The sequence below is a fragment of the Mesoplodon bidens genome (genome assembly GCF_964165515.1).
Source record: "Mesoplodon bidens genome assembly, chromosome: 19".
In the NCBI taxonomy this organism is placed as follows: domain Eukaryota; kingdom Metazoa; phylum Chordata; class Mammalia; order Artiodactyla; family Ziphiidae; genus Mesoplodon; species Mesoplodon bidens.
The window spans coordinates 50851586-51081130 of NC_138179.1; the positions used below are offsets into that span (position 1 = coordinate 50851586).

Below are 229545 nucleotides of genomic sequence, written 5' to 3' on the forward strand. Positions count from 1 at the left end.
CTGGTCCCAGCTTCTGGGTCAGAAAGCTCATCACAGCCGTCAGCTCTTCTCGGCTCAGGTCTGCAAACAGCTGGCTCTGGCCAGGGTGTGGCCAGGGTTGGGCACTTGGTGATACGGAGGGGCAGAGGGGAGGCAGGCTGTGTTCACCACCATCTCCTCCCCTGCCAGCTAGTAAGACACACACCAGGGCGAAGATGGTGATGACAGCCAGAGCAAGGAGCACCAGGGTGGTCTTCTGGTTCATTGTCCCATGAACGTAGAGACAGAGGATTGAACCAAAGTGGAGACTTGTATTCTCAGGTCTCTTTTGCTCCCTGTACTGGGGGCTCCTAGACTCTGGCTGAGGTTCTCAGTATTCCGACGCAATGGAGACTGAGGATGGGAAGAGCATGGGAAGGCTGGGGAGGGGGGCGGAGCGGGCTGGGGTTGGGAGGCGGGGCTAAGGCAGGGCGGCAGTGATTTCCACAGACCTTACATGGCTTTGTGTTCCAGGCTCCAACTCACATTCTGCTCTCTGGGTCAGGGTGGGAACAGGGGAGCGCTGGGGTAGGAGGAAGGGGTGGTGGGGATTTCAAACTATTGCAGCTGAGCAGCCTGAGCACAGACATGCACTGACATGCACAGAAATGCCGGGGAGGAGGCAGCCCCTCTTTCCCCTCCGCCCCACTTCTTTCCCCAGCGCCCATTTCTCAGGGCCAGATGTTCCCTTTCCTGCAACTTGGAACTGTTGTCCTCCTTCCAAGGAAACCCCACCCCCAGCTCTTCAGCTTCCCAAGCAGCATTTCTTGGCCAGGTCTGTCCCCCTTGCCCCTTCTCCTCCATGGCTAATTTCCTTGGCCAGAGTCCTTAATATTCTCTGGGGGATTCTAGATACTTCAAAAGTCAAAGAGAAGAAATTCAAGTAAAAGTCTTGTAACACTTTTTATTATAAATTACACACACCATCAGTTTTTACAAAATTCTATCTATTCTTCCACTTCAATGCACATGCATTAAAGAAATGTCTGGTATAACATTCACCAAATGTGAATGCTAGCTGTTTCTGAGTGGTAGGATTTGTGGTGTTTTTGCTTGAGTATTTTTAATATCAACGTCATTTGTATAAATTCATCATTTTAAAAAAATGAACTGGAAATAAGAATTAACCAAAGGATATATGGGGGTTTACGTGGTAGGAGGCGGTTTCCCAAGGGTCGAGTGTCAGGGGAGCAGGACGTGGGAACAGAGAGGAAGGTACATGTCTCGGCACCCCCTCTCCGCCCCGCCCATGTCCCACCACACACTCAGGGCTACAAGTCTTGGTAAGAGAAAGGCGGCAGGTCCGGGACACAGGCCGCCAGGTGGGGGATGCAGGCCACATGATTGACACTGCAGAGCCCAGCATCCTGGCCCTTCTCAAAGTAGACGCTGCCAGGGGAGAAGATGGAGGGGTCCTCATCAAAGAAGTTATAGGGTCGGAGCAAGAAGCCAACTCTGTTCCCCAGAGTCACTGTGTTGGGGACATCCTTAGCGTGGGGGATGTGCAGGAAGCTGGCTGTAACCCAAGCCACCAGGTCCTGCAGGAAGAGGAAGAGCTGGAGACTTTGGAGGCGAGACCCAGAGAACCCCCCACCCCAGCCACAATCCCCAATCTCCAGTCTCAGCCCTGCTTCCACCTCTGCCCAGCCGCAGGCCCAAGTAACAGGTGTGGTAATCCATGTGAGAAGCTGTAGGGTGGTCCCAGGGCTAATCTCACCCCCAGGAGAGATGACCCATGTTGGTCATCAGGGAACTCCCTGGCCCCTAATCTAAGAACTGGAAACCTACCATTCCCTCCATCCTACAGCCAGGGGCCGGGCAGCCAAGACACCAGGCTTAGGGGAGCTCCTTTCCTCTGCCCCTAGGGCTACCAACCTCTCCTAAGAGGGTCTCATTGTTGATGAAGTCAGCAAAGGCCGTAGTGGGTGTCCAGATGTCATTCTGGTAATAGATGCTGCTGCTCTGTGACTCCTCCTCCTTCCTCCGGGTCACCACAAGCTGGTATCTGACCAGGAACGTTGTAGGAAGGTGGTGTCAGAAAATGTCAAGGGCCTTTACCAGACCAGAAATCCTTTGGATCAGATTCTGTGTGAGACCATTCCCGTCCCATATCTACTTGGATCTGAGAAGAGGTCCAGGGGTGAATGACCGAGGTTAGTGAGCTGGGGTCTTCAAGAGCTGGGATGGGAAGGGGACCAGTCCTTCCCTACCACCCAGTGCCCAGGGCCCTCCTCACCTCCCCCAGCTGAGGGCCCTCTCCATGTCGCTGTCCAGGGGCATGTGTATGCCAAGAGGGCTGTGGATCTGGATTCGGTACCCGCGCTGGTGACCCCAGGAATTAGTCTGGTTGCTAGCCAAGTAAAGGTAGCGGGGAAGGGGGTTCCCCAAGAAAAAAGCTGTCAGGTCCTCCCTTCCCAGGACCTGCCGAGTCAGCTGTGGGCGCTGCAGTTGGTGCTCCGGACTCCAAGGGGCTGCCACAGGTTTAAACACCACGTCTTCAGCTACCACCCAGTTTTTCAGCCCTGCCAGGGTGAGGGGAGGGAGAGGAGTTCCACAGCAGGTGAGACAGGTCCCTTGTTTTCTCCGTGATGCCCCCTGCACTGGCCTGACAAAGGACAGCAGAGCTCATCAGAGAGCCCTCTGTGCTGGGAGCCAGGTCTGGACTTGAGGGCTGGCCCGCCTTCTTTGAACCTGCCCTGCCCAACACAGTTACCACCGGTCACAAGTGGCTCTTTCAATTTAAAAATTCCGTTCCTCAGTCACACTATCTACATTCCACGTGCCCAATAGCTACACGTGGCTAGTGGCTAACATATTGGACAAATCAGACAGGTAACATTCCATCACTGCAGAAAGTTCTATTGGCACTGGTCTACCCAACAGACTTTGGACCAATTATTTGCTTCTCTGATTCTCACTTGGTGAATCGCTACAATGGGCATAAGAAAAGCTGTTCTGTGGCTGAGCTCTATAAATGGAAAAGCACACACAGGTGGCTAATAACGTTCTTCTAACTATGAAAGGGATATTTGTCTTGGAGAAGCCGGCTGGAAAAACCCAATCCCCCTCCGTGGTGCCCTGCATACTCCTCCTGGCTCAGACTTTGATTTTTTTCTCAATATGGCAGGTATCACTTTGTCTTTTTTACAAGGAAGTAGATTTATATCTTTAAATTGTCTGGGGGATCCCTGGAACACTTATACTCTTTCTGCAGGTTTGGACTGCTAGTTCCTTTTGGCATGACTCATATGAATGTGCTGGCACACAGGGAACCCCCCTGAAGCCAGCGTCCCTGCCAGCTGTCCTGTGTGCAGGGACCTGACACAGACTCTCTAGCCCACAGCACCAGCCTGTGCTGCACGCTGGTCCAGTAAATGTTATTTATGTCCTAAGACAAGGCTCTTCAATGCCAAAATGCTGGAAAGAAAACTTCAAGTCAGAAAATAGTCATATTCCAAATATGTCAAAGAATAACCTAGTTAAAATGCATGATTTAAAATAGCATTTCAATCATGCTGTTTTCTTAGCTCTCTCCCCTCCACCCGCACAGCACACACACGCCATCTTTATACTCAAGAGAATATGGAAATGTTTCACAAGAAATATGCTGAGTTACAGTGCATTATACTTGGGCAGCCACTTCCTGACCCATCTCCCCCCACCCTCCTTAGTTTCCGTAACTGTAAAATGGAGAGGGTCTGATGGATTCCTAATTTTCTTTCTGGGCCTAATAGTCTAACTTGATAAGTTAATTATTTTGTTCTGGACAAAAATCTGTCAGGAGCTTTAAGTCCCCTTTGTGCTTACAGCCCTACTTGAGAAATCCCTTTCTACACTTGCAGCAAGCCTATTGCATGCCTACCATGTCACCAGAGAGCCCACTGTAATGACATGTGCTGGCAGGAATGGGATGGTCCTCCCCAGGAGGCGGATGGGGCCCCCGTCTTGTATCCTCAGTTGTCTTAAAACCTGTGGAGCAGCCCCCAGCTAGCACCTCCTTTCCTCAGGCCCCCGGACCACCTCCACTCTGAGAAGCTCTTTAGACAGACTACTCCCTATCTCTGTTCAGGCCCCTGCTTTCCCCACCTCCACTGACTCTCAGAATTAGGAAGAACTCGGAGCCCCAACTCCAGCCGTGTCCAGCCTCAGACAGGCAGGGCAAGTTCACCACCCACAGACAGGCTAAGGCAGCCAGCTAGTACAGTGCAGCCATCACATTTGGTTTCACAATCGCAGCGGGTCAGAGGGGCTGGGCGGGGGAACCCTCTCTACCTTTTGCCAACTACCCAGTAAGCCCAGTATTTAGGCTGACTGCAGTTGAATACACTCAGATCAGTCCCTGCTGTTGCCACAATAAATTGTGGTGCTGGAATGCCACCCTCTTGCCTCTTCCGGCTTGCTGTGCGGGTCTCCCTTCCCTCTGGCCCACCCCAACTCGCAATCCTCATCCCCTGGGCACTCACCTGCCACATCCAGGTCCAGCTTGAAGTGGAAGGCATGCGTGTGCACCGCCCCCAGCACTCTCTCCCCAACGCGGTTCCCAAAGAGGAGGCTCTCCTCACCCCCGCTCAGGAAAGCTGTGTTGATGTAGCCCGTGGCATGGACCCGCCCTTCGAGCGCCCCATTTGGGTGCAATACAAAGTCCCAAATGTAGTCATAGTTGCCTACAGAGGACACAGACCTGACGACAAGGGCCGAGCCGGCCAAACCACCATAGAAATGGCTCTGAAGGTGATTGTGGTGCCTGCGGAGGGGTAGTCCCTGGGCCTCCTCAAACACACACACAGCCCCCGGGAGCAGCTGGACTGCCCCTTTGCCCACTAATACGTGGATGTCCACCATGGTAGACTGATAGGGGCAGTCCACTCCCCGCACCAAGCCCCGGCTGTGATGGCCAAGTCCATAGCTGCTATCCAGGTATCGGGTCATCATTGTCTTGGGTGAATCGGCACCATAGACAGACAGACACTCCTGGACACTGACTTCATAGGCCACTCGCTCACCCTTGAACCGAACATCAAAAATCCTCATGCCACTGAACACCCCATGGCCAAAGGTAAACATCCAAAGGGAGGACGCCACTAGGTGCCCTTGCACACTGTATCGGGAGCCCTGAGGTGAGAACTGAAGAGGGGGAAGAGGACCTGGGGAGACCCGCGATCGCAGCGATGAGGCCCCAACTGGCAGGGGTGGAGGAACTCTAACCACTTCCAGCCGGCCAGCCTTAAACTCCCATTCCAACTGACCCAAGTCTGCATAGTAGTGCCCAAGGTAGAAGACCTGCTGGACAGCCCAGCGGGCAGGGTCCAGGGCCCTGTGGTCCAGCAGTAGCTCGAGCCCCACAGGGTGAAGGAAAATCCCAACACCTGAGATGTTATGGTAGAGGGCTATCCAGGTAGCACGGTCCCCTGAGCGCAAGCCACGAGGGGTGGCGTGCAGAGCTGCCAAAGTGGAGCCACTGTAGTTGAAGACGGAAGCCAGGAAGACTGGTGCCTTGGGGAGCTCCACCTCTTCCAAATGCTTCCACATCTGGGCAGACTCAGTTCCCAGCACGGGGCGTCGGTGATAGGGCAGGGGGCCCCCGTGACGCTCCACAGTCACATCCCGCAGGTAGGAGGGGTGCGGCAGCGGCCCCACCAGCAGCTCAGTCACATTGGGCTGGGCTTGTCCACCAAAGAAAACGATGGCCAGTGCCTCCCGGGCAGGCGGGGGGCTCCCCCTGTCCAGGTGGGCCAGGGCTGCAGCCTTGGGGGGCAGCTGCAGCTCCACTGAGAAGACGCAGTTGTCTGAGGGGTGGGCCTGAGCTGCATCCACCAGGCCTGGCCCCAGCTTCTGGGTCAGAAAGCTCATCACAGCCGTCAGCTCTTCTCGGCTCAGGTCTGCAAACAGCTGGCTCTGGCCAGGGTGTGTCCAGGGCTGGGCACTGTAGGATACAGAGGGGCAGCGGGGAGGCTGGCTGGAGCTACCTTGGCTGGTCAGCAAGACATAGGCCAGGGCAAAGACGGTAATGAGGGACAGTGCCAGGAACACGAGGACTACCCTGAGGTCCATGGTGAATGCCGAGAGCTGAAGTGAGTCCCGCCAGCTGCTCCTTCTACTTACTGACATCAAATCAGGGCTTATATTCAGTAGGATGGACAGGAATAGTGAAAACTCCACCCTGTGGGTTGGACGGGAAATTTCTGACCTTGATTTATATAATTCTGCTCCAATTTTCTGTTCTGTGGTTTGGCTCAAGGTACTACTTCCACGTGCATAGCCTCTCCCCATCCCTGAACTCCTCCCAGCAGCACGGTCAGTACCCACTACCCATCTCCATCATTTAGACCAGATTAGAGGGCATTTGTATATACACTAAACTCTACCTTCCACCCAGAATGGGTCTGAGGAAGTATGCAAATCTCAGACGCCCAATCAAGTCCCATGTACTACATGCAACCACTCTAACTGTCCACTCTCCTACCTCCTGGCAGGCACTCCCCCCCAGTATTTCCAGGATCAACTGCCCAGTTCAGCAGTAAGCACTGTGTTCTGCCAGATGCCTAAGACCAAGCCCTTGATCTGTAGTCTCAGGCCTCTGCCATCTAGTCGGTGAGAAAGGAGTGGTGAAGGCCTGGACGCAGCAGTCCGATTTGTACACCAATCGCAGGTCCCTAAGCTGTGTGACCTGAGGGGAGTTACTTATCCTAAGTCTCAGTGTCCTCACCTATAAAAAAGGGATAACACTACCCTAGAGATTCATGGAGAGTAAATGAGATCAGGCACGTAACGTGCTTAACAGCCTGACGCGGGGTAGGCATCCAAAAATTGTCAGCTACTGGTACTGATCTCTGAAACAGAATAGAGCAGATGTTCCTCCACTGTTCAAGACCTTAAATCTTTTTTTGCAGAGACAACAGATACCAAATCATTGGATACCAGAATGCTACTCTGCAAGGTGGAAGTTAAGGAAACTTTATTTCAGAGGGAGCTAAGGTCCTAGGTAGCCCTCCAATTCATTTGAAAACCAAAAACCAGGAGTCCCTGGCATCTCCGCAAGAAACTTAAGACATTATTCAGAAGGAACTTTTAGTATAGAGCAAAGAAAAGGACGGGATCGGGTGTGCCTGGAACCAGGTGATTCCCCACAGACGGAACTCGAGCAGCCTCTACTGGCAGTTCATGGGTATCACTGGGGAGGGAAGGAGGGAGGGAGGGAGGGAGGGAGGGAGGGAGGGAAGGAAGGAAGGAAGGAAGGAAGGAGCTGGGATCTTGTGAGGGTAGAAGGCAGCTTAGGTTTGGGAAGAGCTAACTTCCATTTAATTCAGACTGAAGACAAATGAAGGACCCACCCTTGCCTCTTGGTAGGCAGAAGCCTCAGCCTTTCCATTATTCCAGAGAAAAGAAGCAGCTCAGTTGGTATAAAGACACCCAATAGGGTGGCTGGAGGTATATGCGGAGGTGGGTGTCCCAATGTGCACACAAGTAAGTGTGGGTATGTCCCAGGCCACCAGAGCATCGCATCAGGGTCTGCAGCTTTAGAAAGAGGTCAAAGTACCTGTATTTTTAATAATTTCTTGACATGGTAAAAGAATTTTACATTACGATCCAAGGGTGGTGAGGAGGAGGGACATGGGAACAATCCAACAAACAAAAAGGGAAACTGAGAAACACATGGTGGGCAGACGGAACGGTTTTAGCTGGAAGGGGTCTAAGGGTGGGTAGGGGCATTGCCCAACTAAAATGCAGTTGGTTTGTTACTGAGTACTATTCATGGGAAGACAGCATCCTAACTCCTTCTCTATAGCATACTGGGAGGAAAAATGATGCATCCAGATGGAAATATGATTGAGGGTTGGAAGACAGAGACGGGGGTAGAATAAAAGTCAGAAACAGACACAGAGAATCACCAGCAGACTCTCCAGTAGTGGGAGAATAAAAGTGGGGGTTGATGAGGGTTAACACAAAAGCTGTAACAAGTGACATCTCTGGAAGATTTGAGAGATAAGAGGCAACTCTTCTATGGTTTTGACTTGCCCAGCAGATTTCCACATACACACAATGTGTACATGCATGTGTGTGCATGCACACACATATACACACAAGTGACCGCTTTCCCTGGAAGCACAATACTATAAATAAGAAAACATTTTTTCCCAAAGGGAAAACCCAGTAGGAGCAGCAGCATCTGGCCTCACAGCTGCAGAGACCCCCACCCCAATTTACAACTGGCCTGGGAAGAGGAAACCGGGATTCAGAGGACCAGCCTTTGCAAAAATGCCCCAAAGGACCCGAGTCACAGAGGAAGGGGAACCCACTACCCCTGCTTCTCATCTTTCAGTTGTCCTCCAACTCACCAGCCTCGGGCACCAAGAGGCTACAATATCAGGAGACAATGGGCCCTGGTGGATGAGGACTAAGTCACATGGGTGGGGGGGGGGGGTGTGTGTGTGTGTGTGTGTGTGTGTGTGTGTGTGTGTGTGTGTGTGTGTGTGTGTGTGTGTGTGTGTGTGTGTGTGTGTGTGTGTGTGTGTGTGTGTGTGTGTGTGTGTGTGTGTGTGTGTGTGTGTGTGTGTGTGTGTGTGTGTGTGTGTGTGTGTGTGTGTGTGTGTGTGTGTGTGTGTGTGTGTGTGTGTGTGTGTGTGTGTGTGTGTGTGTGTGTGTCAGAGACAGGGTTTGGGGGGTGGGCAGGGCTGGGGGGAGGGGAGGGCATCAAGTAACAGAGTAGGAAGGCATGTACGTGCTGCATGTGTGTACGTGTGTGTATATCACGCACATATGTGTATGTGAAAATCCTAGTTATAAAAACATCTGAAGCAGCTAGAGACTTGGCAGAAGGTCTAAGGTGTTTCTTGTCATGATCAGGTTCAAGGTGCAATGTATATAGATGGGAAACCCGAAGTCATCACCAGGGAGGATGCAACGTCCCACAGTGTCAAGGGACACTAACCTCCCAACAGGAAGAAATGAGCTGGTCCCCCCCCCCCACTCCACCCCAGTTCCTACAAAACACCTAGCACTCTCCTTCCAGTTCCCTCAGCTTCTAACCAACTAATCATCAAGAGGGGAAATACAAAGCCCAAGACACAGGAGGGAGCCAGGGAGAAAAAACACAAGTATTCTTGTGCCAACATCCTGTGTACACAAATCTGGATGTCTCCAGAAATTAGGACGGGGGGCGTGGGGTATTAGGGAAGGAAATAGAAGAGTTCCTGAGGCCTGAAAAAAGAGGTAAACACGTCACAGAACTACATGAGAGTTTCATTAGACTCTAACTAAAAACAGAGAGAGGTGTGATTACTACTTCCAGCCAGTTTCCCCATCACGATAGTCATGTAACAAACCAAGGCAATGTCGGTCTTGAGCCAGACTCACAGAGTCCCCTGGCCCTGGCCCTGGCCTCAGTACAGTGTCTCTGCATTGCTGCTCCGGGGCCGTTTGATCTTCTCGATATTTTTCAGGATCATGTCATGTAGAGTGACCTGGGAGAGGAGAGATCAGGGACTCACATGTCTGTTGTACCCCTACCTCACTAGGAAAATAAATAAAACCGCCACAAACTCCCAAGCACTCACTCACATAACCCGGATCTCACTCACCTGAATCTGCATCACTCACCCTACTACCTCTCTTATACCCCAGGCACACCTGGGTATATCCAGGGCCCAAGAGTCTAATAGATAACATTTACTGAGCATTTAACATACCAAGAATTGCACTGGGTCCTTTAATGTGTTAGAGTTGAAGAAACTGAAGTTTGAGGTTAAACTTGCCCAAGGCCACACATTACAAGTAGGACTGGTTCTAAACCTAAGCCTGACTCTAACGCCCACATCTTCACCCCTATTCTATGTTGTGCCCTTTCCCATCCAGGTAGAAAGAAGGGAGATGCCCAGCTAGATACCTTCAATGACCTCATAGCTCTCATCACTCGGCTAATGGGCAGAATTTGTTCCACTCATTTTACCTCCACCCCCCGCCCCCCATCTCAACCCCCAGAGAGTGGCAAGAAAATGGTCACCAGAACTAAGAGAAGCCAGAGCAACTGTGGGCAGGGACCAAGGTTACTTACATATTGATTCCTTAGCTCTGATATGATGAGCCGAAGGCTGATATATTCTTTCTCATCAATCTCTGTCACGGTGCGGCGATAGTCCTCCTGAGAGTGGGGCGGAGAAAAGGCTAGTTCCCAAAGCCTGACTGTCCCCACATGGCTCTTCCCAGGAACAGCCGCTCCTCCCGGTCCTACCACTTCCGCCCTCGGCCTACAAAACCCTTACTTACCACATGGGGATATTTAGCTATTTTAGAAACCAATTTGGCTCTTGTAATATAATATCTGGAAGGAGAGAGAAGAGGAGGAAGCTGCAGGAGACCCCGGACAGTGCTTACCCCCTCGTCAGCCCCCAGTTCCTGGGCCAAGCCCAAGCAGCCCTACCTAGATATCTGGTCCAGATAAGATGCAGCTTCACTCTCAACAGTTCTTAGCTCTGCAACTGTCTCCTCCTGAAAAAACAACTGAGTCAAAAGTCACTTCCATATCACCCCAAGGCAGACCAAAGAGAAAGGGAAAACAGAAAAGCAGGGGACATGAGATTATCTCCCAAACCTTCCTCTCCAGTTCCTAATGCAAGCACATTACCTGAATGGACACCCCAAAGTTGTTCCCATCCTCTATCCTAGGAATCAGGAGTTGTACCCACATTTTGACCTGGAGAGTGAGGAGACCAAAATGTACATATGAGGACCTTGGCCTTTTCTACTGAAGCCATGAAGTATACAATTCATGCTGCTGGGGCCAGATGTCAGGAGCACAGGAGCCAAGACAGACTTCCAATTCCCATATCATCTCCACGCCTCCAGCCCCATATCCATCATCTTGCATAGTTCAAGCCAGGCTATTCGGGGTCAGCCCCTGCCTCACCGTGTTGCATTTCTCGATCAGCAGCCGGATCTCAGGCTTCACTTTTTCAATAATGTCCACCAGCTGCTGGTTGCTTTTTAGCATCCCGTTGGGCATCACGAACACCTTGGTTCCTGACAGGGACATGAGGAAGGTTAAATGATTTGGATGCAAGGTAGGACATAGCACTCCACCCCTTTCTCTCTTTCCCAGACCCATGAGATGCTATGACCTCTGCCTTTTATCTGTCACAACTCTATCTATAAACCTTGACACCCCCAACGAAATCAAAAAAAGAGAACACATGGATTAGCAAATGGGTGTCTAAAGTATCCCAAAACTCTGAAAAATAAAGAAATTAAAACATGCTCTATAGGGGGCTTCCCTGGTGGCGCAGTGGTTGGGAGTCCGCCTGCCGATGCAAGGGACACGGGTTCGTGCCCCGGTCCGGGAAGATCCCACATGCCGCGGAGCGGCTGGGCCCGTGAGCCATGGCCGCTGAGCCTGCGCGTCCGGAGCCTGTGCTCCGCAACGGGATAGGCCACAACGGTGAGAGGCCCGCGTACAGCAAAAAAAAAAACATGCTCTATAGACTTAATGTACCAACTATTACTGAAGAGGAAAAAATGATATGGAACTGTGACTTCTGTGAAAAATCTGTGATGTGTAGCCACCTCCAACCTCTCTCCCTTGGCAGTCCACACTAAGACAAACCCTCCCTATTAACTGGAAATTTAGGTTTACAGTGCTAAATGACAATGCTTGGAGGACTTGGGAATGCTAACGTCTGGGAAATAAATTCAGATCCTGCTTCCTGGCCAGGAGAACACAAGATTCATCCTGCAACTCAGGGCTGCAGGCCAGGAAAGGCTGGGGTGGGGTGTAGTGAAGGGAGCTCTTACCCTGGAAGGCCTCTTCACATTCATCCAATCTTCGCTTCTTGTAAGTGGGCTAAAGACACAAAAAGATGGGAATTAGCCTGCTTGACACCTACATCCCCACCATAAGCTACCCTTCGAGCAAGTTTAATCCCTTCCTCAACCCCATTATTAATTTACACACAATTTACTAAGCACATACAAGGCTTTAAGAGAAGATTCTTGGGGCCTCCCTGATGGCGCAGTGGTTAAGAATCCGCCTGCTAATACAGGGGACACGGGTACCAGCCGTGGTCCGGGAAGATCCCACATGCCACGGAGCAACTAAGCCTGTGCGCCACAACTCCTGCACTCTAGAGCCCACGAGTCACAACTACTGAGCCCACGTGCCACAACTACTGAAGCCCACACGCCTAGAGCCCATGCTCTGCAACAAAAGAAGCCACCACAATGAGAAGCCTGTGCACCGCAAAGAAGAGTAGCCCCTGCTTGGCACAACTAAAGAAAGCCCGCATGCAGCAACGAAGGCCCAACGCAGCCATTAATTAATTAATTAATTAATTAATTAATTAAAAAGATTCTTGCCACAAAGCAACTTAAACTCTAGTTGGGAAGACCAACCTTTCAAGAAATATAACAAATTAAGCAATTAGGGAGAATTCCCTGGTGGTCCAGTAGTTAGGGCTTGGCACTTTCACTGCCAGAGGCCGGGGTTCCATCCCTGGTTGGGGAACTAAGATCCCACAAGCCGTGCGACACGGCCAAATAAATAAATTTTTAAAATTTAAAAATCGAGCCATTAGGCAGGGGGGATACTATAAAAAACAGGAAAAATGAAGCACTGAATGCAGAGTTAGGATAATTAAGGGAATAAGTACAAATCTGCTGGTTCCACAAAGAAATGCAATGTTCAATCAACAAACGTGTATTTAGCACCTGCTATGTACTAGGAACAATGCTAGGTGCTGGGGATACAAAGATAATTAAGATAGTTTCTGCTTTCCAGAATTGCAAGTTCTATCAATGAGACAGTAATGCAGACAAAGAACAATACAGTACAGTGTCATCAGTGTTATAATAAAATGTGGATATATAGCTGATAAAGACTAGGCACTAAAGATACACAAAGACTAGGACTGCAGTTACATAGCAAGAAGAACTGTTCATTCCATAACAACACTCAAGACACTGAAACGAATAAGAAAAGTCTTGCCTAGAGTCCTGGGGACAGACCAGATCACCTGAGGGAACCTGTAGCTATTTGTCCTATTTTTAAACTCACTCTAACAGAGTAACATTAACATATTCACTTCATGCTACAAATGAAAATCAGGATCTAAAGGGGGTGTACTTTAGTCATAACATCTGTAAGAATCCTCATTCCCAGATCCAAATCCCACTGTCCCTTCTGTATATGTTCAAACTGAGCAGGGAATAAAGAACAGAGAACCTATTGCTTCCAAACACAAAGATAAATATAGGACACTTACACCGTCCAGTCCATCATGGCTATTGGTGAGAAGAATGGGGTCAGGGACTGGGAGATTCATGTCTGAGTGGATCTGAGTTAGGTCATGGATGTTTAGGATTGGTTCCTGAAAGAGAGAAGCCCACCCCCAAAACGTTAGTTTTTTCAAGATGAACAAAGAAGTATTTCATTTAAAGGGCAAGAAATGAGAGCGCTTTACAGTACAAAACAAAACAGAATTAACACATGATTTGTCCCATTTGACAGAAAGACCGGGGGCAAAAAAATGGGGGAATCTGAGGAAAAGAAAAGCGTCTCTCACCTTCAAAAAACTATCAAGTTCTAACAATTTCTTTGGGAAAAAATTTGCCACCAAGTCTTCTGCCTAAAGATGAGGGAAAATACAACCGAATTAGTAACTGTGGGAAGGTCTGTCTCTACAGGTATCTCTCCTCTGGGGAACTCCCGACTATTAACCAATACTCATTTTTCTATTTATTTCACTCACCTCACTTGTGATCCGTTCCCTGAAAGAATCAACCTAAAATTAATAAAGAAAGCAATTCACTACGAGTAAGTCACTACCTGGCAACAGAAGTATGGGCAGGATGGGGAAACCCAAATCCAACTGTCTTCCCCTCACCTTGTAATCGTATGAGAAGCTGAGAGGCCCCCAGACTGCAAATACTTTCTTTTTCTGAGGATCCATTTCTCCATCTCAGGAGAGGGAAGCCGGGCTTGAGGGCAGCACCCGCTTGTCTTCCCTCCCTCCCTCCCTTCCTGTGTCTGAAGCTATCTGACTTTGAGAGCAGACAAAAGACAGGTAGGTGGGGGAGGTGTGAGCTCACAAACGTTGTCAACCACCATCCAAACCTGGTCCAGGATACGAGGCAGGCCTGATGCCAAGGGCAGGGGCAGCAGCAGCGTCCGGAGGCGGGGACGCTGCTGGGCTGGGGGACTTCCAGCTGTCACTGGCCTAAAGAACTTAAGTCCACCACGTGTCCGCGGAGGTCTCCCCGGGCTCTCCACTACTAGACGGGGTACAAAAGGCCATCCCATATTATCCTCTCCCCCGATGCTGTCCCGGGAGTGGGGGGCTGGGCTGAGCCGAGCGGAAGCTCAGGGCTGGTGTCCCCAGGGAGACAAAGACGCCATGGGGAGTGGGGAGCCGGTCAGACTGCTCGGGGATCGAAGCGAGGGGTAAGGAGGCCCGGGCCGGTGCCGTTACCTTGAGCTTCACTTCCTGATCCACCTTCAGCAACGAGGCCATGGCCGGGCCGGGCCGTGTCCGCTCCGCTGGAGACCGGAGGCGCTGTGGGCTCCGGGGAGGGGGTCAGAGGTAGGCGGGAATATCGGCTGCTTTCGGGACGCGACCGCCCTCGCTGGCTCACTCACTGCTCTCTCGCTCCCTCCCCTCGTGCCGTCCGTCCGCCCGCCCGCTGCCTGTACCTGCTGCCTGCTCCCTCTCTCGCTCGTCCTCCCGGCTTTCGCCGCTCACGCCGGAAGTTACGTCATAGACAATCGCCGGGATTTCGGCGAGGATGCGCATATGCCCTGCGCAGCCGCGCTGAGGTTCAGCTCTGGACATTGTTATTTCCCGGCTCCTCTACGCTCTACGGCTGAAATAAAAGGGAGTGTGGCCAAGGGTGGTTTAGTGAGATCTGAGGCTCAAAGAGACTCGGGGATTACTTGCTTCTCTGTTATCCCGGCACTCTCCTTCTCCGAAGGGACCTTCGGAGCCGCTTCCGCCTCGAGCGGGGACCTGACCGACGACGCCGTCCCGCCCCAGTGACGTCGACCGAGGAAGCCGACGGTCCCCGCGCTGGGTTTGGGGCGTCTAGTCTGTGATTTCTGCCGCCTCCTCCTCTTAGCCGAAGCTCTAGTGTTAGGCTGGAGCCTAACAGAAGACAAGTCCTGTTGCACGAGGCTTCCCCACCTTTCTCTGCCATTTAGCCACTTAATCTCATACACTTTCAGACCTCAGTGATCAACTGCCTGATGGATGGGCAAATTGATGCCTGGAGGCCAGTAGTGCTTGTCCAAGTCTACACAATGTTTCCAGAAAATCCAAGACCAGAACTCAGATCTCCTAACTTCTAGGGCAATGCTGTATCCATTTTCCTCATGGAAGGCAGAGTAACCCTTAATTCACCCACTCATATGGTCTCTTAACATTGGTTATTTCGCTCTAAAATGGACTAGGCTCAGACAGCAGCATCTCAGAGGCTAGAAATAATGTGTCACTTACGTAAGTTAAAATCTTCTAGCAGCCACATTAAAAAGTGAAACAGGTGAAATTAGTTTTAATCATATATTTAACCCAGTTTAACCAAATATTATTTCATCATGTAATCAATATAAAAAATATTAATGAGATCTTGTACATTCTTTTCTCATACCAAGTCTTTGAAATCCAGTATGAATTTTACACTTGCACATCTCAGTTCAGAGGAACCACATTTGCAGTACTCAGTAACCATATGTGGTTAATGGCTCCTGTATTGAACAGCACAGTTCTGGGAAATCAAAGGTAAACGAGACTCAAGTTCTCTGGTCTCCTGGGACTTAATACTTGGGAAAGACACCAGAAAGTAAACTGACAACATAATTGCAAAATCTGATAAATGTTAGGGAAAAAATGACTGACGTAGAGAATGCCAGGGGTCTATTTTAGTTAAAATGGCCAAGAAAGGCCTCTCAGATGAAGTGACAAGCTAAAAGGGTGTAAAAGGGTTAGCTTGGGAAGAGTGAGGGGAAGAGCCTTCAAAGGTATGGGTGCAGCACAGGCAAATGCCCTGGGGAAGGAAAGTGGTTGTCCAGTTGAAGAAATTTTTTTAAAGAGTGTATTTATTTATTTATTTATTTATTGGCTGCACTGCCACCAGGGATCAAACCCGTGACTCCTGCAGTGGAAGCGTGGAGTATTAACTTCTGGACCACCAGGGAAGTCTCAGTTGAAGAAATTGAAAGACTAATTAGTTAGTTGGGGGTGGGAGTGGGCTGGGGAGGGTTGTTAGGAAACAATTTGGATTAAGTGCAAAGGCAGGTCATCTGATTTACATTTTATCCTGAGCACACCTCTGTGTGAAGAGCAAGGGAGGGACTTCCCTGTGGTGCAGTGGTTGGGAATCCGCCTGCCAATGCAGGGGACACGGGTTCGAGCCCTGGTCCAGGAAGATCCCACATGCCATGGAGCAACAAAGCCTGTGCGCCACAACTACTGAGGCTGCGCTCTAGAGCCCACGAGCCACAACTACAGAGCCCGCGTGCCTAGAGCCCATGCTCCCCAACAAGAGAAGCCACCGCAATTAGAGGCCTGCGCACCGCAAAGAGGAGTGGCCCCTGCTCTCCTCAACTGGAGGAAGCCTGTGTGCAGCAACGGAGACCCAACGCAGCCAAAAATAAATAAATAAATAAATTTATTTATTTTCTTTTAAAAGAGAGCAAGGGAGATGGTGGGAATGCACAGTTAAATGAAGTGTGACTGACTATGGCCTCTGGAATCAGAGAAACCTGCCTTCAAATCCCACCTCAGCTCCTTACTAACTGTGATATTTTGGGAAAATTATTGAAATGCTGAGTCTCAGTTCCCTCATCTGTAAAATGGAATTTTAATTATTATTAACAAATAGTATGCAATTTTGTAGGGTTGTCATGAATACTGGAAATCACATATATGTAAAAGAACTAGCACAGTGCCTGGATACAAGGCAGGCACTAGATAAACAGTAGCCATTATCAGACAAGCTACCTGTTCATGCTTAGCATGAACTTACCTCATGCTTACCTTAAACTATATAATTATTATCAGCCTCATTTTCAGACTCAAAGTTCTTTTCCACTTATTCAAGACCACATACAACATAGCCCATACTACCCATCTTGTGTAGTAACATCTAACAGTTTTCCCCCCTTTACCCCTGCTTTCTGTTCCACTTGTCCCTAGTAACTTTTCAACTCTGATCTGGAACTTAACTTCAGGAATGCTTTCCCAAATTAACTACATCCTATGTTAAGTGTGCCATTACCCTGCATTTCTTTCAGAATTGATAACTTCAGCTTGAAAACTTAATGTGTTTCTGCTTGTTGAAATATGGCTTTGTTCTCAAATAATTGTATTTTGTCTTCTTCAAGTAGGGTTGTAAGAAGACAGATACACATTCCTTTTTTATTTCCCTTTCTCCTCCCTTATCCAAGTGTTTTATGTAATGTGCACTCATTTGTTTATTTATTCAGTGAACAATTGCTGAGGGCACCACTACATTTAACAAACTATTCATTCCTGGGTGCTTATGAATCAAACATGATCACTGATGACTGGTCTTATTTTAAATTCATGTCCACAACATTCAAATGGGTGCTCCTGGGAGTCTCAGGTGTTCCTTGGCTTGGAGACAACCATCTTCTCCCTGTGTCTCTTCACATGTCTTCCCTCTGTTCATGTCCACCTTTGTGTCCAAATTGCCCCTTTTTATAAGGACAGCCAGTAATACTGGATTAATGACTTAATGACCTCATTAACTTGATCATCTGCAAAGACCCTATTTCCAAACAAGGTCCCACTCACAGGTACTGGGGGTTAGGACTTCAACATCTCCGGGGAGAATGCAGTTCAACTCATAACACCTACCATTATCTGAAATCACCTTATTCATTTGTTTACCTGTTTATTGTCAAATTCTCTCCTCAAGAATATAAACTATTAGAGCAGTTCACCAGTGTATCCTCCCAGACCTAAATGAGTGGCTGGCACATAGCAGGTCTTCAATAAATATTTGTTGAATTGATGACAATGTGTTGATTATTCACAATCCCTCAGGCACTACACATACTGACTGTCATATATTCTCCGAGCAGCGGAGCACACAGAGAGTTTACTACGTGCCGGACATCCCTCTTTGTGCTTCATATTATTAGATCATTTAATCATCACACTTCCCTATGTGATGTACATTATTATTCTTGTTTTAATCTTTGCTCTTGTTTTTTCTTTTTTGGCCATGCCGCGCAGCATGTGGGATCTTGGTTCCCCAACCAAGGATCGAACCCATGTCCCCTGAGGTGGAAGCACGGAGTCCTAACCACTGGACCACCAGGCAATTCCCTATTAATCTCATTTTACAATATGAAAACAAGGTACAGAGTGGTTGAATAACTTGCTCAAGGTCAGGATTGGTAAATGACAAAGACAGACTGCCAAACGCACAGTTGTCATCTCTATAGGCCCTACCTCTCCAGAAGCCCTTTACGTCTCTACGCCTTTCTGAGATGGTTTTAGTGGCAGCCACACAGGAAGAAATGTAGGACTATGAATCCGCCACACGAGGCCTAGGTAAAAATGCTTTGAGGATGATTCCACCCATCTCCTCTAGAGGGGGTCTCATGCTGAAAGATCCAAGAGGAATAAGGGTTGTAAAGACCATCTCTAATTAGCAATACCAGGAGAAAATCAATCTAGTCCCACATATTACATGTGATGCTAATTATAGGAGGATCGTACACATTTAAAATATTAATAGGAAAGTCACTTCTGGAAGTGGGAACAACTTTCTAAGCAATATAAGTCATCAAGAAAAAAAGCAGATTTGAATTCATAAAAACATAAAACGTCTGCACATCTGAAAAGCACCTTAGTTAAACAGGCCATTCATACAAATTAATGAAACATACTGAGAAAAATACTAAGAACCTAATAGACAAATGAGCAAAGGACACAAACGAATTTCACAAAAGAGGAAAACCTTCACAAAAGAGTCAATATTTACAAGTAACCAATGATACCTCAACTAAAATAACAAGGAAGTGCCATTTTTTTGCCCTTGTTCCTCAACTATATGATACCTAATACTGGCCAAGGCATCGTGAAATAGGCTCTCTCATACATTACTGGAGGTAGAATATAATTATGTGCAACCACTTTGGAAAACAATTGCTAACGTTAATCAAGAGACCTGAAATAGCCAAACTCAGTAATCCCAGTTGTGACGTTCTATCTTTAGGAAACAGTAAGCTCTTCACTGCAGCATTATTGTAATCACCAAAACTGGAAGCAATGGAAATTTCCAGCAACTAAGAAACACATTAAGGTAGCGCACTTGATGCAGTGTAATGCAGTCATGAGAATGACAATTACAAAAACTGTATAGCAACATGGGAAAATATTTATTATGTAATGTTAAAGTTTAAAAGCAGGATACAAAAACTGCATATAGATTACAAACATAAATACAACCTTGTTAAAATACATAGGGAAAAAAACATCGTAATGGAAAACATAAAAATTATAGTGTGGTGAGATTATGGGTAATTTCCTGACACTATTGCCCTAACTTCCTGTATTGTTATATTTTCTTTCTGTAAAAAGTTCAATTTTGCTGTAAATGAATTGTAGGCTTATTGTTAAAAAAAATCTAACAATACAAACTTGTGTGAAGTAGAAGTCTCTGTCCCGTTGTTCAGTGAAGGACAGTGCCTGCTGTACATCATTTCATATAACATAACATTTAACATGTCATGTTATATACCACATATGTTAACGTTGTTTTTTGTACAAATGGAATCGTATCATGTTTACTGCCTATAACTTTTCTTAATTCAATTGATAATCATCTCTTGCCTCAATTCATGCAAAACCTCCCAACTGGTCTCCCTCTTTCTACCCTTGCCCTCCTTCAGACCATTCTCAAAGTAGTCAAATGAACCAAGAAAAAGCAAGCTACTTCATTCTTTCTAATGGTTGCATAGTATTCTGCTGAATGAACAATACCATAATTTATTTAAACAATCCCTATTACTGAAGGAAATTTAGCCGTGAACTTTCTTTGATCACTTGCATATCTATGAGGAAAATTCCTAGAAAGAAATTTTATGAATCAAAGACTATGAACATTTAAATTTTTGAAAGACATTCCCAAACTGACCTCCAAAAAGATTATGCTAGTTTACGCATGGAGTTCCCCAACTGCTCATCAACACTCGATGTTATCAACTGGTTCAGCCTTTACAATCTCATAAATGAGAAATGCTGCCTGACTTGTTTGATTTTCACTGACTTAAGTACAAGTAAAATGAAATATCTTTTAATTTTTTCAATCAACCATTTGTTTTTCTGAGAGCTTTTTCATATTCTTTGCCCATTTCATTACTGGCCTATCGGTATTTTTATTGATTGAATAGACTTCTGTATATTAAGAAAATTTACCTTCTTTCTTATGAGCTGCAACTATTTTCCATATTTTTCTTTTGTAACTTTTTTTTACAGTGTCTTTGATCAGAAAGTTTTAATTTTTGAGTAAAATTCAGTATTTTCCTTTTCAGCTTCTGATTTTCATGTCATGCTTAGACCTTCTCTACTTCAAGATTATAAAAAATAGTCACTCATGCTTTCATCTAGTACCTTTAATCATTGTATTTTTGACACTGAAATTTGTGACTAACTTGGTATAAAAAGTGAAGGAGAAGATTCAGCTCACCACCATTTACGTGGCTTTTTGGTCCCACCCATCATTTATTAAGTAGTTCATTTCCCCACTGATTTGAAATACTAGCTTTATCACATACTAAATCCTCCTGTATACTTGGTCTATTTTTTTTTTTTTTTTCTTTTTGCGGTACGCGGGCCTCTCACTGTTGTGGCCTCTCCCCTTGCAGAGCACAGGCTCCGGACGCGCAGGCTCAGCAGCCATGGCTCACGGGCCCAGCCGCTCCGCGGCACGTGGGATCCTCCCGGACCGGGGCACGAACCCGCGTCCCCTGCAATGGCAGGCGGACCCTCAACCACTGCGCCACCAGGGAAGCCCTGGTCTATTTTTGAACTCTATTCTGTTCCACTGATATTCCTGCACCAAGACAAAAATGGTTGAGTTTTATAATTTCATAATACGTTTCAATATCTGAAGTGTTCGGCTTTCCCTAATTATAATTGAAATTTTAAAATATAAAATGAACAATTACCTCCTCACTTTCCCCTCCAAGTGTGTCTACCACTCTCTCGGGCGCCCAGCTCTCCCAACGAGAAACTTTAAAAACTGACACAGCAGTGAATAATGAAAGTGGCTCCGCTCAGAAGTGACAAATCTGAAGAAAAGTCACTGCATTAAAAAACGGGAGAGTGTCCTGACTCCCCCCCAACTCGGCCCTTCCACTTCCCCTCGCAACATCAGCCCGCCGGCCGACGCCTGCCGCGATTCCCAGCTCAGCCTCTAGAGGGGGCAGCCAGTCGGAAGCGAGTGGATCAGGATTGACTCCCAGAGCAGCTGCAGCCGTCGTGACGTCACGTCCGGTCACGGCGGAAGTCCTCCGCTGGCCGATCGGGAAGTAGCTGAAGGCTGGGCGATGGCAGTCCTGGAGGCTCCGCGCCCGGACAGACCCGAGGCCACAGTGCCCCCGCGGTAGGCCGGACCAGGGTGGCGGGCTCCGGGTCCCGAGATGAAGAGCGTCGGGGGCTGAACCGCTACCTTAGAAGGGAACCTGGGAACCCTCACGGCCCCTATTGCAGACCCTCCCTGGCTTTGAGCTGTAAACTGCCTTTGCCGGGGCTGACCCGGAAGCAGGTCCGCCTGGTATCCTACCGCTCCTACAGGGAACGGTGCGGGCGGAGATTTTACCCTTTCACCATAATAGTAAGGCTGGTGGTAGCCCCGGGCCGGGGGTTCAAGGCCACCGATTCTCCCTAACATCGTCTCCTTTCCACCGCCGCAGGGATGGAGGGGTCTAAGACATCCAGCAGCACCATGCAGGTGAGCTTCGTGTGTCAGCGCTGCAGCCAGCCCCTGAAACTGGACACGAGCTTCAAGATCCTGGACCGTGTCACCATCCAGGAGCTCACAGGTCAGCGAGACCCTTAGAAAGAGGGTGGTCAAGATCGTTGAAAGTGGGCAGCTTTGGAGATGAAGGTCTTAAAGACTGCACATAGCCTGCCACAGACACGCCTTGTGAGCCTCAGAAGTCGCGTCGTCTCTCTGGCTTCTTGTTTTCTTATCGAGAACATAAAAGAATTTTGACACTGTGTGCTTCTGAGAGCTTTCTATAGCAAGGAAAGGTCCTTAGTTTTCTGCTTCTGTTGTTTCAGAGTAAAGGAATATGTACATTTAAAAATAAATGGCAATTGTTGAGGACTTGCCATATACCAAGTGCGTTACATGCATTACTTTTAACCCCTGTGGAGTAGTACAGTTATACTCGCCTATGGAGTAGTAGTAAAATTATCATTTTATCCATGAGGAATTGAGGCTTAGAGAGGTTAAGTGACTCACCCAGTGGCCAACAGCTGATAAGTAGAGGAACAGAGTCTCAAAGTCCCAAGAAGTGAGATGAAGCTAGAAAAAAAGAAAAGACTGAATAGACAGTTAAAATAAGCTCATGGGTCTAGAGTCAACCTGCTTAGATTTAAATCCTGTCATTTACTAGCTGAATGACTTTTTTAGACGCGCAGGCTCAGCGGCCATGGCTCATGGGCCCAGCCGCTCCGCAGCATGTGGGATCCTCCCAGACCAGGGCACGAACCTGCGTCCCCTGCATCGGCAGGCAGGCTCTCAACCACTGCGCCGCCAGGGAAGCCCTGAATGACTTTTTGCAAGTTACTTCACCTCTCTTGACCCTGGTCTCTTGGTTTTCTTTATCTGTAAAATGTAAAACAATCTCAAGGTAGTTGTAAGGATCAAATATGACAAAGACCATAAATACTTAAGAATATGCTGGGGAAAAGTACTCAATAAATATTAACTATTATTATTAAGACCTGATTTTTCTTTTCTGAGGGGGATTATCTCTTTAATATATTTTAAACTTTATTAGAAAAATTTCAAACATACAGTCAAGAGAATAGCGTAGTTGTATCCATCATCCAGCTTCAACAATTAGCTACATCCTGCCATTCTTGTTTTCTCTATACCTCCATTCACCTCCCATCTCCACTCAATTACTTTGCTCTTTACTTCCTTTTTTTTTTAAGGTAAATTGTCATGAATTGACAATTTTTAATTGTCAAGTTTTTTGGTTTTTGGCCACGCCATGCAGCATGTGGGATGATAGTACCCCAACCAGGGCTGGAACCCGTGCCCACTGCAGTGGAAGTGTGGAGTCTTAACCACTGGACCGCCAGGGAAGTCCCTAATTGTCAAGATTTATACATTACACATCTTAGCTTCTTTTTTTGGCTATACCACGCAGCCTGTGGGATGTGGGATCTTAGTTCCCCAACCAAGGATTGAATCTGGGCCCTTGGCAGTGAGAGCACGGAGTGCTAACCACTGGACCACCAGGGAATTCCCCTTAGCTGTATGTCTTTGACAAATGTATGCACTCATGTAACTTAGATCTCCATTGTGATGTAGAAAGCTTTCATCTTCACAGAAAGTTCTCTCATGTTCCTTCCCACTTATTCTGAGGGAAAGGGGATATTAACTTTTGTTATGGAAAACTTCAAAGTTTATGATGAACCCCCATGTTACTCATCACTGAGCTTCAACAGTTATCCATACAGGGACTTCCCTGGTGGCGCAGTGGTTAAGAATCCACCGCCAATGTAGGGAACACGGGTTGTAGCCCTGGTCTGGGAAGTCCCACATGCCACGGAGCGACTAAGCCTGTGTGCCACAACTACTGAGCCTGCGCTCTAGAGCCTGCGAACCACAACTGCTGAGCCCACGTGCAACAGCTACTGAAGCCCGCGTGCCTAGAGCCCATGCTCCACAGCAAGAGAAGCCACTGCAATGAGAAGCCTGCGCGCCACAGCAAAGAATAGCCCCCACTCGCCGCAACTAGAGAAAGCCCACACACAGCAACGAAGACCCAACACAGCCAAAAATTAATTAATTAATTAATTTAAAAAAATTATCCATCCAGGGCTTCCCTGGTGGCGCAGTGGTTGAGAGTCCGCCTGCCGATGCAGGGGACATGGGTTCGTGCCCCGGTCCGGGAAGATCCCACATGCCGCGGAGCAGCTGGGCCCGTGAGCCATGGCCGCTGAGCCTGCGCGTCCGGAGCCTGTGCTCCGCAACGGGAGAGGCCACAACAGTGAGAGGCCCGCATACCGCAAAAACAAAAAAAACAAAAACAAAAACAAAAATTATCCATCCATATTTAATCATGTTTTCATCTACAGCCCCATCCATTCCCCTCCCACCCCAAATTATTTAGAAGCAAATCCCAAACATATAAATACCATAAATATTTTAGTAAGTATTTTTGAAAGGTAAGGTGTCTTTTAAAGATATAATCATACCATTATACTGGAAAAAGTTTAACAATCCCTTAATCCGATTTAATGGGTGTAAGGGAAAAAAGACAACAGATTCTTCTTTGTATAAATTGTACTTTAAGAAAAAGGTGGAGGGGCTTCCCTGGTGGCGCAGTGGTTGGGAGTCCGCCTGCCGATCCAGGGGACATGGGTTCGTGCCCCGGTCCGGGAGGATCCCACATGCCGTGGAGAGGCTGGGCCCGTGAGCCATGGCCGCTGAGCCTGTGCGTCCGGAGCCTGTGCTCCGCAGGGGGAGAGGCCACAACAGTGAGAGGCCCGCGTAACAAAAAAAGAAAAAGAAAAAGGTGGAGGATATTTCTGATTCTTATACTGTCGTACATGTTTCTGCTCTGAGAAGACCCTGAAAGCTTCGATGTTTTCCTTGCTCTTAGCTCCATTACTTGCCACAGCCCAGGTGAAACCAGGAGAGACCCAGGAGGAAGAGGCTAACTCAGGAGAGGTATGAAAACACTGGAATGCGAGGTGGATTTCTGCAGGGTACTTGGTGCTCTTAGAGCCCCCAGATGTTTTGGATCTCTGGTTAACATGAGACATTCTGCATGATCAGGCCACTGTGGATCATTGGAGACACAGAAGTTGCACCTGAGGTCACAGGGTTGCTGAATGAGGCATCCATTCAAAAATGTGAACAGAGGCTCTTCTTTATTTGAAGTGGAATTATAAGCCATTATAGGTGGGAGATGGGATGACCTGGATACACAGGTCATCCCAGGGCATTCCTGGTTTACCTGGTGTTGTCCTAGCTAATTATTAATATCCACTCCTCTCTAGTCCCAAAAGTATCTTGGACATTGAATTGTGTGATTACACTAGCTAGAAAGGGTTATCAGTGTTAGAGAATGTGTAATTTTTTTAAACGTAATAACAGTGATAATTTTCATTGTCAGAGATCAATGTCATAAGATTTTGATCACATATAAATTATATCAAAGTATGGAAAACATAAAGTATCTACTTTGTTCTATGCCATGGTAAACTTCATTGCAGTCTGCTCTGACTTTTTCCTTGCGCCATGATTTAGGGCATTCTCTCCCCTACCTTGACTGGTAAATGCAAATATAATAGAGTATAACATAGTTAGGAAATGCTGTTCCCCACAAAAAATCAAATGGGACTTGGGGTTTGTCTGTACCAAGGGTCCTTTCATAGTGCAAGTATCCAAGGATTGGCTATATAACACCCATTTCTTAAGTCTCTGTGGTTTCTCAAGTCTTGTGGTTATCAATCAAGGGTAAAGCCAAATAGTTCTGAGGCCATTGGGGAAATAGACTCCACCTCTAAGCTGCCAGGATTCTAATGCTCTCTTATTTCCTCCCCAGGAGCCATTTATTGAAACTCGCCAGGATGGTGTCTCTCGCAGATTCATCCCCCCAGCCAGGTGCCTACTACTCCTCAGCCCCCTGTTCCTTGCTAAAGGCCAGTAGAATTTTAATTAAACCCAGAATTGAGACCTGGAGCCAGGTGATGAAGATGAATCATCACGTAGCCTTTTGGCTCTTCCAGAAAAGACATATTCCCTGATACCTGGCCCATCACTTTCCAGTATTGATTGAGTTTTTCCTGTAGCCATTCACACAGTGGGAAAGGACAATATCTCTCATGGTGAAGAATTGAGAAAAGTTGAGAGCGTGATTGACTAATAAAAGAGATGGGCCCTTGAAAAGTTTTAAGATAGCAGATGTTGTTAGATGTTCAGGTTCTTAGTTATTGATGCATGTGAAGGTGGCTGGCAAGGGGTGTAATATTAAGAAATGGTCTTTCCTGATTCTCCTTCCTTTTCTACTATAGACACACACATATCAGTTTTTGATGCCCCGTCTCCCCCCTTAGTCCATCCAGGCCAACCTTCGTGCTGAGTGTCCCTATGGAAGACCAGCATGGCCTTCCCTTGGGAGAGAGGTACCCTTGGGAGGTCAGTCGGGCTAGGAGTGGGTATGTGCCTTGAGGCCCCTCAGCCGGTGCTTGAGAGTCCCTGCCACTGGCACTGCAGTAGGTGGAGGAGGCCTCTCTGCTCCCTCATGTGGCCCGTGGGCGGGGGGCTGTCTGCAGGATGATGTCTACAGAAAGTGCCAACAGCTTCACTCTGATCGGGGAGGCATCCGACGGCGGCACCATGGAGAACCTCAGCCGAAGACTGAAGGCAAGTCTGCCTCATTCTGGTGTCAGGCAGTGGGCCTGGCTGGTAGAGGGGGTATCTGGGCAGGTAGCATAGGGCAGGCCCTACCCTGACTCTCCCACACTTCCAGGTCACTGGGGACCTTTTCGACATCATGTCAGGCCAGACAGATGTGGATCACCCACTGTGTGAGGAATGCACAGATACTCTTTTAGACCAGCTGGACACTCAGCTGAACGTCACTGAAAATGAGTGTCAGAACTACAAGTGAGTACCTCCAGAGCCTGGGCCCGGGAATGGAGCTCTGAATCTTAGAGCTCTCACTGCTCTGGGGCTGCGTGGCCCTTACCCAAGGTCTGTGCTCCACTCAGATAAAAGGAATAACAGGTTCCCTCTGGTAAGCATTCCCTGCCTGTGTCCTTGGCAGACGCTGCTTGGAAATCTTAGAGCAAATGAATGAAGATGACAGCGAGCAGCTCCAGATGGAGCTAAAGGAGCTGGCATTAGAGGAGGAGAGGCTGATCCAAGAGCTGGAAGATGTGGAAAAGAACCGTCAGGTAGTGGCAGAAAATCTCGAGAAGGTCCAGGCTGAGGCTGAGAGGTTGGATCAGGAGGAAGCTCAGTGAGTGATCACCCTGTTCTTCTGTCTTCCTGCCCTCAAGGCTCCAGGAGCGGAAATGGCTCCTAGCTGAATGTGTCTGATTAGTTTGTAAACAGCAGTGAGCTGTCATTCAGCAGCATGTCTGCTCTGGATCCTGCGTATTGTTTCCAGGCCCTGTTTCTAGAGGTTGGTGGGGAGGATTACGTATGAAGGGGTCAGCATGATTAAGTGGCAAAAGCGTTGGTTAAATAGAGAGCCGAGAACCAGGCCTCTAGTCACAGCTCTGTCCTGTAGGGACCTGGGCTCATTTGGGTGAGTCAGCCACTGAACCCGGCATCCACCTCTGGAAAGATGAGCCTGTTGGCCTATGTTCGTTCTTTTCCAGCTCAAAAATTTCACTGGTGCTCTTGACCTGAGAGAACCCTCTGTCTAGTGGAGGAGACAGTGTCCACAGTAACTAAGGGTGGGGAAGTGAAAGACACTGAACCAAGTAAATTTTTTCATGGGATAGTGTAACAAGTTCCATTAGAAATGATGTGTACTAACCATTGAAAAGTCAATAAGGGGGCTTCCCTGGTGGCGCAGTGGTTGAGAGTCCGCCTGCCGATGCAGGGGACGCGGGTTCGTGCCCCGGTCCGGGAAGATCCCACGTGCCGCGGAGCGGCTGGGCCCGTGAGCCATGGCCGCTGAGCCTGCGCGTCCGGAGCCTGTGCTCCGCAACGGGAGAGGCCGCAACAGAAGCCTGCGAACCGCACACACATAAAAAAAAGTCAATAAGGATATAGAGGTGAAGTGGTAGACACTGAATTACGGCCAATTCAGGGAAGAAACCGCCATTGACTGACTCACCTTGTTTCTGGAAAAGACCAGAAATCCAAGAGGCGTCTGGTCCTAGTTTGGGAGAGTCCTGTTTTCCTCCCCGTGTTCCATATGTATGGGCAGCTGGAATTTGAGACATTTCTGTCCCTCCCAGGCAAAACATCTAGGGCAAGTATGTTCCTTTGAGTGGGATCTTTGCCAAATGTAAAAGATGCTGTAACTAGAAGTGACCATAATCACTAGAAGAAATCATTAACGGGGGTGGTGGGAGAGAAATTGTAGCCCCCAAACAGCCTTTAATGGTCACCTTGGCTGTTCACAGGTATCAAAGGGAATATAGTGAATTTAAACGACAACAGCTAGAACTGGATGATGAGCTGAAGAGTGTAGAAAACCAGATGCGTTATGCCCAGATGCAGCTGGACAAGCTGAAGAAAACCAACGTCTTTAACGCAACCTTCCACATTTGGTAATGAGGGTTGGAGGGTGAGGAGCGTCTGGGAAGCACCACAACCTGGACGTTAGCTGCTGGCCGCTACACCAGGGTGCCCACCTCCCATGGAATGGGGGTCTGTGTCATTTTCACCCCATCTAGGTTTCTCTCATTCCTTGTGATGGGATAGGCACAATCAGGGGATTGGAATTCTAGAGCTTGGTGACTTCCATTCTTCCAAGGAAAGGGAAAGATTGGAGCTCTCCAGCTACGTGAAAATCTGGTCATCTGCCTGGTGCTGATTTCTTGCCCCCCCGGGGTCATTTGTTTATTCATTTATTTGACACTTTATCCATTTCAAATGGTATCTTTTGAGCATCTACTGTGTGGTGGCACTGTGCTAAGCACTAGGAAGGCAACAGCAAGCAATATACGTTTTGCTTGGGCGAGATGGCTCGGTAACGGGCACTTGTAATACAGTGTGGTCATGGTGAGCCCTGGGTGCTGTGAGAACACATAAGGGCACTTTACCCAATTTGAGGAGGCTGCATGGAACGATTCCCCCAGAGGAAGTTGATGTTTAAGCTGAGATATGGAGTATAAGTCTGCAGAGGAGGGGGGTTGTTCCTGGCAGAGAGAACATCACGTGCAAAGAACCAGAGGAAAGTGGGAGTGCTAATCTCCCACTGAACTGAACGGAGCTTATTGTGACGAGATTGAGGGTGAAGCAGAGAATGACAGGATATGAAACTGGAGCGTTACCAATTCCTAAAGGATCTTGTAGGCCTCATTAAGGATATGGACTTTGTCCAAAAGGCAGTGGGAGCCACTGAAGCATTTTAGTCAGGAAAGTGACATAAGTACAGTTGCATTTCTGAATGATGGCTTTACCTGTCATGTGAGAAATGACTTGGGGTAAGAGGGCAAGATCGTTGGTAAGGAAACTTGCCAGTAGGAATCTAAACAGGAGAGGGTAGAGTCGTAGCATTGAGTCTGAAGAGAAGCGGACAGATTTAAGAGGTTTAGGAGGTAGAATCAACAGAGCTTGGTGGTGTTGGGGGGAAGGGAGCTGAGAGAGAGAGCGTTCAAGGATGACGCCCAGGTTTCTACTTTGGCGTCTGAGCAGCAGGGAGAAAGATGATGACTCACGTTTTAGACATGTATTTAAAGTACCAAGTAGGGCTTGGATATATGAATCTGGAGATAAGGAGAGAGATTTATGCCAGGTTCTAGGTGAGAGCAGGAAATTTCAGAATTTGCTAAGTTTTAAATTCTATCTGTGTTTTTCCCTGCCCTTCTCCTGTAGGCACAGTGGACAGTTTGGCACAATCAATAACTTCAGACTGGGTCGCCTGCCCAGTGTTCCCGTGGAATGGAATGAGATTAACGCGGCTTGGGGCCAGACAGTGTTGCTGCTCCATGCCTTGGCCAATAAGATGGGTCTGAAATTTCAGAGGTAAGAAATGTAGTCCTTTCTTGAGTGTGGTATGTCTGTGATATAATCTGTATCTCCCACCTGGTACTCTTGTCCACTGTGGAAAGAGCCCTTGCTCCCAACAAACTGGGAGTATTCTGTCCATGGAGACTGTCTGCTTCTGGTTTTCCCCTCACCACAGGCCCTTTCCAGTGATTGAGCAATCCTTGAACTGCACGACCACAGCAGTGGTCCCCAACTTCCTGTCTCCATAACCTTAGTGCTCCTAAAGCTGTTTTTCAGTTTTTGTTTCTAAATCTAAACCGGGACATGCATGCATCCATAAAAGGCCCCCAGATAATTATCTCATAAATGTAGTTTGTTCGGGAAACAAAACCTTTTAAACATGGAGCCCGTGGGGAGGTGAGAGAGGAGTGGAAATAATAATAGAGGTCCTTGGGTAGCTGAAGACTGAAAATCACTGGGTTATAACATCCCAGTAATCACTTTAGGAGGAGTCCTATTTCCATCTCTGTCTGCATCTCCATTTTAGGTATCGACTTGTTCCCTATGGAAACCATTCGTATCTGGAGTCTCTGACAGACAAATCTAAGGTACCCAGGAAGGTCCATTTTCACTGGAATACAGAATCCTTGTACCTCCTAACGAAATGGTTTAGTTTTGATAATGGCATTATTTAGCTTCTTTCTGAGACTGAGATATCTCATGTTGAGCCAATGTCTGGTTCAATGTCCTGTCTAGTTCAGGATTAGCTCTTTGGGGCCTGTAGAGAAAATTAAATTTTACAGTTTGTTGAGAAGAGATATGGGCAGATCAGAGGAGAATATGTGCACCAGGATGGGGAAAGCATCACTGTGCGGTAGATGTTTAATACATTTCCACTGATGGTGAAACAGTTTTAGGTGCATTGTTATTTGCCCAAGGTTACTGTTGCCAGTGGAATACAGACATAACATGACTTGAGAGATTGATAGGATTGGGACCAATCTCCGGTAACCTGTGTTAGGGCCACAGCTATAGCCAGCTCTCTTTTCTCGGGCAGGAGCTGCCATTGTACTGTTCTGGGGGGCTGCGGTTTTTCTGGGACAACAAGTTTGACCATGCAATGGTGGCTTTCCTGGACTGTGTGCAGCAGTTCAAAGAAGAGGTTGAGAAAGGCGAGACACGTTTTTGTCTTCCTTACAGGTCAGTATCCCCCGGTGCTGAATGAACCTAGAGTAGGACCAGAGTGAGCAGAATGGAAGGGACAGTAAGAATGGAGGCAAAACTAGCACTTGTCGTGGGAAAGCAGAAAATGGAGTAAGATCCTATTGACACTGATGGGCAGAGACTGATGCAACACTGCAAACAGGACAGAATGTAACCACCTGGTCCCTGGAGAAAAAGAAGGTTGACTTAGATGGTGTGGGGGATTTTCTTGCTGCCGAGCTCAAGCCTGTTCTCCCATTTCAGGGAGGTTTTTCCCTTACACCCTTGGAAATATACAGGAATGCTTCCTTTGATCAAATGTTGTAGGAGCCCAGAGATGGACGGACACCTCAGTTAAGAGAGTAAGGCCGAGCTGCTTCCATCACCCCAGAACAAAGCATTTCTTTTCTTCTGCCTCCCTTCTCTCCCCATAAGTGAGGAATGCCTAGGAAAACAGTGAGGAGTACTGTAACCGTCACTTACCCTCTGCTCCAGGCTTCTCATCTGTTTGGGTGTGTGTCTTGTCCCTGTACTCCGCAATGACAATGAGGCTCTTGTGACAGCCTTCCTGATATTGGGCTTTCAAGCAAATCCAAAATACACTACCATTCCTTGCCAAGAGTTCTTTAGTAGATAAAATGACGTGAATGGTCCCATGATCAAGTCCCTGCCCATTTGCCTGAACTGACTTAACTCGGATCTCAGTTACTAATGAGTTCTGCTGTGTTCATTTGCAGGATGGATGTGGAGAAAGGCAAGATTGAAGACACAGGAGGCAGCGGTGGCTCCTATTCCATCAAAACCCAGTTTAACTCTGAGGAACAGTGGACAAAAGCTCTCAAGTTCATGCTGACGAATCTTAAGTGGGGTCTTGCTTGGGTATCCTCACAGTTTTATAACAAATGACTTTCTTTTTTTTCCTTAGGGGTTTGTTTGCCTTAAAGGCTTTAAATTTTGTTTTGTTTGCAAAAAAAATAAAAAAGTGTTAAATTAAATTCGGGTACTATTAAACAGCACATGTTTACAATACCAAAAAAGAAAAAAAAGCCACAAAAGCCACTTTATTTTAAAATATAACAGATACTTTCCAGAGCTACAACATGCCATGTATAGCAACTGGCCTTTGTCACAGTTTTGACTCTTAACCCCATGCCTTCCTTTCCCTTTGTCCCCGCAAAACGACTAATTTAAGTTTGCTTTTTTTTTTTTAAACTGAGTTGAATTGAGATTGATGTGTTTTCACTGGATTTTCTCTCTCTCAACTTCCTGCACTTAGAATATGAAATAGAAACTTTTGTCTCCACTGAGACTACAAGATGTGTGAGATGCACAGTTGGATAACGTGACAAAATGACATGTAAGCTTTGGTCACCATGTGATGTGATCAGAAGCTTGAAATTTAACACTTCTCACTTGGTTCTAGTACTGAATGCCTGCTCTGCTCTGTGTTAGAGATATGACATTGTGTTTGATACTGTTTGGGACCTTATGGAGAGATTTAATTATTTGTAATAAAAGATTTACTGCAGTCTGATAACTGCCCAGAGGTGCACTGTTGGGTTTTTCTTTAACTAGAATAGAGTACTTTGTATTCTGGGAGAATCGAGTTCAAATGCAGGTATGTGGAAAGTCTGTTGAAACATGTTTAGAGATGGGTGTTAGTTTTTTAAAAAGACTCTAATGAAAAGTAGACAGCTGTAGAGAAAGCCCTATTTGTGTAGCTCTCAGTAACACAACAGAGATGTTTAACTTTAAGGGGAAAATAAAGGCTACCTCCTTGATGCTCACTCAAGGTCACCCAGATGGTCTCAGTTTTTGAGCCCCTGGTTAATACTAATCTCCATGTGTGATGTTCTCCCTTAATAAAATGAACAGTTAAGAGGAAAACCATAAATATCTTGTTAAACAAAAATAAACTAATTTCACTGATATTCTAATATCTTGTCTCAGCTCTTGGACATTTTCAGTCTGGTACGACGAAAAGGACATGCTTATTCACCTTAACTCTTTCTCTGATGCAGAAAAATAAGCATCAAGTTGGAATATAAAACACAGCTCAGAAGATACTTGGAACTTCTGTACACTGAGTATGAAAGTAAGGAAAGGGAGAGATGAGTGCAGTGACAGAAGGCTGTTTATTTTGGGCGGATTCCGCCTGCCTCATGTGTTGGAGAAGTCTGCAGCCCTCAGTGGTCTGGCCACCAGGTGGGGAGGAACAGGCCTCTGTCGACCTGGAGTGCTGGCTCCCACACTGTGAGTCAGGATTGCATAAGAGAGTTCGGCAATGCTCTCCAAGGCGATGCCAGTGATGCTTTGCAAATGCCCCACAACCTTCAGAAAGAGAGACAGATTTCTTATTACTAAATAAACATGTGTTAATGCACAGACACACTGCTGTTTTCTCAAGCCAAACGTAAATTTTTTCATTTCTCTGAGCTTACAGAGAAGATTAAATCCAGATCCCAGCGTTTGCCAACGGCCAAATTACACTAGGATACCTTTGCCCTGATAGTGTTAGCATGGAAAGTTTCTGGTAGACATTTCCCTCTGCTGGAGATAAGTTTTGTGAAATATGAGAGGGATATTTGGGTCTTGACATTTTTTCTATTTGGGAGGATACACTTAACTGGACTTTAACATAGTAGCAGATTATCATCATAATGGGAAATGAACAAGCTGAACTTGGGCCTCCATTTCCAATTTCATAAGAGGAAAACTGGAGAACATTTTTCAGTCCCACCGTAGTTTTCTCCCTCCCAAATCCTGCTCATTCATCCTAATCCTGGGTCTTGGCACTTACCTTTTATAGTTTGTCTTCTGTTTTCCTTTAACTGAGGGGAGAATGCTTTCTATTAAATGAATTCTGACCATGTGGTCCTGCTCAGTGGTGCATACCTGGCTCCAACACTCATGGTTTTGGATGAAAGCACTTGCTGCAATGATTCCTACTGCCAACAGCATGAAGTCTTCCTTCACGGAAATAAACTTTTCCCTAAGTGATTAAAACCATATTAATTTTGGAGCTAGAATGACACTTGATCTTCCAAATCCTAGGGTTATGGGACTTCAACTATGAGTTGTTTATGTTGATCATGGAATTTTTATAGATGGAAAGAAATGGTCAAATAATGGCTAATTGATTCCCTCTTCCAACCTCCCCCAGCTCAACGGATTAAAACATGAGCCTCCTGTCTGAATGGTTTACGGACCTTTTGTTGTTCCATCTGTCTCCCTAACAAATGTAACTTTGAGGCTTTTTACCAGTCTGACTTTACAGTAATCAAACACTTTTGTCCAAGTTGCAACCCTGGGACTGGCTTTTTTTTCCTAAGTGGCTATAAAAGCAGTTCAGTAATCTCAAATTATAAGCAGCTATAAAAGAAGAACTAGGAATGAAAGTATGTTAATTACTAGAAGTCATTTAAATTTTAAAAGTAAAAGCCTTTAGGGTTTTGCTGATTGGGCTCAGTCACCCATCCAAACAACATATTGGATGTTAATTAGGACAAGATAACCCATGCAGGTTATCTGTGGACTGGGTGCCTTGCTAGGTAAATTCCATTTCCCAAGTTCTTGTGGTATGTTACTGACTCCCTGTTTCTGGAAGGAGCTGCCTTACCCTTGCAGCTGACTGGGTGTGGAGTTCTCGATTGAAGCCCTCAGCAGGCTCTCGTATACAGGTTCATGGAGAAGATAGACTAGGTCAAGTAGGGTCAGGCAGGTTGCATACAGCTGCGTGGCCGGCACCAAACAGCCATTGTATCCTAGATGGAGTACGCGCATGGTAAAGAGCATTATGTACCTCTTCTCTGATCATAATCACAGTTGTCATGTGACACAAAGCTGTTGAGCTGCTAATGTGCTTCCTGGTTGCTATGTTCTACTGTAAGAAACCTCTGTAGCTGGAGGTCGATTTTAAAGGACAGAGGGAGAGGTAGAAAAACCTCCAGCTACAGTATATATACAACTGGAGCGTATTTGTTTGTTCCCCTCTTATCTCATGCCTCTCTACAAAGTCAACTCTTTGATGCTGCAATAAGAGAGTGCTTAGTGAGGCCAAATAGAAGCCAGGTGCCGAGACTGGTGTTTGTTTCCCTGACAAGTACTAGAGGAAACTACTTTCCTCAGTCAATGCGCGCTTCCTGCTGCTCCTCATTGGCAGGTTCTGCCCACTGCCCTCAAACCCCTAGGCACATTCTTACTGCCTTCTATGGAAGCCTCCAACCCACATGCCCGACACACTTAATAAAGTACCTAAAACCTCCAAGAGCATCTCCACATATGCCAGGGGAGTAGGCAGATTGATTTGGAAGTTCAGGGACTTCAAAACATCAAGCTCTGACTCCAGCAGTTCTTCTTTAGTGTGTAGATACCCTAGAGCCTGGAGGAAATTCAGGACTGTAACGTTGCTGATTATCTGAGCAGAGAAAACCAAAATAGAGTGAAACGGAGAGCAGGGTGTCAGAATAGAGGTCATGCATCTTGGCATAGTAAACAAAGCCCTTCACAATCCAGTCCATGCCTTTATCTCATCTTCTCTCTTGGTAATTCCCCCTTACACTCTACACTTGTCATATAGAATTACTTGCACTCCCCAAACCCACATGCTCTCCAAGCCTCTGCACATGCTCTTTCCTGTATCTGGATCTCCCTCCTCACCCCCAACACTCCCACTGCTCTCCTTACCTCTTCTCCCTCTTTCCTTAGGATCCACCCATCTCCCCCACCCTCCCCTTCAAGGAGTCATTTTCTCTATTGGTTAAAGTGCACGTACCAGGGACTTCCCTGGTGGCGCAGTGGTTGAGAATCTGCTTTCCAATGCAGGGGACGCGGGTTGGATCCCTGGTCAGGGAGCTAGGTCCCACATGCGTGTGGCAACTAAGAGTTTGTATGCCACAACTAAGGAGCTGGTGAGCCGCAACTAAGGAGCCCGCCTGCCACAACTAACTAAGACCTGGCACAACCAAAAAAAATAAATAAATAAAAATAAAATAAAGTGCATTACCAAAAATCCTACAGCTAACATCACTTGCAATGGTGAAATATTGAATGCTTTCTCCCTGAGATTGTGAAAAAGCAAAGATGTCTGCCCTCACCATTTGTATTCAACTTATACTAGAGGGTACAGGCAGTGAAACATTCTCAGATAACAATTAAAAGAATAATGCATTACTGTAAGTTAATAGAAGAAAAGAGTTATTAAAAATGTTTGATTAATCTCAAAGAAAGGCAGAACTGAGAGAAGCTTATCTCTAGAGGGGAGTGGAGACAGAGGTTAACAACAGGTGGAAGATAATGAATAAATGTTCTGTTGTTTGTTCCCCCAAAAATGTCATTTCCTCTAAATACACTTCCTTGACTCTCCAAGGCTGATGAGGTATATTCAGAGCCCTCTGTATTTACACTAATCAGAACACTTGCTCACATTATTTGCCTGTGTGTCTTCTCCCATTAGGTAATAAATTCCTTGAGAGCACAGACACTATTTTTACTCTTGTAGCCATGGCACCTAGTGCAGCATCTGGCCATAAAAGACAATAAATATTTGTTGAATAAATGATATGATACAGACATCGCATAGTGATGTGGAAACATTTTATCCTTTATAAATGTAATAGTTTGCCTTTCATGCTAATAGGTATGTTGGCAATTCAGGCAGCTTAACTGTCCTTGAGTCCAAGGGGAGGAAAGGTGACCTGTATCAATGATGGCATCCGTCCAGCAATTACACTTTGGGAACAGAACCTCAGACTATTTATAACTGCTTCTGTGTGACTCGTGTGTGTGTGTGTGTGTGTGTGTGTGTGTGTGTGTTTAGGAGGTATGCTTAGGAAGCATACTTACGCTCTGGAGTTTCTGCATGAGTAGTATCCCCTAGCCTAGGAGTGGGTTTCTCAAAGCCACCTTTGGATGAACTGGTTTCTCTCTAACACTCAGGTGCCCATGCGCAACCCCAGCTCCTTACTTTGTAGTGGAAGGAGAGTTTGCTTGCCAGCTGAACACATGACACAAGACGCAGGATAAACTTGTTGCAAAGCTGCTCTTTCAGAGTCCTCCAGTTCTGAGGCCCTGTCTTCTCTCTCAGCTGGAGTGTGGCTTGCCTGCAGATGTTCTCTGCCTGCTTAACCATAAACCTATAAAGAAGGGAAAGGGGAAAGGAAACAATCCACACTCCAACTAAATGGAGTTTGTGCTTCAACCCATGTTACATCTTATCCTCTCCAATATCAATCGCTGGCTAAAAAATTTTACATTTGCAAGAAAAAGAGGGTGCAAACCAGGTCTCATGGTAAGGGGCAACTAGCATTTTTTTTTTTAAAGGTCTGGGTACATTAGGCATTCTGAGAGGTACCCCTCACAAAGGCCTTATGCTCAGGGCTTTACCTTTCTAGGATTTCTACAGCCTGGTAGCTCGCGGATTTCTCCAGACACCATTGTTCAGACAGGAGAAAAACAAACTCTGCCAAAACAGGAAAGAAGAGCTTAATTCACAAGGTGCAACCAAAACGACTCTGTGAACTCTTGGCGTTGTGTAAAAGCCATGATGGGGCCCAGGGAAGAGGGTCAGGAGGTGAGAAAGATGAGACGGAAACAACCCAAGCTGAACCTGTTTCCCTTTGTTGCCAATAGGCAAATGAGAGGCATGAAAAGGAGGCTGACTGCGTGCAAAAACAAAGGCTTACTGAGCCCCCTGAGGGCCCCTTGAGCCTTCCTATGGGTCTCAGCTGATAAAAGGCTTGGCCAGCTACACACAAACAAACCAGCTGGTCTAGTTGGCCTTTACACCATGCTGGGAACCTCCAGCTTCAAGAGAGATTTTGGAAGGATAAAAACCCTAACCCCTATATTCTGTTTTCAGTGGAATGTTGATAGGAACAGAAAGGTCCCTCCTGGAGCTTTGATATTCTTTATAACACTGTTTGTTTAGTAACCACCCACTGGAGAACTCCCATTGCTTTACAAACACAATTCACCTTACAGCTGGACACCACTTCTCCACCACCAGTTTGTTGGGTAAGTCTGTGGTGGCTGAGCCTCTCCCCAGGAGCAAGTTTGTTACTCTGAAGTGGCTTGTTTGGAAGCAACATCCCCTAAATCAGGGAACACAGCCCAACTTGGGTGGGGGAAGTCATTGGGAAGGTGGGAAGGGTAAGATACCTTGGCAACATTTTAGGCTGCCTGTGTTTCTCTTTGAAAGAACAGCCCCAGATAGAGTTCTATTTAGTTAGCAATGTCATTAGAGGGTAGAAACAAGGATAAACGTTGGTTCTCGAAGCTCCTGCAGAACTAGGAACTCTTAGCATTGATCAGCAAAGCGCTACATACAGTCAAATTTCCATTACCGTGTGTCGTCAGAGAAAATCTGACTTAGAGGGGAAAAAATCTATAAAAGTTAAGCTAGCACACGACAGTTTAACAATCTACTTGACACAGGTCACACATAGATACATGTACAAAACCTTATCATTACAGAGGCCAAAGCTCTGCTAACAGTGTCCAATGAAGAAGATAATTAGTTTAAGCAATTAAGCAAAGTATCCTAGAACACATAATGTGTGTTATTAGCCACTCCTTTTTTTTGCTGGAACTTAGGTTTTATTTCTTTGTTTTCGTGTGTGTGTGTGTGTGTATAGTTGTTTGGTTTTATTTTGTTTTTGATCTGAATCATCTGGGCGATTGTTTCTATTTTCCATTTTAATTTGCCAAGAAAACAGTTTGGGTTAGGTGGAATGGAGGAGGGTTACACCTCTCTCTTGCTACTGGCTCCACCTCTGTACAAACATACTCAGATCTATTAACTAAAAGACCCTCCCCTTCTATTCTCTTAAGCTAGGGCTCTATCTCTCTAGCTTCCATGACTGTGACATTTCTTGAAAGCCTAGCTTACACCTGCTGCTTCCACTTCATCATTCACTCCCTAATGTTCTGCAATTTGGCTTCTACTTTTTACAACCTGCTGAAATGATTGTCTCAAAGGTCAGAAAATACAACCAAATTGTTAAATATCATGGCCCTCTTGCAATCGTCATTCCTGGTGTTTATATCTGTGAAGTATCTGAAATTGCTGACCATGAAACTCTCCTCTTGCTTCTAAAGGTCTCTAGGTTCTGTTCCTAACTCCCCAAGCATTCCATCTATTTCCTTCATGACTCTTCCTCCTACTCCACTTTCCTGAACACAAAATGTCTCCCAAGGAACTGTACTAGACCTGCTTCTCTTCTCTCCCTGTAGGAGCTCATCCTGTGCCACAGTTTCAACAGTATCATTATGGAGAGGACTCCCAAACCCTTATCTCTAGTCTGACCTCTCTTCTGACTTACTCTTTAAACAGCCTGCTAGAAACCTTCCTCTAGATGTCCCACAAGCACTTGAAACTCAGGAGATCTCAAACCAAAGCTATTTTCTTTCCCAAACAAGTCACATTTCCTCCCGTTTTATTTATTTTAATGTATGTGTGTGTTTCTCTTATTGGCACCACTATATTTCTAGGCTCAACCCTTTGGCATAGTCGTCTTTGCCTGCTTTACTTCTTAAAATTCATCCATTGCAGAACCCTAGATTTTACCTCTGAAATGGTTTTAATCCATCCTCCCTTGTCATTCCCTCTGCCCTATCACCTAAAAAACTACTCACACAGACTCCACTGGTCTTCCTACCTCCCATCTCTCTCTACTCCAGTCCATCCTTTACATCACAGCCAAAATAATTTTTTCTAAGGCAAAGGTTACAGTTATATCACTCCCATATGAAAAAAAAAAAAAAAAAAGAAAGAAAGACAGGGTTTCCCTGGTGGCGCAGTGGTTGAGAGTCCGCCTGCCAGTGCAAGGGACACGGGTTCGTGCCCCGGTCCGGGAAGATCCCACATGCTGCGGAGCGGCTGGGCCCGTGAGCCATGGCCGCTGAGCCTGCGCGTCTGGAGCCTGTGCTCTGCAACGGGAGAGGCCACAACGGTGAGAGGCCCGCGTACTGCAAAAAAGAAAAAAAAAAAAAAGACAAAAACAAAAACCCTCAGTGCTTTCTTATTTTCCTATTAAGTCAGGTATAAACTCCTCACTTTGGCATTCAAAGTTCCACGTGGAACGTCTCCAAACCACTTTCTGGTCTGGATTTCAACTACTCTTCCACAGCCTCTGGCCAACCTGGATGACATGGTACCCACATTCACCCAAAATGTCCCCATTTCCATAGCTTGACTCATGTTATCCCCTTTTAGTAGAACCACGGTCCCGGGAGTTCCCTGGTGGTCTAGTGGTTAGGATTCGGTGCTTTCACTGCGGAGGCCTGGGTTCAATCCCTGGATGGGGAACTCCCACAAGCCGCCCGGCAAGGCCAAAAAAAAAAGGGAGAAAGAGACACGGTAAAAAGGAGGGAAAGAAGGAAGGATGGGAGGAAGACGGTCCATATCCACCACCCTCACCAGTCAAAATGTTATCCTTCCTTCAGGGTCTACCTCAAATGCCACGGTGCCTGGAGGACTCCTTAATTCATCCTACCCCCAACTCACTCCATCTCTCCTTTCAATCCCCATAAAAGCTTGTTCAACCTGGTATGTCACTTATCTAACCATACTTGTACCTAGTCATTTGCAGATTTGTCCTAATATCCTCCAAAGATTATATACATGGTTTGAAAGCGGGGACTAGATCTCTCGTTCACCTTTCTAACCCAGGAAGCAGGGAGAATAAGTACTCTACACGTGTTGAAATCAAGGGTAGGGTGCTGGTGAGTCTTGCTCATCACTGTACCCCCAGCGCCTGGCAAAGAGTAGGTACTAACGAAACTTATTTGAATGAATAAGGGACACTGAATCTCAAGGTCGGTGCCTCAAAGAGAGGTGCCCCAGTCTCCCATAAGCCCAGCTCCCCGGCCTGCATCCCCACCCACGATCCGGGTCTCTCTGAAGCTGCCCATCCGGCCCGCAGCCTCCTGCACGGCTTGCTCATTCTGCTGGGCCAAGTGGAGCAGACCGTCTTCGATTGTGTCTGTGGCAACAGCTCCAAACTGAAAGTCACTGAGAGAGGCCAATCTTGGCCTCACAGGTCGGTCCATTTTCAGAACCTTGTTTGTTGCCCCGGACGTCTCACTGGATCCGTCCCCCTTAGCTTCCCTTCAGAGTCTTCTGCCACACCCTGGATTCTTCGTCCCCTTCCGTGTGCTTGTCCTCGTGGCCTCAAGTCGGAGGAAAACTCATTTCCCAGCACAGCCTCGAGCCTTTCACAGCCTTTTCCCCAACGGACGCGGACCCTTCAGCCAATCGGAAAGCACGGCCTCTTCCCGCCCGCCCCGCCCTTTCCCTTGGGCCCGGAGCCGCACCCTTTGTGGAAGGAAATGCGGACTACATCTCCCAGCGTTCCCTGCGGCGGCCATGGACTGCTATTCCCAGCAAGTCCCGCGCCCCGGGAACTGCGGAGGGCGGAGCGGCAACATGGCGGCGCCGGGGGCTGGAGACCCTCTGGACGCTAAGGGCGGAAAGGCCCCCCTGGCTCAGCGTATCGACCCGACGCGGGAGAAGCTGACTCCTGCGCAACTACAATTCATGCGGCAGGTGCAGCTCGCCCAGTGGCAGAAGATGCTGCCACAGCGGCGGACCCGGAACATCGTGACCGGCCTGGGCATCGGGGCCCTGGTGTTAGCAATTTGTATCCGTCTGGACTGTAGACTCAGGGAGACCGCATTTGGGGGCAGGAGAAAGGCAGCGGAGGCTCGTAGCAGGGCAGTGTGGGGGTGGCAGAAAGAGCCCGAGCTGTGCAAGTCTTGGCTACTTGTAACGCTGAGCCAAGCGTTTAAGTGTACCTTACCTTGTCATTTTAAAGGTGCTCTTTTAATATAATTTATTAATGATAACGGAATCAGGGTCAGAGCTCAGCAGAGCAGAGGGCAGAAGATCGAATCACTGATTTGGGAGGATGAGAGATCAACAAGGGTGGTTGAGCGAGTCTGGGAAAAGGGAATGTGCATTTTCCACGTGGTTTCCTGAACCCACCTCCCCAGATGGTTACACCTTCTACTCGGTGTCCCAGGAGCGTTTCCTGGATGAGCTGGAAGATGAGGCCAAAGCTGCTCGAGCCCGAGCTCAGGAAAGGGCATCAGGACACTGATCCAGATGGGCATCCTGCATCTCCAACCTGCTGGAGTCCCTTCACATGATGGATGATGCCCCACGACCCTGTAGAAATGGAAGCCTGCTCACAGCATTGCTTTCCTTCTTACTAACTTTGGACGATGATAGAGCCCAAGTAACCACGGGTTTGTGCATTTGGCCATTGTCAAGGGAACATGCCCACCTCGCACTCACTGTGTGTGGCCACTGACTCCTTTTCCTAGTTTGTTTCCTTGTTCGAGGTATCTGACCTTGGCTTTTCCCAAGCTTTCTGACTTTGTGGTTTATCCCCTTCAGGGTCTGGCTGGGAGGGTGGAGGACAAGAAGTGGGATCTTAATGGGGGTGAGGGTGGCAGCTCTGTGCAGTGTTGGAGCCTAAAGTGGGAAAAATGGGGTCAGGTTGAGAACAATAAACTGAGTCATCTCTCTCGGAGTCCAGTGAGTGTGTTGGGGCTGACACTTCATGCTGGAATGCTCCACAGGCAGTAACTGCAGCTGTGGCATGGCCCCAGGGAGCCGTAAATGTTTAACTAGAATTGCTTTTTCCATGAGATCTTTCCACCTGATTTAAGGGAGAGATCGTGGTGGGTCACTGGGCTGTTTGAGACTGAACCAGGTCTTGGGGGGAAGGAAGGTCACTCACTCTTTTGTCCTCTACCCTGAGGAACACACTACTCCAACTTTCCTGCCTTTTCCCATCGAGAGAGAGAGAGAGAGAGAGAGAGAGAGAGGTAGATGAAGGATGAGGGAGAAGCAGCTTTCATCCTTTTAACTTCCACTGGGGCCTGCTTGTGTAAGCCTAAGGTGGGGTCTGGGTGGACTCTTAGCTTGGTCAGGTGGATTACTGACCTGGCAGTTTCCTCATGAGCTGCTGGCAGGGAGCCAGAAGGCTGGGCTCCACCCCTGCCTCCCGCTGTGAAACGGGAATTCCCTGTAAATCCTCCCCTGCCTTACCCCGTAAAGCTTTGCCCCCAGTTCCTAAGGCCCGACATACAAATTCACCAGGTTCTAGGTTCCAGCATTTTTATTGGCTGCTACTAATTCTGGTGTGAGAACACCCCCTCCTCCTGCCCAGCTGGGAGTGTGGCTTCTAGAAGCATCCGGGCTCGGGTGGGACTGCTTAGTGGTTCACTCTTGGCCGGAGAGGTGGCCGGGATGAGGATGGTAGGCTGCAGAATTGATGCCTTCTACACACAGCACACAGTTCCCACATGTTTGGCTCTTCCCTATAACGGAACGGCACTCTCCATGCCCCTGGGGCCACCTACTCCCTCAGTGTTGAGGTCCTCCTTGCAGAGCTGTGCTGGTCAGCAGATTCTGAGAGCACAAGCTCCACGGCGGGCCCTGGCGTGCATGAGACACATGGCTTCTGTCCGGAATTCACTGGAGGGAAAAGAAAAAGAACTGAAGAAACCTCCAGGGTGGGAGGAGGGTGACGCTGCAGCCAGTTATCACTCCCTGGGCTCTCCCTCCCTTGGGCCCGCCCTCACCATCCTGCCAACATCCCTGGCGAATGTCACCCCCTTGCTCGCCCGCTGCTCCTGGGAGCCGGTGCTGCTGCAACTCAGGGAGTTCCTTCGCATGATGCCTGGGTGCAGGATGGGGGGGAGAGCACTGAGTGAGGGAAGGGGCCATGGGGAGAGGGGGCTAGTCCCCCCAAACTAAGGGGCAGACCCCCAGGGCCTGAAAGAAAGAGCACTAGGGACAGGTCTCCAGAAAGATGGGAGTAGGGCAACCGCCGTCTCACCAGGGCCCAGGGGCTCAGAGCGCTGCAGGCTATTGCGCCGGGAGGTGGGGAAGCTGCCCTTGGAGAGGCGGCGCTGGCGGCTAGACAGCATAGCAGCAGGGGCCACGATACCCGGCGGGGGCTGCTTCCCGAGCCTGCTGTACAAGTCCTCAATTTCCTGTTTCTGTAGTGTCTGTAGTGCCTCCACCTCTGACAAGTGCCTGAGGACACATCAGGAGCGTGAGCGGGCTATATAGCCCAACACTTGGCCCTCCCAAGTCCACCTCTTGACCCCCATCCTCCCAGACTCACTTCTGCCGAAGGCTCCGCAGCTCAGCCCAGAATTCCTCATCCTCCCCACTGCTCTCTGATTCCTCACTGCTCAGACACAGGCTGCTGTAGGAGTAGCTCATCCACACTGGGCTGGGATGGCTCAGGGGTGGAGGGCTGCCCCCCACTCGGGGTTCCTTCCCATCGTCCCCTTCCTCTTCGGCTCCAGCCCCCAGGCCCTCGACTGCACGGTCACTTTCAGCCAGAGCCTCCCTGGCCTCTGGCCCGCCTCCAGCACTATCCTCCGTGTCTGAGCTCTCCGAGGTCAGCTGAGGGGTTGGAGGCTTCAGGGAGCCAGAGAGAGTGGGGGATGTCGGTTGCAGGGGAAGAGGCTCAGCTGGTTCCTTGGATGAAGTCACTTGGAAGCGCCCAACAAGCTGGGGCTTTCCCTCTGTAGTGAGACAAGGAAGGAATCATGGAAGAAGGAAGAGAAATCAGTGGCGGGACATAAAGTGACTGAGGGACTTCCCTGGTGGCGCAGTGGTTAAGAATCCGCTGCCTGCCAATGCAGGGGACACGGGTTCAAGCCCTGGTCCGGGAAGATCCCACATGCCACGGAGCAACTGAGCCCGTGCGCCACAACTACTGAGCCTGTGTTCTAGAGCCCATGAGCCACAGCTGCCGAGCCTGTGTTCTAGAGCCCACGAGCCACAGCTGCCGAGCCTGCATGCCTAGAGCCCATGCTCCGCAACAAGGGAAGCCACCGCAATGAGAAGCCCGTGCGCCATAATGAAGAGTAGCCCCCACTCGACGCAATTAGAGAAAAGCCTGTGCGCAGCAGCAAAGACCCAACGCAGCCATAAATAAATAAACAAATAAACAAACAAATACATTTATTTATTTTTTTAAAAAGTGACTGAGGATAACGGGCAGGGGAAGGTCAGTGGTCAGAGGCCTCACCTTCAGAGATGGGAGCCAGTCTGGCTTCACCCAGGAGTGGCCAACCAAGATTTGGAGAGGCCTAAAAAGTGTGGATCCATGAGTAGAGAAATGATCCAGAATGGACCCCCCACACACACACCCCACAATCATCCCTCTTGGTTCCTACTCACCTCACTCTCCATCTCAGCTGTCAGAGGTGAAGGCCTCTCCTGGCCACAGGGAGCAAGGGGAGTTGGAGGCGGCAGGCTGGGTAGGGGACCAGGAGGAGCTGGTGGGGGCTGGGAAAGGAGCCCAGGGCAGGGGGACAGCAGGGACTGAGCCGCAGTCATCACAGCCAGTGAGAACGCACTAGCCAGAGAGAGCAGGGGGGCCGCTGTGGTGGAGGGGACGGGAGCAGCAGGGGGGCAGGGCGGAAAGGAGGGAGGAGCAAGAGAAACCGGGGAACAGCTGGGGAGGAGAGGATTCGGTGGAAACTGAGCCGATGGGACTGGAAACTGGGAGGCACTGGGGGAGAATGGAAGTGGGGAGCTGGGGGGCTGTGGAGAGAGATTTGAGGAGACCTGGGGAGGAATTGGAGAGAATGAGGAGGAGCTGGGATGACATGGGGGAGAAGGGATGGGGAAGATGGGACTCGGGAAAGCAGGGGATCCAGGAGAAAAGGGGGTTCCAGGAGAGGATGGGGAGGCGGAGAAGGCTGCCCAGCTCCTTTGCTCTAGGGTGCTGCTCTGGAACCCTGCTGGGCAGGGAGCGGATGTTGAGATTCCAGTCCCCCATTCCCTATGCCCTTCCCAGGAGCAACCCCAGGGGTTGGGATGAGTAGGGACAGAATGTAGTACATACCACTGGATGGGTCCGGGGGGTACCCTGGGAGGGCAGGCAATGGCGCTGGCTCCTCCTGAGAGAGAGAAGTGTCACAGTGGGAAGAGCTGAGTCTTAGGACTCATGAACCTCCAGGAGTCCACAGATGAGTTTCAAGGGATTCAAAAGTGTATTTGAGGGACTTCCCTGGTGGTCCAGTGGTTAAGATTCCGTGCTCCCAACGAAGGGGGCCCGGGTTTGATCCCTGGTCAGGGAACTAGATCCCGCATGCCGCAACTAGGATCCCGCATGCCGCAACTAAAGGTCCTGCATGCTACAACGAAGATCCCGTGTGCCACAACTAAGACTGGTGCAGCCAAATAAGTAAATAAATAAATACTTTTAAAAAACTGTATTTGAGAAATATGTAGTGGTAAAGGGGCATGATGTCTTCAGCTTACTTAAATGGTTCCCCCCAAAAATGCATGCACACACACAGTTAGGGGAGAGAGGAAGAGAGAATGGTAAAGCTCATGCGGCAAAACACAGCTGACAAATCTAGGCAGAGTATCTAGGAATTCTTTGTTCAATTTTTGCAACTTCTCTGTAAGTCTGAAATTTTATTTATTTATTTTTGGCCGTACCGCAAGGCATGTGGGAATCTTAGTTCCCCAACCAGGGATCAAACCCGCGCCCCCTGCATTGGAAGTGTGGAGTCTTAACCACTGGACCACTAGGGAAGTCCCCTCTGTAAGTCTGAAATTGTTTCAAAATAATGAGTTAAAAGTATGCATTGAACACATTTTTCTAGAACAAGAGTCTGTGGCTTTCATCAGATTTCAAATGGGGGAAGAGCTATTGTTTTGGGGTCCCAGAGATGAAGACAAGTTAGATCCACGGGGACTGGTAAGGGCAGAGAGTAATGAAACCTGGAGCAGAGTCCCTTCCCCCTGGAGGTGCCCAGAGGGGTCTGACCTGGGGGCCCAGGGGGTCTTCAGCAGCCTCCACAGGGCCAGTATCTCTCTTCAGCAGGGTCTCCACTCGCTGGATAATCTCCCGAATCCGGTTCAGGAATCCAGCTCGCTCCGAGGGCAGAATGAACTCGTTATACACCTGGCGAGAGTCAGTAGGAAGGGGGAGGAGGGCTCAGTTATTCCGCTCATCCCTCTCTCCCGGCCCGTCTTTAAAAACCAACCCGCCACCCCACTGCTTGTGCTCACCACCAACCTAAAACAAGTATTTAGTAAGCATCCATTGTGTGCCAGGCACTGTGTGGCGTAAGGAGAAATACAGCTTAGAGAAAGGGAGGTAACATTCACAGCGTGCGTGTATATACCAGATCTTTACGTATCTTATCACATTTAACACCAACAACAGCTTTCTGGGGTCTGTATTAACACCGCCACTTTAGAGTTATGCTAACCAACGCTCAACGAGGTGAAGTTCAGTCTGCCTCAGATCAGGGGATTTGCACCCAGACCCGTCTAAAGCCAAAGTCTGAGTTCTTTACACTGTTGCCTCACAGGCTTTTGGACACAATTCCTCCTCCCATAGGGCTTATAAAGTATGCCCCACAGATCCACACACACACACACAGCCCCCCAGAGTTAAGGAAAAATAAGGCAATAAATGGTAAATGTAACATTCAAGTCCGCAAATGCTTGCTGAGCACATACTATGTGCCAGGCATTTGCCAGGTTCTTTGAGTGAACAGGGAAGTGTGAAACAAGGTCCTGGTCCTGAGGAAGCCCAGAATCTAGTGGAAGAGACACACACATACATAACTCAATAGACTGCAAGTCAGCCCATGGCAGGTAAGGCGTTTTTGATTGGCGTAGAGATAAAAATGCTATTCCCGGAAGGGGAAAGGGGAAGCTGCTGTTTAATGGGTGGAGATTCAGATCTGCAAGATAAAAAGGTTCCAGAGATCTGTGGCCCAACAGTGTGAATATACTTAACACTACTGAACTGTATACTTGAAAACGGTTAAGATGGTACATTTTATGTTATGCGTTTCTTAACACAATTTTTAAAAATCCATTCCAAGAAGAAAGCAGTTCATACCACCTCAGGGGATAGGGGGAAGCCGGGATGGCTCCACAGCTGAGGCTTGAAGGATGAGTAAGAAAAGCAACCCTTGATTGAGGACCTACCATGTGTGGACACTTCCCATACGTTTACCATCATTTCACTTCTTGTACATGCTGTATCACTTCTCATAAATTATATATTACATCAGAACATCTTTGCAAAATAAGTATTATCCCCTGCGTTTTACTGATGAAGTTCAGAGAGGTTAAGAAGCTTGCCCAAGTTTGCCAAATTAGTAGATAACAGAGCTGAAGTTTGAACTCAGGTCTTATGTGAAAGTCCACCCTTTCCTCTGTTCCATGCTGTTCTGAGGCAGGAAAGGGCACAGCACCTTCACAGCACATTCAAAAAGGGCACAGCACATTCACAAAATAGCAAAGACTGGAGTATAGCTGAGAGTGCTGTGAATTTTAAAGGCCGTGCTCTAGAGTTTGGACGTTACTCTGTAACCACAGGTAGCCTCTACAGATTTGGAGGCAAAAAAGCAACAAGAGGAGATCTAAGTCTCAGGAGAACTCTGCTGCAGAGGAGTGGAGGGTGGGCTGGGAAGGAGAGAAAAGAGGGCAATGGACCCCGGGTTCAGGGACAGGGTCCCTTTGGCTGTGTGGGATCTGAGTGGGGCTTGAAAGCCCAGTAGAGAAAGCTCCCAGGGCGAGACCCCCGAGGAGTTGGAGCCAGAAGCTGAAAGGCACCCAAGCCTCTTCAGAGGACCATTCAGAAACCAGTGTGGCTGGAGGAAAGATTCTTGAAGGGTTGAGTGGCTTGACAGAAGTTGATAAGCCTGCACGCCAGGTGATAGTTTGTCTTTGTCCCCGACACAAGCTGAATGACATGATGGAGGAGAAGCTTTAGAGAGAGTTCCTGAAGTCTGACGTTTCTTCCATTCCCTTCCCTCTTTCATCCCAGAGGCTGGCACCCACTGCCCCCACTCCACTGAAACTGGTCTCCCACAAAGACCTCCTCCTGACAAAAGCCAGTGTGGTCTTGCCTCAGGCTTCACCCTACGCCTCCTTGAAACAATCTCCTTACTCAGTTTTTAGTAACATCTTCCGGAGCTCCTCCTATCTCTCAGCCTCCATCTCTGTCCTTCCATGACCTATCCCCACCACCCCCCCCATTCCACAACTGGGGGTATCCACTAAGACAAACCTCTATGCCTCAGACTTTGCAGGCCCACCTTCTCTCATACTCAACTCTGCTGAGACTCCCAGATTCACCGCTCTCTCCAGCCCTGACCGGTATTCTCTCCTATAGAGGATCTTATCTTGCCTGTCTCTGTCATTCAAGCTCCTCATGATCCCTAAAAAAAAAAAACAAGCCTACTTTCATTTTCTAACTTCCTCTCTCCTTTGATGGCCTATCGCCATTAGTTCCTCTAAGCTACAACTTGCCCTTGATATCCCCTCTCCCTAACTCCCTCTCATATCAACTCAGCAAATATTTATTGACCATCTACTATGTATACTGTACCATGTCAATAGATTACTGGATTACAGAGTAATTTATTTTCCCAAAATGACCCTCCGATCCACCCCTTTTCTTCCTCCTCCCCCATAATCCATTCTCTCCTTGGACCACATCCGGCTTCTTGTATCCACCCGCCAACTGGATTCCCTACCCCCAACCCTCTCCCACATCCCACAGCAGAACAGTCTTCTTAAACCCTATTCTCACCCTGTTACACTCTAACTCTTGAGACTGTCTATGATCTGGGCTCAACCTCACTCCACAACTCTCCTACAGGAACCCGTTTCTTTTTGGATTTTTTAGAACTTGAAGTAGAGTTGATTTACAATGTTGTGTTCATTTTTGCTGTACAGCAAAGTGATTCAGTTATACATATATACACATTCTTTTTTTTATATTCTTTTCCATTATGGTTTATTACAGGACATTGAATATAGTTCTCTGTGCTATACAGGAGGACCCTGTTACTTCCTATAGGAGCTCTTCCAATGATAAAGCCTCCTCATGAAGCCCTCCTAGCCCCATAGTTCAAGTCACTCCATATATCCATGCCTTTCCTTTGCCGTACCTCCACTGGACATGCCCTTTCCACTCTTCACTGCCATTCCTACCCATCTGTCAAGACCTCACATAAGTCCTACCTCTTCCCCTGCTGCCCCCAACCCATCCTTTACTTACAGCCACAGTATCACGTGTCTAGCGTGCACTTCACTGCACTTATGTATACCCTATGTTAGTCTCAAATTGCTCCAGCTGAGGATCCAAACCTCACTGGATAAACAGAAACCTCCCCCAAAACAAGGGCAGAGATATCTTCAGTGTCACTGTGCTGAGGGCCAACCAGCTTTAAAACCCTTGCTGTTGGATGGGGTGGGGGGTGGGGGGTTCAGCAACAGGGGACATCAGGAAGGAGACTCGTCCCAGATCCAAAGACTCTGTCTTCATCTCTCTCCCCCTCACCATGGCAGCTGCAATCTCTTCCGGGCTGTCCCCATCCAGATCAAATCGGAAGGTCACCATCTTGCTGTTGTGTGTCTGTAGCTGGCACTCAACCACTCTGTCATTCTGGTCTGAGACCTTCAGAGTCAAAAGTCAGCAGAGGGAGGAGGTCAAGCTCTCTGTCTTCATCACGTGTCCCCACCCCACTCCAACCAAATGACAGTGGCCAGATTGGAACTGAAGAGAGGCAGATTCTGCCCCCGTAGTCTTGTATTAAAAACATGACTGGCTGGGCTTCCCTGGTGGCGCAGTGGTTGAGAGTCCGCCTGCCGATGCAGGGGACATGGGTTCGTGCCCCGGTCCGGGAGGATCCCACATGCCGCGGAGAGGCTAGGCCCGTGAGCCATGGCCGCTGAGCCTGCGCATCCGGAGCCTCTGCTCCGCAACGGGAGAGGCCACAACAGTGAGAGGCCCGCGTACCGCAAAAGAAAAAAACAACAACAACAACAACAAAAACATGACTGGCTGACTCTTGGGTACCAGTAGCACACTGCTTCTCCCCTTTTCTGGCTAACTTCCCCTATCCCTCGGACAGTTCCCTCCAGGCCCTGTAGCTTATTAATACCCCAACACCTGTGCCCCTTCCTTACACTTGTGACCCGAAGCCGGGATCGGGGTCTGCGCCGGAGGTTTTTCCCTGGGGGTCTCCTCATCTGTTCCATCCCTTCTCCCATGTCACTAAGGCCTGATGCTGCATCTGAGGCATAGCTGGAAAAAAAAGGGAAAAGAAGACAGGAGTGTCAGAGTGGACACTGGGAGCCCAGAGCTCCATATATTTCACCCTAGCACCCCAACTCAGACCAGAACTTACCTGTCTCCAGGGGAAAAGTCATTGCCAGGGCCAGAACGTGGAATGGATAGGGCAAAAGCCTGAAATAGGATATGGGTTCATGAGGTCAGGGGAGGATAACTGTTGGACTCCAGGGAGATGGTGTCAAGGGTGCTGGGGTACTCGGCAGAGGGAATTAAGAAGAGGACAAGAGGGGTGGATTTCCAAGGACATGGGGCCGTGTCAGGGGTTGGGGTTTTACAGGATGGGAGACAGGTCATAGGATTGGAATGGCTGGGAGCCCCCCACGTGACCCCCTCTCACCGAGGGCAGGCAGAGATGGGACTCAGCGGGGCTGGATGGCACGCCCCTAGGGGGCTGAAGGGCAGGGTCTGAGGCATCCAGGAAGCCGGAGGAGCTGAGGTAGCCATCAGTCTCGCAATCCGCTGGTGGGGAGGGAGGGGATCAAAAAGTGGAAATAAAGGGGAGTGGTGGCCAAGGAGGGAGGCTGCCTGAGCGAGGAGGGGCCTGGCGCTGCGGCAGAGCTCTTTCCCAGAAGGAGCTATGGCTAGAAATGGAAGGCCGGGTAAGTGACAATGCTGTTGGCTTGAACTTCTGGGTAGGGGGCAGAGGCCAAGGGTGCTGGGACCTGGGTGCCAAGGTCAGAGGTGACTTACAGGTGGTAGACGAGTAGCTGGCGTGGCGGAAGAGGAAGGGCTGGTGCTGGTCTGCCTCTGGCTCCTCGGGTTCAGGGGGGAAGACACTGGAGGGGGCTGGAGTCATGGGGACAGCTGCTGGTAGAGGCCCTGGCGCTGGGGGGAAGGCCTCCAACTCCTTAGCTTTGCGCAGCTTCTCACGCTTTCGCTGGATGGCAGCAACCCGTTCACGCACTGCACGGGCCACTGGCTGGTAATCAGCTTCGCACACTAAACCCAGGGCCACCTGGAGTTGGGAGGGTGAGGAGCACAGTTTGAGATGAGATTCCCCCTCCCCCAACAAGGACCCATCATGACACCTTCCTGAGGCCTCCAGGACATGGGAGAAAGGGAACCAACATTTATTGATTACCCACTGTGTCCATTAACTGGCAGCTCTTCACATTATCAACCTTAAATCCTTCCAGCAACCTTCTGAGGTAGGTCTTATCAGCCCCATTTTAGAAATAAGTAAACTAAGTGACCAGTTCATGGTTATACAGTAAGTCAATTGCTCTTGGGGGCTGGGGGACACTTGGCAATATATGGAGACATTTTTAGTTGTCACACTTAGGAGTAGGTACCACTGGCATCTACTGAGTAGATGGTAGGGATTCTTCTCAATATCCTACAATGCACACAATACAGTCTCCCAAACAAAGATGTCAGTAGTGTCAAGATCAAGAACCTCTGTATGTAATGGACCAGGATCCGATCCCAGGTCAGGTTTGAGCTATGCTTCGGAGACCCGCTCCTATGCCATATTTCAAACACGTTCTCAGGTTCCTGACCCAGACCCACCAAGAGATGATTCCCACCCTTTCAACTGCATTTTTCGATCAAGAATTTCATACTCTCTCCCTTCCCCCCTCAGGCCTTCCAAGACCAGCCCCACATCTTCTGTCTCCCACATATGCCTCTCCTGGTCCACCAGCTTCTGTTCATCATGTCCTTATTCATTTCAATAACAAGCTTTGCTGGGCATGTAAAGGCGGTGGGGCAGGGTGTTCCGACCTAAAATCTGAACAACTTGAGTCAGTTCTGCCACTTACTTGCTTGGGACCTTGTACAAGACATTCAACCTCTCTGAGCTTTTATTTCCTCATCAATAAATCGGGATAAAGTCACTCCATGCAGGAATGGTAACAATCATCACATGCATGGGAAAGGGCTCTAAGCTGTGTACAGATGTGGGTGATTAACAAGCTCCCATCACGTGCTAAGCACCGTCAGGGATAGGAAAACCAACACACACAGTCCCTGCCCCCGAGACTTTATAGTCTAGTGTAAGAGAAAGACAGGAATGTATCCTGGTATAAAACAACACCAATGGGGGCCCCTCCAGTAATGGAGGACCTGCTGAAGTGGGAAGAAAGCATTTAATTTTGACTCTAGAGGGGACAGGCTTTCTGACATGGATGTTCTGAGCATGAAGGAAGATGGAGAAAAAGACATGGGGCGGGGATGGGGGATGAAAAAGGGAAAAATAGATAAGCTGGAGAGAAAGGCATTAAAGGAAAACAGGATCAGCAGGAAGTAAAACAGGGAGGTGGAAGGACCCAAGGCTGGAAAAGGAAATCTCCAGCTTGTGGAGAACACTAGGTGTGCATGCAGGTGGGGTGCGTTAAGGCCGGAGCTGCAGGGTGACCCTTGCGGGAGATGCCGAGAGGGCTGGGTTGAGCCCCTCTCCCACCACCCAGGCACCCCTCCAGCGAGGCACTGGCCCCTCCAGTCGACGTCCAAACGCCCCTCACATGCCCAGCCCCAAGGCAGGCAGTCTGTCCTCCGCTCACCATCTCCTGCGCCACCTCCTCGGCTGCGTCCCGGCCCAGCTGGAACAGGAACTCAATGGCCTGGTTGTCCCGGCAGCGCCCCCCTCTCCGCGCGTCCTCCATGCGCAGCCAGAGCTTGAGGTCTGGCTTCTCTCCGTCGTCCTCCTCCGCCAGCTCCACGTGGACGCCGCGCTCCTCGCGGAAGAAGGCGTGAGCCAGAAGGTCCTGGATGGTGAACCTGAGGGCGGCGCCAACGTGAGCCGAGCCCCACCGCCGCCCGCCCCCACCCCCAACCTGCCCCCTCCACCCACCTCTCGTTCTTATCCGTGCGGATGCAGCCTTCAATAATCTCCTTCACCTCGGGCATCTTCACCTTGTAGAAGCTGTTGGGCTTTGTGCCCTGAGGAGTGGGGTTGCATGAGGCCTCCCGCCCTCTGCGCCCCAGCTCTCTGCTTGACACACACGCCCCTGCCCGAGGGAGCAGGGCGTGCAGACGCAAAAGCACCGCGACTGCTACTAGAAGATGTGATTTCAAATCCCAGCCCCCCCACGTATCGACAGTGTGACCTTGAACAAGTCTCTCGCTGAGCCAGTGTCCTCATTCGTAAAACGCAGGGCAGAACATGTGCCCTGCTCACCCCGCCGGGCAGCAGGAGGGATTTCACATCGATTGGTTGTGAAATCGTTTGTAAGCTCTAGGGAGCGCTACACACGACATTATTCTAAATCGCTTGTATTGGAGAGGCCTTGTGTGCATCCAATATCCTTCAGTGTACACCAGGGCGTCTTTATGTCCAGCCTGTTTTCACTAAGGGAAAGGGCACTGACCGCGGGGTGGCTGGAGCAGGCAAAGTGTAAAGGGGACCTGTAATTCCCTCTCCTCCCTGCGCCCTCTCACCGAAGTGACCTTGCGGTAGATTTGCGCGGCATTCTGGCACTCAGAGTAAGGGTACTCCGAGGTAGCCATCTCCAGCATGCACATGCCAAACGCGTACACGTCCACGGCCTCATCGTATTTTTCCTCGTACATCTCCGGGGCCATGAACTCCGGGGTCCCTGTAGGATCCACAGCAGGTGTCAGGCTGCAGTGCCTCCTTTATGGCTTCGTCCCTCCCCTTGAGCGTACAAGAGGCTAGGCAGTTCTGGAGTGCAAGTGACCGACCCCTCCCAGTCCTGTGTGTGTGAGGGTGGGGATTGGGGGAGGGGTGTGGGGAAGAGGGAATGCCATAGGTCTCCCCATCTCCCCTGTGGTCTTCTACCTTTCGTGGATCCCGAAAGACACTGCTCGGGGGAGGGGGTCCCCAGGCTCTCTCCTGACATGGGGAGGGCAAGAATGGCAAGGACCCCCCGGGAGGGACGCACCGATGACGCTCTTGGCGAAGGAGGCGCGTTTGAGCGTGGCCAGGCCCAGGTCCCCAATCTTAACGGAGCCTGTAGGGCCCGTGATAAAGACGTTGTCACACTTGAGATCCCGGTGCAGGATGGGGGGTACCCGGGAGTGTAGGAAATGGAGCCCCCGAAGGATTTGGCGGCTCCAGCGCTGAAGGACTCGCGGCTTCATCTCGCGGAACCGCCTCAGGTATCTGGGGGAGGGCGCATAGCCACGGTCTTGGTGGGGGACATATAGGCTGGGGAGGGAGACCACCACTGGGAAGTTCCCCGTAGCCCCACCCACTCCCCCGCCTACGCATCTTTTGCCAGCCTCTCCTAGCCTAGATCCGCGCCAGTCCTCAAGCAGAAACGCAGCAGGTGGTGTGGTAGGTAGACAGAAGGTTACAAAACGGGGGTCGGGCGGTAAATGCACAGACGGGGCCGCCCCCAAGGTGCTGTGGAAGCGCCTGAAGGGATAACTAACTGCCCCGGGCGTGGGGGAGGGCTTCAGAGAGGAAATAACTTTTATGTTGAGTCTTGGCAAGGATGAATAGGCGTTCAAGGGTGAAAATGGGAAGGGATGAAGACTTTCCAGGCAGAAGGGACACCCGTGCTCAAAGGCACGGACACAGCAAGTGATGGGGCAGGGTGCGAGGAGCTGCTGGGAATTTGATTTGTCTGGAACGCAGGCTGGATCCTATAAGGACTTTGCGAGCAGTCCTTACAGAGTGCGGACTTTATCCTGAGGGCAGTGGGAAAACTCGAAAGGGTTTTAAGGAGAGAAATGACAGTGCCCGATCTCTGCAGGCTGCGGGAAGATAGGGTAGCTTGCAGAGGAGAGAGGCAGCGTGGGGGGACTCCTTAGGGGGCAGCTGAGGCCTCCAGACGCTCAAGAGCGGAGGACGAGGGATAGTGAGCCTGGTTTTGGACCTGCGTGTAGCGTTTGAGGAGGCTGGGCTCCTCCAGAAGCAGTGGAGACCTCCCACCACCAGTCCTCCCACCAACTCCCACCACCAGGCGCAGAGCTCACGTCTTGAGCGTGCCCGAGGTCATGAGTTCGGTGACCAGCACGATGCAAACCTGGCCCCTCAGCACCGACTTCCACGAGTCGTAGAAGCGGACGATGTTGGGGTGCTGCAGCCCCTTGAGCATCTCCACCTCCTCCGAGAATCGCTGCCGCTCCGCTCGAGACAGTTTCCGAGTCTGTGGGGTAGGGGGTGGGGGTCACAGTCACATCAGGCCCAGGACCCCCACGGAGAGGGGGGATGGGAGCACATGGGGCAGGGCTGAGGGAGAAGTGAGGGTAGGAGCCAACGGATGGGGCTGTGTGGGTGGGATCATCTGTCCACCGACTGTAGATCCCTAATTCCCGGTGTGCCCCCCTGGGCTGCTCCTAGGACACACCCACCATGGGCCTGGGGCCGCCCCCTGGACCCCCTCCTGGACACAAGCGCTTTTATGCAGCCCTGTCCAGGAGCCCTGAAGTCAATAGCGCCTTTGTAGCCGCCCAGGCCGGCCGTGGGGTGGGAGGGGACGCCCAGGGGCTGGCAGCGGGCAGGCAGCAGGCGGGCAGCAGGCAGACGGCAGGCAGAGAATTGGGGCCGGCAAGGGGATTGGCCTCAGAAACTGGGAACTGCTAGATCCAGGCAGGAGGCAGGAGGGCTGCAGAGGGAGGTACAGAGAAAGAGACAAAGGATCCAGGACCAGGTGCCAGGAGACTGCCCCCTGCCCCATGGCTGTCTCGCCTCCCCCATCTCCCTCCTCCATCTCCCTCCTCCACCCCCCCACCCCAGTTTGGCCGCCTTGCCTTGCCTGGCTTAGAGCCTGGGGCGCGGCACTGGCAGGCGCAAGGGGCAAGCCCAGTGCCAGGGCTGGAGGGGAGGACCCTTCCCCCAGGCCCTGTCCCCCCAGTCTGAATCCAAAGCTGCTCGCTCAGACTTAACTGGGTTCTTCCCCTATGGGAAGAAGGTCCTTCAAACCAGCATACATACCCCTAAAGCCTATGGGGTTCAGCACCTTTGGATCTGAGAAAGGAGAGCTCAGGTAGGCAGCGGGATGAGGGGCAGGACTGGACTCAGGCCAGGGCTGGAGCTCCCTGTCTCCCCTCCCCCAGCTGTGGAGAAGTCCAGAAGTCTGACTGCTTCAGAAGGGGCGTGGGAGGGCCCCGTCCTGCCACAATCGCCCTAAATCATCTGGAAGTGGAGAGGACCCTGCCTCGGCTGCTGGCCTCCATTATTACAGCCTCCTAATCTGCAAAGAGCCAGGGTGAGGGAGCAGGGGGATCAGGGTCACACTGAGGGTCTCAGGACTTAGGGGGAAGGGAGAGGAAGGGAAGAGATAGTAGGTAACCACTACAGGAGAGTGGTGAGGCCAACCACCCCTCAGGTCTGAACTGGCTCCCTACCCAATTTCCCATCCTATTTTCCACCACTCAGGGTTGAGTATAGAGCCCGTAAAGTGAGAATGTCTAAATCCATAGGGGAGCCACCACACACCACCTGCCTCAGTTTCTCCTTCTGCAGCCCGGAATCGGCCAAGTCCATGGATCATCAGAACAAGGGGGACAAGAGTGTCTGGATATTTGACTGGAAAAATACATCCCTCTTGCTGCTGTCCCCTGGGTCTCCCATCCCAAGACCTCCAAAGGGTCCCATCCCGTGGCGTCACCGAGGGGGCTCCCAGCCGCACCTGCAGCTCACACCAGGCCACCTCCACCGTGGTGTCGGTGTCCAGCCCTCGATACACCGTCTTGAACGAGCCACGTCCAATCTCGATGTCAAACTTGAGGTATCGGCCGTCCGGGGACGTTGCCACAGCCTGAGTCTCCGTGTCCTCTTTTTCCTCCTGCTCCCGCCGCCGCTCCCGGGCCGCCGCCTCGGTGATCCTCGGCGGTTCCCGGGACCCCGACCCTCCTGCGGAGCCCGCGAGCTCCGGACGCTCGGAGTCTGCGGCCTTCACCGGGGCGCCCGTGGTCCACGTGCCCTCAGTGGGCTCCTCAGAGCTAGGCGGTGGACTCATTGCGGGGCCGGAACCAGCGAAGTCCGGAGGAGCAGGGGGCTCCGGAACGGGTGAGGCTGGCTGGGACCAAGAGCTCAGTAGCCCCAAGTCGACTGAGCTGCGGCGGCTGAGACGGGAGGAGCGCGGCCGGGGCTCAGCCTTCCCGGAGAAGCGGCGCGCCCGGCGAGGGGGCCCGAGGCGGGGCGGCCCCGCCGCGGCGAGAGGCGGCGGGGGCCGCAGGGCCAGGTCGGCCTCCGCCTGGGACATAGGGACCTCGGTCTCTGGGGCCGGGAGTGCCAGCATGAGGAAGGGCCGGGCGCCGCAGGGCGGTAAGCCGGGCTGCTGGAGAGGAGGCGGCCTGACAGAGGCACTGGCTGGGTGCGCAGCGCTCCGGCTGAGCTACTGGGGCCCCAGCCCAGGGTCGCCTGCCCCGCAGCCACGCCCCCGCCACGCCCCCGCCACGCCCCACACCCCCCCCCCGAGCCGCCCCCTCGGAGCCGCGAGAGCAGTGGAGCCCGTAGCGCAGCCCCTCACCTCGGCCACCGCCCCGCCCCCGGCCACTGGCCCTCCCCCCTGGCCTCCCGGAGCACCCGCCCTCAGTCTCATTCCGAAGCCGCAGCCGGGTGCGAGGCGGCGGTGTGTCCTCCCGCACTACGAGTGTGCAAACCTGTCCGGGGGAGCACGGTACTGCAACAGGGAGATGAAAAGTGACCGCGGCTCCCCGGCCCTAGAAAGGGGGGTGGTGAAGAGGAGGCTACCACCAGCCTGCACGACCCAGATAAGGTAGCGCCACCCCCTCCTAATCGTCCGCAATGGCCCCAGGCCGACAATACAGAGGTCAATGGAAAGATCTGGTTTTCTCCGACGTCGCAGTGCCCAGTCCCTCCGGGCTGCACAGGGATGGGTGTGCGCACCCCAAAGCCAGCCCCTCCCCCAAAACAAGGACCAGGTCACCCATCCTCTCCACCTCCCCACCTTGACCGCATCCTGGCCAGAGTGGCTGTTTTTGCTCTGTGGGCTCTCCTTCCTACCCCTCTGTTTGCCAAAGTTCCTAATAAACCGAAGTCCATATCCGGTTTACTCCCCCTCAGCTCCCCTTGGCCTCAACTACCCCACCCAGAGCAGATGGATGGAGGGAGGGGCTTCAGAGTAGTTCAGGACTTCCACGGGGAGATGGTGAGGGAGGGGGGAAGTCATTAGGCTACTCCATTTTAGAGACAGAAAGCAGTCTGTCCCCAAGCTGTGTGCCATCGGCACTCCCCCGCACAGCCCACCCGGCAGACGTAAAACCACAGGCTCACTGGAGCCCGCCAGCACGAGAGGACCTTTTCAAAGGCCATAGGCCGTCTCTCCTCTCCTAGGCTGGGATTCACTCAGGGGGTTAACACTTCACAGCCCTCCCTTTGCCCACTCCAGTAATAACCTCAGCAGCAGGCAGTAGGGTTAAGCTTTTTAATATCATAAATCAGTGTCCGGCCCCACCTCTCATTGCCAGGCCCCTTCCTGGGCCTCCTATCTTCACATTGCCTGAAAGGCTGCCTGCAGCCAGGGCTTCGCCCGTCCCCTAGGAAAGATCCAGCACCAGCAGCAGCTAAAGGGGTGGGAGGGGGAAGAAACAGAAGCTTGTGCCGGGGGCATGTGTGTATGTACTTACATGTGTGACACAAATGAAGTTTGTGTTTAGGTTTACAGGCCCCAGCTCACGAGAGGAGGTGAGGCAGGGAGCAGCACATCTTTTCTCCCTGGCACCTCAGCCTCACCCTATCCCAGGGACAGACACATGGGATAAGTGGGACACCCACCCCTGGACTGCAGCCCTTTGGAGTCTGGTGGAGTCACGGATCCAGTCTGTGGGGACACTTGGTCTGTCTCCCTTTGAAAGCCCTGGAAGGGTGGGAGGTAAGAAGTAAAGGGAGACGGGTTTCTGCTAGAAGAACTTGACGCCTCGGCCATCGCTGACAGTGATGATCTCGGCCTTGTGCTCCTGCTGTAGGGCCTGCAGAGCCCGCAGTAGGGTTGCCTCATCCAGCCCGTGGAACTCTGGACGGGGAGAGATGGGTAGTCAGGGACACTCAGCTCCTTGGGGCTCAAGGCCTCTGAGAAGAGCAGGCCAGCTGGAAACAGAACTTTCCAGGCCAGGTGTACTGCTACAGCTGCCCCCACCCACCCTTCCTGGGTATTCCTTAGGAGTAAGGAGTGGAAGAAAGCCTGAGTCAACATGAAATGAGAGTTCATGCTTATTCCCCCTTCCTGTTTCTTCTGTCAGACTCAACCCACACGCACCCTCGCACTAGCCCCCCCGCCCACTAGTGTCTGATATACAAGAGTAACACCGTTTGCTTGTGGGCCACAAAGAAGGGGCCCTGACAATCCAGTGTAGGGAGGTCAAGTCCCTTGTCACTGTACGCTGACCCTAACTGCATCTGTACCCATTGGGAGGACCTGTTCTAACACAAAGAGGTATAGCCATGCCTCTGGCCAGGAGACTGTTAAGGTCCAGCACAGATTATCTGCCCTTTCCTAGTGAAAAGGAACAAGGCTGGGAGCCAAGGGCCAGCTGAGTATCTGGAGATATGGCAAGATACTGCAGGGAGATGTGAGAGGCAGGAGGCAAGCCCTAACAGGCTTGCACACCTCACCCCCTGCGGGGGCCCAGCTCTTGAGTCAGGGAGCTTGCTTTCTGAGGAAGCCTCCAGCTTTGCCTGGCCTGAGCGGTGGGCTGGGCAAGGCTGAAACACTGAAGTCATGGCATGATGGTGGGAGTAGCAAGCAGAGGCCTGCAGGAAAGGGTGGTGGTGGGGGAAGCCAAGAGCTGTAAACTCTGTTGGGGCAGCCAGGCCTGGCAGAAAGGGGAGGTGCCCCTTTTTCCCCAGCTCAGATTGGTACTTTTGGTGATCCTGGGGATCAGAATATGAAGTCAGAGATAAGAGAGCTGAGAGAGTATTTACACTATGTAAAAATCAAACAGTATACAAATCCTTGTCTGGCCAGAAACCATAGTATTCTAAAGGGCAAGGGGTGGGGATGGGAGTGTTGGCCCAGTCCCTTCAGCTGACACCCACAGATCTGAGCCCTCTATGAGAATAAAGGGTGAAAGAAAGCCTGAGTCAGCAAGGAATGAAATCTCAGGCTTAATCTCCGCCCTAGCTCCTCATTCGGCATCTTTACCAATAATTCTTAACTTTTCATGGGTCACAGATGCCCTTCAAGATCTTATAATATGGACTCGATGCCGAGAAAAATGCACACACACCCCCACAAACAAACTCTGTGGGTTCTCTGCATGTGAATTCAGGTGGTTTATGGAAATCTTGGACATGGGTTAAGAACCTTTGTATTATTTAGTATTTGGAATTTAGAGGCAGGAAAATGGGAAATCTGAATGTCAAGTAAACAAAAATTAGACGGAGGAGGATTCAGATAACAGAACTGGGGAGAAAGGGAAAAGCATTACCCTCATCCTCTGTGTCTTCCCCATTGGTCAGTTCGTACAAGGTGAACACGGAGTTGTTCTGGCCACTCCTGGAAACCTATGGACACAGAAAACAGGGACTGAATAAGAACCAGGAATTTCCTGGGAGAAGGTAAACTCACCAGCCCCACCTCTCTGACCCAGGAATGAGACTGGTTCCCAAACGAGAGCTGTCACCCCAGCAGAGGAGTGGCCTAAAACCCACAAACCCTACAGGTGCTGTATTTATACATGTACACACACGCTCGGAACCACTAAACCACAGGCCTTCACGTGTCTGAGGAGTGACCTCTCATTCTGGTTGTTTTCCTGTTCAAGAATGGGTGGTGTGTGTTTGTTATATTTGGGTTGTTGACGCTTCTTCCCCTCATCTCTCCCTTGGGAATGTTTAGGGCTGGTGCTGACAGGGAATGCAGGGGAGAGAGTCTGTCCCCACACCCACACTGTTCAGAAAGTCTCATTTATATTGTGGACAGCCCCATAAGGATGTAGTGGGGGAGGGGCTCCAGGTTTTTGTGTTTTTTTCCCTTCCTTTCCCCATTTATCTCCTGTGGCCAGAGGCTCCAGCCAACAATAGTACTCGTGGTTTCCAGTACTGCATTCTCCAAACATGGCCTCACATAGCCTCTGGCCTCCTACTGGCAAAAGAAGGAAAGTTCTTTCCAGCCAGGGAAATTGAGTCATTGAAAGAGGCTTGCCTGGAAGACCTACACCTCCTCTTTCTGCCCCCTCCCACTCTGCTCAGTCTGGATCTGAAAACACCAGGCATCTGCTGAGCACAGATTCATTCTCCTTTGCCATGGGTCACTGCGTCAGAATAGTCTCACCCACTGATAGATGAGCTTCCCCCATTCTTCTGGCCTCCGCCACATGATCAGGAAGCTAGACTTGTTCCTATCCAACCACTCGAGGTTCCCTGCAAAACAGATACTTATGAAAGCACCATGCTCTAAGAAGAAACAATGAGGCAAAAACCAAGGTGGAAGAGAGTGTAAGAGACTCAGCTTTCAGAAAGAGAAATTCAAGAATTGTTTTACTATTACTATCTGTAAGGCATCCATTCTCCTCTTCAGGTCTTGGGGCACAGATGGAGAGATTTCAATTTTGTATACGAATGGGGGAAAAGAACTCAGGGAATTGAGCTATTGTACAGAACACTCTGGGCTCCAAGCCAGGAGAGGGAAAAAAAAAAATTCTTAAAAGAAAAGACTCGTGGGGGCTTCCCTGGTGACGCAGTGGTTGAGAATCCACCTGCCAATGCAGGGGACAGGGGTTCAAGCCCTGGTCCGGGAAGATCCCACAGGCTGCAGAGCAGCTAAGCCCACGCACCTAGAGCCCGTGCTCTGCAACAAGCCACCGCAATGAAGAGTAGCCCCCACTCACCACAACTAGAGAAAGCCCCCGCGCAGCAACAAAGACTCAACGCAGCCAAAAATAAAAATTAATTAATTAATTTTAAAAAAGCCACTGAAGGGTTAAAAAAAAAAAAAAAGACTTGTGCTAATCTGCCCTCAGGAAAACCCAACTAGGATGAAAAATAAGGAATCTGGGGAACTGAACCCACCTTTCTTCCTCAGCTCCTCTAATACAACCTGGATTGATTCCACGGGCAGCTTCCCTGGTTTAAGGTTAAGGGAATGGTATTAATGGAATGAACTGGGTGGGATAAAATTTCTCAGAGCCAGGCTCATGCTACAAACTACCCTTCTTCTCCCACCTACACACACAGATGTGCAACGCCCCAACAGGATATAAACTGGCATTTTCTGCATATTGGGGGCAGGAAGGTAAAGAGAAACTAGTGTAATTAAAAGGAAGAGCTTTAGGGAAGGAAAGGTACTATCATTTCTCACCCTCTGTCCTCTCTCCTTCCTGCAGCCATTCTCTAGATATTTTAGGGATGAATCAGGCAGCAAAAGAAAACAACCCTTACTTCCTGGGACAAGGAGAGTAGGCAGAGAAAATTACTAAAGGTAATGCCAGAGTTTGAGCCTCATACAGAGGACAAAAGTTTCAACGAGTCAAAAAGGCTCAGCTTGAAAAACTTGGTACTTGGCTTCAGGGCAGAAATTCTAAGATCTGAATGACACCTGGGTACTCATCACTGCCACGGACAAGAGGGCTTGGTGCTACATTTGGGTTGGAGTTGGAGGTAAAACGGATGTCAGCTACACAGTCTGGCTCTTTCCCAAGGCCAGTTGGGGTGGGAACCCTTCTGTGGGTGAAGAGGAGTGTGAAGTCTGGGCATGTGGGAAAGTGTGGAAGTGCATGTGTGGGGGGTGTGGAAGAGCCTGAGGGAGGATACGCTGTAGCTTCACGTTGTTGAAGAGCGGGCTCTCCTGAGCTTCCATCACCGTCATGCTGGACTGTTTGTGCAGGCGACAGAAGGACAGGACTAGCGAGCACCAGGCGGCCAGCTGCTTCTGCCGAGTGTCCACGTTCGGCTGCAACCTGCCGGGTGAAGCGGGTGGGGCGCAGAATTAGAGGAAGTGAGAGGGCGAGTGGCAGCACTTGCCAGAGGCGCGCTCGGGGGAGAAAGTGAGAGACTGAGGGTGGCGGCGACCGGATCCGTTCTCCCCCTCCCCATGTGAAGCATCAGTGCTGAGCCCGGGGCCCGAGGGAGGGGAGGGAGGCCCAGCGGGGCTTCTCGGGGTCTGAGCCTCACGTAAAGAAGGGCGGGAAGCGATACTGCCACGGCCACTCGAAACTCATCGCCATCGTAGTAGCCCAGGAAACCCGGAACCCGGCGGCAAAGGACTTCCGGTCTCCTCTCCGGCACGTCCGGGCAGAAAGCACAGCAGAAAGGTTCCGGGCTCCTCTGGGGAGAGGGGCGGCCCAACGGGAGGGATCGTTCTTGTCAACCCGTGCCTTGCTATTATCCCCAAATCCTTACCGTCTAGAGCAGAAAGGGCCCTGAGAAGTCTTCTGATTCCACCCCAGAGAAGGGCAGTCACTCCCCCAAAGTGGGCACAGTTAGTAGAACTGCAAGTAGAACCCAGGTCTCCAGAACCCAGCCTAGGCTTGTTTCCACTATACTAGGCTTCTTTTAATATTAACATTTGTGTCATTTAACTTCAGTCCCTCGCAGTTGCCCTCAATTCCTGTGTTCTTCGACTCCATCATTCCCCAAGAGCTCATTTGTAGCTTTTATCGCTGGAAATGGCTCTGCTTCCATTATTCAGAGCTGCTGTGTTTGAGCACAGCCACCTCTCTCTCACCTCTCCCACGTCCTCACCTTTCTAGCCTCAAGTCCCTGGACCCCTTTTGGTCTTATCTGACTCCTTCCCCAGACTAGACTACTTAAGTCTGTCCCCTTGCCTGCCTACCTGCTGCTCAGTTTCCAAACCAGAGTCGTTGATCCCTGCCCACCTCCCCACCCCACCCCCATCTTCTTTTTTTCACGCCTGGGCCCAGGAGTATTACTGAAAAAAAAAAAAAAATCCACCGGAACCTGCTGACTGAACCCCAGATTCCCTGACTGACCTCAGTGCCAGGCAATCAGTGCAGCCCAGTGATGCTTTGTCTTTTATTGGCTCCCTGTCACATCCCTCAAGGTAACTCTTCAAACTTTTCCACACTCATCATGCCATTCCACCTGTTCCCATCGCCTCCATCTCTGCAGAATGCCCTTCCTTTCTATTTTTATGAGATTGAGGCCATGCATGTGAACCTCTTAATCTTTCCTCTCTGTCATCACACTGGATTCGTCTCTCAAAACTCTCTCTCACTTTTACTCCTTCCTTTTGGACTCAAAGGAAGAAGTATCACTCTTCCTTTACAAGGTCAACCCTTTGGCAGCTGATTGCCTCTCCTTTCCAGTTTCCTCCAGGACTTCTCTGTGTATCATATTCCCTCTTTCCCTTTCCCCTGGCTCCTCTCGTCTACAAACATGCTGACGTCATCCCTACTGGAAAATATGTAGTTTCCTTGACTCTACCACCCTCTCAATTTCCTGTCTGATCTCTAACGTCTCCCCCACCAAAGTCCATCCTTCACTGTGTACAGTTCCTGGTCCACAGAAGTGCCCAACAAATATTTGTTGAATGAATGAATGAATGAACCATTCAATAGATAATGTTCTCTTGGGACTTCCCTGGCAGTCCAGTGGTTGGGACTTCGCCTTCCAGGGCAGGGGGTGCGGGTTCGATCCCTGGTTGGGGAGCTAAGATCCCACATGCCTCGTGGCCAAAAAACCAAAACATAAATCAGAAGCAGTATTGTGACAAATTCAATAAACTTTAAAAATGGTCCACATCAAAAAAAAAAAAAAAAGTTCTCTCAAAGGGTACCATCTCCTTCGCTTCCATGGCACTGCTTTATCCTTGTTCTGCTATCTGCTATCTTTCCCTTTGTCTTCTTTTGTCCTCATTGTTTACATGTGGGTGTTTCCTAAAGGACCTTAGCCTTCTTCGGTACACCTTCTCTCCGGGAACTCTCATCCCTTTCATGGCTTCACATGGCATTTCTGTGCAGGGGACTCCTAACCCTGTATTTCTAGCTCCAACCCTTTTCTACCACTAGCAGCACCACCACCACTCCCACTTCTCTCTACAGTACATAACAGCTTGTTCCATTGTTATTCATATTATACACCATTTTCTTCAGGCCAGCTTCTCCTTCTAATGGCACCCAGGTTCAAAGCCAAAGTCAGCTCTAACCTCTCCTCTACTTCACCTTCATATCCAAATCCCTCCCCTATTTTTAATAAACTTTCCTTATTTTTATTTTTTAATTGTTTTTCTGCTCACTTCTTTTTTAATTAATTAATATTTTATTTTTGGCTGAGTTAGGTCTTTGTTGCCACGCATGGGCTTTCTCTAGTTGCGGCGACCGGGGGCTACTCTTTGTTGCGGTGCACGGGCTTCTCATTGAGGCAGCTTCTCTTGTTGCGGAGCACGGGCTCTAGGCTTCAGTAGTTGTGGATCACGGGCTCTAGAGTGCAGGTTCAGTAGTCGTGGCGCACGGGCTTAGTTGCTCCACAGCATGTGGGATCTTCCCAGACCAGGGCTCGAACCCGTGTCCTCTGCATTGGCAGGCATATTCTTAACCACTGCACCACCAGGGAAGTTCCCTACTTTTTAATTATTTTCCATTTCCCCATTCACCACTCCTTTGGTCCATGCCCTTGTCCTCTCAAACCTAGATTATTGCAATAATTTTCTAATTCACCTCCCTTTCGACTCTCTCCCGTAGGGGAATGTACTCCATCTAAGGCCTAGTCAGGTGCCAACTCCACAATCACCCTCCTGTGGTCTCACCTCCTGTGATTGCACCTTAGCTAAATGGGCCCCTCCTTCCTTTGCACTCAGAAAACATTTGGCTTGCATCCCTTGCATGACTCTCATCACACACTACACTGTTTTATTTGTGTACATGTCGGCTCCCCTACTAGATGAAAGCCATTGGAAGCAGAAACCAAGCCTTATCTAACTTATCTTCCCAACACAATATGCAATATACAGTGTCTTACACCAACATGCCTTTGATGTATATTAGTAAAATGCATGAAGGCAAATATGGGTCAAAAAGAGCATGGATATATCCTGGGAGAAGACAGATGCATTCATGGAAATAGAGCAAAGATTTCTCTCTGGTGAAAACTCTAAATGTCCTAGGGAATAGGTATGTCTCTAGAGAGACAGATGTGTCCTGAGAGGAGAAGTGTGTCTCAGAGAATAAACAGATATGTTCTAGAAGCATATAGGTATATATCTGTGGAATAGACAGGCATGTCCCAGGAAGTGGATATGCATGTACTCAGGGAGGCTTACATTTCAACAAGGAGGGAAGGAGAGTTCCTAAAGAGGTGCCAGGTGCCACAAGGAATAAACAGGTGTCTTTTTGAAGAACTAAGTAACTCTCTAGACGTTTCTGATGACCTGGCAGGTTTGTCCCAGGGAGAACTGGTTCCATGGGGAGAACTGGACCTCACCATCCAGGGAACATATAGGAGTGTCCATGTACAGAAATGGTGGGTCGCTAGGTATGTCCCTAAGAAGTGGGAAAGGGAGCATAAGTATGGCTCAAGAAGCTAACAGAAGCATCCAGTGAAGAACTAGTGGTTGCTATGGGCATGACAGGTCTCTGACCACAGGGTTCAGTTTTGAGCTTCTTCCAGGCCACGTCCATCTTCTGGTTGTTAGCCTTAGTCGACACCAGGGGGCAGTGTGTGGCCAGGCTGTAGGCCACACCCACCCAGGGTCCAGGACAATGTAGGATGAGGGCCAAGGACCTGGAGGGGAAGTCCTGTGGCGAGTCTAGTAGAGGAAGCCCCCACTGCCTTCGTCCTCAATCCTGAGGTCCTTAGGGATGGACTTCTGTTGGTCAGATCAGAGCTCCTATTCCCAGGCCCTGGGAGGAAACTGAGGCATGAGGAAAGGAAAAATTCAGGGCACCTGGGTGGCACCCTCTTCCTTCTTGCAGGAGCCACAGCAAAGAGTCCTCCCTCATCCCACCCCCCTCACCTCCCCGGCTGCTCTCCAGACCGGAAGGGAGTCTCTTCCTGGACGTTTCCTGGAGCTGGGTTTGGATAGACGCAGGAAAGGCCTGGCCTTGGGAGGAGGAAGTATAGGGGTGTGGTCTTCGGGTGGGGGAAGGGGTGGTGGGGGGCAAGTAAGTGAACAAAACAATGGGCCTATCCAGATTCTTCCAGCTCTGCTGCTCAGAACGGAGGGCCTGTGGGAATGGCAGAGACTCTGGGAAGGACACAGGCCCCACTGGGATGGGGAGGGGAACAGTGTACAAAAAAAACCAGTTTTATTTTGAAGATTACAGAACTTGAGCCTTGACCCCACCCAGCTTCCATTTCCACCGATCTAAGGATCTGCAGTTGGGGTAGGAGTGAGGGAAGGAAGTAGGGAGGGGAGGGGAGAGACCTGGTGGCTGCAGACGAAAGGAGTAAGATGGCGGCTGAAGAGCTCACGCCACCCTAGGTCTGGGCTTCACTGTCTTTACTCCTCCACACCACAAGGGTGACGAGGAAGGGGATGAGGCAGATGGGGGCTATGATCATGGCCAGGAGCACATCCTCTGGGGGGTCTGAGAAGGGGGGCTGCCCCAGGGAGCAGTTGGCAAAGTGGATCTGGTGAGTCTCAAAGATCATCTGTTCTGCCCAGGGATTGGGGAAGCCCAGGCCAAACTCTTCTGCATTCCTTTCCAAGCAGTCTCGAAGGATGCTGTAAGGCCTGGGGACAGGAGAGGACTAGAGTGAGGGAAGGGTTGGGCCCCAAAAGAGGACTGTCCCACACTCACTCAAGGCCCACAAGGAGCAAGCCCCAGCCCTGGCCCAAGCCGCCCTCCAGCACTGCCCCTACCTGCTAATGAGGGCCCAGTCACACCAATCCTTTTCGATAGAGTCCATTTGAACCTTATAATCATCCCAGCAACGTAGGACAATTGTCTCATACTTCTCCTCCACTGTTTTCCCTGTGGGCAGAGATGCTGCACATTGACCACACCCCTACGCCACCCTCCAAGCCCTCTGGTCCAGGTACTTCCATTGAGGAACCACTGTTCCTGTCTTCAAATATGGGAACTACCCGGAGAGCCTCGGAAACCTTCCCAAGCAAGACAGTCCTGGCTGAGGAGACAGTCTCAGCTCAGGAAAAATTTAATGTCTTCCATGTGCCCAGCACTACCCAGCTTGGCAAGAACTTCCACATGCACTTTTTCTGGGATCTTCTAATCCACCTGTGGGGTGGGCCAGCTCAGAGCTGGCTAGAGGCTTTGTGGGATGAGAGGTAGACCACAAGGAACCCCAAGAGAGAACAGAGCAGAACTTAGGGGCACCAATTGGGTTTGGGGCCTGGCTTGTGAGAAAGGGACACTCCCCACTGACCTCTCTTCTCCTTGCCCTGGGCCACCCTCCCACAGCTGCTGGGTACTCACCTTCTGACTTTAAGCCGTCTGGGGTGGGAAGAAGTTGAGCCAGGGACTCCTGGGGCTTCAGGACAGCTGTGGGCAGAAGAGGGGATGATGGGGCTCTGGAGCCTGGAGGAAGGGGTGTGTGGGTTGGGGGCTGAGACCCTTGGAAGTCAGGGCTACTCTCGGAAGAAAAAGAGAAGCAATCCAGGCCCCCACGGGATGCCTCAGTGCCCGGAAGAGAGGGGCTGCACCAATTCATTCCCACTCACATCCAAACCCCTCCCTCCTCGCCAGCTCCAGACGTCCCAAGACCTCTCCGTGGGACCCGGGCACGCCAGCTTTTCCCCAGTGGGAGGCAGCTCGCGCTGCGCCCTCACCGTGGTGGGGCCAGGGACCGTCCAAAGAGCAGCGCTGTCCGCACCCGCACCCCGGGGCCCGTTCCGGTCTTGGCCGTCCAGCCCCTCTCCCCTCCAGGGCCTCCCGCGCCTCCCGCCCGGGCCTCGAGGCGCTGCGCTTACCGCCCAGCAGCAGGAGGAGGCGGAGCGCTGCCGGTCGCCCGGCGCCGGTCGCGGGGAGCCGCGGGCCGCCGGCAGCGCGCTCCGCCCGGAGCGAGGCCATCGCGCGGCGAACAGGCGAGGAGGAGCGGCGGCGCTGAGCCGGGCCCGGGCGGGGGCGCCTATATCCCCGTCCCAAGCCGCAGGAAACCGCGCCGCTTCCTCGCAGGGGCTGGGACGGCTGCGGCCACGTGGGGGGCGGGGGCGACGCCCGGGGCCGGCGGGCTGGAGGGGGAGTCGCTGCCCCACCCGGCCCTGGCGCCCGCCGCTCCCTCCGCCTGGCCGACGTTGGCTCACCCTTTCTGCTAGCTCACCCTGCGGGGCTGGACAGCTCCCCTCGTAACCCCAGAACCGGCATCCATTTCCTGGGCTCGGCTGCGTGGCGCCCAGGACTCGTCGGGGTCTCTGAGCCTCCGCTCCCCGGACTCTAGCAGCCCCTTCTCTTCCTCCGCGAGGCGGCGGGGGCGTGGGGGGGGGCGGGTAGCGAAAAGAGGGAGGGGTTTGGGAGCTCAGAGGGCCTCTGAACGCTGCGGTTTCTAAGGCTGGGGGTTGGGGCTGTCCGGGGCCGTGGGGGAAGGGGCCCGTGGAGCTGGGCTCAGAGTTCCCTTTCCTTGGGAACACCCACTGATGTCAGCCCGCCTGCCAAAATCGAGGAGGAGGAGGAGGAGAAGAGGGAGCCAGACCTTCGGAGTCTGGAGAAGGCCTGGGGATAGAGGTAGAGGGGAAAGCAAAGTCCGAATACCCTGCCTTCGAGGCACCCCCTGGGGCCTAGACCCACAAACCAGATTGAGTGCAGGGGCAAAAGTAAGACTGCTCCATTCCCAAGAAGGTGGCCGCAACTCCTCAGGGCCAAGGTTGTGAAAAGGGAAGGTTTAGAACCTACAATGTGTGACTTCATTCATGAGGTGGGTACATTATTTACAGAGGAAGAAGCTAAAGCTCAGGGGAAAGAGCCCAGGACTTGAGCTCAGAAGCTCTGAGTCCTAATTCTGTCTTCCCATTTTCCAGCTATATAGCCTGGAATGACCTCAGTTACCTTCATGAATTCTCAGATTCCTCCCATGTGAAAGAGGGACGTCACCCTCCTCATTAATCTGTCGTGAGAGTGAAACTTGTGAAAGGGCACCGCACTCACTAGGCAGATGCTTGTTTCCTTTTCTCCTTTCCTAAGGACTTGCCTAAAGCCACACCACTGAGAAACAGCAAGGCTGAGCCTGGGGCCCCAGCGGCCCTGACTTCTGCCACACCACAGCTGTCTCTGTGTGTCCTGAGCCAGAGCTTCGTAGGCCTGAAGCAGCCGAGGATCCCAGGAGCTGATTTGGCCATGACGTTCAACTCCAGACACAGCTGTCAGCACTGAACTTTCCTAAATTGCTCCCAGACACTGACCCTTGGACTCAGCTGCTGCTGTTGTCCCACTTCACTGATTCCTTCCCACCACAAATTATCTTGCACCATCTCTCTTCAAATCTTCATCTCGGGGTCTTAGGCTCTTAAATCATGGCCACTGATCACCTGTTGTTCCTCCATAGCTAGGATCAAGAGGTTGCTTTAGCAAGGCATCCAGAGGGAGAAGGGAATTGGCCCACTTGGCATGAACCCCAAAGCCTTCCTGGTGAGGATCATCTTCTGCAATGGGCAGAAAAGAGCCAGGCTGCCTTGGAGTCACTTCAGGCCAGGGACAAATTCCGTTCCTTCCCTCCCTCCCACCTGTGATTGCCCTTTTCAAGAAGGAAACATGGTCAAGAGGGAGATTTCTAGGTGATAAGATGGGAGGAGGAAGCAAGGAGGAGCAGAAAGCAAAATCAGCCATTTCCACTGGCCAGAGGCACCTGAGCCCACTGTGGGTAAAGACTAGGGTTGGGATCAAGATTAAAGTTGACAAAAACAAATGTTGGGTTTTAAATAAGGCAGTATGGTATAATGGATAAAAACAAACAAACATTGGTTAGGATTCTGAAGGCAGGTTTTGCCTCTGTCTTGCTGTGTAACCTTAGGTAGGCCATTTCCCATCTTTGGAGCGCAACATTTTCATATATAAAATGACCTTAGTAGCAAAAGGGAAAATACAAGTGACTTGGTAGGAAGCGGTATTTTAGCCTAGAGTTGGAGTTGAGCTTGCACCATGATGTGGAGACCTGACCTCCAAAGGAGAGCTTGTTGTAGTCCTCCCTGAACTTGGGAGTTCAAACCTGTTGGAGAATCTGGAAATTTCCTCTCCCTGATTTTCCTCTTCTCACTTTTCCTAGCCAGTTGGATGTTTGGCTCTTTTCATTTGACCCCTGGGAGCATCCTGGTAACTGGGGGTCTGCTGCTATCGGGGTCCTTTGGGACTGAACGGGGACTAGAGACCTCACCTTTTCCAAGTTGTCATAGGAAATAGTCCCATGATCTGCAGCAAGGGGCCAGAGAAGGGCTTCATTAGGGACAGAGGCTGGCTCTTTCATGGGAAGTCATATTTTCCACCCTGGGGCCGTTACCTTTCCTTTCTAAGCCCATTTCTGCTTTAAAATATATACTTTTTGCTATAAAGACATACTTTTTAATTGCAAGTAATACATAAGTATAGACTCATTGCAGAATACTTAAACACAGAAAACGTTATAACCCCATTCCTTTCTCACCTCCCCCAAGTATTTTGGACCTAAAAAAAGCATAAATGGGAATTAATATCCTTGTTGTTCAGCAACTTTTTAAAAATTAGTAATGTCGGGCTTCCCTGGTGGCGTAGTGGTTGAGAGTCTGCCTGCCGATGCAGGGGACATGAGTTCGTGCCCCAGTCCGGGAAGATCCCACGTGCCGCGGAGCGGCTGGGCCCGTGAGCCATGGCCGCTGAGCCTGCACATCCGGAGCCTGTGCTCCGCAACGGGAGAGGCCACAACAGTGAGAGGCCCGTGTACCGCAAAAAAAAAAAAAAAAAAAAAAAAAAAATTAGTAATGTCTTGGGTCATCTTTCCATGATACCATATACAGATGTGCCTCTTTCCTTTTAACTGCAGTGTAGTATATTGGCTTCAGTCTTTGTTCCTTATATCTAGTAGAGTCTAGGCTTTGAGTTTCCTACACAATCCCTTATTCCTCTGTCCTTAGCCCACTCCCACCCCCAGTGCTTGGGAAGAGAGGGATCTGGTTCTGATCCAGCTGGACATTGACCTGAGATTTCTGGCCTCAACCTATATTGACTTCTCCTGGGCAGGGATCTTACTGCCATGTAAATTTCCCTTCTTATTAGGGGCCAAAGGTCATCCTGCCTGGAGCAGGGGGAGAGGTAACTTGATCCTAAGAAGGAGTGCCATTTCTAATCCTCAGCCTTCCCCCTAGGCACACAGACAAGTCCAGAACAACATAGGGGGAGTCAAAAGCACTGGGGGCCTCCTACACAATGAAATTACATGCAGAGCATCCAGGAATTAGCTTTTCTACTGCATAGAGACAATCATACACGCTGGCCTCTTCCCCAGCTGTCTGCAAAATAAAGAGCGGAGCACAGGAGAAGGTGTGGGGGAGAGCCAGGGTCAGGGAAGCCCGAAGTTCTGGCTGTGGGGGAGCTAATCTTTCCAATCTGGAGAGAGGAGACAGGCTTCTTCAGAGGGCAGGGAGGCAGCTGGGGGAACCAGAAGAGCTACAGCCAGGGAGCCAGCTGGCTAAGGGAGGGAAGACAAAGGGGTAGGGACACAACTACTCCGCCTCTCCCCAGCCTCCTCATCTCCAGGGTGCTGGCGTGAGGAGCATGACCACCTCTCACAGGGAAGAACGGTTATTGGAGAAAACGCTGGCTCTCTTATAGTATCTATAAGTTATACGTAAAAAGCAGAGAAAATTGTCAAGCCATATTCCTCATCAACTGCTGGGGACTTAATAGTAGCTACATTTATTGAACAATTACTATGTGCTGCAGAGTGTGTTCCCTGACACATATGCTGAGTGATTTCCAAGCATTTCTTAAAACTTCACTACCATAACATCAGAATTATCTTGTCCATGGGTGAAATGGGGAAAACAGGAGTGATTTGCTCAAGGTCCCAGAGGAAGTAATTGGCAAAGCCAGGCTATGAACCCAGGACCGTTTGATGCTAAGCTTCATGTCTTAACCATTAGACTTATCACCTCCCTCTCACTCCAGATCAGAATATTGATTCTTTACTGAGTCTTGAGGGGAGGGGAGAAGGGTAGAGAGTTTCTTCCAGGACCAGATGGGCCCCCCCAGAAATAAGAAGATCCTGTTTCACCCAACTCTGTACACACAACCTCCTCCCTGCTTCCTTCCCTGACCAAGGCTGGACCATGACATCACATGGTGGAGGCTGTTTTTCTGAAAAGAACCCAGGCCGGATTTACAAGAACGACATTCAGACAGTGTGACTGAAGAGGACCATGGCCAAGAGACCACAGCACACACCCAGCAGTGCTGAGAACACTGCTGGTCCCTCGGCACCTGGGGCTGACTCATGGTTGCTGTCAGGACCCAATGCCAGATGCCAGGATTGCTCTCACCCTTCTTCCATTCCTTAGGACCGTCCTCTGAAACCATCCCCAGGAATCCTTCCACCCACTCCCAGCACCCCAGAACTCTGGGTGTTGTGTAACATGGGGATGCCCTGAGGGAGCCAAGCAGTGTGCTCAGTGCTTCATACAAATTGTTTCACTTAAAAATCTCAACTCAGGGAATTCCCCGGTGGTCCAGTGGTTAAGGCTACGCGTTTCCACTGCAGGGGCCATGGGTTCGATCCCTGGTTGGGGAGCTTAAGATCCCACATGCCTCGTGGCGTGGCCAAAACAAACAACAACAAAAACCACCACCACCACCATCATCAAAAAAACCCCTCACAACTCCATTACAGTAGGTACCATAGCAACCCACTTTACAAAGGAGGAAACTGAGGCTAAGAAAGGTTAACACCTGATGGAAGTCAACCCGCTATCCAACCTGTAGACAGAAGGTCACTTAGGTGACCTTGTGCAAGTTACTTAACTCCTTTGAGCTTGCTTGTTTTCTTACCTGCAGAAATGGGGTTACTAGCATGTATCTCACTGAGCAGTAGCGATGAAGCGTGTTAAAGCATTTGGCCCAATGCCCGGCACTAGTAAGCAATAAATGGTAGTTACTATCATACTGTGTACCACATATAGTTATGAAACTCTATTTCCAAGATATTCTGGGATCCTTCCCATTTCATAATTTTGGTTGTTTTCATTACACAACACTCTTTATTGAAAAGAATACAGGCTTTGGAGTCAGATAGTCCTAGCCTGGGTTTGAATTCCGGCCCTCCTACTTACCAGTTATGTGGCCATGGCCAGTGTGGTCAGTCTCCCTGAGCCTCAATGTTCTTCTCTGAAAAACAGGGATAAAAGTACCTACCCCCAGGCATCGTGCAAGGATTGTACGAGATGATGTAGGTTCACATACAATCCAATAGCTAATGAATATGTGAATACTAACAGCAATTTGTTAAATGTATAAAGAAATGTGATTTATTTTTGGTTCTTTCCATACAGTGTCGTGCATGGAATCTGTAGATTATGTATTATACTTTTCTTTCTCCAAAAGAGTTTCCATAGCCTTGTATCTCATCCTAGCTGCAGTGGGGTGCAAAGGGCCGTAGTATCAGCAGTATGGGACCCTGCGGATAAGCCAGGGAAGAAAGAAGGCGGAGTCACAGAACCAAGGGGAACTCCCCTTTCCTGTCTCGCTAGGATTTGTTTGTCTTTCACACAGGCTGTGCCCTGCTGATATGGGGGTCTGTCCAGTGTCCAGCTTTGATTGGCATCTCTAGTACAGAGGAAGTAAGGAGCCCCTTGTCTATTAGGAACTGTTTTCCTCTGAACTTGCAGAGGAGAGTCCCAAACACATTTCTCTTCCTGGCGCCACCAGTGAAAGGAAAAAACCATGGAGAAAATCCAGACTTGTGATTCAGAGCTAGAAGACCTCAGAGAAAAGAGGCGGTAGAGTGGAATGGTTTAGAGGGTAGGTTTGGAGTCAGAATGGTGGGGCCCAAATCCTGGCCCCGCCATTTGCCATCTGGCTGACCTTGGCCAAGTTCCAGAATCTCTTTAAGCCCTGGTTTCCTCAGTTGTAAAATGAGTGTAAGAATATTGCTGACTTCATATGGAACGAGATGACCTACTGTAAAGCACGTAGCACAATGCCAGGCACATACTGAGTGGTCAGTATTTGAAGGCTATTATTGTCTTTCTACTTCTGCAGTTTTACAGTTGACGGCCCTGATGGCCAGGAAGGAAGCACAGCTCATTAGCTGTCCACCCGATCAGAGCTACTTCCCAGGCAGCACCGTGCCAAGAGCGTGTCCCGTGGGATCAAGGCCCTGCAATAACTGTGCCAAGAGAGTGAGAATGGGCAGCACCACCCTAGCTGTGGGGTTGGAGCTTTCCGAGCATGTGCAAAGCAAGACCTGAATCCGACCGAAGAATCCCCCAAAGTAATTCTCCTTCCTGCTGGAATTATTTATTTTGTAATTAACAAAAGCTAAGGAGGCCCTTTCTAATATTTTGGCTTGGAGGTTCACAGTTTAAACTTCTAAGAGCCATGGACAAGGGTTTATTGTGGGCCTGTTCTTACTTGCTGAATTGAATGCATTATTATGATCCCTAAGCAACTAGGGGTCAGGAGATAAGTACCTGAGGCGGAAAGCTGGGTTTTTGAGATTAGAGGACTAAATGTCCAGGAGTGGAAAGAGGCTTCAAAAATCGAGCCATGTTTCCAGGCTCAGTAATGTCCAGACCTCAACTCGCTTTGGAGCTGCCTTTGCTCTAAGTGTTCAGGGAGGGGTCTGGCACTTCAGCTGGCCCCATCAAGGCCTGGGCAGCAGCTTGTTTCTGGTGACCTTCATGCAGGCTTTTAGGCTGTGCTTTGTTTTGTTTGCTTGTTTGTCTCCCCGCAGCAGGGTGGCCTTTCTCTGCTTCTGGGTGGGAAGTGGGGGAGGAGGGAGGATGGGTTGCTCCCATCTCCACAGCTGTGTTTACAGTTCCCTTTCAGGGACTGTCTGGGGCCCAAGGTTCCTCAATCCTCTGTGTCCCCTCAGAGAAATGCTATTCGATATCCCTGTGGGCTTTACAAGGGAGGAGCAGAATGAGCCGAGGGGTTACCGTGGAAGGGAGGAGAGTTGGAAGGGAGGAAGGAACAGTGCAGAAAGCCCTGTTTGAATTCTGGGAAGCATCAGTTCCCTCCCTTTCTACTAGTGGCCTGAAGACCAGCACGGGACAAAAGTACACTTAGAACTTGCCTGCCCCAGAAGAAACAGAACATGTGACATGTCATTTCTAATCACTGGGTGGAACAAAATCTTGCTTGTGATGGGGCTGTGAGTGCACAGAGCAGAACAGTCTTCCCTGAGGCTTCTTTGGGGCCAGTGGTCAGAGATACAGCATGTTAAAGCCAATAAGATCATGCTAAAATACATGCAAATTAAAAAGGATTTAAGAAAATGGTCAAGTAAATAATGCTCTTCTCCAGGGAGCAAGTTGAGCTGGTATTAATCAGTATATTAGTGTTGCTGGACTCTCGGCCAAGCCCAGGAGAATAGCTGCCAAGGCAAATCAGGCATCAGGTTTCAGAAATTAAACACATTATTTTATTTTTCCACAATAGGGAACTTTCAGGAAAAAAAAAAAAAAAAAGCCCTATTAGGCTACTCAGCACACTTTGTCCAGTTTCTTTCAGCCCCAGAGGCCTCCAATTTAAGAGCAAGATGAGCAACTGGAAGCCAGGAGTGACACAGTTATTCCTTTCTCCTATTAACCGCCTGGGGGTGGGGCTGGGAGGAGTGGGGCAGGGGTGATGGTACTGTTTTTCAAAGGTCCAGTAGCTGACCACTTGCCAACAGTTTTTCTACGAATTTATAGGGCAAAGACGTAAAGGGTTGGAAAAGAAAAAGTTAGAGGAAGAGCTGGCCAAAGATTGGCCGACAGCGTCTCATGGACCATGGTTGGCTAAGAAGGAGCCTGGTCTCAGGAAAAACTCTCTCCCATCAGAGAGGGAGAGAGGAACTAACTGGCAGACAAATTTTCCCCAAGAACCCCACACTTACTGGTGTTGTGGAAAGTTGTTTTATAATCCTCTAGTGAACAAGGATTACTAAACCCTGGGTTTAGTCCTATGTCAAACGTTGTGATGGACATGAGAGAGGTAGACAGCCTGGTAGCGAGTGTAAAGTGGTAATGGAGTTGAAGCTGGGGGAGATCCTGGGGGGCTGGCAGGCTTAATGAGGAGGTGGAGCTTGAGCTGCGTTGTACACTCTGATATGTACAGATATATCCCCTCTCCTTCCTTCCTTTCCACCTCAACATATTTTTGTAACCATATGTTCTTTGTTATCACAGAATGTCCTTGTATCTCTCCTCTTGTCACTCTGCATACTTCCTGAAAACCAAGTGGTCCACTTCCATGGTGTTAATTAACAACAATAATCTGATGGTTCTCAAACTGCTTTCCAGTCTCAGTCCTGACATCCAGATCTTCTGAACATCTCTCCTTAGATAACCCAGATTCTTTTTTTTAACCTGCTGCCTGTCCCCTTCCCCCCCTTTAAGCCCATATTCTTTATTTCAACAATTATTTATGTAGTGTAATGGCTCTCAAACTCGGTTACACAGTGGAATCACCTGGGATGCTCTGAGAATTCTTGAAGCCCAAGCCAAACCCCAGACCAATGTATGTATCAGGCTCTCTGAAGGTGGGAGGAAGAAATCAGTAGTTATTAAAACTCCCCAGACGATTTCAGTGTGAACCGAATTTGAGAACCACTGGTCTAGAAAGCGTTTGGAATGGAAAGGAACATCACTGCAAATTGCCAAGTCTTAAGGAATATTTGCCTTGACTTGCTTGTGAATTGGATATAAGCAAGAGGAAAACAGCGCAGTCAAAGCTTCTGATATAAGGAAAAGAACACTAAATCTGCAATCCAGAGGCCCGGGTTTAAGATCTAACAGAACAGGGTTTCATCTGTGTGAGGCAAGACTTGTAACTCCTTTACACCAGAATAGCCTCGTGTGTAAAACTGAAATCCTCCCTACCTACTTCATAGAGTTGTTATGAAAATTATTGGAAACAAAAAATGATTATAGGCTTTTAAATTATGTCTGCGGAGACAAATTTAAGGTAATGTTATTTTGTATTTTAAGTTTTCATTTTTAACTTTATATCTTGAAATAATTTCAGATTTACAAAAAAGTTACAAGTGGTAGAGAGTTCCTCTATGCCCTGGAGCCAATTTCCTCAAATGTTGAAGAAGCGCGGTTGCCGAAACCAGGAATTAAGATGGAAAAAATACTATTAGCTAATCTACAGACCTTATTCTAATGTCATCAGTTATCCCACTGGTGTGCTTTTTCTGGATGAGGATCCAAGCCAGGATCACACATTACGTTTAGTTGTCGTGTCTGCTCAGTCTCCTCTAACCTGGACAGTTCCTCACCCTTTGTCTTTTTTAACCTTGACATTTTTGAAGATACTGGCTAGTTATTGTGTAAACTGCTCCTTATTTTGGATTTGTCTGATGCTTCCTCATGATTAACTCAGCTTATGCATTTTTTCAAGGCAACTATGTAAGTGATTTTGTACCCTTCTCATTGCATCATATTGAGAGGTACCTAGTGAGAATATCTCTCAGCACTAGTGACGTTAACTTTGATCACTTGGTTAAGGTGATGTCTGCCAGATTCCTCTCCTGTAAAGTTACTCTTTTTCCTTTGGTAACTTATAGGTATCTTGTGAGAAGATACTTTGACTCAAGGCAACTGATTTGAATCTAAGTGACTGAGAAAACTATTGACAGAAATAGGGCAGTGCGGTGTAAATAAAGCAAGAATGATACCTTAGAGCCCATAGACGGGCGTTTGGGGGTATTTGTAGATGTGAAGGATCTGTAATGAAGGGGCTCCAGGTTGGTTTCAAATTATGAAGTGAGGCATGTCACTAGCGTGTGCGGATGACGCAACTACTGGATAAAGTCTTAAAGATATTAATGGCTCCGGGAGGTTTCCCAAGAGCCTTTCCTGTCCCCTGACAGCGCCGCCTTGGAGACTGTCGGGCTCGGGTTGCACCACCTCGGACTCCCGAGTTTGGGGTATTGGCGCCAAACCGCAGAAGTGCGAAGAACGATGCCCAGCCGGCCTGACCAGCGGGCGCGGGCGGCGCAGTGCGCACGCGCCGGGAGGAGGCGCGGGGCGGGGCCGCGGCGTGGGGGCGGGGCCGCGGCGCGCAGGCGCCCTAGTGGCAGGTCCCTGCGGCTCAGGATGGAGGATGAGTGAGTAAACAATCCTGGGCCCGGCGGTGGGGCCGGGCCTCCGCACCTTGCCACCCGGGGCCTGAGGGAGGGAGAGTCGAAGGGGTCAGAGAACTGGAAGGAAGCGGAGGAGCACACTATCTGCCTGGCGGGGGGTAGCGGGGCGCCCACTCCCCGTTCCGAAGACTGGGGAAAGGGGGCAGCGGGGCTAGAGAGCCCCCGGCGAGGACCGCGTCTGCGGCGGGGAGGGCGGTGTGTCGGGGAGGAGGAGCGGCGGGGGCGGGCCCGGGGACGGGGAATCCCGTTGGAAGGCGGGGTGGGGTGGGCGGGAGCCCCAGCGCCGGGAGGGCGTGGGTGGGCGGTGGCACCTGCGGGGGCCCTTAGCGAGGTGGACTCCCGGGGACCTGGGGCAGTGCACGGGAAGGACCAGACAAGGGGGCTCAGCTTGCGATGACTTTGGGGGTGTTGAGGAAGCGGTGGCAATAAAAACAGGGTGAGGCGAGTGAGGCTCCTAAGGAGCAAAATGGAAAGGGGCGCTCACTGTTGGGGTCGAGCCGGTGCCGCGTGCCTCCTTCGGGTTTGCGCACTAGGCGCCCAGCTAGCCTCCCTCTAGTCCCAACCCTGAGTAAGAGGCTTCTCTCCAAATTTGGTCTCGCGCCAATCCCTGCCCACCCCAGAATTCTCTTGGGGATCAAATAATGTAAGGGAAAGAGCCTTGAAGCAAAGGCAAGGTGGTGTATTCGGGACATGCCTGTTAGGAAATGTGGGACAAACTTATTTAGGTAAAAAGCGACTACTGAGAAATTGTTTCGGGGGCGGGGAGGGGAAGGGAGGTGGAAGGATGTTCGTGCCGCCGATGGAAATATTGAGAGTGGGCTTTTCATAGGTGAAATATGGGATTGTTAATAGGGTCGCCTAGGTATCGAGTCTGGGGATACAGGGGTGAGGATGGGGGCCAAGAGACGAGGTAGCCGGACCACTGGGTGCGTGCAAAGATGGCCTTGAAAGTGTGGGTCTTTTCTTCCGCGTTTGCTGCCATGACGCCTTTGAAGAGAAAAATCCCCCACCCGGTGCTTTTAAGTTTAGGAAACTTGAAAGAAAGACGTTTCCAGCCGGAGAAGGTGCTAACTCCATCAGAGGTTTCTGTGAGAGCTTGTCTATTTTAAGCCTTGGAAACCCCAGGGCTGGGATGTGTGGCATTGATAAAGGAGATTACTTAATTGCGTAGAAGAAATTATTAGGAGATAAAGTACTTAAAACACACACACATTTATAATAGGGGAAAGGATCATCTGTAAAGATGTAATAATACTGTTATTGTCAGGGTGTATGCTGAGTGTGTACAGACAGCGTGAATTAATTCTCCCAGGGCAGAGATGTTGGTCTGTTTTATTCACTGATGCACTTTAAGCACTAAAACACTACGAGGCACACAGTAGGTGCTCAATACATGTTTGTGGAATAAATAAGTAATGGGACGATCTCTGGGACTGGGAGTTGGGAGATCTGGATCCTAGTTCTTCCACTAACTGGCAGAGTACTTATAGGCCAATCACAGAACTCGATGCCAAGGCACAGCTTTAAAACTTACTGAGGTGGAAATGACTTTTTCATTATGGTGTTACTTTATTTATTATTACTTTTAAAATAAATTTATTTATGTATTATTTATTTTGGCTTCGTTGCTGCATGCCGGCTTTCTCTAGTTGCGGCGAGCGGGGGCTACTCTTCGTTGCGGTGCTCGGGCTTCTCACTGAGGTGGCTTCTCTTGTTGCGGAACACCAGCTCTAGGCACGCGGGCTTCAGTAGTTGTGGCACGTGGGCTCAGTAGTTGTGGCTCGCGGGCTCTAGAGCGCAGGCTCAGTAGTTGTGACACCTGGGCTTAGTTGCTCCGTGGCATGTGGGATCTTCCTGGACCAGGGCTTGAACCTGTGTCCCGTGCTTTAGCAGGCGGATTCTTTTTTTTTTTTTTTTAATTTTTTAAAAATTAATTTATTTTATTTATTTTATTTTTGGCTGCCTTGGGTCTTCGTTGCTGCGCGCAGGCTTTCTCTAGTTGTTGTGAGAGGGGGCTACTCTTCATTGTGGTGCGCAGGCTTCTCATTGCGGTGGCTTCTCTTGTTGTGGATCACAGGCTCTAGGTGCACAGGCTTCAGTAGTTGTGGCTCACGGGTTCTAGAGAGTAGGCTCAGAAGTTGTGGTGCACGGACTTAGTTGCTCCGCGGCATGTGAGATTTTCCCCGACCAGGGCTCAAACCCATGTCCCCTGCATTGGCAGGTGGATTCTTAACCACTGCACCACCAGAGAAGTCCGGTGTTACTTTAATTCTCTTTGAAACAGCACTAGAATAAGGAGCCTAGGATTAAGAATGAAGTTTTATTCCCAAGAAGACTTTTGTGAGAAGGGAAAAGGGGAGAAAATGTAGTTGGACTTGTTTCTCTTATACTTGCCTTTTAAAACTATTTAAGATATTATTTATGTCTCTTTAATTCTTGAGATCTGAAACCTGGCTTCCTTAGTTCTCCAGGTAACAATTCCTGCCCTTGATTTGTGTCTTATGTGAAAATTGTAACAATTTATTTCGCTAAGTATATCTTTTTCCTGTCTTGTACTAAGTTTAAAAAGTCTCTACTTTGTTGACTAGCTACTTCCCAAAGAAGGTTTGAGGAAGCAATACTAAAAACACATTACATTTCTACAAAGGATAGTTAACTACAGAGAAAAGAGAAAAAAACAGGACAGAGGAGCTGAATAGGCATTTTTCCAATGGAGACAAACTGATGGCCAACAAGCACGTGAAAAGATGCTCGTCATCACGTCAAAACCACAGTGAGATATCACCTCATACCTGTTAGAATGACTATTACCAAAAAAGACAACAGATAACAAATGCTGGTGAGAATGTGGAGAAAAGGGAACCTTGGTGCACTGTTGGTGGGAATGTACATTGGTACAGTCACTATGGAAAACAGTATGGAGGTTCCTCAAAAAATTAAAAATAAAACTGCCATACAATCCATCAATTCTGCTTCTGGGTATTTATCTGAAGAAAATGAAAACACTAATTCAAGAAGATATTTGCCTCCAATGTTCAAAGCAGCATTATTTACAATAGCCAAGATATAGGAACAACCTAAGTGTCCATCAACAGATGAATGGATAACATATGAGATACACACACACTCACACACACATACACAGAAGAATATTACTCAGCCATAAAATTTTTGCCACTTGGCGACTTCCCTGGTGGTCCAGTGGTTAAGAATCCACCTTCCAGGGGCTTCCCTGGTGGTGCAGTGCTTAAGAATCTGCTTGCCAATGCAGGGGACACGGGTTCGAGCCCTAGCTCGGGAAGATCCCACATGCTGTGGAGCAACTAAACCTGTGCGCCACAACTACTGAGCCTGCGCTCTAGAGCCTGCGTGCCACAACTACTGAAGCCCGCATGCCTAGAGCCCCTGCTCTGCAACAAGACAAGAAACCAGAAAGAAGCCCGTGCACCACAACGAAGAGTAGCTCCCGCTTGCCGCAACTAGAGAAAGCCCGCTCACAGCAATGAAGACCCAACACAGGCAAAAATAAAAACAAACAAACAAATAAATAAATAAAAGAATCCTCCTTCCAATGCAGGGGATGTAGGTTCGATCCCTGGTCAGGGAACTAAGATCCCACATGCTGAGGAGCAGCTAAGTACACACGCCGCAGCTACTGAGCCCTCGTGCCACAACTAGAGAGAAGCCTGTGCACTGCAATAAAAGATCCCGCATCCTGCAACTAAGACCCAACACAGCTATAAATAAATAAATAAGTATTTAAAAAAAAATTTTTTTTTGCCATTTGCAACAACATGGATAGACCTGGAGGACATTATGCTTCTTGAAGTCAGACAGAAAAAGTCAAATACTATATGTTTTCTTTTATATGTGAAATCTAAAAGATAAAACAAAAGAACAAAAATTTTTTAAATAAAAATATGTTGAGAAAGGTGAAGAGAATTATATCAAATTAAGATTGAGGGAGAGGGTTTTAAAAGGAAAAACTGCTTTTAGAGAACACCTCCATTCCAGAAAGTCCCTAGTTTTGTTTGTTTGTTTTTAATTTGTCCAAACTGTGTATTGGGCTCTTTCCTGGCCTCTTTAGTCCAACAGACTATCAGTGGGGACTTCAGTGCTCCAAAACTTAAAGTCAAGCGTTCCTTAATGGGTAGAGTTTAGTGCCTCTGATTGTGTTGTGTTCTCTGACACACTTGCCCTAATATTTTGATTCAAAATGGAATAACTAAAAGGTCTTGTTTTACTGAATGATAATGAGCAGTCTATATATATATATATATATATATATATATATATATATATACACACATATATATGTATATATATATATTTTGTTGTTGTTGTTGTTGTTTTGGCCAAGCCATGCGGCTTATGGGATTTTAGTTCCCCAACCAGGGATCGAACCCGGGCCCTTGGCAGTGAGAGCATGGAGTCCTAACCACTGGAATTCCCAGCAGTCAATAAATATTAAGCTTCATGCTAGTGTAATGCAGAACCAGCCAAGGTAGGACTCTAGCTTATTAGGAAGTTCCTTTAACTCTTCTGAATCAGTGTTGTACATCCTAAGAGCCAGCGTTTGGGTCTGCTAAAAACTAATCCTGCTTCGATATTTATCACCATTGTCTCAAGTGCACGTGACCTGATTCTTTTTGTAAAGCAACACTAGAAAATATTAATGCTATAATTTTATTTTAAATAAGAATTCAGTGTCACAACTTCTTTAGTAAGGTTCTTTCTATGTGTATAGTGCCCAGAAACTCAGTGAGTTTTCATAAAAGTACATAGTCACATAACCTTCACCACAACCAAGGTATAAAACATTTTCATCATCTCAAAAATCTCCTTTGTGCTTCTTTCCATTTAATCCCTTTCTAGAAACATTCTAGTAGAATGTCATATAAGTGGAATCGTAAAGTGTGAAGTTTTTTGTGTCTGAATTCTTTCACTCAGCATAATGCTTTTGCGATATGTTTTGCATATACAGGAACTGTTTGTTCCTTTTTATTGCTGAGTAGTATTCCATTGTATGTATACACTGCACTTTGTGTACATTCACCAATCCATAGATATTTGTGTTATTTCCACTTTTTGGCTATTACGAATAAAGATGCTCTGAGCATTTGTGTACAGGTCTTTATGTACATATGTTTTCATTTCCCTTGGATAAATAATTAGAAATTGTGTGCCAGGTTTTACGGTAAGTATATATTTAACTTTATTAAAAAAAAAAAAACTGGCGGGACTTCCCTTGTGGTCCAGTGGTTAAGAATCCGCCTTCCAATGCAGGGGATGCGGGTTCGATCCCTGGTCAGGGAACTAAGATCCCACATGCCACGGGGCAACTAAGCCCACATGCTGCAACTACTGAGCCCATGCGCCAATACTAGAGAGGCCATGCTCTCTGGAGCCTGCGCACCACAACTAGAGAGAAACTGGAGAGAAGCCCGCATGCTGCAACAAAAGATCCCACGTGCTGCAACTAAGACCCGACGCAGCCAAAAACATTAAAAAGAATAATAATAATAAAAAAAACTGGTCGGGCTTCCCTGGTGGCGCAGTGGTTGAGAGTCCACCTGCCGATGCAGGGGACGCGGGTTTGTGCCCCGGTCCGGGAAAATCCCACATGCCGCGGAGCGGCTGGGCCCGTGAGCCATGGCCCCTGAGCCTGCGCGCCCAGAGCCTGTGCTGAGCAACGGGAGAGGCCACAACAGTGAGAGGCCCAATTAGCTAAAACAACAACAACAACAAAAAAAAAAAAACTGGCAGACTTTTCCAAAGAGGCTGTACCAGGGAATTCCCCAGTACAGCCAAGTCCAGTTGTTAAGACTCCGCGCTTTCATTGCTGAGGATGCAGGTTTGATCCCTGGTCTGAGAACTAAGATCCCACAAGCCACGCAGTACGGCCAAAAAAATCATAATAATAAAAATAAAGTAAAAAGAATAATGTTGCAAAGTGGCTGTACCACTTTGCATTCCCACCAGCAATGTATGAAGATTCCAGTTGTTCCACATCCTTACCAGCAATTAGTATTATAACTCTTTTTAGTATTAGCCATTCTTGTGGTTGTATAATAGTTATGTCAGTGTGGTTTTAATTTGCATTTCCTTAATGACTAATAATGTTGAGCATCTTTTTGTGTGCTCATCTGCCATTTCTGTATCTTTTTTGGTGAAGTATCTGTTTAAATTTTTATTTTTTATTATTTTTAAAATTTATGGCTGTGTCGGGTCTTCGTTGCTGTGTGCAGGCTTTCTCTAGTTGCCACGAGTGGGGGCTACTCTTTGTTGCGGCGCACGGGCTTCTCATTGCGGTGGCTTCTCTTGTTGCGGAGCACTGGCTCTAGGCGCGTGGGCTTCGGCAGTTGTGGCTCATGGGCTTTAGAGCGCAGGCTCAGTAGTTGTGGCGCACGGGCTTAGTTGCTCCGTGGCATGTGGGATCTTCCCAGACCAGGGCTCAAACCTGTGTCCCCTGCATTGGCAGGCGGATTCTTAACCACTGCGCCACCAGGGAAGCCCTCTGTTCAAATTTTTTACCCACTTTTTATTGGGTTCTTTATTTTATTGAGTTGCAGGAATTATTTAGATAAAGACTTATTTTTAAACTTCTTGACCACAATAGCATATTTTGGGAGTATATTCTCAATGTATAGGTGAATGTAATGAAAAGCTCTTAGCTTAGTACTTAACTGGAATATAAATAGTGTTTTGTGTATATAAGTAACTAAATAACAGATCTAGTAAGATTTAAAGTATTTTTTGTGCGCCACTTCCTTTGCCTAAGATGAAGGGACCCGTTTCTCCAAATCTGTTCTAGTGAATGCTGAGTTTTTTGTTTGTTTGCTTTTTTTTTATATGTGATCTTTGAAGTGATAGTTAATGTCCAGATGCTATGAAAACCCATCTTATGGCTGTGTTTCAGGTGTTTATTTTATTTTATTTTTATTTATTTATTTATTTATTTATTTATTTTATTTATTTATTTTTTTTGGTGGTACGCGGGCCTCTCACTGTTGTGACCTCTCCCGTTGCGGAGCACAGGCTCTAGACGCGCAGGCTCAGCAGCCATGGCTCACGGGCCCAGCCGCTCTGCAGTATGTGGGATCTTCCCGGACCGGGGCATGAACTCGTGTCCCCTGCATCGGCAGGCAGACTCTCAACCACTGCGCCACCAGGGAAGCCCCAGGTGTTTATTTTAATCAAACCTGTCCGTTCCAAACAGTATGTTTCATCTTCCTCATTCACTTTGTGGGGATTGGCCAACTGCCAAATAAACTTTCTGAGACACTGAAAACCCATTAAAAAGCCAAGCAAAATAAATACTGGCTCATGGTCACATGAGATTCAAATATCACTTAAATTGTAAAAGGAGGAAGGAAGCATGGCTTATTATACATTATGATTGGTTAAAACTCAGTGACATTTTCATGTACATGTGTGTACTGCTCTGGCTAAATAAAGCACTTGAGTAAAATTAGAAATAGTGGGGCTTCCCTGGTGGCACAGTGGTTAAGAATCCACCTGCTAATGCAGGGACACGGGTTCAAGTCCTGGTCCGGGAAGATCCCACATGCCATGGAGCGACTAAGCCCGTGTGCCACAACTACTGAGCCTGTGCTCTGGAGCCCGCAAGGCACAACTACTGAAGCCCGCGCACCTAGAGCCCGTGCTCCACACCAAGAAGCCACCGCAATGAGAAGCCCGCACACCGCAACGAAGAGTAGCCCCCGCGCGATGCAACTAAAGAAAGCTCGTGTGCAGCAACGACGACCCAATGCAGCCAAATAAATAAATAAAGATCCCACATGCCTTGGAGCAACTAAGCCCGTATGCCACAACTACTGAGCCTGTGCTCTAGAGCCGGAGAGCCACAGCTACGGAAGCCCACGCGCCTAGAGCCCTTGCTCCGCAGCAAGAGAAGCCACCGCAATGAGAAGCCCGCGCACCACAACAAAGAGTAGTCCCCGCTCACCGCAGCTAAAGAAAGCTTGTGTGCAGCAATGAAGACCCAACGCAGCCAAAAATAAATAAAGAAATTTATGAAAAAAATTAAAAAATAAAAAAAAATGGAAAAAAAGGGGAAAATGAGTTCCAAAAGGAATGGGAGAGGGATTGCAGTTCAAAACCAATTTTTTGGGTCATGTGGGTCTCGATAAGGGTAACCTAAGGTTTCTTAGGGAGGCATTTTGTCCTAGATTTGAATCATTTTTTCATTTCCTAAAGCAGATTATTATTAAGCTTGTTCAGGGCAGAAAGTCTATGAGCAACTACTTAATATTACCCGTGAGCAGGGTGTATGTTCTTAAATGGTTTTTTCATTCTAAAAAAAGAGTCCCTCTTTTGGTCCCCATTCCACTTCTTTTAAGTGAGAAGTACTTAAAAGATGTAGGAAGAAGAGAGATGCTGTAATTTATAGGAAAGAAATTCAGGTCTGTTTAATTGTTGTTCCAACCCAGCACCGTAGTACCTTAGCTTCTGGGATTCAAATTCTTAGGTTATGGTATTGTCGTTGTTAAATTCCCTTCCCCCAGAGAGATAATATTTAACTCACAGAGAATTCTGTTTTTAAGAGCTTGAATCCCTTGATTGCTTTAACAGTAAACACCGTGAGTCCGTCTGCTTCTTTGCTATTCAGTCCTTACTTCATTTATCCTTTAAGTTTAACATAGCATTACAGCAGTCCGTTTGGTTCTTCAAATGCAACATTCGGATACAGTCCTCTTGAGGTCCAGTAGCATGAGATCTTGTCCTTGCGATCTGATCGTGGCATATGTGTGGCAGTGGGTTAAGTTTTCCTGTTGCCTTGTCTGTACTGTCATTTCTTATGGGTGAAAGCAGGTAATTTAAAAGTGCTTCTAGGGGACTTCCCTGGCGGTCCAGTGGTTAAACCTCTGCATTTCCGCTGCGAGGGACACAAGTTCGATCCCTGGCCGGGGAACTAAGATCCCACATGCCGCATGATGCGGCTAAATAAATAAATAAATGAATAAATAAAATGCTTCTAGACTTTAGTTTCTCTTTCAAATTTTGGCTCTTCCTAGCTCCTTATAATGTTATTAGAAATGTAGAATATTAGGCGAAATAAATAGACTCAGTTCTCCAGGAAACCTAAGTAGTTGATGTAGAATAAAAACATAACCTTGCAGATTTGATTGAATTTTTACATGCACTTAATATTTGTTCTTTCTCTAAAATATTAATTGATGGGCCTGCTGGCTGAGGCTAGAAATTGGTGCAGAAAAGCGCACTTGGTAATTGTGAGAATATATTTGTATGTATGACTGGAAGGACAGAATTCAATAAAATAAAGCACACTTCTCAAATGGCATCAGGTATTATTAGGACCTGACTTACATGCAGATATAGTGGTAGCAGAGACCTCAAAGTCTTCATAGTTCTTAGGGAGCATCTTACTGCGGGAATCAGGGTCTAAATATGCTCCACTGACTTGAAACCACTGTCTATTCTCTTTTGAAAAGCTGAACATTGGTTTGGCCTTTGTGTCTTGCCGTTCCTCTGAAGAACAGAAGACACCTGTAAAACTCTACCCTTTGCCTTGCATTCTACGAGGTAGGTAGAGTGTGGTGCGATAAGTACTTCTTTAAAACTGTGAACCTTAATTCAAACACTGCCCCCTCCCCCCAAAAAAGTGATTTGCAATGTTATATATTTCCATGTGTCTTGATTGAGAGATAAGATTACGCTCTTGTCGTATCCGACCTTTATTGCTAGGCATGTGGTAGATTTAGGCAGTCCGGCAGGTGTGGTTTTATCCCGTGGGTGGATCTTTCCACGAAGCTCTTTGATATTCACTTAGTTCTTGCTAAACATTTCTCTTAATAAGGTAGAGTGGATAGGCTTCCAAATTTCCAAGTAATCCAAGTTCCTAAATATCTGTGAAAGGACTTCTTGAGAGCTAAATTCAAAACAAGGTACCACAGGACAGAGGCTAAGCTTGTGGGTAATCAGACCAGAAGTTGCTGGTATGAAATCTTTTCTTAATTGGAACTTCTGTTGAACTCATAGATTTGGGTTCTTTAAGCTTATGTTTTTATGACTAAATGTAATGGGAATGAAAGCATAATTGACCATGTTTATTTGAATTTGAGGAATGCTTCATTTCCAGGCAGTTGAATGCTATTTATCATCTCTGCCTCTCCTTGGTTACAGCAAAATGGATTTACCAAACCCCCCAACTTCCAAATGTATCACTTACTGGAAGAGGAAAGTTAAATCTGAATACATGCGACTTCGGCAACTTAAACGGCTTCAGGCGAATATGGGTGCAAAGGTAAAAATACTTCTCAACTGAAAGGTTATGTATTTTAACATATTGATCCAATATGGAGGGGTTGGATTTCTTTTTTCTTACTCTTCTCTTGAAATCCTAACAGTTTTTTCTTCGGCTCTGCTAGGCTCTGTATGTAGCAAATTTTGCAAAAGTTCAAGAAAAAACCCAGATCCTCAATGAAGAATGGAAGAAGCTTCGTGTCCAACCTGTCCAGTTGATGAAGCCTGTGAGTGGGCATCCTTTTCTCAAAAAGGTACTTCCAGTGTCTAAGCTCAGCCTTCCTCTCTTCCTTGAACTTGAGGGTTTTTTTCTGTATCTGTGATATTAGAAAATAAGGGTAATGGATACAGCTACTGTAGTCATCTTTGAATAACTGGGATGGTAATTGTTCTTCTCAGTTAATGAGTATAATCATGAGTTTTTCATAGAAAAATAAGACATTTACTGTCTACCTTCCTGGGCTCTGTATACAAGCTTCAAAGCAACGTTTTTTGTGCCTTGCTTGGCACCTCCACTACTTTGAAATTGGGAAAGGAATGCCATGGATAATGGATAGGAGTATATTGATGAAAGGGACATCCCTTTCTGTAAACTAAAAAATCATCCTAGTTTATTATAGAGTTTTTTTTTTTTTTTTTTTTGCGGTACGCGGGTTTCTCACTGTTGTGGCCTCTCCCGTTGCGGAGCACAGGCTCCGGACGCACAGGCTCAGTGGCCATGGCTCACGGGCCCAGCCGCTCCGCGACATGTGGGATCTTCCCAGACCGGGGCACGAACCCGTGTCCCCTGCATCGACAGGCGGACTCTCAACCACTGCGCCCCCAGGGAAGCCCTAGAGATAATATTTTTAAAATATAAAAAGCAGATCGTTTATTGAGAGCAACTTTCTTTCCCAAAGCAGAATGTGACTGTAATCTCTATACTACTTTGCTTCTCCCTGTACTGTCCCCATCAGCTATGCAGCTAAGTTGATGTCTACTGTCTTAAAGTTTAGGTCTTCAGGAAAACTTCCTTGTCTTCCTCCTTATCTCCTAGGACTCTCAGAGGCCCTTTGCTGTTGGGTTCAGCCCAAGGAGACCAACAGTTTTAGATTGAGATAAACATCAGTTGAGTGTGGGAGGCACTGTGCTGGACTCTGTAGAGGATGCACAGGTGAATAAGAGACAGTTCCTGCTTTCCACAGGTTTACACTTGAGTGGTTCCTTTTAGGAGCTGATTGTTACAAAACCCTCAGCTTATTAATTTGTAAGAATTAGAAGGCTACTGGGATCAGTTTGGAAGGAAACTCCAATTCTGTCTTGGGTTGTGTGCTTGCCCTTCCCTTTCCACGTCATTTCTTACATTTCAGTGTACCATAGAGAGCATTTTCCCGGGATTTGCAAGCCAACATATGTTAATGAGGTCTCTGAACACGGTTGCGTTGGTTCCCATCATGTATTCCTGGTCCCCTCTCCAGCAGAACTTTATGGTACGTATTGAAAGCACCGTGGTGATTGTTTAAACGTAATGATTTTTTTTTTAATGTTGATATGCTGGCGCTCCTCTTAGGGTAAAGATTGTCAGAATATACTTAACAAAGCTTGGACCTGCAGAGCAGAATGTTTTTGTAATTTATTGACTCTGAAAAACACGTATTGCAAGTTGTTCTAACTTGTTAGATTTTGTGCTCTCTGAAGTGTACCTCAGAATTGATGCTGGTTCTTTTTTGAATGAAAGAGACTGGGCAAGAGTCCAATTTTCCTTTACTACCTTGGCCCAATTTTATAACATTATGTGCAGTTAAATGCAGTCTAAATCAGACACTTCTTTCAGCAGGTTGACAACTCCCTGCTGATGGAGCAATCCTTTCTTAATACCCTAAAGGCAAGATGCTATGAAAGCCGCTAAGATAACAGAGGTGCACATGGATCTACAATCCTTTCATCTGGGCCTTTATGCTGACTCCTACTAGGATTATTTGTGGTTCTGATCATCAGTTCTCTCTAAATATGATGGCAATCGCTTATCATGCCTGGTGACAGATAGCAGTTCTGCTGACTGGAATAGGGTATAGGTTTACAGAAGGAAATCATCTCTTAGAAGAAAACTTCAGAGTAATTTTACTTGATAGTTGGAGAACTAAGAATGACCGTTCTCTGCTGAACCAAAAAATAACATAAGATAAAATAAAATAAAATAAAATAAAATAGAATAAAATTAAAATGATCCGTTAGTATTGTTTATTGCCAGAAAATATACATAGCTTGTACTGCAATTGACTTTAGATTCCCACTGAGTGTGAGTAATTTGAATTGTAATCATAATTTTTTATTATGTTTATCCGAGGTTAGTCTTAGTCTATATAATAGAATGTACAGATACTTTATGGTTGCCAGTTTCTGTTATAGACATTCCAGTTATACTGCAGATTATACTCTTGGAAGCCTTCCTTTCATCTGTCTCTCTACTTATGAGAAGAATTAGAATTGAAGACCTTTTAAACTGTTGTTCATGTGATATTTATACCTATTTCACAATGATGTTTAGTGGATAAAATGACGTAATAGTTGGAATCACTGTGAAAAAGAAACGCACTGTCACATTCTAGGTGTTGGTGGAAATATCATTGTTAATATCCAGCTGAACATTTGGTAGTTAATATTCTCAAATAGTACAACTGACTTCTTTTTTTCTTCCAAGAGTAGCATTACCCCTTTCCATTTGAGGTTTTGTTGGCAAAACAAAATGACCAGTCTTTAAAATGCAGTTAATTTTTGTACCCAAAGGCATTTTCAGGGGCTTTAAAGCAGCAAAAAAGGGCTTGGCAAAGGTTCCTTTAAACAGGAAGGAGGAGCTTCACAGTGGACTCATGGAATGAATCACATCTGGTTTGATTTCAGGTAGAAGATGAGACAGTTTTGTGCAATATTCCCTACATGGGAGATGAGGTGAAAGAAGAAGATGAGACTTTCATTGAGGAGCTGATCAATAACTACGAGGGCAAAGTCCACGGTGAAGAAGGTAGTGGCACTGGGCTCCTGGACTTTGTTAGGATGGTGCCTTTTATTTGGTGCATCGTTGTCTTGCTTTTATCTGTTGTCTCATGGTGTATACACTGAAGAATATTTCAGTGTCGCCACATGGCTGGGAGTAAACATTTTATATTACCAACACCCCTGTTAAATTTTAAAAGGAGTTGGGGGAATTCCCTGATGGTCCAGTGGTTAGGACTCCGAGCTCTCACTGCCAGGGGCCCGGGTTCAATCCCTGGTTGGGGAACTAAGATCCCGCAAGCCACGTGGCACGACCAAAAAAGGAGTGGGGACATAAAAGTAATCAGTGGCTAGAGAGAAAGTTTAGCGAACAAATAAGTTTGATCTTTGGAGTTTTCCATAAATCCATCCAAGGCCGTTTTGTTCTTTGTTTCCCTTTCTGTGAGATTGGCAATGAGTATAACCTCTCTTCTTAGATCCAGAGACCCCCTGGATCTCCCAGAAGTTGGTTATGATATCCTGACTTTCCTAAAAGTGTTACCAAACCAAACTTGGGTCTGCTCGCCCGTGTGTAGTAAAGCCAATCTTCTGACACCAGGTTGGGGTGAAGGAAAGTACAGCCTTTATGGCAGGGTGCCAAGCAAGGAGAAAAGACAGGTCATGCTCAAAGGACCGGAACTCCCTGATGGCTTTCACAGAAGGGGTTTTAAAGGCAGTGTGAGGAAGGGGGCCGCAGGGTGCGTGATCAGCTTGTGCCCAATTCTTGGATTGGTTGGCATCAGGGTGAAATTTCAAGCATCATCAACTTTCTGGTTTCAGCCAGTCTAGGGTCTGCATACTTGCGGTCAGCAGTTTTCCTCTGGTGGGGGTCTGCTTCTTGTAAGACAACTTAGGAACATGTGTCAGGCCTGTATCTATATCTTTCGGGGAACTGGGACTACGGTGGTTCTCCTACGTTGTAGGTTTATGGTCTAAACTGTTACCAGTTTCCTGGCCCAACAGCTATTCTCTGTTTCTGCATCTTCACATTTCCTAATCGTTACCTCTTGAGCCAGCCTTTTGGTGACTCGGAAGACCTGGGAGACTAAAGCAAAAGCCTTTTACTTCAAAGGACAGGGACACAGTGGCTTGTCTACGATTTCAAAAGCAGGTCATTTGTATTTAGTTGTAGTTCTAGAAAAGGCTGTTAGTGTGTAAGAAGGGGAGATAGGGAGAGACTCTCCATGGATTTGCAAACCAATAGCCTCACCTGATCTTTTGACAATCGTGGGTGCTGCTGTGCTGCTGTTGAAATGCATTATTTATATACAGTGCCCCCTAGTGTTCAGAGGCTTTATCCTAAGTTGTAGTATAACCCCATATATGGATAGTATGATTTTTTTTAAAAGTATGCTGTCTTTTGATTCAAAGAAGTCACTACTGACCCATCAGCAGCAAAACCAAGTACATTTTCATTTTATCATTCTTTCTCTTTCCCATTTGTATTGTTGGAACACTTTTGTGATATTTTGGACCATAAATACAGGTTGATATTACTGAGGAAGTGAAGACCCCAGTAAAAAGAAAGCCCATAACTGGATTTCCCACTCCAGCCAGCTGAACTGTTGCAGTTGTATGAGCCAATCCAATTATTGTAATCCCCTGGTTGTCCACATAAAAATGTACATATATTATCTATCTGGGCCTCAGGAGTGAACACAGGAACATCTTCCTAGGAGGACTAATGGAGTATAAAATGACCACTGCTCATCCATCTAAATCTTATATTTCAGAGATGATTCCCGGGTCTGTCCTGATTAGTGATGCTGTTTTCTTGGAGTTGGTAGATGCTCTGAATCAATACTCAGATGAGGAGGAGGAAGGGCACAACGACACCTCAGATGGAAAGCAAGATGACAGCAAAGAGGATCTGCCCGTTACCAGAAAGAGAAAGCGACATGCTATTGAAGGTGAATAGCACGACTTCCTAATTCCACTGTGAAAGTGCCGGTGAGAGGGAGGCAGGCAAAAACAGACGTTTGTTGCTTCTTAAAGGCTGTTGGTGCTTCTCATTGGTCCACTTAAAAGGAAGATGTGTTCACTGACTAATGGTTTAAGGTAGCTGTGATCTAGCTGAAGAAGAAAGTAGGAGAACTTAGACAGTAATCGTTGTGCGTTTCTAATTATAAAAATAGTGTGTTTGGAAAATACGGAAAATTATAAAGAAGAAAATTAAATTACCCTGTTATGCTGCTGCCTAGACATAACGAGTACTAATATTTCCTTCTAGACTTAAAAAATGTATGTATATAAATATACATATGTACACCTAAAATGGGTAAAATATATATCAATTATACCTCAATTTTTAAAAAGTACATATGTAAATTAACATACATATATGGTATATGAAATTGGTGTCATGCCACATGTGTGTGTATACACATACATAATTTATACCCCTTATTTAGTTAATCTTGAGCATTTTCCCGTGTTAGTCAATATTTAACTATTTAATTAACTTCACATTTCATCATACTTTATGTTATCTAATTATACTATATGTCTAGACACATAGTCTGTCCCTCTTGTTATAACGAAGTTATAGTATCCATCTTGTTCTTCAGCATCAATATTATGGTAGGGTCCTTCTGCACTCAGGTCTCTCCATAAAAACTTCTGTTTTCACCTCCAGATTCTGTCTGGGACTGTGGATTTTTTTTGGTTTTTGTGGCCACACCACACAGCTTGTGGGATATTAGCTCCCCGACCAGGCCCTCGGCAGTGAAAGCTCAGAGTCCTAACCACTGGAGCGCCAGGGAAGTCCCCTGGACTGTGGATTTTGTTGTTATCATGTAGGTGAATCTGATTTGCTTATTTACTGGTGGCCCATTAGATAGGTCCAGGTAACACTGACCTTCTTTATGTATTCCTAAACCGTCGATGGTTAGGTTAACAGAGCAGCTCTAATCACAATGCCGTGACAAGAGGAAAAACGATCGAATAGCTTCGTTTGCGTCTTCTGATCATGGCACTCAGGAACTTTTTGTCATTTCTAATTCAGGCAACAAAAAGAGTTCCAAGAAGCAGTTCCCAAATGACATGATCTTCAGTGCCATCGCCTCTATGTTCCCTGACAATGGTGTCCCAGATGACATGAAGGAGAGGTAGGGAAAGCTGCCCCCTGCAGGCCATGTAGAGCACTGCGTGGGGGGGGGAAACTTTCGTACAAGCTTGTTTTTGGCTAATAAAAAGCCCCATTTCTGGTAAGTGCATGATGATTTGCCTACACTTCTGATTACCTCTGAATGCCCATTCCCATATTAAGGGACATCGTTGGCTGACTTTTAAGTAAGTCTGGGCAGAGAAGTTTAAAGCTTTTGCCACTTTTCTGGAGAGTGACTCCAGCACCGTATTTATCAAATCTTTCCCTCCCTTTACTTTCAGACACACGCCGAGCCCAGCATAATTACAGTGGTGAACCCACTTGGTTATCCATCAAGACCTATAAAAAAAACGCCCATTCTCCCTTGGCAGACCATTCGCGGATGACTGTCAGTACTCAGTCTGTGTTTTCTCAGTGCAGACATTCCCTTGGAAGGAACTCTCACCTCTCTTTTCTTAACTAGGTATCGGGAGCTCACAGAGATGTCAGACCCCAATGCGCTCCCCCCTCAGTGCACACCCAACATCGATGGCCCCAATGCGAAGTCCGTGCAGCGGGAGCAGTCCCTGCACTCCTTCCACACGCTCTTCTGCCGGCGCTGCTTTAAATACGACTGCTTCCTTCACCGTGAGTGGGGCGACCCTGAAATGCTCTCCTGTTTCCCATCCCCAGCCACCGTTTCTTTCTCTTTATTTCAGTTTAGCCGATAGAGTTCCCGGCTTCTGATCTGATGATGGTTTTACAAAGGGCCAATTCTATTTTCTCTTGTTCAGTTACAGTGCAGTGTGCTTTGCATGGTCAGGACAGAATACCCAGCAACGCAGTTGTCCCCGAGTACCCCCCTAGCTTTGGAAGAAGTGTGTTGATGTCAGAAATGATTTGGTTTTGTGCGCCTTGATGATAGCTGTTTTATATCTAAATTCTCCTGCAGTAGCTCCCTAATTCAATTTTGTTCCTCCCCCTCCTGTCAAGTGGATGAACCATTGGCAACAGGACAGTTTTGTGTTTTCCAGCTTTTCATGCCACCCCTAATGTATATAAACGCAAGAACAAAGAAATCAAGATTGAGCCAGAACCGTGTGGCACAGACTGCTTCCTCTTGCTGGTACGTTTTTAAGCTGTTCTGCCATTGTTAAACTTCGTTGAAAACTGAGCAGGAAATGGTCCTTGGGCTTTCTACCCCAGGAAACACAAACCAAGTGAGCTGGTACATAGCACCCTGGGGGTCACACAGTACAGGTGAAACATGGCTTCTGCTCTTAAGGAGCTCCCAGTTACTGCAGCAGTAGGACTGTGAAGTTAGTCTCATGGAGTGAGGTTGGAAGAACATTAAGGCTTTCTTGCTCTAAATATCAACTACTCAGATTTCAGAGTCTGAAACTGTGTTGTTTGAATTGGAGCTGTATGTGTGTGTGAGACACCATTTTCTTTGCTGTCTTCCTTTAAATGCATATAAATGTAGGAGGAATAACACGTGAAGGTGCTGATGTCTTATGTGAGTTAATCAACCAGATGGACCCTTCCCCGATGGACAGACCTCATGCAGCGGCATAAAGTCTCCTGCATTCATGTGGGGAGGCGGTACACTGAGAGCTCGAAGGGAATAGGTTCAGTTGGACTTGCCAAAGACACAGTTCTGCTTTCTACACAACAGGGTGAGCTTAGGTAAAGAATAAAATACCTTGATAAAATTTCTGCTACCAATTAAAATGAGGTTATACAGCCAAGTGCCTCTGGGACCATCTTTAGTGGGATAATAGAAGGAAGGATGGTAGAGAGTGCCACTGGATAAAAATCAGGAAAATGTGCCACATGGTAAAGCAAAAGAATAAATAGACTTGATCTGATTTATTTTTTCCGTAATATGTATTAACGCTTTCCTATGTGTCAAGCAGTAGGCTGGCCCTTAACATATATTATCTTATTTTCATGCTTATAACAACATCTTGAGGTGGAGAAACTATAGGTTATAGAAGTTACATATTTTGCCTAAAGATTGTTACTATGTCAGTGGTGTGGCAGTGAGGAAATTCAAGCTCTGGTCTTAACTCCACAGTCCATGCTTTTTTTTTTTTTAACACCATGTTATGTCAACATACCAGCATTTATATAACTCAGAAGGACATTGCCCTCTCCACAGTAGCTTTCCTGGAATCCTGTGTATGTCACATTGTAGCATAGGCCCATAATATCAGATTCAATTAAATTCAAAACTTCTCTCTTGGAATTTCTTTTAGGGCCTTCTGAATATCCTTAGTAATGGTAAACCTTTATCCTTTACTTGTAGATTTAGTTTTCAGAAACAGCCAGAAATCTTTGGAAACCAAGTCTGGTGAGAAGATAGATGATCAAGCTGAATGATGTTATTTGGTCTTTTAAAAAAACCCCAAAAAACCCCAAAATAAACGTAGCTATAAAGTAACAAAACAGTATTCTTCCAAGTATAAAATACTGACTTGGAGGGAAGTTCCAAAATTAAGTAGTAATATTATACAAATTCAGGGATTATACATTTTCTTATTGAAACAGAGACAGTGTGGTAAAATGCAAAGAACAGTGAGGCCTGGGGACCGAGAGGCCTGATTCTTGTACCTACTCTGGAATATTAACTACATGCTCTCAGCAGGTCCCTTCCCCTCTCTGAACCTCATTTCCTTGCTTTTTTTTTTTTTTTTTTTGGCTGCTTTGGGTCTTTGTTGCTGCGCGCGGGCTTTTCTCTAGTTGCGGCGAGTGGGGGCTACTCTTCTTCGCTGCAGTGCCCAGGCTTCTCGTTGCGGTGGCTTCCCTTGTTGCAGAGCACGGGCTCTAGGCACGGGCTTCAGTAGTTGCAGCATGGGGGCTCAGTAGTTGCGGCATGTGGGCCCTAAAGAGCATGGGCTTCAGCATTTGCGGTGCGTGGGCTCAGTAATTGTGGCGCATGGGCTTAGTTGCTCTGCAGCATGTGAGATCTTCCCGGACCACGGATCGAACCCGTATCCCCTGCATTGGCAGGCGGATTCTCAACCACTGCGCCACCAGGGAAGTCCCTGAACCTCATTTTCTCATCTATGGGAGAACGTGTTCTCAAATTCCAAACAGCCAGCATGCAAATGAACGTAAGATACAACTCACTGGACAGTTGAAGATGCATAGATGCATCGATTATATCTTTATAAAGATTATTTTATAGGGCAGCTCTTTTGTGAAGAGGTATAAATTTGTAAGCTTTAGAATGTTAAGAAACTATCATGTGGTCATACTTACATGGTACAGATAAAAGAAAGAAAAAGAAAAAGCATTGTTGTAAGTAAGCCCAGGTATTGAAGATGGTTTGTGATGACGGGACCAGCGTGGTGGCTCTGGGCCTGGTCCTGTTTCCTAACTGTGACGCGGCCCTTGCAGGAAGGGGCAAAGGAGTATGCCATGCTCCACAACCCTCGCTCCAAGTGCTCCGGGCGTCGCCGGCGAAGGCACCACGTGGTCAGTGCTTCCTGTTCCAACACTTCAGCCTCTGCCGTGGCTGAGACCAAAGAAGGGGACAGTGACAGGGACACTGGCAATGACTGGGCCTCCAGTTCTTCAGGTACAGTGAACTGAAAATGGTCTCTTCTTTCCACACAAGGTAAACCCAGGATCATTGCCTGACACCTAACATCGCTACCTTTTGAAATTGTTCATTCTTTCCACATGTTCACCTGTAAGCAGTAAGGACAGGGAACATTTTCGTTCCTGACGAGTCTGCCTTTAGAATGAAGTACTGAGTGTGTGGCACACCACTGCTGACAGCTGCACTCCACCTTTTTCTGTTTCTCTTATTTCTTCCTTTCTTAGAGGCTAACTCTCGCTGTCAGACCCCCACGAAACAGAAGGCTAGTCCGGCCCCACCTCAGCTCTGTGTAGTGGAAGCACCCTCGGAGCCTGTGGAGTGGACCGGGGCTGAAGAATCTCTTTTCCGAGTCTTTCACGGCACCTACTTCAACAACTTCTGTTCAATAGCCAGGCTTCTGGGGACTAAGACGTGCAAGCAGGTACTGTCTGAAAGGAACAAGAACAAGCTGCCACTCTGGTGGCCCTTTTGCCTTTTTTCTTTTTTTTTTTTTTTGGCTGCCTTTGGTCTTCGTTGCTGCGTGCGGGCTTCCTCTAGTTGTGCGCGGGCTTCTCATTGCGGTGGCTTCTCTTGTTGCGGAGCGTGGGCTCTAGGCATGCGGGCTTCAGTAGTTGTGGCGTGTGGGCTCAGTAGTTTGCGGCTCATGGGCTCTAGAGCGCAGGCTCAGTAGTTGTGGCGCACGGTCTTAGTTGCTCTGCGGCATGTGGGATCTTCCTGGACCAGGAATGGAACCTGTGTCCCCTGCATTGGCAAGTGGATTCTTAACCACTGCGACACCAGGGAAGTCCCCTTTCTGCCACTTTGTAAGACTGCCTGTCTGGATAAAAGCTGTCTGAGGCTCAGTCCTTCATGAGCCTGTGCTTCTGGGCCATGTGGTGGGTTCCCCAACCATGGGGCCTCTTGTGAATGCCAGGCCTAGCAAGGTTTGGGGATCTGCTCTCCTTGCTGAATTCTTATTTCTGTCTCTAGCCACTCTCTACCTCTTCTGGATGTTTCTACCCTCTTCAGCTTTTTTTTTTTTTTTTTTTTGGTTCCTGCCTTTCTTTCTAAATGTGGACCCATTTCCTAGAAGGGACTCCTGGGTCTTTCTGGGGATCTTCTTATCTTGCATTTCCACTGCTGCTCCTGCTTCTGTAGCTGCAGCTGCCACTGCCCCCCACCCCCCATCAGTCTTCTCAGTTGTTTTATTCTTCAAATGTTGAATCATCAGATTTTCTAATTATGACCCCTAATAGCTGGGCCTGGAACTTGTCCGTCTCACATCATCACTAGAATCACAATTTGATAGCAGTTACTGATACTCTGGAGGCAGGAAAAGCCTGCGGTGAGAAGACAGACTGAAGCACAGGGACAGGGAGTCAGGTGTTAGGGCCAAACTGTCCAAAAGGAGAGGAACACCAGAGCTTGAGCCCTGCTCCCTTAGCTCCCTACCTTCTGAAAGTGTCTCTGTGACGTGTTCTTCATGCTCCCTCTACTTAGAACAAATAGAACCATGAGCTGAAGTGCCGTTTGCTTTCATTTTGGAGCTCACATCTAGTTCCCCAAGGCACAGGTTTTCTTGACCTAAAAGTCTGCAGAAATGTGTGCAAAACAATTTTTGTATGTATTTTCCCGAGAAGAAGATTCATAGTTTTCATGGAATCTCAAGAGGGCCTATAACCAAAAAGGAGCAGAAAAAGCTGAAAACGAATGCTCTAAGGGATGCAGCACATTGAAAGGGAACCAGCCTTCCTGAAATGCTGTCCTACTGAAATAGTCAAGGCTCTGACATCTTTCCGCCCACAGAGGGAGCTAGTGCTTAGCCGGGTGGTACCTCTGGTCACATCAGACTCAGTCACACAAGGTACACAGTGCTGCCTTTCCTAAGAAGAGGCAGATACTGTTGGTAAGAATCGGCCCACTCGGGGCTCGGTAGGCAGAGCAGTAGATGAAAGCTACTGACCAGGAAAGCTGTACCTGTACTCAGTATTTCTCCTTCTCGAATCAGGATAAACACTTAAGAATTAACTTCAGAGCCAGTAACCCAATGTCCCAGGGCCACTCTATCTCTCCCTACTGAAGATGCTCAGTCGTCTGCCTGTGAGCTCTCCAGAACTCTCCCGAGCCCAGCACCTGGCTGGGTCACTTATCTGACCACTCAGCTCAAGGAGAAGTGACAGGTCCTGTTGGATTTCTCTTCCAGGTCTTCCAGTTCGCAGTCAAAGAATCACTTATCCTGAAGCTGCCAACAGATGAGCTCATGAACCCCTCACAGAAGAAGAAGAGAAAGCACAGGCAAGGGTCGGACTGAGGGCTTTCTGTGGCCGGGCTGTCCCTGTGCTGTGACCTCCCCTGGGACTTCCCTCCTGCCTCCCTCTTCAGCCACTGCCCCTCAGTTCAGCATCACCCAGCGGGGGGCCAGCCTTCTCAGTGCTCCCTGTGGGTCTGTGCCTTGGACCAGCCCTTCCCTTGGCCCTCGATGCTGTGGACCATGAAATAACTGGTTTTCCGTCTAAGCTCCCGGCCAGCAGGACGTGAGCTAGCCTCGTGGCTCCACCCTGAGGCCACTTCTTCTCACTGGGCTGTTAGTTACCACTGTGCCCACTTCTCAGCTCTGACCAGGGATTTTTTGTCTTTGGTTTTTCTGTTTTTGGCATTTGTGTTGTTTTTCTAAGTTGCATAACAACACTGTCTTCTAGCTAGTCTTTGCTTAGGGTTGGAAGTTTTTTTTGTCTTTTGGTTTTGTGTGTGTGTGTGTGTCCGACACTCTGCCTGGCTTTACTCCCCAAGGAACTGACTCCAGTTCTAGATGTAGAAGGAAATCCCTGTGGCTTCTCCCTTTCAACCTCCTCGTCCTGAAATGCCCCCACATCTCCACCTCCCCAAAGAGAGGGAGGGCAGGGGAGAGGAGACAGGGAGAAACAATAGCATTTTAATAGACATAGAGGCTTGGGTTTGGTTTTGCATCTGGTTTTTGTTCTTTTACGTACGTTTGTTTATTGAGAGGGGTGGTGTTCGTGTCTAAATCTTGAGGCATAGGCCAGCTGCAGGTAGGATGGACTCCAGCTTCCATGGACCAACGTCCAGGCCTCCTGTGAAGGGATTTGGGGAGGATCCCCAGTCATCAGACCGCAGTCCCTCAGAGCAGGTCATGTTACCACTTACCCCAATCTGCAGAGTTCCCCAGGGCCATGACCCTGAGCCGTACCATCTCTTGCAGGCTGTGGGCTGCGCACTGCAGGAAAATTCAGCTGAAGAAAGGTAAGTTCCACCAGGGCGATCCGCTCAGGTCGCAGCCTGTGGCCGCCCCTCCCGTTGCCCCACCCATGGCTGCACTTGTTGACCTGGCACGGCCTCCACGCACATTGCAGGTCCCCCTGCAGCAGCTGAGAACAGCTCAGCTCCTCACTGCAGCCGAGGAGACCTCTTAGGAGGTAGAGTCACAGGCCTGTGGTCTCTGACTTTCATCATGGGCCATTTGCCAGGTTCTAGGCTTCGTTTAGTGTTTAAAATAGCTGCCCTGTGATTGGACCATTTCCATACTCTCCCCACAAAGCAAATCACCCCATTGGAGCTTATGAACCATCACCTGTGATTGCTTCTCACTTCGGGGGCTAAGTGTGTGTCCAAAGTTATGGTCAGAACAAGCCTCCTTTGAAACTGGGGGCAACTGGACCCTTGGGAGGGAGGGCAGCTCGGGAGTACGGGCACAGCCGTGTCCTGTCTGTTCTCTTCTCTCCTAGATAACTCCTCCACCCAAGTGTACAACTACCAGCCCTGTGACCACCCGGACCGCCCCTGTGACAGCACCTGCCCCTGCATCATGACTCAGAATTTCTGTGAGAAGTTCTGCCAGTGCAACCCCGACTGTAAGAGTTCTCCGTTTGCTGCAGTAGTCGGCCTCAGCATCCTAGGTTTCCCTCCGCTCCGGCCCCCACCCCCCAGGCCCTTTGCTGCTTACGGGCCTTCTCATATTCTCCTTGCTGTGTTTGAAGCGTTCTCCAGGGAAAACAAGATACTTAAGATCTGGAAAAACCACGTTTTAAAAACCCCGATGTGTATGATTTTAAAAGCAACAATTACACAGAAATCAGCTGCTTTTCCAACTTCACCTTTCAGGGCAGCATTAAGAAACATGGGAATCTTTTTCCTTAAAGTGCAGAAACACAGCCTCCCTTTCCAGGATATTATTGTTTTACAACGTATACAGGTTACAATTCTGAGTGTGTCTGTTTTAGTCTCACATCTGGAGTTTTAGCATCAGGTCAGTGTGGATGTCAGCAGAGCGTGGAACAGAGCCTCAGAGTGCTTCTCTCTCACGTCTTATCCCCGCGTGCCCTCCTCCACTCAAGGCTGAGCAGTGTGATGGCAGCCCCCAGAGCCTGCAGACCTTGCTGCCCAGGCAGTTGTGCTGGAAGCACCTCCTAACCCAGAGCAGACATCAGTCTTAACCACAGTGGAGGGGTGGGGTGTTCATGCTGGGAAGGCAGTGGGTGGACGAGGAGGATATAGAACGGGTGCATCCTGAAAATGATTCTTGTTTTGATAGTGAGGATTTCCCAGTGAAAAGCACTGGTTTCTTCTTCTCTGGGGCACTCTCCACCTCCCTCCCAAATTCTGCTAACAAAGCAGGGGAGAGCATTGTTAGGGAATCTCTAGGAAACACATCTCCAGAGTCAAAGCTGCTTTCCTGACTTCCAGGCATGAATGTTGGTAGGCGCTCCATTTTCTCTGAACACTCGAGGGTGTGATTATTGGGAAGGCAGCTTCTCTCCTCTGCTGCCACGTACCCTCGAACCCATAACATGCACTTCCCTGCTGTCCCTTGAGTCAAACCCGAGCCCCAGCACTAGCCTGCTTCTCTCTCTACCCTTCCCTGCGTCCTGCACAGGTCAGAATCGCTTTCCCGGCTGTCGCTGTAAGACCCAGTGCAACACCAAGCAGTGCCCGTGCTACCTGGCGGTGCGAGAGTGTGACCCCGACCTGTGTCTCACCTGTGGGGCCTCGGAGCACTGGGACTGCAAGGTGGTCTCCTGTAAGAACTGCAGCATCCAGCGTGGCCTCAAGAAGGTGAGGGCTTTTCCCAGGACTCGGGGCCGGATGGGAGCGGGAAGGACCGACGATGCGAGTGGCCCCTTTCTACTGGTTCCTTAGGCAGTTTGTGCACCAGCGTCAGCAAATCCTAATGGACACACGTCTTCTGAGTTAATCAAACGTTTGGTCCCCTTGAGGGATTAGAAAAATGATCCCCTGACCTGGCCAGGCTGAGAGGAGCAGAGAGGAGGGCCGTGTCATTGACATTGTCTGTTTTTACTGGACACCCACCGTGGGTTCCACGGGCTCAGGCCCAGGAGGTCCCCAGGGCTAGAGGAAGGGGTGTCACATCTCCTTTCACCACCTCCCCCCAGAACACAATGGCTTAGAGCCTTTTCCGTTTTCAGATCCTCTTACAGTTACTAGCTCTTTCCTCCCTGCTCCCCGCAGCACACATGCACGTCCAGCACACATCCCCCACTGGCTCGCACACGCCCTGTAGTCTGAGGTTTGACTCCCTCTTCCCCAGCACCTGCTGCTGGCCCCCTCAGATGTGGCCGGATGGGGTACCTTCATTAAGGAGTCTGTGCAGAAGAACGAATTCATTTCTGAATACTGTGGTGAGGTGAGTCCTATCGGTTTGGCCCACATTCTTATCTGGGGAGATACTGATGAGAAACCCTGATTTTCTGTGGGCCAGACTTCTGTGAATTAATCTCTAAATAACTCAGCTGAGTTCTCACGTGGCCTCTCAGGGGATGCCACAGAACGGTTTGCAGTCCTGAAACAAACCACTCTTTCTTGGACTTTTTGGCAAGTCAGGCCACACAAGGGGTGCGGGCAGGAGACGCTGGTCAGCCTTAGTGCTGGTCAGCCTGGGTGGACGGGGATTGGGACGAAAGAAGCCGAGCTGTCCGTCCGACGATTCTCATCGTGGTCCTCAAGAAGCCCCCTCCCAGCCCTTTCTAGAGGCGGGGTGCGGTGCCCTGAGCAGACAGCCACATCCCCCTGTTTGTTCCTTGTCTGTCTCTGCAGCTCATCTCTCAGGATGAGGCTGATCGGCGAGGGAAGGTCTATGACAAGTACATGTCCAGCTTCCTCTTCAACCTCAACAACGGTAGGGAAGCTCTCTCTCGTCCCCAGGTGGTCTCGGGCAGGTCTTCCTACCACATTCCCCTGGTCGTAGTACAGGTTCAGGTCAGCTCTGAGTCTTCCAGCAGATGCTCAGAGCACAGTGGTGAAACTGAACTCAGAGACTCCATGAGCCACAGTTCACTTGCTCTGGGAGAACCTCCGTTTCCGGGTTGTGTTTGTATTCAGAGCACCGAGCACTTACACCTCAGAAATCTCCCTCCCCGGTAGATGGGAGGGGAGGTACGTGCTTCCAGCAAGAAGAGGGGCACCCACGGGGAGTGCTTCCACACGAGGCTGCTTTCTAGCTCCTGTGGGTGTGCTGGCTTCAGAGGCCCCCCTGCATTGTGTTGTTTCTGTTACAGTTGAGTTGATTTCAGATTCAGGCTCAGGAAGCTGTAGAGTTGCCTGGTGAGCTCACGGTCTTCCTTGGTTTACTTTATACAGATTTTGTAGTGGATGCTACCCGGAAAGGAAACAAAATTCGATTTGCAAACCATTCCGTGAACCCCAACTGTTACGCCAAAGGTGAGTTCCCAGTAACCTGGGAGGTGGGGTGGGAGATGGATGCTTCATTTACTATGATTTCTATCCGTTATTTAGTTTTTTCCATAGCTGAGTTATTTCTTTGTCCAAAGATCATCATGATTCACGTCTGGTATCATTTTGAGCCTCTCTCTCTCAGTTTTTCAATCCGCTTTTTTCACTGAATACATTATAAACATTTTCCCCAAAACATGAGTCTTTTAAAGATAATTCTTTCCCCCTGTCACTAGCCAGAATAACAGATCTAAAAGCATAGAGACAACTACCTTCATTGAGTACTTTCTAATTCCACTTCATTTATGTTTTCACTGGGAATTCGGAGAAAATCAGCCCAGACTCACTACTGACTGTTGACTTGGAGTTAAGTAGAAATCTAGCCTTGGGTTTATCCTGTTTCAGTGGTCATGGTGAATGGGGATCATCGGATTGGGATCTTCGCCAAGAGGGCGATTCAGGCTGGCGAAGAGCTCTTCTTTGATTACAGGTGAGGCAGCCGGGATTAGTCCTAGGGAAGTGACCCTAGAGGTATAAGGGGTGGCTGTTGAAATTGATTTGGGGGCTTCAGGTGAGTGTTATGGATGAAGGAGAAGATCTCATGGTGGGCAAGGCCTTTTCTTTGTTCTGATCTCTGATGCCTTGCCTCAGAAGTGGGAGCCTTGTAAACTGCTGGTAGGGAGTGGGAGGGGAAGTGAAACGGGAGGGGACTCCATATTTTCAATCACAAAAGCCTTGGTAGTAACCTGGTTCCTCCTCCTGCTTTGGGACAGGTACAGCCAAGCTGATGCCCTCAAGTACGTGGGGATCGAGAGGGAGACCGATGTCCTTTAGGCCTCCTGGGCCCCTCGCCAGCACTTATGGTAGCGGCACTGTCCTGCTTTCATGCACACACCACTGCTGCCCCAGTTTCCTGCACTATGTGTCTCCCACACCGAGAAACCCCTACCCGCTCCCTCTGTAGTGAGGCCTCAGCTGTGTCCAGCGGGGACGAAACTGTCTCAGTGAGAGGGGAGACAGAGGCAGCTAGGGCTGGAGCTCCCAGGAGAGAGTTGCACAAGTGGGAGACGGATCTCAGGCCTCGGAGGAAGAGAGCACAGGCTGGGGGTGGGTGACTTACCCTTGAGTTCTTATCAGCTACCCAGGCTGTGGGCCTCAGGAGTTAACTTGGATGGTTCCTAACAAGCATTAGCCTAACCTTCCAAATCAAGGGTCCTTCTGTAGTGGGGTTGCCAGCATATCTCTCTGTGGTCCCAAGACCTGGAGAGGACAGGCTAAGTGAAGTTTGGTACCTGGAGCTTATGAGTGGTCAGGGTTAAAGGCGAGCCTGGCGGGCAGCACAGACCGAACTCAGAGGGGAGATGGGTCACCTTACTACCTCTTTCCTCCTGACGGGCTTCAAACTGAAAGAGTGTGGGTTCTAAGTAAAGATATTCAATGCTGGGAGAAGGAAAGCTGAGTGCCATCCTTCCACAGGCAGAGAGTGAGAGCCAGCCTGACGACAGTAATTAAACTGCTAAGCTTGGGGCCCAGCAGGCTTTGAGGAGCCTTCTCTGTATACTCTGGAGATGGATAGACACGTTTTCGGATTCCCGGGAGCAGGTACCAGTGCCCTGTCAGCCCCTTCCAAAGTTCTGGCTTAGCGACTGCAGGCAGGCGTTACGCCACCACTGAAGAACTGGAGGGGGTCGTGCAGCCTGGGTGTGATGCTCTGGTTCCCTGCAGATGTAGTTGTTGTCAGGCCTTTCATTCCCCTTAGAGGCTGGGCCCACAGGCCCACTGTTGCTCCTCTCTTCCGGGTACAGGGGTACAGGCCTGGACTAGAGACGGGGGCGGTTATTGGTTGGTTACTTTCCTGTCTGTGGCCCCTGCTGTTGACAGTGTGTTTGGCGGTGGGCACGGAGCTCCCAACGCGCACGTGTTCGGGCTGGCATCACGCGTGCGGTGCGGACTGGCAGAGTCGAGAAGCAGGCCGGCCACCTGGGCCAGTTCACGGTGCCATTCTTTCTGGGATTCATGCAAAGCACTTTATTTCCTTTAGAAGGTCTATAGATTGAGGTGGAGTTTGAGCTAAGGTCTCTGGGGTCCCTGCCCAAATCTCGTTCCTGAGGGAGAAGGGGGAAGGAGGCAGTGGAAGACTCTCCTTTAGTTCTGTCTCACGTCGTGGTGGAGGCAGGAGGAGCTGCCTTGAAACAGAAGAACTGAGTGAGAATGGCGCCAGCTCTGAGAGCCGCCCTTGTGTCTACAGCTGGTGCTGAGCTGCAGGGAACAGGGAGCATTGTGCTGGGGAAAAAGACACGGGCAGGTACAGACTGGCCTAGGGGGTGTTAGGTACGGGAGCAGGCTGCTCCCTTCTCTCTGGGGAATTAGAGCCTCTCTTGCCCAGTCTGTGCTGACCACCCCCTTCCTCTAACCCCACTGGCTGTCCCATGAAGCAAGGAATAGGGTTCCCTGTGGCCAAACTGTCACCTAGGGATTTTTGTGGGACGCGCACGCGCGCATGCGCACGCACGCACACACACACACACACACTCACATCCTCTCACTCACCACACTTATGGGCACACATGCACCCAGCACTGAGCACACGCCTAGCTAGTTCCTGACAGAAGCCTCTTCCCACCAGACTGGGCCAGCCCCCACTATGATTCTGAAATCTACATCTGCTGTGGTTTGTATGCATTGTGTATAGGGGACACCCTCTAGCTGGACTGTGGGCTCCAAATTACTCATAAATTATAGGGAAAAACCAGAGACAGATGAAGGAGGAAGAGTTCGGGCTGTCTGAAATGCCGGGGGCTGGCTATAAGGAGCAGATGGGGGAAAAATTACATCCAGCCTTTGAGAGGCTAGGCTGACCCCACCCTCCCCTCGGTGTACAGAATCCCTGTGGTTGATCCCCTCCTTCCCCAGTGTCAGACCACTACTACTGCTGTTCCTTCAGCATTCCCATCCTTATCCCCTGCTGTCCCCCACCTTTGAATGACGGGTCTTAACCCCTCCCCCTCAGACATGTAATGATGGATGGAGCAAGGTGGTGGGGACCGGCGGGGGAGGCCGGTGTATGTGCGGCTCTATTGCCAGTGAATTTCACGCACTTTAAAGTCCTGTGGCTTGTGACCTCTTATCTGAATAAAGTGGTAGAATCCATTTTGGCAAGTTGTGTACTGTGTGCTTCGGGGTCCAGGGATGGACCCTGGAAGGATCCAGGGATGGTGGTACAGGGGCAGCTCGGGCTGAAGCTGTAGCATTCTGATCTCCGCTTGCCCACAGAGATCTGGGGTTGGGGGAGATCTGGGGTAGGGGGCTGGCAAGAAGCAAGCAGGCTTCCAGTAGGTGGTGCAAGGATTTTGAGTGCTCCCCATAGAGTTTCTGGAGCCGTCAGATGAGCTCCCTTAAAATCATCCCACTGTGCCCTAACCACGCCGCCAGCTACCACACACAGATTAGGCTCTGTCACTCTGCTTTATTAGAACAGCTCCAAGTCTGAGAGCACAGCTTCAGAGTGGAGGCCGGATCAGGCTTGGGTGAATGGCCAGCAGACCTCATGAGACTTCCAGCACAGGAGAAGCACACTACAGACCGTGGGCACAGCACAGGACAGGACAGTCGATTGATTTTCTCTTTTGTATATAAACGGATAATTTAAAAAATTAGAGTAATATATAGAGTTTCTCTAGAGAGAGACTGTGCAACAAAAAATATATATAAAGAATATGACCTCCTGGGCAAACGAAGCAGCATCTCTGAGCGGAGGAAAGAGGGCTCCTCATGCATTGGAGAGGGGGGCCACGCCTTTGGACAGGCACCAAGGCTACTGCATATCTTGGAAGAGGGAGGGAGAGTAGAGGGCTGGCTAGGCAGTGTGTCTGCGTTCTTCTCTCTACGTTGCAAGTTTTTTATGGCTTTGGCTAAAGCATGTAAAGCAGTGGAGGTACTAAGGTGCTAAACTGAGGCCTCTCGGTCTCTGTAAAAAAACAAAAAACGGGGGTGGGAGACATCAGTGAAGCCCTCCCTAATCCCCAACTGAGTGGAAGCAGATGGAAGATGTTCTGCAGGGGAGGGGGGAGGCTGGGGGGTATGATTGAGCGGCCTCCTCCCCCCATACCCCGTGCATCCCTGCAATCCCACACATCTGTCCCTGCTGAGATTGAGTATTTGAAGGGAGGCAGGTAATCTCCCCTGCACTCTGTGGTTAATCCCTGGCAGCAGCTGGGACAGGGATGGCAGGAAGAGCCTGTCTTAACCCCATGAGGCTTCTTTGGGGGAGACCAACAACCAGGAGCCTGGGGAAGTGGGGATGGGCAGGGCATTGGTTTAGGCAGTGAGGCTCAGCCCCTCCCTTTGGTCCCAGCTGTAGCTCTGCCCACCAAACTTGGCAGGAGGGAAATCCTCTGGATGAGCAGAGCCAGCTAAGAGGGGCCAAATGTCCCTGACGGGGTGGGGGGTGGGGGCGGTAGAGGCAGGGATTGGGGAATTCGGAGGAGATGGACTTGGTCCCTGAAGCCCTTCTCCCGATTCATTCAGACCTGGACTCCTCCAGGATCTGGGGTAGGTTTTGGTCCCGGGGGCCAGGGGCTGGGGCTGGAACTTGGGTAGAAGCTGGTGTTGGGGCCGGGGCTGGGGCTTGGGCCGGGCCTGAAGTAGGTGGGGGATGTTTGCTGCCAGGGTGGTAATCGTGAGTGGCCTTGGGCTCATTGGTGTGGTAGGAGCCCTTGTAGCGATGATTTTTCAGATAGAAGAGCACCAACATTCCCACCAGCCCCAGCAGCAAGAAGGCCACCAAAACTGAAAGAGAAAAAAAGGAACAATTCAGGGCAGATCTCTGGGGTTTCACCTATATACATACACACATGTATGCTTTTGGCCTAAAGCATACGTGTACAAGAGCGTCAGCTGTATGGCCACATGAAGCCATTCTTAAGTATCTGGTAGGTCTACATTCCTGGCTCATCCCCTGCCGTCTTCTATTTCTAACGTTCTCTTCCCACATCCCTGGTACCCCAATTTCGCATCTCTCTGGATGTTACTGCACCCCCATCTCCTCATCCCTTAGCTTTAGCCTCACTGTATTTTTTAATTTTCTTATAACAGTTTTATTGAGATATAGTTTACGTACCATCAAATTCACCTCTTTATAGTGGAGTGAAGCTCCTTTTAATAAACAGTTCCTGCCTAATTCTGGGACCTTTTAGATATTGAACACCTGACTTTGGTGGAACATAAAGACCATGATCCAACAGATAAGCACGTGACTTAAGCTGCTCATCAGGACTTGGAGATTATCTGATCCACAAGGTCATAAAGTCAGATGTGACCAGCAATGGACTACCACTGAGAAGAGATGGTGTATGGGATCAGGCGTTGATGGGCACATCACTGTAAAAGCTTTAGCCCCATTTTGATATGTCATTTCAATTAAAAGTCTGTAGCAGCCTCAAACATTTAAAACTCTCCAACCTGATTATCATCTACCTTCAGCATAGCCTGTCTCATCCTTCTGGGCACCACCATGCCCCTAGTGTCTTCACCACCCCTCAGCCCTGAGGCTACGGGGCAGGGAGGCAACGCCGACAGCCAGAGGGTAGAATGAGGAGGTCAGGGTAGTGACTGTGCTACTCACAGCCCAGAAGTATGGCAACCCATCCGTCGTCGTGGTAGTATGGGAAGTCTGCAAAAGAGAAAGCACCAGGTAGGAGAAGCCGCCTCCAGGTTGAGAACCATTTCCTTTCCCTGTTGTCCCTCTCTTCCCTTCCTTTACTGTGCCCCAGGGATGTACCTGGGGGCAGATACCAGGGGTCCAGCTCAGGTGGCACCTCTGAGACGAGACGTGGCATGGCTCCGCAGTTAGACTCGGACAGTTCTCCCTGAACGCGAAGGGCCTCAGCCAGCTCCGAGGTCATGGGTCGAGGTGTTCGGAAGTGGCTCTTGAGGGGGGCCACGTTGTTGAATCGGACACCAGACAGGCAGCCCGAGAAACCTGGTGTGTTGTAGCGCTGGATCTCCGGGTCAATCACTCCCGTCTCTGAGGGAGAGGCAGCCCAGAAAGAAACGGGCTTGGACCACCAGTAGCCCTGCCCCCTCTCACCATCGCTAGGTTCCCACTCCTCTTTATCAGCACCTTCAATGCCACTCCCCCCACCCTTCACTCTCCCCTCTGGGCTCCAGGGACTTCACCCACAGCTCCTTACCCAAAACGCCCTCTCAGCCCCAGCTTACCCATAACGCGCCCCAGATACAAGGCCTTGGGTGAGTCCAGCTGGCTGTCCACCAACAGGGAGAACTTCTGTTCTGTCAGGGGGAAGTAGTCCACCTGAGTGGGGAAGGGAAAGGAGATGAGGGAGGGAGAACCGGGGGCACACGTAGCCCAGACCAGGCCGGAACTCTCCTCTCCCAGTTGGTGGTGAGTCCTAGCTCAGTCCCAGGTGGGCAACCCCTGGACCCAGACATAGGATTTGGTATTAAAAACCCAACAACCTGGTCTGGAGCCCTGTCTTCGCAGCTTACGGTGGTTTGACTTTGGGAACACCACTTTACTGTCTGAGCCCCTTTAGTGATTTGTCAAACGAAGTTAAGAAGAAGAGCTGCCTACCTGAACTACCTCACAGAGCGGTTGTGAGGTCCCATGAGATAACACACATGAACATCCTCTGTACATTGGAACGTGCTCTACAAATGCTAAACGTTTGGCATTTCCCACTGCTGCAACCTAGATGGCGAGGTGGTGGTCTGAACCGGCCCGCCTCCCTGGGCCCCCTCCCCCTGCACACACCTGGATGAAGAGGTTGCGGTAGACCCGGGTGAGGTTGACGCTGTGGGGCTGGCCGTCAGTCACAGGGCGGGTGGTTAGTTGGTACACGTAGGGACTGGTGCCCAGCTGATAGCGCAGCTGCAGGGTCCCTGTAGGGTGGGGAGGAGGAAGGGGGGGGGGGTCTCCTCTCAGCTCCCAAAGTCCCCATCTTGTAAGAGCACTTGAGTCCTTGTATTGGTCAATCGATAGTTACGAGAATGGAGGGCACCCAGAGGCAGCTGGAATTGAGAGCGAGCGCCTCGGGGGGCTTACCGTCTTCCTTGATGAGCACAGCCATGTAGTCACGCACAAAGGAGCTGACGTAGAGCAGGACGGCGGGGGCGGAGTGGGTGCTGAAGCTGAAAGACACCTCCTCTCCGGTGACATTATAGACGGGTCCACGGTAGCCCGGCACCGGCCGGCCAGGCCGCGGGTAGTCAGGCAGGCGGTACCCAGGGCCGTGGTAGCCGGGCGCGTAGCCAGGAGTGTCGTAGCCGGGGATGTAGCCGGGCTCGTAGCCCGGCACTGGCCGGCTCAGCATGTGGGAGAACTCGCGGGCTGCGGAGCGCAGCGCTGACTGGAGGTTATAGCGCATCCAGGTGCCCGGCTCAAAGAAACCGCCAATGTCTGAAGGCAGAGGCAGTGAGGTCAGGGCCCCCGTTCCCACATTCAGACGCTGTATGTGTCATCCACACACACCCTCTGGCACGTGTCCCCAGTTTCAGCCACCGCCACAACCTGTCTCCATTCACTTTTAGGTCCTCTGGCACCCCTGTGTCATGGAATGGAATCTTAAAATCATGGGAAATGTAAAAGATCATCTAATCCAACCCCTGCATTTTACAGCTGGGGAAAGTGAGGCTCAGAAATGGGTAGCTACTTGCCTAGGGATACACAGTAAGTGGACAGTCAAGATTAGAATCGAGATACCATAAGCCCATCTGGTACACCTGCCACTACTCACACTTCCGAACCAAACCCAGAGGTCTTCTGTCAGTCCCTTAGTCCCTGTGTCTCCCTACCTCACCAGACTTCTCCCACCAGTGACCTCCCTGCTCACTCATCCCCCTAGACCAGCCTTAGGGAGGCTGCAGTCTGGGTCTATGTGCAGAATCTTGCTATGGTGAATGTCAAGGCTTGCCTTAACCAAGAACCAGCTTGTAGACATGTTTTAGGAGTGAAGCGATTGTCAAATAGGAAACGGCATAGGAGGGCATCGTGCAGCCTGAGGGGGATATGCTTGCAAGTGGGGTGACCTGTGTTCCCTTGGTGACAGTGGGAAGCTGGGGAAGTTACTTGCGTCTTGCTTTTGATCTTTTTAGTGCCAGCTAGCTGTGCCATCCCTTCCTGGCCCCACTTTATGCCTTTGGAGTCACCCAACATCTTCAACTGCCTGACTGCCCCAGCTCAGAGCTCAGGAGCCCAGGACGACGACCACAGTTTTCCCTGGTGCTGACTTTGTGCCCTCCTTCCTTTCCTGCCCTCCCTACATCCCGTCAGGGCTCCCTGTCCTCCCATAACCAGCAGCACTAACCGTGGTTGCAATATGGCCCATCAAAAGCCGTGAGGTCACAGTCACAGGTGTAGTAGCTGTAGCGCTCCACGCAGCGGCCTCCATGGAAACAGGGGAACCGCGGGTGGGCGCAGTGGCCCGTGCAGTTGGGTGAGGTACCCTCAGAGGCATTGGCACGGCCCTCCAGGTTCAGAGTCACTCCGTTCAGACGCATAGCCCTCAAGCAACCCACGAAGGGCCGCCTCTTAAGCTCCGCAGATCCTGGGGAAGGTGGGCAGGTCAAGAAATGGGTGTAGAGCCAGAGACAGGGATAAGCATTGGGGTTCGGAGGGGAGCCAAGGGGGCTAGAAGAACAGAATAGATGCCAGGGACCGGAGAGGAAAGGTGGGCCTTTGGCTCACTCTGCGGTCGAGGGGATCGGGACCTACGACACAGGGTTCCTGGAAACAAGGAGAGTGGCCTCGAGAGCGGGGGAAGGTGTCAGAGGCTTCAGACCTGCCTCTGGGTTGCTGCTCACCGACATACAGGGGCTGGTCGTACTCCAGCCAGATGTAGGTCTGCAGGGGCATCGGCCGCAGCACCCAAGGCCGGTGATCCACGCGGAGCCGGGCCTGCTTTACATTGATTTCAGCCCGGACCAGGTGCCACTCGTCATCGTTGAACTCAAAGTCATCTGAGTGCACTGTCAGGTTCTCATCCCCATTCCCCACGTCGAAGGCGAAGACCACATCCCGGGATGCTGGACAACGTTGGGGGTTAGGGGGAGAGGACTCAGACCTCCAAGATCCCTCACAGGTTCACCTGATACAACCCCTCTTCTTCACCCTTTGGAGCTCCTTGAATGTCCCTCCAATCTGTCTACAGCCTGGGACAAAACCCACAAACTGCTTAAAACCTCGTACCCCGGACTTCCCTGGTGGCGCAGTGGTTAAGAATCCGCCTGCCAATGCAGGGCACACGGGTTCAAGCCCTGGTGTGGGAAGACCCCACGTGCCGCGGAGCAACTAAGCCCGTGCGCCACAACTACTGAGCCTGCGCTCTAGAGCCCACGAGCCACAACTACTGAGCCCACGTGCCACCACTCCCGAAGCCCACGCTCCTAGAGCCCGTGCTCCACAACAAAGAGAAGCCCCCGCAATGAGAAGCCCGTGCACCGCAACGAAGAGCAGACCGCGCTCGCCGCAACTAGAGAAAGCCCACTCGCAGCAACGAAGACCCAACGCAGCCAAAAATAAATAAATGTATAAAAAAAGAAAAAAACCTCATATCCCTGGTCTCTCCCAGATTCCCAGATCCCTGGAGCCAGCTTCTCAGCCCCACTTCTCAGGTTAGAAGCGTGGCTCATCAGGTAGAAGACCACCCCCCCCCACCAGGAGTCCAGCTTCCTTACAAGTCAGGGACCTAAGGCCCAGAGAGGCTAAGTGGGCGCTCAAGGTCACGAAGCCAGCTGTCAAGACAGAGCTGGGGGACTTCCTGGTGGCGCAGCAGTTGAGAGTCCGCCTGCCAATGCAGGGGGCGCGGGTTCGATCCCCGGTCCGGGAAGATCCCACATGCCGCGGAGCAACTAAGCCCGTGCGCCACAACTACTGAGTCTGTGCTCTAGAGCCCACGAGCCACAACTACTGAAGCCCACACGCCCAGAGCCCATGCTCCACAACAAGAAGCCACCGCAATGAGAAGCCTGCGTACCACAACGAAGAGTAGCCCCCGCTCTCTGCAACTAGAGAAAGCCCACACAGCAACGAAGACCCAATGCAGCAAAAAAAAAATAATAATAAATAATAAATAAATTTATTAAAAAAAAAAAAGACAGAGCTAGGTGTAGAAGCCAGCGCCCTCTGAAGCCCTTTCCATGCTGCCTCGCAGAGGGGCATCTTACCCCTTGTCCCTTGTCCCTTGTCCCAGCCTCCACCCACCCCACACCTCCCCAGGGATCTTCATCCCCCGGCAACGTCTGCCTGCTCACTGTTGAGTTCCACCCGCACGTAAGGTCGGCGCCACTGGCAGTAAGGGCCCCCTGTGTTCTCTAGGAAGACTCCTGAGGGAGCCGAGGTCCGGAAGTAGAAGGAGACATCAAGGCTGTGGTTGGCCTGGATTGGGGGAAAGCGCAGCGCAGCCCCAGTGTGGAAGGCGATGGTGTTCCAGGAATTTCCTGCAAAACCAGATGGAGGAAGGCCTTGTCAGCGAGGTAGGAGGGGAGAGGAGTAAAGGCAGCCTCAGGTCGGGGGGAGACGGGGCAAAAGGGGACAGCTAGGGGTCCCCAGGGAAACCTAAGGCGTGTAATGAAAGAGGGGAAGGTGCCGAGGAACAACACGGGTGTGGGCATATCACACCAGGAGCTGGGGTGTCTTGCCAGTGTGTCCCAGAGACCCCCAGTGGATCAGGTAGCCTAGATTTTGGAAACTGGAGAGCTGACCCTGGGAGGGTACACCAGAAGGGTCTGTCACTCACGATCACCATAGCAGCGCAGAGGCCTCAGGAAGAACTGGGCCTCAGAATTGGAACGGTTCGTGTCCCCCACCACCACCTGAGTGACAGGCAAATGGTCCACAAAAGTCAGCAGGCCCTTGTCGGTTCTCCTGTGGGGACAGGATGTGGTGGCTCAGCCTCTGCCACTCAGCTGTCCCTGGCGTCCTGAAAGCCCTGTCCCTTTGCCCCCCTTACCACTGGGGCTGGTCGGCATCACAGTTACAGTGCAGAGCGGGGTCCACACAGCTCCGGTCCAGACCACAGGCACAGCGCTGAATGCCGGGCTGCGAGCCACCCCAGTAGAAGTGCTGCTCCTCGTTTCGGCCAATCCAGAAGCTATAGGGGTAGCCTCCTGGGGAAGAGGTGCAGGCAGTTTCCAGGCCCTGCCCTCCATTAGCCTCTGGGCTCCTCTCTCACCCTTCCAACCAGCCCAGACCCTTTCTTGAATCCTGTAGCCCAGGGCTCCCTTGAACCCTCTAATCCTCTTCTCCCAGACCCCACTGGTCTCTCCTCCAGCTCTCCACCTTGCCCTCCCCACCCCCGCCCTAACCTGCAGTGTTGAGCAGCCGGGAGTTGTAGCAGGAGAACTCAATCCACTGTTCACAGTGCTGGGAAGCATTGGCCAGGGCACTGACTTCCTCCCAGGATGCATTCCAATACTGGACGGCCCCGAGGAATGGCCGCTCCATGCTAGAACCTGTCACCCGAGTTGTCCACAGCCTGTCATGCCTCACAACTGTCCAGGCCCGGTTCTCTGGGGGAGGGGATGAGGCAGAACTGTGGCTGGACACGGGCATTCGCTGCCCATCTCCCTGCCCCGCCCCCAGCACCACTACTGCAATCCAGAGCCAAGAAACGGGGCCAGCAGCTCCATTTCAGCCCAGCTCTAGGCCCCCAACGTCACAGGCTGGAGATGAGACAGCTGGAATGGATCAGGAAGCTGGAATCTACCTGCAGAGGCTAGATTACAAATCCCTGAGTGTCCCCTTCCCCCTTCTGTGCTCCTTTACCCCCACCACCATTTAATCTTGCTGGCCCCTGTCCACCCTTCCGTCCTCCGGCATTGCCTTGTCAGCTGCCCCTCCACCACCCATCAGAGCCACTTACCTCGGATATCACAGTACACTACAAATGGCTTCAGGGGGCCACTCCCATCAGGATCAATGGTGAAGTTGCCAGAAGTTTTCCCACTGAGCCGATAAGCCTCACAGGATTCTTTATACAAAGCTGGTGGGTGGTGAGGTGGGGGAAAGGCAATTATAGAGTCAGGGGGCTAAGGAGGGCCAGCTCTACCATCTCTAGCAGCCTCATGATTGCCAGAAACCTCCTGACCTCCCGTCTCTGACTCTCCCCCATACCCAAGCTGGCTTACGTTGGTGGCAGGTCTCCCCCTTGTAGCCTGTCAGTTCACAATAGCAGATGAAGTCATCCCAAGACTGGTAGCAGCGTCCGTCATGCTCACACATATTAGGGCTGCACCTAGGTGAGGGGGTCAAGCACCGAGGGAAGGAGCCTTATGGGGAGCTTGAGAGTAGGGTCTGATCCTTACAAGCTTCACTCCCAGCTCCTGGGAGCACCAAAACCCAGTGTGAAACATACTCCACCTAACAAGCTTAAATGCTGGGGCATTAGGCAGGCCTCAGGGCTCAAGTACTACTGTTTCCCCTTCCCCGAAGGAATAAATAATGCCTTACTTCCCCCACCCCCCCAAATAAAACCCTCGAGGACCAAAAACAGATGCTTCATTTCCATTCTGAGCATGTGTCACTTTAAGGGAAGAAATAGGAGGTGAGAGGTCAAGGAGGAATCATCCCCAGGTAGGAGACTTAGGAGCTAGGACCAGGAGAAGGGAGATCATTGAGAAAGGCCATTCCCATCATTGGGAGACCATGGAAGAGGGCTTTGGAGGGGTCACCTCTTGTAGGGAGAGGGGCGTCTGGATACCTATCAGTGATGCCACACGTGTCAAAGAGGACTTCAGCATAGTATCCAAGCCGCCGGCCCTCCACCAGAGTCAGGTTGACCAGTTGACCATCCACCTTGAGCAGCTCCATGCAGCCATGGAACGCCGTCTGGTTGGAGTGGCAGCCCCATCGACTGGCTGGCTTGGGACAACCTGGAGCAACCACCCCTGTGAGGCCCTCCCCAGGGGAGACTCCAGCGACCCTCCCCCAGGGAGATGCCAAGGGAGAGCCAGACATGAAGGAAGGAAGGGGGCTAGTAGACAATGACACTGACTTTCTAGTCCCCAAGGCCCCAGAGGGACAAGAGGGATTTACTGCTACAAAACTCTCCACGTAGGCCTGTCTGGGTGGACTTAGATGGGACCTTCCCACCCAGAGGCAGGGGTCTAGCCAGGTCGGCCTCCACTTGCCTCCAAAGAAGTATGAGGTTCCTGTACGGATCAGCAGTGGGTATGAGACCCTGACCTCCGCCCCCTCCACGTCATCAATGCTGATGACTGCGTGGTTTTCCTGCGCCACGAAATTCACCTCGTGCCAAAAGCCGTCATTCAGGCGGAACCCTGGACAGGACAGGAGGATGGTGTGTGGGGGGGCACCACATTCTAGAAGAGTACCTAGGGGCTTCCCTGGTGGCGCAGTGGTTGAGAGTCCGCCTGCCGACGCAGGGGACACGGGTTCGTGCCCCGGTCCGGGAAGATCCCACATATACCGCGGAGCGGCTGGGCCCGTGAGCCATGGCCGCTGAGCCTGCGCGTCCGGAGCCTGTGCTCCGCAACGGGAGAGGCCACAGCAGTGAGAGGCCCGCGTACCGCAAAGAAAAAAAAAAAAAAAAAAGTAGAAGAAGAGTACCTGGAGCGGAGAGGCAGCAACCCCAGTCTGTGTCCTAACGGGAGCCTCTGTGCCTCCCATTTGTACACTTATCAACCTGAGTGGTGACATCTCTGAACGTCTCTCTTCACTGTGTGGAACCCCGGTGGCTGACACAAAAGTCATGACCGAATGACACCTCCAGAGACCCTCCGGAACTGGACAGTACCAGGATTCTCCGCCTTCCTGCTTCTCCTGGCGCCCGTAGCTCCTCAGATCTGCCCCGCCCTCCGACTCCCAGCAGCCTCCATCCACTCCCACCCTTTCCCAGGGCCTCTCCCGTGTGCAAAGGCTTCAGTCCAGGCCTACAAACTCCTCTGCTCTTTGCCCTCCTCTGGCCTCCCTGTGCCTCCCGCTTCCCTCCACCCCTCACCAGCCGCAAACTGCAGTTTCTTTCGGCCGGTCTGCACGATGGACACGTTGACCTGCCCTTCGCTGAGCATCAGCTCCACGTGGCCCAGCCCATCCCCCAGGCGGGAGAAAAGTAGCAGCCCGGTGAGATCCCAGGTACGGAAGCGAAAAGAGACTGCGAGGCGGCCTCGGCGAGGGAAGCCAGGCACTTGCACGAAGTTGTGAGGACCTCCAAAGTTGATGGGGTGAGGAACCGGGTCCAGGCAACGGAATGCCACCTTACCCTAGGGACGAAAGTGAGGATCCATCAGCACCCGAGCTGATGCCCCGCCCCACCTCTGTGGGGAGTGAGTTTCCCTGGGTGCACCTCCCCAACTCCCCCAGAAACATGTCCAGCTGTGGAGGAGGTCTCCAGCCACCAAGTCGGCCTGCAGGACTCTATCCTGATCTACATCGTCTCCAGGGGCGACCACTCCTTCACTTCCTTCCAGCGTGGAGAGGCAATTTCCCGCCTGCTTCCCGGCAGCAGTGCCTGATTACGCTCCTGAGTTCAGGTGGGGGGAGCACCCACACCCACACACCGAAAGAGCCCTGGGTTCAAGTCCCCCCTCAGCCCCTGCGCAGCTGCGTGATCCCTGGCGGAGCCACTCAGGGTCGCTACCCCTTAGTTTCCTCAGTTATAATTGAGGAAATGCTTAGACTGGACCACAGCTTTTAAGTGGGGGGTTGGGGGCTGGCCTTTTGCGCTTCCTGTGCGTCAGTGATGACATCATCACCCCCACTTGAGCATCTGGCTGGGGAGAGGGGTCCTCGGCTTTTACACGATTCGCAGTATCTCTTCCCACTCCACCTCTTGGTTCCAAGCGGCTCTGACGCCCCGTCCTCCCAGATCCCCCTGCCCACTGGCCTCGAAGGTGATCCGTGAATGGCGCCGCACGGCCAGGTCCGCGATGTTGACTCGGTTGAAGATTACGTTTTCCATGCAGCCGCGGAAATTATGCCGATAGGCAAGGTTCTTCTGCGCGGCGCCCACCAGACCCCCGATGAACATCTGCGGGCGGAGTGAGGAGTGAGGACACTACAAATGGCTTCAGGGGGCCACTCCCATCAGGATCAATGGTGAAGTTTCCAGAAGTTTTCCCACTGAGCCAACAAGCGCGGCAGCCGCGCTGCCTTTCTTGCGCTCCCCCGCCGTACACTTTCCCACGCTCCAGGCAGATTGAGTTTTATAAGACTTGAGACACACATTGCCCCAGTATCGGTATTGAAGCTGGAAGCTCGCTGGGCCTCCCCAGGCTTGGGTTCTAGCCCTGACTCCACCACAAATTGGCTGCATGCCCTTAGGTAAGTCAATGAACCTGTCTGGGATTCTTTATCTGCAGATCAGGGCCTGAAGGGGGCAGTTTTCTCATCTTGCCTGATCCCCCAAATCCAGATTTCCAGACTCCATCTCAGTAGTTCTGGGGTGGAGCCCGGGAATCTGCATGCTAATAGCAGCAGCAACAACAAAAACCCAGGCCTTCATGGGAGTTTGCCAAAAGCTGCTAGCATGTTCAGACACCCGAAAGCGGAGTCCTACCTCTGGGAGAGAAAAGTGCTGTCCCCCACCGGCCCACCCAGCATCCCAGTTAACCAAATGGCTCCTCCCCTCTCCGCTCACCTCCGAGTCCAGGTTCAGTCTCTCGAAGTCACCGTTGAGCACGAAGCGCTGCTCGTAGCCGTCCAGGGTGAGATTTGCTTCGCGGCCAAATCGGTCCACACGTACGTAATGCCAGTGCTGGTCATTGAGGACGCCCCCAGCGCTTACGGTTGTGTGACCGGGCCTTGGCTGGATGGGGCTGCTGCCTGAGGGTAGGGTGGGGTGGGGTCAGACCTGGAACCTGGAAAACCCAAGCGAGCCCTACTGCCCAGCTAGCCCCCAGGCAGAGCAGCAGCCGGCAGCACAGAGGAGGAACTGCCCAGGGCCCAGGGCAGCCAGGGAGGGTGGGCACACAGAGATTGGACCACCCTCAGCCTGGGATGGAGCAGTGGCCATGGCCATTGGCAAGTGTGGACTTAGAGTGAGCCATTCAACCTCTCTGAGCCTCTGTTTTCCTATCAGTAAAACTTGAGGCACGAGAGTTGCTTCTACCTTACCACGTGGATATTATGAAAAGCCATTGAGATACAAAATAACAACGCTTTAGGCGCGTGTGTATATGTATATACAACGTTTTTGCAATGAGGAAACAGACTGGGGAAGTGCTTGTCCCGCTGGTAGGTGGTACAGCTGAGACTGGAATCCGCTTCTCCTGATCCCAAGTCCAGTGTTTTGCTAGCACCAAATTTTACACGAAAAAGATGGGTTGGTCCAAACACTAAGGAAGGGAAGGATAAGAAGTGGGGCGCGGCTTCGCGGAGGAGGTGCAACAAAAGACGTGGGAGGAGAGCCTCAGGCTTTGCGGCGGGATCTCTGAGCTCACCCAGGCTCATGTGCAGCAGCAAGTGTGCCCCCTGCAGCTCGAGTGTCACGTAGTCGCCCTGGGCGCCCTCGGCGTGCAACAGGAGCCCGTCCTTCTCTTCGGTCTTGAAGCTAAAGGCGAACACGTCCCACAGACTCCGGCTGACTCCTCGCGGGAAGCGGTACGAGATGGCATCGTCGCCATCGAAATAGAGCACGTCGGACTCTGCGCGAGGGGCAGTAGGTGGGTTGGGGACCGGGGAGACTCTGTGTCTCCCGGGCACCGCGCCCCCTACCCCGCCCACGACCTCACACCCTTACTGTAAGGGCAGCCGTAGAGGCCGAGCCTCAGGCCGATCTTGCCGCGCGGGTTCCAAGCCAAGGGCACGATGCGGATGTAGCGCGCCGTGAAGTGGTAGTGCAGGTCGTGGCGAACCACCGCCGACTCGTTCACGTTACCGAAGAAGGTCTGAGGGGCAAGGGAAGAGGAGTGACCACGTCCCCACCCTCTGCTTCTTTCTCCACAGCCTCCCAGTCCACAGTTGTCGCATCTAGCCAATCGCCACTTCTGGAAGGCAAACACTTCTTATCTCCCCTGCCTTCAGGGCTTTACACAAACACAGTTTCCCTAGCCTAGAGCGTCCCGTTATATCCTCAGAGGTCAACTCAGATGTCACCAACTTCAGGAAGCTCTCCCAGATTTTACCCTGAAGTATGTTAAACCCTGTCACTGGGAATATCTTGCACACATGGGGAGCCAACAGTCCCTCTGGACTGAGTCCTTGGGGAGGAAGTCCCTGCCCCTCATCTGTGCCCTCACCACCGCCTCCTGCCCTTCCCCCAAGATGGTGCCCAGCCCAGCCCAGGTCACAGAGCTGAAAAGGTTCCCCAAGCGTGTGCGCAGGGAGCCTGGAGTACCGCGTTGTGCCCTCGCTGATAGAACGGTGTCCAGCTGTCCACTCGGTCGCCATAGAGCAGCATGTAATGTGTGACCCAGTCCCAAGAGTTAAAGGAGCCCTGCGTGGCCACAGCCCGGATCCGGTGCTTCTTCATTAGGTCGATCTGGAGCCAGGGATTTGGGTCCCCAATCCGGGGAGACCATCCGCTTATGCCTGTAGAAGGGGCAAGGCCTTTCACCACTGGCTCCCCATTTACCTCCAGCCCTCCAGAGTCCCCCACCCCACCATGGGGCGCCACCACGCTCACCGTGCAGCCGGGCAAAACGGGGCGCAGTGAAGAGCCCATAGTAGGAGGAGGCGCCCAGGGAGCGTGCATACAGGGGCCCAACCAGCTCCTCGTCACAGCCGTCTGGGTTGGGGGAACAGACATGTCGATCAGGGTGGCCCCACCCAGTCTTCCCAAAGGCCCAGCACGCTGAGCAACCGCAGCTCTTTCTTCTCTCTCCCCCATTGCAGACCCAGCCCTAATTTAAACCATCTACTCAACCTGGTCTGCAGCAACAGCTGCACACTTCGGGGAGGCTGCCTTCTTCTTCTGGAAGAACCCGTAGGCCAGACCTTGCCTAGTACCAGCTGGGGTTCAGTACCCCCGCAAACACAATCCCAAACCTCAGCATCTTTTACAACCTGAGTCACCCCAAGACACCAATCCAGCCCCAGCCTTAGCCTCAATCCCAGTCAGCAGCACCCACAGACCCGCACCAACCCCAAATCCAGGCCTTGGTCCCAACCCCAGCCAGTCCAAGCACCATCACCAGTTCCACGTGCAACCTTAGCATCATAAAGGGTCACCAAATCCCAACCTCAAAATCCAGCCCCAGCCTCAGCCCCAAACCCTGGTCCCCGAGCCAGCTCCAAGCCCAGCCCCAGCCCCTGGCAAAACCTTAACCCTAGCGGGGTCACTGGCACCACCCTTATTCCCAACCCTCAAACCCAGGCACTAGCTCCCGCTTGGATCCCGGTCCCAAATCCCCGCCCGGGCCGACTCTATCTTCAGTTCTGAGCCCAGCCCCATCGCCGGGCGCGCGCGCCAGCCTCGGAGCTGCATTGCGGAGCGCCGGGGAGAGGCAGGAAAGGATGAAAGCGCACGAGCGCGCGCCGGCCGGGAAGGGACCCGCGACCACCCAGCCGCAATGCGGTGCGGGGCCCGCCCTGCAGTCTAAGGGGCCCGACCTTAGACTCCCAGGCCCAACCCCGCCTGCCTGCGAGCCCCGTACTCACAGTAGCCCCAACCCCGGGCTCCCGAGACCGCGGCGAGGAGGATGCAGAAGAGCCGGAGACGCATCATGCAGGGCTGACGGATCCCGGCGGCCGCCTCCCAGTGCCCGTCTCCGGCTAGGGCTCCAGTTCCAGCTCGGGCTTTCCTCCTGGGGTTCGCAGCGGATGGCTATCTCTCCCCCTTACCCACCCCTCCCTCTTTCCTCTCTCCCCCAACCCTTCTCCCTTGTCTCCCTCTGTGCTGTTCCTGGTTCTCCGCTGTTCTCGCCTCTCCTTCCACCCTCTCTCGTCTCACCTCCCCCCTCCCCCAGCCTCTCTCTCCTGGCACGCGCCGCTTTCCCGGACCCCGCGCAAGCGCGCGCCTCAGCCCTACTGCGAATGGGCGGGGGTAGAGAGCCTCCCGTCGCCGGGAAATACCCTGAATAACCCGAGGCCGACAGGGACTGTGGCCGCAGGGATGGGGGAAGGGAGGCTAGGGCCGGTTAGGGGGTCCTGAAAAATCCAAGAAAAGGGAGATGGAAGAGGAGGGTGCTTGGAGATGGGGAGAAGAGTAAGTAAAAGAATCTAACATTTTCTGACAGCAAATTATGCTCCAGGCACCGGTGCTAGGCACCCTCAGCACCCTGTGAATTCTGCATTTTTACCTCACTCCACTTTGCAGATGAAAAAACCTGAGGCTCAGAGAGGTCAGAAAACCTACTTAAGATCACACAGGTGGCTAGCAAACGATGATATTACAAAACCCATTCTTTTTCTACTGGCACGGTAAAGAGAAATTATTTTTTAGGACGTAGAATAGGAAAGTTAGGTAAAGAGGGCCCACAGACCCTAATCCCCACCGCCCTCTTGGCCCTTCTCCCCGCCCCTTCCTTCCTGTCCCACTAGTTTAACTTCTGTCCCCAGTGGCTTTACCTCAGAAACCCGAGTAGCCAGAGATGGGGACTGAGCCCGCAAAGCAGGTGGGAGTGGGGGCAGGGGGGTAACGGTTACAGAGAGGGAGGGTAAGGTGAAGGGATGGGATTCTCTACCTAGCACCAGGCCTCTGCCATGCTATGACCTACCTAGGATGCCTGGAGACCTCTGGGACCAGGGGCCCTCCAGATAGATCGGGCTGGTAATGAGACGCTGGGGTTGGGGGACGGGACTGGGGTTGAGAGGGAGGATGAGCTGAACCTAGAGATCTAAGGTCCCAACTGAGCCCAGAAAACCTGAGCTCCAACCCTTACGACCCCCTTGTCATGAGTAGTTCAGTGCACCTGTACTGGAGGCCAAGAGGTGGGGGTGAGAAGGGGGGAAGGGAAAGGAGACATAGAAAACCTCTCCAGACCAAGCAAGGAGTCCAGGGACCAGGTCTCAGGCAAAGTCTGCATGTGGGTGTTCTTCCAGGAGAGGGCGCTGCAGAGGAACTGAAGCGCTAAGATTTATTAACAGTACAGACACCTGGCCTATGGAGAGCACAGATGCTTCACATTCATTATCTTCCTTATTTCAAACAGCCCTGCCGGGTGGGCTAGTCAGGATCTCTAATCTCGACATTATGTATTAGGCAACTGGAGAGCCAGAAAGAGCAAGTGATTCACTCAAGGTCACCGAGGAAGCTGGATGTAGAGGCAGGAGGGTTGCAAGGGAAGCCAAGGCCTGTCTGAGGGTGTGCTAAGAAGAGTGTGGAGAAAAGTTTGTCTTCTCCCCGGGTACTGTACCATTGTACCTGGTCACACAGGAGCCCCCAGCTTGGAATGCATGTGTGGGAGGGGGAGGTGTGTGGTGGAGGCATGCCTCATAAGGTCTCACTTCTCATTTTGGCCTCCCCAGGTCTCCTGGGGCCCCTACTCCGGGGACGATGAGGAGGCATACTCGGCTGAGCCGCTGCCAGAACTCTGCTACAAGGCCGATGTCCAGGCCTTCAGTCGGGCCTTCCAACCCAGTGTCTCCCTGACGGTGGCTGCGCTGGGTCTGGCCGGCAATGGCCTGGTTCTGGCCACGCACCTGGCGGCGCGACGCGCTGCCCGCTCGCCCACCTCCGCCCACCTGCTCCAGCTGGCCCTGGCCGACCTTCTGCTGGCCCTGACCCTGCCCTTTGCCGCAGCCGGGGCTCTGCAGGGCTGGAGTCTGGGAAGTGTCACCTGCCGCGCCATCTCGGGCCTCTATTCGGCCTCCTTCCACGCCGGCTTCCTCTTCCTGGCCTGCATCAGTGCCGACCGCTACGTGGCCATCGCGCGGGCCCTCCCAGCTGGACCGAGGCCCCCGGTGCCGGGCCGTGCACACTTGGTCTCAGTCATCGTGTGGTTGTTGTCGCTGCTCCTGGCGCTGCCTGCTCTCCTTTTCAGCCAGGACGGGCAGCGAGAAGGCCAGCGGCGCTGCCGTCTCATCTTCCCCGAGGGCCTCACGCAGACGGTGAAGGGGGTGAGCGCCGTGGCGCAGGTGGTCCTGGGCTTCGCGCTGCCGCTGGGCGTCATGGCGGCCTGCTACGCGCTCCTGGGCCGCACGCTGCTGGCCACCAGGGGGCCCGAGCGCCGGCGCGCGCTGCGCGTCGTGGTGGCCCTGGTGGCTGCCTTCGTGGTGCTGCAGCTGCCCTACAGTCTCGCCCTGCTATTGGATACTGCCGACCTCCTGGCGGCCCGCGAGCGGAGCTGCCCCGCCAGCAAGCGCAAGGATCTGGCACTGCTGGTGACCGGGGGCTTGGCCCTCGCCCGCTGCGGCCTCAACCCCGTGCTCTACGCCTTTCTGGGCCTGCGCTTCCGCCAGGACCTGCGGAGGCTGCTACGGGGTCGAGGCTGCAGTCCAGGGCCTCACCGCCGCGGCCGCTGCCCCCGCCGGCCCCGCCTTTCTTCCTGCTCGGCTCCCACGGAGACCAACAGTATCTCCTTCTGGGACTACTAGGGCTGCGAATCAAGAGGAGGGGGGCGGGCTGAGGAAATGATTCCAGGGAGGGTAGTGGGAAGGGGGAGTAGGTGGGGGACGCTGAGGAAGAGGTAGGGACATCAGGAATTGCTTCTGTACTTCGGCACATTAAACTGACAACATGGAAATGAGGGGCAACACAACAACTGTTACTATTTTTGAGTCACCGGCTTGGAAGTGATTTGCAGCAGGGCAGAGCTGGTGGGTCCCCCACGGCCCCGCCCCTTCGCACTCCGCCGCGCTTGGCTCTGAGTGGAAGGCGCTGAGAGCCTGGGTAGGGGTGAGGGGCTGCTGAGCCTGCTAAAGCTTTAGGCACTGACACCCCCTCCACCTTCACTCGGTCTCTGCCAACAGAGGTGAGGTGGGGAAGCTGCCAGGCGACGAGGGGCGAGCGTTCCTCCTGAAATAGTGTAAGAAAGAGCTTTCTAACAACCAGAGTGCTATCCAGTAATGGCTGCCTTAGCAAGTACCGAGTTCCCGGCCTCTGGAATGTTCCGGCTGAGGCTGTCGGGGACTGTGTGTGTGCCTATGCCTGGTGTGGGGGTAGGAACGGGGCCAGGAGATTCCCGTTTTGGGTAGGATTCGGTTACCACTCTACAGTCCCTTCTAAGGTTCGCTGGTGGATAGAAAAAAGTTATTTGAAAAGTTGAGTCGCAGTTTTTCGCCTTGGAGAAAATCCAAGGAGAGAATTCCAATTTGCAAATTTCCAAAGAGTGGTTATCACGGGCGGGGTGGGGGTGGGGTGACAGCCATTCTCCGTCTTCCTTGGGGACGGGGTCAGAGGGAATGTACTGAGCCTGCCGGAAAGAGAGAGGTTAGACAACTGAAAGAACTTCCCTGCAGGCAAGGGCCTGGGATCCAGATAGGGAAGAGAGTATATGGTGTGGTGTTTCCATCCCTAGGAAGTCTCAGCGCAGGCCACTCTCTTCTGGGGCGAGGGCAAGGCTGGGATGGCCTCTAAAGACATTGATTCCTGGTCTTTGTTTTACAGTCACGACAGGCAGGATGGTGTCCACGTGCGACAACTCTCGCAGTTTAATATCCGGTCAGCCAAGCTGCCCCGACCACTCCAGCCTGGAGTCTGGGGACCCAGGGCAAGAGGGGCGGAGCGTGGCAGGGATGTCTCCAGGGAGGCGCTGGCCTGTCGTCCCCGCCCTGTCCCGCCGCGCCCAGCTCGGGCTAGCCTTCCTTCTCGGAGTCTCCGGCGGCTGAGACCAAGAACCACGGCCTCCAGGGGCCAGGATCCAGGGAAGTCCCGGACAGAGCGCCGATCTTCAAAGGGTCCCACACGCCAGTCACTGGGGGCCAACCTGGAACCCTCCACCAGTGATCTCAGGAATCGCCGCTGAGTCAGCAACGCACGCGCGCGCCCGCGGTCGCCCTGGCCCCGCCCCTCCTCTGGCCCCGCCCCGTCCGCTTAGAGCCTTGGTTAACCCCTTCCTATACAGAACCGCAGGATGGTCACCCTGAGAAGCCTCCACTCCATTCGAAGACCACGGAATTCCCTAGAATCCGAAGTCACTCTCCCAACTGGAGTTCAGTGAGCTGTGCGCTCTACATTAGATTTTATTTCCGGCCTTGGTCTGCACTCTCCCAGAGTCTCTGCCTCAGCTTCTTCACCTCAAGAGGAGGTGACTCAGATCGCGGAACTGGACTCCTTCATCCAGGGGCGGAGGGCTACCTCTAGGGCTGTGCTTGGCGCAGGTAGCTAAGGCTTTTTCCTTTCTCTGGAACCCTGAGACGAGACAGGGGTGCAGAGGGCAGCAGTCGGAGCCTTTCTCTATGCCCTAGGGGCACTTTGTTCTCCTAAGCTCCTGCTCGAGTGCTTTTAATTTGTTGGTTGGTGAGCCAAGAGTTAAAACAAGAGCCTGAAGGCGGGCTTCCGTGACGTCCCTAGCAGTCCGTGTCCGACCTCCGAAGCGGGGGCGTGGCTAACATCGCATTGCCCCCTCCCTCCTTATTCCCCTGCCCCTCCCCGCTGTCACCAAGCCAGGGACACATGATGCAACCCGCCGCGGTTTCAGTAGCTTGATTGGTGGCCGCGCCCGGCGCCAGGCACAGGGATTGGGCAGAGGAGGCTGTGACGAAAACTGGACACAGCCCTGTAAAGAAGGGAGGAGCGAAAGAAGGGGGGGGCCGAAGGGGAGGGGGTTGGGGAGGCGGGGTCCCGGCACTGTGCTCGCGCCCCTAGCGCGCCAGTCCCGGGGCTGCAGGGAGCGCAGCGCGCTCGGCCCGGGCCCCGGCCACCGGACGCCCTACCGGACACGACCCTCCCTGGAGCTTGGACAACTGCCCACCTCGGACACTGCACCGGACACTGCCCCCCACAGGGCTGGACACTACAACGGACACTACTTCCCAGCTCCGGACATTGCTCCCTCCCTCCCCACCCCCGCTTCCCCCCTCCCCCTCCGGGGGCCCAGACTCTGAGCCCCCCGCAGGCTCTAGCTAGCGACCCCTTGCACCCCAGAGCTAGACACCGCCTCCTCCCAGTCCCCCTCTCCCTTTCCCTCCTCCCTCCTCACCTTTCCCCCTGCTTGGGTCGGAGCCCTGCCAGTTTCTCCGACCCCCTGCAGCTCGGCCCCGGCTGCCCGCACCCCAATCCCCCGGCTGCTCGCCCGGATGCCTCTCCCCGGGGGATTGTGGTGGCTCCTCTGCTGCCGTCGAGGCTTTACTCTTCTGCACCGGGACTACGGGGACGGCGAGCTTAGCGGGGACGGGGACGAAGACGAGGACGAGGAGACCTTTGAGCTACGGACCCCGAGTCCAGCGGGCGGCGGGAGGGTAAGTCCCGGGGGGTTTGAAGCCTTGTCTCAATCCCTCTCACTACAACCGGCCGTCACGCCTGATCCTGCTTCAGACTCCAGCCAAACGCCGTGCTCTTGCGGACTGGGGACTCGGGAGACGTTTTTGCCTGGGGGCCAGAAGCCCCCGAGAGCTCAAGCAGCAGCCCGCCTCGGGATGTGCCTGTGGGCCTCGCGCAGCACGCTGGGCGCTGTCCACCTGCTGGGGGCCCTGGGGCAGGGGAGGCGTCACGCCTGGCCCGACCTGGCCCAGCCTCTCCCTTCCCCGCTGGGCCCGCGTCCCATCCCGTCTCCTTCCGCCTCCGCCAGCGCCGAGGAATGTGGCGAGGCCGGCTGGGCGGCTCGGACACCTGGGTCCGCTCCGCTTCCAATTCGTAAGCGCTGAGCGCTGGGGCCAGATGCGGGAGTTCCCGCCGCGGGGACCTGGGCAAGGGGAAGCAGGCATCCTCAGACTGGGGTCCGTGGCGGGGACCCCATGGAGAGGGAGCTGGGGGCCACAACTCTCCGAGGACCCCTCATCATTACCGTGACACTCAGGGCCTCCCTGGTGAGGCTCCTGGGGAATCCCTGAGGGAATGGTGAGGGACACTCGGCTCCCGGGTTTTGTCGAATCTCCCCGTGGCGAAACTGAGGCTCTATTGGTGTGGGAGACCATAATCCCCTGACGTCCCCTCTCTGATGCCCCTGCACTCTCCAGCAAGCAAACTTCGGGCAACCAGACTCGCGTGTGCTGTGGCCGGGGTCGGGCTCCCTTCCCCCGCTCAGGGGTCCCCAGCAGGCCCGGTGGCTCAGTGCCCGGGTGGGGCGGGCTGCGCCGCTGGGGCCGGCGCCAGCACCTGGCGGAGGCGGAGGGCGGATAAATATAGAGGGGGGGCGGGGAGGGAGGGAATCAGGGGACTGCGATTAGGGGAGTTGGTCTAAGAGAGGGGTCAGCACCTGCCCTTATGCTGGTGTGTCTGAGAGCCCCTCTCAGACCCTCCAGAAGATAAGAGGATCTGCGCCCCCGAAGGCGCAGGACCCAGGCGTCCCCAAGGTTCCAGCCTGAGCAGGGTCAGCTTTGTGAACCACTGCCATTGCCTCCCTCATGCTCCACCTCCACCACCGCCCCCCTCCTCGGAGCTTGGGGACAGGTGTCCCTGGCCCCCTTCCCCCACCTCCTCCTCCTGACTTTAGCTGCCTGGATGCAATGGGACCATGGCACAGTTCCCTCCTGACCTGGCTCCTAGTAGGGTTTTAGGCCTTTCTTAGACCCCAGTCTACAGTAGAAGTTCCAGGGCACAGGGGGTGGTAGGGGGAGGGCAAAGTCCTGGACTGTACCTCCCATGGAGAGTATTCTTCAGCTTGGCCTGAGCCCCAGCAAAAGGACAGGGTCTTTACTTCCTACTGAGTTTCAGGGGTCCCTGTGGGAGGGTATAAGAAGCTCTTGGACAAAGCCCTATACCGAAAGGGTCCCTCTTCCCTTCATTCACCTCCGTGCCTACCGCCTGCCTGCCAGCCTGAACGCCCGCCAGCCAATGAAGGGAAATGAGGAGGAGGGGGTGACTTCGACTGCCAGAGCAAGAAAGGACTTTATCCACCTCTCCCTCTTCACAGATTGGGAACCTAAGGCCCAAAGACTCGAAGGGGCTTGCCAGGGCTCCTCAGCAAGTTTGTAGATCCGAGTTAGCGGTTGAGCCGGTATTAGAACCCAGGTCTCCTGACTCTCTGCCCAGTGCTTTTTCTACTCTACCCCAACACCTGATTGCCTCTTTAAAGAATCACAGAGACCAGGCGAGAGTCTTGGCGTCTTAGCTTGGGCTGTTCTGCAGAGACTGGTGGAAGGGGCGAGCCCAGTGGCTTCAGCTCGCTCAGTCACAGTCACCATCCCACTCCTTGATTCCCCAATCCCCTGAGCAGCGCTGTCCTGGGCCAGAAGCCACTGGCATTCTGCGAGGAGGGTTCTTAGCCTGAGGGCCGCCCTGCCTGTTTCCCCAGGGCCCCCTGGATGTGACGCTGACTCAGCCTGTGAGGAGCGGGCCAGTCTCAGACAGGTGAACTCAGCCCCTGCGTCCCATGGTCTGGGACCCCCATCTTCACCGGCTTCCCTCCCGCGGTTGTGCAATAAGGGAAAGGCCTTACGCCGGACGCTGTGGTTTGGCCGGGGTCCCGGGGGGCGGTCCGGCTGGGGGCGCGGGGAGGAAGGGGGGGGTCCGGGCTATTTCTGGTGCGAGGTCAGAACGGCCCAGCGGTTCCCACAGCCTGGGGGAGGGGTGCCCAGCCCGGGGAGTAGGCACCCCTCGCGGTCTGGGGAACCCTTAGAGAGGAGCCTCCTGGAGGCGGGGTGCAGGACCTGCAGGCTTGCCCAACCCTCGCTCCCTTCTTGCCCAGGCTGCAAAGCTGGGAGGAGACACGGAGCCTCATCCCGGAGAAGGGGCCGTCAGGAGACGACCCAGACGTCGTCGTGAAAGGTGGGGATCCACCTCATGCGCTCTAGAGGCCCCAATCCCAATCCTCCACGGGATAATGTCCTCTCCTGCGATCCCCTTTCCCTCCTTCTCCCCGCAGGTTGGCTGTACCGAGAGCCCCGCGGAGGAGGGGCGCGGCCCTGGTTGCCCCCGCGCCGAGCCTGGTTCGTGCTCACCCGGGACTCCTTGGACCAGTTCAGCAGCAGCGGGAAGGGGGCGCGGCGCCTCGGGAGCCTCGTGCTCACCAGCCTGTGCTCGGTGACCGGCCCTGAGCGCAGGCCCAAGGAGACCGGTGAGACCTCATGGGGATTCTCCTACCTCCCTAGGTAGCGGCCCCAGCCAGCCCTGATTGACCTCCGCGGCCTCTCTTTCCCCAAGGTCTGTGGTCAGTGACCGTGTCTGGCCGGAAGCATAGCGTCCGGCTCTGCTCGCCCCGCCAGGCTGAGGCAGAGTGCTGGGGGGTGGCGCTGCGCAAAGTGATAGCCTCCAAGGCGCCGCTGGAGACCCCCACCCAGCTGCTGCTCAGGGACATTCAGGTGCGAGGGAGGGAACTCCCTGGAGAAAGAGGAGGGTGGTGGACCCATGAACTTTCTGGGTTCATGGTGAGCCCCCTTCTCCGTCACTTTGATCATTTCCACGGCCTCTAGGAGAGTTGCGGGGACCCGGAAGCTGTGGCCCTTATTTACAGACGGAACCCAATTCTGAGGCACACTAGTGGGGCCCTGTATGCCCCACTCCTGCCCCTGCCCTACGGAGTCAGTGCCCCAGGTGAGTGGTGCCATGGCCCAAGTCCCTTGGATGGGGAATCTGAATGCCTCACCTGACAGGGATCTAGGAGTCCTCAGGGGGCCTACCAGCCCCCCATTTTTCAAAGGATGAAGATGAAACCAGAAGCTGAGCAGACTGATACCCAAGGTAGAGGGGGAGGAAAGCCAGCACAGAAAGTAAAGGCTCCCTTTGACCACCTTCTCTGGATCTCATTCTGACTACTGATGTTCCTTCATGAGTTTTTTATACCCTCTATTTTTTTGTTCTTTCATTGTACTCTCAACACCATGGCATACCGCCTTTACAAGTGGTGGAAAAGCCGCCACCTTGGGAGAATGTGCTGACCTCATCTAGTTATACCTCTCCCCAAAAGGGAATAGTGACAGGCCCAGGTCCTCAAGCTAGAGGATTAAGGGGAGCTGGGAGAAGAACCCTGGTTTTCTGACTCGTGGGCCAACCAGTTTTCTGGCCCATGGTGGTAGCTGTCAGTACCCAATTACAGAATCTGAAGGTTGACCCTGTGTCCTTATAGTCCACCCCTCCAAGTTACTAACTCAAAGTGCAACCTTAGGGGATCTGGAGGGGGAGATTCCCGGGAGGCAGGGGTTGAATTTGGCTCTGTGGGGACGACTGCTTTCCCTTCACTCTTCCTGTCCTTCGCACTCTCCCCTCCTTGCCACCCCTGTCCCCTTACGCTCCCTCTGACCTTCCCCTGGTTCACGCCTTCCTCCCAGGGCCCAGCTCTGGGTCCCCTCTCCAAACCGCCCCTCCGCCCCCGCCGTCCCCGCAGGTCCGGGCTACGCTCCCTTGCGCGAGGAGGCGGTGCGGCTGTTCCTGGCGCTGCAGGCCCTGGAGGGGGCGCGGCGCCCCGGGCCCCTGATGCAGGGTGTGCTCCAGACCTGCCGGGACCTGCCCGCGCTCCGAGACGAGCTCTTCCTGCAGCTGGCTAAGCAGACCTCGGGCCCCGCAGGCCCCCCCGGGCCTCCAGCTACCCACGACCCCGCGGCCCTCCGGTACTGGCAGCTCCTCACTTGCATGAGCTGTACCTTCCGGCCTGGCGGACCTGTACGGGGGCACCTCCTGGGGCATCTGGAGAGGTGAGAGGGGAGGCGTGGGGGTAAGGCCAAGGCAAGGGAGCTAAGGGGCTGGAAAAGAATGGCAGGTCTTGCCAAAGAGTTTGGCAGATGGAGAACTTGGACCCAGACAAGGGAAGGGACTTGCCCCAAGGTCAGGGCTCTGCTAACATGCATAGTGCCTTCGTGGGAATTACAAGATCATACACCACTTGCGGGCGGAGGAATTACAAAAAGGCTCCCACTGTGCGCAGCGGAATTATTAAAAGGCTGTTCTTCTCGGAGCTGATGCAGTCCAGCGCCAGGGCTTTTAGGTTGGAAAGAAGAATGCGGCTGGGGTTTGGATTTCAACCCGAAGGAGGATCATGGAAACTTTGGGAAGTGGGAGGAGGCAGTAAGGAGAAAGCTGCCAGGGGCCTTAGGAAGTAATTCTGCTCCATACAGAGCGTCGGGGTAGATTCAGAAGAGCTGGCCGCGCTGCCGTCAAGGAACTTAGAGTTGGAGGGGAGGGAGTCGGCGAGGCGAAATAAACTATAAAGTAAGAAGGCAATAGCGGGGAGGTGAAGGAAAGCCCTTGGAGCACTGACTCTCCAGTTCTCCCTAACCCAGGACTGAGCAGGCGCTCCCGGACTCGGAACTGGCGGAATATGCGCGCTTCATACGAAAAGCGCTGGGCCGGACGCGCGGCCGGGAGCTGGTGCCCTCGCTGGCAGAGATTTCCGCGCTGAGCCGACGGCAGGAGTTGTTGTGCACCGTGCACTGTCCGGGGGCTGGTGCCTGCCCTGTGGCCATAGACTCCCACACCACGGCGGGAGAGGTAAGACCACAGAGAAAACCCCTGAAACCTCAAACTTCCTCCCAGCTTCCCATGCCTGGCTCTCCTGGTGCCTGGGCCCTAGGGTTTGCCCGAGTCTGAGAGTCATCAGTTGGGTAACGGCTGTGTGTGGTGGAACTAAGAGACCTGAAAGACCCCTCCAGTTGGACCCCTCCAGAAGTACTGGCAAGACCCCTGCGCGGTCCGGGTCTGCCTTTCCTCTTATGTTCTCACCCCTCCAGGTTGCTCGAGAGCTGGTGGGGCGGCTGGGCTTGACCCGGAGCCGCAATGCATTCGCGCTGTACGAGCAGCGAGGGGCCCAGGAGCGAGCCCTGGCCGGGGGGACTCTCGTGGCCGACGTGCTCACCAGGTTTGAGAAGTAAATGTCCAGCCCCAGCCCTGCTCTCCGTTAGCCCATGCGCCTCTCGGCTTCGGTCAATCCCTCAGCAAACGTTTACCGAGCGCCTGCCACTTGCACGGCACAGTAAATTTCACTGGTTCACAGATGGGTTCTTGTCCGCCGGCGGTTTGCAGTCAGGCTCCAAGGCTCGCCTCCTCTGTCCGTTCCGCCCGGGCCCCGCCCCAAACATCTGGCCCCGCCTCTTTCCCCTGGGCCCGCGCCTTGGGGGCCCCTGCTTCCCGGACGCATCGTGGCCTTCTTTATTCTGCAGCTTGGCGGCGGAGGAAGCCGGGCTGGAGGACCCGCCGGACTCCGGATGGAGACTGTGTCTGCGTCTTCACGGACCTCTGCACCCTGAGGGGCTGTCCCCAGACGGTCACGAACTGCCCTTCCTCTTTGAGCAGGTGAAGATCTCCGGCATTCACGCCCAGCGAAGACCCGCGAGCCTGAACCCCTCCCTTTCTGGGCCATCGCAGTTCGTCGTTATGGCAACCCCGGGGGAGGCGGTGCTCGAACCCAGACCTCAGGTTCCACACCCCGAGGTGTCTTCGCGACGGTACCCCGCCGCTCCCGCGCTGATGACCCCTGCCTCCCCGTAGGCTCAAGCTCTGCTGCTGCGCGGCCGGCCGGCCCCGCCCGACGACACGCTGCGCGCCCAGGCGGCGCTGCGCCTGCGGAGCCTGCACCGAGACTTCTCCCCGCGGCCGCCCCTGCCGCGCCTGGACCGCTTGCTGCCCACCCCGGCCCCGCCGCGTGAAGACCCTCTCCGCCCGGTGCCCCGGCCTCCCCGCTCCGCCGCCCTGCTGGCCGGGGCAATCTGGAGTCCGGCCCTGGCCAAGAGGCGGGCGGAGCGGGCCCGGCGCGGCGGGGCCGGACGCACGGCGGGAAGCGTGGCCCGCGAGGGAGGAGGTGGCGCCGGCACGGCGGCTGCTGTGCTGGGAGGCTGGAAGCGGCTACGGGGCATGGGCCGAGCTGAGGCCATGGCTGCCTACCTGGCTCTGGCGGCGCAGTGTCCAGGGTTCGGCGCTGCTCGGTATGACGTTCTGGAGCTGAGCACGGTGAGGGGGAGAAGGGAGAGGGGGACTCTGGCGGCCCGAGCCCCACACCTTTGCCCCAGAGCCACAGGCCCCCACTGTGGGTCACTTCACTCCCTACACCCAGCACAGCTGCCCATCTCAAACCCCAGGAGTCACTGGCCCTGGGGCCCTCACCTCTGTGGAGCTGTGGATTATGGGGGGCGGGCAGGAAACTTCTTGCTCACAGCCATCTCCCCACACCAAAAATAATGCTGCAGGGTCGCCTCCTTCCACCCTGACTCTGCCTGTCTGTCTGCAGGAGCCTGGTGGGGGCGCTCCACAGAAGCTGTGCCTGGGCCTGGGAGCCAAGGCCATGTCCCTCTCCCGACCGGGTGAGACACAGCCCGTTCACAGTGTCAGCTATGGCCGTGTGGCCGCCTGCCAACTAATGGGCCCCCACACCCTGGCATTGAGGGTGGGAGAGAGCCAGCTCCTCCTGCAGAGTCCCCAGGTGAGTGGGAAGAGGCTGTAGGAGGAGGAAGGAAGGGAAAGGATGTCAAGAAACATTTGTTAAGCACGGAGCGTGGGCCAGGTACAGCTCTAGACCCTGCGGATCCAACAGCGATCAAAGACAAACTAAAGGAGCTTGCATCAGAGCCAGCGATCAGACACTAAACAAGGAATCAAAGACTTTTTTTCTTTTTTGTTTTCTAATTTTCTTGGCCACACCAGGCGGCATGCGGGATCTTAGTTCCCTGACCAGGGATGGAACCCATGCCCCCTGCAGTGGAAGTGTGGCGTCTCAACCACGGGATAGCCAGGGAAGCCCCCTCAAAGACTATTTAAGACAGTGACAAATGCTATGAAGGAAAGGGTAGTGAGACAGGAAGTGATTGGAGGGGGGGCCATAGCATTAGGTAGGACGGTCAGGAAAAGATATGCAACAACAGTGACGCTTAAGCTAGACAAAGGAAGATCTGGGGGCACAGCGTTCCAGGTAGAGGGGCTTGCAAGTGCAAAGGCCCTGAGTTGAGAATAACCTTAGGATATTATAGGGGCAGAAAGAAGCGAGTGTGGTTGGCACATTGTGAGGGAGGGAGAGCGATGATGAGGAAGGAAAGATTGTAGGCGGCAGCTCATGTAAGGCCTTGGGAAGGAGCCTGGGTGGAGGCTGAGAAAAAGGAGAACCCAGTGGCCCCTTGTGTACTCTGACCTCTGCCCTCCCTTAGGTGGAAGAGATCATGCAGCTGGTGAATGCCTACTTGGCCAACCCCTCCCCCGAGAGGCCCAGCAGTAGTCCTCCTCCATGCCAAGACCTGCCAGACACCTCCCCTCCCAGCCAGCACCCGGGCCTGGACGAGCCCCAGGGACAGTCTGGCTGTTTGGGGCAGCTGCCGGACTGAGCTTGCCAAGAGGTCACGACCTCCCTCTTGCCTCCATCCTGGACTTGGACTGCTCTGCGATTTCAGGGAACCATGGACCCTTTTGGCCCTGCAGGGACAGGGCACACCCCACACCCAGGGGCTGCAATGGGTGCAGACAATTTTCTAGTTTGTTTCTTAATTTATTTGTAGAAGAGAAGACACACACACAAAAATTGCTTATTTACACAAACCCTTTCTGTGGGAGTGTTGTCAGTGGGACAAGTTGGAGCCCCAGAGCTCAGAGCTCCACCTCCGGCGATGCCCACACTCTGGGCTTTTACCAGCACCGAGGGGAGTCTGAACACCACAGGGCTCCACCCTCTGTGACCTTCTGGATTTAACCTCCTCCTGGCCTGTATGCTGCCCTAGGGTGGTGGGTGGGACAGGCAGAGGACAGTTTTGGAAGCTGGCAATTACTCATCCTTCTTCCACTGAGTGGCATAGGGGTGGCCTCTTGGCATCCCTGAGGCCCGAGGACAGCGGGTCATCAGGACTGGTACTACCCAGTCCTACCCTGGTGTCTAGCTTCTGGGTCTTGGTTGGGTCCATCTTTAATGTGCCTACGGCTTTGGGACTGGAACGGAAGAAGCTTGGGGCAGGATCAGACCCAAGAACTTCTCTGGCACAGATAAAGAATTTATCGGGATGGGCTCAGCCCTACTTTTATCAGATGGGGCTGAATTAGATTGACTCCTGAGGATCTAATCGCCTTGTGCCTGGGAATACAGTCTTGGCTTTCTTGACCTGCTCAGAATGCTGCAGGCCGTCCTTCAGTAGCCTCTACAGCCTCTGCCCTGAGTGGAGGAGGCTGGGGCAGTATGGGCAATACTGATCCACCCTGGGGCAGGAGCTTAGGCACTGAGGAGACGGCAGATATCAGTAGTCCTCTATAGTCGTGAGAGTAAGACTGGCTCCAGTAGAACAGCTTGGTTCTAGGTAAGGGATGCTCATGGAAACAGTGGACACACAAAGACCGGGACTAAGCTAGAGCAGGTAAAGGCCACCCTACCAACACATGCCTGGGAACTGTGAGGCACCATGGAGATATTTTTATTGTCCCCCATATTCACAGACCAAGGCCTGACTATATTCACAATGAAGCTTTATTACTTTATTAGAGCTAAATAAGCATATCAAGGGTCAGGCATGGAAGGGAGGAAGCAGGGCCAACTCCTGGGCTGAGGAAGAACCTAGACAGGTTGTTGGTGAGGGGAATTTGGACCCGAGGGACCAGGCATGATGGGGGCTGTGCTTACTGTCCAGGGGGTGCAGTGGGGAGGAAGTCACTGCTCCTGGGTGCCCCAGGAGATGTAGTCTGGCCGCGTGGCTGCATGGTACTCATCAATAAGCTCCTGCACGACCTCCCTGGACCTGTCCAGCTCGTCAAAGTTCTCCTTGAAGATGTCCTCCTTGCGGAACTGCTCCAGGAAGGCCTCCCGCTTCCGCAGCTTGTCATACTGCTGGCAGGAACTTTCAAAGAGCTGCAAGAGATAGAAATCTCCAGGAGCCAGTGCAAGACAAGGGGTTGGGATGGATCTGGGGGAGAATGAGGAAGGTGGCTAGCGGAAGAGAGTGGCCAAAGAAGACCAGGAGGCTAGGCTCACCGAGGAGATGCTGGTGTGGTTGGCCATCATGAGCCCGCTGACCCTGTGGGCAGAAGGCAGGTAGGGCGACTTCCTGGACAGGGCCACCTGGATGCTGGCTGGGCCCCAGGGGATGAAGTTGGCCAACTTCCGTTCCCGGATCCTCTGCAGGCTCTTGTGGACCTGGGGTGGGGGCACAGGAGTGGTGGTGGTAGCCTCTCCTCTACCCCTGTGGGCTCTGGGGGTAGAACGAAGGGGCCTCACCTACCTGGGTGGGGTCCACCTCCCCCTGGATGATGTTGAGGATGGCGATGTAGCAGTGGTTGGTCTGGCGATCCCGGCCCGTGGACACCATCACGTTCTTGGGCTGCAGCAGCCTCCTCATGACATCCAGGACCGTGGTCTTCCTCACGCTGGCCACCTGAGGGGAGAGTGGCCCCGGGGCGGGCCAGCACTCAGGGCACAGTCGAGAAACGCATGGACAGAGAGCAGTAGGCGACACACGTCCCCATCAGACTCGGGGTCGTTTGGCCTCTCTGGGGAGTGGCCTTAGATGCAGGTCCACACTGAGCCTCTGCTGTGGGATCAGGGATCTCAGTGCTCCCGAGCTCAGCAAACTCAGGCCCTTGTGCAGGAGCATCAGCAGACCCCGTACAGCCCGGGCCCTGCAGGGAGCCACAGGCAGAGGGAAGAGGAGAGCACGTCAGCCAGGAAGTCACCCAGCCTGTGCCAGGCCCTGAGTGCAAGGCCTCTGGGGGCTGCACGGGGCAGCTCCGGGGGCAGCAGGGAAAAGAGAAAGGCTAGTCAGGGCCTGCTGGGCCTGAGGGCTGCTCTTACCGACTGGTCCGTGGTGAGGGGTGTGTAGCCAGTCATGAGGAAGTGGAGCCGTGGTGTGGGAATGAGCGAGGCGATGAGGCCGATGAGGTCGTTGTTCATGTAGCCGGGGTAGCGCAGGGTGGTGGTGCTGGCCGACATGATGGTGGACACCTGGGGACACGGGTGCCGTGTCAAGGGCCTTGTCCTGGGAGGCCTCCCTTCCCCAGATGGCACTCCGGCAAGGCGGGGTTCCAGTCCAAAAGAGTCTAGGAGTGAGGGCTCACCAGCTGGTTGATCTGAGAGAAGGACGGGTTCTGGATGTGCAGGCGGTCTGTGGCGATCCGGTTCAGGGCTGTGTTGTCCAGCACCACCTGCGGGGACAGAAGAGGGTCACGGCACCTTTTTGAGGAGAAAGGGGGCAGGGAAATAAGTTATTTGCTTAGTCCCCCTCTAAACGCCAACACTAGGAAGAACTCCAAAACTAGGAAGTAGGTGTGCTAATTTAAAGGACAAGTACTGTCTCTGGGGCATCAGGAGACACGTTTCTACCACCCAGTGCATTAAACAAATATTTGATTGTCCAACATGTGCCAGGCATGGTGCCTAGAGAAACTACGGAGAGTAAAACAGGCATGGTCTTCCCCCTCACCACATCTGCAGTCTAGAGGAGGGAGACCGACATTAAATATAAAACAACCGAAAAGTATAGTTATAGCCTGAAATATGCACAAAGGAATTTGACCTTGTCTGGGTGGTCAGGGAAGGTTTTGCTAAGAAAGTGACCCTTGGGCTGAGAACGTAAGCATGAGTAGGCATTAAACAGGCTAAGAGGAGCGGCTTCCCTGGTGGCGCAGTGGTCAAGAATCCGCCTGCCAATGCAGGGGGACACAGGTTCGAGCCCTGGTCCGGGAAGATCCCACATGCCGTGGAGCAGCTAAGCCCGTGAGCCACAGCTACTCAGCCCGCGTGCCACAACTACTGACGCTCGTGCGCCTAGAGTCTGCGCTCTGCAACAAGAGAAGCCACCACGATGAGAAGCCCGCGCACCGCAACGAAGAGTAGCCCCGCTCACTGCAACTAGAGAAAGCCCGTGCGCAGCAATGAAGGCTCAACGCAGCCAAAAATAAAATAATTAATTAATTAAGAAAAACAGGCTAAGTGGAGACACGTGGGGTGGGGGCGTGTTATTCACTTTGCTGAGAGTCTTGCTGCCTAAAGGGACTACAAGAAACTTGGGATCGGGTCCTTATTTCATAATTTGGTCTACCAGGTATGGCTTTGTTGGTCCTCTGTTCTCTGGGCAAGGGCTTGGGAAGGGCAGGGTGTAGGTGTCTCTCTGGTCTGGGGAGGTCGACCAAAGCCCCCACTCCCTCCTCGCATGCTCACCACACAGTCTGCGTTCTGGGTCAGCCTCTTGAGCGTGAGCAGTGAGTTGTAGGGCTGGACCACCACGTCGCTCATCTCGTCCTGGTTGGGAAACACCGAGTATGTCTGCACCAGCTTCTTGGGGTACCTGGGGGTAAGGAAGAGGGAAAGGGGAAGGTGACACAGTGAATTGGAAGGACTCCCATCACTGCCCATCTCTATCTTCTCTAGGGATAACGGGCCATTCCTTTCCAAGTGCCACCAACGTCTTATACAGAAGGGGTGAGGGCAGAACTGAGTCTTCAGAGCCGATAAGCCTAAAGCATCAACCCTCGTAGGTCCCCTTCTCCCCCCAGGCAAACCCCCCACCTGGGAGTTACTGCTTCCAAGATGTTCCCTGGGTGGCCAGGCTCTGTTCCTACCTATGACTCAAAGGTGGTAGTGGCAGGCCTTCCAGTCCGAAAGACAAAAGCGATGAAAAGGAAAGACATTACCCAGGGAAACAGGGCTAATGCCCTCTCCCAGACACAGGCTTACCTGTCATTCAGTCGCTCTAAGAGGTAGGAACCCAGGCCAGAACCGGTGCCCCCAGCGATGGAATGACACAGCACGAAGCCCTGCACGGGAGGGATGGAGAGGCGGTCTCCAGGGATCTGGCGGAGAGGCTTCAGGCTTGTGTCATTCCCCACTGCCAACACGCTAATGTCTCAAGGCTTCCTCTATGTCCATCCAGACTGAGGCTCCTCGAGAAGGAAGGAGCTGATGCCGTCCAGCTTAGGATCTCCTTGAGGACAAGGACTGTCCCTTAGTTCCCTCACCACCTCACATCTGATGCTCAGTGGGAGAGCGTCGCATTGCATTGCCCCCATCGCACACCTGGCCAGGCTACCGCCTGACCTTTCCCCGGCGCTTCTCAGCTTCCTCCTCAGCCCCGCCCCCAGGGGGGCGGCCTCACCTCGAGGCTGTCACTTCCATCCGCTTCTCGGTCTATGATGTCAAAGATGTCTTCATGGATTTTCTCACCCTGTATAGAGACATGAGGAGGGAGGACGAGGATGAAGCTTCTGGAGAGCATCTCCTTCCAGCACCAATAAACCTCCTCTCGGACACTGGTGCCGCCTCAAACAGAGGGCTGTGGCCCTCCCCCCAGAAGTGCTACTTTGCAAATGGTTTGCACAAAGCGTGCATAAACCTCTCTCTGGCTGTCCCTCTTATTAGGGTAACCCCCTTGTCTCTTATTTATTGTCAGTGTGCTCAAATCCCCAGACGGCTTGTGCCTGCCTTGCCCCACGAAGGGAACATCAAGAACCTCTGGGATGGCCACCTGGCTACCTGGGAGAATCCGCTGGCCCAGTTGTTGCCAGCTCCTCCTCCGTGCTCTGACAGGTAGATGTTCTCTGGGTTGTAGAGCTTGGCATAGGGGGAATTGAGGATGGAATGGATCACCCGCGGCTCCAGGTCCAGCAGCACCGCCCTGGGGATGTAGTGCTCATCGTCTGCCTGTCAACGGGAGTCCAGGATCGGGCCCAGTAAGCTCGGGCCCACCCAGTCCTCCAGTCCTCCCAACTCTGGCTCCTGCCTGCCCTCCCTCTTCAAGCCAGCCGCCCCGGCTCCTCTGCCCAGCGGGTTCCCAGTACCAAGCCACTGCCCTTCCCTTCAGGCCCCCTGGGCCACTACCGGCCCTGGCCAAGTCGCTGGGGGCACCTGGTAGAAAAAGACGTCCTTGCGGTCAGTGCCCTCGGTGGCGAACTCCTCCACGATGCCCTCGGGGCTGATACCATGCTCGGCGCACAGCTGTTTCCAGAACTCGAACCCAACTGGGGGGAGAGGAGAGACGCCTGGATCTGCTAGAGCCGTAAGGCCTCAGGAGCCCAGGGTGAGGCTCAGAGGCTGTCACTCTCAGAGGGTGGGCCCAAGAGTCTGGGAGCCGTGACAGCCGGGGGCTGGAGGCAGGGCTCTCGGTCTGGGGTCCGGGACTTGGTTCATCATGCGCAGTAGGGCAGGGGGTTCATGGAAGGGAAAGGGGGGGCTGGAGGATGCGAAGCCCTCGGGTGGGACCCGAAGGGGCAGAACCGGAGACTGGCTGGGCCCGGCGATCGTTCGCTCACTCTGGTTGCCGCACTGGCCCAGTTGCAGGGTGATGATCTCCCGGGGCATTGCTTTTCAGACGAGGGCGCGCCAGCCCGTCCGGGCCCAGCGGGAGTCACGGCAGGGGCTAATGCCTGGCAGCCGGACGCGCAGAACGTGGGGAGCGCGCGCTCTCTTCGGCTTTTGACGCGGATGCTCAGTCTGCGCGTGTGCAGTGCGGGCCTCCCCTCGGCCGGCGGCCGCGGAGCCCAACCTGAGCATCTTCTCCCCCACGGCAGTTGCAGCTGGAATTCCGCACAGGCGCAGAGTGAGGCCACGCCCCCTCCCGCCCACCCACCCCAGCTCCGCGTCTGCGTAGTGAGACTTGCCAGGCCGCGGGGTAGCGACTGGGTGTGGGGGAGGGGAGGGGAGGGGAGGGGAGGGGAGGGGAGGGGAGGGGAGGGGAGGGGAGGGAAGGGGAGGGGCGATCCAGGTGTCGGAGTCAGCCGCACTTCACAGGTAGGTGAGCGGCTCTGCCCGCTCTGCTAGGTAGAGGGGCTGGGTTCAAGCCAATTTTCTTCTTTTAAATTTCTATTTTTAAATTAAATGCACCTAACAAAATTTACCATTTTAACCTTTTTTTTTTTTTTTTTTGCGGTACGCGGGCCTCTCACTGCTGTGGACTCTCCCGTTGCGGAGCACAGGCTCCGGACGCGCAGGCTCAGCGGCCATGGCTCATGGGCCCAGCCGCTCCGCGACATGTGGGATCTTCCCGGACCGGGACACGAACCCGTGTCCCCTGCATCGGCAGGCGGACTCTCATCCACTGCGCCACCAGGGAAGCCCCATTTTAACCATTTTTAACTACAATTCTGTGGGATTAAGTACATACACATTCTGCAACTGTCACCACCATTCACCTCCAGAACTGTCACCTTCCCAAGCTGAAACTGTACCCCCTTGAACAGTAACCCCGCCCCCATCGCCATTCTACCTTCTGTGTCTATGAATTTGACTACTCTAAGTAACTCATACAAGTGGACTCATACCGTTTTGTCCTTTTGTGTCTGTCTAATTTCATTTAGCATAATGTCATCAAGGTTAGTCCATGTTACAGAATATATCAGAATTTTATTTCTTGTTAAGGCTGTATAATATTCTGTTGTATGCATATACCACATGTTGTGTTTAATCCACCCATCCATGGACACTGGAGTTGCTTCCACCTATTAGCTATTGTGAATAATGCTGCTATGAACATGGGTGTACAAATATCTGTTTGACTGCCTACTTTCAATTCTTCTGGGTATATGCCCAGAAGCAGAATTGCTGGATCATAGGATAATTCTGTGTTTACTTTTTTTGAGGAATTGCCATACCATTTTCCACAGTGGGTGCACCATTTTACATTTCCCACCAGCAATGCACAAGAGTTCCAAATTCTCCACATCCTTGCCAACACTTGTTACTTAAAAAAGAAAAAAGTAGACATCTTAATGACTGTGAAGTGGTATCTCATTGTGGTTTCTATTTTATTTTATTTTTTTCTATTTTATTTTAAATTAAAAAAATTTTTAAACATACAAGCATGATTTTATATTTTTACTATATATTTTTTGTTTTGAAATTTTACATAAATGGTATCAGAGTGTGATATCCTTTTGTAACCTGGTTTTTTTCACCCTACATTAGATTTTGTGATTTAGCCATGTTGACACATGTAGATTTATTTCATTCCTTTTAACTGCTTCAAAGTATTTCATTGGATGAATAAAACCAGTCTATTCTATTTCCACACAGGGCCAGTTAGATTGTTTCCACTATTCTCTCTTACATCGAGTGAGTACAGGACTCGTCCACCTGTGAATGTGAAGGAAAATATCTCTACCAAGAGCTTGTGCAGCTTCAACTTTACAAGGTTTGGCATATTTTTTCCTAGATGGTTGTACAATTTACACTTTTACTAGCAACATAATTCTCATTTCTCTGTACTCAGTTCCACACAGGTTATCAGATCTTAATTTTTGTCAATCCCACAGATGCTCAATGGAATCTCATGGTTGTAACTTCCAGTTATGATCACAAGTAAAGTTGATTCAATTTTCTTTTGTAACTGACCTTCTGGAATTGCCTGTTCATTTCCTTTGCCCATTTTTTTTTTTCTATTGAGCTGTTCCTCTTAGACATTTTAAGATATTCTACGAATTTCTTCTTGGTTGTATGGGTTGCAAATATTATGGGGTCTGTGGCTTGTCTTTACACTTTGGTGTGATATCTTTTGCCTTAGAGACGATTTTCATTTTAACGTAGACAAAGTTATCCATCTCTTCATTTACATTTTGCACGTTTTAGACCTTGTTAAAGGAACTGTCCCTTCTCCCACTATTATAAAGCTGTCCTGTGTTTTCTTCCCAAAGCCCCATAGTAGTTTTGCTTGTTTCCTGGAGGTCTTTAGTGCATCTGGAACTTATTTGGAGGCCTGCTGTAAGATAGGGATCTACTTTATCTTTTCCATATGGATGGCCAATTGTCTCTGAACCAATTATGGCAGCGTCGGTGCAGTCCGCCCTCACCCCCACCCCAAACTTCCAAGCACCCGCTCCGACCTGGGCCGGCTTCTGGCCGCTCTTCCGCTCAGTTGGGCTGTCCGTCTGTCCCCGTCTGGCGAGCTTTCTCTGGGAGCCGCTGCAGAGGCGCTAGTGAAAGCACCACGGCCAAGAGTCATGCTCAGACGAGCTGTTGTTTTGGTTTCTTTGTTGTTGTTGTTGTTGTTGTTGTTGTTGTTTTCTCTCTCTCTCTTTTTTCAAAAGAGAACTCGGCCGCCTTCCAGCTCCGGCCGCCAAGAATCTTCAGGGCTTCTTTAGAAGGCTCTGGCTCGCCCCACGCCTGCCCCCTCCTGGGCTCAGTTTCCCTCCCCTCACCCCACCGGGCCTCCCCGCCCGCTCCCCCCAGCTCCCGCCGGGCTGTCGGAAGAGCTCCAGCGACCTCCTGGAGGATCTGCAGCCCAGCCTTTTCAGGGAAGATCTGGCTGCTCCCTTTGAAGTTTGAGGGTGGGGACGGAGCTCCTCCTTCAGCCCCGAAGCTCCCCTCCCCCGACAGATCCGCTCCTTGGGGCTGCCTGTCTTCAGAGGCTTAGCCAGGCCCTTCTCCGAGTCTGCCCAGGTGAAGTGGAGGGCTTCTGAGGTGCGGGTGAGCTTGCCAGCCCTCCCCTCCTTGTGACTCTGGAACGGCTGTTTGCTTCCTTTAAAATAATAAGCTGAAAGCAGTTTATGAACACTTGTGAAACGCGAGACTTTAATTTCAGCCTTTTCTTGGTTAATAACAGTGCCTTGCTCCTCCTTCTAGTCTCCCAGAAGTGGGAAAGCTTCCTTCAAACCTTAGTTTACAGGCAAACAGGTTAGAACGTGTGAATTTCTCTGAGTTGGAGAAGTTGCAGTGTAAGTTTTCTCTAAGAAGCCATCTCTGACAAGTTAGAGCCTCCTCCAAGTCTGTAGAAATGGGTTGGAAACTGAGATGCTTGTGTACATTAGCAGAGCTGAACATAAATCCTCCCAGTTATTAGCAGGCTGTGCTTTCCATTTCTGCTGAGAACTGACCTGTTTATCTGGGTTAAATGAGATGATGCATGCGCACTTAGCACAGTGCCTGACATAGTCAACGCTCAACAAATATTAGCCGCTGTTATTATCACGACATGCAATTGGAACTCAGGTATAGCTTGGCAGCTGCTGCTACAGATGAAGATCTTATTCAGAGTAAAAACAAAATGAGTGATTGCTTTAAATACATTTGAAAAAATTAAAACCTAATTACTTTGTGATGATCCTACAGATTCAGTTTCAGATCTGACTTCTGTTGAGGTTGAACAGAAGGCCCAGGTTTGTGGTCCTTCTCATAGGGTCTCAAGTTCATTACCCATGGCTTGATTATTGAGTGTTGAGTTTAATTTGCTTGGCTCCATATTCTCTGATCCAGGTTATGATAATGTAATGGGATGTGGCATTCCTTTGTCTGAGGCCTTGGTTTGTGTCGGATAATAAATGTAGCACTTGTCAACTAACAAGTTTGTATATGTCCTAAGCATTTATTGAACATTCCAGGTTGAATAAGACATAATTTTGACTTTTTTTTTTTTTTTTTTTTGCCTCACCTTGTGGCATGAGGGATCTTAGTTCTACAACCAGGGATTGAACCTGGGCCCTCGGCAGTGAAAGCACGGGGTCCTAACCACTGGACCGCCAGGGAATTCCCAATAAGACATTATTTTGGATGCACCTTCGTCTCTGGCCTTTCCTGGATGCCAGGCCCGCAGTATGCCAGGAGCATGGGTATCTTGGGAAGTAAGGAGGCAGAGGTGTGAGGTTTGGAAATGAGGGTGTGTCTCAGGGACTGGGAGGTATCAGCTGGTGTCAGCAAGACAGGCATGGAGTGGAGCAAGAGGCAAGGTTACCAGCCAGGCCTGAAATGAGGAGGGCCCTGCCCAAGGGACAGAGTTTAGAGATACTGAGTGGAGAGAATCTACAGCAGTTCAAGACGACTGAACGTGTCATGGGGGTAAGGGAGAGGGAAGAGTCTGAGTGGACAGGTTTCAATCTTGGGATGTTGGGTGAAGGTAGGGCCATGTACTGAGACACAGGGAACTCAGGAGGAGTGTGTTTGCACAGGTTGAGTTCGAGAGGCCTGAAGAATATCCAGATGGAAGTCAGGGGCCAGTACGCAGCAGGGAATACACAGGCCTAGAACTAAGGAGCAATGTCTGGGTGGAGAGTCGGCTGTACCCAAGTGGCAGTTAAAGCTATAGGCCTGAATAGGGTCACTCAGGGAGACTGCATGGTGTGGGATGGTCCTAGCTTGGAAGAGGACTGGAATAGAACCTGATAGAATACAACACCTAAGGGGTAGGAAGACTGTATTGCAAAGAAAAGTGAAGGAGCAAGCAAAAGGCAGAAGAAAAACTAGTGCACATCAGTGAGGTTTGATTGCCTACCCTCTTCATTCCTGGCAGAGCCCTGATTTTGTTCTGCATTCCACCTTTCCTCCAAGCAGCAGTAAATCCTGATTAATCCAAGCCAACTATGGTTATCACAGTTTCCTTGCCAGCGACTGATGTAGGAAGGGACATGTGATGCAATTTAGGTCAGTGAGATGTAAGGAAAGACTTCTGGGGTCTTCTGGGGAGTGTCTCCTCACTGGATAAAAATAGATAGGAAGAGGGAATTCCCTGGCGGTCCAGTGGTTAGCTTTCGGCGCTTTCACTGCTGAGGCCCGAGTTCAATCTCTGGGCGGGGGGGAACTAAGATCCTGCAAGGTGCGAGGCGTGGCCAAAAAGAAAAGAAAGGAAGAGACACACTCTCTTCTTCCATTGCATGTTGGGGGGCTTCCCTGGTGGTGCAGTGATTAAGAATCTACCTGCCAATGCAGGGGACACAGGTTTGAGCCCTGGTCCGGGAAGATCCCACATGCCGCGGAGCAGCTAAGCCTGTGCTCCACAACTACTGAGCCTGCACTCTAGAGCCCGTGAGCCACAACTGGTGAGCCCTCGTGCCACAACTACTGAAGCCTGCGTGCCTAGAGCCCCTGCTCCACAAGAGAAGACCCCACTCGCCGCAACTAGAGAAAGCCCACGTGCAGCAATGAAGACACAACGCAGCCAAAAATAAATTAATTAAAATAAACAAATTTTTAAAAAAGAACACAGGTTTGAGCCCTGCTCCGGGAAAATCCCCATGCCGCGGAGCAACTAAGCCCATGCACCACAACTACTGACCTGCGCTCTAGAGCCCGTGAGCCACAACTACTGAAGCCCACGCACCTAGAGCCCGTGCTCCCAACAAGAGAAGCCACTGCAATGAGAAGCCCGCGCACAGCAACGAAGAGTAGCCCCTGCTCAACTAGAGAAAGCCCGCGTGTGCAGCCATGAAGACCCAATGCAGCCAAAAATAAGTCAATAAAATAAATACATTTATTTTAAAAATTGCATGTTGGCACCTGGAACTGCAACAGTCTTTTTTTTTTTTTTTTTTTGGCGGTACGCGGGCCTCTCACTGCTGTGGCCTCTGCCGTTGCGGAGCACAGGCTCCAGATGCACAGGCTCAGCAGCCATGGCTCACGGGCCCAGCCGCTCCACGGCATGTGGGATCTTCCCGGACCGGGGCACGAAACCGTGTCCCCTGCATCGGCAGGCGGACTCTCAACCACTGCGCCACCAAGGAAGCCCGCAACAGTCTTCTTTTCACTGTGCAGAGAGCATCTTGAGGATGAGCCATCGTGCTGAGGGTGGTAGAGCAGAAAGATGGAAGGCACCTGGGTCCCTGATGCTGCTGCTGAGCCATCCAATGAATCAGCCCTGGAGCTGCCTCATACCTGGACCTATTAAAATGTGGGATATTTCCTTATAGTTTAAATCTTCTTTAAAAAAAATTTTTTTTTACTCGCAGCTGGAGGCATGGCCATAGAGAAGGATACTGCAGAAGCCTAGGAAGGAGAAATTTCCAAGGAGGAAATGATTTGACATTTGAAGCTGCAGGGAGATGGAGTCATATGGAGATAGAAAAGCGTCCTTCTAGTGTGGGGGAACACTGGTGACTTGGATGAGGATAGTGACCCCGGGCGACGAGAATAAAAACTAGATTGCAGGGCTTCCCTGGTGGCGCAGTGGTTGAGAGTCCGCCTGCCGATGCAGGGGACACGGGTTCGTGCCCCGGTCCGGGAAGATCCCACATGCCACGGAGCGGCTGGGCCCTTGAGCCATGGCCGCTGAGCCTGCACGTCCGGAGCCTGTGCTCCACAACGGGAGAGGCCACAACAGTGAGAGGCCCGTGTACCGCAAAAAAGAAAAAAAAAAAAAACTAGATTGCAAAAGGTTACTTACCCTTATACATAGTTGGCACTAATAAATCCTAAAATTAAGACATGAATGAAAGATAAGGAGGTGGTCAGGGAGTATAGACTTTAAAACAGGGGCTTTAATCTGGGGCTCACTGATCCCCTCCAAGGGGTCTATGAATAGAATTCAGGGGAATCCATGAACTTGGATGAGAAGAAAATTATATTTTGATTTTTCACTCACCTCTAATTAAAATTTAGCCTTCCCTTCCATTATAACTGTAGGCATCACACTTCACGAGTATTAGCAGTGACTGTGACTTTGTCACCTGTAAAAATCACAGCTATTTTTAGATCACATGACAATTGATGCAGATGTTGCACGATATTGTTTATAATCATCACTGCTTGCGAATATGGGAGTTACTAGACTCACTTCAAGATCTTATGTATTTATTTTCTTTTAAAAAATATTTATTTATTTATTTGGCTGCATCGAGTCTCAGTTGCAGCATGTGGGATCTTCGTCGCCATGTGTCAGATCTTTTAGCTGTGGCATGCAGGATCTTTAGTTGCGGCATGCTAACTCTTAGTTGCGGCATGTGGGATCTAGTTCACTGACCAGGAATCGAACCCGGGCCCCCTGCATTGGGAGCTCGGAGTCTTAGCCCCTGGACCACCAGGTAAGTCCCAGTATCTCATTATTTAATGCATTCGTGGATGACAGAAAAATAAAATGAAAGAAGCACATGTATTACTGTGTCACAAATTTTAATCTATTGTAACAACTGTATTTCAATATAATTGGTTTCCATGGTAATTCTGTGTATATTGTTGTATGCATTCAGAAATCTACCAGACTGCCAAAAGCATCCGTGGTGTGAAAAAAGTTTAAGAATTCCAGCTTTAAAGGGGAAAAGAGAGAAAGGGAGACTTTTACAGAGGAGGTGGGAATGTAGTGTCTGGGGAACACTGCTTTTTAGAACATGGGAGAAGCTTGCAAAAGCCTCCGTATTTCAACATCATGTTGAAATACTGAAGGGACAGAGAGGATTTTAAGAACCAAGTCCCTGAGGAGACTGGAGCTATTGGGATGCAGGGCTCAGGTGGAGGGATTAACTACAGGAAGGAAGCTTTTCCCACAATGAAAGGGAGGAAAGGATGCATGCGGATAAAAATAAGTGTTTTAGTGGGGTGGGAGTGGGGGGCAGGAAGTTGAGGGGGATTCTGCCTGGTGGCTTCTATTTTCACTGTCAAGTAGGAGTGAAGTTATCTGCTTCGAGTGAGAGTGAGAGGGGAGGTGACAAAGGTAGGGAGCAGAAGAGAGGGCTGACGAGGACAAGTAGAAGGACTCCCAGCCCAGTGGCTGGAGAAGGTTGGGGCAGTTAGGGACCATCAGGATGTCAAGGCAATAGTCCGCGGGGTGGGGTACGCTGCCTCGGGCAGTGTTCAGCTGCCCAATGTGGGTGTCAGAAGCAGATCAGTGAGAGCCAGGGCTGGGTTTTACCAGGAGGATGAGGTGAAGATCTGGGGAATAAAGGAGGGATGGATCCGATTATCCAGACTGCCCGGACAAGAATGTAAAGCTAGGAAGGGGCTGATTGCTTGGGAGAGTGAAATCAACATTTCAAAGAAGAATGGGACAAAGGGAATGAGAAGGTGGAGGTGCAGGAAGCTGTGGTGCAAGAATGAGCCAGTCAAGTTTGAAGTTAAGGAATAGTTTGTGGGATGGCAAGTGCTGAGGTCTGTCCATAGTGTGGGTGACAAGTAGAGAAGTGGTAAAGGGCATTGGAGGTGAGGAGGTCAGGGAACAGCCAGTACAGTCAGGACCGTCCATAGGATGGTGAGGCTTGGAGTGGAGAGGAAAGTCTGGAGAATGTGGAAGAATGATTTGGAAGTAGGTAGGTCTTTGGAGCAAGCAGTAGAAGAGTGTGGTGGTGGATAACAGGTGCCTCAAAGGAGGAGGAGGGGTGCTTCCCTGGTAGCGCAGTGGTTAAGAATCCACCTGCCAATGGAGGGGACATGGGTTCAAGCCCTGGTCCGCAAAGATCCCACATGCCACGGAGCAACTAAGTCCATGTGCCACAACTACTGAGACTGTGCTCTAGAGCCTGCGAGCCACAACTACTGAGCCCACATGCTGCAACTACTGAAGCCTGCATGCCTCGAGCCCGTGCTCTGCAACAAGAGAAGCTGCCACAGTGAGAAGCCCGCGCACCGCATCAAAGAGTAGCCTCCACTCGCTGCAACTAGAGAAAGCCTGCGTGCAGCAATGAAGACCCAACACAGCCAAAAATAAATAAATTTATTTAAAAAAAAAGGAGGAGGAGGGCTTTTTCAACAAGGTAAAAGGGTAATTGTCTAAACCTATGGACTGGGAGAAAATATTCACAAACAATGCAACTGACAAGGGCTTAATTTTCAAAATATACAAACAGCTCATACAGCTCAATAACAAAAAACCCACAACCCAGTCAAAAGTGGGCAGAAGACCCAAATAGACATTTCTCCAAAGAGGAATCCAGATAGCCAATAGGCACATGAAAAGATGCTCAACATCTCTAATTATTAGAGAAATGTAAATCAAAACTACAATGAAGTACCACCTCACACCAGTCAGGATGGCCATCATTAAAAAGTCTACAAATAACAAATGCTGGAGAGGGTGTGGAGAAAAAGGAGCCCTTCTACACTGCTGGTGGGAATGTAAATTGGTGCAGCCACTGTGGAGAGCAGTATGAAGGTTCCTTAAAAAACTAAAAATAGAGTTGCCATATGATCCAGCAATTCCACTCCTGGGCACATATCCAGAGATAACTCTAATTTGAAAAAATACATGCACCCCAGTGTTCATAGCAGCACTATTTACAGTAGCCAAGACATGGAAGCAACCTAAATGTCCGACAGATGAATGGATAAATAAGATGTGGTACACATACACAATGGATTATTACTCAGCCATAAAAAAGAATGAAATAATGCCATTTGCGGCAACATGGATGGACCTAGACACTAGCATACTAAGTGAAGTAAGTCAGAAAGAGAAAGACAAATACCATATGATTTCACTTATATGTGGAATCTAAATGGCACAAATGAACCTGTCTACAAAATAGAAATAGACTCACAGACATAGAGATCAGACTTCTGGTTGCCAAGGGGGAAGCGGGGAGAGGGATGGACTGGGAGTTTGGGGTTGGTAGATGCAAACTATTACATTTAGAATGGATAAACAATGAGGTCCTACTGTATAGCACAGGGAACTATATTCAATATCTTACAATAAACTATGATAGAAAAGAATCTGAAAAACAATATACCTGTGTATCTATATATATCTGAATCACTTTGCTATACACCAGAAACTAACACAACATTGTAAATAAACTATACTTCAAAAAAAAAAAGTAATGTCTAAAAATAGCAATAAGGAGATGAAAAATGCCTACCCACCATGAGGTGAAAAGTGAGGACCCATGCTCCTGCTGTGTAGCCAGGGCTTCAAACAAACAAACAAACAAAAGAAAAAAAACAAAAAAACACTAGCCTTTATCGAAGAGGCCAGGAAGAATCACTTGATTTTGGACCAGACACCATATAGTACGATGGTTTCCAACCCCAGAAGATAGTCCCCTACCATGCTCCACCCCAACTGGAGGCATCAGCAGCAAAACAGCAGAGGCCTATTTGGTTTTATCACAAAGGTGGGGGTGGGCAATACTGAGTACCTAGAGATCAGAGATACTAAATGTCCTGCAATGTACAGGACAGACCCACACTGCGGGTGAATTGTTCTGCCAAAATGCCAGTAGTGTATCTCATACACTTTACAAATGAGGAGACTGGGGATCAGAGAGCTGAGATGTGTACTTAGGTTTTGGAGCTTCTGTTTGTCTTGTTGTTATATTAAGATCTGTGTCTGTGTCTTAGATCACTGTGGTAGACGTTGTTGGTTGGCGAGTCCAATCCCCTCTGTCTAGTCACCTTCCAATGATTGGTCTATGGTTGCCTCAGTTCTGGCCAGTGAGATGTAAGCAGAAGCCATGGAGCGAGACTCCTGGGAAAACTTTTTCAGAAGGGCAAGTGCAGCCGGTTGCCCCTTCCACCTTTGCTCTATTCCCTTCCTTCTGCTTGGAACTTGGTTCAACAGCTGTCTTGTGTCCATGAGCACAAAAAGCCACACATTAGTGATGGAAGAACACAAAGATAGAAAGGCCATGTGTCCTTGATGGCTTCCTAATAGGTACCTCAACCCTGGACTCCCCACCTCTGGATTCACCAAGTGAGAAAAACAAACTACAATTTATTTAAGCTACTCTTAATTGAATGCTCTTTTAATTGCAGCTGACTGCATTTCTACCTGATAGAGTCAGAGGGCCAGTTAGTAACAGAGAGGAGGTTAGACCCAGGTGTTCTCTCTCCCAATCTAATATTCTTTCCTTGAGAGCAGTGATTCTCAAAGTGTGGATTCCAGACAAGCAACATCAGTATTGCCTGGGAACTTGTTAGAAATTCAGGGAATTCCCTGGCAGTCCAGTGGTTAGGACTTGGTGCTTTCACTGCCCGGGTTCAATCCGTGGTCAGGGAACTAAGATCTCATAAGCCTTGCAATGCGGCCAAAAAAAAAAACAAAAAGTAATGCAGAATTTCATACCCCACCTCAGATCTGGGGGTGGGGCCCAACAATCTGGTTTAAGGAGCCCTCCCCATGATTCTCACGCATCTCAGTTTGAAAGCTGTTGCTCTCTAGCTATATTCCTCAGATATGGTTCTGGCCCAGCAGGATCAGCATCACTTAGAGACTTGTTAAAAAGTAACAAGAGGAGCTTCCCTGGTGGCGCGGTGGTTGAGAGTCCACCTGCTGATGCAGGGGACACGGGTTCGTGCCCCGGTCCGGGAAGATCCCACATGCCGCGGAGCGGCTGGGCCCGTGAGCCATGGCCACTGAGCCTGCACGTCCAGAGCCTGTGCTCCGCAACGGGAGAGGCCACAACAGTGAGAGGCCCACGTACCGCAAAAAAAAAAAAAAAAAAAGATATAATCTACAATTAAACTTTCAAACTTTTGATTTTGGACATTTAAAAACATAAAAAGTAGCAAAAATCATATAATTGCACCCTATGTACTTCATACTTGATTTCAAGTGAAGCACTTATCCTAGGTATAAATTTGAGAACGTTCGTTTAGGAATCTCTTGAATGCTAAGGTAAATTTGTGTATGCCTTCAGTGCTCTGGAAAAAAATCATGCACTATTTTAGGAATAAATGATTGGGGCTTCCCTGGTGACTCAGAGAACGCAGGGGACACGGGTTCGAGCCCTGGTCTGGGAAGATCCCACATGCTGCTGAGCACCTAAGCCTGTGCGCTGCAACTACTGAGGCTGCGCTCTAGAGCCCTTGAGCCACAACTACTGAGCCCATGTGCCACAACTACTGAAGCACGCGCACCTACAGCCCGTGCTCCACAACAAGAGAAGCCACCTTAATGAGAAGCCCGTGCACTGCAACGAAGAGTAGCCCCCACTCGCCGCAACTAAAGAGAAAAGCCCGCTCGCAGCAACAAAGACCCAATGCAGCCAAAAATAAACAAACAATTAAATAAGTTTATTAAAAAATAATAAATGATTGTGTTTTAATATCTTTATACCCATTAGAGAAAGGATAGGGGCAAATTTCAATTTTTTGATTTTATTATGTATTTTTTGCGTCCTTTTTTTATACTACTTATTGGAAATTATGTATTTCATGATGACAGTTTCAGGATTCTGTGTTTGTCCTTAGTTCATGTCCATGTTGTCCCTGCAACTGTGGCTGGGGAGAATGTAATGGCAACATTTTCTTAGTTGGTAATTGCTACAGTTACAGCCATCAAATGGATGACCTTAGGCCCTCATTTCAGTCTGCCCTAAAACACATTTTGCTAGGAATGCCTGCTTTAAAGTGTATTTAATTTTTTTAATCTTGATGTTCTTTAAATGTACTTTCCAGAAAAGTAGCTTTTAGGGAAATAGAAATGTTTCTGTCATTTTCATTATCTGTTATAACTTCTTTGTGTAGAACGGGGGTTCTGTCTGTTCAAATTGTTGTCACTGTGCATGACGATGTTCGTTTATTGGAGGCATAGTGACAGCATGCTACAGCTGGATGGGACCGAAAGATCATTTATTAATTAAGCCTTCTCAACCTTTCCCCCACAGTGTTCACAGAGAAAATGACAACCACACCCTAAGGAAAGGGAAGGGTAGAGGCAGTTCTCCTCGGGAGGGGTTGCCTGGGGACTCCTGTCACCCCTATAGCTCATTTACCATTATAACTATTTTTATTTTTTATTTATTTATTTATTTTAATTATTATTATTATTTTTTTTTGCGGTACGCGGGCCTCTCACTGCTGTGGCCCCTCCCGTTGCGGAGCACAGGCTCCGGACGCGCAGGCTCAGCGGCCATGGCTCACGGGCCCAGCCGCTCCGCGGCATGTGGGATCCTCCCGGACCGGGGCACGAACCCGTGTCCCCTGCATCGGCAGGCGGACTCTCAACCACTGCGCCACCAGGGAAGCCCTATAACTATTTTTTTTTTTTTTTTTTTTTTGCGGTACGCGGGCCTCTCACTGTCACGGCCTCTCCCGTTGCGGAGCACAGGCTCCGGACGCACAGGCCCAGCGGCCACGGCTCACGGGCCCAGCCGCTCCGCGGCACGTGGGATCCTCCCAGACCGGGGCACGAACCCATGTCCCCTGCATTGGCAGGCGGACTCCCAACCACTGCGCCACCAGGGAAGCCCAGCCCTATAACTATTTTTAAATGTACAGTTCAGTGGCATTAAGTACATTCACACTGATGTGCAACCATCGAGATATCTTCTTTTTTTCTTTTTTATTGAAGTATAGTTGATTTATAATGTGTTAATTTCTGCTGTATAGCAAAGCGATTCAGTTATACATATATATACATTTTTTAATATTCTTTCCATTATGGTTTATCACAGGAAATTGAATATAGTTCCCTGTGCTATACAGTAGGACCTTGTTTTTTATCCATTCTATATGCAGTCGTTTGCATCTGCTAACCCCAAACTCGCAATCCATCCTTCCCTATCCCCCGAGATGGCTTGTTTTTTGTTTTTTTGTTTTATAAATTTATTTATTTATTTACTTTTGGCTGCGTTGGGTCTTCATTGCTGCGCGCGGGCTTTCTCTAGTTGCGGCGAGTGGGGGCTACTCTTCGTTGTGGCCCGCGGGCTTCTCATTGCGGTGGCTTCTCTTTTTTGTGGAGCACGGGCTCTACGCGCGTGGGCTTCAGTAGTTGTGGCGCACACAGGCTTAGTTGCTCCGCGGCATGTGGGAACTTCCTGGACCAGGGCTCGAACCTGTGTCCCCTGCATGGGCAGGCGGATTCTTAACCACTGCGCCACCAGGGAAGTCCAAGATAGCGTTGTTAACGCATAAAAATTTTGATCACTAAATAGTCTATTTCAACTTTTCATTTCATGAATGAGGAAACTGAGGCTTGTTTCTTTTTCAAAAAATATCTTTGCATGATCTACTGGTAATAATATTGTGCATGGTCTGTATTTTCTGTATTGTGAAAGTTGTATTTTTTTCTCCTTCTTACAGTAAAGATGATTTCTGTTTAAGTCATGACATATTTGTGTTGGTGCTCTTGTCAGAGTTCCTTTTTAAGATCCTATTTTCCCAGCCATGAAAAAATTAAATCAGCTTTTTTTTCTGATGAAATAAAAAAAATATTTCCACTGTGGTAAGATGTAATATCTTCTGTTACTGCTTTAATATGTTATATTTAATAATTTGATCTCCTCAAGTATCTGGGACTAAGTTATTATTTCTAGGGCTTCCACTGTTTTTATATGTATGTTGAAATTTGTAGTCCATTTTGACTCTACTGGTGTTTATTATGCTATCAATATGTCTCTCCAGCTATGCCGGGCTAGTATATTTGGCTAATTAAAGCTATTTGGGAGATTATTAAAAATTAACTTTTGACATGGTTTTAGTTTCCTGATCTCTATCATTTGGTTTGTTAAATCAGCCCAACAAATTTCTAAGAATAGTTATTTAACAGTCTAACTGAGAATTGGAAAATCCAGCCCTAGCACTTTTTTTTTATTAGTTTCTGCTTTATAACAAAGTGAATCAGTCATACATATACATCTGTTCCCACATCCCTTCCCTCTTGCGTCTCCCTCCCTCCCACCCTCCCTATCCCACCCCTCCAGGCGGTCACAAAGCACCGAGCTGATCTCCCTGTGCTATGCGGCTGCTTCCCACTATCTATCTACCTTACGTCCATGCCTCTCTTTCGCTTTGTCACAGCTTACCCTTCCCCCTCCCCCTAGCACTTTTTATTAATGGTTTTTGTTTGTGTGTTTTGGAGTTCTTATTTTCGTAGTCCTGGCCTGCCTGCCCCTTGGGCTCCTTACCTCTCCAGTTTAAGGCTTTGGCGGTTGAACCCCAGAGTTTGCAGGTCTCAGACAGTCCCTTTGTGCAGGCTCTCAGGGGGGATCTGCGTCTATTCTGAGGATTCTGAGTGAGAACTGTCAGAGTCCCTTCCCTTACTTACTTCAACTCCATCTGTAAATTTGTGATAGAAGCAAGTCATCGAGTGTGTCTTCTGGATGGATCAAGACCAAACAGTGCTCCCTGGTTGAATCACCCCGTGATCAAATAAGATGATAGTCCAAGGAACGCTGGAAAGCCTGTGTCCACTTCCCTCTGCCATAGTTCCTCTGTGGCTCAGGAATGATACATGACTTAATGGTGTTTTTCTGTTAATCACATGTTGAAGCAAAGTCATTCTCAAATTGTTCTCACGTGTTGAATCAAAGTAATTTTAATCTTATCTTCCCTAATCTGAGTTGACATCTGTTGTGTCATGATTCTTCCTCTTTGGCATATCTTAAAAGCGTTTTAGTGTACAGAAAAGAAGATTTTATATTCTGGTAGTCTTTGCTTTGTTAATGTAGAGATATCTTTTTTTTTAAGAAAGGAATAAAACTGTATTTACAGAAGACATAAGACATGATTGTACATAGAAGATCCTAAGGACTATTCCTTCAAAAGCTATTGGAACTAATAAGGGAGTTTAGAAAGATGACACTACAAGGTCCATATACACAAGTCAATTGCATTTTTAAAAATAAAACATTTTTAATTATTTTTTAATGTGGTAAAAGATACATCACATAAAATTTACTCTTTTAACCATTTTTAAGTGTACAGTTCAGTGTAATTTTTTTTTGACTGCATTGGGTCTTCGTTGCTGCACGTGGGCTTTCTCTAGTTGTGTCAAGCAGACGCTACTCTTCGTTGTGGTGCGTAGACTTCTCATTGTGGTGGCTCCTCTTGTTGTGGAGCACGGGCTCTAGCCACACGGGTTCAGTAGTTGTGGCACGCGGGCTCTAAAGCGCAGGCTCGGTAGTTGTGGTGCACCGGCTTAGTTGCCCCACGGCATGTGGGATCTTCCTGGACCAGGGCTCAAACCCATGTCTCCTGCATTGACAGGCGGATTCTTAACCACTGCGCCACCAGGGAAGCCCTCAGTGTAATTTTTACGTGTAATATTCAGTAAGTACATTCACATCGGTGTGCAACCATCAAGGTGGCTTCTTAACACGTAAAATTTTTGATAAATATATATTTTTTATAAATATATATCAAATATACATAGATATACTTTTATAAAAAAATATATATATATAGGGCTTCCCTGGTGGCGCAGTGGTTGAGTGTCCTCCTGCCGATGCAGGGGACACGGGTTCGTGTCCCGGTCCAGGAAGATCCCACATGCCGTGGAGCGGTTGGGCCCATGAGCCATGGCCGCTGAGCCTGCGCGTCCGGAGCCTGTGCTCCGCAACGGGAGAGGCCACAACAGTGAGAGGCCCGCGTACCGCAAAAAAAAAAAAAAAAAATATATATATATATATATATATATATATAACTGATGAAGAATTGAAAATGGGATGGGGAAGCCTTGTATTTTACCTGTATTCCTACTTCAAGATAGAACAAAATCTAAGCACTGAATTGTAGATATAACTGAATTACCAGTCATTTTGCATGTGGCAGTATCAGATTCCACACACTACCTTGGGAAGACAGGAAAAACTAATAAATATTTTAGTGGGAGAGGACACACTTTATTCTATGTAAAATAATGACCTTACCAGGTTTAAATATTACAACATCAAAACATATTTATTGGGCTTCCCTGGTGGCTCAGTGTTTAAGAATCCGCCTGCCAATGCAGGGCACACGGGTTTGAGCCCTGGTCTGGGAAGATCCCACATGCCACGGAGCAACTAAGCCCGTGCGTCACAACTACTGAAGCCCGTGCGCCACAGTTACTGAAACCCGCATGCCCTAGAGCCCGTGCTCTGCAACAAGAGAAGCCACCGCAATGAGAAGCCCGTGGGCCACAACGAAGAGTAACCACCGCCTGCTGCAACTAGAGAAAGCCCGCTCACAGCAACGAAGACCCAACGCAGCCAGAAATTAATTAATTAATTAATTAAAAAAATATTTATTGTAGTAAATATAGAAAAAACAGGTAAGCAGAAAAAGAAAATAACTTGGAAGGATTGATATTGACCTTTTAGGCATTCACAACTCTGTTCCTCTCAGTATTTGAGGATTTAAATTGTATTAACTAGTGCTTGTGAGTTAATTGTAAGCCACAATTATCCGACTTTAGTTCAGTAGCATCTCAGGGTGAATGAGTTCCCAGCAATCACAGATCAATAGGTTTTACTTCTGGTTTTTGTTTGAAAGCAAACCTTATGATAGATTCATTTTATGTGTGTATGGGTTTGGTTTTTTTCCCTCTCCTAAATGATGTCTTTGTTTCATCAACTGGTTAAGTATATGTATGGCACAAGTGTACATAATGTGTTTTCTGACCTTTGAGTTGGAAGAGACTTGATTTCACCAAGTGTCATTTACACTCATAGGTAATCATTAGAATTGGATATTGCAAAGGTCTGATAATGAGAATCTGGCCTCTATTCAATTTGAAAGAGGTATTGGTGCCAAATGGTAAACTGCCAATGGTAAATGCCTTATCTGCACTAGTGGAGGGTGGTTTGCACACATTTCCCTGAAGTGAAATATCCAAATGGCTGCTGGGCCCTTTTGGAATGCATTATGATCTTAGAATAACAGACTCTTTCATCTGGAAGTCCAACCCCCTTATTTTTACAGACCCCTCTGCCCCAGTCAGACACAGGCGCTCTCCTGCCAGTTTTCCTCTAGTACCTTGTCTGGCCTCCATTATTGCCCTAGTGTGTTATTGCCCTAATTATGTGTTAATGTAAATAACTCATGCAGCCATGTGATGAGTTATTTACATTAATACATAAACAATAGAGTGGGAAGTTCTTCAGCCAGTCTATATCTTGCTCATCTTTGTTGTCGTTAGCACTTAGCACAGTGCCTGGAGCTTACTAGATTCTCAATGAATGTTTGTTGAGTGAATGAATGATGAAACAGAGGCCCAGGGACAGGAAGTGCCCTGCCCAAGATCACAAATCTAGTTAGTAACAACGTTCTGAGACATAGGTTATGATAACATTTTAAGTACATTGCACTGCTTGACAGCATGTCGGGAGAGGCCAGAATTGGACTGGATCTTGGAATAAAACTCTGGTGACACGTTATTCACATGGATTTCTAATTCATGTGAGGGTCCACAGCATCAAGAATTGACTCTGAGGTCCATCCTGAGAGGGTTTTTTTGGTACCTTAAAGTTTTGTTTCTCCTGGCTGGACCTCAAGGATGAAATGCTCTACCAGTAGGAAAGATGGTATATGTGGGGAGGAGGAAGCTTTCCCACGATTGGGAAAGGCTAGAGTGGGAGAAGTCCCTAGTCTATGGAAGGGCAGAGGAATCTCTCCCCATCCCTGGGGTCCACAGACTCTAGGTTATGTTCATGGTCAGTCTTTGTTAGAAATATGCAATCAGGGACTTCCCTGGTGGCACAGTGGTTAAGAATCTGCCTGCCAATGGAGAGGACACGGGTTCGAGCCCTGGTCTGGGAAGATGCCACATTCTGCAGAGCACCTAAGCCCGTGGCCACAACTACCGAGCCTGCGCTCCACAGCCCGTGAGTCACAACTACTGAGCCTGCGCTCTACAGCCCGTGTGCCACAACTACTGAGCCTGCGCTCTGCAGCCCGTGTGCCACAACTACTGAGCCTGCGCTCTACAGCCCGTGAGCCACAACTACTGAGCCCGTGTGCCACAGCTACTGAAGCCCGTGCACCTAGAGCCCATGCTTCACAGCAAGAGAAGCCACCGCAATGAGAAGCTCGTGCACAGCAATGAAGAGTAGCCTCTGCTCGCCGCAACTAGAGAAAGCCTGCGTGCAGCAATGAAGACCCAATGCAGCCAAAAATAAATAAATAGATAAATTTATAACCAAAAAAATGTTATGAATGCCATGCAATACATTATTGATTATTTTTTTAAAAAAGATATGTAATCATTTTGCGCATTGGTTGGGGAAGGTTGGTGGCAACCCTCTGTGTATGTGACGACCACTTAGTTTTGTGCCAAGATCAAGGCTGTTTTGTTCTGTTTTGAGGCAGAGAGGGTGGGAGTAGGATGTCAGCATGAGAATACCAACTCAGTGATGGCTGTGGCCTTTGAGAGGTCACAGTGACCCAGGAAATGTAATCTGGACAGTGGCTGGGTGGCAGTCATGACTGAGCTCAGCAGAGTCGTCCCTGAAGATGTGCTCTGGGAGAAGTGCTCCGGGGGGCCTCAAGATGCTGACACTGGCTGTTCTCCTGCGTGACAGATGGAGTGTGTGTGTCTGTGTGTGTGTGTCTGTGTGTGTCTGTGTGTGTGTGTGTGAGAGAGAGAGAGAGTGAGAGAGAGAGAGAGAGAGAGAGAGAGAGAGATGAAGGTAGAAGAAGGAAATATAGAAAAGGTGTGGCCTGGCAGACCTGGAGGAAGTCCTTTTCATCCACTATTTCAAGGTGACCAGGTAGCACCAGAGTCACCTGACTTGCCTGGATGGCCATAGGGGAAAGGTGTGTAAGGTCTGGGCTAGCCCCATAGGGGGGAGTGTGTTGGTGTGGGCAAGGGCAGGGGCCTGTGTCTGCCAGCCTCAACGAGGAGATGTTGCCTCGGTTGGTCATTATGAGCCTAGCCTGCTGCCTGAGCTGGGTGGACAGCTGAGCACAGCACCTGGCTGGACCTCAAGGAAGAAATTGACAAACTTTCGTCCCCAAATCCTCTGCAGCTTTTATGCATATGGAGAGCAAGTAGGTTAAGCTGTTGCTCTTTTTAAATTTTTTTTTTGGCCGCGCTGCGTGGCTTGTGGGATCTTAGTTCCCTGACCAGGGATTGAACCCAGCGCCCAGCAGTGAGAGTGCTGAGTCCTAACCACTGCACTGCCAGGGAATTCCCCAGAGCTCACTCTTCTGACTGCCTGTCTCTTTAGAAGGGTCATCATTCCTTGCCATCAGGAATTGTTAGCATTGGGTTGGAGTCCAAAGGATGGGCTTTAGGCGTCAAGAACCCCTTAACGTTATTTTCAAATTCATATGTTTACTTTTTTCTTGGGAAAGGTTCATAACAGATTCTCAAAGTGATCCATGCACCAGCAAAGGTTAAGAACTCTTGGTGTAGGGGAAGCAGAAGGAACGCTTGCATTTATAGGGGGCCTTGCCGTTCACATGGCAAGGATATAAGTGAATGGAGTATGGCAGGGTAGGAGAATCAGTTTAGTGGCTCAGGGCCTACAGATTAACAGCTGCTGCATCTCCTGATAACAGAACTTACCTGAAGGCATGCACTCACATGTGGGTTAGAGGCAGTGGTCAGAAACGTACTGAATGAGCAAGGGACAACTGCAGTGTATACAGAGAAATAAATAGTGTGAGGCCAAGGGAACATAGCTGTTTGGAAGAGAAGAGTCACTATGGAGAGATCCCTGAACACAACTGGACGCCAGAGCAGAGTATCCCAGTGCTCTCAGGAGTCCATTTACAATCCACAAGAGAGTGAGGCCACAAGGATTTCCAGGGGCCACACTAGACCTCCGTTAAGGTTGTCCCCGGGCTTTGGGTGGGGGACCCTCTTAAGCTTTATTGTCTATAGTTATGTCCTAGAAGCAGAGGTAGTAGTCTGGCCTTCATTAGCTCCTTGACATAAACCCTAGTATGCTCATCGCTACTTGGTCCTTTTCATGAAAGGATCCAGGGAAGCCCCTCCCTCCTTTTTGAAAATGGTCTGGGATTAAAGTCACAATGGTCTTGCTCTTGGTGTTTTTTCCACACCAACTCTGTGGCCAGTGCCCTGTGTGATTCCTTTCTGCCCTTGGGGTCCTCCCCGCTGATAGGATCCTCAGAATAGTACCATTTCCAGAACTGGAATCTAAGTGGGCAAGAGAAAAGTTTTGGGGAGCGGTTCTCTCTAGGTTCTGGAATCCTAAGGAAGAATGGGACATGGTGGGAGTAGGACCTCTCAGGGAGGACTGTAGGTTGGGGAAAGGAAAATTTTCATTTTCCTTGGATCATTTTCAAGTCTCTGGGCAAGGTTTGGGGCTCTTTGACCCAGTGTTTTTCTCATTGGCCCAACCAGCTGTAGTTGGGTGTCGATGAGGCTCGCTCTCACTCCTCACCTCCTCCTTTCTGTTGTCTCTTGGCTGCGGCTCCGCTCCTTGAGAAAGGCAAGCCACTGCAAAGTTGTTTCAAAGGAACACATCCAGTTGGCAACTTTGTTTTACCCTGTGGGTGACCTTCCCGCTGTGCCAGTTCTGACGCCCTCTTTCCCACCTGACTTTGCAGGGAGGGCCTTGGAACTGCCATACCTTCCACTGATTTTCTGTTTTGGGGCAGCCGTCTACAGATCTAGTTCATGATTCATGACTATTATTTGATCTTGTAGGAAGTAAAATACTCCTAGTCACCAGTTTGTTTCCATTCAGGCGCTAATGGCACATTGTATAATGTATCCATTGGGAAGATTTCCAAAGGATCAAATATCAGAAATTCAGCTACAACAAGCCACTTGGTTCCTGATACCATAAAGCTATTCAGTGTAAGAATCTGGGGATATCTTTTCTTACGTCATGCATAAAAGGAATTGAAAAAAATTTGTCTCTGTAAGTTGCAGAAATGATGTCTCTTGCCCCCTTTTCCCTCCTTTTTGAAAATGGTCTGGGATTAAAGTCACAATGTTCTTGATCTGAAGGCCAATGTGGTGAACACACGAATTTATCCTGGGGTACACTATTATGTGATTGTGTGGCAAGTCTTTTAATGTCTCCTTGTTAAAGGAAAGACAGTAGAAGCTATGGCCTTGACACTGTTCTTTCACTTATTTAACAGATGTTTGTTGAACGGTTACAGTGTGCTAGGCCTACGGTAGATATCAGGGCTACAGAGATAAAAGACCCCCTCCCAGCCCACAAGAAATGCATAGGCCAGCGGGGGAGACAGAGAAGTGAATCATTAATTGAAATGTAGTGGAGTAATTGCCAGGAGAGCAGTGAACAGGGGGCTGGTATCCCAGAGGAAAGATACTACCTATTTCAGTGGAAAATCAGTAGTCCCTCACTATTTAACAGGAAAAAAAAAAAAGATTTTCCATGTAGATAATTGGATTTTCCAGATAACCAGGCTTATCTCTTTAGGTCCCAGAACTTAAAACATTAAAAAATATATATATTTTTTGATGGGAGTATATGTAAAATGTACTCTTCTCTTCTCTTTTTGGAATATACTGAATGAAATTCAATCTTTTCTCATTGACTCGAGGCACTGGGTGAACGCTAGGCTTTGAGTTTGGCTGTGCTGCCCAAAGACTCTTAAGTTCTCCCCTAAGCCAAATGGCCCTTCCTTATGGCTTTTGGTAATGTTTCTGTTTCTCCTCTCCTTATCAGGATGATTGTGCTGGTCCTGACTGCTTTTACTTGACAGTCCCTAGTAGCTCTCTCCTTTCTCCTTTCAAATTTGTGTTGGTCTAGGAATTCATGTATCTAAACAGGACAGACTTTTTTTTTTAAAGGATTAAAAAAAATTTTTAATTTACTTATGGCTGAATTGGGTCTTTGTTGCTGTGCGTGGGCTTTCTCTAGTTGCAGCGAGCGGGGGCTACTCTTCGTGTGGTGCACGGGCTTCTCATTGTGGTGACTTCTCTTGTTGAGGAGCCCGGGCTCTAGGCATGCGGGCTTCAGTAGTTGAAGCACACGGGCTCAGCAGTTGTGGCTCATGGGCTCTAGAGTGCAGGCTCAGTAGTCGTGGCGCATGGACTTAGTTACTCCAAGGCATGTGGGATCTTCCCGGAGAAGGGTTCGAACCAGTGTCCCCTGCATTGCCAGGTGGATTCTTAACCACTGCGCCACCAGGGAAGCCCTAAAAAGATCAGATTTTGTTTAAAGTAAGAGTAAGTAGACTATGGGTCAACACTTGACAGTACAGGGACTTCCCTGGTGGCCCAGTGGTTAAGAATCTGCCTTCCAATGTAGGGGATGTAGGTTTGATCCCTGGTTGGGGACTAAGATCCCACATGCCGCGGGGCAACTAAGCCCACCCCCGTGAACTTGGCTATCCAAAGTGCCTTTCTTTAGTTTTCTTTCTGCCTCGTATTTACATTCACTTGAGGGACATTTCTTTTCTTTCTTTCTTTTTTTTTTTTGCTGCACTGTGCAGCATGTGGGATCCTATTTCCCCAACCAGGGCTCGAACCCATATCCCCTGCATTGGCAGGCGGATTCTTAACCACTGCGCCACCAAGGAAGTTCCAACATATCCATTTTTAAAATTTTTATTATTATTATTTTTTGGCTGCCTTGGGTCTTTGTTGCTGCGCGTGGGCTTTCTCTAGTTGCGGCGAGCGGGGGCTACTCTTCATTGCGGTTCGCAGGCTTCTCATTGGGTGGCTTCTCTTGTTGCAGAGCACAGGCTTTAGGCACGTGGGCTTCAGTAGTTGTGGCACTCAGGCTCAGTAGTTGTGGCTCGCGGGCTCTAGAGCACAGGCTCCGTAGCTGTGGCGCATGGGCTTAGTTGCTCCGCGGCATGTGGGATCTTCCAGGACCAGGGCTCGAACCCATATCCCCTGAACTGGCAGGCGGATTCTTAACCACTGCGCCACCAGGGAAGTCCCAACATATCCATTTTTATATTAACTGTATTTGTAGAAATTAGTTCTGAGGCAAAGTTTGATTTAATGTATAACTCTTAGGAATTAGAGTTTTCACAAATACTTGTTTTTAAACAATAAATCTTTTTTTTAAATTTATTTTATTTTTTTGGCCGCTCTGCAAGGCTTGTAGGATTTCAGATCCCCTACCAGGGACTGAACCCGGGTCCTCGGCAGTGAGAGCACAGAGTCCTAACCACTGGACTGCCAGGGAATTCCAACAAATCTTTTTTAAAATAAAGAGCTAAATTATGGGGACTTCCCTGGCAATCTGGTGGTAAGACTCCACGCTTCTACTGCATGGGCTTGGGTGACCGATCCCTGGTTTGGGAACTAAGATCCCACGTGCCTCGGTGTGGCCAAAAAAAAAAAAGCAAAATTATGTTTGGTGAATATTAAGAAAAGAGAATTTCTTATCTATATTACTTTCTACTATGGAAATAGATATAGGAATGTAACATCTAGTTGATTATGTAACTGTATTATTCAACTCACTTAATAAGGCACTAGTTCTTAAGTTAGCCATGGGGAGATTGGCCTTTTCTATTATCTTGATTGAATCATGGTTGTATGACGATTAGAAATTACCTTATAATTGCCTTCTTCAACCTTACCCCTGGACCCAAAGCAATATTTTATTTTGCCCATATTTACATTCTTATAAAGGGGCAAGCCTTCATATCTGTTGTAGATTGTTGCATTTGGTGGCCCTTAATGAACCTGACTCCCAGTATTCCTGCCTCTGTGTAGCTCCCTCCCTAATCAACTTCGGGCTTGACCAAGAGACTCTTGAATCACACAAACACGGGAGGGTAAGCGCTTATACACTGGGACTTGCCCTCTTGGAACACTGTCCTGGACCAGTGTCTAGTCTACTGGAGGTTGGGAGGTCACAAGAAGAACTGAGACTCCCTGCCCAGCACCAGCTGCCAGACTTGTGAATGAGGCCAACTTGGAATAAATTTCCAGCTGTTCCAACCATCTGTAGTAGCCCAAGTGAGCCAGAAAAAAAACTTTGCAATCAACTAACAGAATCAAGAGAAACAATAAATCAATATTTTTGCCTCTACATTTTGCGATGAATTTTTATGCAATCAATAAATAACTGAGGGCTTCCCTGGTGGCGCAGTGGTTGAGAGTCTGCCTGCCGATGCAGGGGACACGGGTTCGTGCCCTGGTCTGGGAAGATCCCACATGCCGTGGAGCGGCTGGGCCCGTGAGCCATGGCCGCTGAGCCTGCGCTCCGCAATGGGAGAGGCCACAACAGTAGAAGGCCCGTGTACTGCCAAAAAAAAAAAATAATAATAATAATAATAATAACTGAAACAATGCCCTTTTACTGTGTTCAAGTTTAACCTTATAAAGACGGGCTAAGATAGAATTATGAACAACGCTTAGATGTTTTACTTTGTAAATTGCTCTGTGGGAGATGGAAAAAATTTTACACCTGGAAAGGAAGGGCTTATTTTGATCTGTTGGTAAAGTAAACTTCAAAACAAGTTAAAATCTACCAGAATTTTTTCCAATTTGAAAATTGTTGGATCACGCTATTATAAATACTATGGTATATGTTATAAATTTCTTCAAGATATTATCCTCATTAAAGTAATGGATTCTCACTGAAGAAAAGTGGAAAAGACTGGAAATTGTAAAAATAAAAAGTAAAATAAAAAATAAATCAAGCATTATCCCACAATCCAGACATCTATTGACAATCGTTTTACTGTATTTTCTCTCAGCAATTTTTCTGTGCTCCATTTAATATTTTTTCATATTTAAATCAGGCTGAGAGGAGGGTGAGTATGGATATAAAAGGGTGGCATGAAAGAGTCGTGGGATATCGTCACAATGAAGTATCATGTTTATTGTGGTGGTTACATGAAAGTACACATGTGATAAAATTGCATAGGGCTGCACACACAAATGAGCGAACTACATGTAACAGGTGAAGTCTGCTTATGCTCTGTGGACTGTGCCAATGTCAGTTTCCTAGTTTTGCTATTGTACTATAGTTATGCAAGATGTTAACATCGGGGGAGGCTGGGTGAAGGGTGTCAAAGACCTCCCTGTATATTTCTTTGCAGTTTCCTGTGAATCTATCGTTTCAAACTAAAAAAAAAAAAAATCAGTCTGTAGCTAGAGTTTTGTACCCTGCCTTTCCCTTTATATTTTCATTTTTAATGAAAAAATAGAATGTCCATGTTTCATATCCACGTCTTGATTACTTTAAAAAATGAACTGAAGAAACTGTCTTAATTATAGAGTCAACTGCTAAGGAAGGGGGTACATTTCAAAAACAACTTCATTTGTTGGAACTTAATTATTGCAAGAATGCCAAAGCATTTTATGGACTACATGGGGTTGTGTTTGAGAGTTCAGAAAAGGAAATTACATGACAAAAATATAATTATAACACTAACAAAATATTGTGAAATTATGCATCTGGTGGACTGCAGACAGAAAGGGGAATGTTGTGGTTGAGCTCGGGGGAGGAGGCCCGGCTGAGCCTGTCAAGAATGATTTGAGGGCTTTGGGGGAGGGAAGGAAGCAGGGCAGGCAGGCTGCTGAGCAGAACTGGTCTGGGGCAGCTTAGGGCAGGGCAGGCCATGGCTCCTCAGAAAAAAATGATAAAGAGCAGGCCGTCAGCGTGCTAGCAACAGCATCTAAGAATCCACCTTCAGAAAGGAGTGGCAGGGCATAGACAAGAGTTTTGACATCAGATTTGCCAAATATTGGTTGCAAAAAAAAGTTAGGGAACAGGAGGGAATAGAAAGCAGGGGATGAGCAAGGCAATAGAAATAAAAGCAAAAATAAACAAATGGGACCTAATCAAACTTTGCACAGCAAAGGAAACCATAAACAAAACCAAAAGACAACCTACAGGACTGGGAGAAAATATTTGCAAATGATGTGACCGACAAGGGCTTAATTTCCAAAATATACAAACAGCTCATATAGCTCAATAACAACAAAAAAACAACCCAATCAAAAAGTGGGCAGAAGACCTAAATAGACATTTCTCCAAAGAAGACATCCAGATAGCCAACAGGCACATGAAAAGATGCTCAACATCTCTAATTATTAGAGAAATGTAAATCAAAACTACAGTGAAGTACCACCTCACACTGGTCAGAATGGCCATCATTAAAAAGTCTACAATGGGGCTTCCCTGGTGGCGCAGTGGCTAAGAATCCACCTGCCAATGCAGGGGACATGGGTTCGAGCCCTGGTCTGGGAAGATCCCACGTGCTGTGGAGCAACGAAGCCTGCGTGCCACAACTACTGAAGCCCGCGTGCCTAGAGCCCGTGCTCCACACAAGAGAGGCCACCACAATGAGAAGCCTGCTCACTGCAATGAGGAGTAGCCCCTGCTCACCGCAACTAGAGAAAGCCCACGTGCAGCAACGAAGACCCAATGCAGCCAAATAAACAAATAAATAAATAAATAAATAAACTTAAAAAAAAAAGTCTGCAGATAACAAATGCTAGGGAGGGTGTGGAGAAAAAGGAACCCTCCTACACTGTTCGTGGGAATGTAAATTGGTGCAGCCACTATGGAAAACAGTATGGAGGTTCCTTAAAAAACTAAAAATAGAGTTGCCATATGACCCAGCAATCCCACTCCTGGGCACATATCTGGGGAAAACTCTAATTCGAAAAAATACATGCACCCCAGTGTTCATAGCAGCACTATTTACAATAGCCAAGACGTGGAAGCAACCTAACTGTCCATTGATAGATGAATGAATAAAGAAGATACGGTATATATACACAATGGAATACTACTCAGCCATAAAAAAGAATGAAATAATGTGACTTGCAGCAACATGGATGGACCTAGAGATTATCATACTAAGTGAAGTAAGTCAGAAAAAGACAAATACCATATGATATCACTTATATGTGGAATCTAAAATATGACACAAATGAACTTATTTATGAAACAGAAACAGACTCACAGACGTAGAAAACAAACGTATGGTTACCCAAGAGGACAGGGGGTGGGGGAGGAATAAATTAGGAGTTCAGGATTAGCAGATACAAGCTACTATATATAAAATAGATCAACAACAAGGTCCTACTGTATAAGACAGGGAATTATATTCAATATCCTGTAATAAACCATAATGGAAGAGGAAAAAAAAAAAAGAAAGCAGGAGGGGGCGTGGGGGTCATTTGGGGGGAAAAGTCCAGAAAGGGCAGGCTGGTGACTGGAGCTTCCCAGGTGGCCTTCAGGGGTTCCCCTTTGCTCCGAGAATAAAGTCCAAACTCTACATGGCATAAAAGGCCCTACATGACCTGTCTGGTCTTGGAATGTCTCCCTGACCTGGTCTCCTGTTGCTCCCCCAAATGCACCTCGGAGCCTGTGCAGCTTCCAGAACCCTGTCCTGTTTTGGGGGCTCCCTCCTCTCTCAGGTGCTCTTCCCTCTGGATGTCAGTGCGTTAACTGCTCCCCGGCATACAAGGCCCTGCTGGTTTCTCTCTGTGAAGCCTACTATCATACCGGGGTTGGGCCACAACCCCCTTATCTCTGCCTTTGGTCTCCCCTCAGCCCCAGGTGAGCCCTGGTGGCCTCATTTGCCTGGTGTGAGCTTCCCTTCGCGGCCACTGATAGGAAGGGAGTGGTTGAGCTTCAGAAGAGAGGTGAGCTGCAACTCGCACTCCCCTGCCCAGCCTGGGCCTTTGCACATGCCAGCCCTCCTGCTCTCTCGTACGTCTCCACTTGGAAAGCTTTCCCTCAGAATTCAAGACCCTGTCAAATGATTGTTCCTCTCTGTGACTCCCACACTGGCCTCTCACAGCCTTTCGTTCTTGCAAGTATTCAACAAATTATGTATATATTTTTTAGCTCTTTTAAAAAAGGTATTTATTTACTTATTTTTGGCTGCGTTGGGTCTTCATTGCTGCGTGCGGGCTTTCTCTAGTTGCAGCGAGCGGGGGCTACTCTTCGTTGTGGTGCGTGGGCTTCTCATTGCAGTGGCTTCTCTTGTTGTGGAGCACGGGCTCTAGGCACGCGGGCTTCAGTAGCTGTGGCTTGTGGGCTCTAGAGCACAGTCTCAGTAGTTGTGGTGCACGGGCTTAGTTGCTCCACGGCATGTGAGATCTTCCTGGACCAGGGCTCAAACCCGTGTCCTCTGCATTGGCAGGAGGATTCTTAACCACTGCACCACCAGGGAAATCCTCAACAAATATTTATTGAGCACACATTGTTGTTATCCTTCTGATGTTATCCTTCTGATGTTTGCTTACCACCTTGACTGTCACTTTCTGTGTAGATGTCTTGGGCTATGAATTTTTTGAGATTCAGCACCTTAGTTTATTCATTTAGGTATCCCCAATTCCCAGAAAAGTTCAGGCACGCGGTAAGCCCTTAATATATTTGTTTTGAAAATGAATAAGCTTTACTGTAAAAGAAAGTGGTTTTCAAGAAATTCCTACAGTCCTTAAGGCTGGAAGGCACATTAAAGGTCACCTCATCTGGGAATTCCCTGGTGGTCCAGCGGTTAGGACTCTGCTCTTCCACTGCAGGGAGCACGGGTTCAATCCCTGGTCAGGGAACAAAGATCCTGCATGATGTGAAAAAAAAAAAGGTCACCTCATCCGTCTCCTGGGATTCGTCCATTCCAGGCAAGCTGTCATGCAGAATCTGCTTGACCGAGTTCAGTGGAGGGGGACTCACGGTCCATGTGGCCACTCATTGCACCTGGTAGACAGTATTGATCATGGGGAAGTTCTTCCTGCTGCAGAGCTGGACCCTGCCCCCCTCATAGTTCCCTCCACTGGTCCTCATTCTGCTCCCTGGAGTGTCACAGAATGAGTCCCCTCCCCCTTGCCGCTGACAGCCCATCATATATTTGGCAGTTACCACATCTCCTCCTAAGTCTTTTCTTTCCAGGTGGGGAAAGACTACTTACTAGCCATGTGACCCTGAGCTTCACTTTCCTCTGAGCTTCAGTTTCCTTGTTTGTAAAAATTGGGCTAAAACAGTACCTATCTATAGGGTTGTTGTCAAAATTAAGTGAGCTCATATATGTAAAGTGCTTAGAACAGTGTTTAGTGTATATTAAATGCTCAACAGTGATTTCAAATTATTTTGTATTATATTTTACATATAGCACTTAAAATTGGACAACATAGTTTGAGACATTTAATTAAGAAAAACAATATATGATCACATGCAAAAATATTATTAATATTTTATAAATACATAATATAAATTACATTATATGTTATATTACCCACTCCCAATAAAATTGGAAACCCCCTTAGGTAGGGTCCATTGTGAAGCTTAATGGGCAACTTGGTCTCTATTTTTGATAAATGCTTGCTTAATTAGTGAACAAATGAACTGATGTCTACTCGGCCTTACTTCAGCCCTGATCACTCACCTGTACTGCTTTGAGATTTTCCAATCATTCTCTATGGTGTTCTTTAATTTAGGGTGACCAACTGTCCTGGTTTTCCCAGGAATGAGGGAATATGGGAATTTTAGTTTTAAAACCGAATCTGAGGGGGTTCTTGGGACTCAAGACATTCATTACTAAAACCAGGATGAGTTGGTCACCCAGGTGATAATTCAGTACCACTGGATTTGAGGGTTGAGGGTTATCTAGAAGAACTGCCTACCTCTGGATTCCATGGCCAAGGTTACCACTCTAGCGATGCCACAGATATGCAGATGGTGTTTCCAACTGGGTCTCATGGGGGTGTTAGACCCTGACTGACGGGGCCTGCAGCTTTGCAAGGAACTCAGTTTGACCAAGTCACACTTAGTGATCAGGCCCTAGGGAATTTAATTTAAACGTATACATGATGGATTAGTAAATCAGAATGTCAAGTTAAATGTTCCTGCGACTTTCCTAGGGCAGCCCCTTACCTGCTTCAGATCCTCACGTGGGACTGGAAAGTGAGCAAGTGGTGGAGGGGTGGGCATTGCTGGAGGGGGGACTGTATGTTGGATTTTTTTTTTTTCTTTTTTTTTGCGGTATACGGGCCTCTCACTGTTGTGGCCTCTCCCATTGCGGAGCACAGGCTCCGGACGCGCAGGCTCAGCGGCCACGGCTCACGGGCCCAGCCGCTCCGCGGCACGTGGGATCTTCCCGGACTGGGGCACGAACCTGTGTCCCCTGCATCGGCAGATGGACTCCCAACCACTGTGCCACCAGGGGAGCCCTGTATGTTGGATTTTAGCATACAGTCTGGGCACTCTATCTACTGCAGAGTGCCCATTTCCAGGGATTTCTAGAATATCTGTGTCCAGTGGAGACCAGGGATAAGGCTTGCTAGACGATTCACCAGCTCGGTGCAGCGGCTGTACTCACCCTGAGCCTCCCTACCCTTGTGCTCATTACCTCTTGCCTTCATCTCCACACGCTTTCCAAAATTACACTCCTGAAGTTTCAGATTGGTTTATACCACTCTGTTTTTAAAGTGCTTCCTGCTGCTAGATCTCTGCCTCATGCACGTCTGAGGGTCCCTGGGGTCACATCACACTGGAGTGTTCTAGGAGCATTACCTTTAAATGGCTCATTTTCTCTGATTTGTTTAGTCAAGAGAGGTTCCTGTTCCCGGCTTGAGCATTGTGCTCTCGCCAGCTCTTCTGCAGCAGCCCTCGTCTCACTGTTACTTCTGTGGCTGGCAGGCTCTCAGACTGCAGGGATTTTTCACCACCAGCACCACCTGCTGCCCTGATTCCCAGAGGCCTCCCTCCCTTTCCACCTGGCCTCCTCGCTGCCCTCTGGTTGACATACTTTGGGGTGTGCTGCTGGCCAAGAACAGGGAGGGGCTGCGCTGGTGTGGGGTGATGCGTGATCTGGAAATAGCCTTGGGGGAGGGGCCTGGCTCTGAAGCTGGCATTGAGGTGTTTGTCTGCGCTTAGACACTCAGCGGTCCAGAAAAGGAGGCATCTTTGTTAAGTCCAGTTCTCCCTCCCAGGGATGGTATTCACCCCTCTGGGTTGGTGACTGTAGTAATAACCACACACAACTTTACTCCGGACTACCTAGGTGTTCCCTCCCCCTGGGCTCCACACTCTTTTAACTAGGTCTTGCAAAGGAGGGCCCTGGGATGGCTTGCGGCCCGGAGGGGGACCAGCTGCTATTCACATATAGCAGGCTCACCCCATCTGCCAGCTCATGATCCCCTACTCAGCACCAGCCACTCGTGCAGATGCCCCAAGTGATGAAAGGCTGGTCATCAGGGGCAGGAACAGGAGCCAGGCAAGGTACGCAGTGGTGCAGGGGTCAGGGGTAGAGCTGAGAAGGGACCCGGTGCCCATAGGTTTTCCCTGAAGTCATCTTCCTCCCTACTGGATGAAGGGAGGAGGCTGGCTGCCACCAACCAGGCTGGATCTCCCTAGTCAGCCACCTACAGACCCTGGCAACCAAAAGTGACAGGCTCGTGCTTTGACGGTGGTGGTGACAGGCTTGCGGCCTCCCTGCCACCCCTCAGGCAGCCCAGGACCTGGCTTGTGACTGTGCATTCTCTGCCCATCAGTCCTGTGTCCCCTTTGTTCACGAAGGACCGGCCTGTATATTGCTCACTTTGTTCACATCCAGAGCTTTATAAAAGATAAATTGGTTCGTGGAAGGAAAAGTGTGTCCCCAGGCTAACAGGAAACAAGAAGGAAAAAAGCCTTAGTTCACCCAAAGCTCCTGTGTACTCTTCAGCCTCCATAGAGTTGCAGGAACTTTCTTGGGCTGGTGCTTCATCTGCTTGCTGAGCCCAGCCAGCCCCAATCCTTTGCCCTTTTGATCCTGAAGATTTAGGCCACTATGTATTGACTACTTCCCTGCAATCTTGCACCAGAAGTGGAAGGCTCTTCTGACCTTTGAAATAACTGGAGACCACCTGAGTACACAATTATGGTGCCCCAGATATGGGCCCATTTTGGCCCTGCTTACAGTCTAGGCTTTGGATTTGGTCTCCTGATTTGATTGTCCTAGACTCCAGCTGCCTGACCAGGGCTCTCCCGGACTGGCTTTCTGTCACTGCTTTGCCTTCAGAAAGATTAAAGGCACTTGGGCTGACTCTATTGCTTGTCCGGAGCTTGGTGGTGAGGGTGGTGGCCACAGGCCTGCTGCTGTGATGACCAACAGAACACTGATGTGGGAATGTGAACCTGATGATTCCATACAGGGAGGGGTGAGAGGGAACTGGGATGTGGAGTGTCAGATAGAGAGCAAGGCAGTATCTGTGGACCTTTTTGCCCTGGAAAGGAACGTCTCAGGCGGGTCAACCTCACCCATGTTCTCCAATACTGGGCGGGAGGAGGAAAAGCTAGGGGAGGCCGTTTGCTTAGAGTTGAAGGTGTAGGAAGTAGAGGAAGACCCTGTCAGAATGATGGAGAAAGAATAGGCATCCCCCTCCCCCAGTTCTCCAAGGCTTCAAAGAGACCAGTGACTTGATTTATAGCCAGTGCTTTATTAAACATAAATAGTCTCAAAAGAGGAGAAGTACATGTGTCTCCTGGCCATGTACTTATATGTTTATAAGAAAGAGGTGCGAGGTCCCTGATCTGTGCTCTGAGGGGGTGGTCAGGCAGATGGGGCCTGGGCCAACCAGTAAGGCAGATGAGGATCCCCATCCTGAGGACTCACTGCTCCTGGGTGCCCCAGGAGATGTAGTCTGGCCGCGTGGCTGCATGATACTCGTCGATGAGCTGCTGCACAATCTCCCTGGACGTGTCCAGCTCGTCAAAGTTCTCCTTGAAGATGTCCTCCTTGCGGAACTGCTCCAGGAAGGCCTCCCGCTTCCGCAGCTTGTCGTACTGGCGACAGGTCCGCTCGAAGAGCTTGGGGTGTGCAGAAAGCAGGGGTCACAAAGAACTTCAAGGAACAACGTGGCCCAGAGAGCCAGGGGACCAAGGCTGGGCTATCTCCACAGTAAAAAAGCCAGAAGTAGGAGCAGCAGGGGTGCAGAGAGGTGAGGCACAACCAGGACAGTAATTATGTGCCAACTGTGAGACTCACCGAGGAGATGCTGGTGTGGTTGGCCATCATGAGCCCGCTGACCCTGTGGGCAGAAGGCAGGTAGGGCGACTTCCTGGACAGGGCCACCTGGATGCTGGCTGGGCCCCAGGGGATGAAGTTGGCCAACTTCCGTTCCCGGATCCTCTGCAGGCTCTTGTGGACCTGGGGTGGGGGCACAGGAGTGGTGGTGGTAGCCTCTCCTCTACCCCTGTGGGCTCTGGGGGTAGAACGAAGGGGCCTCACCTACCTGGGTGGGGTCCACCTCCCCCTGGATGATGTTGAGGATGGCGATGTAGCAGTGGTTGGTCTGGCGATCCCGGCCCGTGGACACCATCACGTTCTTGGGCTGCAGCAGCCTCCTCATGACATCCAGGACCGTGGTCTTCCTCACGCTGGCCACCTGAGGGGAGAGTGGCCCCGGGGCGGGCCAGCACTCAGGGCACAGTCGAGAAACGCATGGACAGAGAGCAGTAGGCGACACACGTCCCCATCAGACTCGGGGTCGTTTGGCCTCTCTGGGGAGTGGCCTTAGATGCAGGTCCACACTGAGCCTCTGCTGTGGGATCAGGGATCTCAGTGCTCCCGAGCTCAGCAAACTCAGGCCCTTGTGCAGGAGCATCAGCAGACCCCGTACAGCCCGGGCCCTGCAGGGAGCCACAGGCAGAGGGAAGAGGAGAGCACGTCAGCCAGGAAGTCACCCAGCCTGTGCCAGGCCCTGAGTGCAAGGCCTCTGGGGGCTGCACGGGGCAGCTCCGGGGGCAGCAGGGAAAAGAGAAAGGCTAGTCAGGGCCTGCTGGGCCTGAGGGCTGCTCTTACCGACTGGTCCGTGGTGAGGGGTGTGTAGCCAGTCATGAGGAAGTGGAGCCGTGGTGTGGGAATGAGCGAGGCGATGAGGCCGATGAGGTCGTTGTTCATGTAGCCGGGGTAGCGCAGGGTGGTGGTGCTGGCCGACATGATGGTGGACACCTGGGGACACGGGTGCCGTGTCAAGGGCCTTGTCCTGGGAGGCCTCCCTTCCCCAGATGGCACTCCGGCAAGGCGGGGTTCCAGTCCAAAAGAGTCTAGGAGTGAGGGCTCACCAGCTGGTTGATCTGAGAGAAGGACGGGTTCTGGATGTGCAGGCGGTCTGTGGCGATCCGGTTCAGGGCTGTGTTGTCCAGCACCACCTGCGGGGACAGAAGAGGGTGACAGATTTATGGGGACAGAAAGGACAGGAGCTCTGCCTGATTCTGGGCTCTGAAGCTTAATTTCCTTGGCGCCAGAAAGACCCATCCAAAAGGGACTTGAACAGGACTGGGGCACAGGAAGGTTCCAGATGGACTTTTTAAAATGCATGAAAATGATAAAATAGGAAGGTTGGGAGTGGAGAAGGGAGAATCCAGGACTCACCACACAGTCTGCGTTCTGGGTCAGCCTCTTGAGCGTGAGCAGTGAGTTGTAGGGCTGGACCACCACATCGCTCATCTCATCCTGGTTGGGAAACACCGAGTATGTCTGCACCAACTTTTTGGGGTACCTAGAGGCGTTTGAGAGAGGATGGTCAAGGGCAACAGACTGGAGGCTTGGTAAACTTGGGGCTTCCAATGACTGTGAGGGTGGGGAAATTGGGGTGGGGTCACAGGACAGCAGAGAAGGGAGACTTGATATTTGGAAGTCTGTAACCCAAAAGAGGGGAAGGGTAGAGAGACATCTTAGGACCTAGGCTTCTAACTCCAAACCAGCCATACTCCTTGAATTTTAATCTAAGGCTGAGATGCTAGACTCCATTTCCAACCACCGGGAGTGTGATTGGGTTCTTGGTCATTGTACCTTGTCTTTCCTCAATACAGGAGGGAATAGAAGGGCCCTTTCCTGCTCCAGCAAATAGGAAGGTTTTATCTGGAGGGCCTCCCAGTCACCTGGGAAACCAAATCCTCCCAGCCCCTCAAAACACAGACTTACCTGTCGTTGAGCCGTTCTAACAGGTAGGAGCCCAGGCCAGAGCCTGTTCCCCCAGCGATGGAGTGACATAGCACGAAGCCCTGCATGGGGAAGGGGCCGACAGTGTCTACATATCTAGTAGCAGGATTTCAAGCTGGACCCATCTCATAATTTCTTGGACTCCTATCTTCCCAGGCCCTCTCCTCCATTTCCCTCCCCGCCACACATATGCAGCTTAGGAGATTCTGCCTTGTTTCCAGCAAGGCCCTGTGGCTTCTGACCAATGCAAAGCGTACATGGGAGGGTCTCGTACCTAACAGGTGGCTTCTAAAGGGTGTTGCTGAACCTTCCCCATGTTGGCTCCCACCAGCATTCCTGAGACACTCACCTCTAGACTGTCACTGCCATCTGCCTCCCGGTCTATGATGTCAAAAATGTCCTCATGGATCTTCTCTCCCTGTACAGACATGGGGGGCGTCAGAGTGGGACGGGACTAAGGGACAAGGACTCTGACCTCAGAATAGCCACCCTCGATTCTCCTTATAGCACCTGAAAGTCCTTTTTTGGAGCACAGTGGTCCTGCTTTTTATTTGCACTGGGAGGTACTACAGCCTAGCGGTTACGAGCAGGCCCTCTACATCCAGACTGCCTGGGTTCCTATATTAGCTCTAGTTCTAGTTGGCTGGGTGACTCTGGGCAGGTTACTTCATCTCTCCATACCTCAGTTTCCTCATCTGTATAATGAAGGTACTAATACAGGTCCACAGTTCCTTGTCTAAAATCCTTGGGGCCAGTTATGTTTTGGAATTCAAGTATTTCAGATCTAGGAAGGCAATATAGAATGCATAATACATACCAAGTAAAATGCCAGTGGAGGTCTGAGGGGTGCTAATCAAATACATGAGTATTTCTGCAATGGAAGTTATGAGTAGTGACAATAAGTTGCAAAGAAACTATAAAATAACTTGTCTCCATTGAGATTTGGTTTTGCTGCTAAATGAGTAGTTATAAATCGTCTTTTGGTTTCAGAGTTTTTTTTTTTTTTAATTCTGGAAATCCACAGAGCCTGTGGACCTGTAGTACCTACGTATAGGATTGTTGGGAGGTTTAAATAAGTTAATATATGTAAAGCATTTAGTATGGCCTGGTACACAGCACCAGCTAATACAGTCTCTTAACCATATTACATAGTTGGCTTAGAACTCCCCTCAGCCATGTCTCTCTACAGTCACACATCCTCCATCTGGTTCATCTCTCTCTAGGAAGTCATAGGGCCTGTCCCCACGCGGGAATGGAGTTGTTCTGCCAGGGAACAGCAAATGACCTGGGAGAATCCGCTGGCCCAGTTGTTGCCAGCTCCTCCTCCGTGCTCTGACAGGTAGATGTTCTCTGGGTTGTAGAGCTTGGCATAGGGAGAATTGAGGATGGAATGGATCACCCGCGGCTCCAGGTCCAGCAGCACCGCCCTGGGGATGTAGTGCTCATCGTCTGCCTGTCAAGGGGAGTCCAGGATCGGGCCCAATAAGCTCGGGCCCACCCAGTCCTCCAGTCCTCCCAACTCTGGCTCCTGCCTGCCCTCCCTCTTCAAGCCAGCCGCCCCGGCTCCTCTGCCCAGCGGGTTCCCAGTACCAAGCCACTGCCCTTCCCTTCAGGCCCCCTGGGCCACTATCGGCCCTGGCCAAGTCGCTGGGGGCACCTGGTAGAAAAAGACGTCCTTGCGGTCAGTGCCCTCGGTGGCGAACTCCTCCACGATGCCTTCGGGGCTGATACCATGCTCGGCGCACAGCTGTTTCCAGAACTCGAACCCAACTGTAGGGAGGGGCGGGCGGGGGAGAAAGAGGATATCTAGGGCTGGGCAGGTTCCAGCTAGGAGCGGGGACTGAGCGCCTGGGTCCAGGGATAGGAAGTCAAGCTTCGGGAGTGTTCCGTGTCAGAGGAAAGGGCTGTATGTCAGCGACTGGGCAGGGGACGGCCCCTCGGGGTTGGGCAACTGGACACTGGGTCAGGCATGTCCTGCCTTTCGGAGAACTACGATTCTGGGAAGGGCCGATGGAGTCCAGGATCCCACAGCGAGATCCCATAGAACCTAAGGAACCTGGCTAGTGGAGGGGCCGGAGGTTCGCTCACTCTGATTGCCGCACTGGCCCAACTGTAGGGTGATGATCTCCCTCGGCATCGCTCCTCAGGGACCTGCGTTGCAGCCGCTCCCGCCAGCCAAGCCGCGGCTCGCTAGCCCGCTAGCCGGACGACGCAGGCGCCAAACAACTCGCTCCGCCCACGAACATTCTTCGCTCCAATGAGAACTGAGTTCTGCCGACCGCACTTCCATAATCACTTGGTTTCAGTCTTGCAGACTGCGCGTGCGCGGCTCCTGGTTGGGGCGCCGGTGACGTACTTTGACGCAGCGTTCTTCTCTCTGGGTGGACAGGAGTTAGACCCTTCGCGCAGGCGCGCTGTGGAGGGAAGGGGCCTTCCCGCCGAATCTTGCACCTGCGCAGTTGGTGTTATTGTGACTGTCGGGCCGTGGCCCCGGATGTTGTGGCCGCCGGGGGGAGATGGCAGAGGCTGAGGGGGTGCCCGTGGCCCCAGGCCCAGCTTCGGGGCAGACTTTCAGGGGCCGCCGCAGTATGTCAGGCTCCTGGGAGCGTGACCAGCAGGTTGAGGCGGCGCAGCGGGCCCTGGTGGAGGTGCTGGGGCCTTACGAGCCTCTGCTGAGCCGGGTGCAGGCAGCCCTGGTGTGGGAGCGGCCAGCCAGGAGCGCCCTGTGGTGCCTGGGGCTGAACGCGGCTTTCTGGTGAGAGAACTGGATCCTCGGAAACCCTCCGAGGCGCGAATTCGTCAGGTTTCTCTAAGGCTCTGTCTCTCGCCCCCCTTATTTTCTTCGCCGCACTGGCTCCTTCCTGTACCTGCCTAATTTTGCCTCACCTTCCACTCCTTCCCGCCTGCGGCTTTGGCACCGCAGTTCTCCCCAGGGCCTTCCAGTTGTTTCCCGTGCTTTACCTGCTCCCGCACCCTCGCCCCGCACATCTGGCAGGAGCTTCTGGTAACATCTTGAGCCGCTCGCAGTGAGCGAGGGCGCCTCATTTTAGCCAGGGGAAGCTGTGTCCCGTTAAGGCCATCACCTCCCTTCTCTTGTCTGCTCAACAGTGGTTTGAAGACTGTCTCCAGAGATTTTAGTAATTATTATTGGGGTAGATGCGTGAGGCGTGAGATCTTGAAAAGGTATACATAGGTGTGATAAGAAAACAAACTTGAGCGATCTGAATTAGCATGTTAGATAGATATCCTTTCGCCCACTCGGGAAGTTTGCGAAGTCTGAGCGTCCGTGAGAGCCTCCATAGCTGCAACTTGAAAGAAAATTGTAAGCTTTTAAAGAACAGTTATGAAATAGTGATTGTGAGATTTCACCCGTTTCAAAGTCACGTATGACGGCAGGTCCTCCCTGTTCCAGGGAATTAGAGAGGCATCCTTAGCCACGGTTTATAGCCAGGGAAATTGAAGGTGTCTAATAGTGTGTGTATTTTCCTGAGCTGGAAAGGTGGGGCTACAAGTATGCTTTAAGAATCTGTCTGTGTCATGCTCTTTGAAAATGGAACTGCTGCTTCTCTGAGTTGTCATCACCTAAAGTGGACTTAGGTCTTCATAAGATCTGCCAAGCAGAGTTTGGATTTATTAATAACTAGGGAAGTATTATTGATGAGATTCCAAGGGAACTGAAGTGTAGGGTGGCTTCTACAGCTGAGTGAAATAAAGCTGTTCTGGATTAGTCTGAAACAGAACAATGTGTGTTTCCAAAACAAAATTGTTTTTGCTAAAAATACATTTCCTCTTGAAATTCTTGGTTTTAAAACCAAAACATTTATTATCCTTTGTCTGAAAGAAGACTTTCAGTGAGCTGGAGCAAAACGAATAATTCCAAGTTCATTGACAGGAAGACACACTGGTGCTTATTACATTAATCCTCTCACAGTTTGAAGGAGACTCAGGTTAGAGGTGTCACAGCAGTTGTTTCTTCTAGAGTCTTGAGCAAACTTGATGATAAACTTCTCCTACAGCATTCTTCATTCATTCATTCATTCATTTTTAAATGATTTTGTGTCCCTCATGACTTTTTTAAAGGGTTCTTTTTTTTAAATTTATTTATTTTTGGCTGCTTTGGGTCTTCATTGCTGGGTGTGGGCGTTCTCTAGTTGTGGCGAGCGGGGGCTACTCTTCGTTGTGTTGTGCGGGCTTCTCATTGCGGTGGCTTCTCTTGTTGTGGAGCACGGGCTCTAGGCATGTGGGCTTCAGTAGTTGTGGCACGTGGGCTCAGTAGTTGTGGCTCGCGGGCTCTAGAGCGCAGGCTCAGTAGTTGTGGTGCACGGGCTTAGTTGCTTCGCGGCATGTGGGATCTTCCCGGACCAGGGCTCGAACCCATGTCCCCTGCATTGGCAGGCGGATTCTTAACCACTGTGCCACCAGGGAAGCCCCATGTATTTATTTATTTTGTTATTTAAAAAAATAAATTTATTTATTTATGGCTGCGTTAGGTCTTTGTTGCTGCATGCAGGCCTTCTCTAGTTGCGGCGAGCGGGGGCTACTCTTCATTGCGGTGTGCGGGCTTCTCATTGCGGTGGCTTCTCTTGTTGCAGAGCATGGGCTCTAGGTGCACAGGCTTCAGTAGTTGTGGCTCGTGGGCTCTAGAGTGTAGGCTCAGTAGTTGTGGCGCATAGGCTTAGTTGCTCCGTGGCATGTGGGATCTTCCCGGACCAGGGCTCGAACCCGTGTCCCCTGCCCCTCTTCATTCATTCATTCATTCATTCATTCATTCATTCATTCATTCATTTTGCGGTACGCGGGCCTCTCAATGTTGTGGCCTCTCCCGTTGTGGAGCACAGGCTCCAGACGCGCAGGCTCCGGGCACGCAGGCTTAGCGGCCATGGCTCACGGGCCTAGCCGCTCTGCGACATGTGGGATCTTCCCGGACCGGGGCACGAACCCGTGTCCCCTGCATCGGCAGGCGGACTCTCAACCACTGCGCCACCAGGGAAGCCCCTTCATTTATTTTTGATAGTGTTTCTTCCTTGATCCCCAGGTACCTACTTCTCTCCTTGGCTGTCTGTCTAAAACCTGAACTGTAGCACCTCATTCTGGAGCATTTTCCAAAATGACCTTTTCTTCTTTTCCTCTCATCTCCCCGTCCCAACCTCTAACCCCAGACCATTTAGTCAGAACTTCATTTCCTACACTGGGTTTGTACTCCTAGGGAAAAAGTTGATCATAAACCAGTTTGTATCAGAGTGTGACTGATATATAAAAACTTTATCAGGATTTAAATGAATCCTGATAAACCATTTATTTATTTATTAATGCAAATAGATCAGTAGCATGTATGTTGTTATTTTTGAGGAGAGGGCTTTCCACATCCCCCTTGCCTGAGAGAGATTTTCAAAGTAGAATGTGGGGTTGAGGTCTGCACATAAGGAGCCACTCTGACTGAGACGCATCTTTAAATGTTAGTTATCTTTAATTTACTGGCTCCCAATAGTATTTACTTAAGTTTACTAATATGCTGTGTTTAGAATCTCACTCAGATCCCCTTTTCCTACTCTGAGTCTCTTAAAGCATCAGTGTGATTGGTCTTTATCTCTGGCATTTCCTGGTAGCTTGCCTGTTGTGTATCCAGAATGCAGTTACTCCTGTTACATTCCCATCAGGCTCTAAGTAGCTGAGGGAGAGATGTAGCAAAATGAGGGTGTGATTCTTGAGAATGAAAGGGCAATTGGGTATGCCATTTTTGGAGAGGACTCATACCTATGAAGGGTACAAAATGACTGACCCCAGAGGCTAGGGTAGTTTTAACATTGGAATTCACAGGATTGTTTGTTTTAGGAAATGAGCTTCCTTGGAAGGTAGTGTGAGGTTCAAAATAAAAGTTAGACTTCACATTCCAGTAGCATCAGATTGAATATGGGTGTTGACATTTTGCTTAGGAATGTTGAAGAGTAACTGCTTTGTTCTCACTTTATTTAAAAAAGCAATTTAGGAAACACAGGTGGATTTGTTAGCTCAGGTCAGAGAAAAATCAAATCTGAAACATTTTACTTTTCTTTCATTATTTGTTTTGAATAATGATACGTCATTAACTGAGGTGTTTTATACATTTTGAGGTATTAGAAAACTGGATAGGAATACAAACAAATCATCAGAATTCAGGTAGGTAGCTCTTAACTTTCAGTGTTCTGTTCTGTCTTCTCATTTGAGGTTTTTCCTTACCTGTGAATGTGCCCTTTTAACATATTAATGGAAAACAACATAAAAGATAGGGATAGGGGCTTCCCTGGTGGCGCAGTGGTGGAGAGTCCGCCTGCTGATGCAGGGGACACGGGTTCGTGCCCCAGTCCGGGAGGATCCCACGTGCCACGGAGCGGCTGGGCCCGTGAGCCATGGCCGCTGAGCCTGCGCGTCCGGGGCCTGTGCTCCGCAGCGGGAGAGGCCACAACAGTGAGAGGCCCGTGTACCGCAAAAAAAAAAAAAAAAAAAAAAAAAAGATAGGGATAGATGTAGATGCCTTGCTCCTATAGTATTTCAAGGCTTTCACTCTTATTTTCAGGTTCCAGAAAAATTATAGTGACCATATTAGAGATCTTCCAGCCTATATTGCTTCTGGTCACTTATATGTTATCTTCTCTAGTGTAATAACAGAAATGTCAGGCCTTCCTTATCAATAGCCTATATTTTCATTAGCCTCAGCACCACGTGTAAATGAATTATTTGGGGGAAGAATATGAGTCAGCAAGAGTGTGTCATGACAGGATCAGAAAAGAAGAGTTTCAGTAACTTTTTAGTTTGACTCATAAGATGAGGGGAGGACAAAGGAGCCCTGGAAACGTGTGTGAACTCTAAGCCCTCGCACCGCCTCCTATGAAGTACATATGTTCAAGGAGGGCTAGATGACTGCTGAGCGCCTTTTCAGTTTTTAGCATTCTGTGATTCTAGATGGTCTTTAAATTAGGAATATTGATTTAGAGCAATCCACAAGCTGTTTTTTTAAGATCTCTATTGGGATCTGCTTTTACAGTCACTAGTCTGAGTTAACCAATCCCCCCCATCCCCCCAAATAAAAAAAAAATGACCGGAGAAGTGATTAAAGGTATACCGCAGTGCTGATCTAAAAGGTTAGAATTTGAGGGACTTCCCTGGTGGTCCAGTGGCTAAGACTCAGTGCTCCCAATGCAGGGGGCCGAGGTTTGATCCCTGGTCAGCGAACTACATCCCGCATGCTGCAGCTAAGAGCCTGCATGCTGCAACTAAAAGATCCCGCATGCAGCAACTAAAGATCCTGTGTGCCGCCACTAAGACTGGATGCAACCAAATAAATAAATATATATATATATTTTTTTAAAGTTAGAATTTGAGTAAAAAGTAATAGAGATAGGAGATGGAAGGGAGGGCCTATTTAAGTAGAAACATTTGTTCTGTGGAAAAAAAATCTACATGTAAAATTTCAGATGAAATCTATTGAGCAAATGTTTCTGATGATAGTTTTTGGAGGGTTCTTGTTGCTTTTGATAGCAGGGAAGACTCCCAGAGATGCCTTGGCTTACTTTTTTTTTTTTTTTTTCCTCTCTTTTGCCATCAGTTTTTATCTGTTCTGATTATAAGGTTGGGTGCTTTCTTTTTTTTTTTTTTTTTGAACTTTATTTTATTTATTTTTTTTATAGGTTGGGTGCTTTCTGTCCATTAACATAAGGTAGGTCATTTGCAGCTAGCTGGCTTCATTTCTGGTTTTGTGCAAGCAACAACTATCACTACATGATATTGGTTGGGTTAATTTTTTTTCATTCTAATTTACCAGTGACTGGCTCATTAACCAGGCAGCCACAAGTGCTGTACAATAATGGGCTTTCTGTCCCTATAGGATGGGATGCTTTGTTCGAAGTGCCACTGAGAGAAGCTTACTCCATAATAACAAAGGAACCCAGAAATAGTATCTTCTTTGATTGAAAATAGACTTGGGATCTTTCTTTTGTTTATGATTATAGCAAACTTTAATTTATCTGTACTAATGATGAGGATCCATGGTATATTTGACCTCAGAAAAATTGTTTATTTTTGAAATTTCTCATGATTTTTCTGGACACCAGATTGTTTTTCCAAGGAGTATTATTCTATTTAGACTGATAATTAATTGGATTTTAGCCCATAATAAAGGGGATGGACAGTTTATAAAAAGACAAAAAAACCCAAATAATAATAAATGGATATATAAATTTTTACATATTAGTAATAAAAAATTCTAATATAAGTGGCAGTGAGTTACTAATTTCTGCCTATCAGGTTTTTAAAAATGATAGTATTTAATTCCGGGCACAATATGGAAAAACTGCTTTATGGTTGATAGGAACATAAATTCAACAGCCTTTCTGGAAAGTAATTTAGCAACATGTATTAAGATACTTAAAAAGTTATTACCTTTTCAGGGGCTGGAAGAAATGGGGAGTGATTGCTAATGGGCATGGGTTTCTTGATCAAAATGTTCTAAATTAGATAATGGTGATAGTCACACAACTCTGAATATACTAAAAAACATTTAATTAGTTTGAAAGGATATATTTTATGGTATGCAAACTGTATCTCAATAATACTGTTACAAAAAAATTAATGCTTTTTGACCTAGTACTTCCATTTAAAGTGGTTAATCATAAATAAGGTCAAAGATTTATGCTCAGTGATATGTAGTTCAGCTTTATTACATCAAAAATTGGAAACATCTCAGTTCAATTAGGGAAAGGTTTAGAAAACTAATTGTAGGGGCTTCCCTGGTGGCACAGTGGTTAAGAATCCTGCCAATGCAGGAGACAGGGGTTTGAGCCCTGGTCTGGGAAGATCCAACATGCTGCGGAGCAGCTAAACCTGTGCGCCACAACTACTGAGCCTGCGCTCTAGAGCCCACGAGCCACAACTACTGAGCCCGCATGCCACAACTACTGAACCTGCACGCCTAGAGCCCGTGCTCCACAACAAGAGAAGCCACTGCAATGAGAAGCCCACATACCGCAACAAAGAGTAGCCCCTGCTCACCGCAACTAGAGAAAGCCCGCATGCAGCAAGGAAGACCCAGCGCAGCCAAAAAAAAAAAAAAAAACACACCTAATTGTATCTGTGTATGATGTAATCATTTTCAAGTTGTGGATGCTTTTCTGGTGATGAAGGAAAACGTGCCTATGTATTTTTAAATGAAGGAGGAGGTTTTTAAGCCAGATATTCTATATACTTCCATGGAGTTTTTATATTTGAATATTTTTTTAAATGAAGAACCTCTGTTGCCATTTTAGGGTATGTGTGTAGATAATAGGTTATTTTTTAAACTTTTTACTATGGAAAATTAAAAACATATATATAAGCAGACAGAATAATAGTATGTATTACAGTTGTACCCAGCTTTAAAATTTTTCAATTCATGGCCAATTTTGTGTCTTCTATACCCCAGTTCTTTTCCACCACCTCCTTTCTTGTTTTGAGGGAAATCCTAGACGTCGTGTCATTTAATCTCTTAAAGTATTTCAGTACGTGACCCTGAAAAATAAAAATTTTTTTAAAAAATCACTACCATTATCACATAAAAAATTAATGGTTCCAGTCAGTGTTCAAATTTTCTCATAAATGTCACTTTGTTTTTTAAACAGTTCTTTGGGGTTAGCATCCAAATGAAGTCCACATATTGTGACCGATTGTTCTGTTTTTAACATCTCTTTTACTCTGTTGGTTCCCTTTCAGTCTTTTTTCTCTTTGCAATTTATCTGTTGAAGAAACCAGTTTGTCCTGTATAGTGTCCTACAGATTGAATTTTGCTGATTGCATCCCTGTGGTGTAACATGTTGCCCTGTGCTCCTCTGTGTATTTCCTGTAAATTGGTAGCTAAATCTAGAGTCTCGATCAGATTTAGTTTCAAAAAAAATTTTTTTTTTATTGGCAAGACTGTTTCGTACGGGTGACAGTGTACTAATTTTATTTTTATTTTCTTCCTTAATTAGTAATTATATTTTCTAAAATTTCTCTTGTAAACATGCTTGCCTTTAGAAATATGAAAAAAATAAATATAATTAAGGAAAAGTCTATTGTGAGCCTACAATGGGTAGAAGGAGTAATGGGCTATGGGCAGTAACCAAATTAAATAATTCTCATGTGAATATCCAGAGTTGACTGCATTTGTAGTTATTTTTGCTAAATTGGAAAGTTCTCATGCTGATTATAGTTGCTGAAAAATGTTTTGCATGTTGTCTTATCAAACTTGTACACTGTTGTATCTGCATGTGAATTTTTTTGGCCTGCGTGAATAGACATTGCAGGACTAAACTAATCTAGAGGAATAATCCTCCCTTATTTTTCCTCATTCCTTACCTATACCAATCTCACAAGTACTTTATCTTCAATTTTGTCTTGTCCTTGTACATAGTTGCAGAGTTTTTACAGGTAGGTTTCCAAGTTACCTCCATAAAATAAAAGTGTAATGTGACTTTAGTATATCCCAAACACATGCATCTGAGATTGATATTTCCTTTTTAAGAATTTAGTATTGAGGGCTGAAGGAAAGGAGCACACACTTATCCATATTCTTTTATATTTGGTAGACCCCCTAAGGGAATTAATAATATTTGATATTAATTGTCTAGTTACCTTGGAGAGGTAAGTTTCTGCATTGGCTTGTTCAAGGAAAGGTTATCTTATATCTGGCTCTAAAATTGAATTATGGACCAGGATTAATCTGGTTCAAGAAGATGCGCACAGTTTCAGCCTTCATGATCCAGAAAATATACCCTTTGTAAAACTCTTTGCTGATTCACCTTTATCTGCAGGATAAAATCCAGTGCCCTTTGTCATGAAAGGCCCTTCATGATCTGACTTCTGCCTCTCTCCCCATACTCATCCCCTCCCTCTGTTCTTTAAGTTTCAGTCCTGTCATACTACTTGTAGTTCCCTAAATACGGCATTCCAGCTGGCTCTTCTCCCTATCTGAATGTCCTCTCTTTTCCCGCATCCTTTTGCCCTGTTGTCTTACCATTAATCTTTCAAATCCCAGCTTAGATGTCCTCTTTGTTGTCGTTAACTTGTCATGCTATATTACAAACACGTACTGACATAAATACACTTGAGAGTATGGTCCATGTTTTACTCTTTTCTGTAATTGGCCTACTTGCCACAAGGCCTCAGCATATAATAGGCAATTAATAAATGTTTGAACTGAGTTGAAGCAGTTGGGGGCTCTAACAGGTTACTAAAATAGTCCAGCTCTTGGAGAAACAGTATTTTTATTGCCATCATCTTTGGAAAACTGACCTTTCTTAGGAGAGCTTAGTATCCTTTCCCTACCCCAATTTATATTTGTATTAGTAATCATGATTTGGGAAGTAGAGATTGCAGACAGTCTGGATTGCCTCCCCAGAGAGCACTTTCAAGTACTCCAGAGAAAACAGTCGTGCCACATCCTGCTGCTGGGACGTGGAAGCAGCAGCACTGGGGAGCAAGATGCTCTCGAGCCCTTCTCCTTGGCCTTTTTAAATTTCCTTGTTGGGATGATGAACTGGCTTTTGGAGAGAAAATTAATGGCCTGGGGCAGCTCTAGAGGCTTAAGTCTATTAAACTACTTTCATTCTGTAATCTCATATATAATTACAGTATCCTTTAAGTGATGGAGTGGAAATGTTGGAATAGGGTTGTCATTGATGACTGGATTTCTAAGTTCTTGGTTTCTTCCATCCCTCATTCTTTGTATAGTTTAAAAAATTATGTGACATAGATTCATGTTTATTGAAAACAGTGCAGGAACGTCTAGAGACCAAAATTAAAGTTCCTCTGACAATTCCTGCTTGCATATACGTATTCATAGATACAGATAAAGCTTTTTTTTTTCTATTGTGAGGATTATACTCTTAGTATGGTGTTCTGTGAATATGTCATTAGGTCATGTGTTGAGAGAAGAGGTCATTTATAACCAGCTCTTGGTCATCCTTACTCTTGTTTGATCAATTGCTGTGATGATAGCTAACAACACTTCTACATTGTAAAACTGAATAGGACATATATTAGGCATATATTAGGTGCCTTGTATTTTCTTGTCTTTTTAGCAAGATCAACTATGATTTTTTTTCTTTTTTAAAAAATTTTGTTAGTTGTTTCCTTGCTGCTTTTCTAGTTCTCTGTTCTTTTTTAAAAAATACATTTGTTTGTTTATTTATGGCTGTGTTGGGTCTTCGTTGCTGTGCCTGGGCTTTCTTTAGTTGCGGTGAGCGGGGGCTACTCTTCATCGTGGTGTGCAGGCTTCTCATTCTCGTGACTTCTCGTTGCGGATCATGGGCTCTAGGCACGCAGGCTTCAGTAGTTGTGGCACGTGGGCTCAGTAGTGGTGGCGCACGCTTAGTTCCTCCGCAGCATGTGGGATCTTCCCAGGCCAGGGCTCGAACCCATGTCCCATACATTGGTAGGCAGATTCTTAACCACTGTGCCACCAGGGAAGCCCAACTATGATATTTTTATAAGTGATTAAGTATGTTGTTTCTAATACCTACAAATAATCTTGCATGATTTGTTATTTTTAAAAAAAAATATTTATTTGTTTGTCTGCATTGGGTCTTAGCTGCAGCATGCGGGATCTTCATTGAGGCATGCAGGGTCTTTCATTGCAGCGTGTGGGCTTCTCTCTAGTTGTGGCGTGTGGGTTTTTCTCTCTCTAGTTGAGGCGCGCGAGCTTAGTAGTTGTAGCGCGCAGGCTTAGTTGCCCCCGCGGCAAGTAGGATCTTAGTTCCCCGGCCAGGGATCGAACCTGCGTCGCCTGCATTGGAAGGCGGATTCTTTACCACTAGACCACCAGGAAAGTCTCCTGATTTGTTATTGTTAACATCACATATAGATGAGGAAACTGAGGCTGAAAGAGGTCAAGCTAATTTATTCAAGGTCATCAACTCAGAGTGGCTGTTCAGAGAAATAAACTCAAGTCAGTCTAAGAGCCATGCCTGCTGAACCACCTCTTGTGATGCATTTGGCTTCCCTCAGGATCTTAGAACACTGTTTCTCAAACCGTCTGCAGTGAAGGACTACTGTTGTCGTTTTCCCCAGTCTATTTCTGAGCAATACTTTTGTAAAATACAATATAAATGAGTTACTAGATAAATTTAAAATGCATACAAAATACAAGCCCAGATATACCCTTAGATTCAAAATTAGTTGGTCAAATTGCTATAAAAATTTCTAAATTCTTTCAATTTCTATACTTCCTCACAGTCTGGTAACGTCACTGGACTACAGACACTCACAGGGCATTGCCCTAGAGGCTTTAGAGTGGGATCATAGAAAGACTCAAGAGCTAGCTTTTCATGAAAAAAAATTTTATTGTGAAAGATTTTAAATATATAGTTGTAGAGAGAATAGCATAAATAATCTCAAGTACTCAGCATTCAGCTTCCGCAGTTATCAACTCATAGTCAATCTTGTTTCCTCTTCTTTCATACCCTTTCCCTTGCCAAACTATTGTTTTGACACAAATCCCAGATATCATATCATTTCATTCATAAATATTTTAGTATGTATTTCTAAAAGATAGGGACTCTTTAAAAGCATTACTTCCATAACATCATAGCCCCAAAATTACAATAATTTGTAATATCTTCAGATGCACTGTCAGTGTTCAGATTTCCCAGATTTTTTGTAAATATCTCTTTATGGTTGATGCCTTCTAATAAGAACTGGCTCTTCCTTTATTCTCTTAACGTGATACTTTACAACTGTTGAGTTTTTGTATGTTAAACCACCCTTGCATTCCTGGAGTAAATTCCAGGAATTGGTCATGGTGTGTAGTCCTTTTAATATGCTGCTGAATTCATTTTGATAATATTTTATTGAGGATTTTTGCATCTATATTCATAGGTATCAATATACTTTAGTTTTCTTGTAGTGTTTTTGTCTGGCTTTGGTATCACAGTAATGTTGCCCTCATTAAATGAATCAAGAAGTGTTCTCTCTTTTTTCAATTTTTTGGGAGGAGTTTGAGAAGGGTTGGTGTTAATTCTGGAGAGCTGGCTTTTAGATGTAGCTTCAGTGCTCACTTTCTGTGTGACCCTGACCAACTCGTTTCACTTTTTTGAGCCTTAGTTCCTTCCTCTGTAAAAGGATATCTAATTGAATTAGGTGCTCTTTAGTGCATGTCTGTCAGTTTGTTGCTCCGAACCAGGGTCTAATTTGGTAGAAAGATGTTTGCTTTCATCAAAACAACTTGGTCAGTACAAGAATGAATTTCGGGAATTCCCTGGCAGTCCAGTGGTTAGGATTCTGCGTTTTTCCCTGCTGAGGGCCCAGGTTCAATCCCTGGTCAGGGAACTAAGATCCCACAAGCCGTGCGGTGTGGCAAAAACAAAAACAAAGAATGAATTTCTCCTTGAAATTAATAGAATCACAGGCTTGAAAGTTGAAATGGGCTTTAAGAGGTTATTTGGTTTAGTCCTCTGCCTTTACAGAAGCAAATTATTATCTCTGCACCATAGGTAAAATAGCTGAAGTCCAGAAAGTTTAAGTGATTTTTCCCAAGGTGTATAACTAACAGTTAAGTCTGTTTACCACAGGACCAGTGGTGCACATTTGGTCTTTTCTGAAATTAGCTTAATTGGATAATGATCTTCTGTTCTTCCTTCTCTTTAGGTTCTTTGCCCTGACATCCCTTCGTCTTGTGTTTTTACTTGCATTCAGCTCAATGATCATTGTGTGTATAGATCAATGGAAGAGCAAAATCTGGCCTGAAATAAAAGGTAAGTCTGGTAGCATTTAGACCAATCGGAACCGGAAATGGCTTTTCTGTCATTTTCACCTTTAGTTTTAGGGGGTTTTGGGAGAGTATGTGGAGCTGGGAATATCTTTTGAAGTCTGAATTATTTGCTTTAGGAGACGTTTGAAGGGCTAGTGCCCCATCTGTCGTTCCTTAGAGCTGAGTTCTGTCCTTCTCATTGTTTATTAAGCTTAGGAAGTCTGTATCCGCCACCTGAGATATTCTTGCCCTCATAATGGGCCTGAGGAATACATAGTCCTCAAGTTGTTAAAAAATAATTCTCCTCACTGGGTACTACATCATTACCAAGACAGTATCAATTTGCCTCTGAGGAATTTCTTTTAAATTGTTTATTTGCAAAGCACTAAGGTATTATGACTTAGATAAAGTCCTCTAAGATATGGTTCCTTTTATCCAAGATGATACATATGTAAACATAAAAAAAGTTACAGAACAGCACCAGAGATGTCACAGTGCAGTATGTGATCAGTATGTTTGTCATGTATTTTGGCCCTAGCTCAAGCCTTGAATGAAACAAAAGATTTGGACAGGTAGAGAGATAAGTGGGTTTTTATGGGGGTCAGAGGCTTGATTAGTCTGAGGAACCAGAAGCTGCAAAGCATCTCCTGAGGGCAGGGAACTGATCATTTTCACGGAGTGGAGAGGTCATTAAAGGGAGTGCTAGGAAAGAAAGTATGTTGGGATTAGATTTTATAAGGGCCTTTAAGTTAGGCTTAGAAGTTTAGACTTTATCCTATAGATAGTGGGTGGTCCCTGATGATTCTTTTATTAGAGCTATATGCTGAGAAGATATTAAAGATTAATTTGATAGCACTTTACCCGACCACATGGAAAGAGAAAAGGGTGAAGAAGGGAGACTCTGGCTGTATCTGTGTGATTAGTAGTCAGAGAGGTATCAGTGGAAACAAACGGTGGATGGCTTGGAGAGCTGTGAAGAAGGAAGACACGTCAAACTGATAAATAGAGGTTAGGAGAGTAAGGGATAACAGTAGCTTTGGGATTTCAAAGCTAGGAGAGTAGCAGTGGCATTACAGTTAGATGTAGGCAACGTCAGGCAGGGCAGTGGGTTTGGGTGGGGAGTGAGAGAGAGGAAAATTGATGTAGGTCAGACATGGTAATTTTGAAGTGTTGGCAGAATATTCAGACCAGAGTATACAGCTTTTAAATACATTCCCATCCTATTTTGCAGAGACTTCAAGGAATCAGGTGGTTCACCCACCTGTCTTACGGCTAGTGAATGTCAAAAAACTTTACATCATTGATTGTAGTTAATGGGTCTCCTTTTAAAGAGAATAGGCAGATTTCTAGAGTTGAAGTAGTCATATAATGCCTTCGTAACCTGGCACACATTGATGCATACGTGTAACCCAGACACTCTTGAGGGGTGGCATGGACCTTTTTTTAGCGCACCTTGGCTCTCAACTGTAGTAATTAGAAGGGGCCCTAATGCTCCATTTGGATCCCCGCCCCATCCCACCAGAGAAAAGAGCAGGCATCAGCCATCATTCCCTTGTCTGCAGCTCCCTAACTCTGGCAGTATAACGTGGTGTCTCCTTTTTATTGTCTATTACTGTTTCCTTTTCCCCAAACCTATTAAAACTTGAGCTATCAGACCAACAGCCTAACATTTTCATGTTTAAGTTTTCCTTACCAACTAATGCTGGTGTTTGTTTTAATATTGTAGTGCCAAGACCCGACGCATTAGACAATGAGAGGTATGGAACACTAATTAAATCCCTTTTTGTTGCTCTGATTGATTCTCTTGTTGTAATATTCTGGTTATAGGTTGTTAACTCCATGTTCTAGATACAAAGTATAAGCTGAGAACCTAGTCTGTTGCAAATAATCATTTTAACAAATCCTCAAGTTCAGGAAGGAATATGTTAAGATGGCTAGTGTCCTCTGATATTTACAAAAGATGTTTCTGAGAAAGAAGCATTACAGTGCCCCATAACCTGACATAACCAAGGAATTGGCTGCATTATTCAGCTCTAGTGTGAAAACTTAGAGGCAACTTATTTCATTTGTCTCCTGGCTTTTATACCAGGTCATTTAGTGTTTTCTGTAACCTCTGGCTGTTTAAAGTTCCTGGTCAGAAAACACATTGGTTCCTGGCATCAGCAAGCCAAAGATTCCCCTTGTGGCTTACAGCTCCTGCTTTCATTTCTCAATTCATTCATCTCATATATTTGACCCAAAGGATTTTCTTTGCCATGGTTTATTTTGGTTTTGCTTTGTTTTCTCTCTGAGGGGCACATCCTTTGCCTCCCGCCTCTGCAGCAGTGCTATCAGACTGTGCTTTACTTTTTTCCCTGGATTGCAATCACAGTGAATTGCAATGGTCTGAGCCCAGGAAAGATGTTTTTAAGCACAAAGGGCCTTGGAGCTGGTGGCAGGTTTACACACGTGGATTGGGCTGCTTGCTCATAGGGTGGAGTTGTCAGAACAAGTCTGCCCTCCTAGTCCTTAAATTCCAGTTTCAACCTGGTGAGCCAAGAAGAAAGTCATGCTTCACCTCCAGAGCAACTAGGACTAGCCACTTCCCAGACCCTATTTAAACCGGGAAGGATTGGCTGCCTTCACAGTGAGATGTGGGGGGAACCTTCAACACCCTCCTTTCACAGCTCCCCCTTCTCTCTCCCATAGCTGGGGCTTTGTGCACCCTCGGTTGCTCAGCGTGCCCGAGCTCTGCTACCACGTAGCTGAAGTCTGGGTTAGTGGGACCATTTTCATAAGGAACCTTTTGCTTTTCAAAAAGCAAAACCCAGGCAAGGTAAGACTCTTCCCTTTTTCACTCTCATTTCTGGCTCTCAGTTCAGTTCATGCTAAACTGAAACAGCCCGTTTACTACCTACCCTCCTTCAAGAAAGAAAAGACCATGGTGTTTGTATAGACAAGGGAAGTTGTAGGAAGGGGCTTCTGACTAAGACTAAGGCAAGAGCTTGATGACTCCTTCTTTGGGTGCTTGCCACTTAGATTAGGCCATCTTCCTGCCCCAAGATGGGAAAGAAAGCTTGCTTGTGTGCATTCTGTGTCATTAAACATGTGGTAGGTGGTTGAGTTTTTTATTTTATTTTACTTTGACTTAAAAAGCCCACCACCAACACTTGTTTTCAGAGGGAACTTTTGGCTGAGTCCTATTCAAACCAGTTTGCCAGCATGAAAGGTGCGGCCCTGTGGGGTTAGCCATGTGAGAAGAGTTTGAATAGAAGTGGACATCCTCCCTTTCCTCCCAAACAGAATCACCATTGGATGCAACAGTAGCTAGGTACATGTCATTCTGACATGTCCATGCTTTACTCAGAGGCCATAACGAATCACTTCTCTCACATCTCCATCTTACCCGCCCCCCATGCCCAACCCAGTCCCCTGCCGTATAGCAGAAGCTTAATACTGTTTCCTGACACCCCCAGTTCTGCTTGCTGAGCTGTGGGATACTGACCTTTTTGGCTGTCTTGGGCCGCTACATCCCTGGGCTCCTGCTCTCCTACTTAATTCGTAAGTATGGTATATACCTCCCCCACAAGCTTACCCTACCCATAGCTTTTCCAGCCATAGCTAACTCTGGGTTTAGGGAGAGGACTTTTATAATTTGGTTCTCCAGGAAATGACCTTTTTATATTTTCATGTCCTGTTTAGTGTCATGAAAGTATCTTTCTTCTTACCTGTATCAGGCTCCCCCCATATAAAGTCCTTTTCTTACCAAGTCAGCTTTAGAAACTGATGAGGGTCCACTAACATATATTGTGTTACCAGCTATAAAGGACTGTCTGTCCCTATTTCAGGAGGGAATTTTTAGAGTCAGTGTATTGTATAACAGTAGAACATAACACTTAGGGGATCCTCTATTTAGGGGATCCCCTGCTAGGTTCTGTTTACCCTGGAGCACTTTTTTCCCCCCTGGAGCACAGTTCTGTAAATTTAGTTGCTTCATATTGGCATGAACTCTGTCTGCTTGAGACTGGAAGAACTGAGTAGTGATGGCCCTGGCCATTATATACCAGAAGCTCACATGATTTGTTGTGTATTTGCTGAGGCCTTGTTACCATTTGGCCGTATTTATGGCTCAGCAACACCCACATGCAAGTGACAGCGCTGCCTGGCTCTGCCCTCGATGTGTCCGCAGTGTACTCTGCTCTGCACAGCCCTGTGGGTGACCGCAGAAGTCTCTGCCCTCCGGAACCTTCACAGCCGTGAAGGAGACCAGCAGAGCCAGGATGTGTTGTGTCCAAGCCCTGAGGACACAATAGCAGAGGGACAGTCAGGACTGTCTCACGCAGCCCTTTCTCCATTTGCCACTCTTTCCCACTCCTCTCAGTTGTCACTGTCATGATGTGGCCCCTTGCTGTGTACCACCGACTGTGGGATCGAGTGTATGTACGGCTGAAGCCAGCTCTGCAGCGGCTGGACTTCAGTGTCCGTGGCTACATGATGTCCAAGCAGAGAGAGAGACAATGTAAGTGTCAAGGGGAAGCTTCCTTCCGCTTGGACAATTTGGGGAGGAGAAGGAGAAGCCCGTAGGTCTGACATAATAGGTCCTTGAACATGGAGAAGTGGGATGTGGTTGGTGTGTAGGGGGTTGGTGGTAAAAGTGACCTTCTATTCCAGGGAAATCTATGCAGGCTTACTAGTTTTTCCCGTTCGGAATTCTAGACGCTCCCATTTTAAACAAATAACGAGAAAAGTTCTCCCAAGTCAACTAAAAGACAGACAGTGAAGATATTCCCAGTGTTAGCTTCTTTTTATGAATCACGTCCTGTGTGCTGACTGCTCTGCATACGTTGTCTTATTTAACGTTTATAACAACCTTGAGAAGAGGGTGGTATTATCTTTTTCTGGTTGAGGAAACGGAGGCTCACGGTTAGTAAATGGCAGAGCAGGTCTTTCAAACTCCTAAGCTCGGCCTCCATTCAGTACTGAAAGCTGCCTTCCAAAAGAGATTTAAAACTGGCTTCAGAAGCCAGAAGTGTACTAGCCCAGAATCCTCCAACACACGAGTGACAGTCGTGCGAACTTTTCCCTCTCTTCTGTGGTATGGTCACGTTGGGTTTTCATTAAACCCTGGCCTTCTAAGAGCCCTGCACATGGGCACCAAGGCCTAGCTCTCCCTGACGCAGCCAGTCGAATAGTACCAGTCCTCAAAAGGCTGATTCAGCCCAGGTGGGGCATCTCCCTTTGCCCTCTCTGTGACAGTGTCCGCTTTACACATTGACATCTGGTCTGTCCCCAGCTGATCCTGAGAGTTGTTGACAGGCCTGGTACTTGATCATCTGACCAGAACAAAAAGGGAGGGATGTTGGAAGAGAGATCTTTGTCCTGTGTTATCAGCTTACCTTGCCACTTAGGCTCAGCAGCTCCTCCCTCAGGCGTTGTTATGTAGGCTTAGGGGGTTCATTCTCGTGTTCTGATTTTATGCCTTTGAAATCCAGAAGGGGCAGGGGTTTCCCCTCAAGGGAAGGTGTCAAGGCGTTCTTGCTCTTTCCACACAGTGCGCCGCAGAGGTCTACACCCAGAACGCGCTGGGGACGACCACAGTGACAGTGAAGAGGAGCTTGCTGCCTTCTGTCCTCAGGTATCTTGGGTGGGGGAGCTGCATCACTGGCCAGTTTTTTTTTAGCTCCTTTTTAACCATCCGGCACTCATGTTTAGACAGTAACCAGGTTTTCAAGCTCCCCGTGGGCTCTCCAGGGACCCAGCTTCTTGCCCCTTTCCAAGGACCTCACTGCCCCAAGAGCAGTGAGGAGAGAAGCTAGTTTTATATAGGGACTTCGTATGTAGAATCTCAGTTTGAGCCTGGTGACCAGCACGCCCTCTTCCATGCCTCCTTTTAACCCCTGCCATCATGGCAGAACTTCTGCAACTGGCGTGATCACTTTTAAACAGCCCAGCTTGCCTTAGGTCAGGCAATGTGTGTATCCTCCTGGCCACCCGTGAAAAGTATTCTCTGGATCAATTATTTGCTTAAGAGTCAGTGGCTGGTTGACACCCAAGACTGCTTTCCTTCCTGTGCTCAAGACTGATGAAAAAGGGTGTTTTCCCTGGGGGAGCAGCCTAAAAGGGGTCAAGATTTTGACTCAAGTCCCCATGCATGCCTGGTTACACCGTTGGCCTTAGGGCAGCCTTTAGGGCCAGCTCACTGGTGAAGCTGTAACTGGGGAACTGCGCTTGTTTCTAATGGCACCATCTCTTCAGGCGTGTTGGTCTTTTCTTTTCCTAAGCTCGATGATTCTACTGTTGCCAGGGAATTGGCCATCACAGACTCTGAGCACTCGGATGCTGAGGTCTCCTGTACAGACAACGGCACATTCAATCTTTCACGGGGCCAGACACCTCTAACAGAAGGCTCTGAAGGTAGAGGAACCTTGGAGCCAAGTTGACATTGGCCCTGACTGTTGCCTCTCAGCTTCCCGGGCAGCGGGGACACTGCCCCCGCTTTTCCTGTTTTCTGAGCTGTGGATCAGTGGCAGAGCAGGGGTATGGCTCCAGCCCGATGGCACTGCTGCTCTCCTAGAAATCCTCAGTCCCTTAGTGGCCTCAGATTCTCAGCTTATGGGGGACATAGCAGAGGAAGAAAGGGGGAGTTCTCTGGCCAGTAGAGGTCACAGCAGTCTATAAGTGGAGGGGGAAAGCTGACCAGTGCCAGAAATCCAGGGTGGAAACATCTGGTTACTTGGAGATGACTTGGTGGGGCTGGGGCACAGGAAGGCCAGGCAGTTGCCATGTCTCAGACACTCCTCTGTTCTCCCAGACCTAGATGGTCACAGTGATCCAGAGGAATCCTTTGCCAGAGACCTTCCAGACTTTCCTTCCATTAATGTGGATCCTGCTGGCCTGGATGATGAGGACGATACCAGCATCGGGATGCCCAGCTTGATGTACCGTTCCCCACCAGGGGCCGAGGAGCCTCAGGGCCCCCCTGCCAGCCGGGATGAGGCTGCACTGCCGGAGCTTTTGCTTGGCGCCCTGCCTGCAGGATCCAACCTCACCAGCAACCTTGCTAGCCTGGTCTCCCAGGGCATGATCCAGCTGGCCCTGTCAGGGGCCTCCCAGCCAGGCCCTGCTGGCCTACCTCCCCGGAGAACCACAAGAGGTGTCCTCCAGGCCCCCAGTTCAGACCTGGACACTGACGCTGAGGGGGATGACTTTGAACTTCTGGACCAGTCGGAGCTGAATCAGCTGGACCCTGCCAGTTCCAGGAGCCACTGAGGCAGAGACTCCCCTTGGGGGTCATTGTGGTTTAGGTTTTTTTTGCTCCCCATTCCACTTAAGGTGAAGGGGCAAGGGAGGAACCCAGGTCCCAGCCCTTGAATTATATGTGTTTGCTCAGTAGCCTGGCAGATGCTCAGAGGCCTGATGAGACAGGATACTCACTCCTCTGCTACCAGCTGGACACTGATTTCTGAGCTCAAGTCGCTGAAGTGAGAATGTGCTCCCCTGAGGGACACGTCTCTCCATCAGGATGGTGGTATTTTTGGGGAACAAAGTAGTCAGGGGTATTGGTTCCCTTTTGAGGGGATGCTGCTGTGTGCTTCTAAGTATGGGTGCTCAGAAGCCCTCAGTGATAGATCCCTTCCTTCCTTCCTCCCTTTAGCATCTCCCGAGAGCTCCAAGTCAGGCAGCTGGGAGAGTTACACTGTCATCTTCCTCTTTTGCTAAGCCATGCTTTGATTTGCCTTTTTCTAAGCAAGCTTGTCCTTTGGTTCTGCAGAGCAGGCCTGTTCCCTCTGCCCCAGCCCGTCCTCATTTCTTGAGGCCTAACCTCCAGTGCTCCAAAATATTGCTTGTGAAATTTAAGAATGTGAACATGAGGTGGGGGTGGGCCTCTTCCACATTACTTTGGGCCATGGGGTCAGCTGGCTGGGAGGGTGAGTGCCTCTATATCTCATGGTCTCACTGAATCTTTTGGAGCTGCCTGGTTATTTTTGGTGCTGCTAACCCCTGGCTCCATTTGCCCGTCAGCCTGAGCAGTGAGCAAAGCAATACCATACCATACCAATTTCCATGTTCCTGTTCCTTTCCCTGCTCCTCCTTTGGAGAAGCAATAATCCCACATGGGCAATGTCAGAGTAGCACTTTACAAATGGCTCAGTGGCATTCATCCCAGGAGCCACCAGCTCTTCTTGCACCAGCTATTCTTACTCCTTGTTCAGCTCCTTTAATAATTTTGTTTTCAACTCCTTCCCAGTTTGGCAGGGCTTCTTTTAAGGATGAGCCCAGTTAGCAAGAATGTGTCTATAATCAGCAGAGACCCCTGTAAAGGGTATCTGTTCTGCCCCTAATAAAATCATGTGAGACAAAAATTTAAAAAGGTCATTAGTTCTAAACCTGTGCCTCCCCAGTCAGAGCTCAAGCTGAACTCTTCTGTCCTCTTTCCCTCTGCATTAACCCTTTGCTGATCCTCAGGGACCACTCCCCCAACACCCCTATAGCTGGGTGAGGGATGTTGGACAGAGCCCATTTTCACGTGCTGCAGGTGGGAGTGTGCTAACATGTTTGCTCTTGGTTGATGGACAAGGTAGAGGCCAAGGAGTGAAAACAGTCAACGGTGAGAAGGGAGAAGAGCTAGGTGTCTGATTCATAGTCACTTCCCTTTGTGGAAGGTTAGGATAACGACCTCTCCCCACTTCAGTGTTCTCAAGCAGACTTCGGATACCTTCTCTCTTCCCAGAGCCCAGATGTCTTACAAGTGAGCTCTGATGTGGGAAAAAACAGGAGGTGTGGGAAAGGAGTGGGACTTTGTGTGTTTGCATGAGTGTGTTTAGCTTCGGGCCTTGGGAATTGGCAAGAGGGAGGGAAGGAAGGAGAGCAAAATCTTTGGAAGGTGTTTCTTGTACCTGCGGATCCTGCTCTGAATCTCCTTAGTCCTCCACTGTGAATTGGGATGGGGATGAGGGAGGGAGGGGTGCTGGGGAATAAATCTTGTATGAGAACAGTCTTTTAAGAGACGGATGTTGAATGGTGCCTTATCCTTTGATAGGTCTTGTTAATCTGAGATGATATTAATTTGAGGGGGTGATAGCCTCAAAAGAGGAAGCCCATGTGTGAGGGACCCACCTGCCCATCCCTGTATTTCCTTGTGATGGCCAGAACAATCACCATGGTGGGAGGCTACTTCCCCTCTCCAGGAGAGCCCAGATGTGAGCATAACCGGCACTCTTGGCTGGCATCTAGCCCGCAGTTCCATCATTTCTAATTCTTAATACTGTCCCCTAAACATGTGAAGACAAGCACAGGTTTCAATGGCTAATTAGATTTTAAGTAATAGAAGCTTTAAAAAGCAGCACCATGCCCCTCTGAATTGTTTGAACCTGCAACTCAACAGCTGCTCTTTGGCCTTCAGTTGACCTCAGAAACTAGAAATACTTATTTCAGGCTTTGTCCCATTGGCCGATGTGGGCAGGAATGGAAAGCACCTGCCAGGTGTTCCCATAAGATTGTCTCGGCCAAGAGGAAACTTCTACAAGCATTGTGGCTTAAGAGCAGCCCCCTCCCAACCCTACCTTCAACCACAGCATGTGCTGAGCGCCCTCTGTGTGCGAAGCCCGGTAACGGTTAGATTAAGGCAGGGTTATTCTTTCCAGGGCGCTCACCCCTTCTATTGTTTTCATAACCCCCTTCTGCAAACACCTCTTGTTGCCGTTTTACAAAAAAATGAGAAAAACCGACTGAAAGGTTTGCGCCGTGGGAGGGGACACGTCCGTAGGTAACTAGCCCTGTGACCTTGAGCAAGTCGCTTGCCCAGCGGGAGGTGATGCTGAGGTTTCTTTCCGTTCGAATACTCAGCCCAGTTCAAGGTCACGAGTGCTCAGCGGCCGCTAGAACTGGGTCCCGAAACTTCAGCGCGTGATTCCCTATAGCCCTGGTTCCGAGGGGAGTAAGGGAGAGGTTCGAAGCGCGCGCCCCGCCTCCCCGGCAGAGACCGGGACCCGGCCGGCGAGACGTGGGCGCCCGAGTTCCCGGCCGAGCTGAACTACGGTGTCCGGGAAGGGCTGCTCCGCCTCTCGCGAAGGCTTCCCTCCGCCAATCACCACTTGAGGCCAGCCCGGCCCATCGCCGGAAGGAGCCGTTGCCCCGAGCAACTTCCACTTCCGGCTTTCGGAGTTTGGTGGCGGTAAAAAACATGAGTAAAGGCCGGGCGGAAGCCGTGGCGGGAGGTAACGGCCGTGGGCGCCGGGAGACCTGGGAGGAGGGCGGGCAGGGGTCGGTTGAGGGAGCCCCTCCCCGCCTCGTCTCTCTCCGTAGCCTCCGGGATCCTGCTGAGGTACCTACAGGAGCAGAACCGGCCCTACAGCGCCCAGGACGTGTTCGGGAACCTGCAGCGGGAACACGGACTGGGCAAGGCGGTGAGGACCCTCTCCTGGGATTCCTCCCCTAGGACCCCTTGAATCAGCCTGGGTTCCTCCCCTCCCGAGGCTGCCATTCTAGCCTTGGGCTTCCTAAGCCTCTTCGGGCGCTTCCCGCATCATTGGTGACATTCCCCAGCCCGGCCCGAAGTCACTCCCCCGACTTCTCCGCCCCCTCCCCTCTGCCAGGCGGTGGTGAAGGCGCTGGACCAGCTGGCCCAACAAGGCAAGATCAAAGAGAAGATGTACGGCAAGCAGAAGATATACTTTGCTGACCAGGTGAGGGCAACGCGCAGATTAGCACGTGTGTGAGAGTCCGGCATTAGGTGAATCAGTCCCTGGTATGAACTCTCTTTGGGAGAATTGACGCATCCTGTGAAATTCACCGGTCTTAGGCCAATAAAAGGGTCCCAGCCAGCCTTTAAGTCAAAGTGTGGACCCCCTTTGCTGTCATCCAAACTTCACGAGATTTCCAGACTTGAAATATGATAGAGGACAGAAGATCCTGAGTTGTTGCTATCGAGGTCCATTTATCCTTGGAAGTTCTTATTCCCAGTCATCTAGATGAGAACCACCGTCTTCCAAATTATTTTCCTTCTGTCTCCACCCCCTTCCGTAAACACATGTGACATTAACTTTGTATCTCCAGCTCAGACCCCTCCACCTGAATGCCTTTCAGGCCATTCAGAATCAATATTGCCAAAGTAGAATGCCTCATCTCTCCCCAGTGTATTCTTCTCCCTTAATGGAATCGCTCTTCACCCAGGCCAGAGACTGGGGAGTCATTCTTTTTTTGTTTGTTTATTTTGGCTGCATTGGGTCTTAGTTGCGGTGGGGGGCTTAATTGCCCCCCGCCCACCCGCACGTGGGATCTTAGTTCCCTGACCAGGGATCGAACCCCCATCCCCTGCATTGGAAGGCGGATTCTTAACCACTGGACCACCAGGGAAGTCTCTGGAGTCATTCATTCATTTGTTTATTTCTGCATTGGGTCTTCATTGCTGCGTGCGGGCTTTCTCTAGTTGCGGCGAGTGGGGGCTACTCTTTGTTGCGGTGTGTGGGCTTCTCATTGCGGTGGCTTCTCTTGTTGTGGAGCACAGGCTCTAGGTGCGTAGACTTAAGTAGTTGTGGCTCGTGGGCTCTAGAGTGCAGGCTCAGTGGTTGTGGCGCACGGGCTTAGTTGCTCCGTGGCACGTGGGATCTTCCTGGACCAGGGATCAAACCTGTGTCCGCTGCATTGTTAGGCAGATTCTTAACCACTGCGCCACCAGGGAAGTCCCCGGGAATCACTCTTAATTTCCCTTATTTCACGTGCCTAGTCAGCCATCAAGTCCAGTTGTTTTCCTCTTCTTGAATCCATCCTCTCCTTTTTCAGCTGCCACCACTGCTCAAGTTTAGGTGCTCCTCATCTACTGCAATATCCTCCTAACTCCTGGCCTCCTTAAACATATCTTAAACATTGCAGCCAGAATAATCTATGTACGTACAAATCTAGTCATGCCGTTTCCTTACTGAAAACTCTAGTGCTCCCTAGAACAGATAAAAGGCACTTGGAGACCTGGCCCCAGCCTGCCTCTAGCTTCTCCTGTCCCTGTTATTTCTCCATTCATCAATACTAGACCATTTAGATGTGTTTTACTCCTGTGGCCTTTGCTCATTGTCCTTCCTCTGCTCAGAGTTTTTGAGTCCCTTCTTTCTGTTCACCCGGCTAACTCTTACTCATCCCTTAGGATTTCACGCAGGCATCACCTCCAGAAACCTTCCCTGAATGCTCTGAGCTAACTGCCTTCTTCGGGCACTTAACCTCTTTTGAGGCATACTCTATTGTAATTGTCTTTTCACTTGTCTCCCTCACAAAACTGAAGCTGTTCTGGGGCAGACCCCATTTCTTATCTTCCTTTACTCAGTAACCCCACAGGATTTAACATCCACCGTCAAGGCTAATTATCCTAAAATAGGTTTCATTATATTACTGCTCTATTGAAGATCCCTTAAAGAAGTCGGCATTTTTTTTGTTTGTTTTTCTGTAAAGGGCCAGTTAATATTTTTATGCTTTGCAGGTCAGATGGTCTCTTGTCCCAGTTACACAACTGTCACTAGTACTCAAGTCTGCCACTGTAGAGCAAAACCAGCCATGGACAATATGTAAGCAAGTGGATGTGGCTACGTTTCCATAAATTTTTTTCTAAAACATGCATCGGGCAGGATTTGGCCTGCAGGCTGTAGTTTGCTGCCTCCTGCCCTAATGGTTTACCTCACCTGAACGTAGAGTCCAAACTGCCCGGGCTGGTATTCCCATCCTTTCCATTCTGCTTCCCATCACCACTGACAAGACCCCACTGAGCCCCAGCACAGGCCTTTTCTAGCTGCTGGTCTCATGGGAGGGGTTCCTCAGACTTCACTGGTATCCTTTATCTAAATACCTCCCACCACGCCTCTTCACCTGTCCAGATTCTTCCTATTGTGGAAACCCATAATTAGGTATCATCACCTTGAGGAGGATGTTCCTTTACTCCTTCAGCCCAGTGAGTGGTTTTGCCAGTAACCTGAAAGATATTTCTCTCCTATTATTCAGTATCCTGCACCTCAAAACCCCTTGAGGACAAGTATCAGGTTTCAACTTGTTCTTTTACAGCTTTTTGAGTGGCCTGGTACTAAACTGAATGACTGCTCAAAAGTACCCTCTGGGGCTTCCCTGGTGGCGCAGTGGTTGGGAGTCCGCCTGCCGATGCAGGGGACACGGGTTCGTGCCCCGATCCCGGAAGATCCCACGTGCCGCGGAGCGGCTGGGCCCGCGAGCCATGGCCGCGGAGCCTGTGTGTCCGGAGCCTGTGCTCCGCAACGGGAGAGGCCACAGCAGTGAGAGGCCCGCGTACAGCAAAAAAAAAAAAAAAAAAAAAAAAAAAAAAAAAAAAAAAAGTACCCTCTGAGGGCTTCCCTGGTGGCGCAGTGCTTGAGAGTCCGCCTGCCGATGCAGGGGACGTGGGTTCGTGCCCCGGTCCGGGAGGACCCCACGTGCCGCGGAGCGGCTGGGCCCGTGAGCCATGGCCGCTGAGCCTGCGCGTCCGGAGCCTGTGCTCCGCAACGGGAGAGGCCACAACGGCGAGAGGCCCGCGTATCGCAAAAAAAAAAAAAAAAAAAAAAAAAGTACCCTCTCACTGTCTTCCCAGGCCCTCTGGAGGGCTGGGGAGTCCCAGATTCTCGTGTATGAATGTTGCCTTCCCAAATGTGGGTTCCCTTCTTGTTTCTCCCATCAGCCTGCTTCTATTTGTCCTTTTGTCTCTGGCAGGAACAATTTGACATGGTCAGTGATGCTGACCTCCAGGTCCTGGATGCCAAAATCGTGGCCCTGACTGCTAAGGTGCAGAGCTTGCAGCAGAGCTGCCGCCACATGGAGGCTGGTAGGACCGGGCAACCCCCAGAAGGTACCCCTAGTGTCAGGGTCAGTCTGAGGTCAGGAATTACCAAGTGAAGGGTTTGTTGACTGCAGTGTTGTCTTCTTGCAGCAAAGATCCCTTTGCTGGGCTGTCATAGGCATTACCTTAAAATCAATGTCTAACAACTAATGGCTTTTGAAGACAAGTGGGCAAGACAGGCATTTGCCTTCCCTACTGTGAGTACCAGTATACGGTTCCCACACTTCCCTTTACTCTGCTGCTTTAACTGACTACAGCTAACAGTCTACTCAGACTCATTCCCCTCAACTATTTGTAGATGGGGAAGGAAAGAAAACTAGAATAAACTGACAATTCTGTAAGCCTTAATCTCTCGAGGATTTCCAGAATATGGGACCCATTCTGGACCCTGTGTATAGAGCCCAGAGCAAGGTGGAGGCCTGGTCTCCTACCTCAGGGTAGCCAGTGACCTCTCCGGGGGATGTGGTTTTAGAGCTGAAGGAGTTAACTAGTGCCCTGACCACACCGGAGATGCAGAAAGAGATCCAGGAGTTAAAGAAGGAATGTGCTGGCTACACAGAGAGACTGAAGAACATCAAAGCTGCCACCAACCACGTGACTCCAGAAGAGAAAGAGCAGGTGGGTGGGGAGGGAGTGGGGAGCAGGGAGGGCTGCCTGTGCAGGTTCAAAGTGAGGAGGGTTGGCCCCAGCGGCTGCTGTGGGGCTGAGGGGGTCAGAGGAACCTGTTTCCCCGTCTAGGTGTACAGAGCGAGGCAGAGGTACTGCAAGGAGTGGAGGAAGCGCAAGAGGATGGTAAGTGCGGGGGAACTCCCCGGCAGGCCCTGGACAGCGGCAGTCACCGGGGCCGCCCTGTATCAGGGACCTGTCAGGCATGCCGAGCACTGCCCATCTGAAAGGGGGCGGGGTTTTGTTTCTCGTCAGGCAACAGAGCTGTTTGATGCAATCCTTGAAGGATACCCCAAGAGCAAGAAGCAGTTTTTTGTAAGTGGTGTTCTCCCTTCCTTGCTTCTCTGGGGCCTGCGTCCAGGGAGGTCTCATTCACTTGTCTTGCTGCCCCCCCCCAGGAGGAAGTTGGGATAGAGACAGATGAAGATTACAACCTCAAGCTCCCAGATCCCTGAGGACCCCCCGGCAGGCCTGGGAAGAGAGATGTCCTGGACTGGCTGCCTTGGTTAGGTCGGCTTTTTTGTTGTTCCTGCTGCTGTCCACTTTTGGGCACACACCAAAGGTACTGGGTGGAGCACTGGTGGCCCAGAGAGGGTGGTTTCACTCATTTCATCATCCATGTTTTGACTGCCTGAACCTAACAGTTAGTTAGATGGGGAACAATGCAAAAGGAAAGCATTTGGCAATATTTATTGTAATATAATTTGATATAAAAATATTTAATTTCCTCTGGATAATCAAACCTCCCAGATATCAAACCTGAGGAAGGCCAAAGAGAGCCTGGGGGACGAGAGCAGAGAGAGGCTACTATGCACAGCGTTCAAGGAGCCCAGGGCCTCACCCGGGACTCTGTGGGGCTTTCCACTCCGGGAGACCTTTAGAAAGTCTTCTCTACCCACCGTCACCCCACCCCAAGTCCTGGGAGAAATGCAGGCAGCACTGAGATGGTAGAGACCCAGATACACTTGACAGAAAGCCTGGGAGTGGTCTTGAGGCCAATATTCCAAAATTGTAACTTCAGCAAAATTGCATTGTTGGTGTTTAGAAAAATTAAAAAATTTAACATGTAGTGTTGCGTCATATTTGACTTTGCTGTGCAGTGCTACTGCCTGTGGGGACACAGAGGGCAGGAGTGGGTGAGGAGGTTGCTTCCCTCCACCACCCAGAGTAGGGGGCAAGGGCAGGAACCCGGCAGCCCTGCCCTGAGCTGGCCAGAGAAAGCTCTGGCCTCACCTTGGGCTGACCAGGCAGCCCTAGCCTAGGCATGAGGCCACCTTTCACCTTTCATGGCTGTGAGAGTATTTTCCCTTACTCCTTTCTTCCCATCCAACTACTGCCAAAATGGCCAAACTCAGGCTAAGTGTTGCCAGAGAGACCAAAACAGGCAAACAGTAGTTACCAAATATGAGCAGAAATCTGAGGCTTAGAAAAAGGGAGAGGCCAGGAGCTTTTTAGGGTTCCCAGAGCAGACCCCATCCCGAGGACTTCTATGGGGAGGGGGAAAGACTAGGTAGGTTTGAGATCTATGGTCAGTATAATAAATTAATCAAAGCTTTCATAATAACCTTCCCCCCTCCCCAGCCCCACTGAAGATGGGGCTGAGGGGGAGGGGGGAGCTGGGGAGCCAAACACTGAGGAGAAAGCAGCTGACTGGTGTGCAGTGTCACAGTCCAATCTCATAAGCCCAGTGGCTCCACGGCCAAGTAGGAGACTCAAGGCCTCTTGTTGGCTGTTCTGCAGGTTCCAAGAGCTGGTCAGTAAAGCTGGTTCTTCAATTGATGTAGAACACCAATCACAATTTCCCGTAGGGTCTGGTAGGGGAAGCAGAGAAAGAGAGAGATCATGCTCAGGGAGGGCACAGAGCCGCTCAGTCATGCCTGCCTGAGCCAGGTGTACTCTTTAGAGTACAGTTAAAACAAAAAACCTGGGAAGCACTGATGTCTACAGTTTGCAAATGCCCCCAAAACAGGATGGAGTCAGTCAGGGATGGAGAGATGCATTACTATGTGATGCAAATACAAAAAAGGTTAATGGTAAACTTTAGGTGGGGTATATATGAATGTTCATTATAAAATTCTCTCAGTGCTGCAGTACGTTTACAGTGTTTCACAATAAAAATGTTGGGACATGCTTTCAGCTGAAAACATTTCCTCTAAGATCAGAAACAAGACAAGGATGCCCACTTTCACCACTTTTATTCAACATAGTTTTGGAAGCCCTAGCCATGGCAATCAGAGAAGAAGAAATAAAAGGAATCCACATTGGAAAGGAAGAAATAAAATATCACTGTTTGCAGATGACACAATACTAAACATGGACAATCCTAAAGATGTCAGCAGAAAACTACTAGAGCTCAGCAATGAATTTGGTAAAGTTGCAGGGTATAAAATTAATGTACAGAAATCTCTTGCATTTAAGCATCAAAGAAAAATTAAGAAAAATATCCCATTTACCATCACATTAAAAAGAATAAAATACCTAGGAATAAACCTACCTAAGGAGGTAAAAGACCTGTACTCTGATGGAAAGTAATTGAAGATGACACAAACAGATAGAAAGATACACCATGTTCTTTGATTGGAAGAATCAATATTGTTATAACGACCATACTACCCAAGGCAATCTACAGATTCATTGCAGTCCCTGTCAAAATACCAACGGCATTTTTCACAGAACTAGAACAAATAATTTTAAAATTTGTATGGAAAGACAAAGAACCCGAATAGGCAAAATAATCTTGAGAAAGAAGAACAGAGCTGGAGGTATCATGCTCCCTGGCTTCAGGCTATACTACGAAGCTACAGTAATCAAAACAGTATGGTGGGCTTCCCTGGCGGCACAGTGGTTAAGAATCTGCCTGCCAATGCAGGGGACACGGGTTCGATCCCTGGTCCAGGAAGAACCCACATGCCGTGGAGCAACTAAGCCCATGTGCCACAACTACTGAGCCTGCGCTCTAGAGCCCACGAGCCACAACTACTGAGCCTGCGTGCCACAACTACTGAAGCCTGCGCGCCTCGAGCCCGTGCTCCACAACAAGAGAAGCCACCGCAATGAGAAGCCCATGCACCGCAATGAAGAGTAGCCCCCACTCACCGCAACTAGAGAAAGCCTGTGCGCAGCAACAAAGACCCAAAGCAGCCAAAAATAAACAAACAAACAAAAAAACAGTATGGTACTGGCACAAAAACACACAGATCAATGGAACAGAATATAGAGCTCAGAAATAAACCCACACACTCATGGTCAATTCATCTACAACAAAGGAGCCAAGAAAATACAATGGAGAAAAAACAGCCTGTTCACTAAGTGGTGCTGGGAAAACTGTACAGCTACATGTAAAAGAATGAAATTAGACCATTTTCTCACACCCTATACAAAAGTAAAATAGATTAAAGATCTAAATGTAAGACTGGATACTATAAAACTCCTAAAGGGAAACATATGCAGAATACTCATAAACTGCAGCAATATTTTTTGGATCCATCTAAAGGAAATAAAAGTGAAAATAAACAAATGGGACCTACTTAAACTTAAAAGCTTTTGCACTGCAAAGGAAACCATTGACAAAACGAAAGGACAATCTACTGAATAGGAGAAAATATTGGCAAATGATGTAACTGATAAGGGGTTAATATCCAACGTATATAAACAGCTCATACACCTCAGCAACAAAAAAATAACCAAGGAATTCCCTGGCAGTCCAGTGGTTAGGACTTGGCACTTTCACTGCTGTGGCCTGGGTTCTATCCCTGGTTGGGGAACTTAAGATCCCGCAAGCCACATTGTGTGGCCAAAAAACAAAAAACAGCCCGATTAAAAAATGAGCAGGGGGCTTCCCTGGTGGTGCAGTGGTTGAGAGTCAGCCTGCCGATGCAGGGGACATGGGTTCGTGCCCCGGTCCGGGAAGATCCCACATGCCATGGAGCGGCTGGGCCCATGAGCCATGGCCACTGAGCCTGCGCTTCCGGAGCCTGTGCTCCGCAATGGGAGAGGCCACAACAGTGAAAGACCCGCGTACCGCAAAAAAAAAAAAAAAAGGGCAGACATGGGGCAACTAAGCCCGTGTGCCACAACTACTGAAGCCTGGACGCCTAGAGCCCGTGCTCTGCAACAAGAGAAGCCACCGCAATGAGAGGCCCACGCACAGCAACAAAGAGCAGCTCCGCTATCCGCAACTAGAGAAACCCCGCGAGCAACAACGAAGACCCAACACAGCCAAAAATAAATAAAATAAAATAAATTTTTTTAAAAAAGGGCAGAACTGAATAGACATTTTTCCAAAGAGGAAATGCAGATGGCCAACAGGCACATGAAAAGATGCTCAACATCGCGAATCATCAGAGAAATGCAAATCAAAACCACAATGAGGGACTTCCCTGATGGTCCAGTGGTTAAGAATCCACCTTCCAATGCAGAGGACGCGGGTAAGATCTGGTCGGGGAACTAAGATCCCACATGCCACAGGGCAACTAAGCCCAAGCGCCACAACTGCTGAGCCCGTGAGCTTGAGCCCATGCACTGCAATGAAGAAGAACCCGCATGCCGCAATGGACCCAGCGCAGCCAGAAAAAAAAAAAAAACCACAATGAGGTATCACCTCACATCTGTGAGAATGGCGATCATCAAAAAGAACACAAATAACAAATGCTGGTGGGGATGTGGAGGAAAGGGGACCCTTGCACCCTGTTGGTGGGAATGTAAACTGGTGCAGCCACTGTGGAAAACAGTATGGAGGTTTCTCAAAAAACAACTACCATATGATCTAGCAATTCCACTCCCGGGTATATATCCAAAAAAAAAACAGACATACTAATTCGAAAAGATATACGCAACCCCAGTGTTCCAGCAGCATTATTTACAACTGCCAAGATACGGAAGCAACCTAAGCATCCACCAACAGGTGAATGGATAAAGAAAATGTGGTGTATATATATACAATGTAATATTACTCAGCCATAAAAAAAAGAATGAAATAATGCCATTTGAAGCAACATGGATGGACCTAGAGATTATCATACTAAGCAAAGTAGGTCAGAAAGAGAAAAACAAATACCATATGGTATCACTTATATGTGGAATCTAAGTATGACACAAATCAACATCTCTCCGAAACAGAAACAGACTCACAGACACAGAGAATAGCCTTGAGGCTGCGGGGGTGGGGGAGGTAGGAAAGGGAAGGAGTGGGACTTTGGGATTAGCAGAGGCAAACTTCTGTATATAGGATGGATGCATAAACAACAAGGTCCCACTGTAGAGCACAGGGAACTATATTTAATATCTTGTGACAAACCATAATGGAAAAGAATATGAAAAAGAATATATGTATACCTGAGTCACCTTCCTGTACGGCAGAAATTAACACAACATTGTAAATCAACTGTACTTTAATAAAATTTTTAAAAGTACCAAAAAAAGCCTGCAAAAAAACCAAGATGAATGGATAAAGGTGTGGTGTGTACACACACACACACACACACACACAGAGAGAGAGAGAGAGAGAGAGAGAGAGAGAGAGAGGAATACTCCTCAGCCAAAAAGAAAAACGAAATTCTACCATCGGCAGCAACATGGATGGACTTGGAGGGCATTATGCTAAGTGAAATAAGTCAGAGAAAGATTCCACATATAAGTGTATGACATTACTTATATGTGGAATCTAAAAAAATACAACAAACTAGTGAATGTAACAAAAAAGCAGCAGACTCATAGATACGGAGAACAAGCTAGTGGTTACCAGTGGGGGGTGGGGCTGAGTGGCAGTATTGGGGTGGGGGAGTGGGAGGTACAAACTACTGGGTGTAAGGCTGCAAGGAGGTATTGTACAACATGGGGAATGCAGCCAATGTTTTTTGTAATAAGTGTAAATGGAGTGTAACTTTTAAAAATTACATTTAAAAAAATGTTGGGAAGCAAAAAAGTGAGAATCTCAGATACAAGTCAAGCCTCAGAAAAAGCAACCAGGCCTCAAAAATTGAAGACTCAGTGCAACCATTAACACACTCTCCATTACAAATAATAATCAGAAACCCCATGGAAAGCTACTTTAGTGGGCCTGGGGGTGGCGGCCAGGAATCTTTCCAAAAACCCCAAGTAAGTCTGCTGCAAGTGATCGGGGCTTACTTGCTGGGCGGCCGAGGAGGAGTGCCTGAGGCTGCCATGACTTGCCACTATGTGAGCGAAACAAAGGCCAAGAGCTAGGCCTTGCGTTAGTGAGTACTCAAATCCTTGCCAAATGAAACCTTAACAGGAAAAACTGGGCTAGAAGGCAAAGGGGGAAACAAGAATACTGAAAGTTGTAGAAATATCCTCAAGAAACCTAAAACCTGCTACCCTGTCTCTCTGAACAAACAATGGCTTGGGCCACTGTGCCTGAGGGAAGACCCCCAACCCCATGTCCACTGCTGCCCCATACCTGAGGCTTACAGTGCTCCTCAATCCAGCTGAAGACACAGGCCGACAGCTCCTGGAAGCTGGCCACGGAGATAGAGGCATTGAAGGACTGGAAGAGGGAGTCCATGATGCCTTGAAACACGTTGAACTTCACCTGGTCAGAGACCTGGTCCTCCCCCTCATGGGGGTTGTCCTGGTGTGCCTTCACGATCTGCTCATAGTTCCTGAAAGCGAACAGGCCAGGGCCAAGGGGCTGCAGCAGCTCCACCAGCCCAGGAAGAAGAATAGTGCTACCCGACGTACTCCCCTGGGAAGGAGATTCCCGGAGAGCCTTGGGGAGGTATTCAACATCAGCTAGATAGTGCTTCGAGGTCAGAAGTGGTGACCCACCCTCTCCGGCCTTCCCTTCATTAATCCCACAGGCGTTTCCAGAGTATCCGCTACAGTTGGGATAGAGCCCTGCCTACCACATGAGAGTGAGAATATTATCTGATGTGGCCTTTGAACAAACGGAAGGGCGTGAACTGAAGAGGCCTCAGAGTCCCCTCAGAACCAGAAGCCCTGGTTCCCCCAGCCCAGCGCCCCCCTTACACTTTCATGATCTTCAGGGCCATGACGTCCTTGCGTAGCGTGGATACCTCCTCCTCCTGCTTTTTCTTCTCCTTGTGCAAAAACTGGATGTAGTCAATGGCTGGAGTGGGGGAGGGAAGAGGGCGTGGGCACAACCAGAAGGACCAGGCTGATTGTGTCTCCCCTTCCCCCAGACCCCACCTCTCCTGTTACAACCACCCCACCAGGGCCAGGCCAAAAGCGGCTCTGAGGCGCTATAGCCTTCGCTATAGCCTTGGCTCCAAGCCCTCCGGTGCTCTCCTGGCCATACTCTTCTGCAGAACGATGGCCTTGCTGAGCTTCTGGGAGCCGATGGAGAAGTCCTGCTGCTGACAGGTGGGGACGATGGTCTGCAGGTCGTCATAGCCTCTCTGTGGAGAGAGCAGGGGACACGGGTTCCTTAACTGAGGGGTTAAGGCAAATGGGCACAAAGTTTTCCTTCCATGATACCAAGTTCCATGCTCACTCACTCAAAGGGAGTGGGAAGGAGGGAGAAGTTCACGTCCAGGGCCTAGACTAGCTGCCCCCAAGCCTGCTTGGGACTGCCTGACGGGGTCAAGGCAGAGTGGATGTGAAGTGTGCAGCGCCCTCCTGCGCTGGCTGAGGCGCAGGCCTCCCCAATCACCTTGATGGCATCCCTCCTCTTCTGCTCAGCCTGAGTGTGTGCTCGCCGCCGCCGGTCCTTGTAGGACTCCTTGTAGGATTCCTGGTGGTAATCGCTGTCCTCGTCATCTACGCTCAGAGTTGGGGGCAGGAAGAGGTCATTCTGGGGCCCAGTGGGGCCCATCTAGCCCACTTTTCCCCAGCTGGGAAGAAGAACCTGGTGCCCAGAGATGGCAGGTAGCTACAAGAACCTAATATCCCAGATGAGGTGAGAGGTGGCGATACCCTGCTTCTAGCACTAGGGTTCCAGCGCCTCCACGTGGATGGCTGGAGCTGCCCTGTCTAGAAGAGATACTAAAATGAAGGCACATCTGGTTCCCCGGAGTGGGGGGGACGTTGCTGCCTACCTGTGTTGGGGACAGAAGAGGCACTGGTGGAACCGATGCTATTAGCTCTGGACACTACACTCCCCTTGCGGGTGCTTTCTACAAAAAGCCCTGGAAAAGAGAGGCCCCAATCACTAAGGCGTAGGATAGAGGGAGGGGCCCTGCTAGGCCCTCAGACACCTGTGGGCATAATGGCTTCCTGGGCCTTAAATACTGACCTCTCCCCTTCAACCCAAAAGCCAGCCATACTGGGCCACCCCCTTCCTGTCGTGCCATTCCGCAGTGCTCCTGTCCCTAGTGGCTACACCGCTCCACAGGCCTGCAGTGACACCTCCTGGCTCACAAAGTGGCATCTGGGCGTGATGATGGTGAGCGACCAGCTGTCACTACTTTTATCACGTCCCTGCTCCAGGACATAGGGAACTAGGTGTCACCCTCGGATGCTTCCTGCCCCGTCCTCCAGCTCCTCCTCCCTCGCTGCTCAGGCCCGCTCAGCTCAAGTGGACTGTGCTCAGGTGTGGCTGGCAAGGCCACTTAAATCTATAGGGCTGAAATGGGAGTGTCCCTCCGGAGCTGAAGACGGTGGGGGATGCACTCACCGGGGTCCAGGCTGTTGTCGCTGTACGCATACTCGACCTGCGGCACCGAGCAAGGGAGAAGCCCGTCAGACCTCCGCCCCTGCGCGCGTGTGCGCGCGTGTACACACGTACACACACACACACACACACACACACACACAGCCACCCACCCCTGGGGTGCGCGGGCAGCCGCAGGATTCCCCCAGAGCCAAGAGTGGCTAGGCCGCGGGAGCGCCGCCCCTCGGCAGGACCCCGTCCGCCCACTCCACACCCCCAGCCCTCCAGCCCCGTCCCCTCACACCCGCGCGCACACGCCTCAGTTGTCTTCCCACCTTGGCACACGCGGGGTGAGAGCTGTCTTCTCTGCAGCCCCGGGGCCCGGAGAGCGGGGGCAGCTCTGGGGACTTCAGGGAGTCCCCTCGTCTTCCGGACCCCCTACGTGCACGAGCCCGACCCGCCCTCCCCTCGCCGGCGTGCGCGCCCACGGGGCTTGCCTTGACCCAGGGGTCCTCCGGAGAGGCGCCCGGCTCCGTCATCTCCGACCCACCGAACCGGAACCCTGCCCGCGGGCTGGCCCCCTGCGGCGAGAAAGCGGCGAGGCGCGCCCACGTGACCCAAACCCACCAACCCGCGGCCCAGAGGCGGGGGCGGGGCGGGGCGGCTGCGCATGCGCGACTCGGAGAACACCGCCCCGCCCCCCTCCCACACACACACACACACACACACCCGCCGCGGCCGGTGGAGACCGGGAATCCGGTTTGGTGTCGGGGTTGACACCGGCGGTCTTGGGGCCGTCCTACCCGCCCGTCCCTGCCCTTCCTCAGGGCAGGCGTCCCAGCCGCCGCGACATGAAGCACATTCGGTGAAAAGGGGTCCCCGCAAAAGGCTTGTCCGCAGTGTCGCAGAGAGTTGCGCGCACGCGCACTGCCGAGGCCAGCCGGCTCCCGAGGACCGGGACGAGTTTCCCGGACCTGCAGTCTTGGCCACCTCGTCCGACCCCTCCGGGGTGCAACCTCTGTGAGGCCAGAGGCCCCGCGTGGCTTGTTGTAGGATGCTCCTCCAACGCCCAGCCCAAGTCTGGCAGGATAGTTGTGGAATTGACGCTTTCAAAGAGCCTGTTAGCCAAGTCATGCTACTTCGTAAGCTAAGCAAACTGAGGTACCTACAAAGTCCAGAACGTATCCAAAAGCACATAGCTAGTCGGTGATAGGGCCAAGACTGCCCTCAGTCTGGCTAGCTTCAAAAGCCATGCTCTTAACCACTGCATTCCTGGCTTCCAGCTCAGGCCTGGGCCCTGCACTTGTGGCTAAAGATACCCAAAGGCATTGGAGCAGGAAGTAAGCACCATACAGGCAGCACCTAGCAACATTCACCTTTAATTCTGTAACAAGTTTCAGTGTGTGCCCTGGCCCCAGCCCACCGTGGGTGCCCCAGACCTGTGGGCAAGAGCGAGGATGGAACACTGCTAGGGGGCCTGCTCCCCCAAGAGCCACGGTCTCAGCGTTGGCCAAACACTGGCAAGCTGGGTAGGCTTCCTGCGTCCAGCAGGCCCAGCCCTGCCCTGCCCAGCTTAGCACAGAGCCCTCTAGGCCCCAGCTAGGGTGAGCTTCAAGGCCCCAATTCGCCATCATCACTGGATCTCTTGTCAGCTCCAGGGGTCAGTTCGGCCCCACAGAGAACTCATTGTCCGTCATGGGCCTGATGGTGCCTCGGAGATGCGCTTCTGCAGGAGGGCCCAGGCTTTCTCCACCTTTGGACAGGCCAGAATGTTGGGAAGAAGAGAGGACAGGGTCGTACAAGCATCCCCTGGAGGCTCCCCCCCCCCACAGCCCAGCCTCTCCCTGGGCACCGACCTGGCACTGGGTGACGTGTGGCTCCCACAGGGTGCTCAGCACCACGTGGCTCTGGTCCACAAGCTGCTGCCCACTCATCTGGCTCTGCAGCCGGCTTTGAGCCGCAGCCTCACTCAAGCCATCCCTCTCCACGATGCGTCGTACAGCCTGGGCAGACAAGGCATTCATCAGCCCACTGGTTCAGAGCAGGATGCGGGCTACAGTGGGGATAGAGTGGGGGGTGGGATCCAGATACCTCAGTCTCAGGGATGACAACGGTCCACACCTCATGGACCATGTTCTGCCAGCCTGCTTCAAGCAGCATGGCGGCATCAATCACGCACACATGCTTTCCTGTGGGGAGACCCCAGTCACTGCCAGCAAGCACACCTTGCCAAGGAAACACAGTCCCAGGGAAAGCGGATGGTCTGATTTAGGGTGGGGAAGCTCCCGGGGGAGATTCTGCTTAGCTGTTCCCTTGGGCTGCTCACTCACCCTCAGCCATAGCCTGCTCCATTTCCTCTCTGGCCAGCTTTGCGATAACTGGCCACGTAATGTCCGTGAGTATCTTCAGCTGCTTCTGAGAAAGGGGAGGGAAGGGATGGGCAGAGTTTACCCTCCCCCGGAGGAGATGGAACCAGCCCGAGGGAGGAGGTAGTTGGGAACAGTTGAGTGGAAACTGGCATTCTGGGCCAGACCAGAGAGGTCCACTGGGTCCCAACCTCTGGGTCTAGTAGCAGCTGCAGAGCCCTTGGAGAGGTGTGTGTTTACCTTGTTCCCAAACACCCGGCTGCCTAGGACCTTCCTGTTGATAATGCCATCTTTATGGAGAATATCTGGATGACAGAGACAGAGGACTGGGCAAGGAGGCCAGGCCACCTCCTCACGTCAGGCCACCTCCAGCCCTCCCCACTTATTACCTGTTCCAAAGGCTTTCACAACCGGCTGGTAGGCAGGACCGCCCGGGGCATAGGCCCGGTGGCCCAGGTGGTCACTGTCGATAACATATGCCCCCAGGCCCTTCAGCCGCTGAGCTACTGAGCTCTTCCCAGAGCCACTGATGCCCGTCAGCCCAATCACGTAGAAACCTGGGGGGAGCTCTGGCCTCTTCTACGGGTAGATAAGAGGGAAGCCCCCAGTTACTAGGGTCCCCAGACTCAGGTTTGAGGCTGAACCCTTCCGTCTCTCCTCTCCAGCATTCCCAGCCCACCCATGCAGGGGTAGGGGCGGGAGGCGGGTGGGTTAGGCTTACATGTGGAGGCCGGAGCAGGTTTCCCAGCATTTGTTGGCGGAAGCTGGAGGAGCTGACTTTGTCCTCTTCGTTTTCCTTGTGGTTTAGGTCCTTCAGCAGCTGGATCTGGTACAAGGTGAGCTCCTCCAGGTCCTGAGGCAAAGGAAGAGTGAGGAGGGAGAAGGAGTGGGGGGGTGAGGTGAGGACGCATCTACCGCCTTATCCCCCCCTGCCTACCCGGAGGGCAAGCTGGGAAGTTCCTCCTTCCCTCTTCCCACCACCTTGAGCCCTCTCTTCCCTCCTCTGGGGTCATGTACTTCCAACAGCCCCCAGTGGCCTTCCCCATCCCCATCCACTCCCTCTGCCAGTCTCCCTCAGGGGTTACATTCTCAAGGCGGAGGCGGTTGACGGCCATCCCCCCACGATAGGTCTCCTCGCTGACCACCAGGAACTCCAGAGAGGGGTCAGAGCCAGCGGGCCCATAGGGGTCCAGCAGGGGGATGATATCAAAAGTCAAGGAGGGCTTGATGTCCACCAGGAACTCACTCAGATGTTCCACGCGTTCTGCGTAGGGTTGGAGCAGCTCAGGGAGCAACTTGCCTGGGGAAGGAGCCCAGAAGAACAGTGAGATCTTTTTACTGGGGAGGAAGTGTGTGGGCCAGTTTAGGGGAGACTGTCCCTAAGCATCCTATCTCCAGAGGGGAGCTGGGCAGTGGCCTGTGACGGGGGAGCTATGAGGAGGCAGCCCGCAAGCACAATAGTGCTGCAAGGGCTGGCGCGTGTGCAGAGAACTAGCAGGGCCAGGAGGCATCAGAGTCAGATGGAGAATCCCAAGAGCCAGAGAATTCCGAGAGGCTCCTCTGACTGCCTGTGGCACTGCTACCTACAACTTACTCATCCATTTATTCCCAGGGACTCAAACTTTAGGATTCATCACCTGGAGAATTTGTTTAAAAGTGCAGGTTCCTTGGCTACACATTTGGGGGATCCTGATTGAATGGTGACTAGACCACACACCTAGAAAGCTGCACTTATTCATTTAACAAAATTCCCTCGGTGCCAACTGAGCGCCAGGCACTGTGACATTTGGGAGTGGTGGGAAGTAACGGATGGCCCCACCCTTCCTCAATCTTGGCCTGGGGGGAGGGTAAGACTGCCCTAACTCAGTCTCTGTCACTCACTCTTCAACAGGTCTTTGTCTGCTACTCCCACCACAAGCTGCTCCTGAGCCAGGAGGCATGCGACGCTGAGCAACACCTTGTGGGCATTGTGCAGGCGGTCAAAGGTGCCACCCACAGCACCGCGCTGGTGGCCACGCACTGGCTGCTTGGCAGACCTGCCCTCGGGGGAGGCTGGGCTGATGGTGGAGGGTAAGGGGACGTCCAGGGACCCCACGGGCAGAACTCCAGGCCCATAATCGGGGTATAGGAGCACTGAAGACAGTTGCGGACAACAGCTGTAACAGCTGGTAGCATAACGCTCGAGCTGTTGCTTGGCTGGGTTGTACTGGCTTCCATCCAGGGTCTGGAAGTCGGTCAGCACCACTTCCGGTGGGTGGGCCAGGTTCTGGACTGAGCTGGTCAGGGGAGGGAGAAAGCTCTGGGTTCGGATATTGGTCAGCAGAATTCTAACGTCCAGGTGCCTGTGGACGTCGGCGCCAGCGTAGAGGTGCGTGATGAAATCGATAACTTCAAACGTGGCCTGCACGGGGCTGGACTGGGGCTGAGCCGGGCCGCCCAGGCTCATGCCCGGTTGCAGGTGTACATAGAGCGTGTGATTCACCAACCGGGCCGCCGAGGTCAGGATGGGGGCCAGGCGAGGGGCCAGGGAGGTCAGCGGCGTTGTCAACACCAGGAGGCCCGACCGGAATACGGCCATGCTGCCCAGGCCTGCGGACAGTCGGGGAGACGAGGCGAGGGTTACTGAGTGGTATGTGTCTGAGGCCGAAGACTGTAGGAGGACTCGGACCCAAGAGAGGGAGACCTGGAGCAGGGATGGCGTTCCCAGTGCGGATCGAGAGGAACCCGGGGGAGGGGACGGGACCTGGCAAACGGCGCCTCGGGGCTGTGCTCTAAATCTCGGTTTTATCATTTCTCAGACAGAGCGGTGAATTCGCTGAATTGCATCGAAATCCCGGGAGGGGAAAACTCGGCAGGAGCCCCTGAGTCATAAGGCTGGGGATCCAGAAATCCTGGGCGCTCTTGCTGAGCGGCACCGGGATCTTCAAGGAATCGGAGGAGGGTACTAAAGGGGGACGCTCAGGCTCGGGTCCTACTTACTGAGAGCTCCGGGCCTTGGTTCCGCTTGCACCACCGCGAAGGCTTCCCCAGCCGCGACCAGTTAACATTAGTTCCGGTGCTGCGACTCCGAGCTACGGAACCTGAGAAAGGCCAAACATCTCAACTTCGGTTCGGCGAGGGATTCTCGCGAGACTTCTCATGGGGTGGGACGCCTGCATTGCTAAGGAGCGGAGCTCGGGGGCTTGGGAGATGGCGCGGAAACTTATTTCCAAAACCCAGCCTCACGGGGCCTGGGCCGAGTAGGTCGAGGCGGACTTGAAAGCCCGTTTCACACGGGTGCCCTTCAAACTCTGAGAGAAGAGGTTGGCTTCAGCCAGGTCCCTCAGGAGACAGCGGCAAAGGCGGAACTAACACCTGGCTTTCCTGCGTAAATCGCGGGGACGGAGGTGGGGGTCGTAGGGTAGCGCTTAAATTAGGTTTCGGCGTCCCCAGAGCCCTCCTGGCGACCTCCCAGTCTGAGGATCCTCATGTGGGAGGTCACAGGACAATTCCATCCAAGCCCCCATTTCACAGATGGAAAAATTGACGCCCTGTGTGTTCCAGGGACATCTGGGGAGGGAAGGCCAGAGGCCATGTGTCGTGGCTCCCGTGCAGTGCTCTCCACATCACCCAGAACCAGTGATACGACAACATCGCCACACAGCCTGCCCTCCTGAAGCATCTGCATAGGACTTGGGGGCTCGAGGTCCTCACTCCCTTATAGCTTGGATTATTCTAACCTGCAGGGAGGCTTGTCCCAATATGGGGGGTCTCCCTGGGCATGTGGGACCCTGGAAATCTATAGAGGAGGTGCAACAACTCCTTAGGGAGTTGGGAATGAGACAGGCCATCTGTGCTCCTATCTTTGAAGGGACTGATCAGGCCACATTCACTGCAGGAATGAAAGCCAAGATACTCCAGACCGCCCCCATCACCCGGTATGGGACACTAATATCCACGCTGAGCCCAGTTGTGGGACAAGACATTCGTGATGTTGGGCGATCCATTGCTGACCTAGAGGAAACCAACAAATCCCAGGAACAGTTACATACTGGCCTGCAGGAAAGACCCAAGACAGAGAGGGAGCTTGAAAAGCCAAAAGGCTATCCTGAAGGGCTGTAAAGGGTTTGGTAAAAGTAACCCGGAAACAAACGTGGTTTGACCTCATTGCTGCTGGGAACGCAACTGAAAAGATACATCGGCCATCCAGTGCTGTGTTGGTTGGCCTGTGGGAAGCCTTAAAAGCTGCATAACATTTCAGAACTGCCCACTTGGCCCTACCATCCCTGATGCCCTGCCCGCTCCAGCAGAGGCCTCAGGGATTCTCCTGTTTGAGGTGGGTGCCTCCCACATGCCCAGGTTATAGGATGCAGGCCAAGACTGCTTCCAGGTGAGGCCCATTGGAGGCAACCGGAGGCCTCCTGTGGAGCTCACTACTGGTTGATCTTCCAGAAATAAACAAAAGGTGACAGCTCTGGGGACTTCCCTGTGGTCCAGTGATTAAGACTCCACGCTCCCAATGCAGGGGGCCCAGGTTCGATCCCTGGTCAGGGAGCTAGACCCCACATACCACAACTAAGACCCGGTGCAGCCAAATAATTAAAAAAAAAAAAAAAAGTACAGCTCTGGTGGATACTGGAGCCAGATGTACTCTAATTTCTTTTTCTTTTCCTTTTTTTTTTTTTTTTTTTGGCTCTGCCGCACAGCTTGCTGGATATTAGTTCCACGACCAGGGATTGAACCCGGGCCACATTAGTGAAAGCACCGAGTCCTAACCACTGGACCGCCATGGAATTTCCCCGGATGTAGTGTAATACACGGTCACCCTCAGAAGTTTCCTGACCCCCTCAGCGCCACTGAATTACAGAGCGCAAATGGTTATAGTCAGGAAAGTCCTTTTCATACAGCAAATTGGGCGTTCTCCCTGCCCCTCCACACCCTGAGAATATGAGATTTTTTTGAATTTTATTTTTTATACAGCAGGTTCTTATTAGTTATCCATTTTATATATATTAGTTTATATATGTCAATCCTAATCTCCCAATTCATCCCACACCCCCGCCACTTTCCCCCCTTGGTGTCCATATGTTTGTTCTCTACATCTGTGTCTCTATTTCTGCCCTACAGATGGTTCATCTGTACCATTTTTCTAGAGAGAATATGAGAGTTTTATCACTCTAATACCAGAGAACACAGTGGGCATTGATATCCCACAAGGTCAAGCTCTGCAAACCTATGTCTGCGAATCTGCCTCTGGGTTAGAGTAATCAAACCAGTGATGAGGGGAACACCAACTGGGAACGGTAAGCCTGCCACCCCCGGGGAAGAGTGGAAACTGTCAAACAATATAAATTGCCTGGGTGGGTGGGGCTTAAGGAAATAGAAGAAACTATTCCAGAACTGCACTGAGTGGGAATGCTACGTTCTGCCCACAGTACGTTCAACAGCCTGGTATGGCTGGTAAAAAAGCCAGATGGCTCATGGCGGATAACCGTGGACTACAGAGAGTTGAACAAGCCCCATCCATGTGTCTGTGCCCAACAGTGCCACCGTCTTCAATACCTTGGCTGCTGTCCTAGGAACGTACCATGTGGTACCTGACTTAGCGAGTGCTTTTTTCAGTCTACACCTGGCCACTGAGTCACAACATCAATTTGCCTTCATGTGGGAGGAGCAACAATGGACCTTTCAAGTGCTTCCTCAAGGCCACCTGCACAGCCCCACCACATGTCATGGGATGGTAGCCCAAGACCTGTCCCTATTCTCCTTCCCCACATCAGTAAAATGGGCTCATTACATTGATGAGATGATGTTACCATGTGAAGACTTGCCTCTGCAGCAGGACCTTCTGCAGACTTTGCTGGAACATCTGTGAGGACGAGGATGGGTGGCGAGCCCTCAGAAAATTCAAGGCCCAGGCACCCACGTAAAGTTTTGGGGAGTTGTTTGGTGGGGTAAGACGCGCATTGTTCCAGAAGCTGTGATTGATAAGGTACAAGCCTATCCGACCCCTAAGAATATGAAAGAGGCGCAAGTGGGACTTCCCTGGTGGCGCAGTGGTTAAGAGTCCGCCTGCTAATGCAGGGGACACGGGTTCGAGCCCTGGTCCGGGAAGATCCCACATGCCACGGAGCAACTAAGCCCGTGTGCCACTACTACTGAGCCTGCACTCTAGAGCCCGCAAACCACAACTACTGAGCCCACGTGCCACAACTACTGAAGCCTGTGTGCCTAGAGCTCATGCTCCACAACAAGAGAAGCCAACACAATGAGAAGCCCGTGCACCGCAACGAAGAGTAGCCCCCGCTCACCACAACTAGAGAAAGCCCCCATGCAGCAACGAAGACCCAACGCAGCCAAAAATAAGTAAATAAATAAATAAATTTATATATATATATATATATATATATAAAAGAAAGAGGTGCGAGCCTCTGCAGGGATTCGGGGGTTTGGGGGACTTTTATTCCCCACCTGGCACAGTGCCTCCATCCCTTATGCCGCCTGATGAAGAGAAGGCGCACGTGGAACTGGGGATCAGGGCAGCAAGCTGCCTTTGAGATGGAAAAAGTACTAGTGAAGCAGATCGCAGCTCTGGGCACCTCCCAAGCAGGGCAACCGTTTAAGTTAGATGTGTCTGTGACTTCGGAACACACTGTGGCAGAGATAACAGAAGGAGAGGAGAGGAGAACACCCTTAGGATTTTGGTCCCAGCTCTGGGGGTGCGGACAGAAACCCCAATGCACCCCTCATAGAGCAACAGCTCCTCACAATGTACACAGAACACCCCACCAGCTATAGCCTCTCACGAAACAACAGCATGTCATGGTAAGAACGTCCCTTCCTGTCAAGGGCGGGGTTGAGACTATGTTCTACGGACCCACCTCTGCCATGGCTCAACCCCCACGTTGACTAAGTGGCCCATTTGCAACAGAGGGGCACCCTGCCTGCCAGCCCACTGTCTCTAGAAATTCAAGTGCTGCTAGGCCCTGAAGAGTATGTAGATCCTCCAAATTCCCCTGCCTCTACACCTGGGGTGGCCCCTGCAGCCTGTAGAGAGGCGGGGTGGGGCAGGGATCCCCGCTGATGCCTGGTATACAGTTGGGTCTAGTCGGGTCAACCCACCCACATGGACTGCAGTTGCTATTCTGCCCGACACTGACACCATCTGGATGGAAACAGGAATGAACTGCAGCAGCCAATGGGCTGAACTCAGAACAGTTGGGCTGTTCTAAAGGGATTAACCCTATGGCTTGGACAAAGGGAAGCTGAGAGATGGAAGATCAGAAATCAGCCCTTGGGCTTCCCTGATGGCGCAGTGATTAAGAATCCGCCCACCGGGCTTCCCTGGTGGCGCACTGGTTGAGAGTCCGCCTGCCGATGCAGGGGACACGGGTTCGTGCCCCGGTCCGGGAAGATCCCACATGCCGCGGAGCGGCTGGGCCCGTGAGCCATGGCCGCTGAGCCTGCGCGTCCGGAGCCTGTGCTCCGCAACGGGAGAGGCCACAACAGTGAGAGGCCCGCACCGCAAAAAAAAAAAAAAAAAAAAGAATCCGCCCACCAATGCGAGGGACATAGGTTCAAGCCCTGGTCCAGGAAGACCCCACATGCCGCGGAGCAACCCATGCGCCACAACTACTGAGCCTGCGCTCTAGAACCCACAAGCCACAACTACTGAGCACGCGTGCCACAACTACCGAAGCCCGCGTGCCTAGAGCCTGTGCTCCACAAGGGAAGCCACCGCAATGAGAAGCCCGCACACCACAACGAAGTGTAGCCCCCACTCGCCACAACTAGAGAAAGCCCACGTGCAGCAATGAAGACCCAGTGCAGCCAAAAATAAATAAATAAAGTAAATTTTGAAAAAAAGAACAAGAAATCAGCCCTTGTACAAGATGTGTGAAAAGACATTTGAGTTTATCCACAAGAGTCTGAGGCAGTCCTCACCATCTTCCACATCCTGGCTCACTGACATCCCCTGGCAATCAGAAAGCTGATGCCCTAGCCAGGGTACAAGCCCTAGCAACTGACCCTTCAGTAGATACAGCAGATTGGGTGCATTGAAAAAGCAACCACTGTAAAGCCTGGGTGGGATGGCATATTGCCAAGGATACCTGATTGCCCTTGAAATATGGTGACTTGGTTAATGCAGTAACATCATGACCTATGTGTTCTAAACAATGCCCGAAGCAACTGCCAAAGGAGTCTGGGGGCACGCATGGGAGTTCCCAACCAGTGAGGGATTGGTTGCTGAAACATGCTACACTTGGAATGGAACATGCACCATTAAAAGAGGGGAGAAGGTGGGAATTCCTTGGTGGTCCAGTGGTTAGGACTTTGAGCTTTCACTGCTGAGGGAATGGGTTCCATCCCTGGTTGAGGAATTAAGGTTCCACAAGCCACGCGGCCCCCCGCAAAAAAAAGAGGGGAGAAGGTGAAGGTCTGGTCTGGCATATCCCGCCACGCGGCCCTCGCCCCCGCCCCCATCCTCACAACTGACGGTGTTG

General features: G+C 50.0%; 19 protein-coding genes across 35 annotated transcripts in view; 7 read left to right on the forward strand and 12 right to left on the reverse strand.

Annotated features, from left to right (window-relative positions):
* LOC308607750 (amine oxidase [copper-containing] 3) overlaps nt 1–362 on the reverse strand; it is a 5440-nt gene extending 5078 nt beyond the window's left edge. Inside the window, exon 1 of the mRNA XM_081219966.1 lies at nt 1–362. This exon is cut by the window's left edge and continues 1356 nt beyond it. Within this exon, the coding sequence (XP_081076092.1) occupies nt 1–244 (244 nt within the window). The 5' untranslated portion in view covers nt 245–362.
* Nucleotides 363–943: 581 nt separating this feature from the next.
* On the reverse strand, nt 944–8531 carry AOC2 (amine oxidase copper containing 2). The gene is made up of 4 exons (XM_081220161.1): nt 4482–8531; nt 2255–2540; nt 1894–2023; nt 944–1556 (listed from the first exon to the last, which is right to left on the reverse strand). Exons 1-4 carry the CDS (start codon nt 6286–6288, stop codon nt 1290–1292), a joined length of 2490 nt encoding a protein of 829 aa, XP_081076287.1. The 5' UTR covers nt 6289–8531; the 3' UTR covers nt 944–1289.
* A 706-nt stretch (nt 8532–9237) lies between these two features.
* Nucleotides 9238–14753, reverse strand: PSME3 (proteasome activator subunit 3). Its single transcript, XM_081220658.1, has 11 exons — nt 14475–14753; nt 13755–13787; nt 13569–13631; nt 13269–13373; nt 11803–11851; nt 10922–11034; nt 10640–10708; nt 10436–10503; nt 10282–10336; nt 10070–10156; nt 9238–9479 (listed from the first exon to the last, which is right to left on the reverse strand). Exons 1-11 carry the CDS (start codon nt 14514–14516, stop codon nt 9399–9401), a joined length of 765 nt encoding a protein of 254 aa, XP_081076784.1. The 5' UTR covers nt 14517–14753; the 3' UTR covers nt 9238–9398.
* Nucleotides 14754–21516: 6763 nt separating this feature from the next.
* BECN1 (beclin 1) lies at nt 21517–33035 on the forward strand. Of its 3 annotated transcripts, XM_081218577.1 has the most exons (13): nt 21517–21636; nt 21947–22075; nt 24878–24945; nt 25826–25884; nt 26337–26405; nt 26556–26646; nt 26753–26889; nt 27050–27244; nt 28365–28511; nt 29782–29931; nt 30443–30503; nt 30953–31095; nt 31836–33035. In XM_081218577.1, exons 2-13 carry the CDS (start codon nt 21949–21951, stop codon nt 32002–32004), a joined length of 1416 nt encoding a protein of 471 aa, XP_081074703.1. In that variant the 5' UTR covers nt 21517–21636; nt 21947–21948; the 3' UTR covers nt 32005–33035. The 3 variants fall into 3 exon arrangements, with proteins under 3 accessions (XP_081074703.1, XP_081074704.1, XP_081074705.1); XM_081218578.1 differs by lacking the exons at nt 21517–21636; nt 26337–26405; XM_081218579.1 differs by lacking the exons at nt 21517–21636; nt 21947–22075; nt 24878–24945 and having other exon boundaries at nt 25849–25884; nt 26337–26418.
* Nucleotides 33036–33122: 87 nt separating this feature from the next.
* On the reverse strand, nt 33123–41251 carry CNTD1 (cyclin N-terminal domain containing 1). Its single transcript, XM_081217969.1, has 7 exons — nt 40980–41251; nt 37483–37558; nt 37064–37232; nt 35353–35515; nt 34718–34862; nt 33994–34090; nt 33123–33429 (listed from the first exon to the last, which is right to left on the reverse strand). The coding sequence occupies exons 1-7, from the start codon at nt 41146–41148 to the stop codon at nt 33259–33261; spliced, it is 990 nt and encodes a 329-aa protein (XP_081074095.1). The 5' UTR covers nt 41149–41251; the 3' UTR covers nt 33123–33258.
* Nucleotides 41252–41480: 229 nt separating this feature from the next.
* On the forward strand, nt 41481–42627 carry COA3 (cytochrome c oxidase assembly factor 3). Its single transcript, XM_081220503.1, has 2 exons — nt 41481–41738; nt 42091–42627. The coding sequence occupies exons 1-2, from the start codon at nt 41525–41527 to the stop codon at nt 42195–42197; spliced, it is 321 nt and encodes a 106-aa protein (XP_081076629.1). The 5' UTR covers nt 41481–41524; the 3' UTR covers nt 42198–42627.
* A 9-nt stretch (nt 42628–42636) lies between these two features.
* WNK4 (WNK lysine deficient protein kinase 4) lies at nt 42637–58399 on the reverse strand (the record flags this gene model as incomplete). Of its 4 annotated transcripts, XM_081220501.1 has the most annotated exons (19): nt 43455–43582; nt 43690–43787; nt 43947–44146; nt 44238–44646; nt 45156–45216; nt 45308–45873; nt 45978–46032; nt 46911–47048; nt 50454–50570; nt 51083–51200; nt 51304–51362; nt 51586–51707; nt 51939–52203; nt 53750–53966; nt 54040–54128; nt 54627–54784; nt 55091–55311; nt 56130–56302; nt 57788–58399. In XM_081220501.1, the coding sequence occupies 19 exons, from the start codon at nt 58397–58399 to the stop codon at nt 43580–43582; spliced, it is 3681 nt and encodes a 1226-aa protein (XP_081076627.1). In that variant the 3' UTR covers nt 43455–43579. The 4 variants fall into 4 exon arrangements, with proteins under 4 accessions (XP_081076626.1, XP_081076627.1, XP_081076625.1 ...); XM_081220500.1 differs by lacking the exon at nt 43690–43787 and having other exon boundaries at nt 42637–43582; XM_081220499.1 differs by having other exon boundaries at nt 43469–43787; nt 45308–45870.
* A 1135-nt stretch (nt 58400–59534) lies between these two features.
* On the reverse strand, nt 59535–64341 carry VPS25 (vacuolar protein sorting 25 homolog). Its single transcript, XM_081218589.1, has 6 exons — nt 64234–64341; nt 63874–64019; nt 63133–63186; nt 62396–62484; nt 61551–61626; nt 59535–60136 (listed from the first exon to the last, which is right to left on the reverse strand). Exons 1-6 carry the CDS (start codon nt 64284–64286, stop codon nt 60024–60026), a joined length of 531 nt encoding a protein of 176 aa, XP_081074715.1. The 5' UTR covers nt 64287–64341; the 3' UTR covers nt 59535–60023.
* A 3966-nt stretch (nt 64342–68307) lies between these two features.
* RAMP2 (receptor activity modifying protein 2) lies at nt 68308–70129 on the reverse strand. The gene is made up of 4 exons (XM_081219595.1): nt 69950–70129; nt 69456–69521; nt 68882–68993; nt 68308–68752 (listed from the first exon to the last, which is right to left on the reverse strand). Exons 1-4 carry the CDS (start codon nt 70047–70049, stop codon nt 68497–68499), a joined length of 534 nt encoding a protein of 177 aa, XP_081075721.1. The 5' UTR covers nt 70050–70129; the 3' UTR covers nt 68308–68496.
* A 10083-nt stretch (nt 70130–80212) lies between these two features.
* EZH1 (enhancer of zeste 1 polycomb repressive complex 2 subunit) lies at nt 80213–112430 on the forward strand. Of its 3 annotated transcripts, XM_081218582.1 has the most exons (21): nt 80223–80250; nt 89763–89853; nt 90454–90574; nt 90699–90827; nt 91923–92042; nt 93454–93574; nt 95319–95495; nt 96590–96692; nt 97155–97318; nt 97705–97796; nt 100073–100253; nt 100502–100698; nt 102460–102551; nt 103477–103517; nt 104000–104125; nt 105148–105326; nt 105820–105915; nt 106326–106407; nt 106869–106949; nt 107367–107451; nt 107735–110111. In XM_081218582.1, exons 3-21 carry the CDS (start codon nt 90458–90460, stop codon nt 107793–107795), a joined length of 2244 nt encoding a protein of 747 aa, XP_081074708.1. In that variant the 5' UTR covers nt 80223–80250; nt 89763–89853; nt 90454–90457; the 3' UTR covers nt 107796–110111. The 3 variants fall into 3 exon arrangements, with proteins under 3 accessions (XP_081074709.1, XP_081074707.1, XP_081074708.1); XM_081218583.1 differs by lacking the exons at nt 89763–89853; nt 107735–110111 and adding an exon at nt 112157–112430 and having other exon boundaries at nt 80213–80250; XM_081218581.1 differs by lacking the exon at nt 89763–89853 and having other exon boundaries at nt 80213–80250.
* CNTNAP1 (contactin associated protein 1) lies at nt 110419–125712 on the reverse strand. The gene is made up of 24 exons (XM_081218580.1): nt 125536–125712; nt 124562–124663; nt 124274–124467; nt 123677–123824; nt 123378–123581; nt 122576–122760; nt 121823–121966; nt 120938–121199; nt 120108–120257; nt 119678–119849; nt 119106–119212; nt 118841–118960; nt 118284–118487; nt 117929–118085; nt 117716–117843; nt 117231–117416; nt 115782–116003; nt 115286–115525; nt 114025–114378; nt 113734–113861; nt 113181–113274; nt 112741–112986; nt 112585–112632; nt 110419–111749 (listed from the first exon to the last, which is right to left on the reverse strand). The coding sequence occupies exons 1-24, from the start codon at nt 125600–125602 to the stop codon at nt 111481–111483; spliced, it is 4131 nt and encodes a 1376-aa protein (XP_081074706.1). The 5' UTR covers nt 125603–125712; the 3' UTR covers nt 110419–111480.
* Nucleotides 125713–125844: 132 nt separating this feature from the next.
* On the forward strand, nt 125845–129102 carry CCR10 (C-C motif chemokine receptor 10). Its single transcript, XM_081218588.1, has one exon. It carries the CDS (start codon nt 127273–127275, stop codon nt 128410–128412), a length of 1140 nt encoding a protein of 379 aa, XP_081074714.1. The 5' UTR covers nt 125845–127272; the 3' UTR covers nt 128413–129102.
* Nucleotides 129103–130613: 1511 nt separating this feature from the next.
* On the forward strand, nt 130614–139366 carry PLEKHH3 (pleckstrin homology, MyTH4 and FERM domain containing H3). 3 transcript variants are annotated; one of them, XR_014014021.1, is made up of 13 exons: nt 130614–131217; nt 133212–133267; nt 133605–133684; nt 133782–133973; nt 134060–134217; nt 134329–134449; nt 135240–135546; nt 136132–136339; nt 136579–136715; nt 137008–137140; nt 137336–137769; nt 138072–138263; nt 138982–139117. XR_014014021.1 is itself a non-coding variant. In XM_081219748.1 (13 exons), exons 1-13 carry the CDS (start codon nt 131056–131058, stop codon nt 139153–139155), a joined length of 2379 nt encoding a protein of 792 aa, XP_081075874.1. In that variant the 5' UTR covers nt 130614–131055; the 3' UTR covers nt 139156–139366. The 3 variants fall into 3 exon arrangements, 2 of the variants coding, with proteins under 2 accessions (XP_081075874.1, XP_081075875.1); XM_081219748.1 differs by having other exon boundaries at nt 137336–137794; nt 138982–139366; XM_081219749.1 differs by having other exon boundaries at nt 136579–136706; nt 137336–137794; nt 138982–139366.
* Nucleotides 139367–140261: 895 nt separating this feature from the next.
* TUBG2 (tubulin gamma 2) lies at nt 140262–145318 on the reverse strand. The gene is made up of 11 exons (XM_081218587.1): nt 145049–145318; nt 144645–144757; nt 144273–144440; nt 143896–143964; nt 143478–143557; nt 142962–143088; nt 141860–141946; nt 141597–141746; nt 141028–141180; nt 140781–140942; nt 140262–140657 (listed from the first exon to the last, which is right to left on the reverse strand). Exons 1-11 carry the CDS (start codon nt 145095–145097, stop codon nt 140460–140462), a joined length of 1356 nt encoding a protein of 451 aa, XP_081074713.1. The 5' UTR covers nt 145098–145318; the 3' UTR covers nt 140262–140459.
* Nucleotides 145319–146859: 1541 nt separating this feature from the next.
* On the forward strand, nt 146860–204608 carry RETREG3 (reticulophagy regulator family member 3). Of its 2 annotated transcripts, none has more exons than XM_081218585.1 (9): nt 146860–146925; nt 195558–195664; nt 197387–197417; nt 198349–198475; nt 199116–199200; nt 200021–200158; nt 201192–201274; nt 201921–202053; nt 202451–204608. In XM_081218585.1, exons 2-9 carry the CDS (start codon nt 195610–195612, stop codon nt 202906–202908), a joined length of 1110 nt encoding a protein of 369 aa, XP_081074711.1. In that variant the 5' UTR covers nt 146860–146925; nt 195558–195609; the 3' UTR covers nt 202909–204608. The 2 variants fall into 2 exon arrangements, with proteins under 2 accessions (XP_081074711.1, XP_081074710.1); XM_081218584.1 differs by lacking the exon at nt 146860–146925 and adding an exon at nt 183353–183681.
* Nucleotides 178400–183156, reverse strand: LOC308606998 (tubulin gamma-1 chain). Its single transcript, XM_081218586.1, has 11 exons — nt 183015–183156; nt 182584–182696; nt 182212–182379; nt 181276–181344; nt 180909–180988; nt 180357–180483; nt 180047–180133; nt 179784–179933; nt 179215–179367; nt 178968–179129; nt 178400–178789 (listed from the first exon to the last, which is right to left on the reverse strand). Exons 1-11 carry the CDS (start codon nt 183061–183063, stop codon nt 178592–178594), a joined length of 1356 nt encoding a protein of 451 aa, XP_081074712.1. The 5' UTR covers nt 183064–183156; the 3' UTR covers nt 178400–178591.
* Nucleotides 204609–205557: 949 nt separating the features above from the next.
* On the forward strand, nt 205558–210664 carry PSMC3IP (PSMC3 interacting protein; the record flags this gene model as incomplete). 3 transcript variants are annotated; one of them, XM_081220321.1, is made up of 8 exons in its annotated part: nt 205558–205856; nt 205945–206045; nt 206235–206324; nt 209335–209446; nt 209934–210079; nt 210200–210253; nt 210383–210442; nt 210526–210664. In XM_081220321.1, the coding sequence occupies exons 1-8, from the start codon at nt 205823–205825 to the stop codon at nt 210580–210582; spliced, it is 654 nt and encodes a 217-aa protein (XP_081076447.1). In that variant the 5' UTR covers nt 205558–205822. The 3 variants fall into 3 exon arrangements, with proteins under 3 accessions (XP_081076447.1, XP_081076446.1, XP_081076445.1); XM_081220319.1 differs by having other exon boundaries at nt 205773–205856; nt 210358–210442; XM_081220320.1 differs by having other exon boundaries at nt 210383–210541.
* MLX (MAX dimerization protein MLX) lies at nt 210526–219311 on the reverse strand. 4 transcript variants are annotated; one of them, XM_081220315.1, is made up of 8 exons: nt 219032–219310; nt 218721–218757; nt 218143–218232; nt 217758–217864; nt 217404–217503; nt 217115–217214; nt 216546–216747; nt 210526–211938 (listed from the first exon to the last, which is right to left on the reverse strand). In XM_081220315.1, exons 1-8 carry the CDS (start codon nt 219233–219235, stop codon nt 211882–211884), a joined length of 897 nt encoding a protein of 298 aa, XP_081076441.1. In that variant the 5' UTR covers nt 219236–219310; the 3' UTR covers nt 210526–211881. The 4 variants fall into 4 exon arrangements, with proteins under 4 accessions (XP_081076441.1, XP_081076443.1, XP_081076442.1 ...); XM_081220317.1 differs by having other exon boundaries at nt 219194–219305; XM_081220316.1 differs by lacking the exon at nt 218143–218232 and having other exon boundaries at nt 219032–219311.
* A 748-nt stretch (nt 219312–220059) lies between these two features.
* On the reverse strand, nt 220060–224142 carry COASY (Coenzyme A synthase). 2 transcript variants are annotated; one of them, XM_081219490.1, is made up of 10 exons: nt 224042–224142; nt 222944–223651; nt 222148–222362; nt 221784–221915; nt 221452–221641; nt 221303–221367; nt 221027–221111; nt 220788–220885; nt 220553–220699; nt 220060–220449 (listed from the first exon to the last, which is right to left on the reverse strand). In XM_081219490.1, exons 2-10 carry the CDS (start codon nt 223638–223640, stop codon nt 220390–220392), a joined length of 1689 nt encoding a protein of 562 aa, XP_081075616.1. In that variant the 5' UTR covers nt 223641–223651; nt 224042–224142; the 3' UTR covers nt 220060–220389. The 2 variants fall into 2 exon arrangements, with proteins under 2 accessions (XP_081075616.1, XP_081075617.1); XM_081219491.1 differs by lacking the exons at nt 220060–220449; nt 220788–220885 and having other exon boundaries at nt 220626–220749.
* Nucleotides 224143–229545: the final 5403 nt, after the last annotated feature.

Bases quoted from the DNA above. Each gene is read 5' to 3' on its own strand.
- AOC2 (XM_081220161.1), bottom strand. From the start codon at position 6,288: ATGGGGAGAGGCTATGCACGTGGAAGTAGTACCTTGAGCCAAACCACA. The intron at 2,024-2,254 runs GTGAGGAGGGCC...GTTCCTGGTCAG, and splicing joins AGGGCCCTCAGCTGGGGGAG to ATACCAGCTTGTGGTGACCC. The intron at 1,557-1,893 runs GTTGGTAGCCCT...CTCTTCCTGCAG, and splicing joins ATGAGACCCTCTTAGGAGAG to GACCTGGTGGCTTGGGTTAC.
- PSME3 (XM_081220658.1), bottom strand. From the start codon at position 14,516: ATGGCCTCGTTGCTGAAGGTGGATCAGGAAGTGAAGCTCAAG. The intron at 10,709-10,921 runs GTGAGGCAGGGG...CTCACTCTCCAG, and splicing joins TGATCGAGAAATGCAACACG to GTCAAAATGTGGGTACAACT. The intron at 10,157-10,281 runs GTAAGTAAGGGT...CCCCACTCTCAG, and splicing joins TAGCTAAATATCCCCATGTG to GAGGACTATCGCCGCACCGT.
- BECN1 (XM_081218577.1), top strand. From the start codon at position 21,949: ATGGAGGGGTCTAAGACATCCAGCAGCACCATGCAGGTGAGCTTCGTG. The intron at 30,504-30,952 runs GTACCCAGGAAG...TTTCTCGGGCAG, and splicing joins CTCTGACAGACAAATCTAAG to GAGCTGCCATTGTACTGTTC. The intron at 31,096-31,835 runs GTCAGTATCCCC...GTTCATTTGCAG, and splicing joins CGTTTTTGTCTTCCTTACAG to GATGGATGTGGAGAAAGGCA.
- CNTD1 (XM_081217969.1), bottom strand. From the start codon at position 41,148: ATGGACCGACCTGTGAGGCCAAGATTGGCCTCTCTCAGTGACTTTCAG. The intron at 34,863-35,352 runs GTACTTTATTAA...TACTCCATCTAG, and splicing joins GATGCTCTTGGAGGTTTTAG to GATACAATGGCTGTTTGGTG. The intron at 34,091-34,717 runs GTAAGGCAGCTC...TTAATCACTTAG, and splicing joins ACACCCAGTCAGCTGCAAGG to GGAAAAGTTTATTTCCGTGA.
- COA3 (XM_081220503.1), top strand. From the start codon at position 41,525: ATGGCGGCGCCGGGGGCTGGAGACCCTCTGGACGCTAAGGGCGGAAAG. The intron at 41,739-42,090 runs GTATCCGTCTGG...CCACCTCCCCAG, and splicing joins GGCCCTGGTGTTAGCAATTT to ATGGTTACACCTTCTACTCG.
- VPS25 (XM_081218589.1), bottom strand. From the start codon at position 64,286: ATGGCGATGAGTTTCGAGTGGCCGTGGCAGTATCGCTTCCCGCCCTTC. The intron at 61,627-62,395 runs GTGAGACTATTC...CTGTGTCCATAG, and splicing joins GGAAGCTCATCTATCAGTGG to GTTTCCAGGAGTGGCCAGAA. The intron at 60,137-61,550 runs GTAATGCTTTTC...CTCCCCGTCCAG, and splicing joins GGAAGACACAGAGGATGAGG to AGTTCCACGGGCTGGATGAG.
- RAMP2 (XM_081219595.1), bottom strand. From the start codon at position 70,049: ATGGCCTCGCTCCGGGCGGAGCGCGCTGCCGGCGGCCCGCGGCTCCCC. The intron at 69,522-69,949 runs GTAAGCGCAGCG...TTCTGCCCACAG, and splicing joins CCTCCTCCTGCTGCTGGGCG to CTGTCCTGAAGCCCCAGGAG. The intron at 68,753-68,881 runs GTAGGGGCAGTG...TCCTGTCCCCAG, and splicing joins GACTGGGCCCTCATTAGCAG to GCCTTACAGCATCCTTCGAG.
- EZH1 (XM_081218581.1), top strand. The intron at 106,408-106,868 runs GTAGGGAAGCTC...TACTTTATACAG, and splicing joins CCTCTTCAACCTCAACAACG to ATTTTGTAGTGGATGCTACC. The intron at 106,950-107,366 runs GTGAGTTCCCAG...ATCCTGTTTCAG, and splicing joins CCCCAACTGTTACGCCAAAG to TGGTCATGGTGAATGGGGAT.
- CNTNAP1 (XM_081218580.1), bottom strand. From the start codon at position 125,602: ATGATGCGTCTCCGGCTCTTCTGCATCCTCCTCGCCGCGGTCTCGGGA. The intron at 114,379-115,285 runs GTTAGTGCTGCT...CTCTGCCTTCAG, and splicing joins TGGGCCATATTGCAACCACG to ACATTGGCGGTTTCTTTGAG. The intron at 111,750-112,584 runs GTGAGTAGCACA...TTTCTCTTTCAG, and splicing joins GGTTGCCATACTTCTGGGCT to TTTTGGTGGCCTTCTTGCTG.
- CCR10 (XM_081218588.1), top strand. From the start codon at position 127,273: ATGTGTGGGAGGGGGAGGTGTGTGGTGGAGGCATGCCTCATAAGGTCT.
- PLEKHH3 (XM_081219748.1), top strand. From the start codon at position 131,056: ATGCCTCTCCCCGGGGGATTGTGGTGGCTCCTCTGCTGCCGTCGAGGC. The intron at 134,450-135,239 runs GTGAGTGGTGCC...CCGTCCCCGCAG, and splicing joins CTACGGAGTCAGTGCCCCAG to GTCCGGGCTACGCTCCCTTG. The intron at 135,547-136,131 runs GTGAGAGGGGAG...TCCCTAACCCAG, and splicing joins CTCCTGGGGCATCTGGAGAG to GACTGAGCAGGCGCTCCCGG.
- TUBG2 (XM_081218587.1), bottom strand. From the start codon at position 145,097: ATGCCCCGGGAGATCATCACCCTGCAACTGGGCCAGTGCGGCAACCAG. The intron at 144,758-145,048 runs GTGAGCGAACGA...CTCTCCCCCCAG, and splicing joins GGGCCAGTGCGGCAACCAGA to TTGGGTTCGAGTTCTGGAAA. The intron at 144,441-144,644 runs GTGCCCCCAGCG...TCCCGTTGACAG, and splicing joins AGGACGTCTTTTTCTACCAG to GCAGACGATGAGCACTACAT.
- LOC308606998 (XM_081218586.1), bottom strand. From the start codon at position 183,063: ATGCCGAGGGAGATCATCACCCTACAGTTGGGCCAGTGCGGCAATCAG. The intron at 180,989-181,275 runs GTGAGTGTCTCA...TTCCCCATGCAG, and splicing joins ATGGCAGTGACAGTCTAGAG to GGCTTCGTGCTATGTCACTC. The intron at 180,134-180,356 runs GTGAGTCCTGGA...CTGTCCCCGCAG, and splicing joins CCCAGAACGCAGACTGTGTG to GTGGTGCTGGACAACACAGC.
- RETREG3 (XM_081218584.1), top strand. From the start codon at position 183,443: ATGGCAGAGGCTGAGGGGGTGCCCGTGGCCCCAGGCCCAGCTTCGGGG. The intron at 197,418-198,348 runs GTATGGAACACT...TCTCTCCCATAG, and splicing joins GACGCATTAGACAATGAGAG to CTGGGGCTTTGTGCACCCTC. The intron at 200,159-201,191 runs GTAAGTGTCAAG...CTTTCCACACAG, and splicing joins CAAGCAGAGAGAGAGACAAT to TGCGCCGCAGAGGTCTACAC.
- MLX (XM_081220315.1), bottom strand. From the start codon at position 219,235: ATGACGGAGCCGGGCGCCTCTCCGGAGGACCCCTGGGTCAAGGCAAGC. The intron at 218,758-219,031 runs GTGGGAAGACAA...TCGGTGCCGCAG, and splicing joins CTCACCCCGCGTGTGCCAAG to GTCGAGTATGCGTACAGCGA. The intron at 211,939-216,545 runs GTATGGGGCAGC...TTCCCCTACCAG, and splicing joins AGGAGCACTGTAAGCCTCAG to ACCCTACGGGAAATTGTGAT.
- COASY (XM_081219490.1), bottom strand. From the start codon at position 223,640: ATGGCCGTATTCCGGTCGGGCCTCCTGGTGTTGACAACGCCGCTGACC. The intron at 220,886-221,026 runs GTGAGTGAGCAG...GTCTCCCCACAG, and splicing joins GGAGCAGGCTATGGCTGAGG to GAAAGCATGTGTGCGTGATT. The intron at 220,700-220,787 runs GTATCTGGATCC...TTGTCTGCCCAG, and splicing joins TTGTCATCCCTGAGACTGAG to GCTGTACGACGCATCGTGGA.